A 288358-nucleotide genomic window follows, 5' to 3' on the forward strand; every position below is an offset into this window, starting at 1 on the left:
AAATGTACTGTATTTCTGAAACACTCTGTATATAACATCCAAAGACAAATTCACTAACTCAATCAATCCAACTTTCTAGCAGAGCCTGTAGCTGAGGGACTCTTGTTACTGTGCATGTCCAAAATAGGTGGGGAGGAGGGGGGAACATCGTGCCTTACCCCAGTTACCAGTAGCAGCTTGAAGCTGATTTCATGGTCATCAGTCCCATCTTGTCACAACCATCACCCTCAATGAAAGTGCTTACAGTAAAACCCCTATAATTTATACCCTTCAAATTCAAAATCAATTACAAAATATATATTGCAAATTTTGTAATATGAGACAAACTAATATTTTTCAGTCTTGGATCCAGGTAAGGTGGCTGTGCTAATTTTCTCTACATTACAAATAGGAACTGCTATAGTCTTGATCTACTCACTGTCAATATCACATAGCACTAATTACAAAAGTGTCACTGTATACTCTCTATGTAATAAACTACTGTTCTACGTCATGATATTCAGGGTCAAAGGGTTGCATTTATCCATCTTTTATGCAAATATCAATAACCGACTGTAAATGCCAAACATCATCTATAACTTGAATCTATAGTTGGAATATAAGTACAGTGCAGTATGGTCTTGTGTTAAATATTAACTAAAATTACAGGCAATGACCATTATATGATGGGGTCAGGGACCTCAAAATGCCATCATTAAGTGATCGAGCGTATACTGTATTGTTATTAATACTGTAACTTAAGGGGAAAAATAGGTTATGTTCTTGAGCCCCTGAAGAGCCCAAACAAGGGTGTTGATATGAAGGACCTAATGTGGTCATGGAGACACCAGGTGGTGTGATGTTCACGTGGTGTAGTAACTCGTCCTCGGGTGTTGATATGAAGGACCTCACGTGGTCATGGAGATGCCAGGTGGTGTGGTGTTCACGTGGTGTAGTAACTCGTTCTCGGGTGTTGAAATGAAGGACCTCACGTGGTCATGGGGTCACCGGGTGGTGTGGGGTGGTGTCATAGTACCTCGCCTGCTGGGTGGTGTTGTGTTATCTTGTAGTCAGGTGCATAGTCGGCTGGCCCTCTGTTGTTCCCATGGTGGACTGATTAGCACCTCCTGGTGAGAAGACGGCGGTCAGTTCCCAGGGGTGCTTATCCCACTGGTGGGTCACGGTTTTCATTGGTACTGTCTAGTGCTGAATTCACTGGCTTAAACACTGTTCATCAATGTTCAACACTGGTCCCACTTCTTTCCGAAACGAAATTGCCACTTTTGATTATGTTGCTATCCCGGTGGTGAGGATGGGTCGGGGAGAGAGACTTGGGGAATGGGCCGAACATTGACCAATGGGGGGCAGCTGCACAGCAGGAGCAGAGCCTGAATAGGTTTCGCCCCTATGTGTGTGTGTGTGTGTGTGTGTGGACTTGGCAGGCAACCAAGTTAGATGTCACCGTAGTTACATTGCCTTACCTCTCCCCCTACCATGCGAAACTGTGTTTTTTTTAATTTTTCAACTTGTTATTTTGAGTAGATATACTGTACAGTGATCCCTCGGTTAACGAACGCCTCGGTTAACGAAATTTCGGTTAACGAACTGCCTTCCATAAGAATCTTCAATTCGGTTAACGAACAAAAATTCGGTTAACGAAGTTCTTATGAACCGATCTCAACATGTTTTCGCTTGCACTGGCCGGGCAACCAGCTTTAGTATCAGTCCGCCAATACATTAATCGGTTCTAGGGCTTAAATTCCTTACTATTTTAGTAAATATCAAGAAGTTTATACTATTCAATAATTTTAAAAGTTTAATATTCAATTTTTTAGTCATTTTAACAATTATTGAACATAATTGAAGGTAAAGTGACTAGTTTAATGCGCGGCATCCAGCCTCTTAACACAGCAAACAGGCGTTAGTCTCTCTCTGTTTTCACTGGAGGTAACATCTTGCTTGAGACTCTCTTCAACTAAACGCTTTTTTTCTATGTTTCCAAGCAAATTATTGGTCATTTTGAAATATATTTTACACATTGACAATATATAATGCAGTGCAGTGTTGATTTAAAGAAAATAATCTTGAAATACACCAAAAGAACTAAAATTTTATGGGTGAAATGGTGCCATGGGGTGACTTCTCTTCCACCCCAGTGCCTTCTCTTCTTCCTTCTCCTCCACCCCCATTCTAATTCCCATCATCATCATCATCATCCAGGAGCCTTCTACATACACACCTCAAAGTAAGTGAACTTTTCTACCATTTTTGTTGAATTTAGGAAATTTTCGGTGAGCTGGAACCAATTACCCAAAAACCCATTGAAACAATGGTTTCGGTTAACGAACTTTTCGGTTAACGAACTACCTGCTGGAACGGATTGAGTTCGTTAACCGAGGGACCACTGTACAGTAAACCCTTGTTATTTGCGAATAGCAGCTTATACTCCTTTACTGCTCTACTGTATGCCTACAGGTATACCAAACAACTGACCAGCCGCTCGCACTCATCCCCACTGTTAACTTATCTAATAATAAAACTTTCTTTGTCAGGGTCATCACTGACTTCTGCCTTTTACATTTCACTACACAAACATCAATAACACTGACACTAGGCAGTCTTTTACGGGCCATTTCATACAAAAACACTAAAGTTTGGGAGTACAACACAAGATGTTGCGTGGGGTGACTCATTGTGCTGTGAGAAAAGGCTTACAAGCTAGCCACCATAGCCACTATCTGCTTACCGCGAATTGTCGAAATAGCGACTGGCAAGGGTCTACTGTACATATTTTTATCCATTTTCTTTTACTCTGTTACTTGTCCACACAATTGTTCATACAGAATGGGGAGTAGTGGTGGTAAGGAGTGGTCGTGGGTAGTGGTGGTGGGGAGTGGTGGCATGAGTGTGAGTTGTAATATTATTTTTCAAAGGTTCATACAGAATGTGAATAAAAATAAAAGAAATTATCAAAATAAGGTAAAAAAACATAAAGGTAATAAAAATTTCTTAGCTTCCGGGAATCGTGGGAGGGGTGAGGGGGCGCAGTGTCGGCATCTCAGCCTCCCGGCAAGCTGCGAGCTGTGTTATTGTTATTTTTCAACTCGTATTTTCAAGCAGATATACGTCATTTTCTTCACATTTTTTACTCTGTTACAGGTAGAGTAAAGCCTCCAATAATGATGATTCATATTTAAGACCCTGGTTAATTGAGGACCCAATTCAATTTACGTCATTATTTTCTTCGTATTTACGACGAAAAGTTGCAACTGCACTGGTACAGTATATTATTATTATTATTATTATTATATACAAAGAATAGCTTCCTCCACATGCAAACCATCCTCTGGGCAATGTGACATGTTCAACTGCTTAGCCTGGCAATCACCAAGGATGAGCAGAGCCTCCCACATGGGTCACATGTATTACGCCATTCCGACATTGCCTCATGATATCTCGGAATACTGTGAGTTATTGCACATCCATTTTTCATAGCAGTAACAATGAAGGAAAAGCATTTGGGTAGCGACCATTGTAAAACTGATCTATAGTCATTGCATAGTGGTAAATGGTATTAATTTTCTTACATCGTAAAACTAATCGAGCACATATTGATCCATTGTATAATGGTCATTGCCTGTAATTGAATGACTTTGAGTCATTTCATTTGTTCTATTTTTCAAATTTCCACTTATCATGTGAACTAGTCAAATATTTTATGAATGCTCAAGACATGGCTAGCAAGTGCACTTTTTTGAGTAGCACGATAGGGACACTTGTCACAAGCAAATGGTTTCTCTCCAGTATGAGTACGTATATGAGACTTTAGATTTCCTTTCCGGGCAAAGGCAGCAGGGCAGTGTGGGCATTGAAAGGGTTTTTCTCCTGTGTGAATACGTATATGCTTTGGTAGGTTCAGTTTTTGGTTCGTGGAATATGTACAATATGGACACTGATGAGTTTTGCAGCTAGTTGCTCTTCCATCTGAGTTCTGATGATTCATGTTTGACTCCACCTGTGAGGAAAAGTAGCCTTAAATTCCCATTACAAGAAAAATTTAAAATTTATGTACCATAGAATATACTGTACAATACAGTACAGTACTGTACTTAAAAAAATTCTAGAGTAAAAGGAAGATTAAACCATAAAACTTTAATCTAATTTTCTTGAGAAACAGATTCTATGAACCTCGTTCTAAATATCTTTTTTCTTGCGCATACACACACACACACACACACACACACACACACACACACACAAAGTTCTTTCCAATATAATTCAACTCCATTACAGGAATTCTCATGTTTCAAGAATCTTTACTTATTTCTCAGTACATACAACAACAACAAGACAACAGTATAACTTCACATTCTCATTTTAAGGTGATGGTGATACTGTACCAGGACTGTAATACAAATAATTTCCACTTTAACTTTAGTCCTTACATTAATTTTCTCGGCTTCATGTCACAGTACAACGGGTCCTCGTTGTAAGAGGTTTCACACTTAAGTTCTCAAATAGTTGCAGACATCCACGTAAAAAGTCCCCGCAGTTAAGAGGATTCTTAGGATGAAATTCGCCAACATTTGGAAGCACAAATGTTTGAGCGATTGAAATTCCCACCGGCCTCCCATTCTCTTAAAGGTCATCCTTCTCACCCACACTATGCATGCTCAGTGCCAGTCGTCTGTGTCCGCAGGTATTATTTTGAAGTGCTCCAACAATTATAATTATCAACTTTGTTGTATCTTTGGTGACATTGGTGGACTGTTTTGTAGCCATCAGCTCCAAGCCGAAGCAAGGATAGTGTAGTGGCTAAAAGGAAGCGTAGTAGCTATGGGATGGACGTGAAATTAGAAGTTACACGTCATAAGAAAAGTGGTGAGCATGTCTCAATGAACCACTTTGAGCACTTTTACTGAACTGAGTGTGTGAGTGCGTGGTTAGATAGCTTGCAACCGCATCAACACACCGACCCTAAACGACTTTAAGTTGCTTAAATAAGTTGTAAAGGTAAATAATTTCATAAAATAATGTGTAAGTAAATGTTTAACAAATGTTTCTATGGTACCAAATTAAACTTTGGGAGTGTCATTTAGAATGTGATGGTCCTGATTTAGACCCTATTTCTTTTAATTCTTATGGGAATTATTTCCCCTTGATAAGTGGATTCATTATCAGTGGCTTTTGTCTGGCCACTATTAACCACTTATAACGAGGAACCCCCGTAATAATTTCTTATCAAACCCTGAGGACCGTAAATACCATACATCGTAAATAATGCACACTGTAAAATACCACACACTGTCAGTTAATCACAGCACAGTATATATATCTAGAATATGGGGTCATGATCCAAATTCCTATATATACAGTAGTATTACCTAAAAATCAACTTGAACGAATACGGTATTACCCGCTTTACACGGTTTCGGGTTTCACTTCCCACAATTTCTCGGTACCTTGCCAGAACCGGACTTTCACTTTCCTTTCACTTTCCGCGGTGCATCTACTCATATACGCGGTGATGTATAATTTTTTTTTTTTTATTTAGCTCACAAAATTCATACAGATTACTCGGCCAGAATATAATTTACATTGCTGGAATTATTACAATATGATGATCATTTTGAATATAAACATCATGGATTTTGCATTAGACATACAAATTTTAGATCTAATGTAATAATTTGGTTTACACAAAGCAAATATTTTATCTTTTGTGCAAAATATATGAAGTTTACATTCAAAATATTCCCTGACCTGCAAGGAATCCAGAAATGTCAATTATATTATCCTAACTTTAGTCTGAGGTATTATTTATTCCTAAACGTTAAAATCTAGTGTTTTCACCCAAACATTTCTCAGAGAGGTAGGAGCTAGTGAGCTGGGAAGAAAGGGGGGAGGGATTTGAGTCCATTATTTGAATGGACGTTAACCTGGCGACTGTATTTCTCTTAAATATTAATTGTGTGAGCATACCATCACAAAATTTAGATGTTATTTTTACTACAACAAAGGTATTGTGTCCGAAAAAGTGGAGTTGGAGTTTGGGGATCAGGCCAGTCTCTATTGGAATTAATCCCATATGTTCTGTTGTTCACTTTACACGGTTTTCACTTTCCGCAGTGCCCTGTGGGTTCAATTGCCCGCGTAAATCCGTAAATCGGGGTATGACTGTATTTTTTTTTTCAATATTATAATAAGCAAATCCTTCTGAAACACAAAAGGTAAAGATTACGTAATAAACAATGGATGGGCAGACCTTGTGTGGTAAAGAACATTTTACAGTCATAGCCAACATGCTTCCTCCTAACCTTAAAACATTGCATTTGCTGGGTTTCTTTTCTGTCTGGGCTTGTTATGCTCACGATAATATTTTTTGTGAGTAAATTTTCATATTTAGAACAATGTAACCACAGCAATCTTTGAAGTGTTCCTACCAGAGTAAAAAAAATACTCTGTGAACCAGATAATTCAGAAACCCTTAAAAGTACCACAACCTGGACTGACTACCGACTCTACTATATTCATGGCTCAGTAAGCAGACAAGGGAGGTCAGAAGTATGAGATAGACTTGAGTGTATTTGTATGAACAATACTGTACTGTAGTGAGAAAAAGTGGAGTGTGTGTTTCTATGAACAACACTTGTGAGGTGGAGTGTAGTGGGATGGGTAGTCACGGTTGTGGTGTCTGGCAACTTCCTCAGTTTGCTCTGAGATAAGGGAGGAAAGCTGTGGGAGGGAAGGGGGGCAGCAACAGGTTACACAATTTTTGTACCTGTACAACACATACAGTATCCTGTAGTTTCATGTTACACTAATACAGTTCAGTACACAGGTATCCCTTGTTTAGTGTTAATTCACTTAATGCTAAATGAGTTTGATAAAGAAAATTTGACAGGCTTTCTCATTTAACATTTGGTCAAAATTAAGTCAAGTGATAACTTGACTCACTGGGTAGGGGAAAAACTAGGGATTAGGTGGACCTGTGACATGGCATGTTGCCACTGTTACATGTACAGTACAGGCAGTCCCTGGGTTACGAACGTCCGACTTACGAACATCCACCGATATGAATGAGATTAAACTTTAAATTTACAGTATTTTATTTACCTGGTGACTTTTTTTCTTCCATTTACTGTATTTTGTCATTCTATTTCTTCCTTTCTCTTAAATTATGTGATTCTAATGTATTAAAAGGGCTTAGGTATTTAAACATTGTTCTGTAAGTACAGTATGCACATAAGGTACGTGGTTCGACTTACGTACATTTTCGACTTAAGAACGTCTGTAGGAATGGAACTCGTTCGTAATCCGGGGCTTGGGTGTAATTAAACTATAAAGTTGTGGAAAATCATTACAATACTCTAATGTAGCTTACAAATGAAGAAAAATTTAATACGTATAAAACTACAAAATAAGATGAATAAAGAGCAAGGTTGTGTATGTGTAGGAAGTGAACGTATGCATGGACTGAAGGAGGCAATTGACTGTTACTGTGTCACCGACTTGCCACCCACCCACATTCCCTACCCTGATATGACAACACACACACACACACTACATCCTTGATCACCATAGGGTCAAGACCTATCGGGCACCCGCTACTGCTGTGGCAGTTGTCCCAGGAGAATGTTTGGACCATTCCTCAAGTCCCTCTCCGCGACTCATCCTCACCACCGGGATATCAACATGATTCCGTCAAAAGTGACAATTTCATTTCGGAAAGAAGTGGGATCAGTGATGAACAGCGTTCAAGCCAGTGAATTCGGCACTAGACAGTACCAGCGAGAGCAGTGACCTACCACTGAGATAAACACCCCTGGGAACCATCCACCATCTTCTGGTCAGGCAGTGTTAGTAGGTCCACCCTGGGAACAACCATAAGATAACACAACACCACCTAGCAGAGATTGAGGTACTCTGACACCACACCACACGGTGTCTCCATGACCACGTGAGGTCATTCATGTCAACACCCGAGGGCGAGTCACTGCACCACGTGGCCCTTGTGATCTCACACAGTATGGCAAGAGACCAGCCCGGGCCATCAACTGCCAACTATAATAAATTGTACTGTATGTTCAATTCACGTTCTTTCTTCATTTAGTTATGAAAGCTTTTGTTAAACGACCCAACTACCCCATGTCTTTGTATGTAACAAGCCATTTTTGTCTAATGTATATTTTTAGCCTTCGGGCAGATGAACTTTTAAAAAAACCTTAATTAATATTATTTATTATTATTATCTCAGAGTTAGCTGGTGTGACTGCCCGGCTGAACTATGTCGTGTCGCCCAGAGGACGGTTTGAATGTTGAATAAGCTATTTTTTGTACGTACATAAAATATGAGCTACTTATTGTATTTTATGATATACTACATACCAATTTTATTGTTTATCACAGCAATTTTTTTTCATTTTTGACATATGCAATTTGAAATTTGTTTGAATTAGGCTCACCTTTTGCTCAATAAATTGTTTAATTCTGTACCATAACAGTTATATAGAAGTCTGGTGTTAAGAAATCAATCATTAAACTTCAAAACCATTTATCACAAACTTGTTATTATTATTATTCAGGAAAGTGTACTCAGTGTTTACCACTCTGCCGTTTGAACCTGTTGTATGCCCCCTGTGCTTTGCTCTTATCCCTCATTTAGTGATACTGTAATTATGCTTATTATTAGATTTTCAGGAACACAACCCCATCATTAAACTAGGGATACCTGGATATCTATTATACATAATTTTTTAAAGGCTTGTATTGCCACTCCTGGTGAACCTTTCTTTAGCTACTCAACAGCTGCCTCATGCATGGAAAATTACCACCACCATCCCAGTACCCAATACTGTATCCCACATCTTCTCAAAGATGGTGAAAAACATGATTTGCAATCACCATAACTAAATGGTTGACTCTCATTTGCATTCTGACCAGTACGTATAATTTTTTTCCCAGAAAGTACTCTGTCCACTATCTAGCAAATGCTGCAACTCAAACCACCCACTTGGTTTATCTTCAGTGTGTGATTGACAAGGCCAATGGTCACATGATGCTCGAGGGTCTCACATGGATGTGAAGTGCAAATTCCTTGTGTGGATTGTAAACTGCTTCTTATCGACAGGCAACAGGCGTAAGTTCATCCCCAGGGCCACTACTCAACTGTCAAACCCTTGATCTAGGCAAAAATCAAGGCGGTGTACTTAAAACCAACTCTCTTAACATCCTCATGAACTATGTCTGCCATATGAACAACACTAATGATGAGTGTGCCCTCACTGACCACATCATCAACCTGACAATGCATCATGAACACAGGTACTTTAATTAGTGACACAGAGATTCATGTGAACTTCATCAAAATATCTGGATTACTAGAAGAATAATGAAGTAGACAAATAGATCACAGGCAGCCAGATGAATGAAAATTAGGCCCAAAAAAAAGAGAGAGCAAAACAGAATTAAGAATACAGTACTGTATATATTAATTTTGAACCCCCAGACGGAACTTAAAAACTTTGATCTTACTCTTATAATATTTTTACTTTGAAGTATATAAAGTATAGTCTTCATTTACGTGGTCAATTGAACCCGTGGAGGTCCGCATAAAACGAGAAACGCGTAAACGAAATAACAGAACATATGGGATTAATTGAAATAGAGACTGGGCCGACCCCCAAACTACAGTTTTTCCGACACAATAGTACGTTGTAGTAAAAATAACATCTTAATTTTATGATGGTATGCACACACAATTAATATTTAAGAGAAATACAGTCGCTGGTTAATGTCCATTCAAATAATGGACTCAACTGCCGCCCCCTCCACCCGCTCTTCCCACGCTCACTGGTTGCTCCCTCCCTGAGAAATGTTTGGATGAGAACACTAGGTTTTTAGTTTTAGTAATAAATAATACGTACCTCAGACTATGTTTAGGATAATATAATTGACATTGCTGGATTCCTTGCAAGACAGCGAATAATTTGAATATAAACGTCATATAATTTGCACAAAAGATAAAATTCTTACATTAGATCTAAAATTTGTATGTCTAATGCACATTCCATGATGTTTATATTTAAAATAATCACAATCTTAAAAGAATTCCAGCAATATAAATTATATTCTGGCAGGGTAATTTATAAGAATTTTATGAGCTAAAACTAATATCTACAGTAAATACAGAAAACAAATTATACTTCACCCGCGTAAATGACCAAATTTACAGCGTAATTAAAGCATTTCATTCTGGCAAGGCACCGCGTAAATGACCAAACGCGTAAACAAAAGCCGCATAAATGCAGACTCCACTGTACAAAGTATAGCTTCCTCCATATGCAAACCATCATCTGGGCAATGTGACATGTTCAACTGCTTAGCCTGGCAATCACCAAGGATGAGCAGAGCCTCCCACATGGGTCACATGTGTTTCGCCATTCCGACATTGCCTCATGATATCTCGGAATACTGTGAGTTATTGCACATCCATTTTTCATAGCAGTAACAATGAAGGAAAAGCATTTGGGTAGCGACCATTGTAAAACTGATCTATAGTCATTGCATAGTGGTAAATGGTATTAATTTTCTTACATCGTAAAACTAATCGAGCACATATTGATCCATTGTATAATGGTCATTGCCTGTAATTGAATGACTTTGAGTCATTTCATTTGTTCTATTTTTCTAATTTCCACTTATCATGTGAACTAGTCAAATATTTTATGAATGCTCAAGACATGGCTAGCAAGAGCACTTTTTTGAGTAGCACGATAGGGACACTTGTCACAAGCAAATGGTTTCTCTCCAGTATGAGTACGTATATGAGACTTTAGATTTCCTTTCTGGGCAAAGGCAGCAGGGCAGTGTGGGCATTGAAAGGGTTTTTCTCCTGTGTGAATACGTATATGCTTTGGTAGGTTCAGTTTTTGGTTCGTGGAATATGTACAATATGGACACTGATGAGTTTTGCAGCTAGTTGCTCTTCCATCTGAGTTCTGATGATTCATGTTTGACTCCACCTGTGAGGAAAAGTAGCCTTAAATTCCCATTACAAGAAAATTGAAAATTTATGTACCATAGAATATACTGTACAATACAGTACAGTACTGTACCTAAAAAAATTCTGGAGTAAAAGGAAGATTAAACCATAAAACTTTAATCTAATTTTCTTGAGAATCAGATTCTGTGAACCTCATTCTAAATATTTGTTTTCTTACACACACACACACACACACACACACACAATTTTTTCGAATATAATTCACCTCCATTACAGGAATTCTCATGTTTCAAGAATCTTTACTTATTTCTCAGTTCATACAACAACAGTATAATTTCACATTCTAATTTTAAGGTGATGGTGATACTGTACCAGGACTGTATTACAAATAATTTCCACTTTACCTTACATTAATTTTCTCGGCTTCATGTCACAGTCCAAGGGGTCCTCGTTATAAGTGTTTTCAATTTAAGTGGTTTCACACTTAAATGCTCAAATAATTGCGGACATCCACGTAAGACGTCCCCGCAGTTAAGAGGATTCTTAGGATGAAATTCGTCAATCTTTGGAAGCACAAATGTTTGAGCGATTGAAATTCCCACGGCCTCCCATTCTCTTAAAGGTCATCCTTCTCACCCACACTATGCATGCTCAGTACCAGTCGTCTGTGTCCGCAGGTATTATTTTGAAGTGCTCCAACAATTATAATTATCAACTTTGTTGTATCTTTGGTGACATTGGTGGACTGTTTTTGTAGCCATCAGCTCCAAGCCGAAGCAAGGTAGTGTAGTGGCTAAAAGGAAACGCAGTAGCTATGGGATGGACGTGAAATTAGAAGTTACACGTCATAAGAAAAGTGGTGAGCATGTCTCAATGAACCACTTTGAGCACTTTTACTGAACTGAGTGTGTGAGTGCGTGGTTAGATAGCTTGCACCGCATCAACACACCGACCCTAAACGACTTTAAGTTGCTTAAATAAGTTGTAAAGGTAAATAATTTCATAAAATAATGTGTAAGTAAATGTTTAACAAATGTTTCTATGGTACCAAATTAAACTTTGGGAGTGTCATTTAGAATGTGATGGTCCTGATTTAGACCCTATTTCTTTTAATTCTTATGGGAATTATTTCCCCTTGATAAGTGGATTCATTATCAGTGGCTTTCGTCTGGCCCCTATTAACCACTTATAACGAGGAACCCCCGTAATAATTTCTTATCAAACCCTGAGGACCGTAAATACCATACATCGTAAATAATGCACACTGTAAAATACCACACACTGTCAGTTAATCACAGCACAGTATAAATATCTAGAATATGGGGTCATGATCCAAATTCCTATATATACAATACAGTAGTATTACCCAAAAATCAACTTGAACGAATATAGTTTTTTTTCAATATTATAATAAGCATATCCTTCTGAAAAACAAAAGGTAAAGATTACGTAATAAGCAATGGATGGGCAGACCTTGTGTGGTAAAGAACATTTTACAGTCATAGCCAACATGCTTCCTCCTATCCTGAAAACATTGCATTTGCTGGGTTTTCTTTCCTGTCGGTGCTTGCTATGCTCATGATAATATCTTTTAAGAGTAAATTTTCATATTTAGAACAATATAACCACAGCAATCTTTGAAGTGTTCCCAGCGGAGTAAAAAAAATACGCTGTGAACCAGATAATTCAGAAACCCTTAAAAGTACCACAACCTGGACTGACTACCGACTCTACTATATTCATGGCTCAGTAAACAGACAAGGGAGGTCAGAAGTATGAGATAGACTTGAGTGTATTTGTATGAACAATACTGTACTGTAGTGAGAAAAAGTGGAGTGTGTGTTTCTATGAACAACACTTGTGAGGTGGAGTGTAGTGGGATGGGTAGTCACGGTTGTGGTGTCTGGCAACTTCCTCAGTTTGCTCTGAGATAAGGGAGGAAAGCTGTGGGAGGGAAGGGGGGCAGCAACAGGTTACACAATTTTTGTACCTGTACAACACATACAGTATCCTGTAGTTTCATGTTACACTAATACAGTTCAGTACACAGGTATCCCTTGTTTAGTGTTAATTCACTTAATGCTAAATGGGTTTGATAAAGAAAATTTGACAGCCTTTCTCATTTAACATTTGGTCAAAATTAAGTCAAGTGATAACTTGACTCACTGGGTAGGGGAAAAACTAGGGATTAGGTGGACCTGTGACATGGCATGTTGCCACTGTTACATGTACAGTACAGGCAGTCCCTGGGTTACGAACGTCCGACTTACGAACATCCACCGATATGAATGAGATTAAACTTTAAATTTACAGTATTTTATTTACCTGGTGACTTTTTTTCTTCCATTTACTGTATTTTGTCATTCTATTTCTTCCTTTCTCTTAAATTATGTGATTCTAATGTATTAAAAGGGCTTAGGTATTAAAACATTGTTCTGCAAGTACAGTATGCACATAAGGTACGTGGTTCGACTTACGTACATTTTCGACTTAAGAACGTCTGTAGGAACGGAACTCGTTCGTAATCCGGGGCTTGGGTGTAATTAAACTATAAGGTTGTGGAAAATCATTACAATACTCTAATGTAGCTTACAAATAAAGAAAAAATTAATACATATAAAACTACAAAATAAGATAAATAAAGAGCAAGGTTGTGTATGTGTAGGAAGTGAACGTATGCATGGACTGAAGGAGGCAATTGACTGTTACTGTGTCACCGACTTGCCACCCACCCACATTCCCTACCCTGATATGACAACGCACACACACACACTACATCCTTGATCACCATTGGGTCAAGACCTATCGGGCACCCGCTACTGCTGTGGCAGTTGCCCCAGGAGAATGTTTAGACCATTCCTCAAGTCCCTCTCCTCGACTCATCCTCACCACCGGGATATCAACATGATTCCGTCAAAAGTGACAATTTCATTTCGGAAAGAAGTGGGATCAGTGATGAACAGTGTTCAAGCCAGTGAATTCGGCACTAGACAGTACCAGCGAGAGCAGTGACCTACCACTGAGATAAACACCCCTGGGAACCATCCACCATCTTCTGGCCAGGCAGTGTTAGTAGGTCCACCCTGGGAACAACCATAAGATAACACAACACCACCTAGCAGAGAGTGAGGTACTCTGACACCACACCACACGGTGTCTCCATGACCACGTGAGGTCCTTCATGTCAACACCCGAGGGCGAGTCACTGCACCACGTGGCCCTTGTGATCTCACACAGTATGGCAAGAGACCAGCCCGGGCCATCAACTGCCAACTATAATAAATTGTACTGTATGTTCAATTCATGTTCTTTCTCCATTTAGTTATGAAAGCTTTTGTTAAACGACCAACTACCCCATGTCTTTGTATGTAACAAGCCACTTTTGTCTAATGTATATTTTTAGCCTTCGGGCAGATGAACTTTTAAAAAAAACATTAAGTAATATTATTTATGATTATTATCTCAGAGTTAGCTGGTGTGACTGCCCGGCTGAACTATGTCGTGTCGCCCAGAGGACGGTTTGAATGTTGAATAAGCTATTTTTTGTACGTACATAAAATATGAGCTACTTATTGTATTTTATGATATACTATATACCAATTTTATTGTTTATCACAGCAATTTTTTTTCATTTTTGACATATGCAATTTGAAATTTGTTTGAATTAGTCTCACCTTTTGCTCAATTAATGGTTTAATTCTGTACCATAACAGTTATATAGAAGTCTGGTGTTAAGAAATCAATCATTAAACTTCAAAACCATTTATCACAAACTTGTTATTATTATTATTCAGGAAAGTGTACTCAGTGTTTACCACTCTGCCGTTTGAACCTGTTGTATGCCCCCTGTGCTTTGCTCTTATCCCTCATTTAGTGATACTGTAATTATGCCTATCATTAGATTTTCAGGAACACAACCCCATCATTAAACTAGGGATACCTGGATATCTATTATACATAATTTTTTAAAGGCTTGTATTGCCACTCCTGGTGAACCTTTCTTTAGCTACTCAACAGCTGCCTCATGCATGGAAAATTACCACCACCATCCCAGTACCCAATACTGTATCCCACATCTTCTCAAAGATGGTAAAAAACATGATTTGCCATCACCTTAACTAAATGGTTGACTATCATTTGCATCCTGACCAGTATAATTTTTGTCCCAGAAAGTACTCTGTCCACTATCTAGTAAATGCTGCAACTCAAACCACCCACTTGGTTTATCTTCAGTGTGTGATTGACAAGGCCAATGGTCACATGATGCTCGAGGGTCTCACATGGATGTGAAGTGCAAATTCCTTGTGTGGATTGTAAACTGCTTCTTATCGACAGGCAACAGGCGTAAGTTCATCCCCAGGGCCACTACTCAACTGTCAAACCCTTGATCTAGGCAAAAATCAAGGCAGTGTACTTAAAACCAACTCTCTTAACATCCTCATGAATTATGTCTGCCATATGAACAACACTAATGATGAGTGTGCCCTCACTGACCACATCATCAACCTGACAATGCATCATGAACACAGGTACTTTAATTAGTGACACAGAGATTCATGTGAACTTCATCAAAATATCTGGATCACTAGAAGAATAATGAAGTAGACAAAATGATCACAGGCAGCCAGATGAATGAAAAATAGGCAAAAAAAAAGAGAGCAAAACAGAATTAAGAATACAGTACTGTATATATTAATTTTGAACCACCAGACAGAACTTAAAAACTTTGATCTTACTCTTATAATATTTTTCCTTTGAAGTACATAGATAATTTCACTTAATTAACAAGAAGAAAGGTTTAAAGGAAACTATATAAAATACAAGGAACCTTATATTTGTCTTCAATATTACAATAAACCTACTACAGTACAGTGGTCCCTCGGTTAACGAGCGCCTCGGTTAACGAGATTTCGGTTAACGAGTTACCTTCCATAAGATTCTTAACTTCGGTTAACGACCAATCCCTCGATTAACGAGTTTCTTACGAGCCAACCTGAACATGATTTCGCTTGCATTTGGCGGTCCACCAGCTATAGTATTAGTTCGCCAATACAGTAATCGGTTCTAGGGCTTAAATTCCTTACCATTTTAGTAAATATCAAGAAGTTTATACTATTTAATAATTTTAAAAGTTTAATATTAAATTTTTTACTCATTTTAACAATTATTGAACATAATTGAAGGTAATGAAACTAGTTTTATGCGTGCCATCCAGCCTCTCAACACACCATACAGGCGTCAGTCTTTGTGTCTTTTCAGTGGAGGTAACATCTTGCTTGAGACTCTCTTCAACTAAACGCTTTTTTTCTGTTTTTGCAAGCAAATTATTGGTCATTTTGAAATTTATTTTACATATTGACAATATATAATGCAGTGCAGTGTTGATTTAAAGAAAATAATCTTGAATTGCACCAAGAGAACTAAAATTTCATGGGTGAAATGGCACCATGGGGTGATTTCTCTTCCACCCCAATGCCTTCTCTTCTCCCTTCTCCTCCACCCCCATTCTAATTCCCATCATCATCATCCAGGAGCCTTCTACATACACACCTCAAAGTAAGTGTACTTTTCTACCTTTTTTGTTGAATTTAGGCAATTTTCGGTGAGCTGGAACCAATTACCCAAAAACCCATTGAAACAATGGTTTCGGTTAACGAGCAACCTTCTAGAACTGATTGTGCTCGTTAACCGAGGGACCACTGTACTGCAATTACAAAACACAGATGAGTTTCACAAAATAAATTGAACGTAGTATCAGGCCAAAGGCTTAGATTCACTTGCTTAACCTCTCATTTAGTCCACTGACCTTGACCCATTAAACATGAAGGTCTCAGGATGTGAAGATGTCTTTATCTCTGCTTCCTTTATTATTGCCATTATTTTAATACTCTACATCTTGGATTTGATATACAGTAACTTCTATTTTATCATTTTCCTTACCTAAGGCTACTTATTAGTACTGTACTTTCCTAGTCAATACTGTAGTTTCAACTTCAAAGAATTTTCTAAATCAATGTAGATCTCATCAAGCCTTGACCATCTGACTGGAAAAAAATTGACTTGACATAACCTGAGCAGCCAAAATTATTACTACGTATATCACTCTGACCATACAGTTAAAATTATTTACACTTTACAGAAAGAACTTTTCTTTAACCTAATTTTTCACTACACCTGAGGTTTTACAAGAATAGACCAGGGAGATGAGGTGAAAGTGAAGAGATCTGGGTTTTTAACAATACAAAATCTATAGAGAAATAGCAGGCAGGTGAAGAACAGTGTCTTAGTGGGGAACAAGTAATCTTGCCGATCTGGGTTAAAATCCTGAAAAATTATTTATATTTATTTAAAAAAGAATATCATAAAAGACGATTCAACAGTCTGTAATACTAAAGTTACATTTTATAGGTATTTACTTTACAAATATTCTTTATATAGATGCTAAATGATTAAATGAATAACAGTAGCAGCAGAATCTCTGTATTACAATGCTTGTGACTAACTTACTGCACAATAGTGAATTTAAAAAAAAGGCAAGAGTTGTCTCCCTCATCCTCTGTTAGCCATCTGGAATAGTTTACAACTGCATGTATGTACGATATAAACAGTAATTATAAATACAAAATCTTAAGACAAGTAGTATACAGTACTGTGCTGTAATTTGATACATGCTTGGTGGCTCACAAAGTTAGCTTCCTGTAACAACTGTGATGTATCAAGTTGTGAATGACTTTCTAAATAGTTGTATACTGTACACTGCAAATGACAAAAAATTAATGTTGTACCGGCATGTTCTAAATTTCACCTGTGTATATGTGGTCTAGTATGAGGTATATCTTCTTTAATAAATGTTTTTTAGTTACTGATTATCTAAACATGCATATTTTTGTGTCACCTTCAATGCAAAATACAGTAGAGTACAGCCTCAAGAACTGGAAAAGCTTATGACCAAACCCCTTCCAGACTTGTGAATAAAAACATAATAAAATGCAAGAGCTGCATTAATGGTAGACACATACTGTAGTTGGCATCCATCTGCTCTACAGGAGGGTGAGCTGAGTAGTTATTAAAAAGTAAGTCAATTTTACAGTCCTCTGACAGCTCCATCTTGCAACATTGTGCATCAACCTTAGGTACAAAATTATGGGTACAGCAGTCAGTAGTTATTTCTTGGGAGATCCATGTTCGTTTACTGTATTAGCCTTATAAAGTGCAGGCATAATTTTCAAGTTTTGCTGAGAATGAATCCTAGCATTCTTCCCTCTAAATAGCAGCTTATATTTATGCATGCCAGCAGCATTTGCACACAATAGAACAGTAAACTTCTTAAACTTTTTGACACTATATACCACCTCCAAAACAACACCAGTCTCATCTGCATAATAAATATGTTCAGTGATAAGTTTTGTGTCCTTCATTAACTTAAAAAATAAGGTAATGTACTTTTCAGCAGCCTCATTATCAGCCAACATCAGTTCACCACTAGTCTTTGTAGGATGACTGCCATGCTATATTCAAACCTTTGTATTCAGCCTTGAGAACACCCATATTGTTTACAACGCATTGATCTCTTGTTAGATATCATAAAGGAAATAAAACATATGCGAAAAATAAATAAATCACTGCCATTAAATCAAAATTAACTGGGCACATTAAAATATCTAAGATGGCAGCTGGGAGGCAGAAATCAAAAGCTCCCAGATGTGATTGGTGATTCTGTGAACTACAGTACCTGTATACTCACTACAGTATTGTACCTCTGAGCCCCTTTGCTCCTTTATTGATTTCTGAGGATTTTTTGGACCTCTGAAATAACAGCATTATTGAGTAAATTTTAAGGATAACAGTAGGAACCAAAGTTTTGAGTTCTAAATTATTAAGGTTGCACTGTCTCCTAAATTACTGTAGTCTAAAGTGCAAAATATTGAAAAAAAAGTGTATTATTGTTGATATTTTCTTGTAAATAGCATATTGCAACAGAATAGCTAATCATGGTAGTAGTGTACAGTACTTCTAAAGAAATGCAATGTAATATCTTAAACAAAAGATTAGAGACTTTTCAGTGTTTATTACCTTAATGTATCCAAAGCAATTATTAAGTCATTGTATACTTTGGCTCACAGTAATTTTGATAAGGGGCAATAACTTTTGATTAAAAGAGGGACCAAAAATATATCTGAGGCTCAATATAGGTGCCTGAGCTACCATGTTGTTGAAAACCATGCAGATGAAGTAAAGCTGGGAGAAAAAAGTGAGGTAGGGGAGATGAGAAGATGAAGGAGGCTAAAGTGATGATGGGAAGAGCGGTTAAAGAAGAGGAAATAGGATCTGAGGTAGAAGATGGTTAAGGTGAGGATGAGAGAAATGAGGGTTAAGGTAGAGTTAGGTGAGGGCAGGGTGGAGTCATAATCTCATCATCCTTAATGTTGAGAATTCTATACACAGTGAGACAGAGTGATCACACCATAAGTTATCATGACTAATATGTCAAATTTTACAGTACAGTACTCATTTGGTGCATCACTCATAGATATTTAAGGTAATATTCAGTCTGCAGAGGTTTATTATTTGCTTCCACTTGATATACTTCAAATTTTGGTAAACACACAACTACATTTTGCAGTTTGTGAAATACACAAGTGTTCAGTTTTCTTAAATAAAATTCTTTTTGTAGCACTAACATAAAATTAAATCTATTCTACGTTTCTTCAAGTTAATGTACATGCATTAAATACATTTCTTATGAATACTTAAAACATGATTAACTAGAGTGCTTTTCTGAGTAGCTCGGTAGGGACAGTCTGTACAAGCAAATGGTTTCTCCCCAGTATGAGTACGTATATGTGCCTTTAAATTTCCTTTTTGAGAAAATGCTGCAGGGCAGTGTGGGCATGCATATGGCTTCTCTCCAGTGTGAATACGTATATGCTTTGATAAGCCGATCTTATGATTTGTAGAGTATTTACAATAAGGACACTGATGATTCTTGCCACTAGTTGTTCTTCCATCTTGTTTCAGATGATCTGTCTTTGACTCCACCTGTGAGGGAAAGTAACCTTAAATTCTTTTCACAAGAAAAATAAAAAAAAAATTCCACATTACGTTTATCAGAAACAATACCAAGAAATGTACTATCTGAAGCACATAAACTAAAGCTAAATATAAATACATTACTTCACTTATGTTAAAAACCTACTCAACTTCTCATTTTTCAAAGTAACTTGGACAGACACAGAAATGTTATTCTCAAGCACATTCATTATTTACTTTTCACTCAAGACGTGCATGTGATGCCTTTTCAGCGAATTCTTGAAAGAAACATTTTAGTTCCTTAATTGTGATAGCTGTCATTCTCCCAGTCACCACAAGTTTCTCACACATTCTTATGATACAATATATACAATACAAAACTGGCTCTCTTCAATTAAACTTCATAAATGAATTCTCTCCCCTCTAGGATCAACTAAATTTGTTTCAATATTCAAATGAGTCAGATGAGGTAATATGTAATGTCATGTAAAATAAAAATAACACTGTCTAACTATGATGATAGAAACAAGGTGTGTGAGGCTAGTGAATGTGAGTCCCTCAGACCTGCCAGCCTGTTCAAGGTAGTGTAGATACATCACACTGTAAACTAAACCTTCTATAGTACAAGAGGTGAGTGTGGCCAGCACTGCACCAACCACCTTTATTTCCTCAATTGAAAAGTTAGGTACAGTACTAATCCACAGTTGGGAGGATAAGTACTGTACAGTATGCAAACCAGTAACTGTCTCGACATGAGGCAAGTGTTATATCCACTCAGCTCCTGCATCCCTTGGAGGACAGCATTAAGGGTGAAACTGAGTAAGGTGATTGTATATTTAAATAAATTAAGCAAGAAATAATAGCAATGCATGGAAAAAAAAAAAAAAGAGGTAGTGGCAAGAATGAAAGTGGCATGGAGAAAATCTTGCATAAAATGTACCAAGAGGAGGAAGAGAAGAGGAGAGAAAGAGTAAAGATGGGAATAATAAAAAAAACTAAAATAAAACCCTGAAGATTATGCTGTGAGAAAAAAGGAAGAGAAGAGTAGCTAATAAAAACTGAGTAATAAAACAACCAAAGAGTTAAGGAGAGGGGAAAGTAGTTACAGAATAAAACAAAGAAGGCAGAATATTACAAAAAACAGGAAAGAAGGAAAGATAATAAGTGGAAGGAATATTTGAAGAGTACCGGTACTGTAGATGGCACAGTACATGATCATACAAGAGCAGCAAGGATCTCATGCTGGGGATAGTGAAAGAAGAAGAAGAAGAGGGGGAAAACAAGTACTACTGTACTGTACATCATCATCATTCTCACCATTTTACGGTCATTTTACATGCTTGTGTGGGATAGCTGAAGACATGGTGTCCTGGTTTTCCTTATATATTTAGTTACAGTATCTCCCTTTATTATTTCCCACAGGGTGCTTAATTATCCATTCAAAGTCATCTACACCGTGACACGTTTGATCAGCACAAAAACCTCCCTCTAAACTTCACTAAGTGTTTAGTGTTTTCTCTCTATCTCTGAACTGTGTATGATCATTTCTGTAACATTTAATTCTTTGAAAGTTAATAACTTATATAATAAAAAGAAATATTATTGGCCATATTCTTAAAACAGTGGGAAGTATCACCCCAACAGCCTCCACGATAAACTGTAATCTCAAACTTTTTGGAGTGAAGGAACCTTCTGGGGGGTAACATCCCCCATGTCCCACAATACATAAAGAAATTCCAAGGTTATAGCACCCCTTCTTTATCCTCCTTGCATCTTTATGTGAATATGAGGTACTCTTGAGAACTGCATGAATGCAATAAAAATCACATAATGAAACCAATTTACAATTCACATGAATTACTGTACTGTAATGTATATGACGACCCTGAAGTGCTAAAAAAAATCATAACTATACATGTTTATGAAAACCCCAAGAATGTTAATGATGTTAAACTCATGGCCAAGCACTGAGGCTCCCTTACCACTTTCAAGTTGTCTAAGCAGTTGCAACTTTGTTTCCAAAGTTAAGTTCTTCCTAGATTTCTTGGTAGGGTTTGTGAAAGGTAGAAGGACTTGGAGAATGTTTGGGAGGTTCCTTAATCCTAAACAAATGACAAACACAAACATCTGTACAGTAGAAGACTCACAAGAACCAGACATGCATTATTACCTCCCTATTTTCATTTATATCAGGCTAAGGTTTGCATGTACATGGCTGTACATTGCTGCTAACTCCCCTTCCTCCCTGCCTAACTTCTTCCAACCTATCACACTTATGCCACTCATTTGGCAGAAAATTATACCACATATACCATTAACACACAGAATACAGCTCGGTAACCTGACTGCCTTTGATGGCCACAATGTACGAGGTCTGTCCAAAAAGAAACCAAACTTTTTAAATAGCGCACCAACGAGCCAGCGCAGAGTGCTCGCAATGGGAGCTCTGTGTGGCGGTGACCTTGACCTTTAGTCTAACACTAGCCGCATCACGCCACGTCAATTAGTCATCGAGCTACATGTGCTAGAGTGAATGTGTGTTTAGTGCACTTGGCAATTTGTTGCAACTTGAACAATGAAGGTTCTTGAAGAGCAACATGTTTGCGTGAAATTCTGTTTCAAACTGGGAAAAACTTTTAAGACTTTTCAAATGTTGCAACAGGCTTATGGGGAGGATTGTTTGAGCCATATGCAATGTCACGTGTGGTACAGCGTTTCAAAAGGGGAAGAACATCCACCGAAGATGATCCCAAATCTGGACGTCAGAGTCGCTCAAATGTGGAGGTGATGTTGATCGTCTTTTTTGATTGGAAGGGCGTCGTTCATCATGAGTTTGTTCCACGTGGTCAGACAGTCAATAAAGAGTTTTACTTGGAGGTCCTGAAGTGTTTGAGGGAGGCAGAGTGAAGGAAGAGGCCTGAGGCGTGGACAAACAAGACCTGGATGCTGCACCATGACAATGCACCTGCTCACGCGTTGCTCCTTATCTGTGACTTTTTGGTGAAGCACGAGACGACTATCATCCCCAGCAGCCCTACTCTCTGGATTTGGCCCCTGCGGACTTTTTTATTGTTCCCAAAGTTGAAATCCACCCTGAAAGGTCGCCGATTTCAAATGATAAGAGATAGAATAAAATTCGCTATGAGACCTGCACACCATCCCTCAAAACACGTTCCAGAACTGTAAAAAAGTTGGGAGCGGTGTATCAACAGTGGAGGGGAGTACTTTGAAGGAAACAGGTCTGATTAAGTTGTAAGTAAAGCAATAAATTTGTTTTTTTAAAAGTTTGATTTCTTTTTGGACAGACTTCGTAAATCTATACAATACATTAATATTTGTTCAATGCAAACACATTAAAATTAATATTTTTAAATAAGCTTCTATCCCCTTCATCACATACAGTACTGTATGTACAGAACAGTACTGTATGTACTGTACTGTACTGTAATAACAAAATATTACCTTAATGCACTATATTATAAATAAATAGATATTATTATTCAATACTAACCAATCAGAAATGCCATGAGGACCATTAAAATATTTCACAACCCATGTTTGTCGGATAAGTTATGTGTAAATGTTGACCAGAGAGCTTATGTAATGTTTACTCATTATTATCCCTCCTGGAAATTTGCATTAACAAACATATATATTTATATTGTGAAGTAGCTATATAGCTCTTTTCTACTGGGCCAACCTATGAGGTAAATTGTTGTTATTTTTCAACTCATAATTTTGAGTAGATACAGTATATGTACAGTATTTCTATTTAATTTCTTTTAGTCTGTTACATGCTCACACAATGTGCAAAAAATAAAAGAAATGATTACCATATGATCAAAAAAATAAAGAAAATAATTTCTTATGTCTACAATAAATAGTGTGCGATCATGGGAGGGGAAGGAAGGGTAGAGGGTGCAGCATAAGGGTGTTGATGGTCACATGAGTGTGGTGGGGGTGGGTAGTGTGAGGTGGTGGTGGGGTGGGTGGTGTAGGGAGGTGGGGTGGAGGTAGTGGTGGTTGTGGGTAGTGGTGGGGGGGTGGGTAGTGTGAGGTGGTGGTGGGGGTGGGGTGGGGTGGAGGTGGTGGTGGGGTGGGTAGTGTGTGAGGTGGGGTGGGGGTGGGGTAGTGTGAGGTAGTGGTGGCTGGTGGGTAGGGGTGAGGTGGTGTGGCTGGTGGGTGGTGTGGTGGTGGTGACTGGTGGGTAGGTGTGAGGTAGTGGTGGCTGGTGGGTAGTGTGAGGTGGTGGTGACTGGTGGGTGGGTGGTAGTGGTGACTGGTGGGTAGGTAAGTGGTGACTGGTGGTGTGAGGTGGTGGTGACTGGTGGGTAGTGTGAGGTGGTAGTGACTGGTGGGTAGTGTGAGATAGTGGTGACTGGTGGGGTGTGAAGTAGTGGTGACTGGTGGGGTGGAGGTGGTGGTGACTGTGGGTAGTGTGAGTGTAGTGGTGACTGGTGGGTAGTGTGAAGTAGTGGTGATTGGTGGGTAGTGGAGGTGGTGGTGACTGGTGGTGTGTGTGTGTGAGTGTGAGGTGGTGGTTGACTGGTGGGTAGTGAGGTGGTAGTGACTGGTGGGTAGTGTGAGGTAGTGGTGACTGGTGGGGAGTGGTGACTGGTGGGTAGTGTGAGGTAGTGGTGACTGGTGGGTAGTGTGAAGTAGTGGTGACTGGTGGGTAGTGGTGACTGGTGGGTAGTGGTGACTGGTGGGTAGTGTGAGATAATGGTGACTGGTGGGTAGTGTGAGATAATGGTGACTGGTGGGTAGTGTGAGGTAGTTGTGGCTAGTGGTCACAGGAGTGTGGTACGGTAGGTAGTTAGGAAGTGGTGGTTACGGGAGTGTGGTGGTGGTGGGTTGTGTGAGGTAGTGGTGGTGACGAGTGGTGGTGAGTGTTGGTGGTGGTGAGGGTCATGGCCGGATTCAGGAGTGGGCAAAGTGGGCAGCTGCCCAGGGGCCTCCACAATCTGGAGGCCTCCACATATTACAATATTTTATTTATTTGTTTATTCATTTGGATTATTTTTATTTTCATTCTTTAAAATTCATGTTAATCTATTCCATCACGTAAAACTATGTTCAGCAAGAAGCGTGATAGACATTGGGCTAGCTACTCCTTGAAATTCATGAATACCTGGTTTTCCTATGAACCGTATATTTTTTACATTTTTAATATAACTGCATATGGCTTCAAAATTCTCCAAAGAAGTGTTCAAATTTCAAAATTTTCCCGGGGGCTTACAGCGTCCCCAGGAACTCCCAGATGTTTAGGTTCGCTTCACTCGCCACCCCACCCTCTTGGGTAGTTATAATGAGGGGGGCCTCCACAAAGAGGTTGCCCATGGGCCTCCACAGGTCTAAATCCGGCACTGGTGAGGGTTGATGGTGGGGAGTGTTGGTGTTGATAGTGGTGAGTGTTGGTGGTGGTGAGTGGTGAGTGTTGTTGTTGGTGGTGGTGAGTGTTGGTGATGGTGGTGGTGGTGGTGAAGTGTTCCATATGCATGTGTGCTGGGAGTTGGTTATTGTAATTTTTCAACTTGTATTTTTGGGTAATTCTGAAGGTCGTGATGCGTATAGCGGGGGGTGAATGAGGGGGTTTAAGAATTGCAATTAAATGCCAGGTAGTGACGTGTCCTCCTAATATTACTTATTAAGTAGTTATTAGATGTTTTAATTGCCTGTATGTTGGCCTGGCAAATTGGCTAGGAATTAACATACCTAGGTAACATATGCTGACGTCGCATTCCGAGCTATATCACAAAAACTGGTTTTAAGAAAAAAAACGGCTTTTTTTACATGCACAAAAAATTTTTACACAGAAAGTGAAAAAAAAAATTATCATAAAGTCAAAACAAAGATAATGAACATTGCTTATGACTGCTAGAGTCGCCTGGATTGTGGGAGGAAGGAGTGGTGGTGGTGGTGGTGGTGGTGGTGGTGGTGGTGGTGGTGGTGGTGATCTTCAGCCCCTCGAGTCTTCCATGGAGTGAAACTACAGCATTGTCAATAGCCAATGTGGTATTTTTTGTTTCTTTTATTTTATTTACTTGTATATAGGTAGTCCCTGAGTTATGACCGTCCGACTTACGATCAACTACACTTACATCTAGGATCCTAATATATTTATTGCAAATTTTTTTAATTGAAATCAAATTATTAACATTATTTTCATTACTCAATATGGTTTAACATCACATTAATTACATTATTTGTTATGTATGGGATATTATTGTTGTTTTGTATGGACAGGGTTGTGCTTTAACCAACCTAACCTAACCTATGGCATTAACACTGTTCTGACTTATGAACAAATCAACTTACGATCTGGGTCCAGGAATGTATCCCTGTCACAAGTCAGGGGCTGCCTGTACTGTAAGTGATATACAAAATACTGTATGCTGTACTGTACTTGATAATCTAGACTTCATTAACCCAGATCAACCACTCATTGCACAACATAGCATTAACAATATTTAGAATACATCTGTATTGCCACATAAAGTATATAAAAAATTATTAAATGGTTTAAGTAATCCATTCATCTCTTAATCCACTTATGAATGTAACTATCAAACTTTCTCCATTCCCACATGTAAGATATTTATGTATATACATTACAGTAGTACCCCGCTCAACGCGGTCAATTGAACCCACAGGGTACCGCGTTAAGTGAACAACAGAACATATGGGATTAATTCCAACAGAGACTGGCCCGACCCCCAAACTCCACTTTTTGACGACACACAACTATGTTGTAGTAAAAATATTATCTTAACTTTATAATGGTATGCACACACAATTAATAATTAAGAGAAATATCAATAATATTAGGTTTTTAACACTTACATTAGTAGAAAAGATGGCTGGGCACACGGGGATGGGGGGTTGGTTCCGAGGCAGAGGGCAGATTATTGGCCCTCACCTGTATCACTTGTATCAATTGTATCACTATCCACCACAGAGGCTTGCAGGGCCTCTTTGTCAAACCCCTCAAAGTCCATATAAGTCCATATCCTCACCATAATTATCACTAGAATGACTTGCATGTGCTGTGGTGGGTATGTAAGAATCGCGACATCATGACCTGAAAGACAGGCTCGCCGCCGCCGCCGGAGATATGGATGAAACCCGCGGCGAAAGTTCAGTGAAAATCGCGATATGAGAAATTCCAAAGTATGCTACGCGTCAACCGTATACCAAATAAAACTCAGGTAAATGCACGTTATATAGCAGGCTTATTCGTACGTATGATTGGCTTAAATTCAGCCATAAAAGTCATCAAGAATGCAGAAATTTATGGGTGATTTCCTTCCAGTATGCTTATTTTCGACCGTGATCAGACCGTGCATCATTTGATGCGCAGTCATGATGCTGTATGCTGCAGGCAAAGGAAAATAGCATTTCTTCTGACACTTTTAAGATTCTTTCTTCCTTAAGTGTCTCTGCCTTATATATTTTCCTTCTTTACTCCTCTCTACTGCTAAGATGATATACAACCATTATACACATTCTAATGTTGGACAAAAGAAAGTGAATGCTTCTTTACACAACAGCAAACCCATTCTACAAATGATCTGAGTGAAGATGGTCACTATAACAATAGGTACTGGGGAAAATTCTAAATATATATCACTACTCTCAATATACAAAACTGTGTTCCAGATGGCCACATTGAAAAAGGAAAAAGGTCAAATTAACCACATTGAAAAACAAAATATTTCTGTGAGTTTCCTTTGTCACTGTTTACTGAAGGATGACATCATAAGGCACTCACAGATTAAGGTGAAAGTGCATAAAACTAATGAACAACTTCAGAGTAAGTGAGAAAATAACGACAGTTCGCGGTGCTTCTTCAACAGTTGTTTACAAACACTCGGTGAGGAAAAAACATACTGTATTTATGATGCTTTAACACCAAATTTATTCATGAAGAACTCATCAGCAATGTACACATGGAGTGGTATGTAAGGGGATAGTGTGGGAGAATAGGAAGGGGGAGGAAATGTTTACAACTAATATACACCTTTATAAACACTGGATATTAAAATGTTTGTGTTTTATTAAAATTATCAACAGTACTGTAAGAACACTGGTTTTACGAAAATAATGTTTGTCATTTCATTCCACTGTCTTTCATAAGCAGTCTCTAACTGCTGAGGCAAATCAATAACATTAAGGTTATTAAAACTGGTCATATCAACATTAAATTTTTTTTTGACTAGATTTGTTATTTTGGCCAAACTTTAACACAGAGAATGATCAACCTTACTGTAGAAGGTATACAAACTCCATTTTCTTGAATTCACTGGCAGCATTTAGATAATGATGCACACACTTCATATTTGCACAATTATATTCATCACTGAATCAATTCACACATTCTATGCTTTGTTTTGAAGCTAATACAGTACAGTATATTATAAATTTGATTCTAACATATATACGTACAGTATATATATTTTTTCCATGTCACAATATATGACTAAAGCATTAAAAATACTACCCATCAGTCTGTATGGATGCTTATAAAATGGCTCATTAAAGTGTTTCTTTGAGCAGCACGGTACGGGCATTTAGTACAGGCATACGGTTTTTCTCCCGTGTGTGTACGTATATGTGACTTTAAGTTTCCTTTCTGAGAAAAAGCAGCTGGGCAATGGGCACATACAAATGGCTTCTCTCCCGTGTGAATGCGCGTATGATTTATCACGTTGATTTTTTTTGAGGTGGAATAGTCACAGTAAGAACACCGATGAATCTTGTTGCTGGTTCCACTTCCATCTGTGTTTTGATGAACCTTCTTTGACTCCACCTGTGAGGAATAGCAACCTTAAATTCTAATAATAGAAGGATATTCTACATATTATACTAAATACTTTAATTAATTAACCAACACTCCTGATGACAGGTGAGCACTGTAAATAACTGTAAAACAAGCAAGATTTAACGCTCGATATAAAAAATATTCACATCCATATGTTGAATAGGACATTCAGCCCTACATGATTGTTCTTATTCAAATTCTCTTATATTCATTGGTTCTACATCTATAAACAAACAAGATTTACTACAGTAGGTCATTTTTAATTGTCTACTAATAAAGGTACATATAATCACAGTACCTCAAGTCCTTATTACAAAAATCAACAGCAACAACTGCTGGACCATTCCTCCAGCATCTATTTACTCCATTTAAAAAAAATAATAATAAATAAATCCCTTTATCAAATCTCATACAATCCCTTTTTCCCACACACAACAGGTCATCTCCATACATCTTCACCATTTTTTAAAATTATATACTGTAGTAATAATATTTTCTCAATGCATTTTAATTTAATCATGGTTTCCTCACCATCCATTCCAAAGTTTTCGTATATGACACAAACTACGGTTAATTTTTACATTTCAATTGGTTTTAGAAAATTTTGGAAAAGAAAAGAAGTTTGCTGCACTGATGGACAAAAGTGTTTGAAACGGATTTCAAGAATGTTTGCTTCTGTACAGTTCAGTACAGTACAATACAATACAATACAGAGTTTGTAAAACATTGCCCAGTGTATGAACATAAGTGAGAGTAAATATTGCTTGTCTGAGTTATTTCAATTACTATACATGTAGGGATGCATCAAGGAACTGTAATGTCACCACAGCAGTTCAGTATATGTATTGCGTACTGAATATAATGTACAAGTTTATGGATTGGTCAATGTGAAAGTTGAGTGAGAATGGTGCCTGCAAAAATGGGACCCATAGACCTGATGCAGATTAGCAAACCATATACTGTACCAAGCCTTTGGTATGCAGAGAGGCAGTATGGCTGGCATTGCACTTGACTGTCTTTTACTTCCTAGGCCGTAAAGTTAAATACCCTTTCATAGTAAAGTGACTAGGGGAGCCCTGGACAGAACCAGCGACCATTACATCAGGAGGCAAGTGCTGTATCCACTCAGCTATATTAATGTTACAATGAAGATGATGCTGTCATATTACCTAAGTTAGGGAAAGAGTTTGAGAGACAAACTGTGTTCATATAGTGTAGTACAGTAACTGGAAAATCTCTGCATAATGCCAGAAATGAAAAGAGGAACAAAAAGTTAGTGAGGAATTCAAACATTTGGAAGTCCATCTTTAACCTTTCAATCCTACAAGAGTATCTAGTACAGTACACTTGAGACTCAAGTCCTACTCATGTTTGAGGTACATCTTGCATTTCCTGCCCCAGTTTAAATATCTTGCAGCAGCCCTGAACCATATCATATTGTAATGGTCATGATAAGAGCTAACCTGAAAACCTTAAGGATTCATATTACGCTCAAACGTCCACAAAACCTTCCGAGTCCCCCAGTGGAAACGTCCCCCGTTTTCTCTGTTTCCCCCGTCTTTGTCTATGGGAGCAGACGCTGTATGCTGGGACCTGTTGCCATCCATTCCTTTGTAATCAATTTAATTTTGCTTTCGATAGCTGAGTCAGAGCATTGTTAGTGAAGATAATAGTAAAGAATGAAAATGAGTTCATAGTCTCAATTTCAACGTCAGAGGGTACCGTAAATTAATTCATCGGAATAGGAGTAGCTGGACTCCCTGGTCTGGTTTGAGTGAGGGCACGCGGGCATTTTAACCGTTAGTAAGTGCCCGTCCCTTCATCCATACAGGTCCCTAACGCAGCCTAGGCCGTGTCTGTAGGGTGGATGTTGTATCCACTATGTCTGGGGACATGTCCGAGGTCCAGTAGGATCAGTTATCTTCGTGAGACCCGGCCGTCAGACACTTCAGACCACCTATAGCCCCCATAGCTGGCCCGTCTGGCCCTAACGCTCGGTCCACGAGGTGACCCTGGACCACCAAGCCACACACCACTACCAGCCCCCATCATTGGTGGATGAAGGTCTACCTCAGTAGGGCTATATTTGTGTGGTGGAATTAACCCACTGGGATCTCCAGAGTTCGTCGGATAGTACTCCATGGTGGCTGGACCCCATGGCTGTTGCTTGAGTATCACTCCTGACGACTGAGTGTTGTAGTGGCAGTTGCCTAGTATTTATGGTGCTAAGTGACTATCATAGTTGTGTTATTGAGTATGTCCACCCCGTAGGGTTGGAAGGGTATTGAATATGTCCACCCAGTAATGGTGTGAGTATGTTGAGCCTGAGGGCCTAGTAATAGATTTCGTCTGTTAGTACAAACCAATTCTTTCTTCTAATTTCATATTCATGTTTAAATAAACTTTGTATTTGTATAATTGTGTATATTATTTACCTACAGTATTTACCGTTATTTCTTCCCTATTGCTTGATACTATCATTACACCTACCCACGAGCCTCCTATCGTCACGCTACCAATGGTGATATATAAGAGTAAAAGGAATTGTTACTGGCACACAGGCCCTCATGAAGGGTGGCAGTAGCAGCCCTCATAAATGGTGGCAGCTCAAGCCCTCATAATATCACGTCAGCAACAATAGTAATTTGTCCTAATATTTTTCATAGCTGCTCAGTTACCCTACAAATACCATGGAGAAGGACATTAATGGAAAGCAAATCTGTAAGCCATGAGACTTAAACCTGTGTATCTGGTAGATAACACTGTAAAGGTACAGTAAATGTAAATGCGTGGTAATGTGCGTAGAAATAAAACACAATTCAGATGGAAAGTACAGTACAGGCAGTAATAAGAAGAATATGATGAAGTCTATAAACAAACTGTTAGCACAGGGATAGGCTGGAGAGATGCAGTGATCCAAACTATCGTACCACAAGGGGAACATAAAAAACTGCAGCAGCTAACCAAGATTTTATCTAAATTTTGGATGTTTTATGGTTTTTAACATTAAGCAAGTCACCATGTAAGGCCAATTTTCTTTTTCATTTATTCTTTATCTAAACACAAAAAAACAAAAAAACTCAGCTTGAGGACATAGAAATAGACTAATAATAAGAATGAAAGGTTTAATAAGGCAGACTGAGGAATTGCACAAGTTTCCAACGTATTCATAACTTCAAAACATAAACAGCAGAAATTCATAAACTACATGTACAGTACAGCACAATGGATAAGACCAAGATGCACATGCACTCACGCACACACTGTAATTTGCTCATTCTGTGTTCTTGTATGGTGTTCCCCTCCCACAAAAGAAATTACAAAGATGTAAAGAAGTTCTTGGATGGACACAAGCCGATCAGTGGCGAAGAGGATAAAAGAAAAATGAGACATTATTTCAATGGTATGGAGATGAGAAGTACAAGATAAATAATATATGCATAATATAATTTACACACAGAGGAAGGTTAGGGAAGAAGAGGTAGACTACACATGAGCTTGCCTGAGAGAATAATCAAGTTTCCAGGCTTTAAAACAAGTCAACTAAATGTGGCAGGAAAAAGATTACACCAATGGTGATGAACATTGGCTGGAAGGGACAAAGTGCATATAAATCTTCATCAAAATTTTTGGGTCATTTTCCATGGTTGTCTGGGTTAGCCATGTTTAAAGTAGCAGTATGTGAGGTTCTCCAACCCAGAACTAGACAAGTGACTAGTTGACCCTGTAATGCTATAATAAACACAGTTCAAATTGCTTTGTTACTTCCCCACAGAAACTGCAAGTCCTAACTCACTCTAGGTATGAAGTGTTCAGGTCAAGTAAAATTTCTAACTCACTTTGTTTCACACATTTCAAATTGAAGATAAATGGCAGATCTCACACTTCCTTAAGAGTCCTCATATATGTGTTTCATCTATTTTAGTGGGGATGGAATTTGATGGCTAAAGATAAATAATTAGTTTGGGGTTCCTAAAAATATAAAGGTGTCAGGATTTTAAATACAGTAACTATAACGGAAAACAAGGATTATTATTTTTAATTCGTTTGAAGAAAAATAAAAACACTACTTCAAACACAATGTATATTCACTGGTACAGTATTTGAACATTTTACAAATTATTTATAATGTATAAAAAAGGTCTACTTAAGTAAGTAGTGTTACCTTTCTACAATCTAAAAAAAAGTATCCTTCAATGTGGGTAATACTGTACAGCGGCCCCCACAAGTTCACGGATTTTTATTTTGCGGTCCTCTATTATTCACGGATGACACCCTGGATGTACCCAAGAAGGTCTGTGGGTAGTTTTAAAATTGCTGGTATTTTTGAGGCTGGGACAGGGAGCCATTCGTTCTCGAGACAGTAAGGCGGAGGTGAGAGTATGGATGAGTCGTTGGTTGAGGGCAGGGGGATGAGGTGAGGTACTGACTGGCCGGCGAGGAAATTACTGACCCAGTGCGTCGCTATCAGTCATATAGAGGGAGTTTAGGTTTTTAGGTTAAAAAATGTCAATGAATTGACTTGGCAAAATATAACTTACATTGTTGGAACTCTTGTAAGTTAGTAATTAATTTGAAAATAACTTACTGCTATAGTTTGCACTAGACATAAAAAATTTAGTAATTATTTAGTACATTTGAGTACAGTACAGGTGTGCCCTTAGGACAATTATTTCTTTTACTTTTCTCACAATATGTATTTAGGATGGTGTGTGCATGTAAATGAGTAAAAATAAATAAAGAAAGTTACATATATCTTCCCCAAAATACGAGTTGAAAAACTTGTACAGTACTGTACTTAAATGTACTACACTATAGGATTAAATTTTTATCTCTTGTGCAAAATATATGATGTATTTATTCAAATCATTCGCTGTCTTGCAAGGATTCCAGCAATGCAATTTATATTCTGCTGAGACACAACTGACGCCTCACACATGCGTGGGTCAAGCTTCGGTCGGGTCGGGTAATGTTCGGCATCACTGGTTAATTACTTAACACTATATGTACAATAATACTATACAGTACAGTATAATGTCAAAAACAAATAACAGTGGGGTATGCTATAACAAATGGATTCTACTACGAATATTCCTATAACGAACGGTTTTACCTATAAAATTGAGAATGCTATAACGAACGAAACTCCTGCAACGAATTTTTTTTTTTTACTAATTTATTGTTTTTTTTTATTACAAGTATTGATGATATTCTTTATTTCAGGGGTTTAGATGCATATTTATGTATTTGGGGGCCTGGAATGGATTAATCCTATAACGAACGAATGCTATAACGAACAAGGTTCTCGAACCAATTAGATTCGTTATAGCATACCCCACTGTACTGGCATAGTGTAGAACACAGCAATGATAACTGAACAACACTTTCAGACATAACAATCATGTAGAAAACCTATAAATTCTACTCCAATAACTTCTGTTTACGTAAGGTAAATGAGTTCCCAGGAATTTTGATTTCCGTAAAACCCTAGAGTGAATGTTTAAGACACATTATGTCACTCAAATGGGCTGTGTTTGTGAGTGTGAATTGTGAAAAATAACATTAGTGACCTTGAACTGTCAATCAAAAGATAATGTATCTTCCTTGAGTGATGACAAACTTGTGCAGTTCAAGTTAGAAATCTGACCACCATGGTAAAATATCTCACAGAAACAAAACAAACAGATGGACACATAGATGTACAGTGTATAAAGAAAATACTATACACCTTCACAACAAATAATTGCTGTGGCATACACCTGTACACTGTTTACTATGTCTCTCATAAAGAAAACTCAAATCAATGAATGATTAATAATATGCCCACAATACTTATTATGAGTAGTGCGGCGGTAAAGCAGATACAGCATTCACCTCCTGTTCCAGGGGTCGGTAGTTTGATCCCCAGGCACTCCCAGTTGTAAATGGGTATTGGGTGCCTAATTTTACAACTTGGTTAAGTGAATATGGTCGAGTGCAGTACCGGCCATGTTGCCTCCTCGTGCACAGAAGGCTTAGTATTCCGGGTGCTGTAATCACACTGTCCCTAACATGTATTCATACCTCTGGGACCCACTTTCACTTAGCTTCACAAGTGCATAAGACTGCAATAGTTAACAATTTAACTTTAAACTCAAACTTTTTCTGGGTTTCATAGTACACAGGTACTGTAAGTGATACACAAAATATACAGTACTGTACTTGATAATCTAGACTAGGGATGCATCGGAACCAGAATATTAAGTTCCGGCCGGAACCAGAACTTGCCGGAACTAAAAAAAAATAAATCCGGCCGGAACCGGAACTTTAAGTGTTGCTTAAACAACGAAAAAAAAAATCAGTTTCACAACACCCAGAAAATGCTAATATGATATCATTGGTCTTTGTCTCGGTTTTGAAAATAATTTCGAAAACTAAAGCCGTGAAATGAAGTTCAAGTAGGCCACTTTGTTTTATATGCTTTACCTCTTTTTAATACAGTGTTTTTTATGTAGGAATACAACAATGCTTCAAGGTAAGATTCACCTTCTATTGTATTTTTTCAAAACTGTATGTTATATCACCTAAAATATATTAAGTTTAGCATTTAAGTTGTTTTATAAGTACAGTACTGTACATGGAAAAATAATTTGTTAAAAACAAATCGATCTATGGGAAGCCATGAGTCTTTGACAGGTATGTTTCATGACACAACCAGTCACACAGAGCCATCAGGATGACGCGTCCAGTACTTGTTTAGTTTAACACTCAGGTCAGCTCACCCGGTTGCCTTATACATGACTCAGTGTCTCCCTGAATAGTAGCTGAAGTGGATGTAAGGAGGTATGTGTACTATACAGTCAGTAAAATAAGTAGTTACAATCAGTGGTAGACCGTTGAGTACTTAAGTAACTGAAGGTAAAAATTCATGAAACAGTAACCAACGTTACAAAAAGTTCCGATTCCAGCCAGTTATTTTTCTAAACTTTCGGCCGGAACCGGAACTTCATAAAAATTGAGGTTCCAGCCGGAAGTAACCGGCTGGAACTAAGTTCTGGTGCATCCCTGATCTACCCAGCAAGTAAATACACATGATGATACTCGAGCAGTAATTTATTTTAACCTAAAAATAAGGTTATGCACGTGTATATCAACATTGTATATGGCCACAAGTCCTGTATTCCTGCTGGTACCAACACATACACCACAGCTGGCTGCCTCCAGGCTCCTGTTCAGCGGCTCGCGCCATCCTGTGATGCCACAACCAATCACAGAGCTTTTCATAGTCACGTGACTTTTTAGCAACTTTAACCCTTTTTTTTATATACTTTTGGGCCTAATTTATTTAAAAATATCCTTACCGTAGTGAATTTAATTGTTTTCTTTACCCATTGACCTGCCATCTTACGAAAAAATTCCGGCCGTCAACTCGTCCATTCCAATAACGAAGTAAAATGATAAAATATTTAAATAAAAAAGTTGCATCAAAATTAAAATATGATTGTTAACTATAGATGGCAGAAGGTAGCTAATGCTAGGAGATATACCTAGGGTAAAGAATCTTTTGGAAAATATTACTGTACAGTACGAAGTTACTTTATCAATGTCCAATACTACATGAATGTATCTAGTTTACCTAAACCATGATTGTTTTGGGGAAGATATTTGTGTGCTTTAGCTTAAAACAACTTTTCAGTTGCATTGCCATTTCTTTAATTACCAATAAACACCTCAGTGTTTTGTTTACAGGTGTTTCCATCACTTCCAACCCTATACGCTGTACACTGTGACTGACACCTTTACTGAGCTATCTTTATGTACAGTACAGTACGTACTGTATATCACTGAGGTGAGTACTGTACTAGCACGACTACTGTTGAGTGGTGAATGATAATAAGGTACAACAAGAATTCAACCGAAGATAAAAAGCACACTACACTTGGAGAATGAAAGTAGGTTACAGAAAAAAAAAATCTAGCTTGTTTTAATAATTTTGTATACTGAATTAATAATTATTGTGCTATGTTTTCCATGTATGGAACATGGATGCATCTGTACAGTAATTATAAAAAGGGCTCAAATCTAGACTTAAAATGACCACAAATACTTTCACTTCCTGCTCCAACAAACACTTCTTGGAAGTCTGGACCCCCTTCCCCTAGTTGATCTGGTATAATGTAGTGTCAAGGCAAACTCAAGTTCCTGATTGCAGGTGAGAAATTCAATAGACAGATGGACGGACATACACTAGTATTCCATAAACATTTCCAATTCACAGGAGCATACAATGCTGACTGTTACTGTCACACATGGCAGAGAGCAAGAGAGGAAACATTAATTAATTTCTATGATGAAGTTACTTGTTAAAAAGTTTTGATAACAAGAATAGCTGAATTATTCTGGGATTCAAAACCTTTCAGATATAATTCACTGACATTTGCTTTGTTAACGCAAGTGAATAATGGCATCATGCAGTAAGTTAAAGTATGTACTGTACGTATAAGGGCACCAACTAATTGAATGACTGTACTGTGATGGCAAATATGTTATACATATTTTGGAAACACTTCATACCATTTAATTCCTGCTGTGGTTGCCTTCTACTACTGTACTGGCAATAATGCAAATACAATAGAGTATTCTTAAACAACGCTGATGCAGAGTAAAACAGCAGTCATAGTTACCGATTTATGTTATGATAAATGTACATTGTGTCCTCCATAACTTTGACATATTAACATTTCCACCATATATTACATTCATACTGATACACAACCTTTTTATAACATTTTAAACATTTCAAAGAGCATTAATGACATTTTATACTACAAGAGAGAATATCAATGCCAATATATGATGTAATGATCTTGAAGTGAACAGCCTGAAAATTGAAAGCCCTGACATGATTTGTCTGTGGCCACAGGTAAGCTCTGGGGAACACTTCCTTTCTCCAAATACAGTACAATAAAGACTTTCACAAGATCCACTAACATCTCTCAATCTCTTCACTGCACTGTGCAGTGCACATATCAATGTTCTCTCACACAGTTACCTGTACTGCAAGTTTTGATTATTCAGTAGAATTAGTAACAGCAGTTTTTTATGGAACTACTAATTCTGTATACTGTACTACTGTAAATACACATGATGTGCATAGATATTTACTTTGAAGTTTTCTACAACAATAATAATAATAATAATAATAATCATAATTCCATATTAATAATTATAACACTGTGCTGTACTGTAATATTTATTGCTTTTTCCTGACTGAAATTTATTTACTCACAAAGCTAAAACAAAATCTTAATAAGAACAACAGAGTACTGTAGCTTTATTTACCAACAGGTTGTTTTGTAATCATGGCAGAGATATACTCTATTATAACCCTATGGAATATGAACAATTATCAAGTCATGTAAGGTTCACTGTCTTTAATAAGTTTAAAATATATTCCTTATTTTATAATATAACCTACGAATATTTAATTATTAGTCACCTGCATTATGGCGACTGAAAACATGACTTCTCAAACTACTTTTCCGAGTTGCACGATACGGACACCTGAAGCAAGCGTATGGCTTCTCTCCCGTATGAGTACGTATATGAGGTTTCAGACTTTCTTTCTGAGTAAACCTAGCCGAGCAGTAGGGGCACGCATATGGTCTTTCACCAGTGTGAATACGTATATGCTTTGTTAAGTCTATCTTGAGTGCAGTGGAGTAATTGCAGAAGGTACACTGGTGCCTCTTGCTGCTGGCTTCTCCTCTATTTGGAGTCTGTGGAACCTGTGAGGGATGGCTGCCTTAAGTTAACTATATACTGTAACAGGTAACAAAACAATACCGTACTGTAACTCATATTCATTATAGAGCTACAGTATAGTGCAATACAGTACAATTATTTCAGCAATCAAGCAAACTCAAACATTAAAGTTTGATAAATATTAAAGAATGAACTTTAGTGTTATAAAATATGAACACAAACTTAGATGAGAGCAAAATACTTGAATGTACACAGTACAGTATATATATGAGCAGCGACAGACCATAACCTGCTAAGAGCTGAAATGTGTTCCCTCCTTTGTCCCCTGGGTAAGTCAGAGAGCCAGTTGGGAACATGTACATGTGGGTTAGAGTCCTCTGAAAGGACTATTGTATGTCACACATTCCTACCAGAGCATTTTCCTCCATTTTCCATTTTGACATGGAGCAGATTATGGTCTGAGTTCCTCATATATGAACAGACAGTCAATGTAATATATTTTACAGAGGCTGGTGTACAATATACCAATAATTAGTGGTCACCGCAATTCAAGGTTTAATTACTGTAAAGAAGAAGAAATTGATGAAAATTTTTAATGCAAATTTCCAGCTTCGTATGATCCATTTTAATTCTATGTCTAATGTCATCTATTAACACATAAGTAAACAATGTGGTGCAATTCAATGCTGAGAGGCAACAAATATTCAATATTGGGTGTAGTAAGTTGCAGTTTTAAATACTGTAATGGCGGTGCATGAGTTGTGCTGTACAAGGGTTCAAAACTTTTAAGTTACAGCAAAGAATTTGACAATGGCACACTGTCATCTTACTTAAGGTGTTAGTGATCACTATAACATAACACTGAATGAAAATGACAAATCGGTACATGGACATACTACAGGTTCATGCAGAACGATTCAAGCTTTAACTTCTGTATGACAATATTACTGGGTGCAGTACAGTACCTGGTTTACCAATAAAAGTTTTTCTGAGTTATATCATTTATTCCGAAACAACAGTACAGGTACAGTGATTTCTTCCTTAATTATTAATGAACATAAAAGGTGGTGATTTATCCTAGATATGATTATAAATGGAAATGTAGTCAAGTTGCTTCAGATTTATCTTGAGCAAATAGTACAAATAAAGCAAAATCAACTTTCTCAAGAGCAAAACTGCCCAGGAACAGACATGGGTATCCACTGTGTGCATGTATGTGTGTGTGTGTGTGTGTGTGTGTGTGTGTGTGGGGAAGCATTTGCCTTTCCTGGGTCAAACTTGAGTCCAGAGAACACAGTGTTTGGTTGGGTCAGACAAGCAGGTGCGGTATGTGAGGTGTGGGTAGGTCAGGTCAGTTACCTCTGGTAAGTGAGGTAGGACTCTCCTGACCCAAGGCTTGGCAGTTTGACAACACTGATAAAATTAGATCAAGTCATATAAGGCAGACCATTCACCCAGCTACTTTAGTTTTGTACAAGAAGCCATCATGACACTGACCACCTCTGTTTTGGATTCAGTCATTTACTGCTGGAATACAAGAGTTTATAAGGTAAGAAAAGTTTGGAACTATTTGTTTAAAAAATTGACGTGATTTTGTTGTGGTAACATGATTTCTTATCAAGTTTCATGTCAGAGCCAAGTGATTTTATACAAACACATTGCACTTTTGTCTTGGTACTGTACCATGAGTTTAGGTAAGTTATCTTTTTCTATTTTATGGTGATTTTACATACTGTACTGTATACTGTACCATGCTGCCAAAATCATGGTATAATGATTATAGATTGTCACAATTAGCATCAGAGCAGGACACTCAGCTAACCCTTCCCAAAGAGTGTGGATGGCAGAAATAATGTCCAAATGTCAAAGGCTCAACTTTAGCAGAATGTTTTCATAGATCAGTCTATGTACCATATTTGGAGTCTGTCCTATCTTCATTAGAAGGTCGATCTGCTGCTGCAACTAAACAAAATTTTGGCCTGTATTCACTTCAATCAATACAAATGGCAAAGGTTACAAGAGAAGAATCCAAGGACCAGATTGCAAAGATCATTAAACTGAAAACTAAAAAGTGTGAAGTCACTTGGCTTAAAATTTGGTCTCAAAAGAATAACCTAGATGATGGACTTTCCTCAAACACACTGATCGGTTTCCTTCTATTAAATAAACAAATGTTTTTGGAATGACATTACCCATGAAAACATGCACAGTGGAGAGATCATTCAGCACAATTAAAAAATTAAACACCTGGTTAAGATCAACAATGGCAGGAGATCGTTTACCTGCTGTACATGATAAGTGTTAGTCGAACAAATATACAGTATGTGAGAATAAACAAGAACTCATTCAAAAAGTATTTGATACATTCGGACAAGTTCAGACACACTTAGAGTTTTTATTCCAAAGTAACTCTTGGTAAGTAGCTACAAGAAGCATAATAATTATGTAAAAAACTTGTAATTTTTCATTTACACTTCCCTATTTTCAGTCATAATTTTCAAATACTGTACTATATACTTGGAGAGTAAAAGAATATTACAATGAAAAGTTCAGCAATCCACTGGGTTATGGTATTTTCTGAACTGAATGTAGACTATGTATGTTAGAGCAGCAAATTGCTGATTACTTATAGATAATTATTCCAGTTCTTAAGTTAATTTGTTAAAGCCTTGATACAACCATAAAATTATACATCATCATCAGTGTCTTAGCAATCCCTTATTTACTATTATGCTACATTATTTATATGAATTAAAATTTAGTTGATATAATTATTTGCAGTGGACATGGAGGGGTAGTGGTGGTGGGGAGCCATAAAGGGGGGGGGAGGCCTCAAATTCAGCCATTGCCCTAGGCACCATCAAGGCTGGTTATGGCCCTGACAGTAGGGATAAGTTTTAAACATGTACTCTTTTTTGTTTTTTGCCCAGGCATAAGTCACTGACCCACATTGGAGCCTGGAAGTGAAATAAATAAATAAATAATTAATTAAATTGAACCATATATACAGAAATTAAAAACAAAATAAGACAGATCAAGAGTGAGAAACGATATATATGTTGCGTTGTCAAAGTAAGAGAAACAATTGAGACCCTGCAATTGTGTGTAAATGAGGCAGAAGTCAGTCAGATCAGCAACCTGGGACTTGGTCACAATTTTTGTGATATCATATGGCAACAGGGTCTACCATTAGACAACACATTATGTTTCCAATATCTTCCCTGTTTGATAGCTGCCTACTACCTACTGTATGACTGTGTCTCCTGAGCAAAGATGTTTATAATCATTGAACACAATAAAAGATATTGTAATGGAATTGTTTCATGTAACCCCAACTTAATGAATTCACATAAACAATGTATCAAGCTCATTATAAAGTACAATACATAACTGTATAGTAATAAGTCTGCTATATAAAGCCTGCCAAAACTGACTGTGGGAGCTAGCCCATCCTCTTACCGCCGAGTGTAGGACAAAATCCTTTCATACAAAATCTCCCAAGGACAAATCCCTTTAGAATAACCACCTAACCAAACAAAACTCTGTGAAATCAATAAAAAAAAAGGGGGGGGGGGATTTTTTGTCCTAGTACTATACACTTTAACTGTTTGTTTTTTTATCCAGGGGGATTTTACCCTAGTAAGCTAAAAACTTGTTTCCCTGTACTTAAATTATGTTAAATAATTGTTAAAATGACTAAAAATTTTAATAAAAGACTTAAAATTATTGAATAGTACAAACTTCTTGATATTTACTAAAATAGTAAGGAATTTAAGCCCTAGAACCGATTACCGTATTGGCGGACTAATATGACGGTTAGTGTGCAAGCAAAAACATGTTGAGGGGCGCTCGTAAGGAATTCGTTAATCGAGGGAATGCTCGTTAACCGAAGGTAAGAATCTTATGGAAGGTAATTCGTTAACCGAGGCGCTCGTTAATCGAGGGATCACTGTACTTCCTTTATGAGGTCCATTTCCATCTTATGTTTCATTGCTCTTACATTCTTTTTACCTTTCTCTGCACATTGATTACATAATTAAGTACAATAAACCATTTAGCCATAGGTTACAAGTCTTTAGGATCACATTAATATTACTTTTTAGGAAAGAATGACCAATAATAAGAACTTGCTTGAACAATCCTTAAGCCCCTATCTGGTTAATTAACTTCCTTACGGCAGAAAAATTATTATAAGTACAAGGATGAACACCAAGAATCTGCCCTGAGCATTTCCTTCACAATGACAGAGTCCCACCACACAACGCTTAAATACTGAGTTTATGCTTCTGACTGGATCATTTACCCCCTTATGGAAAAAAAAGTTTACCCTACTGATAATAATTACACTTCCAGAAAAGGTGTTGGCCTTTAATCCAGGCAAAAGATCATAATAAGTATCAAGGTGAGCACCAGGAATCTGCCATGAATACTTCCTCTACTCACACCTCAGTTTATACAAATAATTGTTGTGGAGGTACCTTTATTTAGATTAACAAACCATACATTGACTGATACACAGTTTAACCAGAGCCCACATAGTCTGTATGACCAAGTTCACTCACTTTAATAAAGGACTATTCATAACAAAGTTACTAATGAAGGTACATGTATCTTCTACCAAGCCAAAGCATAAAGGAAAATGCTGATTACAAAATTTGTCTGAAAACTCGTGAAATGTTCGTACTTTCTCTGAGTTATCGAACTTAAAACTTTTCTATTGATTCACACACACAAACAGAAAGCATGCATGACTATGTCATCGTGTTGGGACAACAGGACGACAACAATGTTACCCGTATATAGGAACATTTATTTAAATCTAGCCCAGACATTAAATTTACTCCCCACTGTTTGTGAAACACACTTCACAGCACTGGAATAGAAGACATATTTCACTGCATGTACACACATGTTTGAATTAAGTCTTATTCTTTCACATAATTACTTAATATCAAACATCTTAAACAATGTGCACTCTGGTAACATTTTTATGAATAAAACTGCATTATGGAGTTGTTCTCTAAATGATACACAATGAATATACAATATTCATATTAAAAAACATGAATAAATCAAAGTCATAACCACAAGACCTGTACAGTAGTTTAAAATGTTTTCTGATTAATCTAATTACTGTACAGTAATCTGAAATTTAATTGCAATTAAATGCCAGGTAGCGACGTGTCCTCCTAATATTACGTATTTAAGTAATTATTAGATGTTTTAATTGCCTGTATGTTGGCCTGGCGAGTTATTGCTCGGCATTTACATACCTAGGTATAAAGCTAGACGTTGCATTCTGGACTACGTATATCACAGAAACTGTGTTTTAGAAAAAAAAGGCTTTTCCTTTTCTTTCAAACATTTTCCTGTTATAGAGCAGAATTTTTGAAATCAAGAGCAATCACACACTTTCCTTTCATTCCCTGTTATTTGTTCACTCTTACAGCTGTAATACAAGTGTGTTTCTTGTTTACCCAGTCACTTCACACATCCTAGCAACGCCCATCCACAACGTACCTGGGAACCATCCCCCCCAAACTCCTTTACTCCAAGCTCATTTACCATTCATTGTTGTTCTCTTCCCATTTCTAGTCCACCCACCAGTCTATCCTCCCCATCTCCTTCTAAGTCTTCCCCTCTCCTTTTCACCAGTCACCATCTTTCAATTCTTATTCTTTCAACATTTCCATAACACCTATGTCCTAAGTCAACCCTGGTCACCCTCTCTGATACTTTTCCACTTCTCTGAGTACAGTGTATTGTATTAATAATAGACACTTCAGCAGCTGAGTACTGTAGTTAATAGCATCAGCTTGCCATTCTAATATATATGTTAATTTTTAATACTGGGTCCAAGTGCCTTCCCATAAGTCCTAGTCATATAGAGATAAAATCCTAATCCATGTGACCCTACACAACAGATGCCTACAAGGGAATCTCCTCCATATGTGAGGGAAGGTGTTACAATGGACGTTAAGTTGCCGGAAGATAATACCACAATATCAAACGAGTGTAACCCTCAAGTGAAAGGCCTCCAGGCTACCTCATTCAATAAAGCTCATTGAAACAGAACATATAACCCTCATTTTACAGAGTAACATTACCAGCAACTATCCTCAAATAAAAATCTTAAATGGAGAAAGTGAAATATGGGAAATTTAAAAAGTCAGTTATACACCTGGAGATTCGGCATAAGAATATGTAGACCTGTCCAACTGTACAGTTCCTTTCCATAACGCATACCATAACCTTGGTGGACATTTCATGGCTTTTGCTGAGAAATTTAAGGACAAGGGACTTTGAAACCATTAGTCTCTTTGATAGAATGTTTAATCTATCTTGTGATTTTTACCAATCCTTTACTGTCTTTGAAGAGACTAATTGATATTATAGGTAGACAAAAATAAAAATAATAATCACCAGTACATTGACATAACATTCACTTTAACAGCTTAGATGATGAGTCAAATAAGCATTTTAATTGTTAGTTTTATGGAATCATAAATCACTGACAAAGAGGACAAGCACCGACTAAATTAGAGCAAGTGGTTTGGGCACATCAACAAACTCAGATTCACTTTACAATTATAAAATTCTACAGGTATTTACATGATTTTAACTCAATTAAATCAGAAAACTATTTCAACACTTCTACTTGTAGATTTTAGGAATTTAATTAAGAAGTTCATAATCAATAGTTGGAGATAATTAGACAATAGACTAAGAACTGTGAAAGGAAACAGTTCTTTTCAGGACAGTTATACAGAGCACAAACATAGAAACGTTTCCTCATAAACCATCACAAGAACATGTATGAGAGCCTATGTTAAAAACAAGACTTTAAACAAGACAGCTACACTTGTTCTTTACAAACAGGTAACACAAAGCTATCCTAAGCTAAAAATTCTAAGACAGTCTTGGATAAGTTAAGATAGGCTTGCTTGCATACAACATTTGCCATCTGTTCTTAGGATTGGAGGTCCAATCCCAGGCACCCCCAGTCCACCCAGCTGTAACTGGGTACCTAACTTTACAAAGTTGGGAATTGAAGGTGGTCAGGTGCAGTGTGGTTTACACTGCCACTTTGCATCTATAATGTGTTTTCTCCCAGCTGAGAAGAGTTGCCCCTCCCCCTCCTCATGAGTTACAGCTAATTGGCCGTTGCAAATCTGTCTGATTTCGTCCTGAAGTAATGATGTATTTCTAAATGAGTTTATTCATAATCGTTGGGATGGCCATTTCTGACGAGAAAGATGTTTAGCTACATCATATAAAGATACATATATTCAGTATTTTAAACATTTCCCGCCTCTGCTGACGGCTGTGTAATATTTCAATGTGATTCTGATATTTTAAAATGTTAGTTTTTGCAAAATGTAGAATGACTGATACCTTAATTTGTCTTAGTATGCCTTATTAAGGGTAAAAATAAGTACAGTACATTGTATTAAATGCGTCCTCCAAAAGCGTGAATTTGCTACCAGAATTTAACAGTTAATTCATGTACAGTAGAATGTCAATTTAAAGCGATTCAATTTAAGATTATTAATTTAAAGTGACACCCACAATTAAGGACAATGTTTTAATTTAAAGCGAATCTTTCCTAGTTTGAGCGAGTCAATCTAGCGCATCATATTTAAAATTTTGCGCCTAATGTTTCTCTGGGCACGCTACACTGTCCCAAGGGCAAAGCTGTACTGTACATGTACTCAAAATAATGTACTAAATGATTACTAAAATTTTTGTCTAGTGCAAAGTATAGCATGTTTATATTCAAATTGATCTCTATCTTTTAAGAATTCCAGCAATGTTAATTATATTCTCCCTGGTCACTTCTGTGACATTTTATAAGAGAAAAACATAAAGTCACTCTTAAAGACAGATAAATAAATAAGCACTAGACCTTGGCATCAATTGTCAAACATATCACCTCACCTCCCTCCCTCCCCCCATCGTCCCAGCCAGTAAACAGACCATTTCATGTCCCATATGTTTAGCTGTGTTGATTTATGAATGTTTGTTTTAACATACTACTACAAAAAACAATGTTTTGTTTATTCTAGGAGATGGGCTGAGGTGCATCTGGGTAGACTGTCAGTCTTTTTAGTATTTTGTGTTTCTCTCAAGTACCAAACTAAATTATTCCATTGAAACAACACTTCGATTTAGTGTGAATTCGGTTTAAAGCGACCTCTCTTGGAACGTATCTTGTGTTATATCGATTCTACTGTACAAGATTTCTGATAAACTTCCTACGTGCTCATGTTTAAAGCAATGAATATATGTATCTTTATATAATTTAACTAAATAACTTTCTTGTTAGAAACAGTCATCCCATGATTCTGTATAAACTCATTTAGAAATACATCATTACTTCAGGATGAAATCAGACAGATTTTCAAAAGTCAATCAGCTGTAACTGTTGAGGAGGGGGTGGGGTATCTCTTCTCAGCTGGGAAAAAATGCACTAGTATATTATAGTGTGCTCTACAGGTATCCACAATCTTCTTAATGGGCAATCATACCTATGGAACCCACTTTAACTTTTCATCTATCAACAGCTTGCACTATTTACTGTATACAGGGAGGGCACTACTACTCCACCATAACAGTTTTATTATATGGGTTCATCAATCTTCCTTAAATCTATCCAAATCAAGTCATTCCCAGTACTGTACAGTATAAGTAACACCTCTTCAGGGATTTTTTTCTTTTCTTTAACAATGCCAAACTCTATTTATTGTTTTCTTAACGAAGTTTTTTTTTAATTAATTTGCATTTCTTGATATAATTTTCTGTATGAGGACCAAGAATAGACTTAATTCATTTCTATTTATGACAATCAAAACATACTTCCCTAAAATACAGCCACCCCTCTATTTTTGAGAGGGATGCATTAAAAAAATGGATACCAAATTTCATAAATTAGGATGTTTTTTCCCATTAATTTAAAGAGAAAAATTTGAGATGCATTCTCAGCATTCTTCCCAACACTTCTCCATTAAAAAAATACAGTTCTGGACTGTAACAATAAAGAAAAGGCATCAAGTATACACAGTAACATAGTTAAAAAGAAAAAGGTATTAATACATTTACGGTAATAAAATGTGCTGGAGGGTAAATTATTCGTATGTGTACCTTACATACAGTATTCTTCGGTGCGGCTGTATGCTGCCAGGCTTATGAGAGCTCCCACAACACCAGCCACTCAATGACTTGCCGACACCGAGTACAGTTGTACTGAAAGCCAGCACCAAGCTGCCAAGTGCATGAGACCGTGGAAAAATTTACTTTTTTCTTTAGATGTTAAAACCCTAAGTGGCTAGAAAGACATTCATATGGCGTATAAAAACCAACAAGGTGTTAAGTCTAGGCTAAAAATTAGAGTAGGTTTGGTATTCTTAGGAAATCCCCCATCCTCTTGAAATTTCCAAATTAGAGGAAGTTTACTTTAATTTTGATAGTTTTCCTTTAGTAAGTTTAAGTTTTGAGGTAGTGAGTGGGGTCGGGATGAGGTAGAAAAATATTTAAAGTATACTGTAAGCCTCCTCATCCCTGGGCTGGGGAGAGGAGTGTGCTAATATTGGCTGGTGTACAAACACAACCTCTCAGTCTCCAGGGACATTACTGCTCTTGGTGAACCCTCAACTAGTGACCCTATGTGGGTGGAGGCAACAACTGGTAAAGGTATGGCAGGAATACACAGGAGCAGAAAACCAGGTGCATTAAAGGTAGATGGAATAAAGACAGTAGTAAAGAAGAGAGAATTATTTCAGAGTTATACAGATGGTAGACCAGATGTGTTGCACATGGGGAGATAAATGTATGGGGGTGGAGGGAAGGAATGGTTGGGTGATGTGAGTCTAGAAAATTTGAGAACGGACGAGTTGACGGTTCTGAGTAAACACAAGAAATACACTCTGCCACGTTCGTAGAGTGATACGATATATATAATTTGTAATACAAGTTTAGAGTCCTGCTATAATAGAAGAGAAAAGTTTATTTCTCGAGAAACGGCCGCCATTTGCAATGACGTCACCACCTACCCTGCAGAAGACGCTCTCTATCAAACTCATCGCTGCAGTCGAAGGTAGTACTGTACAAAGGATGGCCTCTTCAGACCCCAAATGCCACGTTCAGGTAAGTTTTAAGGGAGTTTTTTATGGTCTAAGTCATAGACATTTTGTAAGTGAAGAAATGTGCCGTGAAGAGCTGCTCCAAACATGGGTTGGATGGATATATGAGCGAGTATAGTCTCGGCTTACGCGGATTTCTTATACGCGGTTGGTCATTTACGCGGTACATTCCAGCATTTACGTGGGAAGCGGCGCGGACAAGCTGCGCGCTAGGTCGCTCTTATGTCACCGCTGACGTCAGATGACGTATCGGACTGTGATTGGGCCATGCACCCTTACCACCCACGCATTCCCTCCGCCGCTAGCTGTGATTGGTCTATTTAACCTTGCTTGCCCAGTCAACAAAACATTGCCGAGTTCTTCACCCGCCACCCACCACAGCCAGCCCAAATCAGTGATAGTGAGGATATGGACTTTGAGGGGTTTGACAAAGAGGCCCTGCTAGCCTCTGTGGTGGATAGTGATACAGGTAATACAAGTGATACAGGTGAGGGCCAATAATCTGCCCTCTGCCTCGGAACCAACCCCCCCCCATCCCTGTGTGCCCAGACATCTCTTCTACTAACGTAAGTGTTAAAAAACCTAATATTATTGATATTTCTCTTAAATATTAATTGTGTGTGCATACCATCATAAAATTAAGATGTAATTTTTACTACAACGTGTCGGAAAAAGTGTAGTCTGGGGGTCGGCCCAGTCTCTATTTCAATTAATCCCATATGTTCTGTTATTTCGTTTACGCGTTCCTTGTTTTACGTGGACCTCCACGGGTTTAATTGATCGCGTAAACCGAGACTATACTGTATATAAGTACTAGATGGAGTTACTAGTAATGTAGAAGTAATGACATTGTCTGGACTTTGTTTTGAGAATGCCTGATGCAAGGTAAACATGACAACATAGTGCTGTTATTGTTTTGATGATTCACTAATGAACCACTGGGATATATCATCATTTATATTAATTAATGGGTAAAATTTTACTTTAACTTCCCTAAGTATTTGGATGCTTAGATTTGAGATAGGCTATACTGTATTGGGTAAATTCTAAGTTTTGGTCATCCCTGTACTAAGATGTGCAGACTGGTTTTTTTTTCTGGTGGTTTGCGATGTGTTATGAACGACTTAGACCTTCATATCTATCAGAAATCACTAGTTTTGAGTTACTACCCCGCCCCTTTACTGATGTATGTTAAGCTAACCTTATAACTCATCATACCCTAACCTAACCTAACCCATGACCTGTATTTTCTTAAGCGATCGAAAAATGTTTTGCGACAGAAATCCTGTAGAGATAATTTGTCTTATTTTTTAAAGTACTTAATCCTATAGTTAGAATCTTAAGGTTCCCCAGATGACCAAAACCAAAATAATACCAATATTGTTTGGAATGTTTATACTGAACTATGAAACTTGTAGTCGGGGCATCTAATATCCATTGAATTAGTTAATGTGCTTAGTAATATTTATACAGGTATATTCAATAGGTATAGCATTACTGTGTTGCACAGTAAAGCACAACTAATTATCTAATAATATTTATTTACAGAGCCGATCAGCCGAGAAGGTTGGACAACTACTTCCAGGGTTCACCAAGGCAGATGAAAGAAATTTACCAAAAGTAGAAGTCTTTATGATAGTAGAGTATTATCAAGAACTCGACCATCCAGCTATGAAGCAAGTCAAATTACATCTGTCATCTGATCATCTCAAGCCCATCCCCTGGCCATGGTCGTCCCTAGTCCTTCCACAACATTAAATATAAACATCAGTGATGAAAACTTATATTTTCCAGACATGAAATAGAGAACAGTGGTGAAAACTTCCATGTTGGAGTTATCGGTCTTTTGCATCTTTTTGGCACCCAGCAAGTAAATACACATGATGATACTCGAGCAGTAATTTATTTTAACCTAAAAATAAGGTTATGCACGTGTATATAAACATTGTATATGGCCACAAGTCCTGTATTCCTGCTGGTACCAACACATACACCACAGCTGGCTGCCTCCAGGGTCCTGCTCGGCGGCTCGCGGCATCCTGTGATGCCACAACCAATCACAGAGCTTTTAATAGTCACGTGACTTTTTAGCAACTTTAACCCTTATTTTTTACACCTTTGGGCCTAATTTATTTTAAAATATCATTACCATAGTGAATTTAAGCATTTTCTTTACCCATTGACCTGCCATCTTACAAAAAAATTCTGACCGTCATCTCGTCCATTATAAAATAACAATGAAAGGTGTGGCAATCTTCATATTACTGATAATGAAAAAATAAAAAAAATTATAGGATATGGAAACCCTGTTCATAGCTAAGAGGGTGACTGGGTATTGAAAGTATTGGTGAGGATTTGTGTAGAGGTAGGACGAGATGGTTTAGGCATGTGTAGAGAATGGAAACCAACTGGGACAAGGGATGCATGAGTTTCAAAGTGGAGGAGAGAAGGCCAAGAATAACATAGGGAGAGGTTGTAACGGATCATGCAGTATAGAGCTGCCATCAGGTTAACACAGATAACACATGTAAGTGGGAAAAATGGCCAGATAATAATGGTGGTGATGAAAGAGCCAAATGCCATCGTTAATGAAACAAGGAAGATAACCTATTACAGTATTGATTACTGAGGTGTGATTCTTTAAGGAATTTTTACCTTATACCTTGTGTAAACTCCCATAAACCACACAATTTTGCTACTTGGGTCTGTTCGGACACCAAGGTTGTTGAATTAAAGAGGTTTAACTGCCCTTGTATGAAGGGAAAGCTAGTAAAGAAGACTGCAAAAACTGTAGAGGAATCAATCAACTGAATGTACACCTGGGAAATTATAAGATAAATTTGCAATGTTAGAGTGAGAAAATAATATGAATGTAAGACAGGTAAGAAAGAGCCACAATTCAGTGAAGGATGGAGGTTATTATTTTCAGTAAAAATGCTTACAAAAAAACACATTAAAAACACAGAAAATTGTATGAATCATTTGCAGTTCTGGAGAAGACATATGATAGTGTGGATCAAGAGACAATGGGAGGAGATGAGGAATTATGGAGTAGCAGGATGCTGATTGATGCACAAGAGGCATTTTTCAATATTAAGGATAAGAAACTTCTGCTACTACAGCCTCTGATCCTTGATGAAAACCCAAAGGATCTCCAAAACAACCAAACTGAAAATGTGCAACAGTTTTGTAGGGCCTATAGTGACATATGGCTGCCACACTTAACCACTAACAAAAAGTCAAGAGCAAATCTCCTCATATTTGGGCACCGAGAGCTACGGAGAATATGTGGCCCAATCTCTGGTGTAGAGAAGAACTCTTGGAGAAGATGACACAAAGCCAAACTCAGAGTTGATAAACCAACTTTTAGTAACAAAAGCTCAAAGACTGAGATGAGTCCCCGAGATATGTTGCAAAAACAGAAGAATACTGACTATCAAGATGAGTGATGGACAGTAGAGCCCATGGATGTACGGTAAGTCTTTGGGAAGGCAAAAGACAGTGATGGAGTGATATAGGGCTGGAGGAGCCACAAAGATGGATGGATATAGCAATAAATAAAGGTGAATGGAAGGGCTTAATTCTCATGGCCCAAGTAAGAGAAAGTAAGGATGGTTGGATGGTTGAGAGTAAACTAAGTACTAAGTGAGAGCTGTAAGGTGAAAGTGGAACTGACACAGGGATGAGTGATGTTCACACATGTTTACTGAACATGTTTATGGATGGAGTGATGAGGGACATGAAGGCAAGGGTAACTGGCAAAGAGTGAAACTGGAGCTGGAAGTTGGAGTGTGACAACATGTCTCTATGCAAATGATCCCTGTGCTTTTTACAGGGTGAACATGAACTGTTATAGGTGGCAATAACTTAAACAGAGAGAGAGAGAGAGATGGGGGTAAAATAGTGGATTTTGGTCATCCATACAAAATCAAATACTGTATCAAGGAAAATATACTGCGGGACACATTAAAGAATGTGATAATTGACAGAGTTAATAATTCAAGTGCAGTATTTGGGAGCAACATTAAGTAAGAAGAATGTTGTAAAATTCAAGCCACTGAGATAAGTTGTCTGAGGTTACCGGAATGGCAAGGGTAAGAAACAGTTTGGAATGGTGGAAAAGGCAGATGGTGTGAATTATGGAGTGGTGGAATAGGTAGAGGCTCACTGGAATGGTATAGGCATGGGAGAAGGGTGCAGATGATAGCAATGAGGGTGCATGAAGGACATCTACCATATGGGAAGGAGGAGGGAAACACATTAAGGAAAGAACAAGGAAATAAAGGACATAGTGAAGGAAAACAAGGTGATAGGGTAACCTGGAGTCTTTTGTGTTTGGGCCATATCTTGAGGGGAGCTCCCTGGAGGAGTGAGGCATCATAGATAAAAAAATAAAATAAATAAATAAAAATAAACACAAAATCAAAAACATCTTCAATGGGTCCACATTTTTTGCCCAAACAATGATGCTTTTTTCACAAACAATAATTTCCAATGAGTCACAACAAGACTGGAAATGTCGATTATTTCATTGCACTTACATACAAATACAATCATCTACTTTAGTCCTTAAAATTAGTATAACCTAATGTATACAATCACTTACTTAAAATCCCTGATACTACACATGTCTACTTAATCCTTTCTATAGTTTCTTCCAAATTATACTTGCTGATGTAGTCAATAAATAATTCATGTTGCTACTAAAAAAACTGCTGCCAATGCACAAATAATACTTGAAGTATCCAGGTCAGTCAATACTTCTGATCATTTGTCCACAATTGTCATGGTTTCTCATCAATCTGTGACAAGCATGTCTACAGTCCTTATGGCAAGAGAAGAACCTTAAGTTCCTGCAAACCAATTCTTAAGACACCATCAACTCAGGAGGCTCTATCTCAAACTTATCATGAACAGACAAAAGGCAGCACATACAGATCTGGATGTGGTGTTTCCCACAAACACCTTGCCCACACTTCTGGCACTGCGTCTTGGTCCTCCCCATGTTTTCATACCGCTTCTCGGAGTCCTTCAGTTTCACTTCAGTAACACAGACGAAACACCTTCTCTTAGTTTCAGACTTTGTCGGGAACCGTGCCACCGAGCCTGCCAACGGTACTTTACCACAGCTGTGTGCCTGTAAGAGCCAGCAGCTGAGTGCATGTTTCAGAGACAACTTCATATTAGCTTAAGGTATCACAAGAATAGTTATAAAAGTTACAGATGAAGAACCTGTACAGTACAGTAGGGTAGTCCAAAAATTGGGGTAAAATATTTTTCTGAAAATGTTCATGTCTTATAAATCCTTACAGTGATAAAACATTGCATATTAAGGTTCACTTCACTTGGACAATGTTTCGGCTTCTTGCCATCATTTTGAAGTTAATCCTCTATGGAGAAAGGAGATGCAATACTGCATTACCCATTTTGTTATCTGTAAAATGGATGAGCACTTTCTCTAATGATAAAAAGGGTGTCAGAGAGTTGAGGGTATCTCCAGCATCACAATTTTTATCTGCTGTATGACTCTTGGGGCACAGATGTGGGTAATTCTCATCTTCGTAATGTGAGAGCAGAGCACCATGACATATACAAAAAGATCAAGCAGAATTTGGTAGGTTATAAAAGCTTCTTGCAACAATCTTTGGATCTTACTTGCCATCATAAAAGGAAGCACAAATTAACTTTTATCACCATAACAATGTGGACATACAGTCGATTCATCAGTTTTGATGTGTAACTGACTGATATTTCTGAGACAAAATGCCAGGACCTGCTAACAAAAAGTACAAAAGGGGCTTGAAGTCTTTTTGACAAGTACCCAAAGCTTGGGGAATATATATATATATATATATATATATATATATATATATATATATATATATATATATATATGAGCATATATATATATATATATATATATATATATATATATATATATATATATATATATATATAGTTATATATTTATATATATATATACAGAGAGAGAGAGAGGGAGAGAGAGAGAGAGAGAGAGAGAGAGAGAGAGAGAGAGAGAGAGAGAGAGAGAGAGAGAGAGAGAGAGAGAGAGGAGAGAGGAGAGAGAGAGAGAGAGAGAGAGAGAGAGAGAGAGAGAGAGAGAGAGAGAGAGAGAGAGAGAGAGGAGAGAGAGAGAGAGAGAGAGAGAGGAGAGAGAGAGAGAGAGAGAGAGAGAGAGAGAGAGAGAGAGAGAGAGAGAGAGAGAGAGAGAGAGAGAGAGAGAGAGGAGAGAGAGAGAGAGGAGAGAGAGAGAGAGAGAGAGAGAGAGAGAGAGAGAGAGAGAGAGAGAGAGAGAGAGAGAGAGAGAGAGAGAGAGAGAGAGAGAGAGAGAGAGAGAGAGAGAGAGAGAGAGAGAGAGAGAGAGAGAGAGAGAGAGAGAGAGAGAGAGAGAGAGAGAGAGAGAGAGAGAGAGAGAGAGAGAGAGAGAGAGAGAGAGAGAGAGAGAGAGAGAGAGAGAGAGAGAGAGAGAGAGAGAGAGAGAGAGAGAGAGAGAGAGAGAGAGAGAGAGAGAGAGAGAGAGAGGAGAGAGAGAGAGGAGAGAGAGAGGAGAGAGAGAGAGAGAGAGAGAGAGAGAGAGAGAGAGAGAGAGAGAGAGAGAGAGAGAGAGAGAGAGAGAGAGAGAGAGAGAGAGAGAGAGAGAGAGAGAGAGAGAGAGAGAGAGAGAGAGAGAGAGAGAGAGAGAGAGAGAGAGAGAGAGAGAGAGAGAGAGGAGAGAGAGAGAGAGAGAGAGAGGAGAGAGAGAGGGAGAGAGAGAGAGAGAGAGAGAGAGAGAGAGAGAGAGAGAGAGAGAGAGAGAGGAGAGAGAGAGAGAGAGAGAGAGAGAGAGAGAGAGAGAGAGAGAGAGAGAGAGAGAGAATTGTTAAACCCAGAGTTGTAAAGTAACTACAATAAATTTACTTGAGTGCTGTACTCAAGTAACATTTTTGGATATTTACTTAAAAAGGACTCAAAATTTTCAGTACCTTTACTTAAGTATGGTTTTCTAATACTATTACTCCAATACAATTGAAAAAACAATAATCGTTACTCATTACATCCCCCAACAATATAGTTTTAAATATCCAATCACAGGACAAACTAATTACTGTACAAATGTTTCTTCACGTCTGCAACCAATCACACACGTTCTTTCGTATCGTTTCATCTATGTACCATTGTACCCAAGAGATGAACATGGAGTTTAAATACCCAAGCAGCCTTTTCCTTGTTCAGTGCTACAGAGGCATACCCAGGGGATGGAATGGAGCTATTGAGGTCTTTCCAGACATTATGTGACTTATTTCTCAACCTTAACACCCCATTACCTGCATCTGCTGCTTGTGGTGTTTGTTTAGTTAGGCTGGGATGGAAACTAGTTCCTGACATTGCAAAATGGTGACTTGTGGTGGAACAGCATGTGGAGAACCTCCTTCAAATCTCAAAATTAGGAAAAGAATGAGAAAAGTTATGTTGAATGCCCCTTTTTAACAATTTAAAGATTGGGTTCTGCATTATGGCATTGTGACCATGTTTGGACACTACAGTATAGCCTTGAATATCAGTATTCAGTCTGGAACAGTCTACCAAACACTGTACTGTAATGTACTGTATATATTTTCAAGTTTAATATAAATGAGGGCTTAGTTTTCATCACTTACTACAATTGATGCATACATCAATGACATCAATCTTCTATAGAGTTGTCATTTATGTGTGGCACTGTACTTAACAGAAGAACTTGCAGCAATCAGGCCTTTTTCAGCCTCAATGTTGCCATATATGCAAAATTGATGGTAAAAACTAAAAAAAAAAAACATACACAGATAGGAGGAAACAAGTCAGTCAACTTAATGACAAAAAGCTGACTCCAAGGCTGAATGAGAAGGACAGTCTATCTCCCCACCTATAGTACAGTATACAGTATGTATTCATAGAGGACAGGGCTTTACATGATCGCCAACTCTTTGGCTAGAATGACTGTACAACCCAGTAATCAGTACAAAAGCGCCTGAGACACTGACTTTCCCATTGACTACAAAAAAAGATGGGTGACACAAAGGTAGTAGGCAGCTATCAAACAAGGAGGTACTGTACTACCACCTGGGAAGATATTGGTAGCATAATGTGTTGTCTAATGGTAGACCCTGCTGTCATATGGCATCACAAAAATTGTGACCAAGTCCCCAGGTTGCTGATCTGACTTTCTGCCTCATTTACACACAATTGCAGGGTCTCAATTGTTTCTCTTACTTTGACAACACAACATACATATATCATTTCTCACTACTGTACTGATTTTTTTTTCTTTCTTTATACAGTACTGTAGTTATATATTGTTAATATTTTATTTTTAGTTTTGTATTTTTATTATAAATTCTATTTACTATGAATTAATATTAATATTATTATTATTATATTCCCCCCCTCCAGGCCCAGATGTGGGTCAGTGACCTGTGCCCGGGTGGGCTAATCCCTGTGTATTATTATTAAAAAAAAAAAAAAAAAAAAAAGAAGCTTCAACCAGATGACAAAAAAGGATGAATAACAAAACTGTGCAGTATCATCTTCAAGAGGTTGAAGAATAACCATTAGAGACTAAGGATGCCACAATGGCATTTTTGTGAACCTGAGAATTAAAATCAGGCTAAAATAAGTAATTGGCAGTGAATTTCCCTTTTCAGGTTTAACCCTACAGTGACAGGCAACTGGACACCAATACAGTGCCCAGTCCATAGGGTGAAAAACCTAAGATTGTCCACTTCAGCTGAAGTTTAGTGGCATGATTTTTTTTTAAACCAAAAGGATCCAAATTAATGGTTTAAACAAACATTCTAAAAGAGAGATAGAGAAATAAAGAGAACCAATCTACTGTGCAGTACTGTAGTAAGTTTAAAAAAACTGTGTATGTTGTCATAATAAAACCAATTTTCACTCAACAAACTTACTCATTGCAATGCCTGGATGTTAAAAAAGTAGTTCCCTTTGTAATAGTGGTTACCGGTACTGGGGGGGGGGCAGCTGCAATAATCAGTCAAAGTCAAGGAATTACAGCTGTGAGAATCAAGCCTCGTGGGAGTAGTAAAACAAAATATGGTGTGTGGGCCTAGTAAACCCTGTCATACTCTTTCTGCACATTCAAAACTCAACTTTTTTCCATCTGTTTTTGCCCTACATAGTACACTGTAATTTCACTGCACGAGTTGACAAACTAATGTACTGTGGTAATGCAATCTCTTCCCTGAAATGAGCTACAAATACCTGATGACTATTTAACATGTGACATACAGTACAGTATGCTCTGGGTACTTGAAAACAAACATGGCAAAGAACTGATCATAAACAGTTAGCACGGAGCACAAGAGCTTTTGAGTGTAGTGAAGAATAGTGTATGTTGAGGCTGGGGTGCAGTGAGAAACATCCAGGCTGGGGGAAAGCATGAAAACCTTTTTGACAGTCTCAGCAAAACTGTTCCCTCCTAGTCCTAGCAATCATACCTAGAAATTGCATTTCTCGCATGCAAGCACGCACTCACGCACGTTCGCACGCACACACACACACAAATTTATGCACATAAATACAGTATATGTATTTGCACCTGCCATCCACACCTACACTCAAGAATGTATTGTACTGTATAATATGTATATGCATCCCCCCTCTACACACACACCAAATTCCGTACAATTGGTCAGTGGTCTGGGTTGTGCTAGACACCATGACCAACTCTCCCTCCCTCTGTGAGAGCAGGTGTAACTGTAATCTATTTCAAAGCCAGTGTTTATCACTTCATCTCATAGATGAGAGGTGATCCATCTGGTGACCCAACAGTGTTCTTCCCTCTGTGAGGAGAACCAGTGAAAATTTTCTAGAGTGAGATAAATACAGGTACAGTATACCCAAATCCACTATATGTTTGCCAAAAAAAAAAATTGTTTCAACAAAAGTCACATTTCCATACTGCACCTTTTTTTATATACATGTATATAAGAAAGCAAAAATTCACTTTAAAGTATAGCAGTCACATTTCAACACCTTTCTCCTTCAAGGAATGCAAACTTTCAGTTGCCATGCAGTACTGTACTGTACCTGTACAATGTTCATTATTTTCATTGTACTTGTACTATATTTCTACTTTACCATTTTTTACAGGTCGTATAATGGTGAACCTTGTGTGAAAAACTCCCCAGTTGACAATTTTTTTTCTCCAAATAATACATCAGTTCTACCAGCTGATAGATGTCCATTTCACTTAATGAATGGATTTCCAGGAATGAAGTCCCTTTGTATATCAGGATACTACAGCATAGTACTGTACAGTACAGTACAGTACGGTACAGTACGGTACGGTACAGTACAGTACAGTACAGTACAGTACAGTACAGTACAGTACAGTACAGTACAGTACAGTACAGTACCTGTAATACTGCAAGTGGTCTGAATCACTCCTGCAATATCTAGGTACCTAAATGAGTAGACTCATATAAATACAGCATTTACAGTACAATACTTCAATATAACAATTTAATGTATACTGTAACCTTCATTAATTAACAATTTATAATCATAATTATAGTATAAAAAAATCTTATAACATATATACAGTACAGTACTGTAGAGTATTTCGTTTTAGGGTCACCTGGGGACTGCATCTTCTAACTATCAACATTGTTTCCCACAATCTAGGCACATTGTTTCCATAACATACTAGGAAAATTCCCAAACCTCATTTTTTCCCATCTCAAGCCTGCCAGAAAACAACACAACACTGTACTTGTATTATGCATAAACATTAAACTTCTGGATAAACCTTTGTTAAGAATCTACCAAAGAACAGTAGAACTGTACTGTACTGTACTATTCAACCTTCTCTTAATTTCTCTAAATATACTTCATTGTGATCTTTTACCATACAGTGTATTTCTCATTTACAAAATGTTTCTTCAAATTTCTTACTGCCATTTCACCAGATTTACACCTTTACATTAGCTAATTTTGAGTCCTTAATAAGTGGCACATTAAACCAAAAAAATTTCACCACGTGCAACGAGCAAATCACACCTTATTATGATCATCCATCCCACAGCCTTACCAGTTCTCTTGACACAAGTAGCCTTCACTTTGTTTTGTGTGAGACAGTGTTCTCTATGATTGTATGGATTTTTACAGGTAGTACCTGGTTTACAAAGTTTCGGTTTACATATATTTTAAGCTATGGAGTGGGAGCGGAAGTCCCATGTGCTTTGATTTACGAAGGAAAACCCTGAAGTTACGAAAAAATCTTAATAATGAAAATATGCTAAAATTATTTTTTTGTTTACTACAAGAATGCTTACATATTTCACTAATTTATTTAATCATTCTCTAATATGCTTTGATTTACAAATAATTGACTGTATTTTCAAAGGGTTTTTAAAAACAGAACCCTTTTGTTAACTGGGTAATGCCTGTACATCTTAAAAAAAGGTGAAACTTAAACTATTTAAATAAGGAAAAATAAAAAGTATGGTGACTCTCCACCCTCTGTAGAAACACGGTTTATTTCCTCATTCAAAAAATCATGTAAACAGTTAACATAAACAGACCCTTCCTACTTTATAATTTCTTTTCATTAATATTAAAACCCCAAGACTGTTCAAAGTATACCTTCCCCTAATTCTGGTGGGGCCTACATTCTCAGAAAATACTAAGTAGAGCTAAGTACAATACTGTACTAGAGTATTTCTGGGGGAAAATGGGGTTTATGTTCCAGACTCCATCTAGAACCAGTACTGGTACAGCCCCAAGTTTCACAATCTAAGACAACGACTTTATAGAACAAGCTTCATATATCATTAGAGCCACCAGCTTTTATCAAAATGTTGCAATACATCATAAGTCACACTTAAATATTCAAACATATTTACATTTCAGTCATACATTTAAGTAAAAAAAAGTCAAGTCAAGTTAAGGCAGGGTGACTAAAGGCTTGATGGGACTGTGAGTTGTCCAGAATATAAGTGTGAGACCAGTAAATGTAACCCTCTCAATATGGTGCTGAAAATGGCTCCTTTTCAAAGAAAACTTGCTGTATCAAGTATATATCAATACACAAAAAATAAAGTAAGTAAATTTCCTGAATTTTCTTTTTAACTGAAATAAACTTTGTTGCCATAATTTATTTATTATTTTTATTAAGCTTGTTCATACTGTAATCTCATGTACAATACAGTAAATTTATATGCAGAATACTGTAGTGGAGTTGTGTAGTTAGCACTTTAGTGGCTTGCCTCACCATTGTGTTCTTCAACACCAAAGATGAACAAATATGACACAATTTTTTTCAGTTTTAGTTGATCAACATACTTTTAAATCCGTTGAACAGAATCCTTTAAATAATGATACAAAAAAAAATAGTTACAGTTTATGAAAACTTGAGATAAAGTCAGTGCTCAAATTGGGACACTGGCAGGGCAAAACCTGTCATGAGACAGTACACTGTACATTAGTGAATGTTAACTAGAAAAATTTTAAATTGGCAAGCATTTTTTTTATTTGCTTCACAAATCAAGTTGACACTGGTCAGAGAAGTGAATCTAGGAGTTGATGGTATGCATAATGCTTGTCTAATGTAATTAAAATCCAAAACTGTATAACAGTAGTACAGTATTATCAAAAACCAAGCCTGTTTTGTTTGTTGCAGGAAAGTACAGTACAGTATCTATATTTCAGTTATTATATACAAATGAACCTTTTCATTTATCTTATTTTACAGTTTGATATTATATTTTCTGCATTTCTAAATCACATTAGAGCACTGAAATGATATTTCCACAACTTTTATGGTTTCTTGTGTAAATAAACACTAAGGCAGCTGGTGCTCAGTGATGAATTATGAATAGTTGAGTGAAATATAAAAAGTTAACTACATGTACTAACAGAGGTACTGTACCAGCAAATTTTACAATTCAAATTTGTATTTCTCTAACTATTACGACTCCACTACATATTTATGCCGAACTCAATCCCCAATCGTACCATCTCACTAAACTCAACTACTGTACAGCATAATTGATATTGTATACAGTAATCAGTTTTGAGACTCCCACAAACAACACGTTCCCAAATGTATACATAAACGTGTGTGTTTACTCGCAGTCCAGCTCTTAAAACTGGGCTAAATGTCAACTACAGTATCTTTGTTACTAAATATATATAAACCTAGATTAAGCAAGACTTCAAATTAATCCATACATGTAACATATGTGAGAAAGAGAGAGAGAAATGTATTGTTCAACTCCAAATACTGATTCTCTCTCTTTAAACACTTGCATTAACACTATTCCTACCAAACAATATTCTGTTATGTTCAAACATATCCATGCTGAATAAAATCGTCTGGCATTAGCCAAATAAAATATGAAAAGTGGCATCCCACAGTGAAGGAGTTAAAAACAATGCTTATGATCATTATACTTGTCAGGATTATGATAAGCAGCAATATGATTTCTCAAACTACATTTCTGAATAGCTCGGTAAGGACATTCTGAACATACATAAGGCTTCTCCCCTGTATGTCTGCGCATGTGTGTTTTCATACTTTCTTTCTGTGAAAATCTGGAGTTACAGTAAGGGCAAGGGTAAGGCTTTTCTCCAGTGTGAATACGCATATGCTTTTTCATGTTGTATCTCTTCAGTGTAGAGTATTTACAGTATGGACACTGATGACTCTTGTCGCTGGCTCCTCTGCCTTCTGGGTTCTGAAGAACCCTCTTTATCTCCACCTGTGGGAGTTGGCTGCCTTAGTCAATAGTCACCATAACAAACAAGCTAAATCAAGTTACTTATGGTAAATTTCTTAAGACCCCACTAAAGAGCTTTCAATTCACATAGGATAATTATCCAAATTATTAATAATCAGTAGTATATTAAAACATCATCTGATATTTTACTGTACTGTACTTTATTTTTATATCTGCTTCTGATAGCTGCTTTAATACAATTATTTATAAATTTAAATTATTTGATTTGTGATACTATTTTCTAAAATAAAACATATAGTATAAAAGAAACTGAGTATCAGCTCCATTTGTATTTGAGGGAAGAATTAGTGACTTTTACAAGATTCTCAACAATTGGTTCTCAAAAATGCTCCATAAACAGCAGCTCATGCAATTGAACTAAGGTGGTACAGTAGAACCTTAACCCCATTCCAGTAAGAGCAGTGTATTGATTATCCGTGTCCCCAAACTTTGGAAATCTACAAATTCTGGGCGTTTTAACCAGACAAAACATAATCTAATTAGTGTTAATAATCTGTTGCATTACCCCCCCTTTCCTGATTACAACTGCAACTCTGTGCTTCCTTAACACTTTGGTTGGTCAAGAACGAATATTTTGTCACCCCAAAAAATTCTCGCCAGCATTCCAATAATGAAAATATCATTATTGACTTCAAAACACACCGATATCTTCCCATTCTCACCGCACAACTGTGATGGACATGAGGTGTCAGGATAACTGCCCTTGTAGGCCTGCAAGCATCAGTGTGTCCTAAGAGTTTACAATACACAGAGGCTACCCACTTCTTCAATAGAATCACTCATATTTTCATATGCTGTTAGATTCAATTTTGTTTGTATAATAATACGATAGAAAAATTACATGTGAAAAAATAAACATTTACAAAATGAAATACGATAGAAAATAGTCGGAAAAAAAATATTTATGCCGCGATTGTCGTCAGCTGAGCACGCCCTGCCGACCTTGGGTGGTGGCGGCATGGGTTAAAATGATCGATAGATGATATACAAGTATTATCCCCAGTATCATTTATATTAAAGAAGAATGAGTTACAATAACAATAAACAAAAAAGCAGAAATACTGCAGCAACTGAATGCAGGCAAGAATGCAAACAAACGTGTACAGTAAATGAATTTTGAAGTGAAACCACTATTATCTATGATTTGTAGGTCAACAGACCAGAGATATCTAAGTTTTACAGTGAAATTGAAGGTAAATTTTAAAAATTAACTGAAAAAAAAGAAAACAAAGAAAAAGTAAAAATTTCCAGTTAGTATTTGTTATTTTAGCCAATTATAAAACTTTTCTACATCTGGTTGCTTGTCAGTGGCAGTCACTGCCACCTCACCAGCTTTATTTTTCATCACTGTACATATTGTATCATTATTCACAAACTTACTCCTGTCCACATACTATAGTACTGTAAAAGATGTGTCAATGAATGCACCTCAAAACCATCACTCGCAGCCAACCTCACACAAACACATGCCTATACCCTGTATAGTTCTTGATGCTACTAATAATTTCTTGATGGCAAAATATACTACTGATAACTTTTCATAAATACTCCTTTTATATTATAACATTCATAATAATGATACCTGGTCTTTTTTTCTCAAAAGCACCAGTTCTTCTAAAAAATTCACTAGTGCTTGAAATACTACAAAGTCAACGACCTGAGAATAAAAAAGAAATACACTATTACAAAAAAAAAAATCAGTTCATATATCCTTAAGTTGTAACACTTCCTTAACCCAGTACAGTACAGTAATTCTCCATCACCTTACCCTCTTCAGGACCATAAGCTTTCCAAAAAAGAAAGGTCTTAAGTTAGCTGCTTCATGGATACAGGCAACCAATTGTACAATCTGGGTGCTGTATAGGAAAAGGATCAGGCAGCAAAAGAACAACCATACTGTTCTATGATCCTCAGGGCGTGAGGTACTTTTTTTAACAAGGAATAGCCCACCTGGGTACCTGTACACACAATCATTTCAGAACTTGTGGTCAGAGGATTTAGCAGGCTGGACAAATACTTAGGTTCACCAAACATAAGTGCCTTAAAACTCATTAGGCATCATAAGGCAAAGTCTGAAGCCAGTACAAATCAATCAAGAATGGGGCTGTGGGAATCCTCGGTGGGAGAGCAAAAATACCCTTGGCAACCCTGTTCAACACTATCTGAATTTTCTTCAGAAGATAATTAGGTAGGCAGACAAATAGAGAGTTATAATATTCAACCTGAGACAATATAAGCGAATATAATAGTGTCACAAGTCACTGTTTATTGAAAATGGTTTAACAGCAAATAGATTTCAAATATGAAAGTTGTAACTCTTAACCATTTAATCTATACAGTATACTCTTTAAAATTCAGTTTTGAGTCAAAATACAATCAGTACGAGCAAGTACTTTTATGGTTCATTGAAATCATCTATGATTATCATTGTTCCTCAGATGGTGATAATATCAATTTTGTCATCATTAGTTGAAGTTTTCTCCTAGCCATCCACATCTTAATATCAGACATCAAGGATTTCATTGTCTCAACATTTATTATTTTCACCTAAAGCTGTACCACCAAACAGCCAACTGAAATCTAAGACTATGATGAACAACAAAAACCCCAGTCTAAGCAGTCCTGTGGGGCTCTAAACTGTAAAGGGACCAGGTCTGAAATGGTTCCACTAAGCATCACACATTGAGATCACTCTGACACATAAGACTCAAGCAGTGAGAGCGCATCATCACAGACACCAAACAACCAAAGATCCTGAAGTAATAGATGATCCATTGTGTCAAGAGCTGCAGAAAAATCCAGCAAGACCAGAAGGGAGGACTTTCCTGTGCAAGTGTTTATTACCAAATTGTTGTGAATTTTATGTAAGGCAGTTTCAGTTAAATGGTGCTTCCTGTAAGCTGACTGGACTAGATGAATCACTGCATTCTCTCTAACACAGAAAGTAACTATTCCAGCATAGCACACACAGTATTGATAAGAATGAGATACAGTATACAGCATGCAATTTCCTTTATTTTTCCCTCACACACACACACTCCTACATACAGAAAGTGCAAAAATAAATAAATAAATAAATAAATAGTTATCACGAGTCTCTCTCTCTCTCCAATAGCTTCTTTGTCTTTTTTTCTTTTTTTTTCTTTTTTTCCATGAAATTCTGTAAATCATTTTGATTGATTTTGTGATTATATAAGTCATCAGGTATTCTTACCTCATGTGACTGCATAGGATGTAGATTTGACGATATATCTCTGACTTATCTCATAGCTCTGTATCTCTTATTCATTTCATCCACTGCTGGCTCTAAAACATTTCTCTCATTCACTGCAGTTTTCACATATGATCTGTGTTGTCCAGTATTGTACATTACTGTACTGTACCAGTGTATAATCAGCCAAGAATACTGATACAGCAGTGTTTAAGAGGTGTTAAGACATAAAATGTAATTACAGTTACTGTACATTCATTAAGCGTGAAAGTATCATAAATACACTTGCCAACAAAGGTCCTGTCACCTCACCTGCCTCTTCATGAACCTCGAGATTCTAACTGCCGAGTGTACAATACTGTACAGTCGTGGACAAGAGTTCACTCCCCATGGTGAAATGGAGTCACAGGAATGAGTCTCCGAACTGACTTACCCCGACTGTTTCATCTCATTTGGGGTCAATGCTGTTTCATTTTGGTCGGGAGCAAACTTTTGACCCCCACTGTACATAACAGAATGGACAGTGCATGCCTACTGTAGGCTAGTGTGTAGAGAATGTATGTACAGTACTGTATTCAGTGGGTGTACAATCCCTCCTGCATGGAAGGAGAGGCAAATAACAGTAACAGCTGCTACAAGATATGGTACAGGACAAAGGCAAGCCATCCTGTATCATCTCATCACCATTTGGACTGTCTGCATAACAAGCTTAAGATGACAGTATCTGCTGGTGAGTACTGTACAGTACATGTATAGTGTATACAGAAGTACATTTTGATTATTTACAACATATTTTGTGTGTACAACAGTGTTTACACCAATAAATACAGCTCTGAGTCTGTCTGACTGCAGTCTGACGCAGAAACATTCACCAGTGCCTGGAAATTTCCAAGGATATCCGATTTTTTCCTCAGACAAAGGGTGATCAGCTTTCCTTTAAATATACTGTAGTGTGTCACTCTCATCGTGTATTAGGAAACAGAACTCATCTTGATCTCTTCCACAAAGAAAAATCTCATGAAGGAAGAGAAGCTTTCCTATTCCTTTACAGCAATGCTTATTACATAGATGCTGAATGTAAGACATATGCTCTCTAGGTTTTAGGCGATGTCATCTGTGGAAGGGAGGGAGGGAACTGTGGGATGGAAGAAGGAGTACGGGAGGGAGGGAACAGTGTGGGACGGAGGAAGGAGTATGAGAGGGAGGGAACAGTGTGGGACGGAGGAAGGAGTATGAGAGGGAGGGAACAGTGTGGGATGGAGGAAGGAGTATGGGAAGGAGTGTGGGCAGATGTAACCATGCAGTGGGACTGGGAGTGGTAGGGGTTGGTGAAGTGGAGGGAGTACTGGATGTTTCTGGAGATAGGGAGAGCAGTAACCCTCTCTCCTCCACTTGCCACTCATCATCATCATCGCCGCCGCCGTCATTGCTTTCCTCTTGTTCAAAACACGTAGTCCGGGTCACTATCATAATCATCACCTTCAATATCACTATCAAAACATGCCTCTGTCAAGACCATGTTCATCTTCACCCCAACCAAATAATTCAGAGGCTATCTCATCCTGAATGAGTTGCATTCATGTGCCATGGGTATCGAGAGACTACTGCATAGGTAGTAGGCAGTTACCAAACAGGGAAGTACTACCGCCTGGGAAGATATTGGAAGCATAATGTGTTGTCTAATGGTAGATGCTGCTGCCATATGGCATCACAAAAATTGTGATCAAGTCCCAGGTTGATGATCTGACTTTCTGCCTCATTTACACACAATTGCAGGGTCTCAATTGTTTCTCTTACTATTGACAACACAACATACATACTGTATATTGTTTCTCACTCAACTTATTTTCAGTTTTGTATTTATGGTTCTTTATTATTATTATTATTATTACTGTACTATTATTATTTATTACAATTTATTTTTTTATTTTTGTTAATTCTTATTATTATTACTATTATTATACTTTTGCCCCTCAGGCCCCGCTGTGGGTCAATGACCTGTGCCCGGATGGGCTAATCTCGTAATCTTGGCCTTGTCCTCAATGCAGAGCGGTGGAAAACATTCACACAAGATGCCGGACACTACCAGCAAACAGAATATGGTAGCTAGACTCAGTTGCAAGGACACAGGAAAAGTATACAGTCTTTAGAAAATGTTCAAGTACGTGAATGACCAGAGATAGTAACATCGGTGATCACGTACTTGAACGTTAATGACCAGCTGCAGGTTAAACTTAACTGTGTCAAAGGCAGACAAACATGAAGTCGCATGTCTAACAACAGGGTACTGGTGACTCAATGCTTCCTAATCTAAATAATCAATTGTTGTTTATAGATATTTCTTATGAGTGTTGGGTGTGATGGAGAAGAAAAACAAATTTAAAAATTTGTCTGTCTATAATGTTGAAGGGTTAAGCGTAAGTTTACAACCCAGATCACATGGTTAATATTCACAAGTCAATCAAGGTCTATCCATATACTGTCATGGGATTTCATGATCAATCACTTGCTCCTTCATAACCCGCCAAAATGATTTTTTTTTATCAATAAATCTTTGTCTCTTAACTACTCCCCTATTCATTGGTAATAAATATCAATTTCCAATTTAGTTTTCACACGATTAGTCAACATCTTTTATTTTATTTTTTACAGCTATGAAACAAAAACTGCTTTCCTCTAGTAACAACACAAGTGAAACCTGCCACACACCCACACAGTTGCTATTCTATATTATTATCTTTACTATCACATTTGTGTGGTGGTGGATCAAGAATACTGAAACCACAGGAGAGGGAAAGAAATACAGTACAGTATATGTGTTGTGAAGAACAAGCATAAAGATCAAAAGAAGGGGAATGAAACAAGCAAAAATTATCCAGAAATCTTACTCATATTTTCACCTTACATACACAGTATACAATTACCATACCTCCATAATGTACAATGTTTCAATTATAATTCACAAAGCATTCACACTGCTGCATTACCAACACCATTCACACTGCTGCATTACCAGCATCATTCATACTGCTGCATTACCAACACCATTCACACTGCTGCATTACCAACACCATTCACACTGCTGCATTACCAACACCATTCACACTGCTGCATTACCAACACCATTCACACTTCTGCATTACCAACATCATTCACACTGCTGCATTACCAACAACCATTCACACTTCTGCATTACCAACATCACCACTGCTGCATTACTCACACTGCTGCCACCAACACCATTTGCGTACCAAGCACCATTCACGCGCTGCATTACCAACACCATTCACGCTGCTGCATTGCCCACGCCACACCAACACCATTCACGCTTGCTGCATTGCTGCATTACCAACACCATTCACACTGCTTGCATTTAACACCATTCACGCTGCTGCATTACCAACACCATGCGCTGCTGCATTACCAGCATCATTCACTGCTGCGCACTTCTGCGTACCAGCATCATTCACACTGCTGCATTACCAACACCATTCACACTGCTGCATTACCAACACCATTCACACTGCTGCATTACCAACACCATTCACACTGCTGCATTACCATTCACACTGCTGCATTACTCGTACAACACCAACACCATTCACACTTCTGCATCACCATGACACCATACCAACACTTCACACATTACCAACACCTGCATTACCAGCACCATTCACACTGCCATACCAGCACCATTCACACTGCTGCATTACCAACACCATCTTTCACACTGCTGCTTCAACATCACCAATTCACCTAACACCATTCACACTTGCATGCACCAACACCATTCACTGCTGTTACCAACACCATTCACACTCTGCATTTACCACCACATCCATTACAACACCATTCACATCTGCATTATAACACCATTCACACACTGCTGCATTACCAACATCATTCGCACTGCTGCATTACCAACACCATTCACACTGCTGCATTACCAACACCATTCACACGGCTGCATTACCAACATCATTCACACTTCTGCATTACCAACATCATTCACACTGCTGCATTACCAACACCATTCACGCTGCTGCATTACCAACATCATTCACACTGCTGCATTACCAACACCATTCACGCTGCTGCATTACCAACACCATTCACACTTCTGCATTACCAACATCATTCACACTGCTGCATTACCAACATCACTCACAATATCAATCAGTATTCATCCACACCAGCTAATCTTTCTTATTTTTAAGGTATTGTTATATTTCCTCTCCTAGCAACATACCTGTACTGTCATAGCATGAGGCTCTATTCAAGGTTTCCTCTGTAATGTTACCTATTACAATAGTCTCACCTTTCCTCTCAACAGTACATAAACTCATTGGGAATAATTATATTTTTCTGTTGGTCCAAACTTACTTGTTTCATCTTCTGTACTTCCATCTATCCATTTATTAACTTTCTACATTACTCCTACCTTCATTTTTAATCCAATTTACAACTACAATTTTTGAAAGTGCATACAGTAATGTATTAAATTAAAAAAAAAAAAATTTATGCTCATTGCTAATCTTTCAACATGTTTTTTAATTATCATATCATTTCAGTGATTTCTCAATGGCAAATGATCTAAATGTCTCATGTTTCCAACAGGTCTAATTTACCTGAAAGACATATGATCCCAATACATTTAATGTCTTCCCTTAATTCTGTATTTCAATCTTACATGTTCAACCTTATTACTGCACAACCCAGGTTGTACTGCTCCCCCTTTATACTTATGTTTTTAAATTCCACTCTAATTTATATGAATATGTGTATGTATGTGTGTGTATATATATATATATATATATATATATATATATATATATATATATATATATATATATATATATATATATATATATATATATATATATATATATATATATATATATGTATATGTATGTATGTATGTATGTATGTATGTATGTATGTATGTGTATGTATGTATGTATGTATGTATGTATGTATGTATGTATGTATGTATGTATATATATATATATATATATATATATATATATATATATATATATATATATATATATATATATATATATATATATACAGTCAACTCACTTTGTCCCACATTCAAGCAAACCCAGGATGCTCACATTCTCGTGTGTACCCTACGCGGAGAGCGGCTGGCAAGCGCCATTTTTGGATCCAAACCTCCCGCCATCCGCCATGCTGTGTAAGCGGCGCGAACATGGTGCGCACAAGGTCGCCCAGTCATCAAAACATTACCAGTTCTTCACCCGCCACCCGCCACAGCCGGCCCAAGTCAGTGATAGTGATAATTATGGTGAGGATATGGACTTATATGGATTTTGGGGGGTTTGACAAAGAGGCCCTGCAAGCCTCTGTGGTGGATAGTGATACAATTGATACAAGTGATACAGGTGAGGGCCAATAATCTGCCCTCTGCCTCGGAACCAACCGCCCATCCCCGTGTACCCAGCCATCTTTTCTGCTAATGTAAGTGTTAAAAAACCTAATATTATTGATATTTCTCTTAATTATTAATTGTGTGTGCATGCCATCATAAAGTTAATATAATAATTTTACTACAACATAGTTGTGTGTCGTCAAAAAGTGGAGTTTGGGGGTCGGCCCGGTCTCTATTTCAATTAATCCCATATGTTATGTTATTCACTTTACGCGTTTCTCACTTTCCGCGGTACCCTGTGGGTTACATTAACCGCGTAAAGTGAGGGTTGACTGTATGTGTATATATGTATAGCTATGTGTATATGTATGTATAAATAAATATAAAAAAAACAATAATAATAAAAAAATAATAATAATTAAATACAAAAAATATAAAAATAATAAATAATAAAATAAATAAATATTGAAGTGATAACCGTGGTAACATTATGAGATGTACTTATTACTACCATGCTATTGTACTATTCCAGATGATACTAAATGTTACATAATACTTCCTTGAGATAAATGTATAGTATATACAGTATCAGGTGCCTCAAAGAGAGCTCAGGTTCTCAACTGGCTCAGCCATGTTAATATTGTTATTATTATCCACTCTGTATCTGTATTTTTCTGGCTAAATAAACTGTTACAATTCAATTCAATTCAAAAACATCTGTTTATCTTCCCTATAGTGTACTGTACAGTACAGCATATCAACCACCCACCAGTACTGCCAGGTACTGTGCTTTCCATTTAAAAATATCATCTTTACACTCCATTTATTCCCTTAAACTCACATACTAAATTTAAAGGCAGAGTCAATAACCCATCACAGTAATTAATTTTTGGCTCTGAAGATATTTAAGATATGCAGTTAGATATAAATAGATAAGCAGAGACTAAAGGCACACACATGTGCACACAGGTGTGTATTGTACACTGGAAATATCTTTTAATTACTAAGGACTTTCCACAACACAAGATGGATAATCAAATATGGTACTAATATAATTTAAATTTCTGAGCCTCAGACACACATTAAGCATAAGTTAGCACTTCAATTACATACAGTAGTGTACTGTATATCACATACTGTACATTTTACCAAACTGAAATAAAAGTGCAGGAAGTCATTCACTTTTGTAATATGCATTTTTTCTCATTTAAAGATGACTGACTACACATTGTGAGCACACAAATCATACTGACCTGTGTCTTCTTACTACAACAAAAGTGAAATATTTTGTGATGAACATCTCGAAACAGTACTGTACTTCTACCATGTTGGAGGATGGCACTTTACCAACTAGTTTCGTTATCCATCACAGCCATTACTAGTGTTCTCACTCGGCCGAGAACTTTCTGCACCGGAGCCGACATCTTGCCTTTCTCTTGCCTCGGGTTTTAGAGTGAGTTTGTTCCTTACTCTCCAGCGATACAACCATCCGTCAGAGGGAAGGAACTCTCGGCCCATTTCAGCTGCAAGCTGCTTGGCCTTCTCTCTTAACAATGAATCTTCAAATTTAGATTGGAAAGATTGTCTACACCACAGAAAAAGTGCTTCACCCACATCATTATTGTTGGATGATCTTTTTCTCCTACGATTCAGATTAACATCGCTGTTGTAAGCTTCGATGATTGAATCCCGATTCCTGCTGATACGGCCAACCTGACTTTTAGACACATCAAATTGTTTTGCAACAATGGATAATGTTGCTCCTGGAGCATTCAGGGCATTGATGACTTCTATCTGCTTCAATAAAGTCAAGTCCGTTCGCTTTTTCCTCGGGGTGTTGACTGCCCACTGTCCCATCTGAAACTGATTAAATGAAAATGTCGCGTCTCTATATGTAAGAAAACATACCTGTGAAAAGGTTAAGCAAAAGTGGAAATAAAGACTACTTATGAAACCATCCCTATTATTATTCTTGTATATAACTGCACTTCTTCCTGTTATTATGATAATGAACACAACACAAATCCTAAATCTATATTATAGTATAAAAAATACGGAGCCAAAAAGCATCCTAGCGTTGTTTAATCAATTGTTCTATGCCACTTCTAAGCATATCTTCTGGTTGTACATGCTGATAGTAACTAAGAAAATAAGATTACATTTGTTTGGAAGTGGCAATTAGTTTTAATTAGATTGTCTGTGAAAAGAGTATTTTTCTGATTGCTTCAAGATACAATATAGTGTAGTGAATCAATAAAGGTTCTCCATTAAAGGTGTCTTTGTATCAGTGCTGTATCATGTCCAATAAATCAGCCTTTAAAAAACTTTTATTACTATATTTTGCACAAAAAACATAAGTAAATGCAGAGTTTGTAAAAAAATTATTAACTTGTTATTTTGAGTTAATTCAGGGGAGGACTTGATGAAAATGTTATTTACAAATTATCCATCAGAATACCAGAGTACTGTGCAGCATTCAAAATATACAGCTGGATGATAGTGGATTAAGTACAGCCGGCCATCCTCCTCAATGAGATTCAATGACTACCAGCAAAGGGCTCCAGCTCTCCATAGCCATTCAACTGGCTTTGCCACATGTCTGTTTGTTGAAGAAAGAACTACCCTGAACTTTCAGGATATCGTTGATGCCTATTTGAGAGGACATGAACTCGGTGGTAAACTGAACCTCAAACACTGTGTCTCAGTGTGCTTAATGCTTGCAACCTTTTATATCATGTGTCAGTAGCTTTATGCATCTCTAATTGCAGGACATCTGTTGTCCTCTAACTTCAATGAAGCTTCCTCTCTGGCCTATGACATCATCCTACTGTAGAATACAGTATAGTAAATGCCTTGAACTTCTCTTGAAGTCCTAATTCATGTGTTATGATCCTAACATTTCTAAACTATGCCTTTCTGCTGAGGCTTTGCACCAACATCTAAGAACTCAAGCATTGCAATCATATTCCTGTGATATTGTACTCACTCCTTAATCCAGGAATTGAAAAGGTTTTCCATTCCTGTTGTACAACCTGGTTGGGTTATGGCAAATGCCCAAAATAAACAACAGAGAACTTTCAGGTAGTGGATATTTTTTACTGCAGGTCAACTTCTTTATTTGGAAAAAAAAAGTATCAATCTAACCTAAGTGTGATCCAAAAAAGCATGGTTACACAATATCTTAATAATTTTTGTTCCCTTATGGCTGGATAAATAAATGATGGCAACTTTTTATACAGTCAACCCTCGCTTTACACGGTCCCACATTCCGTGTTTCCACGTTTACACGGTACCCTGCCGAAACCGGAATGCTCACATTCCGCGGTGCGTGTACCCCTTTACGCGAAGAGCAGCTGGCGAGCCGCGCCATTGTTGGATCCAAACCTCCCGCCATCTCTCCTGCCATCCGCCATGTTGGGCAAGCGGTGCGAGTAGGTTGCGCAGTGTGTGTCTTTGTTGAGTTATCAGTGACGTCATATGACGTATCGGACTGTAATTGGGCCATGCATCCTTACCTCCCTCCACTGCTAGCTGTGATTGGTTTAAAGTAATATGACGTGTCCACCCGCGGGAGGGAGGGAGGAAAGATGACGCTTGAACCTAGCCGCGGCAGTTTCATCCCTCCAGGCCACACCGTGTAATCGTGCATCCATTGTTCTGTAAAATGGCTTCCGCCGGACCACCGCCCCCAGAGAAAAACCTTTCCTTACCTGGACCCAGCCGCCCTAAGCCAAAGAAGACACGACGTTCCTTAAGCTACGAAATTAAGTATAAGATCATACAAGAGTTGGAGAAAGGAACAAGACAGGTTGATCTCGCGCACCAGCATGGTGTTAACGAGTCTACTATCAGGACAATTAAGAAGGATGCAGCCAAGATAAAGGAGCACATGAACATCACAACGTCTACAGGTGCTTCTATGATCAAGTATATCCACAACCAGGTGAAGAATGCCAGCAAGATTCGGGGCCGGAAGTTGCAGAAGGAGCGCATCACCGTCCTGTTTACCACCAATGCCTCCGGTACCTGTAAGCTCAAGTTATCGGTGATCCACACAGCACGCAAGCCGCACGCCTACAAGAGCATGGACATGACCAAGCTAAATGTCCACTGGCTGACCGCACGTAAGGCGTGGATGTTCTCTACACTGTCCCTCTCCTGGTTTGATGACTGTTTCGTTCCCGATGTGAAGAAATTCTGTGAGCAACAGAATGTGCCATTCAAGAGTTTGTTGCTGCTGGACAACGCACCAGGACACTCGCCCCTACTGTTAGATCGTCACCCCAACATAAAAGTGGTCTTCCTTCCTCCCAACACTACGTCTATATTACAGCCCATGGACCAAGAGTTAATCAGGAATGTAAAAGCTGCATTCTCTACTAAAAAATTCAAGCTCCTGAACGACTACACCAACACCAGGGAAGAGTTGCGTAACCTGAGTGACACCACCACCGATAGCAAGAGCGAAGACGACGAGGATCAACAGTTGGCAGAGCAACAAGTACTTTTAAAACAATTCTGGAGAATATTCAACATCAAGAAAGCTGTGGACTTCTTGGTGGAGGCATGGGATCAGCTGTCTGTAGCAACTGTTCGTCACGCATGGAGACATGTGTTGCAAGGCATTCCGGCCGTTAGGCAGAGTCAATCTGTGACTGGTGAGGTTCAGACTGTTGCAGTAGCAGTGGACCTTGCCAGAGAAGCTGCGCAGAGTGTTACAGCTGCAGGCTTCTCCGAGACCACCAACAACGACATCCTGGAGGTGATAAGGGATCCTGATGTGACTACCGACGAGATGGTAGATGATGATGACGTCAGTGAAAAGGCAGGTGGTGCGTCATCCCAAGAAGAATGCCGCTTATCCCATAGTAATGTTAGGGGTGCCATCGAGTGTATCGAGAAAGTCAAGCTCCTCCTTTCCGACGACCCTGACGCAAACAGGTATGAAATCTTCACTACCCAGCTGTTGCAGACTTAAGAGCCCTACATCAAGGTTTATCATGACAACATAAACACCAGCCATCAGCAAAGCATAACAGAGTTCTTCGCCCGCAACCCACCACAGCCAGCCCAAGCCAGTGATAGTGGCAGAGGTAGAGATAGTGATGATGACTGAGGGATTTGTCAGGGAGGCCCTGACAAGTGTTGATGACAGTGATGGTGACTCACCTGAGGGCCAGTAGCCTGCCCTCTGCCTCGGAACCAGCCTCCATTCCCGTACGCCGACCCATCTCTTCTACAAACGTAAGTGTTAACTCCAACCTTGTTTTTTTCTAACCTAACCTTCAGTTTATTGACTGTTCCTTTCTATATTATGTGTGGATGAATACCATCATAAATTTAAGATGATGTTTTTAGTAAAACGTATGTATTGTGTCGGGAAAAAGTGGAGTTTGGGGGTCGGCCCGGTCTCTATTTCAATTAATCCCATATGTTATGTTGTTCACTTTACGCGGGCCGCCGTGGGTCGAATTAACCGCGTAAAGTGAGGGTTGACTGTACAGTATACTGTACAGGTATCCATTGCTATACAACATTCAATTCAAAAAATTTGCTTTTAGTACCAATTTCCTAAATTACCAGCTCTTTTTCTTGTTATGAATGTTACCCCCACTTATACGAATTTGGGTCCCGGCAAAAATTCAAATCTCTCGCTCTCGGGAGTCAGCTGGAGCAGTCACATCCCGCTAGCCCTCTCTCTACCAGGTTGAAGTAGGAAGTTATGTTGTGGTAATTTTTCAACTTGTAATTTTGGGAATATAATCATAACCTTCATTTTTTCTTATTCATTTACATGCACACACAATCCTACAGTCAATACATGATGTACAAAGAGGTAGAGAAATAACTATCTCATGGTCAAAAACAAAAGGGGTTGGGAGGGGGAGCATCCCCAGCCGGACTGGGTTGCTATGGCGAGACTTGAGGGTGGTCATGAGTGACACAGACAGCATTAATGCATTTGGTTGTCTGTTAAACATTGATTTAGCTTTTCCTTAATTGTTTTAGCTCATATTTTTATAATGTGTTAGGTAGTAAATTACAGTATTTGTGAACTATTTATCATTCGTTAGGTAGGTTTTTCTTGTTTGTGAACTGTGTTCGTGTTTTTGGGGTACGGTACTGAGGTATTTTTGTCATTGGGGGCATCAAACCCTATTTTTCCCATTTGTTCTGTTCTTGTTACAAAAATTCACGTGACAATGTTTTTTTTTACCCAACCCATTCATATATTGAAGGATACCTGTAGACTATTTACTCTGATGGAGAAAGACAGGTGTTTTAACCCCTTCACTACAGGTATGTCACTTTTAATACTGTACTGTATTTTATTTGGCTAAACCCCCAAAATTTATTCAACACAGAAAAAATTTACAAACTATATCCATTAATCCTTTCACTACTGGAAGCCACTTCAATATTTTATTTGACTAACACCAAATTATTTTTTTTTCAGCAGAGACCCACCACACAAAAATGACTGGAAAAAAAAGGTGAAATTATAAATGTTCATTGTAAAGTACGAAATTTGCTCATTGAATACAGTGGAGTAATCTGATTTGTTGTACTACACCTAATGAGAGCCACAAACAATGTAAGGAAGATACAGTACAGAACTGTGTATGTGACCAGGTGGTAGGTTGAAGGGATCAAGGCATTGCCATGCACACCAGCTTTGGACATATTTTTATTATTGAATCATCATATTCTCACTAGATCAGTCTCTTGTGGTATATAATTTATCATAAATAAGAAATTATAACACCTCTAATAACAGAAGATCAAATACAATACACAAGTTGTATCAGCTATACCTTCTCATCTGCTCTCTCTCTCTCTCTCCTGTGACATTTTAAACAAATGAAAAACTTCAATAGGACAGAAAACATACATTTATTGTGAGATATAAATTAAAATAAGGTATTATGATGAAAATAATTATACAGGGTTTAATATTTTATCATAGTAATTTTATAATAATGGAGACTGAGACCAAGAGGATAGGGCTTATGAGGAATGTGCATCTGCGTCATGACAATGATGATGTTACCTGTCCCTGCCCAAGTACTGTACTGTAGTATCTGAACAAAAGTGTCCTCAGATGGCTGCATTTCTTCCAGCAATCATAAAGAATAGGTTTATGGGCATGGGGAACCCTCAACATGGTAAAGGCAAAAACAAACAAAAGTTAAATTACGGTGATGTTGTGCCATCATTTTTCACAAAGAATATACTGTCCAAATCATCACCGCTACTCCAGTCTCCTGCACCACAAACACCTCATGCACTTGTTGGTGATGCACTCCTACCTGGTAAACTGCAACATATGGAGAAGCATCTCCTTTGCTTTTCACATCACTAATGACCAGTTTGTCAATGTCATTATTATTAAAACTCAAACATGAGCCATTATTTCCAAATTCACTCAGTGAATCAGCCAGTTTTTCAAGCTCATCCTCACCCTCCAATTCCCAGGATATTTTACAGGTACTTATTTTTCAGGGTGAACTCTACAGTACTGTGATGTGGGATATTTCCAAGAAATGCATCACTGGAAATGTCGGATGCTTCAGCCATGACAATAAACGCTACTGATACAGTTAAGGACTTGGTGAGGAACCAGCACGGGGAAGGGGAAGTTGCCACGAGTCAAAATAATTCACTCAAGCAAAAATCTGATGCCAAACTTAAAATTTGGGGCACAGAAAGATCCTAATTGTATACTTATCACTGTATACTTATCACTGTCATTTAAAGGTTAAACAGCACAAAAAGAGAAATTTCTCCCATTCACACCAATCCAATCCCCAAATTAGCAGTTTTCAAGCTTTGTATAGTATTGAAACTTGTCAGATTCTGTATTATGTGAATACAGGTATGGGACCATTTATCTGACATGCTTGGGAGCTGGGGGTTACCATTTAAGTTTTTTCTTCTGGAAATTGAAGCACCAGGCCTAAAATGTACATTAAACCCTCTGTAACTGGCTGTGAAGTCTGTTCAGATCGCTAGATTTGCCCCTAAAAGTAGCATTAAAACCAATAACGAAAGCATATAAATAGTATAGTAATAATGAAAGCATTAAAAGAGCAAAATTTATACAAATTAGTGTATACATTGCGTGGCACTCGACTCCGATGCTCCGCCACACACTCACCACACAGTTTCATGGTTGTAAACCCATAAATACCAAAAACTTTATACATTATGATAATTATTTATTTTATTGCTTTTTGTACTTTATGTAGGATTGTGTGATGTAAGCAAGTAAATGTAAATAAATAAATAAATAAATAAATAAATGAATAAATAAATAAATAAATAAATGAACAACAAAATTATGTGTATCTACCCAAAATTATGAGTTAAAAAATACTTTATGCAGTACCTTGTGATAATTTTTTTTTCACTTTCTGTATGTAAGATTGTGTTTGTAACTGAGTAAAGAAAATAAAGAAAATTACATATGTCTACCTGAAATTATGGGTTGAAAAATAAACCATAAAATAACATATACAGTAGTTCACAGATGGGGAATGTATGGAAATAGCCCCACTTGGCCTGAGAATTACTTTTGGGGTTCATTCTATATTCAGTATAGTTTGTTCCAGAACATAGCCAGTTTTGGAGCGTTCCAGATCCTGAAATACGGGATAAATGGTCCCATACCTGTACCAACAATGAGTGAAGATCCAATGATTACATTAACTACCCTACTACACAGTGGGAAGGTCATTAAGATACCAAGTTATGTTGATTTAACATATTTTCACGAAGTTATACAATGTTTACAGTTAATGATCCCAACAAAGTAACCATTTCCAGCAATTAATTAATCAACAGAGCATCTGAACATACTGTAAGTACAGGCATCCTCTGATTTACGATAATCCGCGCTAGTGTTAGGTTTTAGCACCCTCTCATGATTTACGTGAGGCTAATTCCACATTAATGATAGCGATGAGGAGCCTAAACTCGCTGACGCAGAATGTAAACACCGGGGAAGTGCATCTCTCCTTTCACTTGTTAAATCCAAGATGTACACTATGTGCAGAAACTGCCAAGTCATCCTCCGAGCAGTTCACCTGTGTATCTTGTTTCCGCGCTTTGTTTCAACTAACGTTATCATTATTTACCGTTGAGTAACCTTGTGGATGCTGTGATATTTATCGTTATTGGTGAGAGGAAAACACTACCAATCAGGTTTTGCTGTTTTGGTGACTGTGAAGTGATTAATAACTTTGAAAATGGCTAGCAAGCATCTTGCCGAGTCTTCCTTCCTCTGAAAAAGCCAAGGCTTCGAGAAAGATTGTGTCTCTGGAGACAAAATTAGACACATGAAGAAGACCAGGCTTGTTATTATTAATGTGGTGATTTTTTTTTTTAATTAAGTGTAAGAAACTTTTCCAATAATACAAGTCTATGTCAGACAGGCCACAAACACATAACATTGAAACACATGTTAAAAGGCTCCCAATTTATGTTAATTTGATTTATGTTTGGGTTTCTAGGAACACAACCCTATCATAAATCAGGGGGATACCTTAATATGAAAAAATAACACAATACCGTACAATATTTAGAGCACAGTGCAGGACACAAGTTCTAAGATCAACAAATAAGACAACCTTAAGGACTAACCTCTCATAATAGGCAATAAATTCACACCATCTCACTAGCCACTATACCATAAACCATAGGAACTCACAATACAACACAGTAGGGTCGGGATATATAGCGACTTTATATAACGAGTTTTTTATATCACGGCTACCAAAATTATCGACATTTTCCTATATACAGTATAGTCTGGTTTTACGTGGATATTTTTTACTCGGAAGGCCATTTATGCGGCACCTGTCAGAAGAGAGAATTATTATTTACACGGTAAATTCCATCATGTACGCGGCAAGCAGCGGGGTAAAGTGTTGGGCGCAGACGTCAGACTCGCGCCGGTGATGTCGCAGACTGTGATTGGGCCACGTATCCTTACCACCCACGCACCTCCTCTCTTATACTGTATATTAATTGTGTGTGCATACCATCATAAAACTAAGATGTTATTTTTACTGCAATGTACAGTATTGTGTCGGCGATAGCCAAAAAAAGGTGAGTCTGGTGGTCGGCCCAGTCTCTATTTCAATTAACCCCATAGGTTCTATTATTTTATTTACGCATGTCGCTTTATACACGGACCTCCTTGGGTTTAATTAACTGCGTAAAACCAGACTATACTGTATAAATATATGTAGCAATAATTTTTTTTATTTCGTGAGGGAAATCGGGCAGGAAATATTTCAAATTTATCACAACTACCAAAATTATCGAAATGTTCCAATATATAGCTATAAATTTATTTACAGTAGGCTCACAACTTACGTGAGGTTATGTTCCTGGGACCTCACATAAAGCCAAAAACCGTATAAAGTCAGAAAGACTCCCAAAAATCCCCTAAATTGCCCCAAAAACTAAGAGTTGAATTTTGTTTTCCTTGTGCAAAATATATGATGTCTCTATTGAAATTATTCACTGTCTTGCAATGATAACAGCAATGCAATTTATATTCTGCTAACTTTAGCCTGTGCCATTTTGTGTCATGTTTAGTCACTTTTACTGGCCTCCAGAACCTAACCCTATTTTCCCCATTGATTACAGGTACAGTAATTATATATCGCGACTTAGTATACAGTGAACATCCTTGGACCCTACTGTACCTGTATAAAGTAACAGTATAAGTACCCTGCATTAATAAATTTTTCAAGCATAATTTGAGATAGTGCTTCCATAAACTTGTAAGTCAACTGAGAGTGGAATGATGGACAGATGGCACAAGAATACTCTACTGCTAAGACACACCAGCCAGGTGGTAATAACTCCAAGAGAGACCCGGCCATCATAAACCTACTCCAGGTTTTCAATTATAGGTTAATTAAGATACTGTATGGTGGTGTGTCAGGGGTGATTATGGTAGTGGTGTGAGGGGTGATTATGGTGGTGGGGTGTCAGGGGTGATTATGGTGGTGGGGTGTCAGGGGTGATTATGGTAGTGGTGTGTGTCAGGGGTGGTGATGGTGGTGTATGGCAGTGACTGTTGTAATATAGTGATAATAATAATGTGTGTAAGCAAGTAAAAATTCACACATCATAGACTGGAAGAAAGTTATTTCACAAAAATAGGAAACCTGGGATGGCTCACGATATGTATTTTCTAATTTCACATCACCAAAAAAAAGTTCACATACTACTTACTGTTTCATCATTTAGTCCCATCCTAGTCATTAGTATTGCAAATAATGTATACAGTATATTATATTAACTCAATGAGAAATAAGAATTAAAATAGAGGTAATAAAAGAGTAAGCACAATAAGATATTATATATATATATATATATATATATATATATATATATACCTGTACTGTATAAGCTGAGTGCAGGTAAAATATGGCACTACCTCTGATTGGGTGTTTCGAGCCATATCAGCCCCTAGGATCAAAGAGGTTAAAATATACAGTATTTTCTGCTGCAGATCCATGACCATCACCTACAGTTCCGTTATGGTATTTATGATCCTTAGGTATATGCAGTTTTATATGATATGGTTTTGTTTACACCACTGAAAAAATTCAACCCAGTTCCCCATTTTTTTATACAATACGTGGGGGTATAAATGATGTGACGAAGCTGGGATGAATGCTGCACTATTCTTATATCACTATGCACTCTCGTCAGGCAATTGTGACCACACCAACATAGCAGCATCGGTCTGCCTCAGGGAGCGGTCTATGCTATTGTTAAAGAACAATCTTGGTTTCTTAGTTCTCTTGTTAATACAGTTGAGTACAGGTATAGTATTCCTGCTTATTAAACCTTTAATTACAAAAGCACAACTTTGTTTTGGGGGTTTACTTATTATTAATGTTTCTATTTTAATCTACGAAAATAACATTTTAAAAAAATGATAAAAAACTACTATCTACATAAGCTCTTCCCCTTAACCCTATTTACCGTAAGACATTAAATTGACCAAACATTATTTTTCAAGCACGTTACCCCGTTTTATGAGGGTAGGCAATACATACTCTTGCCGATGTCTTATCTATAGCCTTGCAGCTCTTCACATAATTTCAACTTGAACAGCTTTGTGGGAGTACACACGCCTTTGCCGTCAATATTCAATCCAGCAGCCACTACCTCCCCAATTTCATATAAGGTACTGTACTAGTATATACCCTGGACTAGCATTTCAAAATTTTCTGCTTCAATGCTGTACCTTCAATCTTTGATATGGGAATGCCTTAGTAGATAGGTCCGACACTGACATCAATCACATCTCTACCCATGCCATTTATCAATAAATAAATAAATTAAATAATATAATACAGTATAACAACATAAAGATCAAATACTGTATATATACAAAAGTGAAAATTCACCAAAAAGTCATTCACACAGGGTAAACTTTCCATTTAATTAATTCATCTTACACTAACTGGAGAGGAAAGAGCAGGTTTATATACAGCACCATAAATACTTATAATGGACCTCATGGAGTTGTAGTCTTTATTTAAAACAATAATCTATAGTACTCTAAACATATGTAGTCGAGGGTGAGGACCATTTACTGTAGGTTGACAGACATTGGTTAATTAGCCTTTCGCCAGTGTAAAAAATATATAATATCAACGTTAGCCAGAATTCCTCAAACCCGAAACTCTCCGATGGCTGGAAATTAAATTTTCTCGGAAAATCATTCACAAAGCCGGAAATTTCCGGATAATTCTGGCTTTGAGAACGAATTTGTGAGGGGCACATTTTCCGAAAAATTCTGACAAAATTTTCCCGATACCTGGAAAATTCCGGGGAAGAGGGATTTTTTCCGGCCTTGAGAGAATCATCTCGTTACCCAGAAATCTCTCATCTCCGGAAGTGCTCCGCACCAATTGTTCCGGGTAACGGTGATATCATCGCATACTGTACTGTATATATCTTTTAAAATAATTTGAAGTTTTATTGTCTTTCTTATTTTAAATTAATTGTAGTGTATAATTTCCTTTTGAAATTTGTAAGTTTATTGTGGGGTAGAGAACAGGGTAGGTGTTGGAGTGGCGTACAGGTGCGCTAAAATGAGTAAACAAACACCAAACCCCAAACAACAACACACACCACACCAAAAAACCACAAAAACCACCCAAAAAAAAACTAGATTTGAAACCTTTTTTTTGTTATGTTAAATATTTTCTGATTTACCAGTTAAACAATGCAACTTTAGTAAACACAAAGAATTAAATCACTACTATATGTCAATATAAATAACACAACAACAAAAACCAAAAACAAACCACACAACACACACAAACAAAAAAAAAAAAAAAAACAAAAAAAAAACACAAACCAAACAAAACCCACAAAAAGCGTTAATGTACTGTAAACTTCTCTTCACCCCTTAAGGGTGGACACACTTAAAGAGGAAAGTTTTATGATAGGACGGTTAACACAAATAAAATAATCAAACAGAAAAGAGTAGGACGGTGGCCGATAAATATTAGGAAACGGAGAGACATATCTGCTGGTAGGAGGAAAACAGTGAGGTATGGGAAGGAATGAATGGTCAGATGGTGTGTGTTGAAATGAATGAAAATTATAAAGGAATAAAGAAACAAATAGTAGCACTAATCATCACCAAGAAGGATGATATACTGTAAAGTGAAAGGACAGGTACACCACTGATGGTCCAGCACCTCCTTTAGTCCGGACAAAATTATGAGAAAGCACTTAACTTCCCTCCCTCCCAGCCAGGGTGAAGGTAGTTTAGGCTTAAAGTTTTTATCTTATCACATGTAGCTGACTAGACTTAGCAGAATATAACTTACATTGCTGGAATCCTTGTAAGATGGTGATTAATTTGAGTATAAACATCACATAGTTTGCACAAGAGATACAAAATTTAGTCTAGTGTAGTACATTCGTGTACAAAGTGTGTACAGTAATGTTGCTCAAAATTATGGCTTTTTCACATTTAATTTACATCTAATATTTGTTTAATTTATGTTCTAGCAGTCCATGGTGCTTTAGAGACACAGGAGGTGTATCATTAGTGGGTCAGAGATGCATTGTTGATTTATTATTACCTGACCTCGGTTGGTCCGGCATAATGGATAATCCGGCAAGGCTTTGGAACCAAGGGTGCCGGAAAATCGGTGGTGGACCTGTATTCTACAATTCAGAAAATACATAATAGGACTAACTGGCAGCTCTGAGGTGAATATACACACACTCCTCAGGTCATGGAAGGGTTCTGATCCTGGAGGCAATCCATAAGCCGGAAGTGACCCTCCCATTGGTAATCACCGAGCACAAAGTACAGTACATATAATGTGTACACAATTACTATAAAGGTATAGGGCCATTTATCCTGCATGCTTGGGACCTAGGGGTAGCTAGATAGGGCGTTTATCCGGAATTTGGAGCACCAGGCCTAAAATGTACAGTAAACTCTCTGCAACTGCCTGTGAAAACTTTGTTCAGATCACTAGATTCACTCCTAAAAGTAGCTTTAACTGTACACTGTAACATTAAAACATAAAATTACAGGCTTATAAACAGCAATAACAGAAGTACTGTATATAAATAGCATTAATGAAAGCATAGCAAAAATGATGTAAGTTACTGTTCAAACTGCATAGGAGTCGCCCCTGGTGCTCACCTTAGCAATGAAGCAACATCCCTAGCAACAGTGCTCCACCACTGACCCTCTGACCTCCACACACTGCCCACACAATCTCATTGTGGAAGACTGTAGGTACTTAAATCTTTATACATTATTATAATTACAGTATCTATATGTATTTATTTTTGCATTATCTCTAAGTAGGGTTGTGTGTGTATGTAACCGACAATAATAATAATGAATAAATAATATCTACCCGGAATTACACGTTAAAAATACTTTATATATTACGTAATTAACGATAATTCTTTTATTATTATTTCTATTTTTTTTCTCTTTCAGTATGTAAATTTGAGTGTGTATGTAAGTAAATAAAAAATGAAGAATATTACTTATACAATAATCTCCCAGTTAGCCATTATCTCCAGTCCTCGGGACTCTACAATTGCCAGAATGATTATGAGCCTTCCAGGAAATTTTTGGAAAACTCTCTCCATTCTGGGCACGGGAACGAGTTTCCGAAGATGAAATCATACGCATTTTCCATAAAAATCTGAAAAATCTCTCCGTTCCAGGTTTGGGACCAAATTTTCCGAGAGCTCCCAAAGATTGCATCATGCCCTGATGCGTCCCCATGTGACGGACGCGTGGGTGGGCTAGGTGCTAGGGTAACTTAGGTCGTAGGCCTGTGCACTTAGTTCATATTCTGCTGCCATTGTACAAAGTTGTTCCCTTGCTTGCTGCTGTTTTTACATACAACTTGTGTTGTGCAGTAAAGTACATTACTGTACCAGGACACAATCAGCCAAGAATACAGAGTTAAGACATAAAAAATAAATACAGTTACATGTACTGTACATAGCAGGGTGGACAGAGTATACCTTCTGTAGCCTAGTGTGTAGAGAGTGTATGTACAGTATACGGTGTGTGCACAAACCCTCCTTCATGGAAGGAGAGGAGAAGGACAGTTAGTAACAGTTGTTACAGTAGATGGTACAGGACAAAACAGGCCAACAAGCATCACCATACCACCATTAGGCCTGCCTGCATCACAAGCCCAAGACAACAGCGTCTGCTGGCGAGTACAGTTAAATGCATAAATTACCATATTTCGTTTATTTACAATATATTGTACGTGTACAGTGGTGTTTGCATAAATAAATACTGTACTGCATCTGTCCATGCAATATGCTTAGACCAGACTCTCGGATAACTTACCCTAGTATCCAGAAAAATTCCAGGGTTATGCAATTTTTTCTCGCGATGAGAAATTCATCTCAATACCCAAAAATATCTCATTCCAGAAGTGTTCTGCACCAATTATTCCAGTTAAAAGGGATATCACTATACAGTATCTACATACATTTAAGAGTTAACAAAATAACCGTAATACATGTATATGGTATGGTTAAAAATATCCCCACCTGGCCCAGGAATTACTGTACTTGGTGCTCATTTTAAATAGAACTTGAGGGGGATTAGCCGTAATGTCGTAAATCCATAATCCAAGTCATTCATAACCCGGGGAGTTGTCTGTAAGTGTGAAATAAGGATGGTGTGTCTTCTTCCCATAGTTGGTAAAAAATATTTGTAGATGGAGTGGTGAGGAAAATGAAGGCAAAGGTAACTGGGGCAAGAGTGAAACTGGAGCTGGAGGATGGAACAACAGATCAAAAGAAAACAAAGGAGGTAATAAAGGGAATAGAGAAGACAAACATGAGTGTAGTAATGGAGTGGCCAGGAGGCTCTTGTCATAGTGGCCCCTTCAGAGGAGACCTTTTTGAGGAGTGAGGTGCCATAAATTAAAGAAGAGAAGAAGGCACACTGCTGCAGCTTTCAAGGATGATTTCGTACTGTATACTTCAGATAAATATGGAATTACAACGCTCAATTATCTTCATTACAAAGCTAAGGGATTTATGTAAAAAAAAATTAAGTATCCATTTTCATTTGTCATATAATTTACTACTACTGTACAATCCATAAACATAAGATACAAGCAGGATAGATGAATCTCCTTATACTGTACAGTCTCCACAAAAAAAAAAAACTTGATCTCCCCCACCCCCCTCGAGAGGAAAAAAACATACTTGTATTAAGAGTTTTCTGCATTCGCAACCATACACCAAGTGAATACAAAATTGTTGTAACATCTGGCAACTTCTGAGAGTCTGGTTGAGGCACTAAGAGCATAGACCCACCAGTGCTCGCTGACCTCTGGCCAAGAGAGGGGCTATGTTCTCGGCGCTCCACCTGGATAATTGTTGTGTTCCCTTCCCATCATGTTTGCGGTGCTTTATTTCGGCCTGACATTAACCAGATGCCTGGAAAGTACTTGAGTAATGTGGACAAGTCCAAACTATTAAATTTTATTACTGAAAATGTGTCTTTATTGGTAACATTACGACGTATAGGACATGGCATAGCAACAGTCAAGCGACTTAAATCAGCAGCTGCTGCCTGCCCTGACTCAGACGTTCCACCCAGAAAACCCATCCCAGTTCACCCTAGGAAGACCACAAAGACAAATGATAAGCTTCTAAAGCGTGAAGTACTCAAGAATCCTCGAATATCGACAGCTGAGCTTTAGAAAGCCCATCCAAGTGTGCTGGGGAACGCGTCTGAGCGGACCATCCAGAATCGCTTGCAGAAGGAGCTGTGCCTCCCCTTCCGGTCTCCTACCAAGAAACCGTTTCTGATCCCCAGAATGATGAAGCAAAGGCTGGAATTTTCCAAGAAATACCAGAACTGGACTGCTGAGGACTGGGCAAAGGTTATGTGAAGTGATGAGTCCACTTTTCGGTACAGTGCGTCAAGGGCGGGTGAGGAGACCGGTTGGTGCCAACAGCTACAACATCAGATTCACTGAAAAGACTGTAAAACACCCTGATTCTGTCATGTTGTGGGGTTGCTTCAGTGGTGACTGTGGTCATGGAGGACTGTACTCTCTACCAAAGAATGTGACAATGAATGGTGAAAGGTATATTGAAGTGTTGAGGGACCATATGCTCACATTTTATGACAGCCACAGGTGCTCCTACTTTATGCATGCTTCTGCCCATGTCACAAGGCCAAAAAAGTGACTAATTTCTTTCGAGAAAATGATGTACAGGTTTTGGATTGACCAGGCAACTCGCCTGACTAAAATCCAATTGAAAATAGTTGGTCTTACATGAAAAGAAAGTTTCATGACTGTGACAGCATTGGTGCCTTGCCTCATCAACTCCTTGAAAAAATGTGGGTCCACAATATGGATGCAGACTATTTCAAGAATATGTCAGCATCTTTGCCCAAATGCCTCCAGCTGGTCAATAAAGCTAAAGGGTGGAGTCACCAAATATTAAATTTGTAGAACCGGTATATAATATTTTTTTTTTTATATTCCTATCTTCACATGTTTTTAGCATACCACTAGACAAAAAAATTGAGTAACAAGGTTTTTGGCAGACACTACTGAACAGTTGTATTTTTAATACTGTATTCGGAATTACGCAAAATATGGCAGGTTCTTATAACAAACAAGGAAGATTAGTCTCCATAACTGGTAACTTGTGTGATACCTTAATTCGAGATATAGCTCCTCCCCGACTTACGACCTACTCGACTTACGTCCACCCGTACTTACGACCTGCCTCAGTCGTACCAAAATTGGGTCAAATTACTTATTTTCGAGTCCCAAAGTCAGTACACAGACAAAATTTTTATCTGTAATTCACTTTAAAATGGCTGACAAGCTTAAAAGTGAGTGTTTTGTGGTGCTGAGAAGAAAAAAGAGCCCCATTTTCGATTTTCTGTGTGTTATTTAAGCATTTCCGACTTACGACCACTTTGACTTACGACCTGGATGTTGGTCCCTAACCCGTCTTAAGTCGGGGAGCAGCTGTATATCATTAATAGCAAACCCTTAGACTGCACCATAGTGTTAACATGTTAATCTGTTCATACTGGTGACACATCTAGACTAAATGAAATAGTCTATTATATCATAATAAAACAAGGGTTAAGCATAAGGATACTGTACACCAGTGATCCCCTGCCTCCATAAACCATAACCACAGAATTAGTAGTCCATAGAGCAGTGATTTACTTACATATGATAAAAATTTGCTGATATGTAGACTCATGAAAGGGTCTATGGGCACATATATGGTAAAGTTATTGCAAAAACATATGAGCGTCATGGATGAATGGAGAAATGGACATAATGCATTACTATACTCTGCTATATTCCCCTTCTTTGTCACTGGTGTGGAGGATAAGTGCATCATAATAACATATTACTCAGCATTATGGTATTCTAACTGGATACTGAATTGATCTTCAATATTGACAGTCTAAGCAAAATAAATAAATAAAAAATTTTGATTAAAAGAAATCTAATACTGTACTGTACAAACAATGCATCTCACACCTGTCTGTGATTATCTTCCAATACAATTACAGGGTAACGTACAGTGGCTCTGGGAATACTTAGTGAATTTGGTTAGTGTTTTTGAAGCCAATGAGGTTTAAGCATAACTAAATCATTGTTTGTTTAACACGATGCATTCTGGCACAGAGGCAGGATTGTTTTTGTAGAGGTGCCTGTAATCCATATGAGTGATGTTGAAGGAGTGATTTTAATGATCCAAGATGATGAATTATATGTAGACGGTTTTAGGCAAGGAAATTCATGTCGAACGTTAGTTTGATTAGGAGAGAAATCACCGCAAATATGAACTTTCGTTCGGCAAGCCAATATGTCAACATAGCCATGACACATGACAGCTAGCAGTAAATGGTCACAATGAACCACCGGGTTATAGCCTACTGTATAGTACAGTATAGTTTCATTGTGTCAGTCTGTGAATCCATTACATCATTTACCTTTGCTTGACAATCATTTAATCCAAACCTTGTAGAGGTAGACATATGTAATTTTTTGTGAAGATGTCATGTTTTTTATTGTATTGTTTTTCTTATTCTAAGTACAGTAATAAAAAAAATGTCTTGCATCCATAATTCCTGCCAAATATAAATGATCTTGCCAACCACCCTTCTTTGTAGGCAGGCACCCTGCTGTGCCTGTGCCTCCTAGCACTGACTCTGCCTACACTAATGTGTGACAATTCACAGTATTGTAGGTGGAGTCAGTGCCAGCAGGCACAGCAGGATGCTTACCTACAGAGAAGGATGGTTGGTACAGACGCTTGAATTTTTGTTGACACACTTCAAAAGTTTCCTCAGTCATCAAAATTTTGTCAAGACATTTGGAAATTATCAGTTGATTAGCTAATTTTCAGAAACATACAGCGCCTTAACCTTCAACATCACCCTTTTGGTGTTGTTAGTATCAAAATTATGGGCAAAAAGCCTTATTCAAATACTGTACCATCTCCTCTCACACAGAATTTTCATGAGGGTTGACACTTCAGACTTCCTTAAGTAAACCAAGATTGATGATCTATCTCTAACATAACAGAATATATAAAAAAAGGAAGAAAAGTGGATATGATCTAAGAACAAAGGTCAAGACTGGTTGATTAATGTACAGACTGACTGACATAACCCATTACTGTACTATATTCCACCCTTGGCATCCCAAAGTAGATATACAGTATATGTCGTGGTACATGGCACCAATGCAATGCAAGTTTACTTAAGTTTACTTTTCCACCAAGATTGTAACATCCCCCCAGCCCAGTCGGATTTTCTCCTGGTACCTTTAACTCCACGACAAGTTCTCTTACCAATACTACACAAAAATGTTCACATAAGCACCAAGTCTTCAAAATGGTGTACAGTACAATACAGTACGATACTATATAAAGGTACTGTACTGTATATACTGAAGGAATGTTGTACAGGTACTGGCAATACAATGTACAGATACTCTGCTACTATATCTCAAGTCTATTAAAATTGTTGAGTGGATAATGCCATACAAATGCATGGATCAATGGAAGATAATGGGAGCATGACAATATATTACTTTCCATCTACATACAAATCACCCACTAGTTATACACCACAGGTCTATTGTGCAGGACCTGTACAGATGTATTCAAAGATTTATACAAAAGTTCTTCTCCTTCCCATCATAACTGGAGAAGAAAGACCACATCTACCTGGTACTGTACACTTAAAGTATGACAAAGATGGTGGCTTAAATTACATCAAAATAATACAGTAACATAACCAGTTGTGCTCTCTCTTAACCTGTTAAGGGAGATAAAATATCATAAGAATTTCTGAAAATCTGGACCTCACTTACTTTACCCTATACCTGTGGCAATTTTTTTTTTCAACAGCAGCAGCTTAATGGTGGGGGTATAACAATACTGTACTCTTGCCATACACTATCTTAAGATATGCTTCAATCAGGTCACAGTTTCCAAAAATGTCTGATAAATAATGCTATCAAAACTATCAACAAATGGTATCAACAATCAAGTAGCCACTGAAGGGGACCTTTATATTCAAACTACCAAACAAACTAAAATTTTCTTTGAGTAATAAACAAATGTAGGAGCTTCAGCACACACAGCTTATGTGCCCGGTATATCTACTAAGCACTTTTCAAAATGCTTACAACACAACCAAAATATTGCCTGTACATATTTTTCAGGGAGTATTAAAATTGATTATTTTAAATTCCAAAAAAAGAGAGAAAAATGTCTTCCATTATAGATAACAAGACGTACAATATATTATGTAGCAGGAGAGTCATTCAACTGATCTCTTTCTAACCCACATTTAATATACCACACAGTCATTGGCAACATCAGTACAACACAGTTTTAATTACATAATATATGTAATCATTAATGAGGAACCTCCTTGTAATAAAACACTTACCTTTTCAAACATATATACCGTATCTGCAACTTTTTCGAAGGCAATAATGAAGGCAATATTGAGATCCATTAATCTACGTCCTATATTCTTATTGTTCTTAGTAAGTCAGATACAGACTATAGCAACCCATATGAAAAAATATAAACTGCTATGGGACCATGAATCCTAAATCTAAATTATGGAAATTTTGTCCTCTTTTCAACAACTGTAACTCCATCTACATTTTACGGTCTAAGAGCTTTGTACTAGTAGTTGCCAGAGTTGTACGTAATATTCAAATTATAAATGAAATTATCCAGACTATCCAAGTTTCCTTGTACATTAATCACGGGCAGTAGTAAACACGTGTGTAGCAGAAGAGGGTACACACAACTACCAGCACACCTAATTCATCTAACTCTCATATAAACTTCCAATGTGGCAGTCACTTCATGTGGGCATTATTAATGCTGATGCATGAACAATGAGTAGTTATGTGCAAATGAGAATAGTAAACAATGCACTGAAAATATATTTTGGAGAAGATAATATGAATCAGAGGTCCCCAATTTATAAGATGTACCAAAATATATCAGGGAAATATCTAGAACTGGGACAATATATCTTCTCCAAACACAGAGGAGAACTCATAAAAATGTATATAAAATGTAACATGATGCAGAGATTCTCCTGGACTGTATCACTGGGCAATACTCTCAACACTTACGGTATTATATATAGTATGTGGATAAAGTTTCCTTCTGGATTTAATAACCACAGGTTTCCATTTGGGATTTTGTTGTAAAAGGGGATAATATTTTCAATGGCTGGCAATTAACAGAACTTTCCTGTTTGGTGCCACCATTAGGGCTGGGTCGGTTATCTGGATATCTGACTCGTAGTCCAGATATCTGGATACAATTTTGCCATTTATTTATATGAAAACTTTCAAAAAGCATCTCAGTGCTACCTTTTAACACACCTTTAGTTACCACATATTCTTCACACTTGAAAATGTGTAATTTTTGTTCAATCCAGAATGCGACGAGTAACATTGTATCATCATAATAGTACAAGGGAGATTACTTTTTCTCAAACATAATCAACATGACTCGTAATTGTGATATTTCAATAAGTTATTTCACTTAATATCTCTTATTGTTGTATAAGTCACCAGTGTGACAATCATAAACAATAACTCACTATATCATACACCTCTCCCTTCTCTTATCTCAAATGTCTCTCAGCTCAATGAACTTTGTTTCTTAATCAAGCTAACTTCATTTTAGATCACTCATATCTTGAGGGATCAGCAAGTTCTCTATTTGTTGCCAATCAGGGTGTACAGACATCATCGCTTCAATGAATCATGCTTGAGCAATGATGCCCGAGTGAGCTGCTACCATTGGCTAACATCATTCACCATTACTCTAGCAAGATGTATTGGGCTGAGAATTCCACCCCGAATGGTTCTCATTTAACCCATACTGAGGATACAAGGTTCACCCCAACATAACTCTAGATTGCTAGTAAGACCGGAAGGTCAGCGTCCGGAACAAATATTCAAGCATGGAATAAAGACAACTTTAAAGTATAGAGCAAAGACAACTTTGAAGTATGGAGCAAAGGCATTAATTTGTTTTCTTTTTCCCAAATTGTTCTTCACCACTTCCAACTGAGTCTGCTGGAATTTCACAAAAAATTGCTAATCATAAAATGGAATCATATGTTTTGATAAGGTTCTATTTAATGAACTGATCAATCTCTTGTTCATGGATTCAAAAAACAATGTCACTTTATTGGTTACAAACATAACCACCAAACAGCAACTCCCAAGCAATTTTCTTTAACACAACTGCAGCACATTGGGTTGTAATTGTAGAATCCTTACATAACACTAAAATGTTTCTATTGGATCTGAAATCTTAGAATGACTAGTTTATTTTTAGCTGTACAATACTTGTGCTTTTTTGCCCTTTTACTGCTTGACTGAGATGTTCTCTCATGTCCCTGGTGTGCTCATTCCAGGGGCTCCTGCCTGGCTGACATACCTCAAACATTCATTCTCATCCACCCCTGCACTTTATGCAACTGAAGACCAATTCTTCTTTATTTTAAAATATCAAACATGTATGTTTCATTAATGTGGAGAATATGTCAAAAATGTATTCATAAATACAGTAGTCTACAAGGATTTGAAGCTTTCAGTTGTCAGGGAACTTTGTAATTCTTATACAGTAGGAAATTGGATAACTGGCAGGATAGTACAGTATGTATGGATATCTGGTAGTAATTTTTGATAACCGACCCAACTCTGGCCACCACATACTTCAGTGCTATGGACCAACATACAGTATAAAAAATATAAACATAACCATAAAGTCTACTACATGAAAGAAGTATTGTGTAATGCCTCTTTCCATACCTAATATTTATATTTTCAGCACAAAAAGTCACCCTGGAGGTTGGAACTACTGTACTGATATATTTGTATGAGAATTCTTTTTAATATTCAGTATTTGTTTTTCAAATTGGCTAACAATTTATAATTTAAGATGCAACAATTTAATGGTTCCATCATTCTAGAACATTTACTATACAAGTTACTAATGGGCTGAAATCTTAACTAGAAAACTAAGTTTGCCATATTCAAAACCTTGAATTCAAAACTGAGGATTTATTATGCCTACAAGAGACACCCACTCACCACAGAATAATGCCTCGTGTATTCTTCTCAAACTGTTTCATTATTCAATGATGAGGCAAATTTAAAGGGTTGATCCTGATATACAGTATTATTTTATGAGAGCCTTGAGCATATGACTTGTATAATATCCAGACAAGCCTATATGATCAATAATCAGGAGATCCCTAGAAAATGACAACAGTAATAATCCAAAAATTAGGAATACCTCTGGTTGCTACTATATCCTTCAAAAAGAGAGATTCAGAAACAAAAGTTACCAGCAAAGGCCAGAAAGTAACTTGGGGCACCACACTGTTAGGGGTACAATATGTCTACCTTTCTGACTCACCCTTAAACTGAGATGACCTTATCCACTCACTACCAGCCAACCCCACAGGGACCCCAGAGATGGAGAGTTTGATCATAAAATGGTATTTCAAGGTCAATCTTCCATTTGTGATCCAATGCTTGGAACAGATGACTCACATAACTGAAGCCCCCAAGAGAGATGGAGAAGAGGCAGAAATGTGATCCAAAATGTTTATGCTGTACAGGGTGACAATTAATTCATAGAAACATTTGTTTCATATGGATGGTATACCAAATATTTAGAACAACAGGAGTATGGAAATATTGGTGAAATTCACACTTCTTCATTTGTTGCCACACAAACAATGCAACAGGGCAAATGTTGCAAGAGACTTTCTAAATCACATTATTTCAAGATTTGGAGACATCCCCTGACCTTACATCTCCAGATTATTTTTATGGGGCTATGTAAATAGACCACAAACATTACTAAAACTGAAAGACCATCAGAAGAGAAATAAGTTAGATGTCTTCTGAAACACTTCAGCAAGTTATGGATAGCTTCTTCTTCCGCTACCGTGAATGCATACATTCTAACCTAAGTTACCTGACATCAGTCAGTTTCAAGAAATGAAGAAATGTGAATTTCACCAATACAGCTTGTATTTCCATACTGTGTTATTCTAAATATTTGGTATCCTGAAGTTATACTATCCAAATAAAACAATTATTCAACAAAACAAATGTGTCCATGAATTAATTGTCACCCTACACATAGCAGTACTGTATAACAAATACACACCACCTTACAAACACCCCTAACTCCAGACAGTCTCAACACAATAGGTACCATAGCAGGTTCACAGAGGACATGGCTTCACCACGATTTTGACATCGGAGGAAGACGTGTGGGGTTGGGGGGCTTTGCTGATTATCTTTTTAAGACTACCCAATGTGAAAGAATAAATAAACAAATAACAAATATGTTGTATAGAAATGCTTTAAAAATCCCATGTGTTACTGTACTTTATACAGTATAGAAGTTGTGGATTGATAAAATATAAAGTAAATACTGAATCATTATATTTTTCATCTATGTCTTCTGTATGTTCATTACAGGTCTATAATATTGTGTGATTACAGGTCTTTAATATTGTGTGATGTGTGTAAATACTGTAGTCAAATATTGTCATTAGGATCCCCAAACACCATTGCCCCATTGTATCTCTCTAGGTCAAAACACTTCAATCAGAATATCAAGTGAGGATGTGTATTTCCAAGCCAATAAACCTGACCCATATTGTGGTTATTCCTGTAACTCCTCTGAAATAATATGAATTACCACAAATAATGGATCTAAACTCTCATCAGAGATATTGGATCTACATTATCTTTCAAGCAGTGTAACACCTTGATACATAACCCTCCAACCTTCAATGGTATCTTTTGCCTCCAAATATCCTTTTTTCAAGGATATGGTAGCAACAGCAAGTATTAATAACCAATGAATTAGTAACAACCGGGACCGACTAGAGGCATTCCTAGGCAATAACCCCAAAGACTTGTTGAAGTATTACACGAGTCATATGTTCCTGTCATTAGGTCATAAATTAAGTAATTTAAAGCATCTTCAATATTTGAATACTGAATGTAATATAATGAATGTGTGTTCAACCTCCAGGGTACTGACTTTTCATCCTCTGACAATACTGGAAGGTAACACTCACCCGCTCGCGGTGTTGCTGTGAAATGTCCTGAGAGTACAGCTGACCGTCATCACCCATATTCCCTTTAACCATGGATAAGCCAGTCATGGCTTCACCACCGAACCACTGAAAAATTTAAGGTGTGAACATTAACAATAATATAGAACATTTAAAACTTTCTCTACAATTATTTCCTAATATCTAGTATAGAAGCCCATGTATTTTCTCCTCTCCTTTAATAGCATAGTGTTGACTGTGTCTGGAGTGTTAGTGACCATCCTAATTATGTCAGACCACATTCACCATCTTCTCTCACCAAGGATCATCACTATCATCTCTTAACTGTCACTATCCCTATAATGTCTGACCTTTTACCATCATCACTCACCAAGGACCATCACCACCAACTCTCACCAGTCATCATCAATACTCCCCCCCCCCTCCCACTTCTTTCCCAGGGTGGGGAAACCACTACATATGCCCCTCAATTAAGACTGGCTATGCAGGGTGACTGATGGGATAAGTTAGTTTCCAATTAAGAGATCAACCTTGATGACAGTGGTGGGTGAGGGGTCTATTGGCTCAAGAATCCCTTCTATGTTGCCTTATACAATTATGACAGCCACTTGTCAAAGGGCATGTCATTTAAATCTAAACCCATTAGCATGCATGCACGCATACCTGAATCTTTGTATACAATATGTCTAAGTTCTGGGGCTCAACGTTAGAAAAATATTGAATCTTTAGGCCAACAGAAATACTGTAAACACCTTCTTTACACACACCCACACACATATACACTCAGGTTCAAAAAACAGTACCATACAGCACCAACTTTAAACCCCTGAAACGACCCCTTAATGGTGCCTCCTCAATTGCTGTTTATACTAACTCTACAAAAGAAGTGGAGTATTGTTTGAAATATGCAGATGACCCACCACCTTAAATATTCACCTTGAAAGAAAAATAGCCCAACAAATTAAACTAATATTTTAATTTTTGCAGCCCTATACAGTACTGTACTACTTAGAAAATGACAACATATTGAACTATGAAAAGCAGGTCATTGTAAAATATTTCTGGGTAGGTGGAAATCTCTGGGACAATAAAAACCTACATTTCATGTAGTATAGGTATACAATGGTCCCTCGGTTAACGAACGGTTCGATTAATGAAATTTCGGTTAACGAATTACCTCCCATAAGGATCTTCAATTCGGTTAACGAACAAAACTTCGATTAACGAAATCCTTACGAACAACAGTTTTTTATGTGAGCATCAGCTGATGGGCTAATCTACCAATTCAGTAATCTGTTCTATGTTTACATTCGTTTCCAGTGGAGTAAATATCAAGAAAGTTGTGCTCTTTAATATTTTTGCATTTTTTTATATTAAAATTATCAGCCATTTTAAAATTTAGTAAACACAATGATAATATATGCAGTACAGGGAACTAGTAGTTTTTTGAGCGCTCATCAGCCGCTTGACTCAGCCACCAGGCATCAGTGTGGCTTTGTTGACAGTGGGGTGAAACATCTATTTTGTTGGTGTCTTGAATATTTTTGCATTTTTACATTGAAATTATAGGTCATTCTGAAATTTAGTTAACATATTGATAATATATAGCACAGTGCAGTGTTGATTTAAATAAAATAATCTTGAATTACAGCTAGTGAACTTAAAATTTTACTGGTGAAATGACTGCATCAAGCAAGGGCTCAAGTTAGTGATCACTCGGTGTACTGACAAAATTTTCGTTTGTAATTCACTTTAAAAGGGCAGGCAAGCTTAAAAGTGAGAGTTTTGTGGTGCTGAGAAGAAAAAGAGACACCCATTTTAGATTTTCTATGTATTATCTTCGCATTTTCGACTTACGACCTGGATTTGAGTCTCTAACCCCGTCGTAAGTTGAGGAGTGGCTGTATATATATATATATATATATATATATATATATATATATATATATATATATATATATATATATATATATATATAATACAAGTAAATCACTGTATGCACGTGATCTAGGTATATGCTGATAACCAAAAAAGGAAAAAGAAGACCCACAAGCGCTGCGCGTAATTCAATCTTCAGGGTGAGTACAGATAAAGAGGAGCAAACAAGTGTATATCCACAATGTCAGTATTAGTACCACTAATTGGCCAGCACGGTCGCAGGTGTTTGCCAACTTCTCACCGGTAATACATCTTCGTAATTAAATTGTCCAGTTTGCAATGCCCGTTATCTCAAATTCAAAATTTCGCCAGTTTAATGAGACTAGATTCTATGATGTTCCTACTATCAATTGAATTACAAGACTTAAACAACATAAATATAGTGTTAGGGCAGGCCAGGAATCCAATGCTCTGTTTGTTCATTTGAGGGATAATAAGCATTGCATTGACTGGGATAATGCCTCCTCAATATTACCTTGTAATTCAATTGATAGAAGGAACATCATAGAATCTAGTCTCATTAAACATACCGAAGCATTCAACATGAATTTAATGCATGTACAAACTGACAATTTTGTAATTAAGAAGATTTGTAACCAGGTGAGAAGGTGTCACCTACCCTCTGACCTGACTACACTGTCGCGTTATTTAAAGATTAGTATATTACCAAACGACCAGCTGGTCTCACCCTGAATACACCTTGTTTTGTACTCCTCTTTAGTCTGTACTCACCCCTGAAGATGTGAATTACACGAAAGCGCTTGGGAACTTCGTGTTTTCTTCTTTCGTTATAGGATTAATCCGTTCCAGGCCCCCAAATACAACCACTTAACACTGAAAAATATAATATAAAATTGTAAAAATTGTAAAAATGCATAAATATGCATCTAAACCCCTGAAATAATGAGTATCATTAATACTTGTAATAAAAAAAAAATAAATTAGTAAAAAAAAAAAAATAAATAAAATAAATAAATAAATAAATAATGTTCGTTGTAGGAGTTTCGTTCGTTATAGCATTCTCAATTTTATAGGTAAAACCGTTCGTTATAGGAATATTCGTAGTAGTATCCGTTCGTTATAGCATACCCCACTGTATATATATATATATATATATATATATATATATATATATATATATATATATATATATATATATATATATATATATATATATATATATATATATATATATATATGTATATATATATATATATATATATATATATATATATATATATATATATATATATATATATATATATATATATATATATATATATATATATATATATATATATATATATATATAATCACTGGATGGATAAAATGGAGTACTTACTCCTTGAAGTTCTGAAGGTCCTGGCATAGTGGTATTCATCCCTTCAGCATAGGCTTCTGCTCTAATGAGTGACCGAATTCCAGGTTGTTGGCTTGTGTTAGAATGTTCAAGTTTCATCATCATTAAACTAGATGCATCTATGTGGTCACTTCTATGTCCTGAAGATAACCCCTGGTCACCTCTAGACAACACTACATCACTTGACATGGAAGTATAGTCTAGTCCAGAGTCACTTATGCTGGCATCACCACCCCTCATGTCATCCATCACTTCCTCTTTAATTTGTATCTCACATCCTGCATCCTGCAAATTTACAAAAACATTATATTAACACAAAATTAATGAAACCTTCATACAAAGTTTAAACCTACTATCATCAACACATTATAATTATTTCCTCTTACTCCATCAAACTACATAAATAATTCTCTTTTTCCTTTGCCATCTTAATATTGTTTTTATTTCTTGACACTTCATAGAAGAAATCCTAAAATATTCAGTATAATGTTACACACCTGTGAACTGGACTCTGCTTTACTATCTATGTCTTCAGTATTTTCTAATTCTTGCTCTCCTGTCAAGCTTCTACCGGGTTCTGATGACCACTCAACCACTGGGCTGTGTGAGCTGTCTTTCCCCTGGGCTGGACTCACAGAGGGAGCGATGAGTCTGTCTTGCAACATTGTGTTATCACCTTCACTTCGCATCCGTTTTGGCTGTGGACTAACTCCATCACTATGACTATGGGCGGATTTACTTCTAGGATTTGGACTGTTTCTTACATTAGTGGAACCCTGAGAGTGTCTTCTTGCAGCATAAGGACTGTTCCTATCACTGCTACTTTTCTGTACACTTGGTGATACACCACTACTCTTGGGTGGTTCATCAGGGACAGCAAGACCTTTAATTTGAAACAGCTCAGCCACTTTTATGAGTCGAGGCAAGTCAGTCTGTGCAACACTTACAACACCAGCATACATGTAGCTTAATAGTGCCTCTAGCTCATCACACTTGACATCCCTCAATACAATGACAGGATGTTTGCACGGCGTGTGTTCAAATATGTTTTCAAAATAATCACTGCATGTTGATAACACTAGTTTATGGACCGAGTAAAACCTGCCTTCGCATGTCAGTGTCACATCGGTGTACCTCTCCTGAGAAAAAGAAAAATTAAAAATAATTATTTAACATAATTCTCATATATATATATAGATATATATACATAGTATATACAGTCAACCCTCGCTTAACGCGGTCCCACTTTACGCGTTTCCACGCTACGCCAAACTGAATACCGCCTTTCCATGTGTGTGTACTCCTATATGGCAGTACTTTGACAGTCAAACGTACAACGAATCCAGGCCAGAATATAATTTACATTGCTGGAATTCTTATAATTTGGTGATCATTTTGAATATAAACACTGCGGATTTTGCATTAGACATACAAATTTTAGATATAATGTTTACCTGAGTAAATATACGTCTTTTGAAAAGAAAAGACATTTATTCAAAAATATTCCTGGTCTTGCTGGCGAATCCAGCAATGTCAATTATATTATCCTAACTTTAATCTGAGGTAATATTTAATACTAAATGTTAAAATCTAGTTTTTTCACCCACCCTTTCTCTTGAAGGGAGGGTTGGTGGGAGGTGGGGGGGGAGGGTTGGGACGGACTGACCATCTGGCTCTGTTGGAAGAGGGGGGAAGGCAAGGTGGGGTACTTTGATTGACAGATAGTGTCTGAAGAATATTTTTTTTTTATTAACTGAAGATATTTGTTTTAACTCATAAAATTCATACAAATTACCCGGCCAGAATATAATTTACATTGCTGGAATTCTTACAATTTGATGATCATTTTGAATATAAACATCATAGATTTTGCATTAGACATACAAATTTTAGATGTAATGTTTACTCTGAGTAAATATGTTACCTTTTGCGAAAAATATATGACATTTATATTCAAAATATTCCTGGTCTTACAAGGAATCCAGCAATGTCAATTATATTATCCTAACTTTAGTTTGAGGTATTATTTATTACTATACCTTAAAATCTAGTGTTTTCCCCCAATCATTTCTCAGAGAGGGAAGAGCCAGGAGTGTGAGAAGAGTGGGAGGGAGTTGAGTCCATTATTTGAATGGACATTAACTTGGCGACTGTATTTCTCTATTTCTCTTAAATATTAATTGTGTGTGTGTACCATCATAAAATTAAGATGTTATTTTTACTTGAACATAGGTATTGTGTCGGAAAAAGTGGAGTTTGGGGGTCGGCCCAGTCTCTATTTCAATTAATCCCATATGTTATGTTGTTCACTTTACGCGTTTCTCACTTTACGCGGTCAATTGAACTCACGGAGGCCCGCGTAAAGTGAACAACATAACATATGGGATTAAATGAAATAGTGACCGGCTGACCCCCAAACTCCACTTTTTCCGACACAATACCTATGTTCTAGTAAAAATAACATCTTAATTTTATGATGGTACATGCACACAATTAATATTTAAGAGAAATAGAGAAATACAGTCGCCAAGTTAATGTCCATTCAAATAATGGACTCAACTCCCTCTCCCTCTTCTCACACTCCTGGCTCTTCCCTCTCTGAGAAATGTTTGGGGGAAAAACCACTAGATTTTTAGGTACTGTATAGTAATAAATAATACCTCAAACTAAAGTTAGGATAATATAATTGACATTGCTGGATTCCTTGTAAGACCAGGAATATTTTTAATATAAATGTCATATATTTTGCACAAAAGATAACATATTTACTCAGAGTAAACAAAATACTTAGAGTAGATCTAAAATTTGTATGTCTAATGCAAAATCTATGATGTTTATATTCAAAATGATCATCAAATTGTAAGAATTCCAGTAATGTAAATTATATTCTGGCCCAGTAATTTGTATGAATTTTATGAGCTAAAACAAATATCTTCAGTTAATAAAAAAAAATATATATTCTTCACACACTATCTGTCAAAGTACCCCACCTTGCCTCCCCTTCCAACCCCGCCAGATGGTCGGTCGGTCCCTCCCTACCAGAGAAATGTGTGGGAGAAACCAGAATATTTACCTTTTTAGTAATAAATAATACCTCAGACTAAAGTTAGGATAATATAATTGACATTACTGGATTCCTTGCAAGACCAGGAATATTTTGAATATTCACTTCATATGTTTTGCACAAAAGATAACATATTTGCTCTGAGTAAACAAAATACTTGCAGTAGATCTAAAATTTGTATGTCTAATGCAAAATCTATGATGCTTATATTCAAAATGATCATCAAATTGTAAGAATTCCAGCTATGTAAATTATATTCTGGCCGGATAATTTGTATGAATTTCATGAGCAAAATAACAAAATTATACTTCACCGCGTATATGAGTAGATGCACCGCGTAAAGTGGGAATTCCGGTTCTGGCAGGGTACCGCGTAAATGTAGAAACGCGTAAAGTGAAACCGCGTAAAGCGAGGGTTCACTGTATAGTAGTTAAAACAAAATCTTCTTGGTAAGACTGTATAGTACTGTACAGTATTAGTAGTACAATTAAAACATTATTGTATGAAAAAGTACTGCATGTATAGATACTATATGGTACCTTTAATTCATCATAAGCTATATACAGTACAGTATATGGTATGTTTTAATAATGTTCTTAAAAAATTAAACTAGAGAAATACTGTATACAGTACACTGTATATTTGAAGAAAAAAGGCCAGCTGTTACCTTAGCTCTGAGTGATATCAGACTGTGACAGAAGGTGACACTGTGGTTGTTCCAAGACAGGGATAACATTCCCTCCGCCATCTTGATCCATGAACCACACCTGCCGCTGTGGAATAAAACAACAACATTCATTTATCTTCAGTAACTTGAGTTGTAGAAGATTAACAAAGCACAGCATACTGTACTCTACATACAATAATACTTTATTCTTTACCTCATAGACATAGCCTAGGTGTTCCACCACAACCTTAAGTTAACACTTGACTTCACTCTAGATATGACTTCTGACTGGTAGTCAAGCATCCACATATAAAGACATCAATACTGATACTCTACTAAGCATGAAAAAATCTTACATTACCTTACACCACTTAATATGTATTATGTTAAGAATTTTCAAATGTACTATTTTCAGTAATACAGTGATCCCTCGGTTAACGATTTACCATCCATAAGATTCTTAACTTCGGTTAACGAGCAATCCCTCGATTAACGAGTTTTTTACAAGCCGACCTCAACATGTTTTCGCTTGCATTTGACGGTCCACCAGCTGTAGTATTAGTCCGCCAATACAGTAATCGGTTTTAGGGCTTAAATTCCTTACTATTTTAGTAAATATCAAGAAGTTTATACTATTCAATAATTTTAAAAGTGTAATATTAACTTTTTTAGTCATTTTAACAATTATTGAACCTCAATTGAAGGTAAAGAAACTAGTTTCTGGCGTGCCATCCAACCTCTCAACACACCAGACAGGCGTTAGTCTCTCTCTGTTTTCAGTGGAGGTAACATCTTGCTTGAGACTCTCTTCAACTAAATGCTTTTTTTCTGTTTCCAAGCAAATTATTGGTCATTTTGAAATTTATTTTACATATTGACAATATATAATGCAGTGCAGTGTTGATTTAAAGAAAATAATCTTGAATTACACCAAGAGAACTAAATTTTATGGGTGAAATGGTGCCATGGGGTGACTTCTCTTCCACCCCAATGCCTTCTCTTCTTCCTTCTCCTCCACCCCCATTCTAATTCCCATCATCATCATCATCCAGGAGCCATCTACATACACACCTCAAAGTAAGTGTAATTTTCTACCTTTTTTGTTGAATTTAGGCAATTTTCGGTGAGCTGGAACCAATTACCCAAAAACCCATTGAAACAATGGTTTCGGTTAACGAGTTTTTCGGTTAACAAGCAACCTGCTGGAACGGATTGTGCTCGTTAACCGAGGGATGACTGTACGTACCTGTACCATTACTTCTATTACATCAACAAAGGATCGGCAAAAATAGCTCAGGTTATTTTGCCGTGACTAGTAATTTAACATAACCTAATAAATTACTGTATAAATTTGGTAAATCTCTAAACGGACTCAACAGACTCAATAATGGTTTGAGTTTGTGAGATTCTCACAAGGATATTTATCTAAATGGCAGAGAAACAAGAAAAACAAAAACAAAACCCAGTTTTTGTGATTTACAGGTACTGTAGTCCAGAATGCGACGTCTAACTTTATACCTTGCTATGTTAATGCCCAGCATTAACTCGCCAGGCCAACATACAGGCAACTAAAACATCTAATAATTACTTAAATACGTAATATTAGGAGGACGCGTCACTACATTTGTTTTGATGGACCTCTTGTTATTATATTTTCACTGCTGAGTTAGGACATACTTCATTGGGTGGATATTTAGGCTCCTAGGTTTGCATTAGAGGTACTACTTCGTCTTGCACGGTGATAAATCGGTAAGGCGGCCCGGTCAACGCTCGATTTTGTCCTCCACTCGTGTATGTTTACGAACCACTCGGTCTGGGCAGCTTCTCTCGTGTCCACAAAAAACTTAAAATTACACCATACCATTGTAAGTTCTTTCTGTTTGATATGCCAGGGGTTTCAGAGGGCAGACCCCCACGGCTAGGAAGTTAGGTAGGTTGCTCTGGTTAGATTGGTGAGACCTTCTAACAATGCTTTGGCTGCTTGTGTTTCTTATCAACTAAGGTTAGGGTCAATTTTCCCTAATGCACCGGTCTTTGTTCATATATTAAAAATGTTTTTCCGATTTCATTTGATTGGTTTTGATTGAATTTTATATTCATTTCAGCCAGAAATCAATAGTTTTTGAGATAACCCCCCCCCCCCATCAATCTTAACGAAAATGTGTGTTTTTTTCCGAGTAAATTACATAAATAAAATACCAACCAGCCAACAAAACCAAACCAAACCTAACCTGACCTAATACTATTTTTCTAATGAAACTCTGCAATTGACGTAAAATAATCTCTATGACAATGTAGGCACAGCTCTTTCCACCTGTTCAGCAGTATCTGGTTATTCTGGGACTGAAAAATCAAATCGCCGCTCCCGACGCACCCACGCATTGTTCATTGGCTAAGACAAAAAAATCTTGCCCAATTATGTCTCCTATCACTATAGCCAATAAGAAATCCCACACCACCCCTGTAGACGCTTAAGAAGCCAACACGAAGGTAAGGATCACTGCGTGATGGGTGGTCAGACCTTCTCTGTGAGATGTAAACAATAAATGGCGACACTTGTGACTGACCAAATCTAATAATATTGAAAAATAATACCTCGGTTATCCTTAATTTCCGGCGGAAATATCATAGAAGAAAGGGGTCTTAGAATTGTCTAAACATTGCGAAAAACATAATAACAGCAGCGAGAGAAAGACCGGTGCATGACTGAAACTTCACCAAGGTTAGGTTAAGTTTAATTTAGAAATAACCACTTTTTAACACATTTGCCAAAAGTACGAGTTTCCACTATAAAACAGTCAAATTGCGGCATTCTTTAAAATTGTTTTCAATGAAAATTCAGCGGCAGGTCAATCATCAATAATTACACTACATATTTCTGGCTAAATAAAGTTTCAAAATCAATGACCTCTAAAAGTCTCCTGTACCCTCTAGTTATTCAAACAAACTACTGTACAGGGTGTCACTCTGATTGGACGTAGAGTCCAAAACTGCTGCTAAACTTATGTCTGTTTAGTGAGCTGACCAGGGTTGAAGAGGGTTAAGCAAATGTGAAGTTATATGACATCTTTACTTGATATCTTTTAAGTCCACAGTCACATTAGACCATTACTAATTACCGGGGTAGCTTTAAATTAAATAAGCTACATATCTATAACAAATACAAAGATCCATCAAATTATGAATACAATCGTACTCATAGCGCGTGTGCTGGGCTACTCCGGCAGCCAATACAGTAGGCCTATTACAGTAAGGCTCAAGATCTCAAATTACTTGAATCAAATTGATGCATGACATATACATATTAAGTGAGATTGATACCCCTTCAACCCGAAGCCTTGTTTAATACTCATTCATACTATAAAAATTAAACATTGAGATATAAGACATATTGGAGATATGTGATAGTTAAGCTCTAATTTACCGTCTAACATGGCTGCCGTACCTTAACCAAGACGTTTATCACACTTTTCCCGCCACTCGCTTTTCATTCGGCCTTGTTATTCAACTAACTGACACTGATAAATGTCATGGTAGTTTTAGAGTGTAGGTTTAGTAAATGTTGAAGGTTCAGTGGTGAAAAATGACGAAAATTTGTTGAAGACGATTCAGCAAGAGTCGTTGTTTACAATACCGCCAGCCAGCCTCTCCGACTCCTGCTGCTGGGCTCCAGGCTACTGCTTCACTGCTTCACGCTCCCGCTTCACTGGTTCACGCTCCTGCTTCACTGCTTCACGCTCCTGCTTCACTGTTTCATTATCTCACCTTTTCCATCTACACTGCTTCACTCAATGCTTCATTACCTTAGGACACATTGTACCACAAATATGTTAAATAACATCGCTAAAAAAAATTATATATTTTTTTTAGGAATATGATCAATATAACCTTCTTTGATCTTCCAGTACTAAGATAGTTTTAGTGAAGGCTTTTATTATTTTAGGAGCCATACATTTTTCTACAATAATAAACATGAGTTTCTTTTACCGTTTTACTTTTATCCTCTTCGCCACTGATCGGTTCCTTAGCCGCCTGGGCGGTCGGTCACATGCACTGCTGGCAAGCAGGGCTGGATAAAGCTATGTTGAGGCCCTAAGCTACAATATGTCAACCTCAGAGGCCCCCAGGCCCACCAGGCTACTACCACTTCAAATATTTTTTTTACAAAGATAAAGTGGATGAGACGTTATACTATCTGGCGATACACACAGTAACTAAATTATACGCGCTGTAAGGAAGTGTTAATGAATACAGCAGGAAATGGATATATAAGAGTTTATGTAAAAAATGCAATATAAATTTTATTAACGATACATGTAACAGCATTTGGCTCGTTAGCCGCTTGGGCGAACGGTCACGTCTCAATACTTTTCCTTTCGTGATGTTTGGACAGCAAAAATATTTAAGATGTCGTCAAATGATAAACTGCTAAGCTTATCGCTTTCAATACGCATAATACCCAATGCGCGTCAACAGAGCCGATAAAAGAAAATGTAATATACTTAGCCTCGTTTGTATTAAACGGATAATTAGCTGGGTCTTCTAGAAGCGGAATTAACACACGAAATTTTAAATTTTAGGACTTTTTATTGATATTTTTTAGTATTAACAAGAAGAAAAACAAGAAGACACACACACAGACACACATACACACACACACACTACTACTACCACTACTTGTACTACAGTACTTTGCTCTCACTTGGAATCGAGGATGTATGCAAGAGCCAGAAACCAAGCAAAGGCAGAGTGTAGAAGGGCTGAAAAGGAGTTCCAGAGGCTGGTTGAAAGCGAGGTCAAGTCAAACCCAAAAGGCGTTTTACCGCTATGCAGAGTCGAAATTAAAAACGCGAGTTGGAGTATCAGACCTGAGGGTTGAAGTTGGTAATTACGCAGATTCTGACCAGGATAAGGCTGAGGCATTGAACAGCTTCTTTTCCTCGACGTTCACAAGAGGATGCAATTAACCTTCCTGCTTTTGAGTAAAGACGGTTCGGCACAGCAGTGACCCACATTATGTTCACAGAAGAGGGTATTAGAAATAAACTGTCAAAGCTAAAGGTCTATAAGAGTCCCGGCCCTGACATGGTGCATCCCAGAGTGCTGAGAGTTGTGCAACGAGCTTGCCAAGCCCCTCAAGATCCTGTTTTGTAAATGCCTGGATGAACAAAAGGTCCCCAGTGATTGGAAAGTGGCTAATGTGAGTTTTATCTTCAAGAAGGGCGATCGTCACTGCACGAACAACTATAGACCGGTGAGCCTGACCAGCATAATATGCAAAGTACTTGAGAGTATTATCAGAGTTGCCGCGATGGAACACGACTACGAAACAAACTTGTAAAGGATTGCCAACACGGTTTTATGCCGGGGCGCTCCTGCTTAACACAATTGCTCAAGGTATTGGATATTTGGACCCATATTCTGGAACTGGGTGGTAATATCGACAATATATACCTAAATTTTGCCAAGGCTTTCGACAGTGTAGAACTGTTGTACAAGAACAGGAGAATCGACCCAGAGGAATGTAAGTTCAGTATTGTTGGATATGACTCATTTACGAACCTTTCTCAAGAAACTTGCAAGAGGGATGTGGTTATCTATGCTAGGTAAGACCTTAGAGCCAGCCAGGCGAGGGTACAGGGTGACGATGTTTTTGAAGAGTTTAAGTGGTGTAAAATTAAATTAAAGGGAGGGGACTTACTTATTGTCTGGTGTATCTACAGATCCCCAAACTGTGGCCCACTAAATCAAAGGAACTTAAGAGCCTTAATAGACAACGCGGCGATGCTCAACCCTAGCCACCTCCTTATCATGGGGGACTTTAGCTATGGCGACATCGACTGGGGAAACGAGTTCACCCCAAATGACTTGAATAACTCTGCTACTCTTTTTGTAGAAACTCTGAGAGATAATTTTCAGTTCCAACATGTAAGAGACCCGACACATTACAGAGGGGAGCAAACACCCAAGCCACTAACGAGGAGGGTATGGTGGCCAAACTGGAACACCTTGCCCCAGTTGGCACCAGTCACCATATAGTGTTGTCATTCAGACTTAACTGTTACCTAGTTCAAGATAAGGCCAGGCCAAGGTGCAAATATTACAAGGGAAATTACAATTGTCAGTTGGTTGAAAATGTTCAAAGGAAGGCCACCAGACTGGGCCTGCACTTCGGCACCTCAGCTACCCTGAGAGATTGGAGCGCCTGAACTTGCCTAGCTTATACAACAGACGGGCAAGGGGTGATCTAATTGAGGTGTATAAGCATCTCAGGGAGCACTACTCAGTCGAGTGTCCCTACTTGGAGCTGGCGGACACTCGCCCCACAAGGGGTCACAGCTCAAGATTGAAGAAGCCGCAAGTCCAGAAAACTGTGAGGGCAAACTTTTTCGGAGTGAGAGTTGTGAACTCTTGGAACAATCTGCCAGAAAGTGTTGTGACGGCACCGAGTGTGAGCTATTTCAAGACCAGATTCGATCAACACTGGAGCAGGTTCAGGTGCATTCAAGAGCCGGTGCATGCCCAGTACTTGCCACCAGTGAATAACAGAGACGTGACCGATCGCCCAAGCGGCTAACGAGCCGATCAGTGGTGAAGAGGATAAAAGCAATACACTGCCCGGTGGTACCCCGCTTGTGACAGGTACAGATTATGATTTCGTGCCATTAATCACCACACATTGCTTGCGGTCATGTAGAGAGTCTTTTTTTTCGCTCCTAGGCCCCGTTGTGGGTCGATGACCTGTGTCCGGGTGAGCTATTCCCCTTAAAAACAAAAACAAAAAGCAAATCCTAGATCACATTGGAATGTACATGGTTGTTTCCACTGGCATGGTTGCGTTAATGTTATGCGTTTGTAGTACATGCCAATCGCTCCCTGTAACGATTGAAAACGCAAACGCACTGCAAACGCGTAATGGAATCCAAGCTTTATCCGCCATCGGAATGTAGATCACAGTTGCGAGGCTTCAAGATTGTTTGCGCGTAATTCAGGGACGCATGCTCATGTTGGAAGGTCTTGTCACTGATCACAGTATTTCACTACTGCTGTCTTCTACCTGATAGTTGAATACAATATATATTAAAATTGACGCATTTTCAATGACCTGGATCATCAGCTTCTGTTTGCGTGATAATATTATACAAAATTACACAGAAGCTCTACCTGTTATTTCTTTGAAATTATTACTACGATTTTTTAATATTTATTTATTCAAATTTTATTACAATTTATTACACTTATTTTAATTATTATTCCACTATTGTGTGATTTTGTTGTAAGATATAGTATTTTGTTCAGAAAAGTGTCGGGCCAGACTCCAACAGCGACAGCCGCCATTACAGCTTCACTACAGAGGATTGACGATAACATCAGGGCAAATATATCACTTATTAAGGTAAGATATACCTTCTCTGGTAGTGTTATAGGATCATTTATATATCACTGATGATGTTGTTATGTAAAGTTGACTTAATATTTGCGTGAGAGAAATTTTTTAACGAATTTAGTTTTTTGGTCGAGAAATGGAGCAGCCTGGTTGATGACAAGTCTTGCCTCTTGTTGTGTAATTGTTCCCTCAACTTTGCCAATTAGCTTTGGTTAATATATAGGACTAACCCGCCAGGGCTGCATAGCGCCTGTGTGGCCGTATCATCTCACGCCAGAAATGCCTCAAATTTCACCATATCATAGTAAGTTCTTTCTGTTTAAGATACCGGGGAAGTTAGGTAAGGTTAGGTAGGTAGGTTTGGTAAGGTCTGTTCTTCATACCCACAAATGTTAAGTCGCGTTTATTTTAAAAATATCAAATTTTTAACATATTTCCACAAACTACAACAGTGTCCACTATAATATAACAATAAAAATTCGGCGTTTTTATAATTGTTTTAAATCAATTTCGCTCGCGGGTTAGTCCTATATAATTACCTTAACTTTCTCTACTATTTTTGCAATGACGTCACTAGTTTCAAACTCATCGCTGCAGTCGGATGTAGTAGAAAGGATGGCCTCTTCAGACCCCAAATGCCACGTTCAGGTAAGTTTTAAGGGTGTTTTTTATGGTCTAAGTCATGGACATTTTGTAAGTGAAGAAATGTGCCGTGAAGAGCTGCTTCAAACATGGGTTGGATGGATGTATGAGCGATGGGGGCTGGGTGTAAATGGGACTGCACAGTATGGGCCAACAGTCCACTGCAGTTTCTTCCATTCTTATGTTTTTTTGGACATAAAAAACTCCCATGTGCACACCAGCTCAGCTGTCATGTATTCTTACTCGGTAGACTTTCTCTTTTTTTTCCAGTGCATTTACAGAGTATATCAGTACTAGATGACAAACTTTTTCGGAGTGAGAGTTGTGAACTCTTGGAACAATCTGCCAAAAAAGTGTTGTGATGGCACCGAGTGTGAGCTCTTTCAAGACAAGACTTGACCAACACTGAAGCAGGTTCAGATATATTCAGGAGCCGGTGCATGCCCAGTATTTGCTAACAGTGCGTGACAGAGACGTGACCGATCACCCAAACGGCTAACGAGCCGATCAGCGGCGAAGAGGATAAAAGTAAAAAAATTATCTTTTTTTTACTTTACTTTTATCCTCTTCGCCACTGATCGGCTTGTTAGCCGCTTGGGCGATCGGTCACGTCTCTTTTCCTTTATATTCTTCACCAAAAGGTCGGCTCGCTAGCCGCCCGGGCGATCGGTCACGTCTCTGTCACGCACTGTTGGCAAATACTGGGCATGCACCGGCTCCTGAATGTACCCCGCTCCAGTGTTGGTCAAGTCTTCTCTTGAGCTCACATGCCGTTCCAGATTGTTCCAAGAGTTTCACTCCGAAAAAGTTTCCTCACGGTTTTCTGGACTTGCGGCTTCTTCAATCTTGAGCTGTGACCCCTTGTGGGGCGAGCGTCCGCCAGCTCCAAGTAAGGACACTCAACTGAGTAGTGCCCCCTGAGATGCTTATACACCTCAACTAGGTCCCCCCTTGCCCGTCTGTAGTATAAGCTAGGCAAGTTCAGGCGCTCCAATCTCTCAGGGTAGCTGAGATGCCGAAGTGCAGGCACCAGTTTGGTGGCCCTCCTTTGAACATTTTCAACCAACTGACAGTCCCTAGCATATCTCGGGGACCAGATGGGTTGGCAGTACTCCAGATGGGGAAGCACTTCACTCCTGAAGATCGTCACGAGGGACGGACCGTCTAGATATCTGAACGACCTTCTTATAAGACCCAATAATTTATTTGCCTGATTTACCTTCTTCTCGCAATGGCCCGAGAACTTCAGCTCATTGTCAACATACACACCTAGGTCCTTCTCACACAGTCTCAACTAGTACATTTTCTTCATCCCGTTGGAACATATGATACGCCTCCTTACCGTTGGTACGCCCCAGGTGCATCCTCTTACACTTCGTGACATTGAATCTCAGCAGCCATTCCTTCGACCATTCCTGGAGCCCACAGAGGTCCTTCTGCAGCTTTTCACAGTCCGCTTGGTTCTTAATTTCCCGAAATAACTCATCATTAATAATTAATGGGCAAAATTTTACTATAAGTATTTGGATGTTTAGATTCGAGATAGGCTATACTGTATTGGGTAAATTTTAAGTTTTGGTCATCCCTGTACTAAGATGTGCAGACTTTGGTTTTCCTGATGGTTTGCACTGTGTTAAGAGCGCCTTAGACCTTCACTTCTACCGGAAATCGCTGGTTTTGAGTTACTACCCCGCCCCCTTTAGCTGATGTACTGTATGTTAAGCTAACCTTATAACTAACTCATCATACCCTCACTTAACCTAACATATGATCTGTATTTTCTTTTACTATATAAAAATGTTTTGCGACAGAAATCCTGAAGAGATAATTTGTCTAATTGTTTAAAGTACTTAATCCCATAGAATCATAAGGTTCCCCAGATGACCAAAGCCAAAATAATATTAATATTGTTTGGAATGTTTATACAGGTATTATGAAATTTGTTTCAGCTAATATCCATTGAATTAGTTTGTGCTTAGTAATATTTATATATTCAAAACAGTATTACCAGTACTGTGTTGCACAGTAAAGCACAATTAAGTATCTAATAATATTTATTTACTGAGCTGATCAGCCGAGAAGGTTTGACAACTGCAGCTGGCTGCTACCCGCTGGGAGGCTCACCCCAACCAGTGATGTCACAACCAATCACAGCTTTTCACAGTCACGTGACTTTAGCAACTTTAACCCCTTTTTTTTTTTTTTTACACTTTTTGGCCTAATTTGTTTAAAAATATCATTACCATAGTGAATTTAAGCATATTCTTTACCTATTGGCATGCCATCTTACAAAAAATTCTGACCGTCAACTCGTCCATTCACGTATAATTTAGGATCATTTGGTGCCAGGTTGATAAAATATTATCCTTAAAGAATCAGCTTTCCTAAAAAAGAATCCCACGTTGAAGATGAGTCATTTCATACTCATTTGTTTACAAAGAGCAAACAGCAGATTGTTCAAGAGTTCACAACTCTCACTCCGAAAAAGATTGCCCTCACAGTTTTCTGGACTTGCGGCTTCTTCAACATTGAGCTGTAACCCCTTGTGGGGCGAGCGTCCGCCAGCTCCAATTAAGGACACTCGACTGAGTAGTGCCCCTTGAGATGCTTATATACCTCAATTAGGTCGCCCCTTGCCCGTCTGTTGTATAAGGTAGGCAAGTTCAGGCGCTCCAATCTCTCAGGGTAGCTGAGGTTCCGAAGTGCAGGCCCAGTCTGGTGGCCTTCCTTTGAACATTTTTCAACCAACTGACAGTTGTAATTTCCCTTGTAATATTTGCACCGAGGGTCCGCTCACACTTGCAAACCTGCAGTATCCCTTCATATCTGCAGGTAGGACAACCTCCAATCCCAAATACGGTCTGGCTGCTCCAAGAGCTCCAGCTGGAACCACCAAACGGACTGCGTACAGGCAAAGGCCCGTGTCTGACTACGGTCCGACAATCTCAACAACAACACAACCGTGAAGAGGATTCTACTCAACGCTCTCAAACAGACAAGACCTCCTCTAAACAAGCTCCTCACCACACAGCAACTCCCCAACACTGCATTGTATATATATATATATATATATATATATATATATATATATATATATATATATATATATATATATATATATATATATATATATATATATATATATATATATATATATATATATATATAGATAGATATATAGAAAACGTCATTGTGAGTTTCCCTTCTCACCTCCATACTTAGTGCGAATCTCCTACATGTGCGTATGTATGTGAGCCTGTAGTGGATTCCTCCCATACAAGTACCGAACCTTTTCGAATTCCCCAGTCTACGCCTCCAGCGCCGCCCACGGAGCGGGGGTCAACTATCTACCCACGCCTATCCCCGCCTTATAAGGCCTGACACCGCTGTGACCATCCTCTTTCTACCCAGTGCCACCAGCAATGCAACACCTCCTCCGCGCCAGCCTTGCGGCTGCCGCTCCCGCCAACGACCTTGGCGTCCTTCAAGCTGCGTGTCCCTCCTCTGGGCACCCTCACCACCCAGCTCTCTCTACTCAACGCTTATTACCATGCTACCTACCCAGCAACAAGCTGCATTGTACATCCAATACAATATGTATACAGTGAGCACATTGTGAGTTTCCTTTTTCTATCCCATCCTGAGTGTGAACCAATATCTCATAACCCCACAAATGGTGACACCGGAGTGACCATTTGTGGGGTTCAGGATATTTCTCCTCTATCCTGTGTGAGTGGTCACCGCCTCCAGCGGTGTAGGATTTTTGTTGTCTGCAGGGTTGCATCCCACATGTGAGGGAGGACGGGCGGTGCATGCCACATGTGGGACATAACGGCGAGGGCGTGGATGAGCCGGCCGCTAGGGGGGTGGGGCAACTCTGTCTAGATACACGAGATCTGTGGGAGAAAAGAGGTAGAAGGAGGGTTGTGGAGGCGATGAATGTTGTGCTTCCCTCGCGACAGGTACAGAGTCCTCAGATGCGCCTGCTGGGGTGTGTGGGCCTGGGTAAGGAGCAGGGGCTGCGTTAGGAAGAGTGTTCATGACAGCAGCAGGGTACATGACAGCAGCAGGGTGCAGGACAGTAGCAGGGTGTACCTGAGGGAGAAAAGAGGGGTGTGTGGGTCCGCGTCCAGAACAGGGGCCGCGTCAGGAGGAGCGGCAGGGGGTACTGCTGGACCGGGGTCGGCGTCTGAGGCAGGACGGATGTGTTGGGGTCGGTCGGACGTGGTGCTTGGGGCAGAAAGAGGAACGGCTGTCTGGTTAGAGTAGCAGAGCTGCTCTAGGGTGTCTAACCTGCGGTGTAGAGACAGTAGTTGTAGAGCCGATAAGAGCTGCCTCTGCGTGGGTAAGCCAGTCTTCCATGTTGCTTGAAGACTGGGAGAGTGATCAGTTTCTCCTCCATCCTGTGTGAGTGCGAATCTCCGGGGTCACCATTTGTAGGGTTATGAGATATTGGTTCACACTCAGGATGGGATAGAAAAAGGAAACTCACAATGTGCTCACTGTATACATATTGTATTGGATGTACAATGCAGCTTGTTGCTGGGTAGGTAGCATGGTAATAAGCGTTGAGTAGATAGCGCTGGGTGGTGAGGGTGCCCAGAGGAGGGACACGCGGCTTGAGGGACGCCAAGGTCGCTGGCGGGAGCGGCAGCCGCCAGGCTGGCACTGAGGAGGAGGTGTTGCTTGCTTGTGGCACTGGGTAGAAAGAGGGTGGTCACAGCGGTGTCAGGCCTTATAAGGCGGGGGTAGGCGTGGGTAGTTAGTTGACCCCCGCTCCGTGGGCGGCCTTGGAGGCGTAGGCTGGGGAATTCGAGAAGGTTCAGTGCTTGTATGGGAGGAATCCACTACAATACTCCCCTTCCCCTCCGGACCCGGCGGGAGGCTGGAGGTTGGCAGGGTTGCGTGCCACATGTCAGGCAGAACGGGCGGTGCATGCCACATGTTGGACATAACGGCGAGGGCGTGGATGAGCCGGCCGCTAGGGGGGTGGGGCAACTCTGTCTAGATACACGAGATCTGTGGGAGAAAAGAGGGAGAAGGAGGGTTGTGGAGGCGATGAATGTTGTGCTTCCCTCGCGACAGGTACAGAGTCCTCAGATGCGCCTGCTGGGGTGTGTGGGCCTGGGTCAGGAGCAGGGGCTGCGTTAGGAAGTGTCCATGACAGCAGCAGGGTCCACGACAGCAGCAGGGTGCAGGACAGTAGCAGGGGGTACCTGAAGGAGAAAAGAGGGGTGTGTGGGTCCGCGTCCGGAGCAGGGGCCGCGTCAGGAGGAGCGGCAGGGGGTACTGCTGGACCGGGGTCGGCGTCTGAGGCAGGACGGGTGTGCTGGGGTCGGTAGGACGTGGTGCTTGGGGCAGGAAGAGGAGCGGCTGTCTGCTTAGAGTAGCAAGGGTGTCTAACCTGCGGTGTAGAGACAGTAGTTGTAGAGCCGATAAGAGCTGCCTCTGCGTGGGTAAGCCAGTCTTCCATGTTGCTTGAAGACTGGGAGAGTGATCAGTTTCTCCTCCATCCTGTGTGAGTGCGAATCTCCGGGGTCACCATTTGTGGGGTTATGAGATATTGGTTCACACTGAGGATGCGATGGAGAAAGGAAACTCACAATGTGCTCACTGTATACATATTGTATTGGATGTACAATGCAGCTTGTTGCTGGGCAGGTAGCGTGGTAATAAGCGTTGAGTAGAGAGAGCTGGGTGGTGAGGGTGCCCAGAGTGAGGGCACGCGGCTTGAGGGACGCCTAGGTCGCCGGCGGAGCGGGAGCCGCCAGGCTGGCGCGGAGGAGGAGGTAGGTGTTGCTTGCTGGTGGCACTGGGTAGAAAGAGGCTGGTCACAGCGGTATCAGGCCTTATAAGGCGGGGGTAGGCGTGAGTAGATAGTTGACCCCGGCTCCGTGGGCGGCGCTGGAGGCGTAGGCTGGGGAATTCGAGAAGGTTCGTTGCTTGTAGGGGAGGAATCCACTACAAGGCTAACAAAGTGAAAAGAGACAAACACAAAGAGAAATTTGACAACTGGCCACATACCATACGCTACACCTCCACAACACAGCAACTCCCCAGCATCCTACTGCATTGTACATACAATATATGTGGAGTTCACGCTATTCTGAGTTTCCTTTCTCACCTCCATCTACTACTAGTACTTGCCAACAATGCGTGACAAAGACGTTACCGATCGCCCAAGCGGCTAACGAGCCGATCAGTGGTGAAGAGGATAACAAAACCAAAACAATAACTGAGTCCGAGATCTCCCTTAAATTACGTGTGTATGCGGTCCTAAAGAAAGAGAAAGTTTACACCTAAAACAAAGAGAAAATTGACTAACCGGACACATATACACGTTACAACAGATATTACAGCTAGCTGGAGAGGGAAGAGGAAAGATGATCTTCACGCATTAATTCTGGTGTTTATGTAAAATATCAAACAAGTTTCAGAGTACAGTACGTACCACTTGAGACACCCATATATCTTGGGCGCTTGGCTATGGCAAATCGACCCGATGCTCCTCAAAATAAGCTTGTTGCTCTTCATGGTGCCAAAATCCAAAGGTGCTACTAAAGTGTGCCGTCTGCAATATATTTTGGTTAAATTTGTTTAGCTTAGGTTAGGTAAGAGCCGTTAGACTAAAGATATCTTTGCAGACCGCACGCTATAGTATTGCCCAATTTTCCTTCCTAGGTCACAATTATGTTTTCGTGACCCCTACCTCAGTATTCTATTGTTTTTCTTAATCAATAGTCCACTCCACCGAAGAAAATGCTTAAAAGCAACAAAGAAGCTTCTGCTAAATTACCAGAGTTTAGTGCAATATGATAATCCTCTCTACTACACTAAGCATGCAATGCCTTTTGATTATGGTATTGGGAATGTACCGTCTCACACTATTATAAAAGTTGTACCATCCTGTTCCATTTACATTCTGCCAAATTATTCAGGGTATGTCCATGTATGTTTGTGTAAGTACCTACACTTCAGTGTGGCGGATGTGTATACATTACCTATGATACAACTGAGAGTGCGCATTCATTTGGGTACATGCGCGCAAAGAATGTCCATATAAAACAGTGGATCCAGGCGCATGTATTCCATGCAATTATGAAATGTACTCGGTTAAAAGCAAATGTTTAATTTCTTCATAAGAGAATTAATGTTTAATATAACTATAAAAATAAAAATCGTGTCTATCGAACCAAAGAGCCCATTCAATGCAACTGAAATTGGATAAAAAAGATTTAGGTTGGCATTTCTGAGAAAGCGTCGGGAGAGTATATTGTCCAAACTAGTCAAAATTAAGAGGAAGATTTAGTTTCCCTGGGTGTTTTTAAATACGAAACAATTTTCTATATAGTTACCTATAATGCATTCACACAGGTATATTTCAAACACGCTAAATAATTTCCCAAGAGTTTGTTGATGAATTTGTTGGTCGTATTATTGGAACCAAACAAACACTGAGGGACGTCTTCATTGTTAAGGGGGTTGGTTGTAAGTGAAGTTGTCACGTACTAACAGTCATCTATGTTGTGTTCTGTGTGGTGTAAGTAAAGTTGTTTATTGTTCTAAGTTAAGTTTTGAAATATGATTATATTTAGTGTGTAGACTACACTAGATATCTTGGCAAAGATGTGAGTGTATATCTCTCAAACTTTATAATAAGGTCATCGGCTGTAATGGAAGTGGTGGTTATGTCGTACAACATCCATCTCTCACTGTTGTGTTGCCGACAGTCAGTTGTGCTGACACCCATACTACGTAATATATTTCTGCATCCTGGAAAACGTCACTGATCAAGTCACGGCCGCTGGCATGTCATTGGCAACCTATAACTCAGCCTGAATCTATAACAGCCAACTTTACTGAGTAATAAAAGGAGGGTCGCCTTATTTTATTGAATTTCTTTTGACAATATCTTTTGATATCCTTTGTATAATGCATAAAATATAAATCCCACATTGAAACAGGGAAAACAATTGTAATACATATACTATAAAGAGGAGCACAGGTTAACCTGGAACCTTAGAAAATAATTTTATGGAATAAAACTTATTTCACAGCCCATGAACAAAATTATGAGGATTTGCAATACAGTATTTGCAGTTTTTTTCGTTAAATTTGCATTAAAAACCAATATGGCTAAGTTGAGCAATGTGTTTTGGTTAGTATCCGTTTAATGGCTGTGCCAATATTTTCGTGTTTGATTTGGTTATGTTAAGTTTGATTTGGTTAGGTTAGGTTTCAACAGTGATTTGGAAGTTGAAATTCTGGTAAATTTTTACTTTAGGACACGAGTCCCTAGGGGTTGACCAATATGTTTTTCCAGTGTATTTTGGTGTGTGTGTTAAGCAAATCTGACCTGCATTTATGGCAGAAATTGCTAGTTTCTGTCCCCTCCCCCATCAATAATGGGAGAGAGCCTGGGAAATTAGGGTTTTTGGGAGGGAGAGAAAACGAAACCAAGTCATCTGACCTAACAAAACCTAACCTAACTCCTAGCCGGGTGCTTTGTCCCCTGTCCCCCGGAAGGCCTAACCTAACCCCTAACTGTTTCCTTTGAAAAAATCAAATGTGATTGGTTGAAAAAAATTTGCGTGAAAATATCGATATCTCATTGGCCACAACTGGATGACGTCAGTCAACATTGCCATTCGTGATGCGCCGATAACATTATTTCACAGACGGGGACTGAAAACTACTTAAGATCAATGAACTTCAATTGTGTTGTTGTTATCCATTTCTGCCAGGTATATATGGGGTTCAAAATGCTCAGAATAGCGAGATCTGAATGTTTCAGTAGTTAATAAGTTTTGGGGGTGCTGTGTCTGAAAGTAAAATAATACCCAAATTCTTTTGAGAATAGGTTTTTTTTGTGAATTTAGGTGTGTTTAAGGTATTATTGTTTCAGTCATCCAGCTAATTTAAGGTTTTTAAGTTTAGGTTGGATAGTGTTATGTTAGGTTAAATTTATGTTTTTTCTGATGGTTTTGATGTATTTTGAACAACTTCCAAATAGGTGGATGACCAAAACGATATTTTTGCCGTGTTTTATTCAAATCTGACTTTCATTTTTTGTGTGCAAATGCATGAATTTTGTAAAAAAAAAAAAAAATAAAAAAAATAAAAAAAAAAAAATAATAATAATAATAATAATAATAATAATAATAATAATAATAATAATAATTTTTACCAAATCTGCTCATTTCCCCCCACCCAAAAGTCAGATTTGAGTAAAAACACTTAAATACACACCAACTAAAAAGGGCTAATATATAGAACTAACATGCAGATGAGTTATTTTTATTACTGTTTATTTTCTTACATTATTTTCATCAGAGTTCTGATATTATAATCATTTATTGTTAAAATTTTTTGTTTTATGGATAATTAGACTCCTAGGCGTGCACTAGTTTATCTTCTGGGCGGTAATGCGGCCCGGAACTGCACCTGGGGCAGTTTGTTTTTCATCATGTGTGAAGGCTGTCGCCAGTCTTACATGGACATAATTTGCGAATTTAGGGATAAAGACAATGAGACCCTTCAATTGTTCAAAGACCACGGCAGTGTTACTCTAGATAGAGACTGTCCACACTGCGGGAATCCCTGTGCTTTCAGACCGGAAAAAAATTTGTTACAATGTAATAAGAAAATTGTAATCAAGAAAAACAGCAGCTGGAACATTGTGGCTAAAGTTCCAGTCCATATAAAGGAATTTGGTATGAAAATGCCAAGATTCAGTTCAGTGTTTTTATTTTATTTATGAATTTTTTTTTTACGAAAATATTTTACACAAATATTGTGAAATAACACTTCCTCAACGCCGTGACTCGATGTTTCCCGCCATCACAGTAAGTCACTCCGCCGCCCGGGCTCCTTAGCGCCAATGCACCCGCACCATCTTGTGTCCAGAAAATGCCTCAAATTTCACTAAACCATAGTACTGTAAGTTCTTTCTGTTTAATATACCGGTAGGGCTCTGCCCCCCAGTGAGAATATTAGGTAAGGTTAGGTAGCCTCTGGACTGACTCTATCTTATCAATCATATTATTATTGTATGGTCTCCAAACTGAGCTTCTAAAGTCAAAATGTAATTTCACCATTGACTTATAAAGTGGAATAAAAATCTCTGTACATATTTATAAACTGGAATGCTCTTATTATCCCCATCATCAAATTTGCTTTCTCTGTCTTTTCAGGGATATGTTCTTCAAATTTCACCCTGTTAGCATTCCCATCCCTTCCTATGTGGTAGGCATATGCTTACATTTTGCTGGATGAAATTTTAAAAACCATTTCTTACTCCATTCCTCCATTTTTAGAAGGTCATCCTGTAATCCGATGACATCTTCTTGATTACTTATCTTAAAAATTTTTGTATTGCCAGAAAAAAGATACATATAAGAATTAATCATTTCTGGGAGGTCATTTATATGTACTCTGTATCACAAAAAGCAATGGATACAAAACTGTTCCCTGTGGAATGCCAGATGTTACTTCCTGCCATTTGGACATACTGTTACTCCATTTACCAAGACTAATTTTTTTCCAATTAGAAAGGATTCAATCCATTCCAGCATTTGCACACTAATGCCAAATGCTGATAATTTAGTAAAAAGTCTCTGGTGTGGAACCTTATCACATGCATAACCAAATCTAATCTAGAATGAATGGTAAAGTTATAGTTTCGGTCATCCGGGGAATCTTATGAATTTAGATATTGCAATCGGTAATTTAGACAATACTAAGACACTTTTTTTTCTATAATGTTTCCCTCGCAAATGACCTGACCTAACCTCCTAACTGTTTACATCCTGGACAAAGCATCACTGCCAAGAAAGACAAAGTAGTGTGCGTGGCGCTTAATCTGCCAAACAAAGTATTTGTCCAATGAAATGATTATCATATCAGAACTCACTGATGAAAATAGAGTAAGAAAATAACCATCAAAACAAATAATGTGTCGCTGGGTTTCTCGTCAATATCAACCTTTTACTTTTAGCCTCGTCGCCTCTGATAAAGTTGTTGGCTGCTTGAGCGATCAGTCATGTCACTGTTATGCATTGTTGGCCCCAGGTGGACGAGGCAAAGTTCACATAGTAGGTATACATAGATTTAGTGTTCTGGACAAAAATAGTATTACAAAAACTGCAAAACTTTGTTGCCCTTTGAAGAGGGTCGTCGTGTTTCAACCCGAGTTTTAAACTAAATGAGTCCTGAGGGACACCGCAATAATGTACTTAATGGGGTGGTGTGGCGGTAAACTTAACTAATTCCAATATTATAAATTAATTTTATTGGAATTAGTTAATTTTACTGCCACACCACTCCGTTAAGTACTGTACTGTGGTGTCCCTCAGGACTCATTTAGTTTAAAACTCGGGTTGAAAGACAACCAACCTCTTCAAGGGAAGATGTTGTTTAATAATACGGGCGTTAGCCTCTTCCATTCCTCTTGAGGACTTCTTGGATATTTTGTGAATGCCCTGAATTAGAGTGTAATACATATTTATCTACTGGCCACCCTCTAGAGGTAGCCATGTCTAGGGAAGGAGACCGGTGGCCTGTGTAGGATCCCTCCATTGTTCTTGATAATTTTGTCAAGAGCTATTTTGCAGCCCAGTACTGTACTGTTCTTGATTCCACAGCTTGGGCTGGTAGACTTCCATAGTACTGTATCTGTTCTGTGATATTAAACAAGCTGAATATACAAGTACAAGCTTACTACAGAGCTTACTACAGTACAGGTACTAATAATAGTGGTAGTGATGTTAAAAGTAATAGTAATATATAATAGTACTGTATAGTTATAATAATAATGTTTCTTTTGTCAACAGTTGTGACCAAGGGGCCAAGATGACGGATGGAATGCTCTCATTATCTTGGAACAACCATAGCACTACATTCTGTCACACACTGGCCTCACTTAGAGCTAAGGTAATACAGAAAACCATATATGCATTGTTACTAATATTTAAATTACTATATCCCCATTCTTGCATGCAGTCCACACAGTGTTGTGTACTGCAGGGATGCCAGCTGTGCGACAAGCTTCAATATTCACACCATCTCACTGGCAAATGGCCAAACCATTTTTAATTTTTGGTATAATGTTAATATGGGAAAACATAAGATCGATAATCTACAGTGAAGATTTACCTTAATCTGAAATGATAGAGTTTGATAATAGTAGAGAAACTTGATAACACTATAGACGTAGGCGAAAACATCTAATCCGTTGTCTTCCTCTGGTTATTCCTTCTCATACCTGTTTGCAGAGTTAAAGAGCTCCATCATGTGTGGCGTTACTTGTGTTACTTTGAAATCTCTGCAACATTTCCCGTGGAACTGTAGGTGTGCGTTAACCCTGATAATTGGGTCCAACAATTCAAAACTTTGGTTACCGTGGAGAATATTCTTTCAACGATATCATTGCTCATTTGTGTTGTGAGGCAAGCCATAGCATAGTTTCCTCATTCTTCAAGGGGCCATTTGCCTGTTGAATTCTTGTACTGTAACATCCCAAACCAGAAAGAGTCGGAATCTGGGGGAATTTTGTCATAAAAAAAAGACTCCTCTGCCCAAGATAGATGCAATACTTTTCTGTACTGCTGGTCGATGATATCTTTTTTGCTTTGATTGTGAGGCAGTGGAAGGTCTATGAATGACACATGTTCAGTCTGTTTCAATACCTTGTGTGGAACAAATGCACTCAAGCCTTTGAAGATCCTCGTCTATGCTGGAGTCTTCTTTCCACTTGTTGGAAGGCCTCAATTAGAAGACATGCACATAGAAATTTTACTTCATCTGCCTTACCTACTGCTTCAACAAGTGATGATTGTTGTTTACAAAGGAGCATAACTTTTGTGTGAATTTGGCACTGTCTAGTGGCAGTGGTTCTCCATTCCTGTCAAGGATTCTATCTTACAAATTCTTGTGGTACAGAACCAATTCGCTTTCCAGTTCTTCGAGATCAGCATGTGAAAGTACAACAAATTGACTGGATCCTTCAGCATACCCAGAATTTCTCTTGCTTTGTAGCAACAAAAAGCATCTGTCATTGGAACTGCAACAGTAAAGAATGCTTTCAGTTCCTCCTAGTTTAAGAAGATATTGTCCATGAGTTTTTTTAATGGAAGAGGGGTGCTTTTTTGTTCTTCCTTAGTATCCATTGTCCCAAACAGTTCCTTAAGCAGCTGTCATACAAGCACTTTTATGAACAATTTCTTGCCAGGAAGTTTTTTGGAGCAAATGTTCTGGACGATCGTCATCATCAATCTCTTAAAGTTTTTTTAGCAAGATTCCATGATAGAAACATGGCTAATACTATATTTAATGACACAAAGCTTATTTATCAAATATGTACTTATATAACATAGGTTAATAACATTATGATGTACTTATATAACATAGGTTAATAACATTATGATGTACTTATATAACATAGGTTAATAACATTATGATGTATAAAATGCACCAATTTTTTTTTTAGGCACATACTGAGTTTATATGAGTGCTGATTTGACGTGTTTGTTTATAAACTAAAGCATGCGCTCAGCATCACTGCCATTCACACCTCCCTACTCCCTACTGTAACTATGATAATCCAACCAGTCTATAATAAACACTATCAATCCTCCTCCACACCAGCCATAATCATTTTTTCTTCGATTTCTCTCGTTTCTTGTTTATAATGAAAAGAATACAAAGGATAGCTGCTGCGTCATGTACATTCATCTTGCCTTGTTGAAATGTTCAGTTTCCCATCTACTCCCATGCTGGGAGTAAGAACCATCTGAGTGCCCACATTTGGAAGAAATTTCTTGCATCAAATTAATTGCTCATAAAAGCGCTTGTGTGACCTCAGTTTTAAACACGTCTCTGCAGATGACGCTGTTACTGAACCACTTCGGAATTTCATGTAAGGGGTATCCAAGATTAGATGGCACCTTGTCGAAAGCCTTCACAATGCAAAGGGTGAGTGAGAGGCAGACACATCTGTTGACCTGGCAGTTTGGTGACTGCTGTCTCACTCTGGACCTTGCTGAATTTTGTTCATCACTCATTGAAGACGCGCCATCACAGCTGAACCTGACACAGTCAGACCACTTTAATACCCTCTTCCTGAGGGTGTTGCTCAATATCAAGAATATTTCATGGCCAATAGTCCCAACAGTGGGCATAAGGCCACTAAATTCTGTGACAATTCTCCACCTTTAATCGCTATAGTACAGTACCTCACAATAACACAGACAAGCTTGTCTTTGGCCATATTTGCTGTTTTGTCAAAGGAGTACTGTACTGTACTTCTTGCCCTTTGCATCCTCTTTTAATTCCTCAAACAGTGCTAGAAAGGTGACTTTGGAAAGCAACTTAATGCACTCTGTATGATGGAGTTACAATTTTCTACTATGCTTCCTTTCCTGTTATTTATCACCATTTCCCCAAGATGTCTACGCTTGCTGTTGAACAGTGACAAGGTACAGCCACAGTGATCTAACGCAAAAAAATTTCATTATCCCATTTACTTGGAGCAGTCATCACAGGCAGTTCCCTATACATGGTATTCTTTGATCTGCCATACACAAAATTGGGAGAGAATTTAGTAGGTATAAATATGGTATGAATGCGGTTGTTGGTCATTTCATCACCAGACAATTCGTCCCCTGTTCATTATAACTAACCATGGTTTAATCACCTCTAAAATAAAGATAAACTTAACGAAATTTAATAAATATAACACGGTATTCAATCGACCAGTGATGATATGTCTGCCCACCTATGAATGCATGTACTGTACACTATTGTAAATTAAAGATTATATTTAAGACAGATAATTGTAATGGTGTCCTTAATATTCTATCTTTTTCACCCAACAGGAGAGGTACACGGACGTAACGTTAGCATGTGACGGCAAATTTTACCCGGTTCATAAGTTAGTGCTATCAACATGTAGTGAATACTTTGAAAATATGTTCGAACACACTCCTTGTAAACATCCCGTTGTCGTGCTGAGGGATGTCCAAAATGATGAACTAGAGGCCCTCCTTAGTTACATGTATGCTGGTGTTGTGAGTGTTGCGCAGTCTGACTTGGCCCGGTTAATAAAAGTGGCGGAGTTACTACAAATAAAAGGTTTGGCAGTACCAGATGAGCCACCCAACAGTAGCAAGAAAGCTTATAATCAACGGACCAGTGACGATAGAACTAGCCCACACCTCAGGAGTAGACATTCTTATGAGAGAAACAGCCCATATGCAAAGTCAAAACAGTCTCAAAGTTCTTGCGATGACGGAAGTAGCCCTCATCCAAAGAGGCGGAGAAGATTGGAGAGCGACACATCTCACGAAGATATACAGTCTACCCATAATTCTCCCTCCAAAGCCATGGATGGTGAGCGGCTACAGGAGGACCTGAGTGCGTGGAATGAAGATCAAGATACAAGACAGCGAAGTGAGGTAGAATCGGAAGAGAGAACAGATTATCACTCCACCACACAGGATCCTCTCACTGCCAAAGTTCAGGTTTGTGGTTGACTCAGTTTTTTATGGTTTTTATATACTGTATTACAAGGAAAGAAAGTAAGCAAACATTAAGGAATATAACTTCTATACTCTACAAGTAAAATTAGAGGTTTGTGCTTGAATTGAAGCATTATTGAGGTACCTGTACTGGTAGTCTTACATACTCTGACAACACATGGCATGGCCCATGAAATTGAACTGTCGCACTGTATAACTATAAATAATTATAAGTGTTAATTAAGGTAAATTGACGTTCAAAAAGACTGTGTAAAGACAAAACGTGTTAAAAAAGCAGTGTTAAGCAAGGAACCAGTGTACTGTACTTTATTATTAAATATTGGTGTTTGTGTGTCACCACTAGGCCTAATCTCTGTTGTCATAATTAAAGCCGTAAGACTCAATCAGCCAGGATGCATCCCTTTCACATGACTTTGACGGGTTGCATTTTTCTTGGCCTTCCTGCAGGGCAATTCTCTGAAGACAGTCTTCCAGGGAGGGGTATGGAAATAAGGAAATTAGAGTGGCTATTTATCTCAGGGTAATTTGATTATTCTCTCGCAGTTGGATTATGTGGTGCCTGGGAGCCTGAAATGTTAGTTCTTTGCTCTGGTTTCTGGGGTAAAGGGTTTGAGCTGTATTCGTGCTTGGAGTTTGTTTCCATCCCTAAATATGTACAGTACACTACTGGCGTAGGTTTTAAATGACGGATTGATCCTGGAATCCCATTTTATAAGCAGCATAGATTGGGTGACTTAGATCCCTCCCTCCCTACAGATGCTCAGGTGAGCTGGGAACAGAAGACCGGTTTAACCTGGGTCTTGTTTTATGACTTGCTTGGAGTTTGGAACAAAAGCATGTTGGTGATAGACTCTTGAGTCACCTTCTAGCAACCGACTTAACAGTGCTAACCCCCTTTTTGGGGGGTGTAGGCAAGTCAGGGAAGATATATTTCATATTTTCTAGTAATTTGTTAGATTTTTGGATTCTGTGCTTGCCTCATTAGTGGGTGGGTCTTGAGAATTCATGGGCATGAGCCCACAAGCTTGTTGATGCAGTACATGAATACCTGATCCATGCTGCTAGTTAAAGGGGATTTTGATTAATCACTTATATGCATTATTTATTCTCTGTGACAACCCCAGAGTTGCTATGTTTTGGGATTCAAAAGTTAAGGTAACAAAGTTGCAACTTAGCATAAGTCAGTACAGTACCTCACTAGTGCAATCTAGTTTGTTCTTAAGTGTGTGGATATAATCACAGAAGACCAAAAGTAAGTTGCATAGACTGAGAGATAAAAACTTTTAAAAGGAAAATTTACTTCTTAGGAATTATATAATAGACAATTATTCTGGTATGACAGTAATTTAATTTTGGAGGTCGTTTTTCAGGTTAATCTCGATGAATCTCTAGTCAAAGAGGAAATAATAGATGATCCAAGAGACAGTCAGAATGACTCGTCTGAACCTGGCCACAACTATGATGGTATGACAGGAGACTCATCAGGTGGTGGTCAAGACCCAGTCAGTCTTATGGTACCAAAATATGATCATGTTCCTCCAGACCAGGAGATGCTTCCACAGTCAGGCCTAGGCCAACCTCCACCCCTTCATGAAGCTGTTATTGAGGCATTGGCAGGACCTTCAGGAATGCAGGCGGTAAGTCTCAGACCTCTTCGTACAGGTACATCACCGATTATCCGAGAACTGATGGTCCGGCACCTCCTTTAGTCCGGACAAAATTATGAGGGGGCACTTAACTTCCCCCCCCCCCCCTCCCCCCCAGCCAGGGTGAAGATATATGTAACTTTCTTCATTTATTTTTACTCATTTACATACACACACACCATCTTAGATATATATTATGAAAAAAGTAAAATAATTATCCTCAGGGCAAACCTGTACTGAACTAAAAATTATATGTCTAGTGCAAACTATGGGATGTTTGTAATTAAATTAATCACTATCTTACAAGAATTACCACAATGCAGGTTATATACTGCCATGTCAATTGAGTGACATTTTATAGAGGAAAGACTTAAACTCCCTTTATTTGATAACTACTCACTCATTTTCTCCCCTCCCTGACAGCGGTCAACACCTCACCTCCCCCTCCCTCTCCCTCCCCCTCCCAGCCAGGGTGAAGGCAGTTTTACATTGCTGGAATCCTTGTAAGATGGTGATTAATTTGAGTATAAACATCACATAGTTTGCAAAAGAGATACAAAATTTAGTCTAGTGGAGTACATTCGTGTACAAAGTGTGTACAGTAATGTTGCTCAAAATTATGGCTTTTTCACATTTAATTTACATCTAATATTTGTTTAATTTATGTTCTAGCAGTCCATGGTGCTTTAGAGACACAGGAGGTGTATCATTAGTGGGTCAGAGATGCATTGTTGATTTATTATTACCTGACCTCGGTTGGTCCGACATAATGGATAATCCGGCAAGGCTTTGGAACCAAGGGTGCCGGAAAATCAGTGGTGTACCTGTGTTTTCTTTACTCCACAAATTCATGGAAATTTCACTCCCGTCCATTTCTTATGTGATCATGTTCATAGCCATCATTATTGCCTCTCACAAAACAAATGGGTTGTTGAACTTCAAATCTCTTCAAGGGTAGTGATTTAATTTCTTCCCATACTCTCTACTACAGCATGTAGGTAATCCAAAGAAAGATCATTTTTCATGTAATTATAAACTGGTGCCTGGCTCAGGTAAATAATGTCCAGTTAGAAAATCACTAATCCTCAATTACCCCAGCTACCAGTTTTCAGATTGATTTAATTTGTGAAAAGGGAATATTATAGGACTTCAGGTATGTGTTTCATTAGATCCAACTATTTGTCGAATGTGGAGGAATTATAGACTATACTGTAATTCCCATGATTAGAGAGAGAGAGATATATATATATATATACTATATATATATATATGAAAGTGAAAATGAAAACCACGTAAAGTGAACAACAGAACATATGGGATTAATTCCAATAGAGACTGGCCTGACCCCCAAACTCCACTTTTTCCGACACAATACCTATGTTGTAGTAAAAAAAACATCTAAATTTTATGATGGTATGCTCACACAATTAATATTTAAGAGAAATACAGTCACCAGGTTAATGTCCATTCAAATAATGAACTCAAATCCCCTTCCCCCCTTTCCCAGCTCACTAGCTCCTACCTCTCTGATTAATGTTTGGGTGAAAATTCTAGATTTTAACATTTAGTAATAAATAATACCTCAGACTAAAGTTAGGATAATATAATTGACATTTCTGGATTCCTTGCAGGTCAGGGAATATTTTGAATGTAAACTTTATATATTTTGCACAAAAGATAAAATATTTGCTTTGTGTAAACCAAATTATTACATTAGATCTAAAATTTGTATGTCTAATGCAAAATCCATAATGTTTATATTCAAAATGATCATCATATTGTAAGAATTCCAGCAATGTAAATTATATTCTGGTCCAGTAATTTGTATGAATTTTATGAGTTAAAACAAATATCTTCAGTTAATAGAAAAAAAATTCTTCACGACACTATCTGTCAATCAAAGTACCCCACCTTGCCTCCCCCCTCCTCACCTCTCAAGCCAGCTGGGTGGGTCGGTCAGCTCCCTCCTCCCTCCCTCCTCCTCCCTCCCTCCCGACCATATAAATGTGTGGGTGAAAACTCTAGATTTTAACGTTTAGTAATAAATAATACCTCAGACTAAAGTTAAGTTAAGATAATATAATTGACATTTCTGGATTCCTTGCAGGTCAGGGAATATTTTGAATGTAAACTTCATATATTTTGCACAAAAGATAAAATATTTGCTTTGTGTAAACCAAATTATTACTTTAGATCTAAAATTTGTATGTCTAATGCAAAATCCATGATGTTTGTATTCAAAATGATCATCATATTGTAAGAATTCCAGCAATGTAAATTATATTCTGTCCTGGTAATTTGTGTGAATTTTATGAGCTAAATAAAAAAAAAATTATACTTCACCGCGTATATGAGTAGATGCACCGCGGAAAGTGAAACCGTGTAAAGCAGGGTAATACTGTATGTGTATATATACAGTGACCCCTCCGTTAACGAACGCAATCCATTCCAGAAGGTCGTTCGTTAACCGAAAAGTTAGTTAACCGAAACCATTGTTTCAATGGGTTTTGGGTAATTGGTTCCAGCTCACCGAAAATTTCCTAAATTCAACAAAAATGGTAGAAAAGTTCACTTACTTTGAGGTGTGTATGTAGAAGGCTCCTGGATGATGATGATGGGATTTAGAATGGGAGTGGAGGAGAAGGAAGAAGAGAAGGCATTGGGGTGGAAGATAGAAGTCACCCCATGGCACCATTTCACCCATAAATTTTAGTTCTCATGGTGTAATTCAAGATTATTTTCTTTAAATCAACACTGCACTGCATTATATATTGTCAATATGTAAAATATATTTCAAAATGACCAATAATTTGCTTGGAACACAGAAAAAAAGCGTTTAGTTGAAAAGAGTCTCAAGCAAGATGTTACCTCCAGTGAAAACAGAGAGAGACTAAGTCCTGTTTGCTGTGTTAAGAGGCTGGATGCCGCGCATTAAACTAGTCACTTTACCTTCAATTATGTTCAATAATTGTTAAAATGACTAAAAAATTTAATATTAAACTTTTAAAATTATTGAATAGTATAAACTTCGTGATATTTACTAAAATAGTAAGGAATTTAAGCCCTAGAACCGATTAATGTATTGGCGGACTGATACTAAAGCTGGTTGCCCGGTCAGTGCAAGCGAAAACATGTTGAGGTCGGTTCGTAAGAACTTCGTTAATCGAATTTTTTTTCGTTAACCGAATTGAAGATCCTTATGGAAGGCAGTTTGTTAATCGAAATTACGTTAACCGAGGTGAAAGTCATTGTTTTCGTCACGATTTGATCCCACTTTCCACTGTAATACGTACGTCATTTTAGCAAAAATATTACATTTCCGTGAATGCATTATATCAAGCACAGTATGAATAGAATACCATTGTAATATAACAATATTTTGAGTCCTACTCTTTCCATTTACAGATTACTGTACAAGCCCATAATAATGGCACCCTAAAGTAGATAAACTTCGTTGTGTGAAGAGAAAGAACACGTTGAAATTGAGTGACAAACTTGAAATAATTAAGAAACTAGTACGTGGTGTGAGCAATACTGTTCTAATGGAAACATACGACATTGGAAAGTCTACAATTTATGATATAAAAAAGGCAAAGAATAAAATTCTAGAATTCACAGCTTTTTCCTTAAAACTGCTCGTTTTGATAAATGAAGCATGCTATATTTGCTAATGAATAAACTATCAAAATGTACCTGTTCACCTCTTCTTTATTCCTCCTTAAATTTGAATTTTAAAAGTACTGCCTGAGAATCCGGAAAATCCGGACCGACTCAATCCCCAAGCAGTCCTGATTTTTGGACTTCTCTGTGTGTGTGTGTGTGTGTGTGTGTGTGTGTGTGTGTGTGTGTGTGTGTGTGTGTGTGTGTGTGTGTGTGTGTGTGTGTGTGTGTGTGTGTGTGTGTGTGTGTGTGTGTGTGTGTGTGTGTGTGTGTGTGTGTGTGTGTTTGTGTGTGTGTGTGTGTGTGTGTGTGTGTGTGTGTGTGTGTGTGTGTGTGTGTGTGTGTGTGTGTGTGTGTGTGTGTGTGTGTGTGTGTGTGTGTGTGTGTGTGTGTGTGTGTGTGTGTGTGTGTGTGTGTGTGTGTGTGTGTGTGTGTGTGTGTGTGTGTGTGTGTGTGTGTGTGTGTGTGTGTGTGTGTGTGTGTGTGTGTGTGTGTGTGTGTGTGTGTGTGTGTGTGTGTGTGTGTGTGTGTGTGTGTGTGTGTGTGTGTGTGTGTGTGTGTGTGTGTGTGTGTGTGTGTGTGTGTGTGTGTGTGTGTGTGTGTGTGTGTGTGTGTGTGTGTGTGTGTGTGTGTGTGTGTGTGTGTGTGTGTGTGTGTGTGTGTGTGTGTGTGTGTGTGTGTGTGTGTGTGTGTGTGTGTGTGTGTGTGTGTGTGTGTGTGTGTGTGTGTGTGTGTGTGTGTGTGTGTGTGTGTGTGTGTGTGTGTGTGTGTGTGTGTGTGTGTGTGTGTGTGTGTGTGTGTGTGTGTGTGTGTGTGTGTGTGTGTGTGTGTGTGTGTGTGTGTGTGTGTGTGTGTGTGTGTGTGTGTGTGTGTGTGTGTGTGTGTGTGTGTGTGTGTGTGTGTGTGTGTGTGTGTGTGTGTGTGTGTGTGTGTGTGTGTGTGTGTGTGTGTGTGTGTGTGTGTGTGTGTGTGTGTGTGTGTGTGTGTGTGTGTGTGTGTGTGTGTGTGTGTGTGTGTGTGTGTGTGTGTGTGTGTGTGTGTGTGTGTGTGTGTGATAACTTACCTTTTTGTATAGACTTAAAATTGAGATAAGGACAGTTTCCTGTTGTCCTCTTTTATTTTGAAAATAAAGGACATACGGGTCTCAAAAAGGGACAAGCTGTCCTTAAAAGGAAAGACTTGGCTACCCGGCGAGGCAGCGCCACGCAACCCTCTCACATCAGCTGATCGCTAGTAAACAGACCATTTCACGTCCCATAATTTCAGCTGTGTTTATTTATGAGTGTTTGTTTTAACATAATACAACAAAAAACAATGTTTTGTTTATTCTAGGAGATGGGCTGAGGTGCATCTGTGTAGACTGTCAGTCTTTTTAGTATTTTGTGTTTCTCTCAAGTACCAAATTAAATTATTACATTGAAACAACACTTCAATTTAGCGTGAATTTGGTTTAAAGCGACCTCTCTTGGAATATATCTCGTGTTATATCGACGTTCTACTGTACAGTAATCCCCTGGGTTACAGGAGGGATGCCTCCTTGAGAAGTTGACCGTAATATGAAATTCCGTAACATGAATCCCATTTTTTGAAGTACTGTATGTACAGTACTCTACATTATTTTTAGCCCTGTGAGGACTCGGGGAAATTATTTTTAAAGCCTAGCTCTCACAGGCTTCGAGTAAGTTAAAGGTGTAAGATATTTACCAATCAATGTAGAATTCGGACGTAGATAATGAAAAACCTGTTATCTCAAATTTGCTCATTTGGTGCTTATGCCCCTGCTTTAGGCAACACTTCATTTATTTAGAGACAGAAGGAGTCATTATCATGTGAATATTTTCTTATTGCAGTGGCCAGGAGGAGGTGACATGGCCAGACGACTTGCTCTTGGAGAAGGTTTTGGTGGTGAGAGTAATCAGGACTTCACCTCTCTTTCCTTGGGCCAGCCCAGTACACAGGCACACCAGCTGGTGAGTGTTAATTTTAGCATTTAACATGAAGTGGCTATTACAGGGGAAATGAATGTGACAAGAATGTCGTCCTGCAATTATCTTTCTATATTGTGCATTTTTATAGTTAAAGTAAATAATATTTGTTACTTATTTTGTGAAAATGTATATTAATACTTTTCAGGCACTGATTTCTCTCTCAGGAAGCTCTAAAAGCTGGGTTTTAAAAATACCAATAGTGTCTTTGGGTGAATCTTAAGCTTGAAATATTTTTTTTTCAGTTTTTAACTGTAATAATGTTTAACAATTACAAAATAATTTTATTAAATAAATGATCGTACTGTAAAATTTAAAATCACTATATCTATCTTATTCTGAAACTAAGCCATCTATTTGAGACTTGATGGTCGTTAATAAAAATATGAAGTCTTTAATATCATGTACAGTAGTTCAGATACTGATGGGCATCTAGGAATCAGTGTTGTGCATGAGTGATGGGATAACAAGGAACTGAGGGGTGTTTGGTGACGGATGTGCTGCTGAACTCTAATACAGTACTGGGTTATGTTAAGCAACAAGGGTTTACTAGATGAATTTGGGCCTCTGTTGTGTCAGAGAATACCATAACAGAAAACATTTGCTCATGCAGTAAGAAAGAATACTTGGCAAGAAATACACAAAAGTCTACAGTTGCTCTTGATTTTGTCCACTACCATATACAGCTAGACCCCAACTTACGACGGGGTTAGGGACCCAAATCCAGGTCGTAAGTCCGACGTAGATAAAATTTTTTTTTTTTTTTTAAATAAAAAATCTGCAATGAAATACAGTACAGTAAAAGTAATAAATAATGAGGAATGGATACAGTACAGTGAAAGTAATAAGTAATGAGGAATGGATACAGTACAGTGAAAGTAATAAGTAATGAGGAATGGATACAGTGTGACTGAGCACTTACCTTTAATGTAGTCAGCTGAATGCACATGGGGCCCCCATAATTTTCTAATTATACATGGAGACTACATTAACTGGAAACGTTTCGGTATAGAAAATGCGTGTCATTTGAAAAAAAAAATGGTCACAACTGCGGCGGTCGTAAGTCGAAGCAGTCGTAAGTCGGGGTCTAGCTGTATTATATTATAGTGGAAGAGGCTTCAAGGGGTGAAAAGGGAGTTGTAATATCAGATAGTAAGTGCTACTGGACTCCATAATTGTTGATATCAAAGTTTGGGTGCTGGGGAAACCATCGTGAAATTTTTTTACAAGTGATGGCGGCTGGCTAGACAAAGAAGACCCTGAATAATAGAAACATGTCACTGCTTTATGTGTTACATTTTAAATTATTATATTTCACGATTAATTCATTTTTGACTTAAATATTGAACATCTACTATGAAGCTCATTTGAGCACTCATTTGGCCAGCAAAGCTCGGCGCTAAACCGTTGTTCATTTCTTGCAACATGTGAAATCCTGCTGCGTGCTGGGCCGTCAGGCCAGCGGCCAGCAAAAACGGCCAACATGTTGGGAAGAAAGTGCCCAGTGTGCCACTGCCTTTATGTATCTGTCTGTGTTCAGGACTGCTGTTGCCCTTATATAAATTGTACTGAAATTATAAAATTGATTTTGTGTGGATTCTGGTGGTAGCTACATGACCGCTGGCAGGCAGCTTATCTCTCCAGCTGCTAGCAGCCACAACAACAATGGCGCTGCTCAGTTTGAATTTTTCCCCAGTATGTGCTCAGTTATGTGTCAGTGTTACTGTGTACCCTTATTCAAGATGAGTGAAAGCAGTGGTGATAAAAGTTTCCATAAAGAAATTTCATTGGACAATAAACATTATGTTTTAAGGAGGTAACTCTCAGTAACTCTGAGCACACCACCTCACCACCTCCTGCACCACTCAACATTGATTCTTGCAAGCTAAATTCTTGTGTGTACATTTATTGTCATGTTACATCGTGAATGAATCATTGTATGTGTATTTTCATTCATGTGTGTGCTTGTGTTATGTTTTTGGGCCGCAAAAAATTTCCATATGAATGCATCTCAACTTATATAATGGGAGTCAATGGGGAAAAATGGTTTAGCGATACAGAATTTTGCGATGCGGAAAGATTTTTCAGCTGTGGAACCCTTCCGTAGCCTGGGGGATGCCTGTAGAATATCAAAAGGGGTTGAGAAAAGTAAAGGAGTGCACAAGAGCTGTGTATTGTTGCATGGAGGAGACATTGTGTGAGATGGGTGAGTGTGGGATCTGGTTGAATACCAACAAGTGACACAGATTGGATTCTGTCCTCATTGTTAAATGCAAATAATGCTGTACAGTGTTGTCAACTACTGTAGATCAGAAAAGAGTGATGCTAAGTAATAGGGTTTTATGATGAGTGCAGGTAAAGGTGAATGCAGGATACCCCAGTTATTGCAAAGGATGCGTTCTTAAAAGTCATTGCGAATAACAAATTTCGGGGAAATTTTCCCCATAAGAATGAATGTAAATAGGGGAGATGTGTTCCCAGGCAACTTTCACCACATACTTTCGATATACACTCCTCATTATCCGAGGCTTTTAGGGACCAGGGTCGCATGTATACTGTAGTACCAGAAAATGTGAGGAATAAATAAAAATAATACAGTACTAATAAATAGAAAAAAGATACAGCATTGCCAGTTGGCAATATAGTTTCACTACACGTTGGAGACTGGAGCAGGTGAGATCTCCAACACTAATACCTCTTCCCATAATCTGGTTGGTAACTACTACAGTAGAACGTCGATTTAAAGTGATTCAATTTAAAATTATTGATTTAAAGCGACACCCACAATTGAGGACAATGTATTAATTTAAAGTGAATCTTTCCTATTTTATGCGAGTCAATCTGACACACTATTTACGCACTACTTTAAAATTTGTGTCTAATAGACGCGTCTCTGGGCACGCTACACAGCTGCCCGCCACCATCCCACACCCTCAGTTCTCACACTGACGCTCTATTGAACGGACATATTGTGTGACACTATTTCCTTCTACCACGTACATCAACCATCGCCACTATGTCCAAGAGGCCAGCAACTACAACATTAACTACCCGAAAGACCAAGAAATCAAGGCAAACAATTACACTGGAGCAGAAAAACTAGGTGCTGGAAGCACTGCAGTGAGGACATGGTGCTTCAAGTGTGGGGCGCCAATTTGGACAGTGATGTGGATAATGAACTGGTCGAGTTGGGCTCTACATCTTCAGAGGTTGAATTGCTTAAGTATGTTGAGTGAAAATCTATTTTAGATAGCATAAAGTAATTAAAAAATAAGTTGAGAGGAAAGTGAAGGTGCTTGGTGAGTCAAACGAGAGGCAGGTGGAGCGCGGCGCCAGCGTGACCGCCCTCTCACATCAGCTGATCGCTAGGAAACAGACCATTTTGCATGGTGGTGATAATAGAGGGAGTGGTGTTGATGGTGGTGATAATAGAGGTAGTGGTGATCATGGAGCTGGTGGTGAGAAAGCAGAAAGGTGGAGGTGACTTAACCCTTAAGCCCCGGGTTAGGGTGCTGGTGGCAGTACCCCCCACCCGGGGGTAAATCGAGAAAAATCAGATATTCCAAAAATAAATTTTAACCTTTTAAAATGATAAAACAATAAAAAATAAGTAAAAAGAACTATATATTGACCCTCTAGAAACTTCTCTGGCCGCGCAGAGGGAAGGAGGGAGGAGGGGGGTGAGATAGGGAGACTTGGTTTGACAGCTGACGCACTTGGTCCCTCGGCACTTAGCAGCTCGCCTTTGTGTCCGAAGTGGCCAATAATGTATGTACTTACTGATCTTAATACTTAGTTGCTGTAAATAATTAATTTAGAATATTTTATTTGCATAATTTATCATTAAGTGCTTGGCAACAATCACCAGTAGGTCGCCAGTCTGCCTGGCTGTCTTTGTGTTTGGTAGAGCAAGTAATGCATAAAATAATAATAATTCCACAAATCAAAACATTTATAACATAATCATAGCATTGTTTTACAGTAATACTACCCTACAATACAACTACACAACTTTTATCAATATTACTTTGATACAACAAGATAAAATCGACAAACAATGTAATTGAAACAAACAAAAGTAGGTAATTATGTTTAGAAAGCTTCCCTGTGGCCGAGCATGTGGTGTGAGAGGCAAATAGTCACACTGGAACCTGATAACCCGCGCTGGGCATTTAAACAGTGGCGGGAATAGGCGCGTGTTCTGGAACGCCACCCGGGGCCTAAGGGTTAACATCGCAATAGTAGAACATTCTTAAGTTACCGTAATCGGCGAATGGGTAATAAAAACTTGCTTTCGTTATACTGTAGTGTGGATTAACGTTTAATGGGGACTCACTGTACTAATTATACTGGATACTGCAGCATACATTAAGAAAACATGGATGACTTGCTTCAATGTGCACAAAGTTTTGATTCAGGGTGTAAGGCTTACTAGATCACCTAGTTTAACCCGATAACTGCTGTAGAGTGATTCGCCGATCAACTCCCAAGTGCACATAAAAAACACGTACAGTATATCAATTTTCCCCGAATATCATTTTAACTCTTGTGGATTAAAAGACATTACAGTATGTAGAAGAATGTGGGAACCAAATATGAGTCCATTACTTAACTTAGTTTGGCCGCCAGTCTCTCATAGGGCAGGAAAAGGATTCTAACCTCTATTGCTCGCCCCAACACTTGACTTATATGACGATTTCTATAAAACTTAATAGTTATATCTTCGTTAACCGTAACAGTTGATGCAGAGCACGTTCAGAAATGAAAGATTTCCGGGTAACGAGATGACTCTCCCATCCCCGGACTTTTCCGGGTAAATGAAAAATATTTTCAGAAGTTCCAGAAATTACGCATTACATCATCTCTCATACCCGTATCCCCAGAATTTTCCGGGCACAACCAATCCTCGTTGTACACTTATTTGATTTAAGCGTTTTTGCAATAACACGTTTGTTCAATTAATACCAGTTCCTAATTTACACGCAACTATTTTTTAAATAACGCGGTTTAAATTTGCCGTGTATTCGCCTGGCAGTGGAGTCACGTGTGATGGCTGGTGAGGTGCTTGTTCGCATTACTGTAAAGTCTCAGTCATATCAACAATTTTAATATTATTATTAATAATAATAATTATTATAATAATGTAATAATAAAGATTATTACTACTACTACTACTACTAATGATGAAGATAATGAAGTATACAGTTCTGTACAACAACTGTGACGCCGTCCAGCTGTTTAGTGTTTACAGCAAACTTCCCGTGTACCACTGTCTCAGTTCGTTTCAGCACTACTTGTTTGTGTGTTTATCACATATCTTTTAGTGTTAAACACTGTTTTCCCCATTGAGCATATCTGGAAAACATTCATCTGCCTCCTCTGGTGAACCTAAAGCTAAAATGGTAAGAAAAACAATCACAATAGACGTCAAGTTTGATGTGATCACTCGCCCATACCCTCGCCTCAGTAGCCTCCCTCCCCTATTCCACCTTTGTCAAGCCAGTCATCAGTGTAAGTGTTATTTAAGATGTGTTTACTATTGTTTTTCTTTATTAACTGGTTTTCTTTATGACTGGGGAAGGTAAAAGAATATTTATTATGAGCTACCCTGTACGGTATACAATGGTTCCCCTAACCTGCTCCCCCTACCCTGTACCATTTACATGTACTCTTATGGGTAAAATAGGTTTAATTTACAAATTTTTAAAATAAGCGGTGATTTTCAAGAACCTAACCCTCACGTAAAACGAGAGGTGGGTTTCCTGGGAAATTTTTTTCGGTATATTCCGAAAAGTGTGTCCCTTAGAAAATCGTCCCCAAAGCCGTAATTTTCCGGAAAATTCCAGCTTTGGGGATGATTTTCCGAGAAAATTTCAATTCCAGCTATTGGAAAGTTCCAGGTTTGAGGGATTCTGGCTAACAGAGATATTACTGGAGTTGAAGCTTTCAACATCACTCTCAATGGACCTTGAATGTTTCAGCTATCAGCAGGTATATACCGTATTTGCCGGCGTATAAGACGAATTTTTTTTTTTTTATGTACTGTATCACAAATTACCCTGTGTCTAATGCGCCCGTATTACGGATGGGAGGCTGAGTGCCGTAGGCGGAGTTGCCTAGCTAGGGAGTCTGGGACGAGCAGTAGTCCACTAAGCACAAAAATTTTTACTAACAATATTACTAATAATAAAATACTGTACCGAAAAACAAGCCAAATTATCACAAACTTACGGCAAATTTGCCGAAGACGTAAATAATGGATTACATTGGCTTAACAGCAGAGGGAAGCTCACATCATCTCACTGTACCTCCTTCCCCAGCATACGTAACCCACACCAGATACATGTCTTACATTATTTAATGACTGTATTACCTTCAAGAAACATTTGTTTATTATCTAAATGAAAAATGCCCCTAGAAAGATTAAAGTACTGTAATGTGAACAGAAAGTTCAGCCGCCAGTCAGCCATTTGCAATGAGTCGATGACACAAAAACAATAGCGATGGTGCTACGCCCTGGTGGCAGAACGCGAAAACGCAAAACATCACAGCCAAAAATACGAGTCACATCCTGTCGGTAATTCTCTTGACTAATATATAAACACGCCACACAGCTGCTCTGATCAGTGGTAGAGTTGTATTAGTATTATGTTAATATACTGTGTGTGATTTCCCACTTGATTCCAGTATATATTGTAATTACATGCACAAAATCATGTTTTCTCATACAAAACCACTTTAAAATCACTCAATAATTGTATGACAAAACATACTAAATAAAAATTTTCCACAAAATATCCTTGTAAAATAGAGGTGCGTCTTATATGCCGGTAAATACGGTATATCTTACGGTAACACATATGTATTCATTCTTTATTTTAAATATATATACAACATCAACATGGGATTTCGTGAGGTTTCTGAAACAGAGGATAGAGAAAATATGCGTCTCAGTTGGGGAGACTCAAGAAACTGGCGAAAAAAAAAAAAAAATTCTCTCTCTGCATTCAAAACACACTCTTTATGTTCCAGAATGTATGTTGCTCTCCGCTTATCATTCGAGAATGTATGTTGCAGTTATCGGGTGAATGCTATTATGGTTGATCAATGGGAAAATTGGATACCAGATGACTTGGTATTATTTATCTACAGACCAACAAGTAATATGATGGTGATGATAATCTGATTTGTTTAGAACCAAAAGAGATTCCAACTACAGTACAGTACAGTGTATGTAAATTTGTGAATTGTTGAGATAATTTCATTCCAGTTTAAAGTTACTGTACTGTACTTGCATTACAGGACAGTTCAGTATATACCACTATTGGAGTGTAGAATAAAAAATAATATAATTAATATCACTAAAAAATAAAATTAAAATAAATGGGCTTTATATACTGTATTACTATAGTGTATTGAAAATGGTTTATAGTAAGAAGTTAAAAAATTCCTTTAATTAGGAGTGTTGAGTTGGTCTGAACAATGGAGTAACAGAATGACTGAAAGAAATATTGAGAATGAGTGATTATAGGTGTAAAATAGGTAATATTGTATATAAAAAGTAATACAGTACTGTATACGAGTTACTGGATGTTTAGATAGAGGCAGGGCAGATATTTTGCCTATAGTATACATTGCAGTAAAGAGACTGTTGGCTGTAAATTTTAGTGAGTGAGAACCGAACCTGATCAGTTGGTAACTAATTGATAATGGCAGAGTCTCAAGGGTGTAGGTACAGTAGGTGGATATAGCGTACAGTACAGTGATATCCCCGTTAGCCGGGACAATTGGTGCAGATCACTTCCGGGAATGAGAGGTTTTCGGGTAATGAGATGACTCTCTCAAAGCTGGAAATAAATCCCTCATCCCCGAAATTTTCTCTGGATTTTCCGGAAAATGTGCCCCTCGTAAAATCGTTCCCAAAGCTGAAATTTCAGTTCCGTCTATCGTGGAGATCCTGGTTTGAGGGATTCTAGCTAATGGAGATATTACTGGAGTTGAATTAATCTTGCAGAGATACAGATTAATTTATATATGTCTGAAAACATTGGTGCAAACTACTCAAAACAGATATTTTTATGTGTTATTTCATCTCTTGCACTTGACTTTCCTACATCTTGTAAGATACACGAATCTCTTATGAAATATTTTTAATAGAATTTCTTTTAGTAAAATATATTTTAAGACAAGGAGAATAGTTGAGAGAAAGACAAGTGTGTGAAAAGTTGATTGACATTAACCCATGAATTATAAGTCAGTAGATGAATTGACTCCCCTACAATGGCCACTTCTGAGTTAGAGTACTGTTGTAGTAGTAGTAGTAGTAGTACTGTACTTGACATGACAAGGACCTCTCATGTTATTGTACTAAAGTTTCTCTGATATCTTCTTTAGTTTCTCTAGTTTACGATTTTTTCCTGGTGCTGTATTACCAAGGCCCTGTTCCAGCTTGTTCTCTGGTGTTGTGCAAGAATAACAATTTATTTCACCATCTAAAAAGTGACCTCATATTGGTTAACACAATATCAGGAGCATATTATTGTGTTTAAAGTTATGTTTCATCTTTACATTTGGAAATTTTAGCTTATGTTGAGGACTTAATTATCTACATTTGGTTAAGACCTGTATACATGTAGATCTCTGTGCATTATGTTTTTCTACACTTACAGACCCCAACACATCATTGGCTTACTTACTCTTGCATTAACTGTACACTGGTCCCATATTACTGACACATATAGAGTGCTTGGATCATTTACACCCAAATTCACTAGGAAATATACAATGTGTTGCTTACATTTTCATTTACCACTCATAATTTTGTGTGCTGAGTCATTTTTATTACTGAGTGTCATGTTTTATACATATACATACTTACAGGTACAGTATGTCTTTTTGCCAAGTGTTCAGTTTTTTATTCTTATGCTCCAGGTATGGTTATGTTTTACAGTACTGTATCTTATTTGAGTCAGCATGATGTGTAATGTGTGTTATTCTCATTTATTGGCTGTCGTATTAAGTCGCTGAAGGATTAGGTTACGTAGATGTTGTCACCATTTATTCATTACTTTACGTGAACAAATTGTTCATTGATGATACTGTATATGTCCATACCTGTATATTTATTGTCTCATGTTTTGATTGTTGGGATGTTCATATACATGAGGTGTTGGGTTTTTGACACATATGCCAAGTACCATATAATGTAGTTGCTGATAGAAACTTTTATGTGGTCACCTTGGCTGAATGCTTTGAATATTAGCTTTGGGTTACAAGATGATAAATTTGAGCAAAGATCATAATGCACATGTTTCATTTAGTCAGGGTGGGAGTGGGTAATGGTTCATCCAGGATGGTGAACTGCAGACCTATAGTCTTATACGTATGTTACATTTTAATATACTACAGGTATTCTGTACGCTTGGTGATCCAAGGTAACAACACTAACACCATGAAATTGTGCGGTAAAAGCAGCATATGGCCAACACATTTATTTAAACATGCTCTACCATCACCACTCATTAAGTGTTCTGATCTTTAAACTTGCATTCTCCGCACAATGTTTAAAAGTTGTACAATAATACTGTATCTGCACGTACATAATGGTCTCTCTGAAGATGTGCATGCACACTATACTGAAAGCTTATAAACTGAGAAAAAAGACATGGTTAATTCAACAGTGATTCTTAAATTCATACAGTACTTGTTTTATTCCTAAACATATTATTATTGTACTGCAGTTATGTGAAATTTAATTATAAAGATGGAAATCTGTTGAACACAGAATGAAAGATATATTAAAATATGAGGAATAGATGTGGTAAAATGAAGGAGAGGAAACTATGGTTTAAACATAAGGTTGTCAGACACCTCAACTTGTCTACAGTACAGTATCGTATACTACAGAGAACCACCAAAACCTTCAAGAAAGTTTCTTTTTTCTCAATGTGCCCCATTAACCAATCTGCTGTGGACATGTAAGGCTATGTACATTGCTGCAGATTTCTGCAGTCTGACCAATTGATAATGAAGACAGTAAAGAGGATTTTTTATTTATTTATTATTAATATATTTTTGGGGGGCTGAACTGCTATATAGTACTGGACAAATTGTAAGCACCTATATATATATATATATATATATATATATATATATATATATATATATATATATATATATATATATATATATATATATATATATATATATATATATATATATATATATATATATATATATATATATATATATATATATATATATACTATATATATATATATATATATATATATATATATATATATATATATATATATATATATATATATATATATATTAAAGAAAATACTTGCAGTGTGTTTAATATGTTACAGTATATTATAAATAAATAAATAAACAAATAAATCGGTAAATCCATTTCAAGTAAATGGAAAAATTTCACTCGACACTGACATTAGTTCCAGTTACCGGTAAATAGCAGACGCTTAAGTGACGTCACTAGTGTTTACACTACACCAGCGGGTAACATTTGATGCCATTACTTGAAGTGAATTGGCCTTATTTTAAAAAACCAAGGATGGTTGGTAAAGGACTACTGGGTCAGTGGGTAAGTGTCACATTTGGGGTACCGGTCTTATACAGCGAATAGAGCTCAAAAACTACTTTTTAATTGGAAATTTGGGGGGCTGTCTTATGCACCCCTCCGCCTTATAGGCCGAGATATACTGTACTGTACAGATGCTGTAGCTACTTCACTCATGAGCAATTGCTTCACGTTTATAAGGGATTCATTCGTCCTAACCTGGAGTACTGCTCTCATATCTGGGTGGTTCTTCTTCTGTCCAACTGTTAGATAGGGTAGAATCAAAGGCATTGCGTCTTATTGACTCTTCTCCTTTAGTTGATAATATTTCTTCCCTTTCTCTTTGCTGCAATGCTGCTTCACTATCTCTCTTATACAGGTACTTTAACGGGCAATGTTGGTGGATTTGGCATCCTGTTTACCGGCGGCAAGGCCGTTGGCTCGAAACACTCGTCTTGCCCGCAGTGCCCACCGATTCTCTGTGGATGTCGGTCACACTATAATAATCCGTTACAGTACATCCTTCTATCCTCACACAGTCAAACTGTGGAATGCTCTGCCTTTTTCTGTGTTTCCATACTCATACAATCTGTCTCACTTCAAAAAGCTGGTTTTACGGTATCTTCGTGGGGTAAATTAATATAATCTTTTTCTTTTCTTTTTTTAATTTCTTTTTACTTTTATTTTTTCACTCCCTAGGCCCCGTTGTGGGTCGATGACTTATGCCCGGGTGGGCTATTCCCCATAGAAAAAGAAAGGGAAAAAAGTGTGCTTTTTGATTGTTATTGCCCATCTACAAAAAGTTATTTTACAAAGAAACATGTCAGTCCCTGTCAGTTGTGTGAGCTGTACAGATGTCAACAAACTACTGTAACTCCAATCATTTAGGAGCTGAGTGTTTCTACAGGAAATATTTGTTGATACTTATATAAGGTTTTGACTGTTGCCACACAGTCTCAGCTGGCAGTACAGTACAGTACAATACAGTACAGTGATAGGTGTGTTTTTATATAATTACTGAAGTGTTTACAATTGCCCAGTGACCCACATCATTGGTACCTCTTACAAGGTGTCAAGACGTAAATAATTACAGGACAGTACTCCCTCTTTATCGACGGGGGTTACGTTCTGTAAACGGCCGTCGATAAAGAAACCGTCGATACCGTGATGGTTACGTAATTTTTCTAACTATTATTAGCATATGTTGAATAAATGTACCTTTAAGCATTAATGCGTTTCCTTTACACATAACCTTAAATAATAGTGTATAAATAATAATATAATAAGTGGACAAAAATACTAGCAAACTTACGATTTCATTTATTGAAGTGAACATCGGTCCTTACAGTAAACAATACAGTGTACAGTATATACAAGTGTGATGATTGAGGCTTATTAAAAGCCTGACCAGTCAGATGAGTATGATGAGTCAAGGTCTGCATCTTCTTGAGGGGTGTGGGCAGGTACTGCGTCTTGTATTACCTTTACACGGTTTCACTTTCCCGCGATTTCTCATTCACGCGGTACCTTGCCAGAACCGGACTTTCACTTTCCGCGGTGCATCTACTCATATACGGGGTGAAGTATAATTTTTTTTTATTTAGCTCATAAAATTCATACAAATTACTGGACCAGAATATAATTTACATTGCTGGAATTCTTACAATATGATGATCATTTTGAATATAAACATCATGGATTTTGCATTAGACATACAAATTTTAGATCTAATGTAATAATTTGGTTTACACAAGTAAATATTTTATCATTTGTGCAAAATATATGAAATGTACATTCAAAATATTCCTTGACCTGCAAGGAATCCAGAAATGTCAATTATATTATCCTAACTTTAGTCTGAGGTATTATTTATTACTAAAAGTTAAAATCTAGTTTTTTCACCCAAACATTTCTCTGGTAGGGGGGGGAAGGGTTGGGACCAACCGACCCAGCTAGCGTGAGTGTGAGGAGGGGGAGGAGGCAAGGTGGGGTACTTTGATTGACAGATAGTGTCGTAAAGAATATATATTTTTTTTTATTACCTGAAGATATTTGTTTTAGCTCATAAAATTCATACAAATTACTCGGCCAGAATATAATTTACATTGCTGGAATTCTTACAATATGATGATCATTTTGAATATAAACATCATGGATTTTGCATTAGACATACAAATTTTAGATCTAATGTAATAATTTGGTTTACACAAAACAAATATTTTATCTTTTGTGCAAAATATATGAAGTTTACATTCAAAAATATTCCTGACCTGCAAAGTCAGAAATGTCAATTATATTATCTAACTAGTCTGAGGTATTATTTATTACTAAATGTTAAAATCTAGTGTTTCACCCAATCATTTCTCAGAGGTAGGGGCCAGTGAGCTGGGAAGAGGGGGATTTGAGTCCATTATTTGAATGGACATTAACCTGGCGACTGTATTTTTCTTACATATTAATTGTGTGAGCATACCATCATAAAATTTAGATGTTATTTTTAGTACAATATAGGTATTGTGTCGGAAAAAGTGGAGTTTGGGGGTCGGGCTAGTTTCTATTGGAATTAATCCCATATGTACTGTTGTTCAATTTCCGCGGTACCCTATGGGTTCAATTGACCTAAGTAAATTGGGGTACTACTGTATATTTGTATTATTTTCATTTTTTAGTACAGTGCAGTAATGAGACTGAGACTTGACAGGAATAGCCCTATGAGGAATGCAGATTTTAGTTGAGACAATGCTGTCTGTGCCTGTCCATGTACTCTACTGTCAACAAAAAACTATCTTCACCTCTGGGTCTGATGGGTTTCAAAATCTTTTGGTGAAATGCATTTCTTAATGGTTATGATATCTCTTCAGTATAGTGCTTCTTTTTTAAATAAAGTAAGTTCTGTAGGTGTGATGAAATATATTAACTTTCGAAAAACAAAGACAATAGAATTTACTACATTTTTTTACTCACATCAGAAATTATTTCCACCTTGGAGGACGAGTTGCTATTTAGGAATATAACGAATTGCGAGAGGCTTGATTGAAAATACAATGTTGTCATGGGAACAACTAAAGGTGGATCCACATCAATGTAACAATATTGGTAACATTGTTGTCATCAAGTTAATAAAAGATGTCAACATTGTTGGAAAGAAAGGTGAAATAATCATACAGTCTACACCAATCATAGTTCTGTTGGCGACAGTGTTCCCAACACTAATGTTGCAAACATATTCATGTAATTTTCACAGCATTGCTGATAGCACAGTTGCCAACACATGGTATCAACATTGTTGCATTGGTGTGGATCTTCCTTAATTAAGAGGCACAGTTGGATGGGTTTTGGCTGAAGAGCTGGTGTCATCCATGCTTCAAAGGCTAAATATTGTCTGTCGTATTGATGGAAATAAAATGTCTCTTAATATTGTTTTTCTTTCCTATAAATAATTATCTAACTTATCATGAAACACATGAATTTCAAGCTATGAGATTTACTTTTTTGCAATTACTTATTTACTTTGTAGGAACCTAAAATAAGCCTTAAATGCATATCCCTGTTAATCATATGACACACAACCTTGTTGCCCACTCCCAAAATTGCTTGTTTCAGTTCATTTATTTTCATATTATCTCATGTGACTGTAATCTCCCTGAACCTTCTACTTCCTATTGGAACAAATGGTGTTAGGAGGCAGACCCAACTTGAAGGCGATCCTGGCTGCAGTCTTACCACCCTCAGCACTTTAAAACTTTTAACTTGAACTCTTAATGTTGAGCTTTTTATGTCCCTCTTACACTCACATTCGCTCTTTGCATTTAAAATGCCTTGGCCCCATGATGGCTGTGTGACACAGTTTACAGTATTGCCAGCTAAAATAACAGGGACCAGTTGTACCTAAACAAGTTATTTCATCTGAGATAAATCAGAAGAATATTATTTTTTTTACTTTTGTTTTACTACAGTACAGTGCAGTATACAGTATTGTATTTAAAAATAAAAAGAAAACTACGGTAAACATTTTGGTGCTGGATTTTAACTTGTTCCAATATAAGTACAGTAAATGGTGATCATCTTTTATACTCTACTGCTAGAATTGATGTACTGTACTGTACTGTACTGTACTGTACTGTACTGTACTGTACTGTACAACTAAACAGAGTTCAGTGTTCTTGAGCTCAAATGTTGGGTATGTTGTCAATTCTGGCAGTTGGTTAAGGGAAGGGAATACATGCTGTTATAGTGGAGTACAGTTGTACCCTTACTTGTGATCCAATTGAACCCAGAGGGTCCCGCTTTAAGTGAAAACCGCGTTAAGTGAATAACAGAACATATGGGATTAATTCCAATAGAACCCAGCCCGACCCCCAAACTCCACTTTTGGCGACAAATAACTATGTTGTAGTAAAAATAACATCTTAATTTTATGATGGTACATGCACACAATTAATACTTAAGAGAAATAAGAAATACAGTAGCCAAGTTAATGTCCATTCAAATAATGGACTCAACTTCCTCCCCTCTTCTCACACTACACTCACTGGCTCTTCCCTAGAAATTTTTGGAAAACCAGGTATAGTAATAAATAATTCCTCAAACTAAAGTTAGGATAATATAATTGACATTGCTGGATTCCTTGTAAGACCAGGAATATTTTGAATATAAATGTCATATATTTTTCACAAAAGATAACATATTTACTCAGAATAAACTTTACATCTAAAATTTGTATGTCTAATGCAAAATCTATGATGTTTATATTCAAATGATCAGCAAATTGTAAGAATTCCAGCAATATAAATTATATTCTGGCGGATAATTTGTATGAATTTTATGAGCTAAAACAAATATCTTCAGTTAATAAAAAAATATTCTCGACACTATCTGTCAATCAAAGATACCCCACCTTGCCTTCCCCCTCTTCCAGCGTGGTCAGTCCCAACCCTCCCCCCACCCCCACCAATCCTCCATTCAAGAGTTTTTAACATTTAGTATTAAATAATACCTCAGATTAAAGTTAGGATAATATAATTGACATTGCTGGATTCCTTGTAAGACCAGGAATATTTTGAATATAAATGTCATATATTTTGGACAAAAGATAACATAATTACCTAGAGAACAATTTTTATCTAAAAATTGTATGTTTAATACAAAATATATGTTGTTTATATTCAAAATGATCACCAAATTATAAAATTCCAGCAATGTAAATTATATTCTGACCGGGTAATTTGTATGAATTTTATGAGCTAAAACAAATATCTTCAGTTAATAAAAAAATTCTTCACAGGGTAACAGATGGTCGGTCAGTCGGTCCCTCCCTCCCCACCCCACCAACCGTCCAAGGAGATGTGGGATAACCACTAAATTTTAATAAATAATACCTCAAACTAAAGTTAGGATAATATAATTGACATTGCTGGATTCCTTGTAAGACCAGGAATATTTTGAATATAAATGTCATATATTTTGGACAAAAGATAACATAATTACCTAGAGAACAATTTTTATCTAAAATTGTATGTTTAATACAAAATATGTTGTTTATATTCAAAATGATCACAAATTATAAAATTCCAGCAATGTAAATTATATTCTGGCTGGAAGTAATTTGTATGAATTTTATGAGCTAAAACAGGCAGTCAGGCAGGGTGGCGGGTGGGGTGGTGCGAATCTAAAAATAGCTCTCGAGCCGGACACTCACCGCGTATATGATGAAAATGCGCGTTAAGTGAAAGTTCAGCTTTGGCAAGGCACCGCGTATATGCAGCGCGTTAAGTGAAAGCGCGTTAAGCGGGGTAATACTGTATACAGTAGTTTCTTTACCTTCATTTCCAACTTTGTATGCATGTTAACAAAGGTCATACAGTACAGTATTGGGATGGCATTCACATTTGGGTGGGTGTCTGTAAAATTTTCCTTGTGTGAAACATAGTTTGTATTGATAAAATTGTTTAAATGAAACTTGAACACATTACACCATCAGATAAAATACAGAACACTAAATTCATTTCTGTTTGTCAAAGATCTGAAGGTTGATTATCATATACAGGTACTCTTCGACTTAAGACATACTTGACTTGGACAACCCGGACATACGACCGCCGTAGTCGTATAAAATATTTTTCAAATTACGTATTTTCTAGTACCGACGTTAGTGATCGCGCTGTGTACTGACAAAAATTTCGTTTGTAATTAAGCGTAAAAGTGAGAGTTCTCGTGGTGCCGATAAGAAAAAGAGACACCCATTTTAGAATTTCTATATTATTTTCACCTTTTCGACTTACGACCTGGTTGTATGGGACGGAACCCCGTCGTAAGTCGAGGAGAGACTGTACAGTACTGTACTCTATTGTACTGTATATCATTAGCACATGGCATATTGCAATTGTTATGTTAACCTTCTTGTGCAGGACTGATATACAATAAATTCTTCAATGGTGAGTGTATGTAAACACATCAGGACTGCACTGAAGGAGAGAAGTGTGAGGAATAATGACTAGGAAGAGAATACATACTATGTTGGGGTATGTTGAGTACAATATGTCATTTGTATGCCAAGCGCCTCATATCCTCAGCCTGTACACACATCCATATATTACAATACCACTTCATTGGACTAACTGCTTAAAATAATAGCTGTTGGGGTGTTTTGAGTAACTTTTTGTGTCATATTAGGGAAACAGTCTCTCAGATATTGTTAGTGGTATATTAATATTTGTAAGGAAATCATCATATAACAAGAGGTATCAGGAACCCCCCTGCCCCATTATTCTGGGTGAATAGGTTTGCCCCTTTGGAGTGAACCATCATTCTAGAGCAGGGTCACAACCTTTATATGCTAGTCAGCCACTTAATGGTGCAAGTAATCAGCGATCGGCGCCAGGTGTACTAAGCCAACATAAGTCAACACTTCCACAGAATTGAATGTAAAATAAAAAATGCAGGATTATATTTTATTGTCAGAAATTTTTTATAAACAACAGCTCTTACTTTCAGCATATACATATTCTGCATTGAAATAATAGCACTAGTCACTAGCTTAGTTAAACATTCTGTAAAATTAAGGAAACATGACTTTTAGCAATACAAAATGTGGAAATATGAAACTGTCAGTTGGCCCTTCATTCCTCTTTAAAATAAGGGTTGCTGATCCCTGTCCTAGAGTATAGAATCCATGGGTTAGGTTAGGTTATGGTAAACTCATTGTTTTCTCTATAAAACATAGTAAATGTCAGTGCAGACAATTGTCCATGGGGCAGTTGTTCTTGAACAAAACAGTTAGAGATGGCATATTTGGCCCCAGCCACACTACAGCCAGTGGAATATAAAACCCCATGGTTTTTTATATCATTTGACTGTTCATTCACATTTTATTTAGTGGACCAGTGACGGGTCCTACAAAGATTTTACATGCCAGATTTTAAGAATTTTTATCCAACAGTTTCTGAAGTTTAATTTTAAAATTTTCCAAATTTTGGGTGGTTTTGACCTTGGTATTTGACTGATCAAGGTCAAGTATTTTTATGTGACTCCCAAGGGATCTCCCAGCGACTTCCTATTACAGATCTGACTTATGATACAGTTAATTAAGCTGCGTGTCAATCACGAATATATCCGTTATAAACAGTTGGTGTTGGCTGGCGCCGATCACGGATATATCCGTGATAAATTGTTGCCAATACCTTGTGGCATTGCATGCAGTACAAATAGCTTAAAATTTTTTGAAGAGTTTCAAGCAATTCTAGGTCTTTTTTTTTTAAATGCTACATCACATAACCATGCACCAATTAGCACCTGATACAAGTATGCAGCATATCATGTGGGTGACATTTCCTGTCCCTTGAAGTGACTGCTAAACTCGCTCTTTTGTCCGAGCCTGACTCTGTGTGTGTGCGTGCCTGTAAATAGTGATAATAATAATAATTAATGGTTTATTGAAAAAATTCAATAGCAAAAGGCTGAAAATATATCGTGGGCAGAAATAGCTTATTACATACAAAGATATAAGGTAGGTAGGCCATTCAACAAAAGCTTTCCTTCCCAAAAAGAGAAGAAACATGAATTAGAACATAAAATTTATAATTTACAGGGGCTGGTCTCTTGTCCTACTGTGTGAGGTCACGTAGGCCACAAAGTGCAGTAATACATCCGTAGGTGTTGACATGGAGGACCTCATGTGGTGCAGTGACTTGTCCATAGGTAGTGACATGAAGGACCTCTCGTGGTCATGGGGACACTGTGGTATGGTGCCACAGTACTTCACTCTTCTCTGCTAAGTGGCATTGTGATATCTCATGGTCAGGAGTAAAGCCGACTCAAGGTTGTATCCAGAGTGGACTGATTAACACTGCTGCCTGGTCAGGTTCCCTGGGGTGTTTATCATTAGGTGTTAGGACCTCACTGTTGGGTGTGACAGTCACAATGCTCTGCTGCTGCTGTCTAGTGCTGTAATTTTTCATTGACTATTTTGATTACTTAATGCTGTATTGTCTTACCCTTGACATTTTTTCGTGGTTACTAAGGCCAACAGGAATGACCCGTACTTGACTGAATTACTTATTACAGTATATGATCAAGAGTGGTAGCCGGGGACTTTGTTATTTGTGTTAATGAATTAATCAGTTGCTTAAAGCCGACTATGTATCTTAAGATTTGTTTATATTTCTTATACACTATACAGGTACAGTGACCCTCGGTTACGGCTCCTCGATTAACGGATTTGATTAACGATTTACCTTCCATAAGATTCTTAACCGGTTAACGAGCAATCCCTCGATTAACGGTTTTATAAGCACGACCTCAACATGTTTTTAGCTTGCATTTGGCGTTCCACCAGCTGTAGTGTTAGTCCGCCAATGCAGTAATCGGTTTTAGGGTTTAAATTCCTTACTATTTTAGTAAATATCAAGAAGTTTATACTATTCAATTATTTTAAAAGTTTAATATTAAATTTTTTTTGTCATTTTAACAATTATTGAACATAATTGAAGGTAAAGAAATTAATTTCTGGCGTGCCATCCAGCCTGTGAACACACAAACAGGAGTTAGTCTCTCTCTGTTTTCAGTGGAAATAACATTTTGCTTGAGACTCTCTTCAACTAAACGCTTTTTTCTGTGTTTGCAAGCAAATTATTGGTCATTTTGAAATTTATTTTACATATTGACAATATATAATGCAGTGCAGTGTTGATTTAAAGAAAATAATCTTGAATTACACCAAGAGAACTAAAATTTTATGGGTGAAATGGTGCCATGGGGTGACTTCTCTTCCACCCCAATGCCTTCTCTTCTTCCTTCTCCTCCACCCCCATTCTAATTCCCATCATCATCCAGGAGCCTTCTACATACACACCTCAAAGTAAGTGTACTTTTCGACCTTTTTTGTTGAATTTAAGCAATTTTCGGTGAGTTGGAACCAATTACCCAAAAACCCATTGAAACAATGGTTTCGGTTAACGAGCAACCTGCTGGAACGGATTGTGCTCGTTAACCGAGGGACCACTGTACTGTTTTATTTTTGCTTGACCCCTTCGCTCCGGGCTAGTGTGCCGCTGGCCTCATCCCCCACGCGGGGTAAATCGAGAAACTTTTTTTTTTCCAAAAATAATTTTTTAACCTTTTTAAATGACAAAACAATAAAAAAGAATTTAGAAAAACTATATATTGACCCTCTAGAAACTTCCCTGGGGCTGCAGTGGCGAGGGAGATAAGGGCACAGTGTTATTTTGACGGCTAGCGCTCGTGGTCACTAAGCACTTAGCGGCCATTTTCTGCTTGCCTTTGTGTCCGGGATGGCCAGTAATGCCCTCTTCTCCAAACGTCCATCCAACGAACTCATTGGCTGGTGGGTGGGCCCCCTCCCTCCGAAGGTGAATGTAGGACCTATTCACAACTGTCCTCTCGACCAATTTATTGGAACTCCGAAAATCTGTGGTCGTTGCCAATCGTGGAAACACCGCACCTGGAAGTGCACGAGGATGGTCGCCTGTGGTTTCTGTGCAGGTCCTCACAACACAGTGGAATGCAAATCGAAAATTCAGAACAAAATCCCAGTTATTCCACGGTGTGTCAACTGCCATGGCAGTCACCACGCCTGGAATGCCAACTGCCCACAGCGTCATAGCACTCGCCCAGGGAAAACTTACCTTGTACCACCGCCCTCGTCTCTGACGAAGCCCCTGTCAACCAAACCTCACTCCTATCCACCACTGCCTCTTCCATCCACCAAGGATTTCCCATTGACATCCTCTCCTCTACCATCCCCCACCACCCATCCTTTCTCCCCTCCCTACCTCTCCCTACCGTTCTTGGAACAAGGTCGTTGCCGGACCTGCCACACAGTCACCACCACCTCTTGCTCACCTGAGCCCTCACCGTCCCTCTCCATCGCTACCACCACCTGCCCAGTCGGGCCCTCACCAATCCTCGCCGCCACCTCCAGCTCCTGCACAGGTACACCAAGTTGGTTCTATGGAAACAATCACTCTCCGTCTGGATCGCCACTCCAAGCAAATCAACCTTCTCTCTGCCCAACTCGACTTGCTTGTGAAAACAACTGCAACATTGCAGAGGCAACAACAACAACTCATTCTGGACACCCTGACCCAACAGGGGCGCACTTTGCAAGCCCTGGTGACCCGCCTCCTTCCATCTCCCGAGATGGAGGATCCATCCCTCGCTCTCCCACTCCTCCCTCTCCATTTTTCTCAACATAATTTGGTACCTCCTCTGGAACCCATGTCTAGCCCCACCGACTCATCTCACACCGGAGGCCGTTTCCTCCTCTTCTTACAATGGAACATTCTGGGACTTAGACCTCGCCCAGTTTGTGTTCTCCCATCAAGTAGATGTTGCTCTACTTCAGGAAACAATCACAGACGATGTTACTCCACTCCACCTCTCTGGCTATACTGTTTACACCCTGCCTCGGTACCGTGGGCAGGCTCATGGCCTCCTCACCCTTGTGCGTAACACCGTTCCATCTGTTCGTCTCCCTTCACCTGACTCACATGGACCCCCATCTGAATTACTTTGTCTCCCTTACTCTTGGTGACCGGACCCTTCGTGTAGTCAATGTTCATTTCAAAAGTGATTCTCTGGACCCCCAGGTTCTTCACGACCTCCATGATGGGGTTCCCACTATTGTTCTTGGCGACTTTAATGCCCGCCATCCCACTCTTACTCCGGATCATCCCACGCCATGTACCCTTAATGGATCACATCTATCACAGTTTCTTAATGGGGATGATGATGTTCACTTTCTTTGTCTTGACGATCCTACTTGCCTCCCCCATAGTTTCCTTGATGTTGGCTTACTATTGAACGGTCATACCTCCTTTCATCCTACCGTCTGCACCGAGCCTGCTCTGTATAGTGACCATCTTGCCGTTACTATTGTTACGACCCTTGGGCCTCTTAAGGGTGTAACAATATCACAAATTCACAAATTACACTTTGTACTATAGGTCCAGGAATAGATCCCACCAAATTATCACCTCATTACTACGGGGTATATTGAAATACATGCAGTAGTTTAATAACAGAATATATTAACAAATAAACAAACAATAAGTATAACTGTATGTACAAAAATAAATAAATACAAATTAAATCTGATCAGATAAATGACTCAACCGAGTGACAAAATAATGAGCCCAAAAGTAGACATATTTAGTCTAGAAACTACGATGAACAACGTGGTCTATCCACCACACGAAACCTCATAAATAAGTAAGTTATTTTCCGTGGAACTCCAAAATATGATTAACAATAATCTTTCACAAATAATACTTTACTTGGTGCTATAAAAGTCAAGCAAGGTTTACACGTTATACCACTAGAAACATATTGTACAATAAGAAAGGAGATACTCTGTACTTAACTTAACACTGCTGGGCCCATACTAAAATAAACAAAGCGAGCGGACGCGGCAGAAATGACGTCACAAAGAAAAGACGTTCACGTTGCGAATCCACAACCAACGATGGAACGCTCACTCGTAACACTACCCATCTAAGGCTCTCCTTCTCTGCCTCTACATCAGCTCCTCATCGTTCCCCTCGCCTTCGTCTCACACAAGATGCTGTTCCTTCCTTTACCCACTACCTTTCTACCTGGGCAGATTCCTATGTTGTCCCTCAGTCCCTTGACTCTTACAGCGCTGATTTTGTTGATGCCGTGTATGACTCTGTCAATCGCGCTATCCCTCCACGCCCTCCCCGTCACCCCAGAAGTGCCACCAACTACTGGTATCGTATCCCTGCCATGAGACATCTCCGGCAGGTAACCCGTGATCTCCACTCTGCTATACGAAGGTCTCGCTCTCCAGAGGACTGGGAAGACTTCAAAAACTGGTGCTCCTTTGCAACTCAGGAGCGTCGGCGAATTCGTGAGGCGGACTGGCTCTCCTTCATGGGGTCTCTATCATTCCAGTTGTCAACCTCTTATGTATGGAATCGGATTAATGCTATACGGGGTACTTGACGGAAGCCTCCTCCCCACCCTGACTCCGCCTCCATTGCCTGCTCTTTAATGGAGGACTGGGCACGAGCTTCCTCCCCTGAGGCACTTCCAGATCCGATGCAGGAGGCAGTGCAGGCTCGCATCGATGCGTCTGAGCCTGTTGTTCGTGCTGCTCTTACCTCCCCTGCCCCCACTGATCATCCCACCAATTATATTATCCTAACTTTAGTCTGAGGTATTATTTATTACTAAACGTTAAAATCTAGTGTTTTCACCCAATCATTTCTCAGAGAGGTATGAGCTAGTGAGCTGGGAAGAGGGGGGAGGGGGGGTGTAATGAGTCCATTATTTGAATGGACATTAACCTGGCGACTGTATTTCTCTTAAATATTAATTGTGTGAGCATACCATCATAAAATTTAGATGTTATTTTTACAACAACATAGGTATTGTGTCGGAAAAAGTGGAGTTTGGGGGTCAGGCCAGTCTCTATTGGAATTAATCCCATATGTTCTGTTGTTCACTTTACGCGGTTTTCACTTTCCTCGGTACCCTGTGGGTTCAATTGACTGCGTAAATCGGGGTACTACTGTAAACGCAGTACAGGGAACTAGTTTGTTGTACCGCCAATCAGATGCGTGAGTCGGCTACATGGCATCAGTTGGGCTTTGAAAACTGTGGAGAGAGCATCTATTTTGTTGGTGTCTTGAATATATTTTCATTTTTCATTGAAATTATTGGTCATTCTGAACTTTAGTTAACATATTGATAATATATAGTGCAGTGCAGTGTTGATTTAAGGAAAATAATCTTGAATTACACCCAGTGAACTTAAAATTTTATCAGTGAAATTTCTGCATCAAGCATGGGTCTCCTGAAAGGTGATTTCCCCTCCATCCCCACTTCCTTCTCTTCTCCCTTCCCCTCCACCCCCACTTCTAATTCCCATCATCATCATTATCATCAACTAGGAACCTTGTACATACACACCTCAAAGTAAGTGTACTTTACTGCATTTTTTTTTTTTACTTTAAATGTGCTTTTCTGTGAGCTGGAACCAATTACACCCAATATCCCATTGAAACAATGGATTTGGTTAACAAAATTTTCGGTTAACGAACAACCTTCTGGAACGAATTGTGTATGTTAACGAGGGACCACTGTACTAATATTCCTAACGGCCCCTTGCTTGCTCTCTACAAAATGTCTTATGAACATGGGGTTCTCCTGTCTAACTGGAAAAATTTCACTATTATCCCCATCCATAAGCCGGGAGATCCTGGGAAATATCGACCCATTAGTCTTAACTCCTGTGTTTGCAAGATGATGGAGAGGATACTCCATCGTCGCCTTCTTCACACCATAGGCGGCTTCCACAACTCCCTCAATGGTTTCATACAACCTCGCAGCACAGCACACTCCATTGCTTCCTTTTATTGCAATCAGACTGCCCGCGTCTCTGTCTTCCTTGATATCAAGGGAACCTTTGATACAGCTCAGCCTGCCCTCATTTTAGCTGAACTTGCACGGTTAGGGGTTAAAGGGAGACTTCTTCAATGGATCGTCTCTTATCTCACTGGACGTCAGGCCCGGGTTTGCGTTGAAGGCTCTTTATCTCCTGTTCAAGAAATGAACCTCGGCACCCCTCAAGGTGTAGCCCTGAGTCCTACCTTGTTTAACACACTCATGCACTCCATTGCATCTCTCCCGTGGCCGACAGAAGTTGTTCACTCGGGATATGCCGACGATGACCTCCTCCAAGCCCTTGACTACCTCAACATGCAGGAAGCCCTTGATTTGGTCTCCAGAGAGTGTGATTTACTTGGTTTCCTTCTTTCAACTGCGAAAACGAAAGCCATGTGGTATGGTCGTGTTGTACCTCCCCCCTTCTCTTTTCAGGAGACCCTTGGATTGGGTTAATGAGACAAAATACCTGGGTGTGTATGTAACTCGCACACGTTGTCAGATCCCTGAAGACCGCTGTCTGCGAGACATATGCTTTCTCGCTCCCCTCTCTATCATGTGCAGGGGTTCCCTTGGTGCCACCATCCCTGTACTTCTCACCATGTACAAGTCCTTTGTCCGTTCCTGTGTCGACTACGCCGCCCCTGCCCTCGTCAACATTAGTCGGACTGTTGTCAACCGTCTCGAAGTTATCCAGAGGAAAGCTGCTTTTGTCATCCTTGGGGCCCCTCAGTGGACACACTCTACTTCTCTATATATCGAACTTGGTCTTTCCCCTTTACAGGATCATGTCCAGGACTTTTACCTAAAAACTACTGTTTCCATTCTACGGGATCCTCGGGGCAACTATGTCCAAGCCAACTTGACTCCTACTGCCTGAGGCCGACCTCCATCTAGAAGACAGTGGCGAGCCCTTCAGGAACACGACCTCCTGCCTGATATTGTTGTCACCCTTGCTGTTGGTTCGTCTCCTTCTCCCTGGCTGGATTTTCAACCTGAAGTGGTTGCCCTCGGAGGACCGCTCCCAAAATCCCACGTGAACCCTGTTATTCTCTGCAAATACCACCTCTCCAGGATTGCCCACTGGTCCCCAGGTAGGGTCGTCCTCTACACTGATGGCTCTGTTGATCCCGCTACAGGTAGGGCTGGGGCTGGTGTCTACATCTCCCGTCCTGATGCCCCTGAGCCTATCAAACTTTCTGACTAGGCATCCTCCACCCAGGTTGCCCTTCTCGCTGAGGAAGAAGCCGATGGTTTCTGCCCCTTGCTTGTCTGCTGCGATTCCAGGTCTGCTCTCGACGGGATCGCATTTGGATCAGGGGAAAATAAGGACCTCATCCTCCGAATATGAGGGTTAGCATCAACTCTTCATGATGCAGGCCGTCCTGTGACATTCCTATGGATACCCAGTCATGTTGGTATCTTGGGGAATGAGGCAGCAGATGGCCTTGCCAAGACTGGCTGTATCAAGGCCACACCTGACTACGTTGTTCCTCGAACACTTTTACAGCTTAGGACCCAAATTCGCCGCAAACAGAGAGTAGCTCGGGAAGCAGCCATCCCCCTGGACTCCCCGCCCACCTGGTACGATGTCCTCCGTTCCAGACCTCTCTTATGTCTATGGAAAATGGATATGATTGCTGCCCATATCATCAATGGGTATGACTTTGCTTGGGAGATTGGTATCACCGCATCCCCTGAGCAACGCTCTTGTGTATTATGCAGAAGACCCGACAGCCGCACCCTTGTTCACTGCCTCCTAAGATGTCCCCACACACAACGCTTCTGTGACGCTTGCTGGACCACCACTCCACGACCCCCTGACGGAGACACGATGATCCTCCCCATACTGGCCAGGTATTATGTAAATAATATTGATGATGTGTTGAAGGAACATCCTTTGTTCCTTAGGCTTTAGTTAGCACCTTTATAATATTTATACTGTACTGTATATATTTGTGACACTTGCCAGATGCTTCTGGTGTTATTGTACAGGGGTACCCAGTGACAGCACTAGGATCCTGCTTCATTTATCAAGGAATAAATATTGAAATAAAAAAAATGATTGAAAAACAATGGCATCCCATCTCTTGTGTGACCATATTATTATTCATTTATATTGTATAAGGTGCATTCAGAAACATTCTTCCCTATTACCATTAATTTACATTTGTGCATCCCAGCAGCATTTGTCTACGTAAGGGCAGTATGCTTATCCTTAGCCTCTTTGCCTTTCTCAACCTTCTTTTCGTGTGCAACAAAAAGTGTCTTACGAAGTACACAGCAGTCACATCTGCATTGTATATTTGTTCTGGAGTAAGTTCCTCATCCACCAGTAACTCTGAAAAAACATTCACATAAGTCTTTACTGCTCCTTGGTCGACAGGAAGTTTCTTACTGTGAGATGTTAACATGTGAATACCATGTCTATTCTTAAATTAATGCAATTAACCTTGTGAGTATAAGTATTCTTGGCTCTGGTTTAAGGCTTTATGGAAAACTAAGGCTCGTTCCATAAGTATTGGAACAGACATGGGAACCTTTTCTTTTCGGCGTGTCAAAAACCGCTCACACCTGACCTTATTATGAACCACTGACTGATTGATGTGGTTTCATACGCTCATCAACACACTTGCATGTGTCACTTTCAGCATAGAACATGAAGATATTTTTTTGTTGCTTCTTTAAATCATAAATGGTAGAATTATCAACACCTGTACCGTACTCTTCACATAACGTGTGTACAAACTTTCCCCTTTAATATTTTTCTCAACATCTCGACCTTCTTCGAAATTGTAAGGAACTTTTGTTTATGTATCGTACCACTGGTTGTTGGTGAGGTATCAATAGATATATTTTACTGTACTTTATAATGAGACAAATCTCACAAGAAGAAGATTACATATATATAGGTAGAATATTTAGTAAGAGAGCATAAAAGAGAGGAAGACTTTGGTAGTGTGGCCGTGATAGTTATTTAGTCTGGACTTACACTTATCTTATGCGTCAACACACATCTATTATGTCTTAAGGGCGACTTCTCAAACACCGCTTCGTTACAACTCTTTATTAATTACGAACATGACATGGACACATTAATAACACCTTCTATTGAAGTTACTAGGACACTAGGGTGTGTCATAGGAAGGAAGATCAGCTAAAACTAATGGCCCATCACTGTTTTGGTAGATTTTAGTGTATATAAACAGAAAATAATTTCAGTTTCAATATTTTGCAACCTTTTGCTAGGTAAATTTTAGCGTGAAATTTATCGAAAATCTAACGTACAGCTGCATTAGTGCATTACAATTAAATGGTGAACATTGCTTTCTGACTTCATTCTTTAACAACCCAACTAACAATATTTTTTTCTGTTTCAGATTCTGATGCATTTATAAGTTGATAATATTTGCGATGGCTGCTTGTGTCAGGACGAGGAACCAAAAATCCAGCCATCTCAGTCACTATCTTGGGTCTGGGAGAGAGCTCCTGAAGTCGGAGTTGCCTACATTGAGAGATGCTTTGAGATACGGTGTTTTAATCAGGCAAATCAGTGAAAAGAACCAAAGAACTTACACAAACAAAGACGTTGCCAGTGATATGACCAAAGCTGTCTTGGCACAGTACACTCTGGCTAACGCTCAGTTCAAGCCTCCAGTCATAACAAGTCAGAAGATTAGTGAGAGACTGCTAGCCAGTTGGGAAAAGGCAAGAGATATCTCTCTTGGGAGAGAAAAGCTTTTGATTAGAGACAGCTTTGCCAAGCAACTGGGACCAGTTAACGACATAATTACTTGCAAGTGCCCAATTGTTCTCTGTGTCCTGAGTTTGAATGCGATCGTGGCTGTAAATCTGGCCCACATCTCCTGTAGTATTTACCAGCGTGAACTGGGAATTCCTGTGATCGAACTGGCATTTGTCGGCTGAAGAGAAGACTGGCAGTATAGGGGCTCTCATGATTTCTAGCCAAGATATTCCGGAGTCAAGAGACAGGGGAGGCACCACAGAGAGACAGAAGAGGAGAAAGAGTTGCGAGGAAAAGGAGCTTGAGAAGGCCAGGGTGAGGGAAAAAGGCCGATGATTGGAGTCAAGCTGATTCAGGTTTAATGACTTTTCGCATAGCTGGTCGAGTGCTGACAGGAGAATGGTGACTTTGTCCCTAACGAAAATAATGATCCCCAAACTTTGAGCATACCAAGATTCGAAATGGGAAAGATATCGAGCATAGCTCTGGCCAGCATCACGACACCACACTGGTCTCAAGAGGAAACTGCAGAGATAGCAACAGCTGCCTGGATTGACGGTGGTTTGATAACACCTGATAGTGTTCACCTGTTGATGAATCATAACAAAATGAGAGGCTAGGGAACCTTGTCAGTAACCTAGAAGAGAGGTTGATAGGGATAAGAGAAAATGGAATCAATTGTTTGTTTTTGATGGGAGAAGGATGACACTAAAGTGTTGCCATGAAAGTTGGAGATTCTGACAAGTTGTTCCCTGCCATGGTGAAGGAGGAACACTACTCCTGCTGCAGTGAACCAGGAGGGAAGTATTTGTGGCATTTCACTCCAGAGAAAGATGACATCAGGAAACCAGCTGAGAGAGTGGCAGATAACATTGTGAACTGGCTCAAAGAGAGGAACGTAGACCAGACCCTGCAGGCCATTGGAGGGGACAGCACCAACACGAACACAGGGTGGCAAGGGGAGTCATACAGTGGATAGAGCGGAAGATTGGGAGGAAGCTGGTCTGGATTGTTTGTGACCTCCACACCAACGAGTTGCCACTCAGACATCTGATCCAGGAGCTGGATGGCAAGACTCTTTCAAACAACAGATGGTCTGTTCTCTGGCAAGATGTACAGACTATGCCACTGAGTTAGAAATAAATCCGAGCTTTGAAAATGCAGTTGGCCTCCCTCGTTGAGCTTGCACATACTGTCGTGGCGGCCTGAGTACTGGCCATTTTTGGATTTGCATGGTGCCATCAAAACTGGGTCATGCCTGATAGACTTGCTTACCTGCAGGTGGGTCAGTCTCGCATTCTGGAAATTGGCTCTACTTGGCTCTCAGGTTCTGCAAATTTAGGGTGGCTCCATCTCATAAACTGAAAGGAACCAGCTTCACAACCTGGACTTGTGCCAATTCATCGTGAGTGTCTGCCCTTAGAATTGGTTCAACACCAAAGGGTCAAATCTTCGTTCTCCGAAGGTCCGAAGCATGTTCTCTTCCAGCTTGAGCTCGAGAGTCAGCCAAGGAAGGTTGTTCAGATTGTGGAGCAGACTGTGAGGGAGATCTTCTGGTATGCTCATCCGAGGCAGTTCTGCAGACAATGCTCTGCGTGGGATGAGGAGGAGAAGAAGAGTGGCAGTCAAAAAGATCTTGGATATGAGACTTGTAGAGATCTGGGCACTGTGAATCAGTTGGTAGCCAATTCCTTTAGGGTCAGGAAGACTCCTGAAGTCAATCTAGTGCCAAGACCCTCACTGATCTCATAGATCTGGATAACATCAGGCTGGCAGTGAGCCCCCTCTTACCTGCAGCCTCACCAATGTTCAAGTCAGAGAGCTTTCTGGACAACCCCATGCATGTCCTACTGGCCCTCGCACACCCAGAGTATAGGCGTTGTGTGTGTACAGCAAGTGGCCAGGCCAGCAGTCGCGATACAGCCAGGAGGAGGAGGAAGGCTACATCCGGGCTCAGGTGGTCAGCCCAGGGAGGTGATGATGAGTAGAAACAGAAGCAAGAAGACATGTTCTCTATGGTGTGCAGTAACTTGCGGGTCGTAGTAGTAAAACCGGTTTTTGTGTTTGATGATTTTGTTTTCCTATAGAATATTAGAAATTTAATAAATGTGTCAGATCATTACGTTTCACTATTCTGGATCATTTTCATCCTAATAAATTAACCTGATACATTTACTTTCACTTTAAATAAGCTATTTAGTGGTGTTGGTAAAGGTGGGAATACTGAATTTTCATAAGATTTAAGTTAAATTACCTAGCAAAAAATGAAAAACTTTTCAAATCTGAAGAAGATATCCACATGATTCTGCTATAGAACTACATCATTAATACCATGGGCGATTTTCCAAACTCAAAAAAAAAAATTAAGCCTCCTCCAGATGACACATACCCTACTAGGACACGATATTTACGCTACTAGGACATCATATTACGTTACTAGACACTGATTCTTCACACTAACATGAAATGAATACACTTCACGTAAGTAACTCATCCGATGGAAAGCTCTGACAAAACTCACGTGACCTAGGGAGGCCTAGCAGGAGACTGCTTAGCTGGAACACTGGTGTCGAGGGCGATCTGCTTAGCTGGGACACCCGAGGGAAGTCGGGAGGAAGTCTTGCGTGACTCTCCTCCTGTGAGCAGGACTGGGCTGTAGGACCTCCTCCGATCCCTGTGTGTCTCTCTCGACTCTGTCTCTCTGACTCCCTCTCGCTGTCGAGAGGGCTACGAGCAGGACTGGGGACGAGTTGCTGGCCCTTCTTGGTTACAAGACACGCCTCTTGCTCTCACCCGAGGGAGGGGTTACGACGTCCTATATATTGGGAGACGCCAGGTTGAGCTGATCGGGGTCTCCTTACGTTTGCCCTCGCTAATGTAGGGTCAGGTCTGGACTTTTTCTGAGACTATAAGTTGTTGTATATTCTGGAGAAATCTTCAGATGAATGCTTGCCTGTTAACATCGTTGGTGGGGCCGTGTGACATGAGAGGCTCTGGTTGATTTGTGGCCCCTTGACTTGGGCTCGAGGGTTACATTTTACCTGGCTAATCTGAGGTTAGGTCTGGGCCTTGTCTGAGATGTACTGTAGTTGTGTATATTGGGAGAGAGTCGGCAGGTGCTTCTTACATGTTTGTTGGGGCCGTGTGACATGAGAAGGGGAGCTAGTTGATTTGTAACTCCTTGAGTGGCCGCGAGGGTTACCCTTACACTTGACCCCCCTAATGTCGGGTCAGGTCTGGACTGTTTCTGAGATGTAAGCTGTGGTCTGACAACCCATCACTACAACTTAGTGGGAGCCATAATGACGGTTACATACAGTATGGCAAAATATAGTGGACTCTTCCTTGTCAGCAAGAGACTCCACTGTACAGTACGGTATGTTGTATCAAAACAAAGCAGATTTTGGGCCAGATCTTGCAAGTGACAAAATTGTAAAGGCTGTGCAGCAATTATGACCACTAAATTAGGGATATGGCCCGTAAAGTCGACATTATGGAAATGGAGTAAATTTTCAAAATTTTCAACACAAAAAACCTGATATAGAACAAAAATTTTGCCTATACAGTATTATAATTTATTGTGTGTAAGCTTCATACAATGTTTACTACAGCTTAACCACACTGCCTGGCTCTGTTTACATCTGCCAGTGCATTTGGAGATGAATTCAGTGAATTAAGAGTTCTAGTGAGTTAAATTGAAATATTTTGAGTACGTATTATTATACTGTATATCATAAAATAATTAATTCTCCTAATACAGTGCAGTACTGTATAGGATGTGTTTAAAATGGTTTATTTTCAATCATAAGTGTGTTTTTATTCCTTCTTATACCCCCCAAAAAATTCTGCCCATCCAAATTTTTTAATTTTTTTTTTTTAATTTTCGAATAATGGTCCTGAGGCATCAAATTTTCCAAATTTTTGGGGTTCTAAACTTTAGAGTTCTGAATTTTCGAGGTTTGACTGTAGTGGTATAGACTGTTGAGCATCTAGGCGTATCTTACACACAAAGTTGGGAATTGAACCACTCGGTGACAGACTGTTATATTCCTCCATTGTTACAAAGCCTGTACATCTTTCATGCACCCATTCTTCACATGGGTTACATCGTATAGCACGACCCTGGCTGTTTATTTCTTGTGTACAGTACCCACAGAGATGCATAGGTCGTCCTCTAGATGGTTTTGTTACCTGTAAGGTGAGGTCCTGCTGATGGGTGGCAGGTGGAAGGACTGCTGTTGCTCACCTACCAGTGATGGTGATAGGTAGTGTTCACCTGTTGATACTTGTGTTGGTGGGTGACAGGGGGCTGGGGGGTGCTAAATACATTACTGATTGGCTTATGGACAGTGAAGTTGAGTTTTTTAATGACTGGCCCGGCAATTCACCAGATCTAAACCCAATTGAGAACTTGTGGGATCTTATGAAACAAAACTTGCGTAACAGGGACACTTCCTCTCTATCTAAGCACGAGGCGGCTGTTTGTGATATCCGGACAAACATAGACTACTTGGCTTCAGAACCTCGCTGACTCAGTTGAAGGACTGTCTGAAGAGGAAAGGGAAGTCAACGAAGTATTAGTGGGGATCAGAACACAGTTTTCATTGTTTTATTTCACCTCACACTTACTTTATACTGTATACAGTATATGAAAGTGTTGTACAGTAAAAACACTCATCCACACATATTTACCACAGAAGCTAATTTCAAGCTTTAATACTGGTTCATAATGAATACAGTAATCAGGGGAATTTAGTACAATACACTGTTAACCCTTGATGATAATTTAAGATTTAATTAATTTTTTAGGGGGGATTTTTTGTTACTTAATAGTGTCATGAAGTTTCAACTAATTTACTTCCACTCTACTACACATGCATGTTTGTTGGCATTACGGCATCTAGCCATAAAACTTTTCTTCAACATGCCTGATGGCAACTGGGTCATAATAGCTGTGTTCAGCCCCTAGTCTCTACTGCATTTTTCTGGTTTATGTGGTTGTGATGGAGAGGGGCAGGCCACCCTTGTGGTTTTACCCAACAGCTACTATCAGGTAATTACAATTAGCCCATGCAAGCATGGAAAATGCTCATAAAGTGTTGATGATGTGTTTAGTGTTTTTTAATGAAATTTCATAGTACAATACAGTACAGTACTCCTGAACCTGATTATCATAAGTTTCTTGACTAGTTGAAATTACTGTAAAATACTGTACTATACATTTTCCTGTGCTCCGCTCATGCACTATCAAATGAGTCCATTATATTATGTCCAGCCTTTTAACGTATACTTTACAGTGCAGTACAGTATATGAAAACGTACCCTGATTTCAATCACATATATAATTGGGGATATACTACTGTAATTTGGTACAGTATAAATTGTAAGTAATGTATGTAAGTTTTTGCTTTTACAGTATTTAGCTGATGAGTGTTGCAAGAGACTATCCTCTAGCAAGCTGTAGAGAATATAGTAATGATGAAATGAAAATATGTATATATTTTATTTGTCAAATTTACTCCATAATCAAACAGGTTACAAGGGAATTTGAGTCTGAAGACTTACTCCTCATCATACCTGTACATGATAATACATTAGATTGAAAAGTAATGAGATTGTTAGATTAGACAAGGCATTCACTACTTCCCAATGGAAAAGAGTTAAAGAACAATACAATACAGTACTGTATATAAGTTTTGGACAGTGTCAAGAACCCCAGTTGGTAGAAACCTTGCTTCTTCCTATCCACCAAGTCGTTTACCTGCATGTCAAGCAGAATATCCCATTAAGAATCTTCCCCCAGCACTCCGGTAATGTACATGTCACTTGTATTTGTTTCCTGTAGATTCTTGACTATTAAATAAGACTCTTATTGTAGTAACTTGCTTGCTGTATATCTGTGCTTTATAATTTTAATAAAATTTTGCTTTGAATATCAATAACTTTTTTCGGTATTCAAGAGTAGTAAGCGAGATATCTCCGCAGGTGGGACTGGGCAGCAGTGGTCAGAGGACTGGTGGAGGAGATGCCCCTAAGAAGAGGCACCAGTGTCCCTACTGTGTCTACTCCACTGCTAGGAAAGACCATTTGAAAAAGCACATACGTACGCACACTGGAGAGAAACCATTTGCGTGTGCACACTGTCCATACCGCTCCTCTCAGAAATACAACCTAAAGAGCCATGAATTTACTCATAAATTATAATATATTTTTACAAGTGACACTCATACATAAGATATTTTTTTATACAGTAATTGCAAACCATACGGCAGAAGAAAAATAAGAACTTAGACATGGTTAAGGAAAGAGAGACATTTTTATCTATGAAAGAAGATATACAGTACAAGTATTTGGCAGTGTGTGACTGTTTGGGGTGACTAAAGAAAAACCTGCACATGTCTGCCTCATAAGGCAAAGTTAGGTACAAATTTACTTCCATAAGATAAACCGAAGGTTGCTCAAATCCATTCCAATGCTATTTGATAGCTACATTTTGTTGTCTAAATAATTTTTCCTTACACGAAATCAGCCCAGATAAATGCCAAATCATTATGCCATGTTTATACTGTATTTTTCAAAAAGTTCTCAGAAATATTATTGTAATCACGGTGATGTTATTAATCAGATAAAACATGCTGTACTTATGTGATCAGAACCCAGTTTTATTTACAGTATTTTATTTTCAAAGAATGAGAGGCATTTCTGTGTGAAAATTTGGAAGCCTATGACGTCTTTACCTATTCAAGAAACCGAGCTTAAAAAGTGAACGTTACTTTTTGTGATAGTTAGTTTTATTGTATATATACTGTATATACATATATTTATTTATTTAATACTGTATTTATATCTCTGTGATGCTGATGACAAATGGAAGGTTATGACTCAAATGGCCCTCGCTTAACCTAACCATTAGGTTTGGGGGTAAAAGATTTGGGTCCATTAGTAGTGGGAGCCTTAAGGATTGGTCCCACTCCTAATGGTTCAGTTTGGCCCTCTTAGAACTTGGTGCCCAGTTGAATATCAAGGATATACAGTACTGTATTACTTTAGGGTCAAATTGAGGGGGGATTTAAAAAGATAAAGCATGTCACAGTACCTGAAAATCTTAGTTTACAAAATGTAAACTTAATCATGACAAGGAAAAATAATTATTATGTAGAAAGTATTGTTTCTTGTAAATGTGTTTTATATGGTATCAGTCCAATAGTTTTATCCAGTCGGCATGTAGTGTATCCATCCAGCTTTACAACTTCTTTGTTTTAGACAGAAGCTTAAAAGTGTGTACCTGAAGTCCACCTGTTGTAGCATTTCTATATTTCTTTCAGAGTAATTGTTTATTAACAGTATGCCTCAGTGATTTTAATGTAACTAATTAATTGAATAGTTTAAAATGAATAGACATGGATATACATACTGTATAGTACTTAAAAGCCCTTGCTTTCTGCCCTTAAGGTCATTGGTTTGTGCTTGGGGCATCCATAGTTGGACCAGGTGTGAGGTACAGTTTTCTTCACTGGTGTGTTTACAGGGGCTCGTCAGGTTTTGTGCAGTGTGGCAGCCCTGTGTTTGTTTACATCCGACAGAAGGAAACTTGCAACAGTAAACATATTATGGAATCAGAGTAAAATAATTTTAAAACAAATTTATCAATGTAACGACATGTGGAATGTTTATATGATGAGCCCCCTGTAAATGCACTAGTGAAAGGGAGTGTACCTAACTTTACACTTAGGGAAGTGAAGGCAGTCAAGTGTAGTGCCAGCATCACTGCCTTCCTATACTGTATTCTAAAAAAGTCAGTGTACCTGTACAGTAAATTAAATGACCCTTCAGTATTTATTTTTACTTTACACATACTGTTCAGTATTAAGTACTGTACAGTACCTGATCTGTAGTTTGGGGAAAAATTAATATTGAGAAAAAGATTATGATCATTTCAAAAAATAATTACATAAAGTAAAGTGAATGTATTTAAAGTATGCTCCATTATGCCTGCCAAGTAGGGTAGTCAGTGTTGCCAGTATCTGACTACAGTATATATGTCAGTGGCTTTACTTCTAAATGGAATAAGCTTTAGTGTTCCTGTATACTGTACAGTTGCAGAAATGTGCTCATACACCCCTGTGGTAACCCGTGTCTCCAAACGGCACCGTCGCAGTAGTAGTATCTACAGTTATTTATGGATGAATGTGTATTGGTTGTGTGGATAGGTTTGCTATAGGTTGTATAGGTTGGCTGCTTGGAGACATGGGTTACCACAGGGTGTAGGAACACATTTCTGCAACTGTACCTAGTTACCATCTGGATTTATGTCTTTTAGGGTAAAGAGGTCATGAATCATGGCATTGCTCAGCCTGAGTTGGCTCTTCACACAGCTGTGTTGTTGCCTTATAGAAGTCAGCTGATTAGTTATTACAAGGGAGTGAAAGAAAGTAATGTTGACGATCAAATGTCAAGGTCGACACCGTAGCACAACAGTGTTCAGGAGCATCTCAAAGCAAGTTATCCAGAAACAATTACTGTACTGTACTGTACTGTACTTTATAACCCAAACTGGGTAATACAACCTAAATCTGAGATCTATTGAGGTTAGTTTTAACCCTTAAGCCCCCACGTGGGGGTAATTCGAGAAAAATAAAAACCTTTCCTTTTTTTTAACCCTTTTAAATGATTAAAATATAAGCCCAAAAAAACAACTATATATTGATCCTTGGAAACTTCCCTGGCAGTGCTGAAGGAGGGAGGGGGAAGGGATATAAGGGGACAGTGTTGTTTTGACAGTTGAGTTTGGTAGAGCAAGTTATGAATAAAATAATAATAATTCCACAAATAAATACATTTATAACATAATCATACAAATATTTTTCAGTAACACTACACTACAATACAACAACACTACTTTTAGCAATATTACTTTGATACTACAGTACATGACAAAATGGACAAACAATGAAAATGAAACAAACAAAAGTTGGTACTTATGTTCAGGAAGCTTCCCTGTGGCCGAGCGTGTGGTGTGAGAGGCAAATAGTCACACTGGAACCTGTTAACCCGCGCTGGGCATTTAAACAGTGGCGGGAAAAGGCCCGCGTCTTAGTACGTCACTCGAGGCGTGAGGGTTAAGCTTCAGCAGTTGGGTACTGTAAACTGTACAGTACTTGGAGAAATAAAGCAAACATATCCTGAGTTTAAATTTACTCCTACCTTATCTAGCTTCATTCTGCACTTAATTCTTTCATGATATGAAGCATTGATTAGTGTTCAAATGAAAATAAAAGAGGCATATTGTTGAGAAACATGTGAACATCTTTAGGTATAAACAAATCCATAAATGGAAACTTCCTCTGTGTGTGAGCTAGTTTAACATGGGATTCGGTTGTGTCCATTTAATATGGAGTTTACATGCTATAAATGTATTCCCATGCATTTTAAGTAGTTTCTGCTTACGTGTAATGTCTCGCTACAAGGTGAAACAAGTAGTCATAGAATATAAATGTTTTTGATTCAGTGGCAACTTCTTTCATTAATGACATGAATATAAGATCTTCAATTTTTTTGTAAATCTATTCAGTAACATTAAGTGTTATGTTTGGTTACATATCACCTGGTGCCATGACTATCATTCACTAGAATGACTCATTGGTGTAATAAGAATACTGTAATATTTAAAGTCTTTAATACATTCAAGGAAACCTTTTATACTCTGATGGATTAAATGTTGTTGATTTGTGATTAATGATGGATTAAATGTTGTTGATTTGTGATACTCTTGACCAAGTGGCTGTAAGTGATTATTTATATGTCTGGTGAATGTGTGTCTCAATTTTGCAATGAGTATGTTGGAAATAAATGGAAATAACACTATAGGTATTTGACTCAACATACAATAACTCTTTGTGTTTATGATATACTGTACATGAAAGAAAAACAAGTACTGTACTGTATCAAAAAGGTAATTTAGGTCACTGAGTGAAAATAAGCAACTGATTATAGTTTAATAATTAATTCCAACCAAACTATACTGTACTGTTGTGTGTAGGGAGAAAAGTTTTCTCTGGGCACGCAAACTCCTCATCAGCTACAATAACAAACTTATTCCTTTGTAGTGCTTGCATTTCATTTTACATTTATTTCAATTGTCCTGTGGAATAATCACTACTTTTATCCAGTAATGTCTACTTTTATATCATCCATTTGCTTTCACCTGCTGTCATTTACTCTATATCATCAGTCTAGCCACACCTTCAGATTTTCCATTTGTGGGGCCTATTATTGCCTAGTTTTCTCCCTTTGCATTGTCTTATTCACTGCAGTACTGTTTATACAGTTTTATATAGTAATACTTTTATTCTTAAACCTTTGGAAGTCTAATGTTACCTACAGTACATCTTTAAAGGTTTGGAAGTACAGTACAGTACAGTACAGTACAGTACAGTACAGTACAGTACAGTACAGTACAATATTACTAAACTTTTGGAAGTCTTCATTCTTTCATTCCACATCTTTCCTGCTTCATTCTCCTTCCTAGAACAGTATAGCATGAGCCTACATATTCTGCCACATGATCTTGTAACCCTTTTCCCAAACCTCTCATTGTGTATTAGTCTTTTAAATTGGGGGAAGTTAGGGGAGAGTATTATAAGCACAGTCTAGAAAGTGGCAGGAGATGGCTGAAACAAGTAGGGAATACCCAATGCTTTACCCTCATTGTTTAATTATTATTATTATTATTATTATTATTATTATTATTATTATTATTATTATTGTTATTGTTATTGTTATTGTTATTATTATTGGTTCTTGCCAGTGCAGAAAAGTTATGTTTGCATCCTAAGTTTTTCAGTAACAGTGGCATAGCTTTACATAATTATGAAGTCCAGTATTGTATTAGTAAAACTCTTATCTAGTGTTGCTTATTAGCTAAGTAGGTAGAGTTATTTACTGTGGTACTGTATGTGCTGAGCTGGATGCTCAATGCATCAGTGCTTTTGGCTTAGCTAATACCTCTTATATCAGGATTGTCACATGAGAAATTGTTGGAACTTGCATAAAATATGTACGTACTGTATTGTATTGCTTGGCTGGTATCAGTTTCTTATGACTCAAGGTCATCCTGTTATTCCATCTGCTCTATCACTTAATCCATGTAATTAGGTGACTTATTTATACCAGCTTCACAAGAACTGGATTTGCATGTACTTTATTATATGTGGATTACAATTACTGTACTGTATTGTCCATATTGTGTTTATACCGTACCAGGTTAAGGTCTGCATCTACAGTGTGTGGCTGCACACTGCTACCAACTCCCCCCTCCCTCATATCTTCCAGCTTTACACTGCTCACCTGTGTTTGAAAATTATACTTTTTTCACTGAAGAAAAGGAAACTGTAATTCTTAAGGGGTGGTTTACTTTAGATATTGAAGCCTTAATTTGCAAATACATTACAATAATATAACAGGAAGTATTGAGAAATAGGAAGAAGTATAAGAATATCAGTGGCGGAGGGCTTACAAAGTTAAAAAATTGGTAGTATGGTTGAGCTGGTGATCAGTTATTCAACACAGAAGTTAAAAGTAAAGATGAAATTATAGAATGTTAATACTGTACATATGGTAATGAAAATATATATACAGTACTGTAAAGACAAATATATGAAATTTATTATAAAGTGGTTTGAAGTCTGGCCAATAAACATTAGCTCATCAAAACACAATGACCCTATGTAAAGTTGTTACTAAGTATCCTTACGCTTATTTAATCATCACCTAAGCACAATCAACGAAGGATACTAGAGGCACTGCCAACTATTGACACTCTTACATAGAACTTCTGACATCATACTAATGACTGGCTTACACAGGCTCTGGGCTTAGACTTCCTGTGGGCTTCTGACCTGGGCTGCTGCTGTGGACACTGCCCTTGGCATCTGTCTTGGGCTAATGCCTCTGAGGCTCTGGTTCTATACTGCTGTTCTGGTGGTATTTATTCCAATTTTCAAGGGCACCCAACTTCCTGATGCATTCAAAGTTCAAAAGCATCGCAACAGTACGCATCCCCTACGCATCAAATCCGAATTTTCTTTCATAAATCGTCCTAAAGTGTGTTGCAAAGTGACTGGAAAGCTCCCATGTGATAGTAAGAGTGCAGGACCTGCTCATAAATTTTAAGTAATATGTCTAGAGCAGAAAATGAAAGTAATTAAGTAGTATGAAGGAGGAAGAACTATCACCACGCTCTCACATGAACTCGGTCTCACTACCTCAACCGTACACGGCTGTGAAGGACAGGGCTCATATAAAGGAACGTGTGAAAGGCTCGGTGCCTTTATGATCTACAGTATTGTGATAACGAAGCAGCGACTACATGTTATTTGTAAGATGGAAAACTTACATACCTTGTGGATGAGCAAATCAGCACCAGGATTTAAGGTAAATGGAATTACTAATACTATTCGTACACTAGTTTTGTAGTTACTGTACTTATCTTTCTTTCCTCTTCTTTTGTTGCTACTTTTTAAATAATAAAAAAGTATTGTATCGTGTGGGTATAGTAATTGTATATATACTATACAGTACATTATATGAACTATTTGTTAAATGATTATGGTACCTATGGGAGGGTCACTTCTGGTTTACAGATAAATAGGGACCCATCCATCACTTGGGGAGTGTCTGTATACATTACAATGAAAATAAATCAATTTTAGCCACCAATGCCACACTACAAAACTTATGGATGGCTCCGACAACACACAAATAGAGTACAGGTAGGCATTTTGATTCCTGCCAGCTCGAAGAACATTCAGTTTCATATATTATAATTACACTGTATACAGTACTGGATATGGGTACAGTATTAAGGTATGGTATAACAAAATATTTGGTCACAATACAAAATACACTGTAAACACAACCAACTGTGACTCATCCCAAGCAGTATTGTGCTGTATTACCAAAACAAAGCAAGCAAAGTTTCTGAACAAACAAGTTCAGCACACATGCAGTTTATGTAACTGCTAATGTATGAGTATGTACAGGACTGTACATAAGCTCAAACATAAAGGACCATATCTTCAGTGCTGTGATGTCTGTACTGTGAGTAGTCGGACAATACATTTTTGTGTCGCTATAAATGGTACTGTAACTTGCTGCAATAGTTTGTGTTCATATTCCCATACCAAAATATATTCAGACATGTTATGGACCCAAAGGCTGCAAGCTTACCTTATTTTGCATGACATGGAGAGACAGCTAATGTGTCATGCAGTAAATTATGCTGCCTGCTGTAGTCACTCACTGCCTGGTGTACCTTCAATTACCATATCAATAGATCTAAAACTTACGGTGAGTACAGTACTGTACAGAAGGAGGATTATGTAGTTTTCTTCGATATTTTATCAAATGATGTATACTGTTTATATTTCTTTGGGTCATGAAGCCATCAAAACTTCTCCAAGAAAAATTTATAGATTTGATCAACAGTGGCTGCTAAGACTGACTTAATTCTCCCTTCCTCTGCCTAGTTTAGATAAAGCTGTTGTCCAAGCTTCCAGTGTTGTGTGAAATGTGCTTTGAATCCTCATGCCTTTTTCTATCCACATACAGTATTGTACAGTGCTTTATCTGTGTAAGACAGCTTTCTCATCTCGGCTTCTTATAAAATAAATATACTATTCTGAAGATGATCTCCATTGTGCAGAGAAAATATCACTATGGATTGATAAGTTGGTACAGCAATGGAAAAACAGTACTGTATCAATATCTCATTAACCCATTCTGCGTTATTTGCTGTCCCATCATCCCCTCCCTCAAGCTCATTGTTTGCCGAATGTATTTTTTAAATTAATAAAGAAATCTACTAAATTTATAGACTTTGACCTCAGAAATGTGGGAAAAAAAATTATGATTACTTGGTTGGCTGTACCAGAGCGTGGAAAACAAAGAGTGTGATGCGGTTTGTTGTGACATTCGTGCATTTATTCCCTGCCTCTTGGTCACTTGCGACTTAGGTTTCAGATAAGTTTTTTTTTTCACATGTCCCATGAGTATTGATAGTCATACCACTTGCAAGGTTTGGCATTGGGACTGACAACTTTGTGTCACAACACTTCCCTCATATATGTTGTTTTTGTCCACTCTTAGTTGCACCAATTTCTCATCAAAAATCAAATTCACTAAAGTACTTTCTTCTGTTGCTGACACTGTCACGAACACCATAGTTCATATCATCGCAGTTGTAGTCATTACTGTTGAAATCGTCGCTGTCAGTCAGCAAAGGTCCAGGTTATGGGTGAAGTGCTGTGTCGTGGCGTACCCTCCCATGGCCTCCCACCCACCTACGCCAGTCAGCACGTGCTCACTTTTGGGGGGTGTCAACCTCACTCACTGCTTCTATCACTATCATCTCTCTGTTCAGTTTCACTTGCAGTGATTTTGTAATCACCACCATCACGATCATCAATGTTACTCACTTATCAACTTATCACAACACAACTCCTTCCGTTAAATGTTCACCCATGTTGCTAACTTCTGGCTCACTCTTAATGTCTGGGTCTATTGTTGCAAGTTTCCTTAACCTCTTGTGGGTTGAGGGATTTCCAGCACTTAGAAGGACAATGAGGAGGTGGAGAAGCACTCTACATACGGCTTTGGAAGGTTGTGAGTCCATCTTTCTTAAGTGCTATAAATAAACTAACTCTCATTGGCTTATGGGAGCATCAGAGCATCCTTTTGGTTCAAAGATTAGACCTGCTCCTGATTGGCCCATGTAGCTTCCAAGCAGCCATTACAGAATGTGATCAGGCAGAATAGTAGTCATACAGCCACATGTATCATATCCCGCTAATACAGTTCAAACCGATGGCGCAAGAATTGGTGAATTAATTGATGCCATGATCGTGCTGGGCCATTAGCCATCCATGTCCTCATTTGATGCCCTAAACGTGGATTTATTTATTTATTTATTTTTATTTTTTTTTTACGGGGAATAGCCCACCCGGGCACAGGTCACTGATCCACATCAGGGCCTGGCGAGCAAAAATGTAATAATGATAATAATGATAATAATAATAATAATAATAATAATAATAATAATAATAATAATAATAATAATAATAATAATAATAATAATACAGGTTGTACCTCTCTAGTCCGGCAACCTTGGGACCTGACCGGTGCCGGACCATGGAAATTTCCGGACCATGGAAATTCACCCTTTTCCTGGATAGATAGTGACTTGGCTTGGAAGCACTAGCACCACTTTCTCTGCTTCATGGTCTCTTTGAAGACTTATTGAAGGGTTAAATGTCGTACAGTAGCTTCTTAAATTTCGCGAGTTTTTAATTCGACGTTTTTCTATTTGAACTCGCAAAAAAAACACATTTAAAGATTTTGACGGCGGAAACTAGAATTTCAACGGGTTTGAACGGCCCACCAACGTTCAGACGACGTGCACAATCTGGAAACAGCGTCATTTCTCTTATGTACAAAAGATTCATTATTGTTTATTACTGAAAGTCTTTTTGATTGAATTAATGTTTGTGTGTGCAAAATGAGCAATACAATTCATAAATAATACGTAGAATATTAAAACACGAGGAAATGAGACAGCATTGTTTTCGTTGATTACAAAACCAGTGACTGACTGGTTCTACATATAATACTGAAGAAAATAAGACCTTGGTTGTAGCTGTAGTAAAATTAATATGGTTGTTTTAAGTAATGTTATTTAATGTTAATAAATGGAACAATAGAAGTAGCTAACGATAATGGTAAAGAAAAAAGAAAGATCACGTATGTAAGTGCGCATGCGCACAAGTGAAAACTTATCGTCATTACTTTACATAAGAATATGAAAGCAACACTTATTTACTGTTCATATATATTTTAATTAATGTTTCTGAATTTGTTTTTATTGAATTAATGTTTGTGTGTGCAAAATTAACAATACAATTTATTAATAATACGTGGAATATTAAAACAAACAAGGAGACGAGATGGCTGCCACACTTTACGCGGTTAATTCAACCCACGGCGGCCCGCGTAAAGTGAACAACATAACATATGGGATTAATTGAAATAGAGACCGGGTCGACCCCCAAACTCCACTTTTTCCCGACACAATACGTACCTTTTACTAAAAATAACATATTAACTTTATGATGGTATTCATCCACACATAATATAGAAAGGAACAGTCAATAAACTGAAGGTTAGGTTAGAAAAAACAAGGTTGGGGTTAACACTTACGTTAGTAGAAGAGATGGGTCAGCGTACGGGAATGGAGGCTGGTTCTGAGGCAGAGGGCAGGCTACTGGCCCTCAGGTGAGTCACCATCACTGTCATCCACACTTGTCAGGGCCTCCCTGACAAATCCCTCAAAGTCATCATCACTGTCTCTACCTCTGTCACTATCACTGGCTTGGGCTGGCTGTGGTGGGTTGCGGGCGAAGAACTCTGTTATGCTTTGCTGACGGCTGGTGTTTATGTTGTCGTGATAAACCTTGATGTAGGGCTCCATAGTCTGCAACAGCTGGGTAGTGAAGATTTCATACCTGTTTGAGTCAGGGTCGTCGGAAAGGAGGAGCTTGACTTTCTCGATACACTCGATGGCACCCCTAACATTACTATGGGATAAACGGTGTTCTTCTTGGGATGACGCACCACCTGCCTTTTCACTGACGTCATCATCATCTACCATCTCGTCGGTAGTCACATCAGGATCCCTTATCACCTCCAGGATGTCGTCGTTGGTGGTCTCGGAGAAGCCTGCACCTGTAACACTGCGCAGCTTCTCTGGCAAGGTCCACTGCTACTGCAACAGTCTGAACCTCACCAGTCACAGATTGACTCTGCCTAGCGGCCGGAATGCCTTGCAACACATGTCTCCATGCGTGACAAACAGTTGCTACAGACAGCTGATCCCATGCCTCCACCAAGAAGTCCACAGCTTTCTTGATGTTGAATATTCTCCAGAATTGTTTTAAAAGTACTTGTTGCTCTGCCAATTGTTGATCCTCGTCGTCTTCACTCTTGCTATCGGTGGTGGTGTCACTCAGGTTACGCAACTCTTCCCTGGTGTTGGTGCAGTCGTTCAGGAGCTTGAATTTTTTAGTAGAGAATGCAGCTTTTACATTACAGATTATCTCTTGGTCCATGGGCTGTAATATAGACGTAATGTTGGGAGGAAGGAAGACCACTTTTACGTTGGGGTGACAATCTAACAGTAGGGATGAGTGTCCTGGTGCGTTGTCCAGCAGCAACAAAATCTTGAATGGCACATTCTGTTGCTCACAGAATTTCTTCACATCGGGAACGAAACGGTCATCAAACCAGGAGAGGGACAGTGTAGAGAACATCCACGCCTTACGTGCGGTCAGCCAGTGAACATTTAGCTTGGTCATGTCCATGCTCTTGTAGGTGTGCGGCTTGCATGCTGTGTGGATTACCGATAACTTGAGCTTACAGGTACCGGAGGCATTGGTGGTAAACAGGACGGTGATGCGCTCCTTCTGCAACTTCCGGCCCCGAATCTTGCTGGCATTCTTCACAACGAAGGTCTTGGAAGGTAGATTTTTCCAAAAAAGACCAGATTCGTCCATGTTAAACACCTGGTCGTCGGTGTACTGCCCTTCCTCCATAATCTCACGTAAAAACGGAGGAAATTCCCTAGCCGCAACACGGTCAGCACTAGCTTCTTCACCACCAATGTTGATATTGGTGAGCATTAAAGGGTTTGGGCTCTGTAATTCCCATCTTTTGTGACACTGCAGCATACAGTTCACGTGCGTACTCCTTCACTGAGCGCGTGTCCACCGCCATGTTCCGTCGCGCCTGACGCACCAAGTAGCTCACAAGTAATTTTTCCGTCTTGAGATGCACCTGGTTGTGGAAATACTTGATCATAGAAGCACCTGTAGACTTTGTGATGTTCATGTGCTCCTTTATCTTGGCTGCATCCTTCTTAATTGTCCGGATCGTAGACTCGTTAACACCATGCTGGTGCGCGAGATCAACCTGTCTTGTTCCTTTCTCCAACTTTGTATGATCTTATACTTAATTTCGTAGCTTAAGGAATGTCGTGTCTACTTTGGCCTAGGGCGGCTGGGTCCAGGTAAGGAAAGGTTTCTCTCTGGGGGCGGTGGTCCGGCGGAAGCCATTTTACAGAACAATGGATGCACGATTACACGGTGTGGCCTGGAGGGATGAAACTGCCGTGGTTAGGTCAAGCGTCGTCTTTCCTCCCTCCCTCCCCCGGGTGGACGCGTCATATTACTGTAAACCAATTACAGCTAGCAGCGGAGGGAGGTAGGGATGCATGGCCAATCGCAGTCCGATACGTCATATGACGTCACTGATAACGCAACAGAGACATGCACTGCGCAACCTTACCGCGCGGCTTGCCCAGGCGGAGGCGGGAGGGGCGAATCTAAAAATAGCGTCGAGCCAGACACTCTCCGCGTAAAGGGGTGCACGCACCGCGGAATGTGAGCATTCCGGTTTCGGCAGGGTACCGCGTAAACGTGGAAACGCGGAATGTGGGACCGCGTAAAGCGAGGGTTGACTGTAGCTAACCATTAATGGTAAAAAAAAAAGTGAGACTGCGCGAGTGCGCACATGTGAAAACATATCGTCATTACTCTACATAAGAATATGAAAGTAACACTTATTTACTGCTCATATATATTGAAGGGTTAAATGTTGTACTCTGTATAGACAAGCAGAGAGAGAGAGAGCAGCCGAATTGCCGGATGTAAACAAACCTTAATTTCCCGCGGCTTTGTTGTTGTTTTTTTTTACGGGGACTAGCCCACCCGGGCATAGGTCACTGACCCACATTGGGGCCTGAGGGGCAAAATTTTAATACTCCTGTAATAATAATTCAGATAAGTAAAAAAAAAAAAAAAAACTGCCTATCTACCTATTGGACAAACTAAAATCGTTCCGGACCACAGAATGCCAGACTAAGGAGGTACAACCTGTAATTCATAGTAAATATAATGTTTAATACAAAATTGAAAATAAAATAATTATGATAATAATAATAACAACACTGTAAAAATAGAAATAATGATAAGAACTATAAAGAAATACAAAAATGAAAAAAAGATCAAAAGTGAGAAACAATATACAGGTACCGTATGTATGTTATGTTGTCAATAGTAAGCGAAAGTCAGATCAGCAACCTGGGACTTAGTCACAATTTTCGTGATGCCATATGGCAGCAAGGTCTACCATTAGACAACACATTATGCTTCCAATATCTTCCTAGGCAGTAGTACCTCCCTGTTTGGTAGCTGCCTACTACCTGGTGCTGACTGTATCAACACAAAGTTATTGTTTATATAGACAGGCCACACGTCATTGTATATTTTGTTATCAAGTTATATTGGTCTCAAGTTTTTTGATATGTTTTTTATATCCAGTAACATCAGTTCCTTCAGTTACAGTGGTGACCTAGTTTTTTGCTTTTAATAAATTCTTGGTCAAAAGTCAGGTGTTTATTTTAGGTTGGCTTCACAGTAACTTTGAAAAGGTCAAAATGGATCTTTATAGGTAAATGGTTGGGATCCACTACTGTAAAGGACAACCAATTTTGACAGGGAAAGGAGGGCAATACAGGGGGTCCTCGGGTTACGAATGAGCTCCGTTCCTGAGGATGTTCTTAAGTTGGAACACTTACCCTATGTGCACTATAGCCTAAGACCCTTTATACATCTTAAATTGCTTAATTTTAGATAAGAGAAGAAATTGAATAACAAAATAAAAAAAGTAAGTAAATACTGTAAAGTTTAAAACTTACATTGAAACCCTGGGCTGGCTGATCTTTCACCCATGTCACTAACAATCTTTCCATTTCAATTAACAATCCACATTTTTTGTTTTATTATCACAGTTGAGTGCATTGGTGTAGATTCCTTTACATGTTCAAGTATTTTGTGTTTGTCATTCAAAATTGTTCCGATCGTTGACCGACTGAAGCCAGTGACTGAGGGTGTTTCACCTTTTTCAGAATGTTTAATTACATCAGCTTTCACTTCCATTGTAATTGTTTTCCTCTTCTTGGATGCACTACTATCACTTGCATCAGGTTTGCATTTGGGAGCTATGACGAGGGCCAAAAACAAAAAACAGCAGTTTGCACTTGATCACACACGTTACTGAGGTGAAGGTAAGGCATACCGACACTCCCTCAAGGCGCGTGGCTGGGTGACACATTACTCCCCACCCGTTGCTCCGCCTTGCCGCTCCGCCACGTTAATACTATAAACCAGTTGCACCTCTGTTGGATTCCTAAAATAATTGACCTTTTGAGACCTCGTTCGTATCGGCGGGTGTTCGTAAGTCGGACGTTTGCGACTCGGGGAGACCCTGTGCAGTATTGAAGTTTTTGGTTAGTGGGTAGTCTACTGTTCAAGACCTTCAGCTGTCTCAGGGCTTAGGTTGAAAATAGGATACCAGGATCAATCCTCCATAGGTATATTTTACAGTACTGTCCAGTAGATGAAATGTTTTTGTGTTATCAAGACTTTTTTCCCTCATTGAGGCATATTACATCCATTGTATTTTGTGTAGTTGAGATTAGAAGAAGTTAACTGCAATCTCTTCAATTTGTTGATGAAATTATAGCCTGATTTTAGTATAAACTGTATTTTGACCAGAGAGAGAGAGAGAGAGAGAGAGAGCATGCTGTACATTTGTGTAGCCATCTGTCAGACTGATGCTGACTCACAATCCAGTCAGTGGTAGAAAAACACACACACACACACACACACACTCACTCACTCACTCACTCACTCACTCACTCACTCACTCACTCACTCACTCACTCACTCACACACACTCACTTTTAAAACAAAAGTTAATCTGCAAGAAATTTGAAAGAGATTAATCCATCTCCACGTCGTTACGTCTGACAGCATACTAGTACAATACAGTACTGTACTGTACTGTACCTGTACAGTAATTGTAATATATGCCAACTTCACCTTATCATAAAATCATAACTGATGGATATATCAGGTGAATGTTTGGGGGTTTGAAGACTCGGTTACAGTCACCCGTCCACAAATGACAAAACACTAAAAAAAGGTACAGATTTAATAAATTTACCTGTAGCCTTTCAATTATTTACAAAATGATGCAGAATATTTTGAACTTATTCTGCTATCATTTAAATGTTATTTTACACATTTTCTATAATTTGATAAGGAGTAGAAGTGGCATTTAGAGTATAGGATATTGAATAAGATTTCATGCATTACATATAGTTTAAGTATTGATAGCGTAAATTAACCTGATGGCAGTGATTAAGGTGGCACCTGTCCCTCACAGGTGGAGTATGCTGGCCAGGGGGCCAGTGGAAGAGGATTCACCAGCAAGAGGCATCTGTGCCCCTACTGTTCCTACGCCACTTCCCAGAAAGGACATTTAACAGAACATGTTCGAACTCACACTGGAGAGAAGCCATATTCTTGTTCACTTTGTCCATTAAAATTCTCTCAGAAGATGAATCTTAAAAGGCATATGCGCATCCATACTGGAGAGAAACCTTTTAAGTGCTTTCACTGTCCCTATCGCTCATCTCAGGGAACTTCTTTAAAGAAACACATTTTTAACCACCACAAGTCTTCAGATCTATTGCATTCTTCAGCTGACTTATTTTTGTGATAAAGGTAAACTGTATGTTCTCTGGTTGTACTTGTAAATATGGAACATAAAATTTTATCGTATCAAATGAAAAATATTGCACAGTACAGTATTACCTAAGAAATAAAGAGCCAATAATATTTCATTTGATTCAGTCAGTTTTATCTTTTACAGAAGTTAAAAGTAGATACCGTATGTCTTATTATATCTCAAGCTTCAGCATTTCTCTAAAATAAAGTGAAGAAGTTTTTATACAATGATCTCATCTTAAGAACATTGTGCTACACAATCCAGTGTTTGAATCTTCACAAGTGAAATACTGTATACGTAGTTATCCTCCTTGCAACAGAGTTAGTGAATACTTACAAATGGATTCCAATAGTCCATACATCTATTTGTGTTTGGTTGTCCGAGTCTCGTTTTCAGAACTTAACTAAAACTCAAATATCTTAATAGTGGGGCCCCTTTGGACCGGGCCACAATCCTAATGGTTAAATTAGATAGTGTTATAGTTGGACTGGGGCCAGTTTGACCAGTCACTGTCCAAATATAGTAATTGGTCTGGCACACAATGCAAGTAAGACTGTTTTTCATATAATATGTTCTTACGTTTTTTTTAGCAAATTCTAACAGTTGTACAGATTTGTCTATTTTTCTTTATAATTCACTGTTTTGAGCTTGAGTAAAGTCTTAGGATGGTCAGCTGTCATGGCTAAGGGACGATTGTGATTTAGTTATCACTATACAGTACAGTACAGTACAGTACAGTACAGTACAGTGCAGTGCAGTGCAGTGCAGTGCAGTACAGCCTCACAATAAATTAATTACTTTACTTGAGAATCACTACAGGAAAAGTAGTGAAGCCTTACATGTCTTCTTTTCTTAGCACTTTAGTGTTATTCTTGACATGTACAGTATATCCCTACTGTACCATAATTATTACAGTGTACTGTATTGTGTTCAATACAGTATTTGTTAGAATGAATTGCATACAGAGGATGCTAATTGGCAGTACTGGAACACATGCCAGATGGTGACAAATGTTAAGGAAACATTTGATGAGGAAAAAAAGTCCATTACTCATTCACAGCTTTGATGTGGGTCACTTTGCAACCAATCACTATTTACAAGGGCTTACTGTAATGCAGTAATAAAAAAGCTTTGTTATTGAAGTAAACTGAATCTTCTTGATTTGTAACTTAAATTGTTTAGTAGCTTTTAAAATTGTATTTATTTTATTTATTTTATTTAGTGTAAGCTGGATGATTTTTTTTATTACAGTATTTTACAGATATATTTACATTGTAACTGATATTGACCATTTCTCCCTGATGGGTTTCTTCCCTTGTTTTCTGTGTGGATTTTTTCACACACTGTCTTGTACTTTAACTATACACATTGCCATTTTTAACACACTCATCAGCAGGTGAAAAATTCTTAATACTAATATTAAGTTCATTAAGGAATTATATATTTCAGGAAGTAGTGGATTCTAGCAAAAAATTCTGACCTACCATCTAAACTGTTTTACTCCAGTAAAATCACGAAGTATTGTATCATTAAGATAGTACAGTACTGTATATATCATGGGCCCCAGTCCTATTAGACTGCAGTTCTTTTGGATCCAGAATTAGGATCCAGTCATAATACTGTAGATCTCACTCCTAATAGGCTACAATCCTGACAGGCCCAAATTCTAATGGTATGGACTGAGGCCCATTTGACCTATCAGTCCAACTGTTAATATTATTGACAACACCATCTGTGATTCTTGCCACACTATGGATCAACTCATAACCTGTTTAGTGTCAGTCATAAGTTTATCACTTTAGATAGTCTTCTCACTTTTATGTCTGACTTCGCTTACTTACAGACTGGGATAGGGAGTTGTATTATTTATATTATCTCTTTTTCATAGTTTTTGTTCTCATCCTATTTGCATAGTACATCTTAAAAACAGTAGCTACTCATCCTGATATCTATAAACCAACTGAGCTGTTTCTCTAGTCTTAAAAGAAATAATCCTTTGCTTCTTATTAATTTCATCGTGAGGCTGTTATGTCCGCTAGTCTCTTACAAGTTTGCATATTCTCAGTACTTATGAGAGACTGAAATAGCTTTAAGTTGTACTTTATCTTAAATTCCATTAACCTCTCAAAATGAGTGAAACAAGAGTTCCTAAAGTAACATTTATTTATAAATAAGGATTTTATGAAAGATATTAGTAAAGTTCCTTAGTGTAGTGTTTTATCTCATTTACAGTATTAAGGTTCTCGTAGCAGCTCATTCTTTTAAAGTTTCATTCATGCTCGAATTGTTTTGGACAGTAAATGAAATGTGCGTCCCCAACAGGTAGGGGTGGACAGTGACGGTCCAAGGACTGACGGGGGAGGAGTCTCAGGAGCTGGGATGGACCTCACTCAGAAAAAGAAGATTAAAAAGTGTCCATACTGTACATACTCGACAACTAGGCTTTCCCATATGATAAGTCACAATCGTACCCACACGGGTGAGAAACCCTACTCTTGCCCCATGTGCTCATTTCAGACGTGCAGGAGTGATAATCTGAGAAGGCACATCCGTAATCATGCTGGTGAAAAGCCATACATATGCCACCATTGCCCCCTGAGTTTTACCACAAAGGGCAACCTCAGTAAGCATCTTCGCTCCCATATAATACAAGATCCATTTTCTTCCCCATCACCAATATCATTGTCCCACTCTGGAAATTTATAAAACGTATGTATGAACACATGACTAGTACCATCTGTAATGGGAATGTCTTATTTATTGTAGGTTTCTCTGTGTCACTGTGTAGAGAATTGATGATTTATTTAGTAAATGCAGGACTATTCTTGTTGCTGAGAAATTTTTGTTTTGAAGGTATGAAAGAAGGGTATGTGATGTCAAGCTCTTCCTGATTCATGCTTTTTTTTTTTCTACTATAAAATGTTGTATCGATGTTTAATAGTATGGTATATAAGATTATTTAAACTTTTGGAACACATGTTGGCCAATACCTTCAGAATTTGTAAGATTATAAGATATTTACCGATGAAAGTACAGCATAGTTGGACTTCCAAAAAACTTCTTACTGAAATCCCAGAGAAATACTCAAGTTTTTTGTTATTCTTTTGAATGTCTTATTGAAAGTGAAATAAAAGAAACCAACCCAGAGGTTCTTAGTTATCCTCTGGTTATCATTTGTCCACAATATTGTACTCATCCATTCAGTAAATTTGGGAAATAGGAACGTTTGTTGTTAAAAGTACATAATAATGTCTCAGGATTACCTATTAAAAAAACACTAGCCATTTAGAGGAGATTTTAGTACTGTACAGTCATCCCTTGGTTATGACGCACTTTGTTATCGCGATTTTCGTTATCACGCCTCCATCAAAATCTGCACACCTGCCGTTATAGCGCATTTTTCAGGCCGAGAATTTGGTTATCACGCATTTGCCTCTATTGAGGATAAAATCTTTCACCTACAAATTGACAATAACACATTTGCTGTAATCAGACCTATTTAGTTGCCTCAACAATTGCAACCCCAGTTGCAATTGGGGTTGCAATTTCAAATTTTGTGTCATTACTAAGGAATAACGAAGTCTCTGGTGCACTCTAAGATCGAGAGAAAACGGAGGACTCAGGCGTCCTGAAGCGAGAGAAAACGGACTCCTATGATGGGGGACTCAAATAAAGAGAGCATAGCTACATATTTTGTGGACTACAGTATTGAGCATCCCCTTTTCATCACTTTGTAATAAACCTAGCCATGCCTATGTGTGTTTCTGATATTTACCATAACATTATACTGTATATATATTTAGTGGGTCTAAGTGGTCGTAAAATAGGAAACTTGGGGTTGGGTCTTGGGTGCCTGGAACCAATTAGAATAAATCCCATAGGTTCTGTACTTTTGATATCTCGTTAGGTTCCAATTAGGCGTGATAACCAAGGGATGACTGTACTGTACTGTATTGCATCAATCACAACAAAGACTACAAAACTCCATCAAGATTAGAAAAACAAGTAGTATAACCAAGAATTGGGCTGGGATGGTTAATGATGGCAGTGGTTGCATGTGAGGAAGTACCATGCTACAATAGTAGGTGTGGGAGAAAAGTCCTCTCAGTGGGTCATTTAGGAAAGTTGTTTGCAGTGAAAGTTGACACAGCCAAAAATACTGAAAATTGGTTGACTGATAAAAATATCTATCTTCCCTCATACATTTGAGAAGGTGACTACTGTACTCACTCTGATGGGATCATAATGAGTAGGGTAGTTGATGCTGCTTATATCTATTAAATACTGTATGTCTGCAACACAATTCAAAATGGAAAGAGTTAAGGCAGTGGCACACAGGGCACTTTTCCTTCCTACTTGTTTGGCAAACACGGTCAGGCCAGCAAAACAGAGATGTTCGCATCACACTGGGATGTTTTGCTGGCACATCTGCACAACGCAATGAAAACAACAACAAAGCGTCTAGATGAGGTTCACCATGGATTGTTACTACAGTTGAGGCCTTCCAGGATTGTGCTATAGTTCTTCAATCGCTGAAGCAAGTGAGGCGTCTGTAAAAGCTAAAGAAAAGAAATTAGTTTACAAGTGGCGGTGGCTCGTTGGTCAAGGAAGACCTTGAATAATTATTTAATAATACTAAGGAAGTTTTAAAGTGGTGAAAAAATAGAGACATGTCAATGTTTTGTGTTATACAGTACAGTACGTACAGTATTTTGAATTATTATTGTTTCATGATTTTTTTTCCATTTATACTTGAATATTCAACACCTAATATGAAGCTCATTTGAGCACTAATCCGGCCAGCAAACCTCGCCGCCAAACCGTTGTCCATTTCTCACAACAGCCAAAATCCTGCTGCTTGGTGGGCCGTCAGGCCAGCGGCTAGCAAAATGGGCAATGTTTGGAGGAAAGTGCTCAGTGTGCTGCTGCCTTTACAGTATACAATAATTGTCATAGTTGACACACACACATATATATATATATATATATACATATATACATACATACATACATACATACATATATATAATTTTTTTTTTTTTTTCTTGGATAACTTCTACAATTGCTCTGTTTGTAGGATTTGGAGGTCAAGGTTTCCACTTTGAAAAAGGCACTACCCAACCTGGGTTGGTTCCTTGTTTAAGTACAGTCTGGTTTTCACTACTGCAGTACAGTACTGTACCATAGTCACTGTGGACTCAGTAAAAGTGAAGTACAGGTGGCCCATGCTTTATGTGGGGGTTGTGTCCCCAAAAGGTGTGCACAAAATAAATTCACTTCGAGAGAGCCATTTATTACGTACATGTATTAAACAGGGATGTATTGCGGGACTTCTGCTAGCCATCAAGAATAATTTCTAACACTTTTTGTAATAAAAATTACAAGAAGCAAAAGAGGTACCCCTGTATCAGCTTGAAGACTCCCCATCAATAGGGACACACACCCTCTTGAGATATACAGTACTGTTTTCCTTGAGGTCTGGACCTTAATATACTGTACATCCCCAGCATCTTCTCCATTTTCCAGCTGAGGATTTCTTTTTCTTGGTGTTACCTTTATTGAAAGTGATATTGAGTGTATTACTGTGTTCCTTAGATTATCAGGGCTCTTAATGGGGCATATTGTGCTCACCCCAAGGACAAATGTTGACACTGTTCCCCACTTCTTCTCACCTCAATATCTCTTACTTTGTTTCTAATGTTAAAAGCAGCACTTTTTCACTTTGTCATTTGATAAATACAGTAGAAGGTTTGGGAGATGCACTAGCAGGTTACTCTGAGCATTTGATGATAATACAATAGTCAGCAGTGATGGCAAATCCATATACTGTGCAGTACTAGAGCAGGTGTCCACAACCCTCATATTTCCAGCCTCATGCCACCAGAAAGTTTACATTTGTGGCATCCAAAATATGTGATGAGTGGCTGGCTAATTTGATAAGGGTGTTTGAACACTTTATGCAGCAAACACTTAATCTGATACACTTTAAGACTGGGAAATATAATGCAGTACCTGGCAGCTGACAACATACACACAAGTAGTACTTGAGTGTTTGTCATGATTACACTTGGAATTCACAGATAGTTTTTCTGAGATTTAGAGTAAGAAAACTTTGTTCTCGTTTGTTTCAAATCTTTTTCTCTTTATACATACGAGGTCAGTCATTGGTTAACTTTTGGAACAATAAAAAAGTGCATCAGTTAACACTGAAATACTGTAAGTACATTTAATAGTATTTTTAATGTTTGGGTCTACGTACAGTTGCCAGCAGACTAACACTCACACAAGGGAACTTGTGGAAGTGGCTTTTACTAGATTTGAACCAAATTTTACAAACGTTGCAGAGGATATTCAGTCTTGAATTTCACGAGAGTCTTGGTAACCATTTCCTTTGTATTGTTGAATCTGAAACATAATTTTGTTACATTACTATTTATTGCCACCCATTAAGTTACTTGGTTTTATGTTCTGTATATCAGTAATGTACTTGTCTGAATATGTGGTTTAGTTTTGTATTTCTTGATGTCCAATTTTCTGTTTTATTTTTCTGAGTGATACATATTTTATATTTACACTGTTTGATGGCTGCAGACAATTACTGAGGCCTTGTATGTAATGTGGCCACTTACTGCACATTATGTATAAAGGTTGGGGGACTTGCACTGGAGGATGAATTGAGAGTAGCATAGTTCTGCATACATCATGGACAAAGCAACACATTGTGAGGGAGTGTTTGGGCTTCCTCATGTGGCTCCCACTCACCTTTTCACTTGCAACCATAAGACCTCATATGAGCTCCACTCAATGCTCCTCCCTATTTCCCCAAGACCTCACGAGCCCCAACTGCATAACAGAGTCACATGCCTACAGTACTCTCACAAGCTTCACACATTGTGTATTTTTCTTGGACAAAATAAGTGTACAATACAGTAGTAGAAACAGGTTCTACACATAATTGCAAAATTGCATTAAATAGTATAAAGCAGGGGCCACCTGTATAACAATGTCTGAATTGTTCAGGATGTTAAACAGATGAATCTTGGTCAGCTCAACTCACATCATAGTTCCAGCCCGGTGCAACTAACCAGTGTTGAAGTTTATCCATATAAAGATAGTGACGTGATCACTTTATTCATGTCGATGAACAAAGCTTGAGCCGGGTGTCCTAAATGGTAAGAAATACAGTACACAGGAGTTAAGAAATAGTCATGGTCCCTACCAATGAATGGATCATTACTGATTATCAGTCTTTAGTCCTGTTACAATTAGTTTCCTCCTACTTATACAGATGGCATGGTTCTCTTATTTAGAAATGAGATACAGTATGTGCCAGTAAGTACAGTTGTTTTAAAGGATATTATGGGATTAAGTTTCATTGAGTTACAGGATGTGTTTTACCATCAGCTTAAAAGGGGCGTGTAGTGTTCCCTACAGGTCCAGTTGTACTGACTTCAAACATGGAAGGAAGTTTAATCATCATTTATGGATTGACATTTAGTGTGGGTGGTAGGATTTGATTTAGCTATGTCCCTTCGACACATTAGCCGGTCTGTTGGGGCATCTATATATGTAAGACACATATAAAATTTTATTTAGTACGCACTGTATTAGAAAAATATTTTTCTCATAGTAATTAACAATCTGAATGTGTGTGATATTACAATAATTTTAGTTTAATCTTGGGAGGATATTTGAGAAGCAGCTTTGCAATCAGGTCTTCCTGTTCCTAGTTTTCCAAAGAAATGAAAAAGGAAATTAATGCTAGATGATTCACCAATCATGAGAAGTAACTTCGTTGTCAGAAAAGTAACAGGCATGCAGTGGTAACCACAAGATTTTAAAAGGCAATAGAAAGTGGGAAGGGGTTCTGTGAGTACCATGCACTATAAGTGTTGACACATGTTAATAAAGAAGGCATAACTCAAAGTATTTTGATTTACCCAGTTTTGTAGTTATTATTATTATTATTATTATTATTATTATTATAAGTACAGTGCAATTTACACACTGAAACTGTAAAGTCCATAAATGGTCCGATAACATTGGAACTACAGCTAGATGCACGATGAAACTCGGCTCTCCTCCCACCTTCACCCTTCCTCCTACTATCCCCAATGCTCCTTAGCACATTCCCTTAATTTCTAGTAACCCTTTTTATTTTCTGTATCTCTCATTGTAACTCTAAATCTAATGTACATTTTTCATTTTTATCACCGTATCATCACATAATCGCATGGATTCAATGACATTAACTCTTTGTTTCAGACTACTCTCTTAAGTGTTAATTCTGTTAACGACAAAAAAAAATTTCCGTTTAGGCAAGAATCTCTCGTAGACAAGGGATTATCTAATCTCCCAATAAAAGTGCTGTCTAACAAGCCAGGTTATAACTCGCATGGAGACTTGGGTCAAGGATTCAAAGCATTTGATAAATTACAAAACACTAGGGGTCTGTTATGGCCATTGCTGTATTCAGCTTGAGTCGGAAATCCTCCGTCCTCTGGGATTTTCCACCTTGCATCATGGACAATACTGGACAGTCCTCTCTCTCTCTCTCCCCATTTGTCCAGATTAGAGGACATTTACAGTATTTGAAAATAGATAAAATATTTTTCAATTACAGAATTTTATTTTGTCTTAACTACAGGAAGCATTATTTATTGTCTAGTGGTAGACCCTGCTGCCCTAAGGCATCATGAAAATTGTGACCAAGTCCCAGGTTGCTGATCTGACCTTCTGCCTCATTTAAGCACACTTGCAGGGTCTCAATTGTTTCTCTTACCATTGACAACACAACATACAGTATATTGTTTCTTGCTTTTGATCTTTTTTTTTTCATTTTTGTATTTATTTATGGTCCATTATTATTATTATTATTATTATTATAATTATAATTATATTTTTATTATTATTATTATATTTTTATTTAATATTTTTTATAGTTTTTAATTTATTATTATTATTATTATTATTATTATTATTATTATTATTTATTATTATTTATTATTTTGTCCCTTAGGCCCTGATGTGGGTCAGTGACCTGTGCCCTGGTGGGCTAATCCCGTAAAAAAAAAAAAGGAAAATTACCTTAGGATTTCTGGAATAAACAATAGGTAGTATCTTACATATACCTCTTGTACTACAAATGGAAAGTGAGACAATTGTATGACCCTTTTATAAACGACTTCTGATAGACCCGGAAGGAATATAAAATATTTACCTTTCATCTAGTGTATATTTCAAATTTTATGACATTTAAATAAGATAGGCATTTTCTATAGGTAGGAACGGAGAATGAAGACGAAGTGACAGACTGTGGTGGAGCACCAGGAACCGGAAATGACCTCGCCAACATCAGCAACGCAAATCGATGCCCCTACTGTGCTTACATCACTAATAGATCACATCGCTTGAAAATGCACATTCGTACTCACACTGGAGAACGGCCATTTTCTTGTTCACACTGTTCCTATCAGGCATCAACAAAGGATCGCATGAAAATACACCTTCGGACACATACGGGAGAAAAGCCTTATACTTGTCCTCATTGTTCATATCGTGGTGTCAAGAAAAGTAATTTAGATAGACACTTACAAACTCATTTAGATAAAATGCCATATTCCTAAATGTAATTTGTAAATAAAACTATAATGTAGTATATTTTATTTTGTTCACCATTCAAGTCATTTGTGGCAGTTTAGCTTTGATCTTGCTCTTTCCCACACTAAAATTTTGTTTTTATGGTTGAATAAATTCAATATCTTTAAACACTTAACACAAAAAAAGATTAAGGGTACCTCCTTTATAAAAAAATAAAAAGGTATTTAAACATCCAGGTACAGTAGTTGTAAATGGTTTTCATATAGTCTACAGTATTTCATACTGATAAAATTTGGACATGATGTAAGAAGCAACACTTGAATATGTACACCCAGGATTTTTTAGGTTTATTGAGCTCCTAGGCCTTGGCAATTTGAGGTACAGTAAAGTGAAGATCACTTTCTCCCCTGTGACAACCATCACTCAAAATGAGAGATTAAAGGTCAGTGTTTGCAGTAAGACATGGGAATGTGACAAGTCATTATGCTGTGCAGCTCTTTCTTCTGCACAGATCATAACTCACTTGACATTGTTATAAACCAGATTCACAGTAACAACTTCTTCACCTCAGTTGCCAAAGTCATAAGGAAAGACGTGTGTGTACAACTCCTCATATATTTATATTAACACTGAGGTTGGTCTGGTCCATATAACTACTGTACTTGTGTTGTGTAAGGTAAGAGTTGATGTTTTTTCTCTTGCATTTTACAAGTTTATACATGTAATGGTGTAATGACAATGTGCCAGTGTGTGTTGCATTTCCTAATTTCAAATTTACCCATTCCACATGAAGGTTTGCCCTAGTGTATTTTACCTTAAAGTTAACCACCCAAATGCTAATCTAGCCTAACCTTATCCCCCAGGTAATGTTATGGTGGTTAGTCTTCAGGTGAAATATGGTGGAATGCGAATCTTCATGTGATCTCTCCAATCTGTTGTTTTTGCAGGGTGTTTCCTAGAAGGCCTGGGGCCAGCTTAAGGTTTCAAAGATGTTTTATGGCCAAGGCTTTGGTAATATTGGAGTGTTATTGCAACATCTCAGGTTGTTTGGAAGGAGTTACACACTATGCTCATTTTAAAGAGATGGGATCAGGTTGTACAGTACTTGATCTTTCTCTCTAAAGAATTATTATGTGATGTACTTTTCCAGGATCCCTCAGTGCGCCTGGTCACTGGTGCATTGTGTTGGGAACTTCCATCTTTCTCTAGTCCAGATTGATTCAAAAGCAGCTCTCAGGTTCTTCTTGAGAGCACCTTGTAGGGCTTCTAAAGGTTTCAATACCTTTTTACATTAGTATTATCATTGGCATTTAAGGAGGCCCAGCTTGTTTCTCATGCAGTTAATAGTTTTGTAGCTAGATTGCTATGTCTTTTGTAGGGAACTTTAGTTGACTAAAGAATATTTTGTCACAACCCCTTGTGTATTGGGTCACCTGTGAGCTGAATAAAATCATCTGGCATTAGCCAAATAAAATATTAAAAGTGGCTTTCCCATAGTGAAGGGGATTCTTACCTTTTGGATGGGCAACAGTTTTACTTATTTTATACCTTCACTAATAAGGGTCAAGCTCTGTCTAAGTCTTTAGTTTTTATAGAAAAATTAGACTTGAAGTTTTAGGCTGGAGTAGATTCAGTTAAAGGCATGGAAATTTGATTGATGATCTCATCAGTTTCTATATCCAGTTAAAGTGATTCACAACCACAGTTAAATAACTGAAAGGCATGATCAACAGCCCAAAGGTCAAGATTATATTGCCTCTATCTCAGTGAAAGCCAATAACTCACTCAGTTGAAGTGTGTCCCACATGTTCCTGGAGTTGCATCCTTGAGACCTTCCTTCATGCAGTCTCACTGAAATCCATCTTCTAGAGAGGGGGGATGGACGTATGCAAAGGTATTCATCACAGGGTATCTGGATTGTGTGGTGCTTGGAAGCCTGTGAGGTTAGGGATTTACACTGTTTCCGGAGATTACAATGCGAGTTGTACCATTGGAGTATGCCTCCATTCCTAGATACTAGCTGTCTTGAGCATAAATGAAATTTCTAATTCACTGAAACAAAAATGTCTTGGGCAGCAGGCTGCATGCACAAGGCCTTGGAAATATTGTATACATTCACAGCTCTCGGCTTCAGAAACTGAATCTTCCTTGCTATACACTATTGTTAAGGACTGGAGTTGCGATGGGAGAGATCCTACTTCTAGTTTTCTGTTTTACTGGGATGCTGGAGTGTAAGTTACTGGAATTTCTTGGAGTCAACCTGCAGGCTTGTCAGCACAGTCCATACTTGTAACCAAATGGGATTTCAGGATTAATGCCCAATTTGTATAGGAAGCAGAATCCCACTTGGGTTGTATGCCACACAATATTTGGAGCTTCTTTCTATCCCCTCCGTTTTTGACTCATGGATTACTCTGAAATGGCAGGTTTAATCTTGAAAATGCATTATATAACAGAGCTAGTGAAGAATGACTCAGATCCCATTCACCTCTCTGCAATGTTCTTGGAGTTTGGTTTTAATGAGGTAATTGTTACTGCACATCTGGTTAATGACACTGCCCGATGAGATGTATGGCCTCATGAATTACTGTATCATACTTACACAACTTAGGACAAACTGAGACCTCCAATCTTTCATTTTGAGCAGCAGTTGTCATCAGGGTGGGAGTGACCTTGGATTACCACCAGTTGCCAGGATCTAGGACTACTAACCATGTAAGACCTGGGTGCACATAGTCACAGGCTACTTGTGACTGGCTCTGTTATAAAATGAGTTTTCAGGATCAAACCCTTTTTTTATCTGATTTTAATTATAAAAAAATTGAATTACCCTGCATAAGTATGCATGTTATATAATGGTTTGGTGTACATTGTAGTCCATCACCGATGTAACAAAGGTACAGGTTTTGATGCACTATGGTTGTTGAAGATGCTTTCTGGTGCATGGATACTATGTAGTATGGCTTAAGGTATCTATTAACACATTCAGAAGTTAGGAATTGAAGGGGTTTATTGTGGGTCTGGGTTGTGGAAGTTTTACAATTTTATCATTTACCTGTCACTTGTACAGCACTTTTAAATGTGTGTAATTTCACCAGTGTGCTCATGTTATTAACCTTTTTATTTTATTTTGTAACACTTTATGTTTATGGTTGGATATACAGTTGATGAATATATATAAATGAGGTACAGTATACAGTACTACAAGAAATAAATGTTTACCTTAAATGTAATCTTTTATTGACCTATGGATATATTGTACAGTACATTACTGTACAAAATTTATAGTTATGTATGTTAATGTGTTTTCATGGTACTTAAGTAGTTTTAGTTAGCATAACAAATAATACAGTAGATTAAAAAAAATAATCACCTTTTATTATATTGTAAATACCATAGATATCTTCGGGCCATATTTTTGGGAAGGGGAACATCTTGGTAGAACACATATGGTAAAGCATCTAGGAAGAATGAATAACAATAAGGGAGAACCTTACTTTTGATTCATCATGTGAGAAAATTTGTGAACCACTGGTATAGGGAGATACTGTACTTAGAGTTCATTACTTTAAGTTGAGTAATTGAATTTCAAATGATGGTACGTACTGTATAAGTGGATAAATTAAACAAAGTACTGTACAGGAAGACAGTCAAGGCAAAAGAGGAAATTCACTTCTCGTAGATAATTTTAGAAATTAAAGTTAATTGATATAGGAATTACTATACAGTACAGTACAGTACAGGTAGTATTAAAAGTACTGTAATGCCAATTTCTCAGTACTGTACTGCCATACTGGGTACATTAGAAGTACAAGTATATCTTTTTCTTAAATTTCCAGGCATAAAGTGCAATACAGTACAGTACTAATACTGTGCAGTTGATGCATGGTATCAGAATATTTGCTTTAATAATCTTTCTGTCTTTGGTGATTTTTAGAAAAATAATAAATGAGAAGATTGCCATGACTTCTCTCTCTCATGAAGTGTTACATTGGTCTTATAATAGTTTCAGATGTTATTATATCATTTTTAGCTAATTTTATTTTCTTCTGTAAAGCACAAGAAATGAAGGCTCTCAAAAACTGTTTTATAGACCTTCCTAAGTTGTTGGGGTTGAGAGGCTTTGGTACCTGGATGTACTGTATGTCTTGTGATCAATCATTCCAATAAGTTCTAGCTTCACCACCTACACAAAATGCACACTAGTGTATGTCTTACTCTAGAATTAAAATTATTATTATTGTCATTATAACATTTTATGTTTGTTTTATAAGCTGTCATATATCAGTAATATTTACCCAGTTTTTTATTCATTTGGAATGTAAAACCATTGTGCACTGTAGGTGAGTCTGTTTCTTCAGACAACACATGTTTTTAATATACCGTACAGTGGTCCCTCGGTTAACGAGCACAATCCGTTCCAGCAGGTTGCTCGTTAACCGAAAATCTCGTTAACCGAAACCATAGTTTCAGTGGGTTTTTGGGTAATTGGTTCCAGCTCACGAAAATTGCCTAAATTCAACAAAAAGGTAGAAAATTACACTTACTTTGAGGTGTGTATGTAGAAGGCTCCTGGATGATGATGCCGATGTGAATTTGAAGTGGGAGGAGGAGAAGGGAGAAGAGAAGGAAGTGGAGGTGGAGAAGCATTTTACTGCTTCTTGGAAGGTGAGTCACCTTCCATGAAAATGTCAGGAACCTCTGGACTGACAGATTCTCCACCATGAACATCCTCTCTCCTTCTTGAAGTGGAAGGCTGAGGGATAGCATCTTGTTCCCTCTGCCTCTTACTGAAGAAAGTGTCAATTGTGGTCTGTGGGGCATCTCTCCTCCTCACCATTAACTTATGTTTAAAGGAGACCATTGTGTCCTCAACATGACACAAAGTTAGTTCAGATTTTTTCACATCTGGGTGCTTTGAAGCCAGTTCCTTGAACTTCTCCCAGTGGTAAGTCACATCTTTCAACTCTTTAGTTGACATATGGTCATCACCTTCCATTTCCTCCTCACCACTGTCAGCCTCTAACATCTCATCCAGTTGCTTCAAGTCATCAGGAGTAAGTTCCTCCTCATGAGACATCACAAGCTCTTCGACATCATCCTCTTCCACTTCAAGGCCCAATGACTGACCAATGGACACAATCTCCTGGTCCAACTCTGTGTCATCCTGAAATCCCTCAAAATCATGGGCTACTGATGGCCACAGTGCTTTCCATGAAGAATTGAGGGATCTAGTGGAGACTTCTTGCCATGATGACACAATCAATTTTACAGCCTCCAGGATGTTGAATTGTGTCTTCCAGAACTGTTTCAGTGTTAGTTCAGGATCATTGGAAGTTGCCTGATGACACCTCCTAAACATTTTCTTCATGTACAACTTCTTGAAGTTGCTGATCACATTCTGGTCCATTGGCTGTATGATTGATGTAGTGTTGGGAGGCAAAAACAACACTTTCACAAAGTCAAATTGATACTCCAAATTTCTGGCAAGTTCAGGGTCATGACCAGGAGCATTATCCATGAGGAGAAGAGCCTTTAAAGGGAGTTTATTGGTGGTTAGGTAGCTCTTGACAGAAGGGCAAAACACATCAACAGCCCATTCATTAAAGAGCTGTCTTGTCACCCATGCCTTACAGTTGGACTTCCAATAAACTCCAAGCTTTGTTCTTACAGTAAAGTCCAAAAATCCGGATGCCAGAACAACCTCACCTGAGAACGGACTTTTGAAAACTCAAACTTTTAAATTTAGCGGTTTGTATGTGTGCGCGCGAGCGCGTGAGTGCCACAGCTGCACAATAGTTACGACCACCACGCAGCGCCATTTTAAAACGAAAGCAATCAAATAGTGTGTATGCTCATAACATCTAATTGGTTCTAGAACCTTGTCTATAGCATTCGTTCGTTATAGGATTAATCCGTCCAGGCCCCCAAATAAACCAAACACTGAAAAAAATATAATATAAAATTGTAAAAATTGTAAAAAGTGCATACATATGCATCTAAACCCCTGAAATAAAGAATATCATTAATACTTGTAATAAAGAACAATAAATTAGTAAAAAAAAAAAAAAAAAATTTTTTTTAAATAATGTTCGTTGTAGGAGTTTCGTTCGTTATAGCATTCTCAATTTTATAGGTAATACCGTTCGTTATAGGAATATTCGTAGTAGGATCCGTTCGCAATAGCATACCCCACTGTATGTAATATTGTGTCCTACTCTTTCCATTTACCATATATAGCATACGTATTTACAAGCCCATAATAATGGCTCCTAAAGTAGATAAACTTCGTTGTGTGAAGAGAAAGAAGATCACGTTGAAATTGAGTGACAAACTTGAAATAATTGAAACTAAAAAGCAATACTGATCTAATGGAAACTCGACATCGGAAAGTCTACAATTTACTTATATAAAAGGCAAAGAATAAAATCCAGAATTCACAGCCTCGTCTCAGTATTTGCTAATGAATAAACTATCAAAGTGTACCTGTTCATCTCATCTTTATTCCTCCTTAAATTTGAATTTTAAAAGTACTGCCAGAGAATCCGGAAAATCTGAAAACCGACCGACCCAATCCCCGAGCATTCCAGATTTTCGGACTTCTACTGTACCACTTTCTGTTGCTTGAACACCCTGGGGTTTTCAGAGTGGTAGACAAGCATAGGCTTCAGTCAGAAATCCCCTGAAGCATTGGCACCAAGCAATAGAGTGAGACTGTCTTTCATGGGTTTATGCCTAGGTAAAGAGGCTTCATCTCTGGTGATGAATGTTCTTTTGGGCATCTTTTTCCAGAACAGCCCAGTTTCGTCCACATTGAACACTTGCTGTGAAGATAATTTTCTTCTTCTATCAGTTCTTTAAATACCACTAAAAACTTTGCTGCCCCTTCCTTATCAGCACTAGCAGCCCCATGCCTAATAACACTGAAAATGTCACTTCTTTCTTAAATTTTTGAACCAGCTTTGCTGGCCTGAAAATCTTCAAATTCTGTGCCTGAAGAACCAGGTTGATCTGTCTTTAAATGTTCGTGAATCTCCTGGCTCTTTCATCAAATGTTCGTAGAAACTGAATCACCTTTCATCTGTTTTTCCTAATCCAGATGAGAAGTAACCTCTCTGTTTCTGCAATTAGGGATCTACCTTTAAACACTCTGGTAGATTTGTTTCTCACTTTCACTTCTATAAATTTGCCTTTCTGAAGTGAATTGTCGACACAGTTGATGTCGACATGCCATATTCTTTGCAAAGCTCATTTGTTCTAATGCCTTCTTCATGTTTCTTAATAATTTCCTGTTTGGTTTGGATTGAAATCGCTTTTCTTGATCTCTTAGGCCCCATGCTGGATTCAAACAATGTCAACACGTGATCTTTTAAGTTTAAACTAGCTGTAAATAAAGAATATTTTCTTTAAAATAACACTGCACTGTGCTATACGTATATTGTCAATATGTAAAATAAATTTCAAAATGACCAATAATTTGCTTGGAAAAGAAAACCATTTAGTTGAAGAGAGTCTCAAGCAAGATGTTACCTCCACTGAAAAACAGAGAGAGACTAACGCTTGTTTGGTGTGTTAACAGGCTGGATGGCGCCGGCAAAACTAGTGACCTTACCTTCATTTATGTTCAATAATTGTTAAAATGACTAAAAAATTAATATTAAACTTTTAAATTATTGAATAGTATAAACTTCTTGATACACTGTATTTAATAAATAGTAAGGAATTTAAGCCCTAGAACCATTACTGTATTGACGGACTAATACTACAGCTGGTGGACCGCCAAGTAAGCGAAAACATGTTGAGGTCGGCTCGTGAAGAAACTCGTTAATCGAGGGATTGCTCGTTAACCGAAGTTAAGAATCTTATGGGAGGTAACTCGTTAACCAAATCCGTTAACTGCTAATGAGGGACCACTGTACTGTACAGTACAGTGCAGTATATGGTAAAATTACATCCTTATAGTCTTCAGTGAACCACAGAGCCATGGATCCTTTTATTTTGTTTTATTTATTATACAGTTAACCCTCACTTTACGCGGTTAATGTAACCCACAGGGTACCGCGGAAAGCGAGAAACGCGAGAAGTGAATAACATAACATATGGGATTGAAATGGAGTCCAGGCCGATCCCCAAACTCCACTTTTTGACGACACATAACTATGTTGTAGTAAAAATTACATCTTAATTTTATGATGGTACATACAATTAATACTTAAGAGAAATAGAGAAATAAGTCGTTAAGAATGTCCATTCAAATAATGGACAGACTCTCCCTTTCCTTCACACACCACTGCTGGCTCTTCCCTCTGAGAAATTTTAGGGGAAAACCAGGTATAGTAATAAATAATACCTCAAACTAAAGTTAGGATAATATAATTGACATTGCTGGATTCCTTGTAAGACCAGGAATATTTTGAATATAAACGCCATATATTTTGCACAAAAGATAACATACTTACTCAGAGTGAACATTATATCTAAAAATTTATGTCTAATGCAAAATATATGATGTTTATATTCAATCATCAAAGAATTCCAAAAATTTTATGAGCTAAAATAAAATCTTCAGTTAATAAATATTCTTCACACGTAAAAGATGGTCGGTCGCCGTCCTCCTCTCCCTCCCCCACCCCCACCAACCTACTAGATAAATGTGTGGGAATACCAGACTGTTTACCTTTTTAGTAATAAATAATAAATCAGACTAAAGTTAGGATAATATAATTGACATTGCTGGATTCCTTGTAAGACCAGGAATATTTGAATATCATATATTTGCACAAAGATATCATATTTACTCAAGAGTAAACATTATATCTAAAATTTGTATGTCTAATGCAAAATCTATGATGTTTATATTCAAAATGATCATCAAATTGTAAGAATTCCAGCAAAATTATATTCTGGCCGATAATTTGTATGAATTTTATGAGCTAAATTAAAAAAATTATACTTCACCCGTGTAAAGGGGTACACCCACCGCGGAATGTGAGCATCCTGGGTTCTGGCAGGGCACCGCAGAACGTGGAAACGCGGAATGTGGGACCGCGTAAATGAGGGTTGACTGTATTTAATATTAATCTTGAGACAATACATTAGTTGCAACAACAACAGGACACAGAGTCTAGATAGAAGAAATGAGACTTGAGATTAACACACAGGGGTGCTCAGATGTTTTGTATTGCACAACTTGATGTGAACCAATTATCTGCTGCTGTTTGAACAGTGGGCAGGTCTCTGCTAACATGAATATTATGAAAGGTTGTAGAGAAAGAAATCTTGTACATTGATTTGAATGGAAACTAAATACTGTATTTAAAACTTGACTGTTCAGATAAGAACACAATTCAGGTACAGTACAGTACTCTACATATACAGTACAGTACTTGTACCTCAATTTGTGATAACTTCTGTACTGTACTGTGTTTACAGTTTTACAATCAAATAAGCATGTTTTCTTTGCTACTTTACATAATCTGATGTGTAGAAATCAAGGTTAGGTGTGGTTAATAGCAGTTTGTGATGGAAATTATTGATTTAGAATTAATCCCCATTAAATTTCCATATTAAACGTTCTCAATTTTTTCTCATGTGTACCATATATCATAGAATGTATATTGAGGCATAATAATATTAATAATGGTGGTAATCATGATTAATGTTTATTTAAAAATACAGCAGCCATAGCTTGAAATACACAAAAGACATAATTAGTGTAACATATAGGTATTGACATGGGGAGAGGGTCACTCAGCAAGGACTCTCACAGTAAATGTGGTACAAAAATGAGAAGAAGCAAGAGGTGGACACACAAGTTATGTCTGAATGATACAGTTGTGGTGTCAAACAGCAATTTGTGGATGATGGATCTCAGGTGGCAGCAAGTGGCAGTGTTGAGGATGGTGTAACAGCTTTGTCCCAAACTGATACAAGAGGTTATGATGATGAGAGATAGTTGAGAGCCTCTTGTTATGTGGTGCAAGATGGGCAGAGAATAATCTTTCATTCCCTCTTCTTCACTTTCTCTGAAAAAAATTTGCTGTATAACAGTTAAGGAAGACTATCAGGCAGGGGAAATGTAGGTGAATTTAGGAAGTACAGTATGAACTTTGTGGAAATATTCTTTAGTTCAGACGTGTGAAATTCAAGGATCTTGAAATGACGGAGAAAGCATAAACGAAAGCTATAAGATTTAGTGATTATTGTGTACAGGCGTATATTTTCCAGTTTAGTTTGTCATCTATAGTGATGCCAAGGAGTTTGGTGAAATCCACAACCTGGAAGGTATTGTAGTTAATTGTAATGAGGGGAGGTGGAACATGGTCAGAGGAAAGGTTAATGAGCATAACCATGGTGTTGGTATGGCTAATGGTACCTCCTGTAGTATGATTGACTGTGAATCAATTTTGGAGGCTGTTCAGTTTGGCCTGGAGGGTCCTGTAGTGTGTGTCTGTGTGTTGAAATAGGGAGTTAGACTCAAAAAATAATATTGTATCGGTTTTTAACCCTGACATTACTCAAAAAGTTGCTAAAACTATCTTTTGATTTAATGTGCAAGTTTCTGAAGGAAAAAATTTCTGGCTTGGACCATTTATCTGGTGTCCCGGTATCCAGAACATTCTAAAAAATGGTTATGTTTTGGAATAAATTATTAATAAGCCCCAAGTAATTCCTGGACTGAACAGGATATTTCCAACCATTCCCCACCTGTGATCTGTATGTTATGTTATGGTTAATTTTTAACTCAGATTTGGATACTATGTGTTTTATTTTTTTACTCACTTCCATACACACACTATCTTACATACAGAAAGTGCAAAAAGAAAAAAAGTGAGAGAAATAACTATCAAAAGGTATAAGTATTTTTGTATTTGTAATGTCGGGTAGATGTACAGGGTATGTAATTTCCTTCATTATCATGGAGAGTACCATATGAATGTTGTCCACATAACAAAGAAGACTCGATGCAATAACATTTTATTGGTTTATCCCAATATTATCTAACACCAGATTTAAAATATCACCATTCACATGCCGAGTATACATTACTAAACACAACAGTACATGCTGCACCTCTCGATGAAGAGAACCTTCCACCCCTCCCATTCTTTCCGTCACAACATTTTGCAACACTGCCACTGACGTTCTATTTTCTAACCTGCATTAAAACTAAAACTATGCAAGAAATGCTTTCATTCAGAGACAGAAGTGGAATGTTTAATTAGCATCCTAAGTTTACCTACTATTACGAAGTTCTTTAGTTGCCTCCTGAAAGCTAGGAATGCCGTACAGACATATAGCTACTTCACTCCTGAGCAGTTGCTTCAAGTTTATAAGGGATTCATTCGACCTAACTTGGAGTACTGCTCTCATATCTGGGGTAGCTCTTCTGTCCAACTGTTAGATAGAGCGGAATCAAAGGCATTTCTGCTTATTGACTCTCCTCCTTAAGTTGATAATCTTTCTTCCCTTTTTCTTCGCGATGTTTTCACACTCTCTTTACAGGTACTTTAACGGGCAATGTTCAGTGGATGGCATCCTGTGTACCGCTGGCAAGGCCGTGGGCTCGTAACACTCGTCTTGCCCGCGGTGCCCACCATTTCTCTGTGGCTGTCGGTCACACTAGAATAACCCGTTATAGTACATCCTTCTTTCCTCACACAGCCAACTGTGGAATGTTCTGCTTTCTTCTGTGTTTCCATACTCATACAATCTGTCTCACTTTAAAAAGCTGGTTTTCCCGCATTCTGCGTGAAGAATAATACTGTATAATCTTTTTTCTTTTCTATTTTAATTTCCTTTTACTCTTATTTTTACACCCCAAGGCCCCTGCTAGAGTCGATGACCTGTGCCCAGGTGGGTTATTCCCCGTAAAAACAACAACTTGTGAGCTCGGAATCAGGCTTCAATACTCAATGGGTTCATTGGAGAGAAAGAGGATTGGCAATGCTAACTGTATCAGGTGGAAGTGTGGGCAACTATACCTGTAATAGAATGTCTCTCATTAATCAACATGAACTCGAATTTTATGCTAGTTTATGTTTGAAGTACTGTACTGTATTGGAACCATGGTTGTATTGTGCTGCACTGTAATTGGATCCTTCAGATTGTTAGTGCAGCAAGAGAATGTAGTTTATATATTTATATCTCCCTTGAAGGGTGTTAACTTTCATTACCTCAGAGTCATTCAACCTCCACTTTTAATATTTGGTTAACGTTGGACATTTTATTCGGAGCAGAGGGGACCCATACACAAGGGATTAAGAAAGTGTATCAATAAGCTAGAAATTTTTAATAGAACATGTTACTAATTCAATTCAATTTCAATTTCAATTATTTATTGTTTGATAGAAGAAGCGGGATCCTAGTGCTGTCACTAGGTACCCCTGTACAATAACACCAGAAGCATCTGGCAAGTGTCACAAGTATATACAGTATAAATATTATAAAGGGGCTGACTAAAGCCTAAGGAAGGAAGGAAGGATATTCCTTTAACACATTATCAATTCATGTTACTAATTTATTTTATTAAACCCTTGCCATAGAATATCTGTTGCATAAAAGGTTATCTCTGTGTGTCTGTCCATCTGTCTTCATTTATTAAGATAGGCTTTGTGGATCAAATGTATCTTGGCATGCAACTTTATCAAATTAGTATCAAGGCTGGGTTGACAATCAGCTCTATTAACCAGTGTTTTAACTTGTGATCAACTTCTAATATTGGTTCAAATAAAGAATCTCAAAAAGAGAAAAGCCGCAGTTGTTCTTTAAAGGTAAGGTTTGTTTCCACAGTATTAGGCATCATAGTTGTAAAAGATGGAGATACAGCAATCTTCTCTTATTTTGATCAGGAATATTGACACCCACCAATATGATACCTGTATATGATTTCAGTAAACTTAAACAATTGAAGTCTAATTTAAGAGGCCAGACTAAAAACAAATTTTCCAAAATTAGACATGGACTCCTTCAATAACAAGCTTTGTTTGACTAACCCCAGGTTTCTCAAACTCATACCCACTTAATGCATATAAATCATTACTTGAGCACTTTAAGTATCACCAAAAAGGAATTACTAGTACACTTTGGGACTGTGTAAAGGCAAGTAGGGCACACAAGTATTTTATGTGGCTGGGGTTGATGCACACAAAGGACTAACCATGAGAAGGCAGGCAACAAACCTACAGTACATACATGTACAACAGTACATACATGTACAGTCTCATTCAAGATTCTTTGAACACTGCTGGAGACACCTGACAACTCAAGGCCATTTGTTTACTATAGTACGTAGTATGATATAATGCGAGACAACAAAGCCCAACCAGTAAATTAAGCAACGGGTAACTAAGTTACCAATCACCGATCACTTTTACATTTATTAATAATTTTTACGACGTACTATAGTAAACAAAACGCCTTGAGTCGTCAGCTGTCTCCAGCAGTGTTCGAAGAATCTTGAATGAGACTGTACTACAGTATGTGGGCACACAGAGGCAGGCAGCAGCTCCATGTTATGTATGAGCTTCTCATGTGAAGTCGCCACATGGGCCACTACCACCACCACTACGTTTTTTGAGATTTTAAGATTTTGTAACAAATTTTGATGTGGACAAGATGAATTCTGAAATTTCAAAGTAAAACATTGGAAGGATTTACTGTATCAAGAATATTTACATGTCCCACATAAAAGTGGCACTCCTCTTGTGAATATTCAGCTTGTTTCTCATAAAGCCTATAATATTTAAGCCACTCACAAGAGCTTATGGATTTCTAGCTATACCTATCACATAAAATGTGACTCCTCATTTTTTTCTTCATGCTAAATGCATGAAAGCATCAGAAGTTTCTTTATGTACATTATTGGAGGCTAAGTTTTAACAAATTCAAACTTAAGCCTAAGTCTGGTAATGCTACAGCAATGACTACTGTACCTATATGCTGAATCATGACTGAGATTTAAAATCTTGTAAGTAAACATTTAATACTTTTCCTAAGTTGTTTGCTTTAATATAATATTAGGGTCCAACTTAAGGCTTTAAGATAATATATATTAGCTTTGATGACCTTGAGTAACGAACATCAACAGGTAAGGCTGAAGGGCAGCCATCAGGACGCCGCAGGGACCTGGAGGGAACCGGAAGAATATAACCAGCACTTCCAAGATATATCAATGTCCTTTCTGCTCATATCAGTCAAATAAGAATATTAAGAGGCATATTCAGAGTCACATTGGTGAAAAACCACATCCATGTCCCTATTGTCCATTCCGTGCCACTCAAAGAAGCCAGCTGAAGAACCACTTACGTACACATACAGGAGAAAAGCCTTATTCACATATGTGCTCACAGAGCTTTGCTCTGAGTGGCACTTTAAAGGCACATATTATGACACACACCGGTGAAAAGCCATATGCTTGCCACCTCTGTCCACAAACTTTTGCTCGGTGTGGTACTCTGAAGTCTCATATTTTGACTCATACTGGTGAAAAGCCATTTGCTTGTGAATTTTGTTCATACCGATGTTCTCAAAAGCTTGATCTGAAGAGACACATTGCTACTCATATTATTTAAAGATTAAATATTATTGTCATAATGTACATTTGATTCAGAAAAGATGTGATGAGACAATGCAAGTGAGATGTAGATCATCAGGTGTTATGAAATATATGTTACATCACTTTCTGAGAATACCAACACTCCTCCATATTACAAGATTCTCAGCAAAACAGTTGGGAAGTACGGTATTCCATCTTCAGTATGATAAACAGGTGTATGTGTATTTGTTAGGATATTTATAACTTTGCTCATACTTTAGTCACAACATATGATATGGGACAACATAAGTTGTATCTATACCATATGTGGTCAAGTTGTGTCCTTTTACATTATGTGTTCTATTTATAACACATTCTGTACTGTGTTCTAAAAGTACATGCCCTTCATAACAACAGTCCCTTCATAACACATGTTCCCTTCATAACACATGTTCCCTTCAGAGCACATGTCCTTCTACACCTCTATAATACATGTATAACACATGTTCCCTTCTCAGAAGCACATGTTCCTTCTAGAGACATGTTCCCTTCAGAGCACATGTTCCTTCTACATATACCCTTCAGAGCACATGTTCTCTTCATAACACATGTTCCCTTCAGAGCACATGTTCCCTTCTATAACACATGTTCCTTCCAGAGCACATGTTCCTTCATAACACATGTTCCCTTTATACCACACATGTTCCCTTCATAACACATGTTCCCTTCAGAGCACATGTTCTCTATAAATCATGCCTCCAGAGCATACCTTCATAACACATGTTCCTCTCTATAACACATGTTCCTTCATAACACATGTTCCTTTCAGAGCATGTTCCCTTCATAACACATGTTCCCTTCATAACACATGTTCCTCAATAAACACATGTTCCTTCCAGAGCATATCCTCTCATACACATGTTCCCTTCAGGCATATCCCTTCAGAGCACATGTTCCTTCTATAAACACATGTTCCCTCTCATAACACATGTTCCTCTATAACACATGCCCTTAATAACAACATGTTCCTTAATAACACATGTTCCTTAATAACATGCCCTTCAGAGCACATGTTCCCTTCATACACATGTTCCCTTCATAACACATGTTCCTTCATAACACATGTTCCCTTCATAACACATATGTTCCTTCATAACACATGTCCCTTCTATAACACATGTTCCCTTCATAACACATGTTCTCTATAACACATGTTCCCTTCATAACACATGTTCCTTAATAACACATGTCTATAACACATGTTCCCTTCATAACACATGTTCCCTTCATAACACATGTTCCTCCATAACACATGTTCCCTTCAGAACACATGTTCCCTTCAGAGCACATGTTCCCTTCATAACACATGTTCCCTTCATAACACATGTTCCCTTCAGAGCACATGTTCCCTTCATAACACATGTTCCCTTCATAACACATGTTCCCTTCATAACACATGTTCCCTTCATAACACATGTTCCCCAGAGCACATGTTCCCTTCATAACACATTTTCCCTTCATAACACAGTTCCCTTAACAACACATGTTCTTCCAGAGCACATGTTCTTCATAACACATGTTCCCTTCATAACACATGTTCTTCATAACACATGTTCCCTCTATAACACATTCCCTTCAGAGCACATGTTCCTTCATAACACATGTTCCTTAATAACACATGTTCTTCATAACACATGTTCTCAGAGCACATGTTCCCTTCAGAGCACAATGTTCCCTTCATAACACATGTTCCCTTAATAACACATGTTCCCTTCATAACACATGTTTCCTTAATAACACATGTTCCTCGCACATATCCCTTCATAACACATGTTCCCTTATAACACATGTTCCCTTCAGAGCACATGTTCCTTCATAACACATGTTCCTTCATAACACATGTTCCCTTCAGAGCACATGCCTTCATAACACATGTTCCCTTAATAAACACATGTTCCTTCATAACACATGTTCCCTTCAGAGACATGTTCCTCCAGAGCACATGTTCCCTTCATAACACATGTTCCCTCTATAACACATGTTCCCTTCAGAGCACATGTTCCCTTCATAACACATGTTCCCTTCATAACACATGTTCCCTCTATAACTACTATAGGGGAATGGGCAGAGTACACTGAATTGTCGTAAGGATGCTGTCCAGGTTATATGGGTCATTTTACCCACACAAAGATACCTTGTGTAATGATTAAAGGAACCACATGACTCATTAATAGTAATACATGGTAAGTTTGCCATATTTGTATCAGTTTAATGAAATTTAACAAAGCCGGGTACTGTATCTAGAGATGTGCCAAAACTACTGTTAATTCTCACCAGATCTTTTTAATGCCCTGCACTCTAGTATTATGTACCTGTAGCTATACATTTTATTGGACTTATGTACAATATACAGTACAGAATGTTTATTTTTTAGCATATTACAAGAAGTGTAATTTGTTAATGATGTCTTGTCTTCCCTGAAGGTGCTTCAAAATACCAGTACTGTAATTTATTAATGATCATAATTAAACATGTCTAGAGAAGGCTTATGTTCCACTTTATAAACTTGGCATTGTTTCTCCTTGCATACAGTCAGTACCATCATGATGATGCTGAGTGGACGACTGCAAGTGAAATATTATTACCAGTGTATTGTTTGAGTGCTACTCATTCAGTAAAATTGAATTTTCTTCAAAACCTATGTGGCACTTGGAGGCTGAATATTTTTATTTACAGGTGTTGATCATTTTACAGAGGGGTTAGGACCATCAAAAAGCCATCAGAAGGTGATTGTTCGTATGTCGATCTTAGTAACTTATGGGGAAAAATTGGTTCCATTTCTGAGACCCTGCACTACAGGACAGTATAGTACGTACAGTGGTCCCATGGTTAACGAGCACAACCCATTCTAGAAGGTTGCTTGTTAACCGAAACCATTGTTTCAATGTTTTTGGGTAATTGATTCCAAGTCACCGAAAACGTAAATTCAACAAAAAAGGTAGAAAAGTACACTTACTTTGAGGTGTGTATGTAGAAGGCTCCTGGATGATGATGATGATGGGAATTAGAATGGGGTGGAGGAGAATGGAGAAGAGAAGGCATTGGGGTGGAAGAGAAGTCACCCCATGGGCCATTTCACCCATAAAATTTTAGTTCTCTTGGTGTAATTCAAGATTATTTTCTTTAAATCAACACTGCACTGCATTATATATTGTCAATATGTAAAATAAATTTCAAATGACTAATTGCTTGCAAAACAAAAAAAAAAAGTAGGAAGAGAGTCTCCAAAGATGTTACCTCCACTGAAAAGACACAAAGACTGACGCCTGTATGGTGTGTTGAGAGGCTGGATGGCTCACATAAAACTAGTTTTATTACCTTCAATTATGTTCAATAATTGTTAAAATGACTAAAAAAAAATTAATATTAAACTTTTAAAATTATTGAAGAGTATAAACTTCTTGATATTTGTTAAAATGGTAAGGAATTTAAGCCCTAGAACCGATTACTGTATTGGCGGACTAATACTACAGCTGGTGGACTGCCAAATGCAAGCGAAAACATGTTCTGGTCGGCTCGTAAGAAACTCGTTAATATAGGGATTGCTCGTTAACCGAAGTTAAGAATCTTATGGAAGGTAACTCGTTAACCGAAATCTTGTTAACCGAGGCGCTCGTTAACCGAGGCACCACTGTATACAGTACAATTAAGGCTGCCAGAGTTATCACTCATAGTGGTTATTTTTCAACTCGTAATTTTGGGTAGAGATACGGATTTTTCTTAATTTTTGTATTTACAGTATTTATTTATTTAATTTTTATTTATTTTTTTTATTTTTACTTACATGCACACACAATTTTTCATATGGATTGTGCAAAAAAAAAAAACTTAAAAGACATAGGGGAATAAACATATCTTACATGCATTGTGATTCCTCAGCTACCACTTGTAGTGGCAGCGGGGGGATCACTAAGGTTAGTGTGGGAGGAACAAGTGACGCCTGACAAGCGGGTGTTTTGTAAACAAACATCGGAGGTCTTGGGGTAGCTAACCATCGTAAATCTGATTTGAGCTATCGCGTAGCTGTATTTGGTGTTAATTTCTTAACATCGTGAAGCCGATCGATCGTACATCATTCACTCGTATAACGGTCAACACCTATAGAGTACAGTATATGTATTTATTTTGAACTGCATCAAACTGATAATGACAAGACAGGTAACTTGTGTGAATGGGAGATAAGTTCAGTACTATACAACAGTGTTCAGTCCTTATAGTAACACATGTTTTACCTGTGTGATTATGCTTACTGCTGCAGTCAGTAAATATGATGGCAAAAAGACAATTTACAATAAAAAGCAATAAAAGGAATAATAGATTTTTTTTTACTGATACTGTACAATAATTAGATTGCACCTATCTGTGAGATGTGTTGTGCTCAGTCTTCCATCTTAGTGTCTTCTTCATTGTGTTGACAAAGGTTGAACAAGTTTACATACAGAAATTTGTTGAAATTTACATTGATGTACAAAATATAACATTGTATCTTTTGTTTTATAAATCTTTTATACCATTATAAGGATATCATTGTTTGTTTACTGATAAGACAAATTATATTCATCTTAAAGACAGGTTTTTAATTAATTACATAAATAGAGTATAAAAATTTTAAGTATAATAATATCTCCGTTAGTCGGAATCCCTCTTAACCGGAACTCTCTGATGGCCGGAATTGAAATTTGCTCGATTTGCAGAAAATCCTGGGTTTGGGAACTATTTTCTGAGGGGCGCATTTTCTGGAAAACTCTTGAGAAAATTTTCCCATTACGTATACATGTACCCGAAAATTCGGGATGGGGATTTCTTCAGGGTTTAAGAGATGAAATACGCGCATTCGAAAATTTCAAGAAAATTCCGGGGATGGGTAATTTTTTCCGGGTTTAAGAGATGATGTAATGCACAAGTTCCAGAAATTTTGAGAAATTTCCAGGTACCCAGAAAATTCTGGGGATGGGGGAATTTTTTCTGGGTTTGAGAGAATCTTCTCATTACCAGATACAGTATCTCTCATTCCTGGAAGTGCTCTGCACCAATTTTTTTCTGGCTAATGGAGATATCACTGTCAGCTACAAAGCTTCTTCTCTTCACAGAACAGTTTACATTTATAAGGCTGAGACATCTTAAGTCAGTTAATAATAACAGTTCTACATGTTTTATAGACTCATGGTGTGAATACTGTACAGCTGCTGTTTGTAATGTGAAGGTAAGATAGAAGTAGATTTATGGTTGTTTTACAATATTAAAGAGGTTTTATGGCAGATTGTTTGTAGTATCCTAAAATTATAACCAATATATTTTCTGTTAGAAATGTTTATGGTAGTACAGCATCATATTACCATTAGTATTCACAAATCATCTTTATTATCTGATAAGATTTAAAGATTGCAGTGCTCATTTTTCATTGTTACAGTAAATCTAACATTTCAACAATGTTTACACTCCTGAAAAATACCTTTGACATGAATCCATAGAAATGTAAGATAAGGATTTATTGGAAGAAATGGGATGTGTTCTGGGCATCAAATTTCCATCTTCCCAATACAACTGATACTGGGATTTTGAGCTGCCAGATTATATCATGCAGTAAATCCTCGCTATATGTGAGTTCAGCATATACGAATTCATCCTTTGCAAAGACCCTATTTTGACCAGGAATTCAAGTAATGCAAACAAAATTCAGCCTTATGTGAGATTTAAATTTTTTTTATTTACTATTTTTTTTTACAAAATTCCCTGCAAATGTGTATAATTGAGGCAGAAAGTCGGATCAGCAACCTGGGGACTTGGTCACAATTTTCGTGATGCCATATGGCAGCAGGGTCTACCATTAGACAACACATTATGCTTCCAATATCTTCCCAGGCGGTAGTACCACCCTGTTTGGTAGCTGCTTCATCTTTCATTTCCCTCAGAGGAATTTTTTCACCCAAGAGGACAAGGATATGAGCCTTTTACTCAATATACATGTTCTTGAGACACATGATGACTGTTCTGAGAAACAATGGGCTTGGCAAGTATAGCGGTGTGGCAGAAGATAATGGAACTGCTTCAGAATACAGCTTAACAGACGTTACAGGCTGTTTGGGAATCTTCTGAAAGAAGGCCCAAGGCACCACGGAGTTGGCAGATAAAAAATCCTGTGCCTGATTCAATATGGCCGGTCACCCATTACTAGGCTCTATTTTTTTGTGCATAAAAATGCTCTTAATTACATAACAAAATCAGTATTTTTTATGGACATAATTTTCACTTATTATGTAATATTACTTCCAAGTAAATTTAATTTAAATTAATTTTGTATTTCATAATTTACAGTACAGGTACTGTATTATTAATACAAACTCACTAGTTTTTAAGATATTTGTCTATATATCTAGACAATACTGTACACTACACTATATATACAGTACAGGTGGTCCCCAACTTATGAACGTCCACCGATATGAACTTTAAATTTACAGTATTTTATTTATCTGATGATTTATATTTTACTTTCATTTACTGTATTTTGTCTTTCTATTTCTTATTTTGTCTTAAATTAAGTGATTTTAGATGTATATAAAGACTTAGGCTATGATACAGTGGGATTTTAAACATTGTTCTGTAAGTACAGTATGCACACAGTATGTGTTCTGACTTATGTACAAATCCGACTTAACATCCTCAGACACATATTGTATAGCCACACTGACTACACATAAGTTATGCTAATATTCCCTCTTACCACATTTTGCAAAAAATTAACATTTAATAAATACTGAACATGTATTGTACATAATTACTTTCATTTCAACCCCACCAGATATTAAAATATTTTTATGAACAGTACTGTACAGTACAGTACAGTTCAGTTCAGTACAAGTATTGCTAATATCAATTTTTTATTTTCACCACTTGTTAGCTTACAAGCTATATGGGTGATTGGTCTATTTTTTGCAATGGCCTTCATTATTCAGTGTTATTAGAGGAGGAAAAGAGTACACTACCTGGAGAAAACCTGTGAAGTTTGGCAGGGTCACACTGGAGAGCACCCTTCTCACGTCTGACTCAGAATTGAACCCGCTAATCATCTTGGACATAAATACCGTGCTGTACTGTATAATGTACACACACACACACACACACACACACACACTGGGCTTATGTAAGATACGCACACTAATATTCCTTCCAAGTGCATTTATTCTCCAAATTTTAAATGCACAGTATTTAATAAATTACTATTTTCATTACAAACCCGCCACATATTAAACTAAAGTACAGTACTACACCGCATGTTTTATTAGAAAACTATTAATATGCTGATACTGTATCTCAAAAATTACTATAATCAATTCAAACAACCAAATATATAGAATAAATCTCACTTTTGGGCAAATAAACTATATGATGGGCAGATTATTACTGTATTATTTGCTCTTATTTTGTGCATTAATGTTGCCTTTTTGAGGAAAATGGTATTATTTTTTGGTCACCAAGAGTGCATCTTCAAATTATGGCATCAAGTAACTGGACATTAAATTTCCAAGATACAATGATACAACTTTATTTACCTGTACTGTACTGTGTTATATTTTTCTTTCATGTATTGGTAGAGTAGAGGAATATTTTCACCAGACTTTAACAAACCTTCTATGGTTCCAAAATTTCTATGGTCTGACTCTAGTCAGGTCCCAAGAGTGCCAGATTAGAGGGGTTTGACCTGTAGTTATGTGACCAGTATTGTGTGTTTCCCTTTTGTGAAGACTTCCAATGATTCTCAAGACCATATGAAAATACTGTACAGGTATAAGGAATCAGCTCAAACAACAAAAACTAATCAGGGGTAAGTAAACCAACCATTAGAACGTAAAATATTTCACATTAATTCTAAGCTTCAGTAGAGTCATCATGCATTATTTTTCTCACTTTAGTAGCTCTTTGCAAAGTAATGTGAGCACTTCCTACAGGTAAGGATGGCACGTGGAGATCATAGGACGAGCAAGCTAGGAGTACCGGGGGACAGGCCACGACTCCCCAGCATCCACATAAGGGAGAAGCCATTTTATTGCTCATTGTGTCCTTATCAGATGTCAAATGATTCGACGAAGAGGCATCAGTGTTCTCACATTGGCAAAGTACCTTACTCATGTCCATATTGCCCATTTCGTGCCTCCCATAGTAGTAAAATTCAGTGTCACCTACGCACTCATACAGGAGAAAAACCATATGCTTGTCATTTGTGCCCTTCACGGTTTGCAAAGAAAGGAAATCTTAAAACTCATATCCGAACTCATACAGGAGAAACCATATGCATGTCCCCATTGTCAATACTGTTGTGCTCATAAGAGTGATCTGAAAAAGCACATGGTTGTTCACACCAGGTAAACTTATGTCTGGTAACTACCATAGTCATAAGAAGTTGAGGAAAATCTGTCTGCAGTGAATAGAATACTGTAACTATGTATGTGAGAAAATAACTATTATTATATGTGTTGTATAGATTAATATTATTTTAGATTTTCATTATGAAAAAATATTAGTCAAGTATTTCTATAACAAAGCATGATTCTTTTATAAAAAAAATCAAGTAGAAAAGAGGGACGAACATTGACATTTCACTAAATATCTAATATAAATTTGCTTTGCATTGAAGGAAGTAGAAAATAAGGTTTTCTGATGTAGAATATTTATAAGAAGCCATGAACTGTTGAGTTTGTTATAAAGTCTTTTTTTTTTTACAGTGCAGGTATTAGTATTTATATTGTGCCATAATAGTTGTTAAGCCAGAATCTATAAATTATTTTCATACTACAGTATTTATAAGTTTCAGAGTATTGCAGCTGCAGCAGTATTTCCTATGGGTATTTAAAAAACAGATATACACTACACTCTACAGTAGATTGTTTATTATTTGGAATGTATCTGTACAAACATTTGAAATATTATGTACTGTATATTAAAAAAATACCAAAACTTATTTGTACTTTCTAGTGGGTACATGTGAGAACTGTAAACATATTGGAAGCAAATTGTTGATCTCTATTAAGTATAAAGAACTTGTGTTATATCACTACCAACTTATATTTGGATGGTTTAGTTAATTAAATGCAAGGCTCATATATGTCTTTCATTATGAAATTCCTGTCCTTACTGTTTGTATTTAGCTGTGGCAGTACTGTACACTACAAGGAAAAGAACAGAGAGGATCTTGTTTGTTAAGGCTAGATATGTGTTTGTCACTCAGTGTTTGCCGAAATCTTTGCTCCCCAGAACTATCCAATAGCCGTAAAAAAATTTTGGAGCCTTGCAAGAAATTCTGGGAAAAATCTCTCCATTCCAGGCATGGTAATGAGTTTCCAACAATGGAATCATGCACATTTCTGGAAAAGTTCTGGAAAAGTTCTCTGTTCTGGGCTTGGGAATAAATTTCCAAGAGATTGCATCATGTTTCCAATCATGGAATGCATGCCAGGCACTTGGTTGGGTAGGCTCAGAATGCTCTTGAGCTACGATTAGCCACTACTGTCATGTGACTGCATGGGATACCTATGACACACTAAGTTCATTGTACAAGCTTGTTTGCTCGCTCACTGTTGCTTTTGCATACAATCTGTGTTGTGCAGTGCTAAACATTTCTGTACCAGTGTATAAGCAGCCAAGAATACTGTTGAAGAGGTGTTAAGACATAAAAAGTGGTTACAGTTACGTGTACTGTACTGTACATTTAGTAAGTGTGAAATTACAGTACTGAACAGTACATAGCAGAGTGGACAGTGTATGCTAGAGTGTAGAGGGTATACAGTGTATATACAATCCTCCCTTTATGGAGGGAGAGGAGATTGATAGTTAGGAACACATGTTACAGGACAAATGCTGACCATCCTGTATCATCATATCACCATTTGGCCTGCCTTCATCACATGCTCAAGATGACAGCATCTGTTAGTGAGTGCAGTATAGTGCATACAGTACAATAGTAGTTTTTGTTTATTTACAATATCTTGTATTTATACAGTGGAGTTTGCATAAATACATACTGTACAGCTCTGTCTGTCCGTGCAAGATACATTGTTGCCGGGACCTTTCATACGCTTGGCAGCAATGTGTACTGTCTTGGCTGTGACACATCTCCTTTCATGCCTCGTACCCCTAAAATACCTCCATTTGATGGCCCATAACATATATATTTGTTTAAAACTTTTAGATCATTAGCCATAAATTTTTTCACTCATGACCACGGACTAAATGTAATGGGAGAGTGTCTGTTTGTGCGTTATGCTTAGTTTAGACTCGGAAATCCTGTACCCGGAAAAATTTAGATGTAAGAGTTTTCCAGGGATGAGAAAATTTGTCTCAATACCTGGAAGTATCTCAATCCCAGAACCACTCTGTACCATTAATTCCAGTTAATGGGGAGCACTGTATTATGTATGTATTTGTTAATATCTGTGTTAGTAAATTAAAAAATCTGTTACTTAGAATATTTTTTTCAATTAGTCCCTGAATATTGATGGAAAAAAGAAGATTAAGTAGGGATATTGTTAAAAGATGATAAATGGGTCTAATAAGGCTTTATTGCAAGCTACGGTTAGTACTAGTTTAAATATAAAATGATGTGATATCCCAGTGTGTAATGATTGTGACTGATAGTGGAAGTACAGTAGTATAATTATACTGGTACTGAGGAAGTGACATACAGGTAGCTATAAGGATACCTAATGGGCAAAGTGTTAAGAAATACTTTAGAATAAATGCAGTATGAAGATGGTCTTTCATATTTGACAGTATTGTATAGTATTTGTGTAACACTTTTACCATTAAAAGTGGGCGTGTGCACCGTATCATTATTAGTGATCATTAACATTCAGGTTTTTTAAATTACTAATACAGCTACAGTATAGAAATTTTATTATCTTCTACCAATATAAATGATAAGACAGTAAATTTCTTATATGAGTACAGCTCCTCCCCGACTTACGACCTATCTGAATTTACTTATGAAACACGGACATATCGAATCGCCTCAGTCGTACTCAAAATTTTGTCATCACGATTTTCGCCTCCCAACGCCAGTGATTGCATTGTGTACTGACAAAATTTTTGTTTGTAATTCAATTTTAAAATGGCTGGCAAGCTTAAAAGTGAGAGTTTTGTGGTGCTGAGAAGAAAAAGAGAGACCATTTTTAGATTCTCTATGTATTATTTAGAGATTTTCGACTTACGACCTGGATTTGGGTCCCTAACCCCGTCAGAAGTCGAACAGGAGCTGTATTTGTAATATTTTTTATGTTTTGTCAATGATGAAACATTTACATTCAGTATGTGGTTTGTGTTTGAGTTGTAAATGTACTGTATTATGATAAAACCACATTACCTGAGGTAAGCAATTCACACCAAAGGTGTTTCCCAGGAGGCAGGAAGTTGAATTCACTGATTCAGTAAGGGATGGTTTTTACCTCAATCTGGACCAATTTTGTAAAGTTCAAAAGTCATGACCATATTGTATACCCACTTCATTACTATACAGTACAACTGTCCAAAGACAAGTAAACCATCTTAAGTGTATGGTAAGCATTCAGTACACTAGTTGATGACCACATTTATATCAGGGTCATAACAGTAAACATAGACAATTTTGTGAATATTCTGTAAAGTAAAATCTTGAAACTCATCAAGTTTAGGCCGCCTTAGCATGTTACCGGTTATAGATATACACTGAATCTAATTTGTTCCTCAGATACTGTGGATGATTTTAATGCATTTATTTCTGTTCCACAAAGAACTTTATTGAACAGATAATATCATATCAAGTTTGGATCACCTTGTTTGTAAGTGATGATCTTGAGATCTGTTTTTGGTCTTTCAGTGCAATGTATAAACTCTTTCCTGACTGTATGGCAAAGCTGGTGGTACAGGGGTACAGTATATGCATTTTCTATGGCAGTAGTACATATACATGTGAAATGAAGTTATTATAGCCTGTGATAAGGATGAGGGTAAAGTAGGTATAGAGTTTACATAACTATCTTGTCCACAGTGATAAATAGCAAAAAGGTGTGTTGCTCGTGCAGCAGTAGCATGCTTGCCTTTCACCACCTCATCCTGATTTCGATCTCTGAATTGGATGTGAGAAGGGTGTGACCCCCACCAAATATCACATATTTAATGTGGGTACTGTACTTTGGGTTCCTTTTGTACTAACACTGACCCATTAAGGTCATAATAGAGAACAGTCCAACTGCCCAACTGGCTAGTGGTAAAACTGATAGATTTAAAAATATATATAATTAATAATGATAATAAATAAATTATTTTTCAGTCTGAGGTTAGAATAGAAAAATTCTTAAAATTACTATAGACTAAATATGTTAAAGAGTGATTTTGACTTATTTTCTAGCTATGCCCCGAAGCATGGCAGCTTTAGTAATGCAGTACAGTAGAGGCTGCTTACTGGGGGACAAGGAGCTACTTACCTCCCATCCCCTGTTTATACAACCAGAAAAATTTAGTGTCTGGCAACTGTAGTATATTGGTCCTGGATTTAGTGTCCGCCAGTCCCCGATTTACAAAGATCTGGTTTACAAAAATCCAAAGTTACCAAAGAAAAATATTTTGTCCCATGTTTCAATTCATGTAAGAAAAATCTGGTTAAAATTTGTTCTCACTTTTTTCATAATTTTTCACAGCATGAAAAGATGTTGATGTTCTGACACGGGCATCTCAGGGCTTCCTATACTGTACCTAGTTTATAAAGACAATTAAGGTGATCCTCCACCTAGAATTTTCCGAAAAAATATAAAAAACATCGAGCTGCAGAAAACAATACGAGAATCTAACCACGTCATCATCGTGCTCTTTGAAAGTTTGGTAGTCATATGACAATATTTTCCCTGACAAAATATGGTAATGTATTTACATAATCCAATTTTGAGTGCCCTCCCCCTGAAAATATCTCCATTTTCTAATTGCTGGGTTTTTATAATTATTATATACAGTGGTCCCTCGGTTAACGAGCACAATCCGTTCCAGCAGGTTGCTCGTTAACCGAAACCATTGTTTCAATGGGTTTCTGGGTAATTGGTTCCATCTCACCGAAAATTGCCTAAATTCAACAAAAAAGGTAGAAAAGTACACTTACTTTGAGGTGTGTATGTAGAAGGCTCCTGGATGATGATGATGATGATGGGAATTAGAATGGGGGTGGAGGAGAAGGGAGAAGAGAAGGCATTGGGGTGGAAGAGTCACCCCATGGTGCCATTTCACCCATAAAATTTTAGTTCTCTTGGTGTATTTCAAGATTATTTTCTTTAAATCAACACTGCACTGCATTATAAATTGTCAATATGTAAAATATATTTCAAAATGACCAATAATTTGCTTGGAAACACAGAAAAAAAGCGTTTAGTTGAAGAGAGTCTCAAGCAAGATGTTACCTCCAGTGAAAACAGAGAGACTAACGCCTGTCTGGTGTGTTAACAGGCTGGATGGCACGCCAGAAACTAGTTTCTTTACCTTCAATTATGTTCAATAATTGTTAGAATGACTAAAAAAGTTAATATTAAACTTTTAAAATTATTGAATAGTATAAACTTCTTGATATTTACTAAAATAGTAAGGAATTTAAGCCCAAAAACCGATTACTGTATTGGCGGACTAACACTACAGCTGGTGGACCGCCAAATGCAAGCGAAAACATGTTGAAGTCGGCTCGTAAAAAACTCGTTAATCGAGGGATTGTTCGTTAACCGAAGTTAAGAATCTTATGGAAGGTAAATCGTTAACCGAAATCTCGTTAACCGAGGCGCTCGTTAACCGAGGGACCACTGTACGTATATCAAATTATGCTTTTTTTTGTGAAATTACGTCAAAAATAACTGTATTTACACTGAATGGCATCTGGTCTCCAGCTTGACTGGTTGAAGATTGAGCGAGGAGGAAAGCCTTAGCTTAGTGTCCTTGTGGCCGTCAGAGGGAGCAGACCTGCGTACCTCCACTTGAGATCCTTCTGTCTATTTCTGGCTATTTCTCAAACAATATTTCTGCTGCTTTATTGTACGTACACGCATGTCCAAGGGAGTTGATAGGCATGCAAGGGAACATAGAGAATGACAAAGGAGAGTTGCTGCTGAGGTCAGAGACGTCGCCACTGCCTCAGCGCATGTGATCCATGCCGGCACTACCACGTTACTTCCATCTCACCTCCACCTCTTCCAGGCATCCCACAGTCCTCAACATCATTTCCTTCTACTTGACCATAACTTTGGTTATAATGACACGTCCCTGCTCACTCATTTAGGATTTGGAGCTTCTTGTCACACTCTTGCTGATCTAGAGTAGATATTAAAAAACATCAAGAACTACTCCTAAATCAAAGATGAAAAAGTCAAAGAAGATTCAGGAAGCCCAAAGTCAAGACTACAGCCCTGGTAGTTACTAGAATAAATCTGGCTAGTGAGGAAGGTGGCGAGTGAGTAATATCCTATACAGGAGGAGACCAGATAAATAAAATTTATTCCGTAACTATTGCAGAAAATTATCATAAATAAGACATTTCCGTACTGTACTGACAAGTATACAGTCAACCCTCAATAACTCGGAATTTCACATAACTCAGCATGGATATGGTCTTGGAATGTATTATAGTATAACTCGGGAAATGCCGAGATATATAAAATTTTTGGGAAAATCGCGACATATCTGGCCACCTGCATCACCTACCATACATCTGTGTCACCTATCATGCCTCTGTGTCACTTACCATGCCTGTGTCACTTACCAAACCTCTGTGTCACCTACCATGCCTCTGTGTCACCTACCATACCCCTGTGTCACCTACCATGCCTCTGTGTCACCTACCATACCTCTGTGTCACCTACCATGCCTCTGTGTCACCTACCATACCTCTATGTCACCTACCATGCCTCTGTGTCACCTACCCCGCCTCTATGCTCACCATGCCTCTGTGTCACCCCTACCATGCCTCTGTGTCACCTACCATGCCTCTGTGTCACCTACCATACCTCTGTGTCACCTACCATGCCTCTGTGTCACCTACCATACCTCTATGTCACCTACCATGCCTCTGTGTCACCTACCATACCTCTATGTCACCTACCATGCCTCTGTGTCACCTACCATGCCTCTGTGTCACCTACCATACCTCTGTGTCACCTACCGTACCTCTGTGTCACCTACCATACCTCTGTGTCACCTACCATGCCTCTGTGTCACCTACCATACCTCTGTGTGACCTACCATACCTCTGTGTCACCTACCATGATGCTTCATTCTTTGCCTGCAGTGCTGGTAAGTGTTACTTTTTAACATTTAGTATACAGGGGGGTATATGGGTCGATAATTTTTCTATTGTTGTATTTTTGTAGGAGGGGGAAGTGCCTCGATAAGTCGGAATTTGAGATAACTCGGCAAGGCCAGAGCCCCATATGTGCCGAGTTATTGAGGGTTTACTGTACGTAATAGAAACGTACTTTCACAGAAAATGGGCCGTATCTCAAAACTAAAGTTAACACCATTTGAAAGCTATCTCCACCATTATTTTTAAACCAAACTTAAAAATGCTTTACAGTATACTTTTTTTTTTTACCCATTTTAGTGATTTTTTTGGCAGCAACAAAAACAGTTAGGTCAAATGTTTATAGTACAAAGTATAGCTGTGGGTTTGATCATTACAGGGACCAATTTTCAAATGTATCTTATAGGAAAATAAAGACAGTTTCAATTATAGTACTGTGCAGTATATGCAGTAAACCTTTCATTTAATTTCTTACAATTATTTTTTTCCCCTCAGAATATATTTGACCAATCTCAGTGAGACTTGCAGAATCTCTTACCTTGGCAACCCAACATAACACAAAAATGAAATCACCCTATTCAGTAACAACCGAAGGCCTATCTTAAGCTAAAACAACACAAAGTACTCTGCATTGTACAAGGGTGGTTAACTAAGTTGAAAATAAAATACTACATGTAACGTTTTAGTTATCATGGCTCACAGGATCACTATATGAAGCTGTGGCAATATGCAGACTCGAGAATTTTCAGCTATCCTAGAGTTTGGTCTGATATCAATGGAAAGAATATGTTCAATGGATAAGTTTAGCATTTCTTCATATGAAACCTCATAATAATAAAATCCAGGGAAAGCAAAACATCTCAGAATGTATATCCTCACACTGCAGTAAACTTAATGTTGGTGTCACTACAAATTTAAAGCCGTACATCTTTGCTGGGCCTCACAGTCTTGCACTGCATCATAATCAGTGGTACAGTTTCTCAGTAACTTCTCTGTCTTTCACTGCTTGTATTTTGCTTAATATGTTTATTATTGGTTTATGATCATTGTGTAATCCAAAAGGGGTCATTAAAAACAGGAGTTGTATAACAATGTTATCATAGGAAAAATATTCATGCTTAAGTCATGTATAACTTCCAGCTGAGCAGCAATCAATACAAACCTAGTAGATGGCCCCAAGTCATGCATACTGAGTGCAAAAATAATCTGCCAGTACTTTATCAAACACACCCTGTACTTGTATTAATAAACAGGAAGAATGTCATTTTGTAAGTGAAATTAGACATTATTAAATGGCATGAGCATGATGAAGGTAAAACAATTGAAGAACTGCTATGAATGGGAGAGTATACATAAGGCTCTCAATTGTACAGTACTGTATTTTATATTATATTTCATATACTGTACGGTATATTAGTATGAACCTCATATTTCATGTTATTTTTATTGATTACCGTATAAGTGTTTATGTGCAAAAAAGCAGCCCAAGCCAGGAATCAATCAATCGTCCTCATATCTGTGGGTTGGTGACCACAGTCCTCCACTCTAAATGTTTTTCCGCTGATTTTACCAGTCCTCCAAAATTTTGTATGCTGTATATCTCTAGAGACCCAGTTGTTAATTTCTTTCATCCATCCCAGTCCCTGCCTTCCCTCAACTTTACCCAATAAATTTTTTGAGTTATCCCCTCATTCCTAATTATATGATCAAAGTACAGTATCTCATTCCAGGAATGCATCCCTCTTAATTTGTTGTATCTTATGGAAAATTATTTTCCTTATTCTAATTTTATACATCACATGGACTACCTATACTTAAGAGCCCATTGTCTTAGAAGCTTCTATAATGCCAAATGTATGTTTTAATAAAAAATTATTTTCTCTCACAAAGATAAATACAGTATAAAGCTGATTTGATTTGATCATGAATATTTAAGACAAAATTGAGTACAGTAAAGATATAATAATCCTTTACAGCATAACAGAAGTGTAGAACAATTGTTGATGTATATGAAGTAGATTGATGGTCATTGTATGATGAATAATAAGATGGAACTATGCAGACATGATATGAAAGCTACACCTTTATCCAAACCCCACATGGACGTATTTTTGACTGTGGCATTTAATCATACAAGGCACCCAAGACTACTGAGGATAAGGATATCGGCTAAGGTTGAGCAGAAATGGATTAAATATCTGTACTCTCTGACCCTGACTACCACGGTTTCCTACAGGTGTTGCTGGACAGTGGCGTCGAGATGCTTGGTGGGGGAGGAGCCTTGGCAAGTGGGAACAGTATGGCAAGTGTCAAGGGATATCACTGTCATCACTGTTCTTACGTCACCGGCAGGAGATATGACCTCAAAAGGCATATGCGCACTCACACAGGAGAGAAACCTTGGATTTGTCCACACTGCAATCATCAATTTGCTCTGAAACACAATCTAAAGAGTCACCTTCGAACCCATAAATGGTAGAATAAACTGCATAGATAATGGAAACTCCAGGCTCAGGAATATATCATGGACATAATAATAATAATAATATATAACCAACCCTCAGTTTCATTCTCCCTGTATTTTTTTCTTTTGTTATGATTGTAATTTAATGGAAGCTGAATAAATCAGACGGGAAATCCTTATAATTTACACTGCAATATAATGATAGAAATTAATTATATTTTGAATACAAATTGGTAAAGGTACTGTAATAGTTTATAGGCTACAGTATTTGATTCCTTTACCTTTAAAAATAACTTGATTTCCTTGGATAAGAATTAATGCTGGTTACTAAAGCTACTTTTATCCTAATTTATTACAGCCACAAAAACTAGAAAGTGTTTTAATCAAAGACATAACTATACAACTGAACACAAGGGAAAAGCAGAAAGGTGTGAGGATTGGAATATTTTATTGCCTAGGAACATAAGGCAATATAGAGCCTCCACTCTGACAATATCCCATACTGTACTTATGAGTAAATATCACAGGATGCAAATTGAATATGGTATTTCAGAGTCATCATACTGTTACATGGACCATTGTGGACCTGGTCTCACCCTCCTCTGTATATATACACCTTGATTTGTATTACTCTCTCTAGTCTGTACTCACCCCTGAAGATGTGAATTACACGAAAGCGCTTGGGAACTTCGTGTTTTCTTCTTTCCTTAGGGAAATATCAGTATATATATATATATATATATATATATATATATATATATATATATATATATATATATATATATATATATATATATATATATATATATATATATATATATATATGCAATAAAATCACTGTAGGTAAGGCTATGGGTCTAGGTATATAAAGTTGATAACCATATGAAAAGAAAAACACTTCCTGTTTTGTCCTTAGATTATCAGTATATATATATATATATATATATATATATATATATATATATATATATATATATATATATATATATATATATATATATATATATATATATATAATTATATATATATATATATATATATATATATATATATATATATATATATATATATATATATATATATACAGATTGACAACTTTGTCCAAAACTTTAAATATAAAAGTATTTCGGTTTTCAGAATGTTTTTTTTTTATGTGTATTAGCCCACCCAGGCATAGATCACTGACCCATATTGGGACCTGGGGGGCGAAAATATTATTACTCTGTATAATAATAATAATAATAATAATAATAATAATAATAATAATAATAATAATTATTCATAGGTCTAGGTCATGTTTCTCACTTGATCTTTTTTTCATTCTTGTATTTCTTTATTATTATTATTATTATTATTATTTTATTATTACAGTATTATTATTGTTATTTTATTATTTTATTATATTATTATATTAATTTTATTATTTTATTTTGGTGTATTTTTATTAAAAATTTTATTTACTATGAATAATTATTATTATTATAATTATTATTACTATTTACATTTTCGCCCCCCAGGCCCCGATGTGGGTCAGTGATCTATGCCTGGGTGGGCTAATCCCTGTTTTAAACTGAATTAAAAAAATACAAATTTATATTTTTTTTATAATTTCGGATAAATTTAAATATATATATATATATATATATATATATATATATATATATATATATATATATATATATATATATATATATATATATATATATATATATATATATATATATATATATATATATATATATATATGGATCCGCCCCTAATTTAATGATCAAAATACAGTATCTCATTTTTCTTTTTATGTACTTTTTTAAAGAATTTGCTGTAATAATAATGATAATAATATTTTTTCAGTAAGGTCATACAGGTTTACAATCGGATAAGCATGTTTGAAGTTATACAGTTCAGCATGAATACTGTAGTAGAATTCTCCCCTACAAACGCTGTTTGTCGCTGCCTTGCCGACCTCACCAATTCCCCAGTGTATGCCTCGTGGTCTAGGTCAACCAGGCCGCCATACACCACGGAGCGGGGGTCAACTGCTAAGCCACGCCTACCCCCGCTATTTAAGACCTGACCTCGTGGTGATCTCTCTCTCTACCTACAGCCACAGCCAGCAACACCTCCTCCTCTGCCGCTGCCTGGCGGCCCTCCCTCCTCCGCCTGCCTGGCGGTCCTCTCTCCCGCTGGCGAGCATGGCGACCCACAAGCTGTCCTTCTCTGAGCATCCTCACCAACCAGCTCTCTCTACATCACGCTTGTAACCATGCTGCCTTCCCAGCACCAAGCTGCATTGTACATCCAATACAACATGTATATAGAGAGCACATTGTGAGTTTCCTTTCTCCATCCCATCCTGAGTGTGAACCAAACAATCTCATACCCCACAAATGGTGACTCCCGGAGATTCGCACTCACACAGGATGGAGGAGAAACTGATCACGCTCCCAGTCTTCAAGCAACATGGAAGACTGGCTTATCCACCCAGAAGCAGCTCTCATCGGCTCTACAGCTACTGTCTCTACACCGCAGGTTAGACACCCTAGAGCAGCTCTGCTACTCTAAGCAGACACCAGCTCCTCTTCCTGCCCTAAGCACCACGTCCTACCGACCCCAACACACCCGTCCTGCCTCAGACGCCGACCCCGGCCCAGCAGTAACCCCTGCCGCCCTTGATGCGGCCTCTGTTCCTGAGTGCGGACACACACACCCCTCTTTTCTCCCCCAGGTACTCCCTGCTAATGTCCTGCACCCTGCTGCTGTCGTGGACCCAGCTGCTGTCACGAGCCCTCATCCGCTGCTGCTGACACAGCCCCTGTTCCTGAACCAGGCCCACACACCCCAGCAGGCGCATCTGGCGACTCTGTACCTGCCGTGAGGGAAGCACAAAATTCATCGCCTCCACACACCCTTATTCTCCCTCTCTACTCCCACAGATATTGTGTATCTAGACAGTTGTCCCCAGCGACCGGCTCATCCACGCCATCGCCGTTGTCTCACATGAGGCACGCACCGCCCGTTCTGCCTCACATGTGCTATGCAACTCTGCAGACAACAAGTCTCCTACACAGCCTGGAGGGAAGGGGGAGTATTGTAGTGGAATTCTCCCCTACAAACGCTGTTTGTCGCTGCCTAGCCGACCCCACCAATTCCCCAGTGTATGCCTCGTGGTCTGGGTCAACCAGCGCCGCCATACATCACGGAGCGGGGGTCAACTGCTAAGCCACGCCTAACCCCGCTATTTAAGACCTGACCTCGTGGTGATCCCTCTCTTTCCACCTACACCAACCAGCCAGCAACACCTCCGCCTGCCTGGCGGCCTTCCCTCGCTCCTCCGCCTGCCTGGCGGCCTTCCCTCGCTCCTCCGCCTGCCTGGCGGTCCTCTCTCCCGCTGGCGAGCATGGCGACCCACAAGCTGTCCTTCTCTGAGCGTCCTCACCAACCGGCTCTCTCTACATCACGCTTGTAACCATGCTGCCTTCCCAGCACCAAGCTGCATTGTACATCCAATACAACATGTATATAGAGAGCACATTGTGAGTTTCCTTTCTCCATCCCATCCTGAGTGTGAACCAAACAATCTCATACCCCACAATACAATGTGCATCATTGCATGAGTACCTGTAATCTTGTATATACAGTTTCCTACAAAGCTGTCGGGTGCTGATTTCTCCTGAAATGTTGTAGCCTTTTACATCCATAAAGCTGTAAGAAAAATAGGGTTTTATTACATTGAAATATGAAGTTTTATTTCCTACGTAAGGCATTTGCTACTGTGTGGAGGAGAGGGAAGGACTTGAGCGCAAAACGATAGTGTTCTGTCTGTTGTACTGTTCCCGCTGCCCGCGTAATTCACAGCTGACTCGTCTCCTGTGTATGATTCCTGTGACTCTGTGAGTTGGAGTTGTGAGAAAACCAAACTTGTTGTCGAGTGGGTTGACTTTGTAAATTCTTAAGGATGGGTGTTGAAGATGACGCCAAAAATCAAAATTTGCCCTGGTAAGTAAAGAAGTCGTCGCTTCAAACCTGACAGTAGCAAATCATTGTAAGATAATATTTAACGTGGCGGATATTTTACTGTGACCTGCTAAGTTCCAACTAACTTTATTTTACCGTGAGTGCGCTTTGATTGGCTAAGTACTTTCTGTTTAATATGACGGGGTCCGCTCCCCTGCTAGGAAGTTAGGTAACTAAAGGGAGGTTTCTTCGGTTGGTAAGGTCAGGTTCTATAAGTAAATGTCGTCTCTTATAATGATGAGTTTCCGTGCACAACAGAAATATGGATGTTTACACCCACAAAACGATCGACTTAGGGCTAAATAAACGCTAAATACCGCTAGTCACAGTCAAATATACTGTAGTTCTCACGTTGTTGTTGGCCAGTAATGGACGATTAACCAGAGTGCACTCACGGTAAAATGGTGTTAGTAGGAACTTAAAACCAGTCACAACGGCAAAATATCCTCTGCTTATATTTAAAGTGTCATAGAACTGTTAGATCTAACGATGTCTTTGTTGGGTATTATTTTAGTTTGTTATTTGCATTAGTGCACACAACTGTTAGAATGTCAAAACTGTTTTTCTAGTTAATTTTTGTGTGTTGTTTGGTTTTGACCTTGGTTTCCGTCGGAAATTGCTTGTTTTTTTAGTTATCGGTGGTTTTGGGTGGGGCGTTTTCCGACAAAAATCATGGCCAAGGCAATACAAAATACACCAAAAAACGCTAGAAAAACGTATAAACCGAACCTAACCTAACACCATATGATGGCATCACTTATTCACTGGATCACGCCAACTATGTTGGTCTTGATATTTACACTCGTTCTTAAACTTAAGACACTTTACTGAGGTCAGGAGAACACTATGAGATCTAAAAAATGCTACATCTTGTTCGTTTTTTTTTCCAAAACGTGCAATCAGCTCCCTATAATTGAAGTGACACCCATTGCAGACTTCCATGGTCAGAAATGAATTTGAATTTCGAAATATGAGACCCAAAATCACAATTGAATCTGATTAGGCAAAAAATACCGCAAATTAAACCACAATTCATTTTAATTGGTGGTAAAAAAAAAAACAACGCTTTTGATTGGCTGCGTGACGTGTACAGGAATGCATGCTCATGACGATTCATGAAGGGAACACCCTGAGTGGGAGGTCGGGTAGGCGATAATGGCTGAAGATTAATGGAATTAAATAGAGAAACATTTGGCATGTGCTATCTCTCTTATTATACGTTTCCGACGGTAATGTAATAGATGAAAATTGTCTTAAAATTAGACGTCTTTTTCGAATATGGTAATAGATTTGGGGTAGGAAAGTTGTGTGCATTAATGCAAAAATACCAGAATTAGGTTAGGTTATTTATCTAAACTATGTTTTTCCGATGGTTTTTGATAGTGTTTTGAATGATTTGGGGTAAAATTATCATTTCGGTCATCCACCTATTTGGAAGTAGGTCAGAATCGCTCAAAACACATAAAAAACCACCGGACAAACATAATTTCAACCTAACCTAATCAGTATTATTATCGGGTTAATATTCGTCCATTGGCTGTCCGCAGGTTCCCACCATGTTTACCTGAGGTTATACTCCTCACTTAAAGTCATTTGTTTTATCCTTTCCTCCTCCTCCTTATAAGTTAGGTTAAGTAGTTTGGTTCTTTTGGTATGAGAATAGTTTTCTTTTGTTTTGTTTTTGGTGTGTTTTACTCACATCTGAACTCTATTTTTGTGCAATTTATGTTTGTTTAAAATGAAAATGTTCATCTTTGGCAAACACCGCTAATTTCCACAAGAAATGAAGGTCAGGTTTGAGTAAGACACACTGAAAACAAAACAAAAAACTATTCTCATCCCAAAACCCGAGAAAAGCCAATGGACGAATATTTATCTATTATCGTTTCGGTTATCCAGCAATTTTTATAATTTTAAGTTTTAGAATCGGTAGTTTAGAGTGACTTTAGACAAGTCTGAGACACTTTTCTTCTATAGCATCTCTTCTGCTCGTGATTACTTTTAGAGAAAATCGCAATAAATTGTTTGAAAATTGTTGTATATTTTCTAAGTCCTGTTGATGTTACCGTCGTCAGAGAGAGAGAGAGATCCCGTGTGTTCATTTGTTGGTTACTATCCTGCATAACACATGCGCTAGTGACTGACACGTGCAGATCTTTGGACGTTGATTGGTGGGTATGATTTTGGATTGACCAATCACAGCTCGGTATAGGCCCCCCTCCTTCGGGCAGAAAAAGAGCAGCCAGGCAGTGAGACCTGTGGATTACTAGGATGACCTCACGACCCAACTCCATGTCTTCTGACTCCAATTAAGGTAAGGCTTAGGATTAGGTTGGGTTAACTTTGGGATTATTCTGACCTTCATTTTTATAGCAAATTACTACTTTTTTTATTTTCCCGTACCCAACCCCCCCCCCTTTTTGCAATTTTCTCGGAAAGTAATCAAGAGCGGAAGAAATGTGTCTTAGAATTGTCTAAACTACCGATTCCAAAATTTAAAATCCTAAAAATTGCTGGATGACCATAATGATAATTTAATATCCTAAATTTAATATCCTAAAATTCGCCAGGTGGCCAAAACGATAATGATACCCGATTTGGACCTTCATATCTGCTGGATATCACATAGTTTGCATATCTAAATGGCAGTGGATATTTTGTCGTGACTGACTAAGTTTCTACTAACTCTATTTTACCGTGGACAACGTGGTTGTCCAACATACTAACTCTATTTTACCGTGGACAACGTGGTTGTCCAACATACGTAACTCGTAAACAAGTAAGTTATTTTACCGTTAAATTCTGAAATATGACTACCCACAATCTCACATATAATTCACTATACAGGTTGACCATCTCAAATCGGGACTGACTGGGACCTGAACAGTGCCGGATTAGTGATTTTGCCGAACCACAGGTGGTTTGGTTAGGATTAAATAAATAAACACCTCTAACCCACTTCATAACCACCTCACCCTACCTCTAAAATACCTTGTAAATAGTACAAGTTGGATAATAAAAAAAAAGAAACAACAAATGAAAAGCAAGTGAAATTTGTTGAAGTACTACAGGCAAAATACCTTACAGGCTATCTGTATATACTTACATCAGAAGGTTGGTTATTGACACTTCCAAAGTAAAGTGTTGGATTGTACAACTAAGCAGAGTTACATGTCTGAAAGTGGGGGGTCATCAGGTCTGTCTTGTGTTTCATCTAAAAAGATGATAGAATCTTGGCTATCTGGTGTTGGTGATGAAGTTGGCATATCTTCAAGAACTGGTGATGGTGGTGCCAGCACATCTGGGTGAACAGAAGTTGATGGCACTGGATTTTGAAGTGTTGGCTCCTGTCTTGCAGATTTCTCTGCTATTTTTCTGAACATATCCTGCAAGCTAACCTGTTTCATGTATTTTGGTCTTTCTTTGATTAGTTTTTCTTGCAACATGTAAACATTCATTATTTCCTGTTCAGTAATAAAACTGCATTGTTCGAGACCTTTAATCAATTCTCCTGTCAGCTCAACTAACTTATCAATGGACATTCTTTCCGCTACCTCTTCCTTGTTTTCATAATTACTGGAGCAGCTTTCCTTTCTGTTTTTTTTTTTATGTCATACACTGTGGAAGCGCCAGTGTTATACAAGTCGCATATGCTGCGAACAGACACACCACTAGTTTTTTGAGAAGTTCAACCTTATCTTGTATGGACAACGTAGGGTGTTTGCGCTTTTCACCACAAGAAGCACTTCCTTTATTCATTGAAGACGTGACTGGGGCTAAATAAGAGCAGTTTATAATAATAAATGAAAAAACCACAAAGGAATAAGTTGCCGCTGTATTGTACACATGCACACACAAAACACATACAAATAAATAATACAGTGGTCCCTCAGTTAATGAACGGTTCGGTTAACGAATTACCTATTATAAGAATCTTCAATTCGGTTAACGAAAAAAAATTTGATAAATGAAATCCTTACAAAAATCACGTTTTGTTGTGAGCATCAGCTGATGGACTAGTCTGCCAATTCAGTAATCTGTTCTATGTTTACATTCATTTCCAATGGAGTAAATATCAATAAAGTTGTGCTATTTAATATTTTTGCATGTTTTATATTAAAATTATTAGTCATTTTAACATATATTTAACATATTGATAATATATGCAGTACAAGGCATCAGTTGGGCTTTGAAAACAGTGGAGAGAGCATTTATTTTGTTGGTGTCTTGAATATTTTTGCATTTTTCATTGAAATTATTGGTCATTCTGAACTTTAGTTAACATATTGATAATATATAGTGCAGTGCAGTGTTGATTTAAGGAAAATAATCTTGAATTACACCTAGTGAACTTAAAATTTTATTGGTGAAATGACTGCATCAAGCATGGGTCCACTGAAAGGTGATTTCCCCTCCATCCCCACTTCCTTCTCTTCTCCATTCTCCTCCACCCCCACTTCTAATCCCCATTATCATCATCAACCAGGAACCTTCAACATACACACCTCAAATAAATGTACTTTACTGCATTTTTTTTTACTTTGTACTTTTCGGTAAGCTGGAACCAATTACCCAATATCCCATTGAAACAATGGATTCGGTTAACGAAATTTTTGGTTAACGAAATACCTTCTGGAACGAATTGTGTTCATTAACCGAGGGATCACTGTATTACATTATATTTATAAGGAACTTTGACAAGTTTTTTGATCCCAGTTACTCTATAATTTTTACAAGTGGAAGGTTACTGTCATGATTGCTGACCACTGTATATTGTATATTGTAAAAAAGAGTGACACTTTGTCATCTGAAGTGACACCTTATAAATATGCTGTTAAGATATTTGCTATTTTGATAAAGATATGCTGCACATTCAGAAATAGGGTGCAACAAAGCTGCTAGTTCCATCTTAAACAAGCAGGTCTGACTGTGTACAGTACAGTACTCATTGTAATGCTGAGTGCTTAAGGGTTTAGTACAGTACAGACATACTGTACTGTACGTGTAGAATTGTTTCATTGTGTTGTTTTTTTTACAGGGTGGAAAAGTATCGACCTCAGACCCTTCAAGATTTGATCTCACATGAGGACATCATCTCCACAAGTAAGTACAGTCACAGTCATAAGTCATTATTATTGTTATTATTATTAGTACCGGGTAGTGTGCTGTATCCACAATGTTCCATGTGGGCAGTCATGCCTATGGGACCCACTTTAAAAGTACAGTAAACCCTCTAAGATGCAGACTAAAGGGGGGTGATCACCAGTCTGTAAAAGTTGATTGTCTGTATCTTCTGGTGAATGTACTAAATGTATAAAAACGATAAATAGTGATATAAAAAACACCAAAAATGCAGTACCATATTTTTCGGCATATATGACACTTCCCTTAATTTAGCAGGAAGTATTTAGGAAAAAACTTTTGTGTGTATTTTCATCCTGTAGCCATAATTTTCTTAAAATAATATATACAGTACCAGATAGTACCAGAAAATGTGAGGAATAAATAAATATAATACCAATAAATAAGTTACAACAAAGAATACTGTATTGCCAAACCAGTAAATAAAAGCCAATTGAAAGTTTAACACGGTCGCCATTTGCATACACTCCCTGCTTCCTCATAACAACGGAGACAAGCTGACTATTGCTGATTCCCTAGCAACACCCCACCCCCTACACTCTGCACCATCCTCCCACTTCGCCAATGAACCAGCTAACTCATGTGCAAAAAATTTATATTTCCATTGTGTTTTTGCCCTTAGGACAATTATTTCTCTTAATTTTTTCACAATATATATGTAGGATGGTGTGTGCATGTAATTGAGTAAAAATAAATGAAGAAAGTTACATATACTGTATCTTTACCGAAATACGAGTTGAAAAAAACGTAGCACCTCACAGCTTGGCCTAATAACCTGGTGATTACAGTGACAAGTCTAACTTGGCTACAATGCCAAGATTAATTATTGTTCAGCACTATTATATCAGTAAATACTAATGATAACAGGAAATCCTGTGAAATATGGCAGGGAGCAAGGAGAGTTACAACTGTAGACGCGCACTAGCGTTCATTCGCTCCCATTGCCAGGCTTACTATCAAAATACGTATGGGAGAATTACATATCTTGTATAGTCTAATTTGATAACGGTGATGGGCACAGTGATAAACAAATTATACAAACCATAAATTTACCTATGATAGCTTAATAAGAAACATTGTATCATTACTGGAGTGATTGAAATAATATTACCACAAACAACAATAGATAACTCTTGGGCACCTGTGTACCGCACGCTCACAACTTAGTTATACCGGCCTAAGATGATCTTTGCTCTATTTTGGAGTTGCTTCTTAGTTCTTGGAACCCCCAAAATTTTGTCTGAATCTTCTGAAATCTGGATTTACCGGGTCCGAATCTTCTAGGGTTCACTGTACTGAAATTAAAAATGATCTTGGTTATTACCAGTGAAACTCCGCTTGCACTGTCAGGAGAAGTTGCCTCATTTAAGCATCCTTCCAAAAGCGTGAAAATATTGAAATCCATTAATCCTGTTCATAAATTTGCTCATAAATATGCTAGTTTACACATGTACAGTACAGTATCTGATTACAAATCCATGTTGTGGTTAAAAATTTTTAGGGGAGTAGCATGACATGGTATTGACCGAGTTACATGTATTTTACCAGCACAATACAGAACAGGTAACTCACATTTGATTTAAGCGTATTTGGAATAACGTGATTGTTCATTTAATACCAAAAGGTAATCTACCTGCACCTAATTTTGAAATAACGCGCTCATGACAGTTTAAATTTGCCACGCATATTTACCTGGTCGCCTGGCAGTGGAGAGTCGCATGTGATGCCTGTTGAGGTGCTTGTAAGTTATGACTATAAAGTATGTAATATCAACATCAACGATTTTAATATTATTAATAATAAAAATAATTATTATAATAATGTAATAATAAAGATTATTACTACTAATGGTGAAGATAATAATGATTAAGTATTCTGTACAACAACTGTGAAGTCGTCCAGCAAGCTTCCCACGTATCACTTTCTCAGTTCACACCAGCACTACTTTTTCTCTGTGCTCTCATTTGCATTGTGTGTTTATCATGTACCTTTTTAGTGTTAAACGTTGTTTTCCCCATTGAGCATGTCTGGAAAACGTCCATCTGCCTCCTCTGGGGCTCCTAAAGCTAAAAAGGCACGAAAAACAATCGCAATGGACGTGAAATTAAATGTGATCACCCGCCTTCAGAGAGGAGAGAGTGTGTCGGAGGTTGGCCGCGTGCTTGGTTTAAGTGAGAGCACTGTTGGTACCCTGTGTGGTATATGATGGTTCCCCTAACCTGTACCATTTACAGGTATTCTTATGGGAAAATTACCGGTATGTTTAATTTACGTGTTTTTTAATTAAGCGGTGATTTTCTATAACATAACCCCTGCGTAAAACGAGAGGTGGGTGTACTGTACTATCAAAATGGGGTCTTAGCTTGGCTAGGAATGTACAGTAACTTCCTTTTATGATACAAATCTGTACTTGTTTTTGCTAGTCTTTTCCTAGATCCTAAAAATAATCACCTGACAGCTTTATCAGTTATCCTTAATCAAGTTGCCTTACGGTTTACCTTGGTTGTTTACTTGCGCTGTCTTGACACACAGGAAACTGTATACAGCTCCTCCCCGACTTACGACGGGGTTAGGGACCCAAATCCAGGTCGTAAGTCGAAAATGCTTAAATAATGCATAATAAATCTAAAATGGGTGTCTCTTTTTCTTCTCAGCACCACAAAACTCTCACTTTTAAGCTTGCCAGCCATTTTAAAGTGAATTACAAACGAAAATTTTGTCAGTACACAGCGCAATCACTGACGTTGGGACTCGAAAATACGTAATTTGACAAAATTTTGGTACGACTGAGGCGGTCATATGTCCAGGTGGTCATAGGTCGAGTAGGTCTTAAGTCGGGGAGTAGCTGTACTGAAAAAAAAATTATTATTATTATTAATTAATTAATTAGAATTCACATAAATGAGGGTAATGTTTTATTAAAGAATGATAGCTTCATTTTGTGCCCCCTTCACTATTACAGTATTTGTAAAGGATATCCCTTACCCTTTTAGTACAGTGGTCCCTCGGTTAACGAGTTACCTTCCATAAGCTTCTTAACTTCGGTTAACGAGCAATCCCTCGATTAACGAGTTTCTTACGAGCCGACCTCAACATGTTTTTGCTTGCATTTGGCGGTCCACCAGCTGTAGTATTAGTCCGCCAATACAGTAATCGGTTCTAGGGCTTATATGCCTTACCATTTTAGTAAATATCAAGAAGTTTACAGTATTCAATAATTTTAAAAGTTTATACAGTCAACCCTCACTTTACGCGGTTAATTCAACCCACAGGGTACCGCGGAAAGTGAGAAACGCGTAAAGTGAACAACATAACATATGGGATTAATTGAAATAGAGACCGGGCCGACCCCCCAAACTCCACTTTTTGACGACACACAACTATGTTGTAGTAAAAATATTATCTTAATTTTATGATGGTATTCACACACAATTAATAATTAAGAGAAATATCAATAATATTAGGTTTTTTAACACTTACATTAGTAGAAAAGATGGCTGGGCACACGGGGATGGGGGGTTGGTTCCGAGGCAGATGGCAGATTATTGGCCCTCACCTGTATCACTTGTATTAATTGTATCACCATCCACCACAGAGGCTTGCAGGGCCTCTTTGTCAAACCCCTCAAAGTCCATATCCTCACTATAATTGTCACTATCACTGACTTGGGCCGGCTGTGGTGGGTGAAGAACTCAGTAATGTTTTGATGACTGGGCGACCTTGTGCGCACCCTGCTCGCGCCGCTTTCACAACATGGCGGATGGCGGGAGGTTTGGATCCAAAAATGGCGCGGCTCGCCAGCTGCTCTCCGCGTAAAGGGGTACACGCACCGCGGAATGTGAGCATTCCGGTTTCGGCAGGGTACCGCGTAAACGTGGAAACGCGGAATGTGGGACCGCGTAAAGCGAGGGTTGACTGTATTAATTTTTTTAGTAATTTTAACAGTTATTGAACATAATTGAAGGTAAAGAAACTAGTTTCTGGCACGCCATCCAGCCTGGCAACACACGAAACAGGCATTAGTCTCTCTCTCTTTTTAGTGGAGGTAACATCTTGCTTGAGACTCTTCAACTAAATGCTTTTTTTCTGTGTTTCCAAGCAAATTATTGGTCATTTTGAAATTTATTTTACATATGCGGTGAAATGGCGCCATGGGGTGACTTCTCTTCCACCCCAATGCCTTCTCTTCTCCCTTCTCCTCCACCCACATTCTAATTCCCATCATCATCATCATCATCCAGGAGCCTTCTACATACACACCTCAAAGTAAGTGTACTTTTCTACCCTTTTTGTTGAATTTAGGCAATTTTCGGTGAGCTGGAACCAATTACCCAAAAACCCATTGAAACAATGGTTTCGGTTAATGAGTTTTTCGGTTAACGAGCAACCTTCTAGAACGGATTGTGCTCGTTAACCAAGGGACGACTGTACTAATTTTCAACCTTTCATTTTAAAATTAAATGAAAATTTGGATTATCTTAATGTAGTTATTTCAGCTTCCCAAGATGTTCTCTTTATTTATATTGATGTGTTTGATATATTCCTTCAGTTAAACGGTTCATTGACGAGGATCATCTGCCACACCTGCTCTTCTATGGTCCACCAGGCACAGGCAAGACCTCCACTATCCTGGCATGTGCCCGTAAACTTTACTCTCCCAAGGAGTTTAATTCTATGGTACGTTTGACTTTAAAAAATTTGTTATGAATTTGGCAGTTCAGTAACTGTTGATTTATTTTTATTTTATTTTTTTTGTGTGTGTGTGAAATTTAGTGACATGAGTTAACCTTCGTAAAAACTAGTGAAACTGTCAAGGAGTTTATGATTGTGAAGCGACAGTATTGTTGTGTAGATTCAAGTTTTGTGTGTGTGTGTGTATGTTTGTTACATTACAAAGACCTCCCAAATCTGGTGTGATTTTTATTTTATTTGTTTATTTTTTTTTTACGGGGAATAGCCCTCCCGAACACAGGTCATCGACCCACATCGGCACCTAGGGGGCGAAAAAATCAGAATAAAAAGAAATTAAAAATAGAAAAGAAAAAGGTTATACTGTGTTAATCTACACCACGAAGATACTGGAAAACCAGCTTTTTAAAGTGAGACATCGTATGAGTGTGGAAACACAGAAGAAGGCAAAGCATTCCACAGTTTCGCTGTGTGGGGAAAGAAGGAGGTACTATAACGGGTAATTCTTAGTGTGACCGACATCCACAGAGAAATGGTGGGCACCGCAGGCAAGACGTGTGTTACGAACCCACGGCCTTGCCAACGGTACACAGGATGCCAACCCACTGAACATTGCTTGTTAAAGTACCTGTAAAAGAGAGAGAGTGAAGCAACATTGCAGCAAAGAGAAAGGGAAGAAAGATTGTCAACTAAAGGAGGAGAGTCAAGAAGACGAAATGCCTTTGATTCCACCCTATCTATTATTTGGACAGCAGAAGAGCCACCCCAGATATGAGAGCAGTACTCCAAGTTAGGACGAATGAATCCCTTGTATACTTGAAACAACTGCTCAGGAGTGAAGTAGTTACAGCATCTGTAAAGCATTCCCAGCTTTTGGGAGGCAGCTTTAGCAATGTTGAGGATGTGTGGCTTCCATGACATATTAAAGGAAATGGTAAGGTCTAGCATATCTCTTTTTAGAATTTGGCAAAATGATAACATCCTGAAATGTGATTGGTGGGAGATATCTAATTTGGAAAGTGTAATTAGTAAATACTGAGTTTTATTACTATTGAATTTAACCAAGTTTCTACCTCCTCATTTGGAGATGCTGCACCGATCCACATTGATGGATGTAATGATATCAGATCTAGTTTGAGAATTGGGGGGAAGGGGAAAATGTGATGAAGAGTGAAGAGTAGAGTCATCAGCGTAAGAAGGAAGAGAGTAGGTGAAAGAACAGAACCCCTTGGGACACCACTGTTGGTAGAGAAAGAGCGAGAGATCGATCCCTCGACAACAACTGCCATGGATCAGTTCTCAAGGAAGCTAGACTTTAGAGAACAAAGTGGGTTAGAGAAACCATAAGAGGGAAGTTTAGGAAGCAAAGACTTGTGCCATACCCTGCCAAATGCTTTGGAGATGTTGAGGGCCACGACGAAAGTTTCCCCATAATCCCTGAGAGGATGACCAAAGATGGGTGCAGTAGGAGAGTAGATCTCGGCCTGGCGAAAGCCATACTGGTGATCCGACAAAAGAGAATGGTGTTCAAGGGATGAAGATAGGAAAATGGGGTGATAGTTAGAGGGATTGGAATGGTCACCCTTCTTTGGGATGGGCTTGACCGAGGCATGCTTCCAAGAAGAAGGAAAAGTTTGGGTTTTGAGGCAGAGGCTAGCAAGCACAGGGGCCAGAACTTCAGCACACTCCATCAGAACACGAGGTCCATGCACCTTACTCACATCCAACCTGGTTAACACGCCAGCAACCCTATGAGTGGAGATATAGGAAAGTGCATAGGTTCAATGGGAGGAGCAGAGGTAGGAGGTATTGAGTTTGAATCATTTAAGGTGGAGTTAGAGGAGAATAAGGTGCCAAAGAGATTGGCTTTGTCAGGGGGAGAGTTGGCTATAGAGTTATCAGGTCGGAAGAGAGGAGGAAAAGAGGGAGTGCAGAAGTTATTACAGATGTTTTTGGTTAAGGACCAGAGGAAGAATTATTCAGGACATCGGTCTTTCTTTTTATAAAATTCCGCTTGGCCCTACGAAAAATAGCCTTACAACAATTCCTAGAAATAATGAAAGAGGATTGGGTAATGGGAGGAGATAGTTTCATGGCTTGATATGCCCTATCTCTCTCCCTGCATGCAAGAGAGCAGGCGTGATCAAACCATGATTGTAAAGTGAAAGTTTTGGTAGAAGATGGGATAAATGCACTCATACCACCCTGTATAACCCCAGCAATGCTGTCGGCACCTACCGAGGCGTCCCAAGTGGAAAAGCAACATTCATTCCAAGGAAAGTCGGTGAAGAATTCTCGCAAGGATTGCCAGTTTGCCCTCCAATAGTGCCATAGTTGGCGTTTAGAGGGGATAGGGGAGGTGGCCGTGCCCAGTTTGATTTAATAGAAATAAGATTGTGATCAGAAGACCCTAAGGGGGCAGAAATTGAGTATGAATAGTGTGAGGGGTTAGAGGTAAAACAAGATCAAGAATGTTAGCAAGTTTATCGTGTCGATCAGGAACGCATGTCGAGTGTTTGATTATTTGTTCCAAATCATTGAGTAAGGAAAAAGAGAGTGGCTCAGCTCCACCTGGGTCATCCCTTGCAGAGCCAAGCCACTCTCTGTGATGTACATTGAAATCCCCTAGGTAGAGGATCTCCTTGTTTGGGTGTGTGGATAGTAACGACTCATGGCAAGAAGTGAGATACTCAAAGAGTTCCAAATAGTTGATAGAGTTGGGAGAACTGTATAGGAAACAAAGAAAAATAGTCATAGTTGGTTAGAGATATTTTGAGCCAGATGACATCATAAAGGGAAGATTCAAGATCCATGAGTCGAGCTATAGGCGTACGTGTGTTGCAGTAGGCATGTACTGTACACCTCCCTTAGAACTGAAGGAGATATAAAGGTTGTAGTTGGAGGCTTGAAAAGGTTTTGGTGAAGCTGCTTTGGTCAATTGAAGTTAGCAACCGCAGTGGCGTCAGTTGAGGCCCCGGAAGTTTGATGATGATCAGGTCAGCCCTGGGGTCCACAACCTTCCAGACCAGTGAGACCCATCCGAGAAGGCCCGCTTTAATATTAATATCAACTGACATAGGAGAATAAAATAGAATGATTAGAACAGATCAAGAGTGAGTATGTTTATATTTGTTGTGTTGTCAATAGCAAGAGACAATTGAGACCCTGCAGAATGACAGATCAGCAACCTGGGACTTGGTCACAATTTTTGTGATGCCATATGGTAGCAAGGTTTACCATCAGACAATACATTATGCTTCTAATATCTTCCCAGGTGGTAGTTCCTCCCTGTTTGGTAGCTGCCTACTACCTACTACTCTTTTAATAATTTAATCAAATCTTCACTTTGTTTAGTATATACTGGATTAACAGTACAGTATTAGTGAAGTACAAGGGCCCCAAAATTCGCATGGGTTAGGTTCTCAAAATGGCCACGAATCGCCAAATCCATTAATAATATTTGCTGACGGGGGGGAGGGGCTTCATTTTTACTTGTGTACAAGGAAATGTATATTCCCTTTACAGGTATATGTTTGCCCTTAGAACAATTATTTCTTTTACCTGTAGTATTGTATATGTGTGTGTATAGACACACACAAAACACATACAAATAAATAAATAATAAATTTGTTTCTGATTATTTGTGAGAGGATTTTTCCATTATTATTTATTAGTATTTGTTTTGTGTGTGTGTGTGTGTGTGTGTCTATACACACAGTGTACTTGGTCTAGGTTGAGATAATTATTTTCAAAATAACTTTAGAGTTGTATAAATATCTGAACATATTGGTAATTCTGTGATGTAAATTGTTCCTTAGTGTCTATATTTCTCACATTTTTAAAATGATTCATAATAGTTCTCCTTCATGTTGATGTAATGTGAGATGTCTGGTGAAAACACAGATTTTTGTAGCGAGTTGTCAAAGGTGGTGAGATGTGGCGTGCAGGGATTGCTCTGCTTGTCTTCTAATTTGACAATGGTGATTATGATAAACGTTTGCCTAGTGAAAATTTGGGGTAATTCAAATACAATAATTAGTGAGTAGATTTACTTATTACAAACACAAAATAAAATATAACCAATCATGATCATAATAACCCATCTTTATAATCAAAACATTCCAAGTGTGGGACATCAAAGTTAATTGGGAAATCGACTTCTTTTTTTTCCCCCATAGATTAAAAGGTCTGGTGAGAAAATTGATTCAATGTAGATAATTTAATTTTGAGACATTATGACTACGGGTATTCATACAAGTCCCAATTCTTGTATTATAGCCCCAAACAAAATTTAAACTTTAGTTGACTACTATTAGGTCCATGAAAGGGGTTAGGTAAGTGTTCATTTTATGTGATTCTGGCTAATGCAAACTTTGATATAAAAGTGAAAAAATAGCACCATTTATACTGCTCTTGCAAGAAATCTTTGTCCAGTTAGTTCATGCATGGTTCATTTTCAGGTGTTGGAACTGAATGCATCAGATGACCGTGGCATTGGTGTAGTGCGGCAACAAATACTTAACTTTGCCAGTACACGTACTATATTCAAGTCCGGATTCAAGCTTGTCATCCTAGATGAGGCTGATGCCATGACCAATGATGCCCAAAATGCATTAAGGAGAGGTAAGAAACTGGTTCTTGACTTTCTTTCAAATTACAGTATACAGTGAACCCTCACTTTACGCGGTCAATTGAACCCATGGAGGCCCGCGTAAAGCGAGAAACGCGTAAAGTGAACAACATAACATATGGGATTAAATGAAATAGAGACCGGCTGACCCCCAAACTCCACTTTTTCCGACACAATACCTATGTTGTAGTAAAAATAACATCTTAATTTTATGATGGTACATGCACACAATTAATACTTAAAAGAAATAGAGAAATACAGTTGCCAAGTTAATGTCCATTCAAATAATGGACTCAACTCCCTCCCCCTCTTCTCACACTCCTGGCTCTTCCCTCTCTGAGAAATGTTTGGGGGAAAACCACTAGATTTTAAGGTATAGTAATAAATAATACCTCAAACTAAAGTTAGGATAATATAATTGACATTGCTGGATTCCTTGCAAGACCAGGAATATTTTGAATATACACTTCATATATTTTGCACAAAAGATAACATATTTGCTCTGGGTAAACAAAATACTTGCATTAGATCTAAAATTTGTATGTCTAATGCAAAATCTATGATGCTTATATTCAAAATGATCATCAAATTGTAAGAATTCCAGCAATGTAAATTATATTCTGGCCGGATAATCTGTATGAATTTTATGAGCTAAATAAAAAAATTATACTTCACCCGCGTATATGAGTAGATGCACCGCGTAAAGTGGGAATTCCGGTTCTGGCAGGGTACCGTGTAAATGTAGAAACGCGTAAAGTGAAACCGCGTAAAGCGAGGGTTCACTGTAGTCTTGATTTACACGGATTTGGCTTACGCGTTTGGTCATTTACGCGGCACCTTGCCAGAATGAAAATTTTTAACTGCAGTTCATTGCATCATTTACGCGGCGAGAGGTTCAGACGCGCCGTGCCAATTATGATTAACGCGGTTCATTCTTGACCATACGCGGGAAGCGGCGCGGGGAGGGTGCCCAGTATGTCGCTGTTGCGTTATCATTGACGTCATATGACGTATTGGACTGTGATTGGGTCACGCATCCTTACCTCCCTCCGCCGCTAGCTGTGATTGGTCTAATGTAATATGACGTGCCCAGCCCTAAGTTACGAAGTAAAATTCAAATTCGTCCAGGACTTAGAAAAGGGAACTCAACAAGTTGATTTCGCGCGCCAGCATGGAGTTCACAAATCTACGATTCCTACAATCAAGAAGGATGCCGCCAAGATAAAAGAACACATGAGCATCACAAAGTCTGCAGGTGCTTCAATGGTGAAGTATTGTCAGAATAAGGTGCTGCTCAAGACTGAGAATTTACTGGTGAGCTACTTCATTCGTCAGGCAAGACATAACATGGCAGTCGACACGCGGGCAGTGCAGGACTACGCCCGTGAACTCTACGAATCAGTGGAGCACAAGATGGGAATTGCAGAGCCCAAACCCTTCACTGCTTCCTCTGGGTGGCTGCAAGGGTTTAAGAAATGTAACAAGATAACCAACATTAACATTGTTGGTGAAGGAGCCAGTGCTGACCGTGCTGCCGCCATGGATTTTCCTCCATTCTTACGAGACATTATGGAGGAAGGACAGTACACGGACGACCAGGTGTTCAACATGGATGAATTCGGTCTGTTTTGGAAAAAAATGAATTTCCAAGACCTTCGTTGTCAAGTCTGCCAGCAAGTGTCGGGGCCGGGAGTTGCAGAAGGAGCGTATCACCGTCCTGTTTACCACCAATGCCTCCGGCACCTGTAAGCTCAAGTTGTCGGATATCCACACAGCACGCAAGCCGCATGCCTACAACAACATGGACATGACCAAGCTAAATGTCCACTGGCTGACCGCACGTAAGGCGTGGATGTTCACTGGTCTGTCCCTCTCCTGGTTTGACGACTGTTTCGTTCCCGACGTTAAGAAATTCTGCGAGCAACATAATGTTCCATTTAACATTTTGTTGCTCCTTGACAACGCACCAGGACACTCGCCCCTACTGTTGGATCGTCACCCCAGTGTAAAAGTGGTCTTCCTTCCTCCCAACACTACGTTGTTAATTCAGCCCATGGACCAGGAGTTGATATGCAACGTTAAGGCTGCATTCTCCGCAAAGAAGTTTAAGCTCCTGAACGACTACACCAACACCAAGGATGAGTTGCGGAACCTTGTGAGTGGCACAGATAGCGAGAGCGAGGATGAGGATCCAGAAGAAGAGTTGGCGGAGCATGAAGTGCGAGCTAAACAGTTTTGGAATATGTTTAACGTAAAGAAAGCTGTTGATTTCTTGGTGGAGGCATGGGGGCAGCTGTCTGTGGCAACGATTCGTCACGTGTGGCAGCATGTGTTGCAGGGTTTCCCAGGTGGGAGGCAGAGTCAACCTGTGGTTGGAGAGGCTCAGTCTGTTGCAGTGGCAATGGACCTTGCAAGAGAAGCTGCACAGAGTGTTACAGCTGCAGGCTTCTCCGAGACCACCAACGACGACATCATGGAGGTAATCAGGGAACCTGAGGTGACTGCCGACGAGATGTTGGAAGACGATGACGTCAGTGAAGAGACAGGTGGTGCGGCAGCACGAGAACAGAAGTTAACACATGGTGATACAAAGAGTGCCATCGAGTTTGCCGAGAAACTCAAGCTCATCCTTTCCAAAGACCCTCTCAATCACCGATATGAAGTCTCCAATAACCATCTAGACCAAACTATGAAGCCGTATGTCAAGATGTATCACGACCACATCAACACTAGCCGTCAGCGTAACATCATCAACTTCTTCGCCCGCAACCCACAACAGCCAGCCCAAGTCAGTGATAGTGACAGTGATGGTGACTTTGAGGGGTTTGTCAGGGAGCCCTGACATCTGTGGTGGATAGTGATTCACCTGAGGGCCACTAATCTGCCCTCTGCCTCGGAACCAGCCCCCATCCCTGTATGCCGACCCATCTCTTCTACTAACGTAAGTGTTAAACCTTGATTTTTCTTTTACCTGGTACAGTATATTATTCTCTTATTGATATTTCTCTTCTATATTAAGTGTGTGTGCATACCATCATAAAATTAAGAAAATATTTTTACTACAACGTACGAATTGTCGGAAAAAGTGGAGTTTGGGGGCCGGCCCAGTCTCTATTTCAATTAATCCCATATGTTCTGTTATTTCGTTTACGCGTTTCTCGTTTTGTGCAGACCTCCACGGGTTCAATTGACCGCGTAAATGGAGACTATACTGTACATGAATATTATCCTTACTGTGTTTAAATCTCTCTCCCAAAAAAGTTTTCCTGCTGTGTTTTCCTTCTTATCCACAAACTCACTTATTGCTGTTGTTATAATTAATATACAGGTATATGGCTTAATGCCTTGAACTTCATTAGAGTTGATGCCATAGGACACCAGTCAAAACTTCATGGAAAGGATGTTTACATTTGGGACAAACGTCCTACTTTGAAGTTCTGGATATCAGTGTGACAAAATCTAGCCTTTGACAAATATCTCTGTAGCTGCTATTTAAGTTACCAGATAATTGGTAGGCATCTCTGGATTATGCAGTCATGGAAAGTTTCAGGTTTGTTCCTTTATTTCTTACTCTGGAACCAGCTTTAGGTCAGTTAAATAGGGTTAGGTTACTCCTATTGGAGATGCAAGCTGAGCATAGCATTGAGCTTATTTGTACTGGTACCTCCTATCTTTTTCTTTCGGCTGGCTTTTGTCTACCTGATTGCTGGATATCTTGTATGGATATAGCTCCTCCTCACATTGTGGTCTCCTCTTCTTGGGTTGGCCATTGGGTAAATTACAGTAAAGCCTCCGATAACGACAGTTCTACTAATGACGATTCATATTTAAGACTGGTTAATTTAGGACCCATTTCAATTTATGCCATTATTTTCTTTGTATTTACAACGAAATTTGGAAAAAAATACATTTTCATACAAATATTAACTAAATCCAGATATGTATTATACAAAAAAAAGCCTTGCGCACGGAGGCTGCCGGGCTTGTTAATGGTGACGCCAGCATCACTAGCATAAACAGTCGCAGCTGGCAGGCCCTTTGTTTTCACGCATCTGAACAGGAAAAGGAGAAAAATTTTCTCACATTTATTACGGCAATTTTGCATCTCTTTTCAACATGAGCAAGAGAGCAAGTGGTGGTAATAATGGTTCAAAAGCTAATAGAAAGTGCATAAGCTTAGCCGAGAAACTGGAGGTGTTAAAATTATATGAAAAAAGCGAGAGGTCTGTGGATATTATATGGAGCAAACAATGGACATATTTTCTGAAGTTGATCCATTAACAGAACGAAGCATTAAAATTAACAGGGACATGAAAAACGCAAATGACCTCTACATAAAGATGTATAATGAGAAAAGAAAGCAGCTGTGCAAGGTTCTTTCGACATCTTTATTATTCGAAGGCCTAAACCATCAACTTGAGCTACACCTTCAAATTTAGCATCATAAGCAGCTTCAACAACAACTTCAGGTTCACTAACAGTTTCAGCAACAGCTTTATGAAAAGCTACAGCTTCAGCCAGAGTTGAACCTGATGACTTCATCATCTGAGTAAAAACTCGCTGTCCTTATGTTTTAGACTACCACCATTGATGAATGGAATTTTTTTTTTTTACATTTGTAAGTATTATTTAAAACTTATATGAACAGTAAATAAGTGTTGCTTTCATATTCTTATGTAGAGAAATGACGATATGTTTTCACATGTACGCACTTACTGTAGATACGTTGGCGTTCCCAATCGTCTCGCTTTATTTCTTTACCATTAGTGGTTAGCTACTTCTACTGTTCCATTTATTAATATTAAATAACATTACTTAAAACATACATACAGGTATTCATTTTTTTTAATTAAGTTCACTACAGCTACAACCAGGGTCTTATTTTCTTCAGTTTCTTATGTAGAACCATCGTCATTCATGAAAACAATGCCGTCTTGTCTCCTCTTGTGGGTTTTAATATGCTATGTATTATTTATGAATTGCATTGTTCATTTCACATATATAAACATTAATTCAATCAAATACATATTCAGTAATAAACAATAATGAATCTTTTGTATATATTCTTAAGATAAATGACTGTTTCCTTGAGTGTGCACGTACTGTATACATTGCAATTCCACTATCAGCCTCATTTTTTTCTTTAATATCAGTGGTTACTTCTACTGTACATTAAATAACATTAATTAAAACATACATATTTTTTACATTAATTTTACTACAATAAAAATAGGGTCTCATTTCCTTCAGTTTCAGGTGGATAACTGACATTATGGGTGTAAACACTGACAACAATGCCGTCTCTTATCCTCTTGTGTGTTTTAATATTCTACGTATTATTAATGAATTTATTGTTAATTTTGCATATATAAAGATTAATTCAACCAAATACATATTCAGTAATAAAAAAAAATTAATCTTTTGTACATACTGTACAGTGGTCCCTCGGTTAACAAACGGTTCGATTAACGAAATTTTGGTTAACGAATTAGCTCCCATAAGGATTTTCAGTTCGATTAACGAAAAAAACTTAGATTTACGAAATCCTAACAACAAACACGCCTTGTTGTGCGCATCAGTTGATCGGCTAGTCCGCCAATACAGTAATTGGTTCTATGTTTACATTCGTTTCCAGTGAAGTAAATATCAAGAAAGTTGGTATCTTGAATATTTATGCATTTTTTATATTAAAATTATTGGTCACTCTGAAATTTAGTTAACATATTGATAATATAAACAGTACAGGGAACAGTTTTTGTGCGCCTATCAGCTGATTGAATCACCAACAAATCTTCTCAGTTTAACTTTGTTTACAGTGGAGTGAACATTGATTTTGTTGGTCTCTTGATTATTTTTGCATTTTTACATTAAAATTATTGTTCCTTCTGAAATTTAGTTAACATATTGATAATACAGTATACAGTGCAGAAATTATTATGAAACATGAAGAAGGCATTAGAACCAATGCACTCTGTAAAGAGTGCCTCCACAATCAGCTGTTTGATATGTAAACAAGGCTGCCGGTAATACGACATGCACACCTCAAACTAAGTTAAAATACAGTATTCTATTGTTTTTCATTTATTATTATAGAGTATACTGTACAGTACAGTACTGTATTTAGTTTATATTTAATGTTTTGCTAATTCTACTACTGGTATACAGTACTTTGTATGTACTTTTTCGTTGAGTTGTACCCAATCCCATTAAAATAATAGATTCGGTTAACGAACGACTGTGGAACGAATTGTGTTCGTTAAGCGAGGGACCACTGTTTTCTTAAGATAAATGAGCTGTTTCCTTAAATGCGTGTGTATAGTTTGGTGTTCCCAATCCATCTCCCCTTTTTCTTTCCCCTTACTGGTTAGCTACTTGTATTGTTCCATTTATTAACATTAAATAATATTAATTAAAACACACACACACACACACACATATATATATATATATATATATATATATATATATATATATATATATATATATATATATATATATATATATATATATATATATATATATATATATATATATATATATATATTATATATATATATATATATATATATACAGTCATGCGCCGGTTAACGTCCAACCGAACAACGTCCGATCGCATATACGTCCATGGCCCCCCCCCAAAAAAGTGACGCCTGCTGGACCAGCACTCCACGACCCCCTGACGGAGACACGATGATCCTCCCCATACTGGTCAGATATTATGTGTTAAAAGAATATGCTTCCTTACTTAGGCTTTTTTTAAGCATTTGCCTACAGGTGAAATGTTAACCTACATCTATTGAGGATAAAATCTTTCACCTACAAATTGACAATAACACATTTGCTGTAATCAGACATATCTAGTTGCCTCAACAATTGCAACCCCAGTTGCAATTTCAAATTCTGTGGCATTACTAAAAATAGTAAAGTTTCTGGTGCACTCTAAGATTAAGAGAGAAAACGGAGGACTCGGGCGTCCTGATGTGAGAGAAAACGGACTCGTATGACGGGGGACCAAATAAAAAAAGCATAGCTACATGTTTTGTGGACTACAGTATTAAGCGTACCCTTTTCATCACTTTGTAATAAACCTAGCCATGCCTATGAGTGTTTATGATATTTACCATAACATTATATATATATATATTTAGTGAGTCTAAATGGTCGTAAAATGGGAAACTTGGGGTTGGGTCTTGGGTGCCTGAACCAATTAGAATAAATCCCATAGGTTCTGTACTTTCGTTATCGACGGTGTCCCAATTAGGCGCGATAACCAAGGGATGTCTGTACTGTACTGTATATACTTATGACACTAGCCAGTTGCTTCTGGTGTTATGGTACAGGGGTACCAAGTGACAGCACTAGGATCCCGCTTCCTCTAACAAGGAATAAACAATTAAAATTTAAATTGAAAAAAAACATTCAAATAATGGGACCTAGCCAACCGAAATGGACCTAGAGCGAGCACAGTCACGTATGCATTGCGTATTCTTATAGATTGTGCGGCCAGGCGTACGTTATCTAGTGAATTTTAGTCAATATTGTAGACTAACAATGGACCTAAGTGCAAACCTGTATTGTACATGTACTAAATGATTACGGTACTAAAATTGTTGTCTATTGCAAATATAGCTTGTTTATACAGGTATTCAAAGAATCCCTCCAATGTAAGTTATATTCACCCAGGTCATTTGGGTGGCAAATTATGAGAAGAGCTTAGTCACTCTTAAGTAATGATAAATAAACACTCAGGCAGGCCTTCAGCGCCAACTGTCAAATCTTATCTCAAATAAATAAACAAACAAACGCCAGACATTCTGTCCCTCACCCCCCGCCCCCTCTTCCCACCCTGGTGATTTCTTTGTTTATTTTATATAATATCTCAGACTAAAATTAGGATAATATAATTTGCATTGCTGAAATCCATGCAAGACAGAGATTAATTTGAATATAAACGTCATATATTTTGCTCAAGATATAAAAAATGTAGTACATTAGTGTACAATACTGTAGTACATTTTATTAAAAAGTTTTTCAACTGTATTTTTGGGTAGATTTACATAAATTTCTTCATTTATTTTCATCCATTTACATGCACACACCATACTGAAAGAAACATAAAAGAAATAAATGACCTTAGTGCAAAGCTGGAGTGCACATGTACTAATTTGATTACGGTACTAAAATTGTTATGTCTAGTGCGAATTACATGTTTATATTCAAATAAATCAGTATCTTACAAGAATCCCAGCTATGTTAATTATATTCTCCTAGGTCATATCACTGGCATTTTAAAATGAGAGAAGCTTAGTAGGACTGTTAAATAAACGCACAGAGACCTTCGCTTCAAACTTGTCACCTCAACCCCAACCCCTCGCTGGGTGGCATGGCTGTTTCCGTCAGTCCCCTCCCCCCCCCCAGCCAGACTTTTAGGCTTACAGTTTTTATCTTATATAATATCTCAGACTAAAGTTAGGAGATTATATTTTGTCCTTGCAAGATAGCCAATAATTTGAATATAAACGTCATACATTTTGCTCAAGAGATAAAAATTGTTGTACATTAGTGTACAGTACTGTAGTACATTTTATAATATAAAGTTTTTCAACTGTATTTTTGGGTAGATTTACATAGATTTCTTCATTTATTTTCATCCATTTACATGCACACACCATACTGAAAGAAACGTAAAATAAATAAATGACCTTAGTTCAAAGCTGGAGTGCACATGTACTAATTTGATTACGGTACTAAAATTGTTTTGTCTAATGCAAATTATCGCATGTTTATATTCAAATTAATCAGTATGTTACAAGAATTCCAGCAATGTTAATTATATTCACCCAGATCATTTCACTGGCTTTTTATATGAGAGAAGCTTAGTCACCTAAGAACTGATAAATATACACGCATTAGACCTGGGCCTGTACCAACTGTCAAACGTACTACCTCCCGTCCCTCCACGCCCCCTCGCTCCCTCCCACCCTCTCTCTCCCCCATCTGCTCGGCGTTGCTGGAATCCTTGTAAAACAGAATAATTTTAATATAAACGTCATGTATTTTGCACAAGAGATAAAAATTAATCACCTGTATCACATTACAGTAGTGATTTAAGAGTAAAAGTGTTTAGGTACGTATATAGTATTCCACATACACGTAAATAAAAATAAAAAGTTTGTGATGATCGGACAACGTCCATTTCGGTTAACGTCACGTTTCCACAAACGTATATAGGACATAAACTGGCGCATGACTGTATTTAAATAATGTGCAGTAGTTTGCATTTTTTCAGTAATTTTATTGTTTTGGGGGAAAAGAGGGTAAAAAGCCACACAAAAGATATGAAAAGGTCACACTTGGGAACGCATCTCATTATTATTGCTTTATTTTAATGGTAATTAATGATTAACGATAAGATGATTCACCTTACACTGCAATATTGGAGGACACATTACCGTCGTTATTCGAGGCTTTACTGTAATGATCAATAGTGGATTAATCCTGAGATCCAATTTATAAATTAGTTGGAATCAAGTAGCTTACTATCCCTTCTTACTTCCTTTAATGTGCTGGGATGAGGTGAATTTCAAATGATCCTTTTGACATCAACTGATATTAAATAAGAGCAGTTCAGAGCATAAGTGTTTATGATTGGTAGCAAAATTCACTTGGCCTCCTCTATTTGGAGTACCCTAACATATTGATTACCCTTTAGGACTCTGGTATAGATTTTAAGGATAATCCTGGCTGCTGAAATTTTTATGTATGATCATGGGCATGCAAGTTCCCAACCACCTCCTTTAGTTCACCCCCAACTGAAAATTCCTGAACTCACTTCATGACTTGTTTGACAATCATATCTTTAAAATTCAAATGCAATACTACTTACACTTGTTAAATAAAAGTGTTCTGATGTTTGTTATATATTAAAAATGTACTGCAACTGACATAATACGCTAGAACATTATCAGTATGTTTACATAATATGGGCATAGTTTTTAGTTATATTAATCCTTAAATTTAATGTTTCTATTTTTCAGTAATTGAAAAGTTTACAGACAATGTACGCTTTTGTCTCATCTGCAATTACCTGAGTAAGATCATCCCAGCCATACAGTCTCGGTGCACACGATTCCGATTTGGGCCACTGGCATCAGACCAGATTCTTCCCCGTCTCAACTACGTTATTGATCGGGAAAAGTAAGTTTTTATTTATGACTTGATGTTCAACTTGTATATGGTGCTTTAAGTTTAATTGTATGTAATTTTGTGCCAGAGTGAAAGTAAGGAAGTAAGTTTGTGTGTTTGTTTTTAATCCTTCAGTACACAAGGAAGCAACATGGCCAATACTACATTTAACCACCTTCACTTCCCCAACTGTAAAGTTAAGTAACCTTTAATAGTTTGGTGGCGGACCGGAGTTACCCTGGGATTGAACCAACAACCGTTGGAGAGGCAAGTGCTGTATTAATACAGTCTCGACACCCCCTTGTTTACAGCCATCTATTACATATGTACACAGTTCCCCTTCATTTATTGTTATGCATTAGTTCACACAGCTGTAGAATGTGTTTTGCTATGGTATTCCTCACCCACATCAAGGCTTAAAATCTGTTGTACCCCTTTGTTATTACAGAAGCCAGTATCACCAGAACATCTCTTCCATACTTGATGCCATGCTATCTGCATGTTAATGTCCATCCCTCCCACTTCTTATGCATCCTTCACCCTATCAGTTATTTATTTATTTTATCTTGACCATGGAGACAGCTGCCATCCTGGTTTGTCGGGCACTCCCTTTCCCCATTTCCTCCTCCCCATCTGGATTTATCAACATCCTCCCACCAACAGTACAGTGCAAAGGTTGACCATCAACCCACAAGTGATATACAAAAGTGACAATTTCAACTCGAAAGAAAGAGACAACTGTTAGAGCAACAAACAGTGCTTAGCGGTCAATGTTGATCTGACTGGACCAGACACACCCTGTCCACCGTACACTCACCACCACCAACACTGGATGAGAAGGAAAGAAAGACTCCTAACTACATCAGGAGAGAAATGATGACTCCAACTACATCAGGAGAGAAATGATGACTCCCTACTCCACCCAGTTGAGGAACTATGAATTCCTAACTTCATCACATGAGGAATAAGAACCTTCTCCAACACCCTGTTTGAGCTGGAGGACCTACCCAGACCACGTGGTGCACCTGCAGCTGTAGTGAGGTAGCGGATTAACACCCAGGTATGACACAACGGCCATCCAGACAGTAGGAGCCAACATCAGGTCACAAGAATGTTTACAAGTCCAGCTCAAACATTACCAGATCTATAGTTAATCTATATGTTGACTCTTTGTTTCTTATATATATATATATATATATATATATATATATATATATATATATATATATATATATATATATATATATATATATATATATATATATATATATATATATATATATATATATTTATTTATTTATTTATTTTTTGGTCCACCTGTTTCTTTCCTTCCACTCCTCTTAATGTTCATCATTCATCCATCCAAATATCTGAAAAACTCCACTGCCCCAAATTTGTTTTTATTCAGTCTAATATAATTTCTCCGTATCATCTCCTTTACTCATTTTCATCACTTTCACTGTCTTTTTTTTTTTTTCATAGTGCAGTGTAAACCAGAAAAATCGTGCTATACCTGATTTTACTAAATACAGGTACAGTAGGGTCGGGATATATTGCGAGATAGGGTCCAAGGATGTTCGCTATATACTAAATGGCGATATATAATCACATGTAATCAATGGGGAAAATATGGTTAGGTTCTGGAGACCAATAAAAGTGACTAAGCTTGACATAAAATGGCACGGTCTAAAGTTAGCAGAATATAAATTACATTGCTGGAATCCTTGCAAGACAGCAAATAATTTTAATATAAACATATTTTGCATGAGATAAATTTTTTAGTCATTTGTACTAAAATGTACTAATTGTACTAAATTTTGTATGTCTATTGCGAACTATAGCGTGTACAGTATGTATTCAAATTAATCACTATCTTATAATAATTCCAGCCATGTTAATTATATTCTCTAAAGTCAATTCATTAACATTTTATAAGAGAAAAACTTTAAACTCCCTCTATAAAGGACAGATAAATATGTAAATACCACTAGGGATTTATTATGACAGCTGGGCTCCAGCCCAGCTGTCATAATAAATCAACTCCCCTCTGACTTCCAGTAAGAGTGACTGTGGTTTTTAGGCTTTAAGTTTTAATCTTATAAAATGGTACAGACTAAAGTTAGCAGAATATAAATTGCATTGCTGGAATCCTTGCAAGGCAGCGAATAATTTTAATTCAGACATCATATAGTTTGCAAAAGAGAGCAAAATTTTAGCCCTTTGTAATAAAATTACTAATTAAAACTAAAATCTTTATGCCTATTGTGAACTATAGAATGTTTATATTCAATCTAATCACTATCTTATAATGATTCCATCAATGTTAATTATATTCTCCCATGTCAGTTCAGTGACATTTATAAGAGAAAAACTTAGTTACTCTTAAGGACAGATAAATTAATAAGCACTAGACCTTGGCATCAACTGTCAAACATATCACCTCCCCTGCCTCTCCCAGCCAGGGTTTGGTGGTTTTAGGCTTATAGTTTTTATCTTGTATAATATCACGGACTAAAGTTAGGAGAATATAATTTGCATTGCTGGAATCCTTGCAAGACAGCAAATAATTTGAATATAAACATCATATATTTTGCACAAGGGATAAAAATTAATCACCTGTATAACATTACAGTAGTGATTTATGAGTTCTAGTGTATATGTAAGGGTTTCATTCTTGAAATGTGGCCCATAATGTTAGATTCCATAGCATCAACCTAATTATCCTATTACCACTCTTGGGCCTGGGTAGATGCTCTCCCACAAGGGGTCTGGCCTGTTACTCACCGCACCACACAAGAAATAATTGTATGTAATGATGGGATTTGTTGCATTGGCATTGTAAATAAATTATCGACAAACAGGTTTATATATGTAATCACGATAAAATAATTATTTCTATACATAGGTGCGAGTAGAACACAAAAAAAAATTTTACACAATGAAAATGTTTATACATCACTTTATACCTTTATTATTTCATGTGAATCCAATATGAACCTCATTTTGTTATAAAGCGTACATACAGTCTCTCCTCAACTCACGACGGGGTTCCGTCCCGACGACCAGGTCGTAAGTCGAAAAGACGAAAATTATACATAGAAATTCTAAAATGAAATACAGTACAGTGGTCCCTTGGTTAACGAGATTTCGGTTAACGAGTTACCTTCCATAAGATTCTTAACTTCGGTTAACGAGCAATCCCTCGATTAACGAGTTTCTTACGAGCCAACCTGAACATGATTTCGCTTGCATTTGGCGGTCCACCAGCTGTAGTATTAGTCCGCCAATACAGTAATCGGTTCTAGGGCTTAAATTCCTTAACATTTTAACAAATATGAAGAAGTTTATACTATTCAATAATTTTAAAAGTTTAATATTAAATTTTTTAACCATTTTAACAATTATTGAACATAATTGAAGGTAAAGAAGCTAGTTTTATGCGCGCCATCCAGCCTCTCAACACACCATACAGGCGTCAGTCTTTGTGTCTTTTCCGTGGAGGTAACATCTTGCTTGAGACTCTCTTCAACTAAACGCTTTTTTTCTGTTTTTGCAAGCAAATTATTGGTCATTTTGAAATTTATTTTACATATTGACAATATATAATGCATTGCAGTGTTGATTTAACGAAAATAATCTTGAATTGCACCAAGAGAACTAAAAGTTTATGGGTGTAATGGTGCCATGGGGTGACTTCTCTTCCACCCCAATGCCTTCTCTTCTCCCTTCTTCTCCACCCCCATTCTAATTCCCATCATCATCATCATCCAGGAGCCTTCTACATACACACCTCAAAGTAAGTGTACTTTTCTACCTTTTTTGTTGAATTTAGGCAATTTTCGGTGAGCTGGAACCAATTACCCAAAAACCCATTGAAACAATGGTTTTGGTTAACGAGTTTTTCGATTAATGAGCAACCTTCTAGAACAGATTGTGCTCGTTAACCGAGGGACCACTGTACAGCAAAAGTAATCAATAATGAAAAATGAATCAGTTTTACTGTGCACTTACCTTTAATGTAGTCAGCTGAATGCACACGGGGCCTCAATAATTTTTTAATTAAGCGTGGAAACTACATTAATTGGATGAAGCAGAGAAGGAGACAGGGCTGGGTGGGTCATCAATGTCGCTGTCTTCAGACAGGCTAACATACTTGCTTGTTGAAGGTATTGGATCATCTTTAGGGAGTGAAGAGGCAGCAGTGGTGGGGTACTTCCTAAAAAATATGTCCAATTTAGACTACACAGTTTGCCTTTTCTTTTCATTGTAAATCTCCCTGTAGCAAGCAAGTGCATCTTGGATCAGTCTGTCAACTTTTGGCAAAATGCTCAACATTTTGATCCATTTCTTCAAACATTTGCATCCCCTTATTAATAGTAGCAAATGCCTCTGCCATTTGTTTCACTGAAAACTTTTTGGGGGTGCAGGTTCTTCTTTTACAGTTTGTCTCTCTTCTTCCTCTGCAAATTTCTGTGCCTCCAGTTCAACAAGATCCTCATTACTTAGCTCTTCTGCTACACTTTCCACCAACTGCTCAACATCTTCATTATCAATTTCTAACTCCAGATGATCACCCATCTACACTATCTTGTTACTAATCTCAGAAATTGCTTCATCTTCATTAAATCCTTTGAAACTGTTCACATATCTTTTCAGGACCTTCTTCCATATTCCATTCATGCACTGACCTGTAACCTCATCCCATGCTGCAGCTATGTTCTTTGTACAATGCAAAATGTTGTAGTCCTTCCAAAATTCTCTTGAGCGTTTTTTGACCTTCAGTAGCAGCAATAGCCTGAGCGAAGGTCGTACGTAAATAATACGCTTTAAAATCAGCAATAGCACCTTGATCCATAGGTTGGATGATAGAGGTAGTGTTAGGTGGAAGGTAGACTACCTTAGCATCAGGGTACAGGTCGTCCAGGTGTGGTGGGTGTCCCGGAGCATTATCTAAAATTAATAAAATCTTGAAGGCAACCCCTTGCTGCAGACAATACTCCTTGGCTAGTGAAATGAAACAACTCAAAAACCAATTCTCAAACAGTGCTAGGGTCATCCATGCTTTCTTATTACTGCGATAAAACACTGGCAGTGTATGCTTGCTGACATTTTTAAAAGCCCTTGGGTTCTCTGAATGGTATATCATGAAGGGTTTTACCTAGAAACCAGCTACATCCCCCTCCCCCCCAACAGAAGTGTGATTCGGTCCTTGAATGCCCCACCCCCGCCATGGTTTTCGCCTCTGTGGATGTAGTATGTCTGTTCTGGCATGTGCTTCCAGAATAAGCCAGTTTCATCCACATTAAATATTTGCTCAGGCAAATAATTTCCCTCCACGATGACACGATCTAGCTCCTTAAAAGCTTCAGCAGCACCCACATCAGCACTTGCTGCCTCTCCACTCACCTTTACACTGTGCAAATTGTAACATTTCTTAAACCTTTGGAACCACCCATGACTTGCTGTGAAGTTTTGGTCGTACTCATCTCCTGCCTGTTCTTTCAGGCATTTGAAAAGGCTTCTTGCCTTAGCCTGTATGGTTAGAAGGCTAAAGGGTACACGCTTTTGCAGCTGATCTTCCATCCATGTCACAAGTAATTACTCCATCTCATGAAGAGGACCTTGTTTGTTTGGGTTTTTTATTATTATTGTTTCCCTTTATAGGTGCTGATCCTTTCACTACCTCACGAATTCGTTCCTTGTCCTTCAAAATTGTTGATATCGTCGAGTGAGAAAAGCCAAGGTTGCGTGAAGTGGTTGCTACCTTTTTTCCATTTTCATATTGCATTATTATTTTCATTTTCATCTCAAAAGTAATTGACTGTTTCATTTTCTTCGCGTCACCATGAGAACTCTCACTTTTACGCTTGCCAGCCATTTTAAAGGGAATTACAAACGAAAATTTTGTCAGTACACAGCGCAATCACTAACAACAACGACGCCCAAACACCAACTGAGCGGGCTATGACGTAGATGCTGTACACCATGAGGCGGCCCAGCCCAAGCTATCGTACGGCGTCACATTACGACCAAACGTCGGGACTCGAAAATACGTAATGTGAAAAATATTTTATACGACCATGGCCGTCGTATGTCAAGGGTGTCGTAAGTCGAATATGCCATAAGTCGAGGAGAGACTGTATTTAGGGAAAAAAATTATAGAACAAAAGTTGTGAAAAAAAAAAAATATTTCTCTTGGGAAATGCATCAGGAGGCACCACACTATCACCATGTGATGTGATCCCCTTGCACGTTTTACGTTTTCCCGCCCCTCCACCCTCACCATATCAATAATAGAAAAAGTTGTAAACTAAACCTTCCAAAAATTATTTTGATTGGTAGGTGGGACAGTGTCCGTTGCAACTGAAAGGTGTCAATAGTGACTAGGAGACAGAAGTTCTTCAATGTTTTGTGCTGTTGAAGGCAGGGGGAGGGGTCATGCATGCACACAGATGTAGATAGATAGATCCTGATATTAACCACCAGAAAGTTGGTATCCGTGTTTGGTGGTGAAGAATATTCAGAAGTAGAGAAAGAACTTAATATGGAAATTCAGGAAATGGAAATCGTATGTCTGGATTGATTTACATACTTGTGCACCACTACCCCTATTTTGTTTTTGTTTTTTTATTATTAATATGCAGCTGGTAATGCACTAACTTTGCATAAATCATATTGTTAAAGGTTTTGGTGAAACATGATGGTAAGTGTTTCGGTGACCTTGTAGTATGTTGGCTAATTGCCTTCTGCTTAATAAAACTGATGCATTAGGCTGTTACCTTTATTTACCTGCTGTAAACACTGATGAAGATTCTGTAGAGTCCATATTAAAGGTGCACTAGAAGTAACACACAAATGTTTATGGTACGGACTGACATAAGCAGACTGCTTAATTGCTGACCTGCATATTTAAGGTGCGAGGCGAACAGTGGAAAAACACATCACATGTACAGTCATGACTACTCACTGCTCGTAGACTATTCATGTATATATGTATGTATGTAACCCACATTTATATAAGTATTTCTGTCTGTTTGACATGGGCTAATACAAGACTGTGATCTATTAACTTTGCATTTATAAAAATTGCAGGGATATTAATTTATGTTGTAGTAATTTCATAATAAATATTTCCTTCCAGTGTCACTGTCTCAGAAGATGGGAGAAAGGCATTACTGTCTCTCTCAGGTGGGGACATGAGGCGAGTATTAAACATACTACAGTCCACAGCAATGGCTTTCAAAGAAGTACGTAAATCATTCATGAATTTAATTAACTAATTTCATTCTCTCTTTTTCATAGTCTCCTCTCACTCTTTTCACTTGAAATTTGTATTCAGGAGATCTTGTACAGTCACTTCTCCCATAATGTGGTAGTTGCTTTCCAGAAAAACATCGTGTTACAGAAAAATCATGTTATAGTAGCCATCGATTCAATGAAAATTAAGGGGTTTGGGGTAGTAGGTGTTTTAGCCATGAAGTAAAGGCCTTGAACAAAAATGATGAAATAATATGTAATGGAATGTGACTCACTTAAACACTTTTAATAATAAAATCGTCTCAAATCAAAGCATTTATAACTAAAAAAAAATTTATTAATTTATAAAAATGTTTTAACACTGGCCACAAGAAGAGTCTGACACTGGAGTTTTTATTAAAAAGTAATAGCATTTCTTCTCATTTTTTCACTTCACTTCCACTACCAGAGCGCTTCATACCATTTCCACTCATTATATATATATATATATATATGCTGATAACCACAAGGAAAGAAGAAAACACGAAGTTCCCAAGCGCTTTCGTGTAATTCACATCTTCAGGGGTGAGTACAGACTAGAGAAAGAAATACAAATCAAGGTGTATATATACAGAGAAGGGTGAGACCAGGTCCACAATGGTCAGGTATTAGGTAATGACCCTACTAATCTTTAAATAGCACACAAAGGTTGGTGGTCAGGTCAGATGGTCAGGTGACCCGGGCTTCTCACCTGGTCACAAATCTTCTTAATTACAAAATTGTCCAGCTTGTACATGCCGTTACTCAAATTCATGTTGAATGCTTCGGTATGTTTAATAAGACTAGATTCTATAATGTTCCTACTATCAATTGAATTACATGGTAATATTGAGGAGGCATTATCCCAGTCAATGCAATGCTTGTTATCCCTCAAATGAACAAACAGAGCATTGGATTCCTGGCCTGTCCTAACACTGTATTTGTTGTTTAATTCTAGTTGCAAGATCTTTACCTGTCTGGCCTAAGTAAAACATATTACATTCCTTGCAAGGAACTTTATAAATGCAACCAATTGTGTTGTTGGGGGAGTTCTTGATTAACATTTGTTTAACAGTGCATGAGTTTTTAAATGCCACATTGACGTTCCAGGTTTTTAGTTGTGAAGGAATGTGTGAGAAATTTTTGTGAAATGGTAATATTAAGATATTCTTATGGTCATGGGTGGGCTTGGGATCAGTTCTATAAAAAGTTTTCTTAGTAATGTTTAGGCATTTGTCTATGAAAGATCTAGGGTATTTAAGGTTTGAGCCAATATTATATATATATTTGTATTCCTCATTGATGAATTCCGGACTGCAAATTCTCAAGGCACGTAAAAACATTGTTGAAAATACTGACTGTTTGACTTTATTATGGTGGGCAGAGTAATAATGAATGTATGAACACGCATTAGTTGGTTTTCTATAAATACTGAACTTAAAAGTGTTACCTATTCTTCTTTCCTTGTGGTTATCAGCATATACCTAGATCACGCGCACCTACAGTGATTTACTTGCATATATATATATATATATATATATATATATATATATATATATATATATATATATATATATATATATATATATATATATATATATATATATATATATATATATATATATATATATATATATATATATATATATATATATACACACATACATATACAATGACCCCTCATTTAACGAACGCCTCGGTTAACGAAATTTCGGTTAACGAACTGCCTTCCATAAGGATCTTTAATTCGGTTAACGAACAAAAATTCGGTTAACGAATTTCTTACGAACCGACCTCAACATGTTTTCGCTTGCACTGACCGGGCAACCAGCTTTAGTATCAGTCCGCCAATACATTAATCGGTTCTAGGGCTTAAATTACTTACTATTTTAGTAAATATCAAGAAGTTTATACTATTCAATAATTTCAAAAGTTTAATATCCAATTTTTTAGTCATTTTAACAATTATTGAACATAATTGAAGGTAAAGTGACTAGTTTAATGCGCGGCATCCAGCCTCTTAACACAGCAAATAGGTGTTAGTTTCTCTCTGTTTTCACTGGAGGTAACATCTTGCTTGACTCTCTTCAACTAAATGCTTTTTTTCTGTTTCCAAGCAAATTATTGGTCATTTTGAAATATATTTTACATATTGACAATATATAATGCAGTGCAGTGTTGATTTAAAGAAAATAATCTTGAATTACACCAAGAGAGCTAAAATTTTATGGGTGAAATGGCACCATGGGGTGACTTCTCATCCACCCCAATGCCTTCTCTTCTTCCTTCTCCTCCACCCCCATTCTAAATCCCATCATCATCATCATCATCCAGGAGCCTTCTACATACACACCTCAAAGTAAGTGAACTTTTCTACCATTTTTGTTGAATTTAGGAAATTTTCGGTGAGCTGGAACCAATTACCCAAAACCCATTGAAACAATGGTTTCGGTTAACGAACTTTTCGGTTAACGAACGACCTTCTGGAACGGATTGAGTTCGTTAACCGAGGGGTCACTGTGTGTGTGTGTGTATATATATATATATATATATATATATATATATATATATATATATATATAATAAATGTATGTAGTAAGTACATAATCTTTTTCACTCCAATCCTAATGAAACACCACAATTAGAATACGGTGGTAGCTGTTGTATAAACAGTCGGAACACAGTCCCGCCACCTCTCGTGCAAAGCAAGCGTATAAATTAAAGAAAATACTTGCAGTGTGTTTAATATGTTACAGTATATTATAAATAAATAAATAAACAAATAAATCGGTAAATCCATTTCAAGTAAATGGAAAAATTTCACTCGACACCGACATTAGTTCCAGTTACCGGTAAATAGCAGACGCTTAAGTGACGTCACTAGTGTTTACACTACACCAGTGGGTAACATTTGATGACATTACTTGAAGTGAAGTGGCCTTATTTTAAAAAACCAAGGATGGTTGTTAAAGGACTACTGGGTCAGTGGGTAAGTGTCACATTTGGGGTACCGGTCTTATACAGCGAATAGAGCTCAAAAGCTACTTTTTAAATGTAAATTTGGGGGGCCGTCTTATGCACCCCGCTGACTTATAGGCCGAGATATACGGTACCCCCCAAGTCCCCTCGCTCGCTCCCGCCCTCTCCCCCAACTGCCCAGCGTTGCTGGAATCCTTGTAAAACAGTGAATAATTTTAATATAAACGTCATGTATTTTGCACAAGAGATAAAAATTAATCACCTGTGTATCACATTACAATAGTGATTTAAGAGTAAAAGTGTATATGTACTTAAATAGTATTCCACATACACGTAAGTATAAATACAAAGTTTATGTGATGATCGGACAACGTCCATTTCGGTTAACGTCACGTTTCCAAGAACGTATCTAGGATGTTAACCGGTGCATGACTGTATACCAGTATGCATTACTGACCACCTCTGACACAAAGACGGGCTAAAAATAGCCCTATCTCCACCTCTTACAGCGGCCACTTTCCCTTTTTTGTCTCGTCACTGGCAAATGGCGGGCGGTGCATGATGATAGCTGTGTTTATTACCGGGGTATATTGTTATTTTGCGGTATGTTAGACAGGTTTGTAATATAGTTTTATTATTTTAATTACCAGTAATCTTATTTTTAATCCAGCTTCCCAAACGTAAGTTTCAGTATAAAATAATTAGTGGTAGGACCGTGTGAGTAGTTTATGATGTTCTTCATCACCACTCTTGACACGCTAAACCACAATATGTAAGAGGTAAGAATTTTATACCCGGTATTTAAGACGACCCCTAATTTTGGGCTGATTTTTTTAAGGTTCAAATTCCGACTTATAGGCCGAGATATACGGTAGTTGACAGGCTTTGAGTTATGACATTTCTATGACATCTTTTATTCAAGAAATAAAAATTCCTTATGACATGTATACTTTCAGGTGACAGAGGACAACGTGTATACGTGCGTGGGTCATCCTCTCCGCTCAGACATCACAAACATCATAAATTGGATGTTGAATGAACCCTTTGACATTGCCTACAAAAGTATCCTTTTTTGTTTTAGTGAAATCAGTGAGGATTGGTTTAGATTTAGTATGATCCCACCAACACCTTAGGTTTTTCTTCTATCATTCCAAACCCCAAGAAGTCTTGAAAAAGTTTCTTCATTAATGAATATATCATATGAGACAACTTAATTGCCAAAGTAGATCTGACAGTGGGTCCAGTTGGGTGATATAATTTCTTAAAGAAATATTTTGGTATATTTTTGCGGTTGATATTTCACGTTAATTCTTGATCCCATTTATGCTATATAACAACTAATTACTGTGTAATTATTATTAATTTAGATCTAAAGTTTGATATTCCTTAACACAGCAACAGATGTAAACACATTAAAGATAACAAAAGGTTTTGCCCTGCAAGATATTTTGACTGAACTACATGCCTATGTTCATAGAAGTAAGTCGGGTACATTTAATTTATATTTGTTATAACATGAGATAATTTTGGAGCTCTGTTGTTTGTTAACACTCTTGGGAGTTTTCATGTGAAATTTGCCTATGATCTAAATTATCGCTTTAGGGTTTTCATATGCAAGTTTGCGTATGAACTAAAAACTACAATAAAATAATTTTATGTTTGCATAGGAACACAAGATATGCAAGCCTCCAAGGTTACATGAGTGACCACACCAGTCACATTTTGTAGTTCAACAGCACAGGATGTAACTTTGTCCCACATTTCCCACCATTTTCTCCTGGCTTGTGCTGATTTCCCGTTCATCACAGTGATTTCATTTATTGATAACAGTGTTGTGATAGTTTTGAACCATGTCTCATGTTGCTGGCAAAGGTGGAGGAGTGGACTATAACCTAGCCAAAGATTAATTTTTTCCACATCTTTTCTTATATAACTATTTGTTGGTAAATTTGTACATTTTATAATGCTGTTTATATAAGAATCGCATGAAATAGCGAAGATATAAACATTTTCATTAAGTGTAAACAAAATTTTGGCGTTTTACTCGTGCTTACGTATTGAAATAATTATTTTTTATCATAATTAGTCATTTAAAATTACTGTATGCTAATGCAACAAACCCCACCTTTTTATTTCAAGAAGCAAGTTTGCTATGACTTAATACATTCAATTACTCTCATGTGGTGCAGTCAAGAGTGGCGAGGTGAGTATCCTAACTTTCCCCGACCGTCTTGCTAGAGAGCTCCTCCCTAAACCCAAGAGTGTTAATATGTATCTCTTAGAGCTAACTCTAAAGATCAATTTGAAATTTTTATTGTGAAAACATTTGTATGATATTCAGGTTCACTCATGTCATAAACAAAATTTTTTTCCTCAGTTGACTTCCCAGTTGAAGTGCGTGTGTACCTTGTAGAGCAGCTGTCTGATGTAGAGGTGAGGTTGTGTGCAGGTGCTTCAGAAAAACTACAATTATCTTCAGTTTTGGCAGCATTTACAAGAGCCAAACATATGGTAGCAGCTGAGGCATCAACATATGGAGTTTGAATTCAATTTAGATAGTATGGTAGGTAAAATAATGCTTTAAAATAATTGACTCTAATTTTTTCACTACATTCCATTTGAAGGATAAATAACAATTAATAGTTCTCACTTTTTAATCGTGCTTTCATAAACTTAACCCTGTGTATTATCAACTGGTTGATCTGTTTTTCTTTGAGGAGAATCAATGTTGATAGTAACAGGTCCATCATTTTGAATTGTAACTTGCATCATTGCTCCAAACTTTCCATCTGCAAAAATAAATGGTTAATCAATCTCATTTTCACAAGCTGTTAATACCATTTTATTAGAAATATCATTCCATGTAAGCTCAGGCTTTCCTTCTATCCTATCTCTTAACAGAGGAGGATAAAACCATAGAAGAATCTCACCAAATATCCTGTCACTTTTGTATTGTGTCTGTAGCCGAGCAACAAAATTTTCATAAAACTGTTGTGCCGCCTCACCACTCATAGCGTGGCGATAATCCGGTTTATTCCCCTTTAATTCACAGTATAAAGTAAACTGAAATTGAAAATAAAACCATGAAGCAATATTAAAGTTGTATATGTAATAACAGTTTTAGCACCAGAAGTACATTAGTTTTGACCCATGCAAAATTATTTGATTTACCTACAGTTTTGTTCAATATAAATCTAATTTTTGCCGTCTCTCACAGGTGAGGGGAAAGAGAACTGAAGGCCACAGGATGAGGTGATGGTGTGGAAGTGTACTAGACCACAACAACAAAAGAGAAGAAAGTACAGTATGATAATGAATGTAGACCAAAACATCACAACTCCAAGGAAGAACATCCTCCAATACCTCACTATAGTGTTTTTTTTTTCTCTCCCCAGCTGAGAAAAGATGCCCCCACCCCCTTCTCAAGAGTTACAGCTGATTGGTAGTTGCAAACCTGTTTGGACAGGTTTGCAACTACCAATCAGCTGGTTTTGTCCTGAATAATGATGTATTTTTAAATGAGCTTATTCATAATGACTGTTTCTGACAAAAAATATATTTAACTAAATTGTATAAAAATACATACATTAATTACTTCAAACATGAACACGCTTTCGGAGGATGCATTTAATATATACTTATTTTTACCTACAATAAGACAAATTGCATATCAGTAATAGTACATTATGCAAAAACATTTTAAAAGATCAGAATCATATTGAAATATTACACAACCGTTCGCAGAGGCTGGAAAAATATGAAGTAGTTCGCAGTCATATTTCCCGCCTCTGCTGACGGCCGTGTAATATTTCAATATGATTCTGATCTTTTAAAATGTTGTTTTTGCATTATGTACTATTACTGATATGCAATTTCTTATTGTAGGTAAAAATAAGTAAGAATATATTAAATGCATCCTCCGAAAGCATGAATTTGCTACCCGAGTTTATCAGTTAATTCATGTATAATATTTCTGATAAACTTCTTATGTGATCATGTTTGAAATAATTAATGTATATATCTTTATATAATTTAGTTAAATATCTTTCTCGTCAGAAGCGGTCATTATGAATAAGCTCGTTTAAAAATACATCATTACTCAGGACAAAATTGGACAAGTTTGCAACAGCTAGTCAGCTGTAACTCTTTGAGGAGGGGGCGGGGCATCTTTTCTCAGCTGGGAAGAAATGGGCTATAGGACAATATAAAGGGGGGGGAAGGGGCGACTTGTGTAGGTCTTTCTTCCCCAACCCTCTCCCCACATCCATGTCAGACTGAGGTTTTGAAGGATGTTTCTTCCTTGAAGTTTTGGTCTTCCTGTATATCCATAATCGTAGTTCCTTCTCTTGTATAGTTATGGTCTTGTATGCTTCAACACCATTACCATGAAACAGACAGAGAACACCAGCATGAGAATGGCATAGGGGGAACATTCATTTTCATAAGTAGATGGGATTAATAAAAAAAAATTAATTTCTTCATTGTTTTACATAATCCTCAAGATTGGGGTATTCCCCTACACCACTTGTTGATATAGGAAGGGGGGGGGGGTGGATTTTGAGTCCATGACTGTAAACGGTGAGTATATACTTCATGTTGTCAACACCAAAGGTAAAGTACTATCAGTATACTGTAGAATATGGTACAGTACATTGTTTATCACCCACAAATTTAATTTTTTGAAAATATGACTAACATTAAACCATCCATATTCACATTATACTGATGGTACTTTGTCTGGTGTCAACACCAGAAGTATTCTCATTACCTTCCTGGACTCTCACCATCCCACATAAATATTAAGTGGACACCCCTGCACGTTGCTGCAGCAGCATCAGATTGAGATGCCAAGTATTGACCCATACTGCAGTAACACTAAGTCTGAGGAATATAAACTTAGTATTTCAACCACAACCAATTTTCAAAGAGCTACCTTACAATGAGTAAACTTTAAACATATTTTTGAGCTCTACACTTAAAAAGAATACAGTAAAACTGAAATTTACTTTCATGGATATCATTTACAAAATGAAGGATTCTGCACGAAAAATTTTAAATGCATGATAAAGGCATTTACATGCTTCGGCGGGAAATGCGTGTGTCTATTAATGCTGTCCCCAGTTTAAGGGTTCAATATGGTGAACTAGTCGGATAAAAACCTTAATTTGGATTAACTAATCAGAATAGGTCCTTAACCTCTTTACTATGGTATTGCTACATTCACTACAGTATTTTATTTGGCTAATGGCAGATGATTTTATTCAGTACAGAGGGGGCCCATACACAAGGGGTTAATTAGGGTGAACTAATCAAAGCTAGGAAGATTTTGCCCAGTACTTACAAAACAGCTTTAAGGGACCCCGCCAAGACACCAGACTGGAGTGGTGAATGATCCAGGCCACAATCCCCAGCACACTTTTGACTGGGGTGGTGTAAGTGATACCACTCTACAGTCCACAACACAACTTTGATATGTAGTGGTGTAAGTGATACCACTCTATTGTCCACAACACAACTTTGAACAATTTCGTACATTCAGCCAACAAAAAAATTTTCCTTAACTAAAAACCTACTATAAGCAATGGGTGGTAGAGTGTAGTTGATGAGGCCAACGCTCACCAATAAAATGAGGTACAGCTTAATATCAGAATCCATGAAATGCCTGATTTTGTTTCCAAAGGATAAATATTTATCTAATACAGTGGCTCTATTGAAGATATGTTTTCATAATACTGTACACACGCAGTTACTGGGCTCGCACAAAGATTAGTCCCTACTTATTTCACCTGATAGTTAAATACCCTAATGCTAACCAAACTCCCCCAGGTAGCATTTCTATTATTATTATTTGTCATACATATGTTAGACAAAGGAGATACGGTGTATCATTAAGCCAGTCCCTCTACATTGTAAATAAAATGGTTTAATATGGGACAATTGTCTGGTGATGCATCATAATTATACAGTACACAGATCAGACAACGATAACTGTACATGTACATTATTACATAGTTAATGACATGATAATTTACAAGCTTGCCCAGGCAAATCATCAACCTGGGAGGGTTCACCCACCAAATGATGGAATGTGATTCTTGCTAGTAACTGGTAAATAAGGAGTACTTCCAAACTATTCAGTAGGATGAGGCAACACGAGCAGCTCATCACATTTAGAATGACACAGGTCACATGTTGGCTCTTATCTAAGATATTAAAATGTCACTGTTCACATACTGCTTCCCATAACTCACTTCTACTATGAAATGCTGAACTGTTTTTATCACCAATTCATGCATCAGTGTCACCTACTTATATGTACACAATGACTCGCTTTGTTTAGTGACTTGACTTTGCCGAAACTTTTCCCCTAGGATAAAAATGTGGATCATTAAAAGCTGTGTGGCAATCTTCCCTTGACACTAGTTGATGCTTTAAGGTTAAAATTATACAATACTTATTTTTTTTTTAATTTAGCAGCTCTACCACAACTGCTACCCTTCAGATAGGTTGTTGGTTTATGCAAAAATAAAAATGGGCAGAAACTCCCTGTAATCAGATATATAACACCTAGTTATGCATAGTAGTAACCAAACAACCTACAGCCTAAGCTACAAATAACATTGGCAACAAAAAAATATAAAAAGTAACAGCATTATTGCCTCAGTAAAGTTGTCAGTCAGAGTGAGGGTGTGGTACAGTGAACCTAGTTTTTAACTCAGACTGTAAAGGTAGGGGCAGTGCAAAGACTCATCGGGGAACCTTTGGTACAAACTTTCCAATGGTTGCTGCTGAAAAGCAAATTTATCCTTCGATTAACCCCAACTGCTATAGTCTGAGGTTACCCAAGCCACATCCACCTTGTTTTGGTGCCACATATAGATGAGTTAATACAAAAAAAATCAGATTATAAATGGTATTATTGCGTTTACACACCGTTCATTCCTACCACTAATCTATTATCATATTCGAATAAGACGTCTAATTATAAGATAATTTTCATCTATTACATTACCGGGGGGAAATGTATAACGGAGATAGCTTATCCAAAATTTTCTCTATTTTCTTCCATTAATCTTCCGCCATTATTGTCTGCCTCTCCTCCAACACTGCTTGTCTCCTGTGTCTCCTTCGCATGAGTTCCCGTACACGTCACGCGGCCAATCAAAAGCGTTTTTGTTTTTGAAACCAATTAAAATGATTTGGGGTTTAATTCGCGGTATATTTGGCCCAATCAAATTCAAATTTTATTTTGGGTCTCATATTTCGAAATTCAAGTTCCGACCATGGCAGTCTGTGATGAATGTCACTTAAAGTATATGGGGCTGATTGCGAGTTTTTGGGAAGATGAAGAAACTGTAGCATTTTTTCGATCGCATGGTGTTCTTCCAACCTCAGTAAAGTGTACTAAGAGCAAGACTGAACGTAAATATCGCAAAGACCAACATATGTGACGTTGTGTAAGAATCTCAGAATCCAACGACGAACAAGAATCAGGCCAATAAAATTAGAAATAGGTGATTCCATCATATGGTGAGAGTCAGTTAGGTTAGGTTTGGTTTTTGTTTTCTAGTGTTTTTTGGTGTATTTCGCCATGATTTTTTTCAGAAAACGTCCAACGAAAAAAATCTAAAACAAACCCAGCTAATTTCCGCCAGAAATGAAGGTCATATTCGGTCTAAACACACACAAATACACTAGAAAAATATATTTTTGACTTTCTAACAGAGAACAGTGTGACAATGCAAATTTACCTTATAAATATACATAGGTAGTAGGCAGCTATCAAACAGGAAGGTACTACCACCTGGGAAGATATTGGAAGCATAATGTATTGTCTAATGGTAGATCCTACTGCCCTATGGCATCACAAAAATTTTGACCAAGTCCCAGGTTGCTGATCTGACTTTCTGCCCCTTAACACAAAATTGCAGGGTTTCAATTGTTTCTCTTACTATTGACAACAAAACATACATACTATACAGTACAGTGAACCCTCACTTTACGCGGTTAATTCAACCCACAGGGTACCGCGGAAAGTGAGAAACGCGTAAAGTGAACAATATAACATATGGGATTAAATGAAATAGAGACCGGCTGACCCCCAAACTCCACTTTTTCCGACACAATACCTATGTTCTAGTAAAAATAACATCTTAATTTTATGATGGTACATGCACACAATTAATACTTAAGAGAAATAGAGAAATACAGTCGCCAAGTTAATGTCCATTCAAATAATGGACTCAACTCCCTCCCCCTCTTCTCACACTACACTTGCTGGCTCTTCCCTCTCTGAGAAATGTTTGGAGGAAAACCACTAGATTTTAAGGTATAGTAATAAATAATACCTCAAACTAAAGTTAGGATAATATAATTGACATTGCTGGATTCCTTGCAAGACCAGGAATATTTTGAATATACACTTCATATATTTTGCACAAAAGATAACATATTTGCTCTGAGTAAACAAAATTAGATCTAAAATTTGTATGTCTAATGCAAAATCTATGATGCTTATATTCAAAATGATCATCAAATTGTAAGAATTCCAGCAATGTAAATTATATTCTGGCCGGATAATTTGTATGAATTTTATGAGCTAAATAAAAAAATTATACTTTACCCGCGTAAAGGGGTACACGCACCGCGGAATGTGAACATCCCGGGTTCCGGCAGGGTACCGCATAAACGCGGAATGTGGGACCGCGTAAAGTGAGGGTCGACTGTATATCATTTCTCACTCATGACTTATTTTTTCATTTTTGTATTTGTGATTATTATTATTATTTTATTATACAGTTAACCCTCACTTTACGCGGTTAATGTAACCCGGAGGGTACCGCGGAAAGTGAGGAACGCGTAAAGTGAATAACATAACATATGGGATTAATTGAAATAGAGTCCAGGCCGACCCCCAAACTCCACTTTTTGACGACACACAACTATGTTGTAGTAAAAATATTATCTTAACTTTATGATGGCATGCACACACAATTAATAATTAAGAGAAATATCAATAATATTAGGTTTTTTAACACTTACATTAGTAGAAAAGATGGCTGGGCACACGGGGATGGGCGGTTGGTTCCGAGGCAGAGGGCAGATTATTGACCCTCACCTGTATCACTTGTATCAATTGTATCACTATCCACCACAGAGGCTTGCAGGGCCTCTTTGTCATACCCCCCAAAGTTCATATAAGTCCATATCTTCACTATAATTATCACTATCACTGACTTGGGCCGGCTGTAGTGGGTGGCGGGTGAAGAACTGGTAATGTTTTGATGACTGGGCGACCTTGTGCGCACCATTTTCGCGCCTCTTACACAACATGGCGGATGGCAGGAGGTTTGGATCCAAAAATGGCGCGGCTTGCCAGCCGCTCTCCGCGTAATGGGGTACACGCACCGCGGAATGTGAGCATGTTAGGTTCCAGCAGGGCACCGCGTTAACGGTGAAACGCGGAATGCGGGACCGCGTAATGTGAGGGTTGACTGTACTTTATTTATTTTTATTTATTATTACTATTACCCCCCAAGCCCTGATGTGGATCTGTGACCTGTGCTCGGGTGTGCTAATCCTCGTAAAAAAAACTGAAAGATGACAACAATATTACCTGAGACACAGTGAGGACCTCTAGACCAGCATCCTTAACGCCCAGCTGCCACCGTTTTCCATTTCCATCTTCAAACAGTCTGGTGTTGAGAATCTTCCTAACTCTATCAACATAAAAAGATTCATTAACATTAAATTCCGATGTAACAATATCAATTGCATCACATCACTTCTTCATATCTTACCCTCTGCGAGTTATTATTTTACTTATTAGAGACATCTATGCAATGGTCAGAAAAGACAGTCACAGTCATAAATTTACCAGTCTTCACAAATGAATGCTGTGATCATTTAAAAAATTTTCACAACCAATAATCTTACACTGACTTTAAGTCTTACTCTTCAGAGGGGATTTTTTTCCCCCAGGTGAAAGGGAAACTACTACAGTACAGCATGCCCTTAAAATTCGCAGGGTTTAGGTTCTCAAAATGGCCACGAATAACATTTGCTGACCAGGAGGGGGTGTACATTTTTATTTTCATTAGTGAGTTCTGATATAATAATCATTTCTTGTGCAAATGTTTCATTTTGAAGATAATTAGGTGCCTAGGTGTGCACTAGTTTGTCTTTCTGGCGGTAATGAAGCCGCACTCTAATGTTTTCCCCGCTCCTGAGGCAGTTTCATTTTCAGAATACGTAACGTGTGAAGGCTGTCGCCAGTCTTATATGGACATAATTTGTGAATTTAGGGATAAAGACAACGAGACCCTTCAATTGTTCAAAGACCACGGCATTGTTCCTTGAAATAGAGACTGTCCACACTGTGAGATAACCTGTACTTTCAGACCATAAATAAATTTGTTCCAATGTAGCAAGAAAATTATCAGGAAGAAAAACAAGTGACTGGCTCGACGTTTCCAGCCATCACAATAAATCATTCCACTGCCTGGGCTGCATAAGCACCGATGCGACCGCATCATCTCATGTCCAGAAAAAGCCTCAAATTACACTATATCATAGTAATTTCTATCGGCTTAATATATCAAGAGCCCCCCGGGTAAGGAAGTTAGGCAAGGTTAGGTAGGTTTATTTGGCTAGGTTGGTTACTGTAGGTCTGTTTTTCATACCCACAAAGGTTAAGTTACGTTTATTTTAGAAATACTGTACTAAAAATTTTTAACACATTTGCACAAACTACAACAGTGTCCACTATAAAAAAAAAGTGAAAATCCAGTGGTTTTTAAAATCGTTTTCTACCAATTTCGGCCACAGGTTAGTCATAAATAATTACCTCTACATATGTACAAAGAAATGTATATTCCCTTTATGTGTTTGCCCTAAGGACAATATTTTTTTTACTTGTATTGTATACTGGGTATGTATTAAAAAATGTCGAGTCTACTCTCGAGTCCACTCCGGGCTTTATTAATAAAGCATAGAGTGAATTTGAGGGTAAACCCAACATTTTTAATGCATTTGTTTCTGATTATAAGTGAAACGATTTTCCCATTATTATTTATTTGTATGTGTTTACTACAGGTAAAGGAAATTACTGTTTCTAGAATGAATAGTTCCCTGTTCTGGCCACGAAAATGCCAGCAACTTTAAAACTACCCTTAGACATTCTTGGGTACATCCAGGGTATCATCCGCGAATAATAGAGGACCGCAAATTTGAAGGGCATGCTGTACTGTATAACACTTTTCTTCTAATTCCAATATAGTTGAAACAATAACTTAGACAGCTAATAAGAGGAGCATAATTCTGCCAATAACTGATGCATTTCTGGAAACAATATTTAACAAATGTCTGGAGAATATTCTACTGCATATGCTTTTTTTAATTTTGGATAAGGGAATGTGCTGCATATTAAAATAATTAACATCCATCTACAAATGTCTAAAAGCAATGTTCACATGTGTAAGTAGGTAGTAAGCAGCTACCAAACAGGGAAGTACTACCATCTGGGAAGATATTGGAAGCATAATGTATTGTCTAATGGTAGACCCTGCTGCCATATGGCATCACAAAAATTGTGACCAGGTCCCAGGTTGCTGATCTGACTTTCTGCCTCATTTACACACAATTGCAGGGTCTCAATTGTTTCTCTTACCATTAACAACACATCATACATATATTGTTTCTCACTCTTGATCTTTTTTTCATTTTGTATTTCTTTACAGTTCTTTATTATTATTATTATTATTATTATTATTATTATTATGATTATTATTATTATTATTACATTTTCGCCCCCCAGGCCCCGATGTGGGTCAGTGACCTGTGCCCGGGTGGGCTAATCCCTGTGTAAAAAAAAAAAAAAAAAATGAAACTAACCTTAAAAAATCCAGTGAAATACTTCAAATACAAAAATTCTGTCCAGTATTTGACTGTGAGGAATGACACTGACATTAAAACATTAAATAGTGACACTTTCATGAAATATAGACCAATTAGTGAGATACACAATCTGAGTAATAACCAATAATAATATTATGGGACACGGAAAAATATGGCGAAGGTCATAATAACAGGCAATTAATATTTGCACAGCCTACATTGACAAGAATAAGTTTTGGGGACTTTGAAATTGACAGTAAAGTATGTTACAACTAACTAAAATTCAATGCTACAATTTCTCTTTCATCAAGATCTAATACTACATGCAGCAACTCATCCTAGAACTTCTCCTCATCTTTCTCACTTGGCCAACCTGTGAGGTGTATGCAGAAGCAAATCACTAGATCCTTGTCTACCAGTATTTTCAAAACCAAGATTTTCACATCCCTTTCACCTCTAGCCCTTTCTCTACCCACTTTTCAGCCTTCCAGATCCCTGCAACACATCACCGAGAATCACTACCCTTCCAGAAGATTTTGTACCTATCATTCTTACCGGAAATCAATCTTCCTGATCTTCCTTTCCATCTTGATACTTGGAAACAGCAGGTATCCAGGTTTCTATAGCTCAATGTCTCAACAATCTCACCTAATCTTCATTGCATGTCCCAACATTCAGACTTCTAACTCTGAACCCAACTACAACAAATTGCTTCACTTTGCTCTTACACAGTTTAATCATAATGTGTAGGTATTTCTGTGTAACAGGATCTTTGGTTGTAATGTCATAAATATGTTCAGGAGCTGCATTAGTAACAACCAATGCAAGGTCGCAAGATCCTCCTCCATCGCTCACCATCCACAAACCCAGGTACTGATGCACTAGTGAACCTGATGCAGTCCAGTGGCCTCGGGAACATCCTTCTATGTGCAACATAGCACTAAAGCTGATCATGGCATTGTTTACTTAAAAGTGATAACCAAAGCCAACACTTAGTTCACCAAATTGAATGGAGGGAAAGTGAATATATTTGAGACAAAAAAAAAAAGGTAAGAAAGGGTGACATACCCACATTCAACTATCAAAGCAAGAACTGGCTGTGGAAAAAATTGCACTGTAATTCTAGTTCTATTCACTTAAAGTCAACTGAAATTGATCACTTGATATGAACTTACATGAAATCAACATCTGCTTGCGTATCATTCTTATGGATGCCCACTAGAACACACAGTCCTCGGCCAATAGAGCTGATCACTTCCTCCCCCACTGTTGATATTAATAATCACAAATTTATTACAAAACCATAATTAGTTGAGCATTCCATTAGCTACCTTAAACAAATCCATGTATATGTGGTTGTATTTAGAGCAGGGTGTTAAAACAAGACACAACTTTTAAAAACATGTCACTGCTGATGAAGATTGAACCTCAGTTAACGTACAGAAGGACCATGTCGTTCATGTGTTTGCTTTTCACAAATTTGTTCTTTCATGATTAATTTATTGAAGTACAGTTTGTAGATTGTAGTCAGTGCTCACCCTTTTCCAGGCCAGCACAAGAGCGAATAAAGTACTGGAAGTCAACATGATGAGTTGATCATGAACTTATCAGCTTGCCACCTACCCCCTCCTCTCTTATTTTTCTGCCTGTAATCTCTTTTGTTGGGTAGTATCACTATTCACTCATTTTTTGCAACAATATACATTGTGTTTACAAAAAAAATCAAATAAAAAGTGGACTATCCTTCTCTCTTGCAGGTTATAGTGGTGGTATGCCATTTCTAACAAGTAGACAGAAGGACCCTACGTCAAGTATGGTGCTCACGGAGGAATAAAAAGTGAAAATCGTGACTTTGTAGTTTGAGACAAAATTCTACATGCAGGTGCACCGATTCCACACTGATCTCGCTCAACTACCATCTCCAAACCAACTTAGACTTGCATGGTTCATACAGGATGGTGCCCCACCATACACTACAGGTGAAACCATCGACTTGTTCTGCCAGCTGTTGAAAATTGTGTCATCAGCCTGTGCACAGCATATGATAAGTGATTTGAAAATGGCATGGTGTATGCTTTTCATCAATGTAGCTCTCAACTTGCTACCTTTAGTAATTTTTCTACAAATAAAACATTCAAACAGTCTACTATTTTTTTTTTAATCCATACTACTGGTTGGCAAGTAAACAGGATCACTATCACTTATTCTAGTCTGTCTAGCTTCATCACATTCACTTGGGGGTCAGGTACAAGATGAAGCGTTGATATTATCCTCATTTAGTATACAGTAAACCCCCGCTTTATGCGGTTTCACTTTACGCGTTTCCACGTTTACGCGGTACCCTGCCGAAACCGGAATGCTCACTTTCCGCGGTGTGTGTACCCTTTTACGCGGAGAGCGGAGCGAGCAGGGTGTGCACAAGGTCGCCCAGTCATCAAAACATTACCGAGTTCTTCACCCGCCACCCACCACAGCCGGCCCAAGTCAGTAATAATGATAGTGAGGATATGGATTTATATGGACTTTGAGGGGTTTGACAAAGAGGCCCTGCAAGCCTCTGTGGTGGATAGTGATACAATTGATACAAGTGATACAGGTGAGGGCCAATAATCTGCCCTCTGCCTCAGAACCAACCCCCCATCCCTGTGTACCCAGCCATCTTTTCTACTAATGTAAGTGTTAAAAAGCCTAATATTATTGATATTTCTCTTAATTATTAATTGTGTGTGCAGACCATCATAAAATTAAGAAGTTATTTTTACTACAACGTAGGTATTGTGTCTGAAAAAGTGGAGTTTGGGGGTCGGCCCGGTTTCTATTTCAATTATTCCCATATGTTATGATGTTCACTTTACGCAGGCCGCCGTGGGTTCAATTGACCGCGTAAAGTGAGGGTTCACTGTAGATTTTTTTGTCTTCAATGAATGGTTTGTAAAGAATTTTGAGACAAAAAATGTAGTTCATAATTTTTCGAGGGAAAATGTCTAGACATGTGTAAGAATAATTGTAATAACTATTGAACCCCAGTTAATGTGTCCAAAAAGAAAATCCAACATTCGAGATCCGATTAATGTACACCACAGTACAGTATATCGAATTATGCTTTCCCTTTCCACTGTTCTGTTGTCTGTCGTATATTTGTTTAAATAATGAAGAAAATTTGAAGTGAGAATATTGTGGCAGCTGTGGTTGTAGTTGAGTTGCCAAGTCATTAATACAATTTTCTTCATTATTTAAGCAAAAATACGAAAATTTGGAAACTTCTCATTACCTTCAAAAACAACGAATAAGTTTACAGTGGTCCCTCGGTTAACGAGCGCCTCGGTTAACGATTTACCTTCCATAAGATTCTTAACTTTGGTTAATGAGCAATCCCTCGATTAACGAGTTTTTTACGAGCCGACTTCAACATGTTTTAGCTTACATTTGGCGGTCAACCAGCTGTAGTATTAGTCCGCCAATACAGTAATCGGTTTTAGGGCTTTAATTCCTTACTATTTTAGTAAATATCAAGAAGTTTATACTATTCAATAATTTTAAAAGTTTAATATTAACTTTTTTAGTCATTTTAACAATTATTGAACATAATTGAAGGTAAAGAAACTAGTTTCTGGCGTGCCATCCAGCCTGTTAACACACCAGACAGGCGTTAGTCTCTCTCTGTTTTCAGTGGAGGTAACATCTTGCTTGAGACTCTCTTCAACTAAATGCTTTTTTTCTGTTTCCAAGCAAATTATTGGTCATTTTGAAATATATTTTACATATTGACAATATATAATGCAGTGCAGTGTTGATTTAAAGAAAATAATCTTGAATTACACCAAGAGAGCTAAAATTTTATGGGTGAAATGGCACCATGGGGTGACTTCTCTTCCACCCCAATGCCTTCTCTTCTTCCTTCTCCTCCACCCCCATTCTAATTCCCATCATCATCATCATCATCATCCAGGAGCCTTCTACATACACACCTCAAAGTAAGTGTACTTTTCTACCTTTTTTGTTGAATTTAGGCAATTTACGGTGAGCTGGAACCAATTACCCAAAAACCCATTGAAACAATGGTTTTGGTTAACGAGTTTTTCGGTTAACGAGCAACCTGCTGGAACGGATTGTGCTCGTTAACCGAGGGACCACTGTATTATTATAAAAATTCTGCCTTTGCTTTGTTTAATAATTATCCTGACAGTGATACAGCCAAAAACAATCCACCAATCACAATCACCTTTACATACAGCCTTCCTATACCAAGTATCGCCCGGTAAAATTGCGAGCACGAGACCCAGGGTGGTGTCAGGTGCATCTTTGGCCGACTGTACAGTATGTATGTATGGGCAAGTTTCTTTGTCATTTGCCTCTGTCTACCCAGCAGTAATTGGGGACCTGGATGTTAATCGATTTGTGAATCGTATTCCGGGATAACGGTGAGCCAGTGCAGTTGGCGAGTTGTCCGGTCTTCAAAGACTATTCCTTGACACTTGGTTATGCAGCTCATTAACTCAGGGTGTGGTTATGTTGGCGAGAGCTTCTACACCTTAAACAAATTCACGCCTAGGTCGCCTTTGGGCTGGCCATCCTCGATTTCAAGGGGCTTCCATTATTGTATTATTAGTGTGTGCATGCATGTGTGTGTGTGTGTGTGTGTGTGTGTGTGTCCATATTTGAAGACTTGATAATTCAAACAAGAATTATAATTTTAATTAACTTGGCATGAAGACGTATCACTAAAAGATCCTGAAAATTTATTTTTAATCAAAATCCTGTACAGTACTGTACTGTAGTTATTACTGACAAGAATTATGATCTCTTAAACTTTACTGCATTTGAACTACCTGTTGTGATTATTGTGTAAAGGTTGCATTTGGTATTGGAAGAATAGGCTTAGTGTGTTCTGTATAGATTTGTATTTAGTGGCCATGTAGCGTAGATCCACATAATAAGTACACTGTACATATGCTGAACCTGTACAAAACCACACACTCGCATATGATCTTTGCTTAATGCATTTGTTTTGTTTTGCTGTTTCTCTTGGAATGCCATCACAACTGGTTGTCTTTATGGTGTATGTTATATTGTGATCAAATTTGTCATGACCAAAAAGACAATGCAGAGTAAAACAGCAGCTGCTGCAGCAGGTAGTATTAAGAAAAAGCTCTCTTATTACTTTTGATGACAAAATTACAATCATAGGGAGCTGAGAGGGGTGAGAGCATGGCATCTACTGGTACTAAGCTTGGTTTGGCCCATTGAACAATAAATACTACAGGGAAAGATAAAGAAAAATTATGAAACACGTGATGAGCAGTGCAGGTAGTTAGCAAGTTTCTGCAACTTGTACACATAGTGACATAATGGAGGAGAAAGAAAGACCTCTAAAATTATGGACAGATGACCAATTTCAATGTACTGTAGTGCTCCTCTTAGTCTTTCTATAATTTAGGAAAGAGCAAGGGGAATTTATGATGTTCTGAAAACTGGTTCAGTAAAAGGGAAGGTGGCAGTACTTGGGATTCTGACCCTTTTAATGCAACTTGGGGGTGGTTTCATAGGTATAAGATCTGTGCTGGCTTGCATAATATTAGTGACAAGAGAAGCTGCTGGTGCTGAACAGAAGGCAGCCATTAATTTTCCAAAGTTACGTAACAAAAACTAAGGAATTTACCCATATAAACAATACTTATGTTAAGAAGAAATACCTGAAAAAGAAGTACAGCCCCGTACATAAATCAAACAGTAGGAGGACATACCACAGAAAAAAACTATACAAAAAGAAAGGTGGGCTACAGGCTGTACACTGTGGTAGTTTTAAATTTTTGGTCAGTACAGTACATTACATTACAGTACAGTATATAGTATATGTATTGTATTGTGATATATACAGGGTATGTACAGTTGTGAACAAAAAGAACTTGGCAGGAACTGAGTTGAGATGGTGTATGGGAGGGTTGGGGTAGGTGGAGGTTTGACAGTGTCGCATAGAGGTGGCAGTTAAAAGTCTGTGATTTGTTTTTCACACCACAATTATATTTTTCTAGTATAATTATGAGACAGGTGAAGCTTACACTAACACTGCTGTAAATACTGTAACTCAATACACCAAAACAATCACAAAAATGCCATAAAAGTTCAATGTTTAAAGGAGACTTTTCACTGCCACCACAATGCAACAATGCCAAGTCTCCACCTACACCCCTACCCTCCCATATGCCACTTCCCTACCTGCTGAACTCTTTTTGTTCACAGCTGTACTTCACTATACAGTATTCAAAACCCTACAATGTGTGCATTTAGTTTAATAAAGTCTCACCTGTGACAGATGCCTGATGCACTCGTTGTATGACCACCCTCATGATTTTTCAAGGATTAATAGATCTTTAAAGAGATGCTCTTGTATTCAGTGCACTGTAAGAAGATCATGCCAAAACTGTAATGTTTTTGTTATAAGTGATATTTCATCTGTAATTCTACATCTTTACTACTGTCTTCATTCCATCAAACTTTGTGGCCTATAAAGAATGTTTGCAGCATCATATAGATGTAAGCACTGTATGTACAGTATTTTACATGTAATATATAAAATAGGGCCAAAGCCTTAATTTTCACTGAGCAAGAAAAACAATGTGATTATCATTTAAATTGTATGGGGAACCTTGAAACTGTCCTGCTTTCTACCTGAGGCCCCCAAAGTATTGTAGTACAGTACAATATTGCAAAAAATAAAAATTTTTAAAAATTTGGAAATGGGAGAATTTAAGTGTCTTGTGCTCTTGTCTTACATTCAATACAGTGAAAATTAAAGCTACTGTATGTATACATTGAATTATGACATGAACTATTGTAAAAAAAAATAAAAAAATTAAAATGCCTCTTGATTTCTATAAAACAAGGAACCTTAAAACAATACAATTTCTACTTTGTCGGAATCCTTGAAACCATGCCATTATTATACGTTATCAGTCACCTTAAAACACAACCACATCTTATATAAGGAACACCGTAACACTACCATTTGCTGAGTACTCTATTACCTGATTGTTATGGTTTAAGGAAATTTTACTCTCAAACCCAAGAAAAATGTTTCCATGGAAAATTAACTTCTGCTGACAACAATTCATAAACTTTCACCTTTATATGGAACTCACTATTACTATTCTACCCTTACAGAAAACCTGGGTCTCCTCCCTAACTAAACCTTCTTAACAATGGGCAATTGAACTCAAAGAAGCCTCCTATAGAGAAAATGAAAACACTAACAAAACTAAGACACTAACAGCTCACACTTTTACTCAGAACCAATCAAATTATTAAATCGAAATGGCAAAATACTTTTTCCTTCAGTCCAAAACACAATCCTTTCACAAACTCACCTTGATCCATCAACACAGTTCCCCTACTACAAGCTCCAAATCCACTCATTCTGTCAGGGGCGGATCCAGGAATATAAAAAAGTGGGGTGGAACTTGGCAAGCCCACCCAGCTGTGGGGGTTTGGGGAGATGGGGCATTTTTTTTAGGCCATTTTAAAGCCATGTGCACTTAATATTAGGAGATGCTCTGAGGTCAATAGTAATTACCTTTTACTTTACAAAAATGCCCGAGTACAATACTGCATTAAGGAAAAAGTATTTAAATTTTCTAATGAAAAAGGGGGTCTGGACTTCCAGGACCCCCCCCCAAAAAAATCCGCCGCTGCCTGTGCAACCACCTAAACTTTATACATGGCTAGTCAGGATGTTCATCTACTTGACAATACAATAGTACTATATATGCCTTAGTGCCAAGGGAGTACAAGGTGAGGCTGAGCTGTGATCTACTTTATGGTTATTATTCAACAGATAATTTTGAGTACACTAGTTGTTTTTGTTTCTTTACATGCATGCACACACACACACACACAAACAATCGTTCATACAGAATGTGCCCAAAAAATATCATAATGCCAAAAACAAAGATAACACATATTTCTTATGTGTGCAAGAATAGCACACTGATCTGGGGATGGACCAAATAGCAACATAGTAAAGGTACTTTTACTTTATTTTATTTATTAGTATTACAGTATTTTTATTTATTCCTCACATTTATTGGTAGTGTATACTGTACACGTGGCACAGATCAGCCAGGCAGTCACCTAGCCGACTCAAAAAATGTGTGTAACTGCTGTCTATATGTCGTGAAATCATGTAAGAGGGAAGAGTGAGGATGGCTGCAATTATAGTCACTGCCTCAATACATTCGTTCATGTTCCATACTGTACACACACACACACACACACCCTCTTAATTTTTCTTATCTTATAGTTTTATATCATATTTTCTTTATTTCTAAGCCACATTCGAGTACAGTACAATATTGTAATGATTTTCCCACAACTTTTAGTTTCATTTCATGTAACAAAGCCAACACATCATCTCACAGGCCACCTCATCCCTGGTGTTCCCCCATCACAGTGATTCAAACTATCGCTAAACTGAGTTTTGACCAATTGTTAAATGAGAAAGGGTGTCAAAAATTTTGTATCGCTAAACTGAATTAATATTAAGTGAATTAACAGTAAACGAGAGATACCAGTAGCAGTAAATAAAGATTTTCAGAAAATGAGGTGTTGACCTTGAAGTGCTGTGAAGTTTTGGGTGTAGGTATACCCTATTTTGATAACTTTCTTCATAAAATATATATATATATATATATATATATATATATATATATATATATATATATATATATATATATATATATATATATATATATATATATATATATATATATATATATATATATATATATATATATATATATATATACAGAGGAGGGTGAGATCAAGTCCACAATGGTCAGGTATTAGGTAATGACCCTACTAATCTTTAAAAAGCACTGCAGTGGTTGGTAGTCAGGTCAGAGTGTAAGTTGACCCAACCTTCTCACCTGGTTACAAATCTTCTTAATTACAAAATTGTCCAGTTTGTACATACCATTACTCAAATTCATGTTGACTGCTTCGGTATGTTTAATGAGACTAGATTCTATAATGTTCCTACTGTCAATTGAATTACAAAGTAATATTGGGGAGGCATTATCCCAGTCAATGCAATGCTTATTATCCCTCAAATGAACAAACAGAGCATTGGATTCTTGGCCTGTCCTAACACTATATTTATGTTGTTTAAGTCTAGTTACAAGATCTTTACCTGTCTGGCCTAAGTAAAACCTATTACATTCCTTGCAAGGAACCTTATAAATGCAGCCACCTGTATTGTTGGGGAAGTTCTTGATTAACATTTGTTTAACAGTGCCTGAGTTTTTAAATGCCACATTGACGTTCCAAGTTTTTAGTTGTACAGGAATTTGAGAGAAATTTTTGTGAAATGGTAATACTAAGAGATTCTTATGGTCATGGGTGGGCTTGGGATCGGTTCTATAGAAAGATTTCTTAGTAATGTTAAGGCATTTGTCTATGAAGGATCTAGGGTACTTAAGGTTCAAGCCAATATTATAGATATATTTATATTCCTCATCAGTGAATTCCGGGCTGCAAATTATCAAAGCACGTAAAAACATTGATGAAAATACTGACTGTTTGACTCTATTATGGTGGGCAGAATAATAATGAATGTATGAACACACAGTCTGTACTCACCCCTGAAGATATGAATTACACGAAAGCGCTTGGGAACTTCGTATTTTCTTCTTTCCTTGTGGTTATCAGCATATATATATATATATATATATATATATATATATATATATATATATATATATATATATATATATATATATATATATATATATATATATATATATATATATATATATATATATATATATATATATATATATATATATATATATATATATATATATATATATATATATATATATATATAGGTAGTTCTGCTATAGCAGATAGTGTGTTCATGTAAAGTATCGTGTTATAGAAAATTATAATAGAAATAACAGGGCTTATGGAGAAAATAGGGTTAGGTGCAGATTACTCGAAATCGAAAAAATTTAGTAGTTAGCCTAACACAAAGGATACCACAGTCTAAATAAATGTTACATTCATATCTAATAATGAAATCATACAGTAAATGTAACACTTTACCTTGAAAAAATATGAATGTAACTTGATGGGGGAGAAGGGTGATTTTGAGGTTGATAACATCGAGCTACTCTTCAAGTGTTATATCCTTTCTTTTACGATCATCACCGGGAATTCTATCACCAGAACGCTTCTTGGAGATATTCTTCTTTACCATATTCACAATTAATACCACAAAATTGGAGAAATAGTAAGCAAAAATCGCGTTATAGCAAACAAGCGTTCGCGTTATACAAATATCGTTCCTAATTCATAAATCTCGTTAGAGCAAATTCGCGTTATCAAAACACGCGTTATAGCGGAACTCACAGGTATATACATATATACATATATATACATATACAGTATACATATATA

The 288358-nt window shown here is 38.0% G+C and overlaps 5 protein-coding genes across 18 annotated transcripts in view; 2 read left to right on the forward strand and 3 right to left on the reverse strand.

Moving 5' to 3' along the window:
- The window catches only part of LOC121873961 (zinc finger protein 271-like), a 16454-nt gene extending 12355 nt beyond the window's left edge, over positions 1-4099 (reverse strand). The window contains exons 1-2 of the mRNA XM_042377840.1: positions 3684-4099; positions 3368-3443 (exon numbers count right to left, since the gene is read on the reverse strand). Of these exons, the coding sequence (XP_042233774.1) occupies positions 3368-3443; positions 3684-3982 (375 nt within the window). The 5' untranslated portion in view covers positions 3983-4099. The remainder of the gene's footprint in view (positions 1-3367; positions 3444-3683) is intronic.
- A 6174-nt stretch (positions 4100-10273) lies between these two features.
- On the reverse strand, positions 10274-108023 carry LOC121873815 (zinc finger and BTB domain-containing protein 17-like). 7 transcript variants are annotated; one of them, XM_042377534.1, is made up of 6 exons: positions 107801-108023; positions 104356-104461; positions 101122-101763; positions 100607-100909; positions 97330-97434; positions 10274-11003 (listed from the first exon to the last, which is right to left on the reverse strand). In XM_042377534.1, exons 2-6 carry the CDS (start codon positions 104434-104436, stop codon positions 10692-10694), a joined length of 1443 nt encoding a protein of 480 aa, XP_042233468.1. In that variant the 5' UTR covers positions 104437-104461; positions 107801-108023; the 3' UTR covers positions 10274-10691. The 7 variants fall into 7 exon arrangements, with proteins under 7 accessions (XP_042233468.1, XP_042233467.1, XP_042233470.1 ...); XM_042377533.1 differs by lacking the exon at positions 10274-11003 and adding an exon at positions 16593-20023; XM_042377536.1 differs by lacking the exon at positions 10274-11003 and adding an exon at positions 27905-28823.
- An 11788-nt stretch (positions 108024-119811) lies between these two features.
- LOC121873819 (zinc finger protein 629-like) lies at positions 119812-227190 on the forward strand. 7 transcript variants are annotated; one of them, XM_042377550.1, is made up of 7 exons: positions 119812-119924; positions 124216-124315; positions 127258-127902; positions 129291-129557; positions 135077-135196; positions 184798-185138; positions 187465-187591. In XM_042377550.1, exons 2-6 carry the CDS (start codon positions 124235-124237, stop codon positions 185131-185133), a joined length of 1449 nt encoding a protein of 482 aa, XP_042233484.1. In that variant the 5' UTR covers positions 119812-119924; positions 124216-124234; the 3' UTR covers positions 185134-185138; positions 187465-187591. The 7 variants fall into 7 exon arrangements, with proteins under 7 accessions (XP_042233484.1, XP_042233485.1, XP_042233482.1 ...); XM_042377551.1 differs by lacking the exons at positions 184798-185138; positions 187465-187591 and adding an exon at positions 226870-227190; XM_042377548.1 differs by lacking the exons at positions 184798-185138; positions 187465-187591 and adding an exon at positions 217288-219613.
- Positions 227191-230883: 3693 nt separating this feature from the next.
- Positions 230884-280049, forward strand: LOC121873821 (replication factor C subunit 5-like). Of its 2 annotated transcripts, none has more exons than XM_042377556.1 (10): positions 230884-231093; positions 236150-236214; positions 240803-240930; positions 245403-245565; positions 255610-255769; positions 262899-263004; positions 266968-267073; positions 267413-267490; positions 268389-268574; positions 279664-280049. In XM_042377556.1, exons 1-9 carry the CDS (start codon positions 231053-231055, stop codon positions 268553-268555), a joined length of 1014 nt encoding a protein of 337 aa, XP_042233490.1. In that variant the 5' UTR covers positions 230884-231052; the 3' UTR covers positions 268556-268574; positions 279664-280049. The 2 variants fall into 2 exon arrangements, with proteins under 2 accessions (XP_042233490.1, XP_042233488.1); XM_042377554.1 differs by lacking the exon at positions 279664-280049 and adding an exon at positions 269229-270488 and having other exon boundaries at positions 230887-231093.
- LOC121873822 (D-aminoacyl-tRNA deacylase-like) overlaps positions 268652-288358 on the reverse strand; it is a 44534-nt gene continuing 24827 nt past the window's right edge. Inside the window, exons 2-6 of the mRNA XM_042377557.1 lie at positions 284211-284305; positions 279082-279172; positions 275628-275730; positions 268942-269074; positions 268652-268800 (exon numbers count right to left, since the gene is read on the reverse strand). Coding sequence (XP_042233491.1) covers positions 268685-268800; positions 268942-269074; positions 275628-275730; positions 279082-279172; positions 284211-284253 — 486 coding nt within the window. The 5' untranslated portion in view covers positions 284254-284305 and the 3' untranslated portion in view covers positions 268652-268684. The remainder of the gene's footprint in view (positions 268801-268941; positions 269075-275627; positions 275731-279081; positions 279173-284210; positions 284306-288358) is intronic.

Source organism: Homarus americanus, unplaced genomic scaffold (genome assembly GCF_018991925.1).
Source record: "Homarus americanus isolate GMGI-L3 unplaced genomic scaffold, GMGI_Hamer_2.0 scaffold25827, whole genome shotgun sequence".
NCBI classification, from domain to species: Eukaryota; Metazoa; Arthropoda; class Malacostraca; order Decapoda; family Nephropidae; genus Homarus; species Homarus americanus.

Excerpts from the sequence above, each read along its gene's own strand:
- LOC121873819 (XM_042377546.1), top strand. The coding sequence starts at position 124,235 with ATGACGGATGGAATGCTCTCATTATCTTGGAACAACCATAGCACTACA. Across the intron at positions 129,558-135,076 it reads GACCTTCAGGAATGCAGGCG|TGGCCAGGAGGAGGTGACAT; the intron begins GTAAGTCTCAGA and ends TTCTTATTGCAG. Across the intron at positions 135,197-187,464 it reads GTACACAGGCACACCAGCTG|GTAGGGGTGGACAGTGACGG; the intron begins GTGAGTGTTAAT and ends CGTCCCCAACAG.
- LOC121873815 (XM_042377531.1), bottom strand. The coding sequence starts at position 104,436 with ATGGCGGAGGGAATGTTATCCCTGTCTTGGAACAACCACAGTGTCACC. Across the intron at positions 100,910-101,121 it reads AAGCAGAGTCCAGTTCACAG|GATGCAGGATGTGAGATACA; the intron begins GTGTGTAACATT and ends GTAAATTTGCAG. Across the intron at positions 72,978-97,329 it reads CACAGCAACACCGCGAGCGG|ATGGGACAGTGGGCAGTCAA; the intron begins GTGAGTGTTACC and ends AATCAGTTTCAG.
- LOC121873821 (XM_042377556.1), top strand. The coding sequence starts at position 231,053 with ATGGGTGTTGAAGATGACGCCAAAAATCAAAATTTGCCCTG. Across the intron at positions 267,074-267,412 it reads CTTTGACATTGCCTACAAAA|ATGTAAACACATTAAAGATA; the intron begins GTATCCTTTTTT and ends ACACAGCAACAG. Across the intron at positions 267,491-268,388 it reads ACATGCCTATGTTCATAGAA|TTGACTTCCCAGTTGAAGTG; the intron begins GTAAGTCGGGTA and ends TTTTTTCCTCAG.